This window comes from Accipiter gentilis, chromosome 2 (genome assembly GCF_929443795.1).
Source record: "Accipiter gentilis chromosome 2, bAccGen1.1, whole genome shotgun sequence".
In the NCBI taxonomy this organism is placed as follows: domain Eukaryota; kingdom Metazoa; phylum Chordata; class Aves; order Accipitriformes; family Accipitridae; genus Astur; species Astur gentilis.
In genome coordinates, this window is record NC_064881.1 from 48,897,970 (window position 1) to 49,141,762 (window position 243,793).

A 243,793-nucleotide genomic window follows, 5' to 3' on the forward strand; every position below is an offset into this window, starting at 1 on the left:
GTCAAATACATACAAGAATAAAATTAGTAAGAAGAGTGGCAAAGCTGATAAATCATTGGTCTATCAGCTTAAAAATGAACGCTTGGTTGAAGAGGATGGCTGTCAAGGAAAATTAAAAAATGGTGACAAGCTTACTGTCTCAGGAGATAGGGCAGCTTGGTTTGACGTGTTGCATTGACCATGGAAACCATGGAGGTGGTAGATAACACACATCAAATTCAAGACTGCTTTGCTAAGATTAGTCAACTAATGGTGTGCCAAGGGGTTGGAAAATCACTACAAAACAATCTCTCTCTTCCAATGAGGTGGATGAAGCCAGCAGACTGCTCCTTCACAGGAGCTCTGGAGGACAACCAAAGTAAACTGCCCCCAAAATTAACAGAAACCTGTTAGACTCAACAATCACCACCAGCTTCTAATATTGTATGGCATACATACACTGCGCATGGGAACATACGCTCATTATATATGGGAACTTTAAATACATTGCATGAGGGAAAGGACATCTTCTGAATACATACATATGTAGGGCATACCACACACATGGTATACAAGAACTACATTTTGTATTATCATTTTTACTGTAAAGTGATATTGCACCTTACAACAAAAAGGTTCCCATAGTCTCTTCTTCAACCTTTCCCATGCATATAGCTCCATATATGATAGTTTATCATAAATGCCTTGACATCCTTCCACAGTTGGGAATGATGCAGATAGTCTTATCCATATAAAAATAGCAAGAGTAAGTGAGAATTTCTCCTGGCTTGGGACAGGAAGATTTCTACTAGCACTTATGCTTTCAGTAAGGAATGAAAAACTTCTTAAATTACTTGCTAGAAACTGCCATGAAAATGGAAATACTGGGGCTTTCAGCACCAGAAGCTGTTATACTTATTAGAGTAACCCCATTTATGTGAAGTATAGAATATGTGAGATCATTGCATTTTTGGTTTGACCACCCAATCCAAAAAAAAAAAAAAGAATTGAGACTGGACTTTTATGTAGAGGAGGTTTTTTTGTTCCTTTGGATAAACTGTTTGTAGCTAACAGCTTTCAAAGACTGAAAGGCATGCTGGATTGAATAAGAGTAGTCCTACTCACAGTGTCACAGTTTCATATTTTTGGAAGCAGAAGCTACTTGAAGATGTGCAGCTCCATGCATATAGGCAATGGACTTCTGGCACATATATATACGTGTGCTACACAGCTAATAGGAGCTTGCAGCACTTCGGGTGAAAGTAGAGAGTTAAATTTCCAAAAGCAGGGAAATCAGGTTTCAAGGTTGTAATAGAAGTTAATTTAGTCTGACCTTTTGCATAAGAAGAGTTTATACAAATTTATTCTTTTTGCTTTTATCCTATGCAGGGAAAGCCTGACTCATCTGCATTTAAAGCAGCTCTACACTGATTAAACTGTTTTCATAAGCATTTCTATTCAGTGCATGGATTTCTGTTAGGGAAGTGCATATGTATTATATAGTCTTATTAAAATAGAGAAGAACCAGCAGCAGCAGCTCTTTCAGACCAGACTGTCAGGAAGCAGCACGCCGTGGACCTGATGACCACAAGGTAAGTGATCATCCCTGTCATGCAAGGGTGGAGCAGACTCACATCAGGCTTCCTCCCTATCTGTGCCTAAAGCTTACCGATGACTACGATCACCTCAAATAAGACGTGCAAAAACAGGAGCGAAACGATTAGAATGGCAGTGAGCTTGCCAAGGGTGCAACGGCGGGGGGGCAAACGTATTGTGTGCTGAAAAAGAGGCACATAAATGGTGGTGAGATTCCATGGGTCACAACTCTTTGCCCTTGCTAGTGCGATTACCTTAACCAAGACAACACTGGAGCAGCAGTAAAGAAGAACTCATAGGGGGATGCAAGCTGGAAGCTTGCAAATTGTGGCAACCAGAGAACAGCTCCAGCTCTTCAGATTAGAACCTGAGTTAGGAAGAGAATGTGATGAGAGCAACCAGCCCGTGAGCCCCTCCTGCACTGGAAGCAGGCAGCCGTCTGCACCAGAGCTAGCATCCGAGGAAGTCTGCCAGTACCTGGGGCCTCCTAAACACACTTCAAGGTTGAGAAACTGGAAAGGGCCCAGCAATGGGCTACCAAGATGGTGAGGGGTTGAAGCACATGGCTTCTGAGGAGAGGGTTGAGAATTAAGCTTGTTTAGTCTGGCAAAGAGGAGACGAAGTGACAATCTAGGAGCTGTCTGCAGGTATTGAAAAGGGAGTCACAAGTACATCAGAAACAAGATCTTCCCCATGGAATAAAAAGGTGGTATAATGAACGGTAACTGTGAGAAGTTGCAGCTTGGAAAGTTCAAATTGGATTTTTCTTCTTTTTTATTTATTTATTTTATCTTTTTCCTTAAGTGTGATGTACAGTAGTTGACGAGGTAATCCAGAGTAGATGTAGTATATCCATCACCAGATGTTTTCAAAACTCAGCAAGGCAAAGACATGGCTGACCTTACCATGATGCTCCTGATAATCCTGCTTTGAACAGCAATTAGACTGGGAGACTTGTAGGTGTTCCTTCTGAAACAAAATATTCTTGTCATCTGTAACATGTTTGGATAGGTGGATAACAGTTCTCATATAAAAGGCTGAGAAAACTGATTGGAATGAATGTGTGAGCACTATGTGCCTCTCCTGGATAAATGCAATGGCAGTGCTGAATACATTTGTGAATGTACATCTGCACCGACTCACAGTCTCTGAAGCAAACACTACCAACTGAATATTCACTGTAGCAAGAAGCTCTGTGTGTGGCTATACGTGGCACTCTTAAAGGTATTGCAAGCTTTTAATTTAACTCAGAATGAGCTGGACTAGGCCTATAGAACATTTTAAGTACAAATAATTATCTCTGTATTTTTTCTTTAAAAGGGCATATCCTTCACTTAGTACTGTCATTTTAAAGAGATGCTAATAACCTGTATGACAGTTTTTTCCTTTAATATATAGCAATCTATTCTGAGCAACCATGAATGTCACAGATGGAAGGAAGGAAGGAAGGAAGGAAGGAAGGAAGGAAGGAAGGAGGTCACATCTGGCAGCATATGACAATGATGGAGAGAAAGCATGCTGAAAGTCTGTGCAAAGCAGATTGGAGTAAACCACTGTGAATCGAGTACACCACCTATCTAGAATCAGCAAAATATCTTCTGTCCACCATAAAGCCCAAATTAACCAGGGGATCTGTATTTTACCTTCCCACTAAGGATTCATGAAGGATAAGCTTGAATTCTTGGAAAAGTTCTGTTGGATAACTTAATCAAAACCTCACATCACACACATAAAATGCAGCTTAAAGGACTGGGTTTGTACAAATCTGTCATGGATTAACCCTGGTAGGCAGCTAAGCACCACACTGCTGCTCGCTCACACCCCCTCTCAGTGGGATACGGGAGAGAACAGGTAAAAGTGTGAAAACTCATGTGTTGAGATAAAGACACTTTAATAATTAAAAAAACTTTGTTAAAAAAACCAACAAAGAGAGAGAGAAAAAAAAACACAACAGAAAACAACAAGACAAACAAGAGATGCAAAAAACCCCAACTGCTCATCACCAACCGACTGATGCCCAGCTGGTCCTTGAGCAATGGCAGCCCTGGCCAACATCCACACCTTCACCCCAAATTTATATGCTGAGCATGGAGTCCTATGGTCTGGAACATCCCTTGGGTCAGTTGGGGTCAGCTGTCCCAGCTGTGTCCCCTCCCAACTCCTTGCGCCCCCCCAGCCTCCTTGCTGGTGGGTGGGGTGAGAAGCAGAAAACGCCTTGACTGTGTAAGCACTGCTCAGCAATAAGGAAAACATCCCTGAATTATTAACACTGTTCTCAGCACAAATGGAAAACATAGGCCCACACAAGCCACTATGAAGAAATTTAACTGTATCCCAGTCAAAATCAGTATAAAATCTGAAACTACTGACAGTACTTCAGAGGATGGTAGAAAGTAACTGCCTTGTTTGGATAGTTAGAAAATTTTGTAGCTTTGCATGATGGCAAGAGCAGAGGAATAAAGAACAGAGGAACTCATAGAAGATACAGGCAAAATAAAAGCAGGAGATGTAGTCAGACCATGGAAAGGTGACCATGCAAACTTGGGAATGTCTGGGCAAAGCAGAATAGTAGCTTAGGGCAATTTAGGCTGCTCAAAGGCAGCAAATTCGGGGAACGATGAACAAACAAAGCAAGAGGCAATCTTGCTGTTGTTGCATTTGATCTAAAAGGCAAACCTAAACCAGAGAAGAGTCAGCTGTAGCTAAACAAGTCCCAGACAAAGCATTTTATGACTCCAAATATTAATGGCATTAATAGACTAATTTTTACTTCAGTGATTATCTGCGCACACAGTTGTACTATATGTTATGAAGTTCCTGAGACTCTGGTACTATAGCTTGCCATGAAGCTACTACATGAAAGAGTGAGAACGGGTAAGCTGAACTCTGACTCCAACAGACCTGGATTTATACTGATTTATACCTGAAAACAATTAAATGATTAAATACACACTGGCAATTTGGGGGAAGGGGTAAATAAATACTAAATTGAGCTAGAAATTGTCAATTACTCAACAACATTCAACATCAAAATTGCTGAGCACATGTATTGAAATAAAACACTCCACAAGACTTCTCCGCAGACATGACCTTTAGCATCTAAATGACCAGCTGGAGTGAAATATGTTAGGCTGTTCTGATGATAATTTTTAAATGGAAATTTAAGTCCACAAGGAAAATACTCATTTAGCTAGGCTGACACATATTGGCGTGCTGAGACTGCTGCAGAAGTGCCCCATGACTATTCATTATATATAAAGTTTCATGAGATATTTGCATAAACCTTCACAAGGGTCTAAGCCTGTTAATAGGAGATCTCACCTTTCTTCTGCATCACCACTTAGCTATTTCAAATGCAGAGGCAGAAAGGAAGAGATTTTTTTTAACATGCAGAAAGCACCAGATGAACGTACAAATTCTAATGAAAGCTTTGGCTTGAATTCCCAGTTTTCACATCATCTTGTGATAGCTTTCTCTCTCAAGTGTGGCTTTTCTCTGGCAAGGCAACAGATTGGTCAGTGGATATTTATTAATTGCTTTGAAGTAAAATAGTGCTCAGCATTCCTGTTAGTGATTTCCAAAGCTCTGTCCTAAGGTTTCAAGCCTGCAAAATACAATCCTTTAAAGCTAAGCAATTTCAATTTCCTCTATTGTCAGTATACAAACCTGATTTTGAAAACAAATTAACAATTTCATTAAAGAGAAAATGGGCATCCATTGGATGCTGGGAAACAACACATTTCCTGCCAAATTTTAAAGAAGCTTGATTCATCTCTTCAGGGTCTGCTTTTGATCAAAGTGTACAGTCAAAACTTGCACCTAAGTATTAAAAACTGAAGAGCTAATAATTAGGGATGTCATCCAGTCCACGAATGCTAGGCCTCTACTTTTTGTCTACATCTTAGACAACCAAAAAGTGAGTCTTATTCTAAGTTCCCTGGCCAGGGAAGAAAGATAATAACCCTGAATGCCACCAAAGCAGAAAACAGGATCACTCCTGCAGACTTTCAGTAGTACCTACATCTCTTCATTGACAACATAGAGAAATTAAGACTTTTATTTTAGTAGAACAAATTCATTTTGCAAATAAATTTTAAGCACAAATTAGGTGATGAAATTAGGCTAAGTTCTATCCTTGAAGTAGAAACATCTCCAGAGGTTTCTCCAGGTTTTACGTAGGTCAGCATGCCACTATTATCAGGAGATTGAAAACCACCCCCTTGAAAATCCTCAGCCCAGCTGCAGAAAGAACTAGCTCTTCTGTCCCTCATCTACTGACACTTAGTCACTGCTGCAATTTCTTTCCATCTATATTCAAGAAACAAATCTTGCATTTCTGAAGAGATTAAGTTCTTTCAAAAGTGGAGCTCAATGGGCTCTAGGAGCCCCAAAACAGTGGAAAAATTTAATCCAGCTATTAATAAAGTCATGATATCCACTAAATTGTTAGAACTGCACTGTTTTCAAGTGCTTTGATTTTTTAAAAATGGTTAATGCCAATCCTTTTAAATACTGTAGACTGCTTATATATCATTTTTATTTAAAGATGAAATAGAGATTGAAAACAAGTCAAGGCATCTTTGTGTCTTTTCAGCATGTCCTTTCATGAACTTGTCAATAAAACTGGATAATTTTTTGTTCTTCTTTCTTCCAGAATCACTATGCTATTCCAAGCTAGATAACTGTCACTGAAAAGGAAATGGCTTCAAGGGTCAGGTGCTATTTCAAAGCACAATATCCCTTCTTTGGGCCTTTGGGGTGGGGATAAAGTCCTGCAAGAGTTCCAGCACTATGTGAGATTCATCTGATCAAGTGTAGGCATCAAGTAACAAGATAGCTAAATCTGAGATCATGCACAGTCAGTGGAAAACAACAGGCCTAGAGAAAATTAGACCAAAAAAAGTAAAATATGTCTCATAAATCACACTCTAAAAGTGCATCTTTCCTTTCACTGATCATAAAAGTAGTTAAACTCTCCCTATTAGGCCACAAACAGACATCTACAATGCAATTGCCTAGTTAAGTGAGATGATACTACTCTGTGTTGAGTTTTTCAATTCTTTGTAAGGAATTTTTTTACAATGAGGGTGGTGAGACACTGGAACAGGTTGCCCAGAGAAATATGGATGCCCTGTCATTGGATGTGCTCAAGGTCAGCTTGGACAGGGCTTTGATTAACCTGATGGTTGATCATGGCAGGGGATTTGGACTAGATGATTTTTAAAGGTCCCTTCCAACACAAACCATTCTATGATTCTATGAAATTCACCCTTGCTGGTGCACCTTCCTATCTGCCTTCCTTCCTCCCATCTTTGCCTCTGTCTTTCAAAGTTCTGAGATCCTCTTTCTCTGCTGCTCTTCTCCCATATGTGGGCTATCACCTTTCCTTTAGAGAAATGACTTGTGGGCTATCATCTTCAACACGGGAGTACCTCAATAACCAAATGCACTTTACCTGTTGGAGCCAGGAGATCCTCCATGCTGGTTGTAAGCCTTCGAGATGCTAAAGAAACAACCCTGCATTGCTGGCTTTGTTTTTTTCTTAACTAGAGAATCCTATAGAAGTGAAGGGAGTTTCACTTCAAATATAGCTAACATTAAGCCCAGAGCTGGCTCTGCGCATTGACAAGCTACAAAAATTTCATGGTTGTCCTTCCTCTGTCCAAGTTCTTGAAAAACTGTCTTATCCTCTGTGAATGTGAGAGCTTCACTTAAGAATTTAAGCACTGCCCCCATAGATATATCAAGCCAAGAGGAGCGTTTGCAGTTTGAAGGGAAATCGAAATCCTTGCAGCAATACTCCTAATGTACTTAAATGTATTTAAAAAGGATTAATGTTAAAGGGCAATACATTAAAATTCCAAAGGTCAAGACGGAAACAAAGATGCTAACTGTGCAGTTATTTTGCTATTTGTTATGAAGGTAATTCCTAATATATATTTCTCTATAAGTAAATCGAAACAATCTGGCAATAAGTCCATGTTGATTGCTATATGTGATGAAGTCCAACTGCTTAGATGTTATTTATATCATAATGATGATGAAGATTTCTTTGCAATGTAGTCTACACAATTAGAGTGGATTTACAATATCGAGAGTCATTATCAAGGCAACATCCCATTAAAAAGAATAAAAGAAGAAAAAGAGGGGGAGGCTATTCTAAGAACCTTAAAATGAATGCTCAGCTAGACCATTACTGCCAATATTTCCTAAAATGTTCTGCCAGAATAAGGAAGATAAAATCTGTGTCTTATCGTTTCACAGGAATGACATCTCCCAGATTTTTCTGAGGCTTCATAGAAGCTCTCTGCCATACTCCACAAGGAGCAAGTTGTATGGACTTAATCCAACTCCATGTACAATCCAACTCCAATTCTGAAATCAGACTCTGAGCCATGGAAGAATATTATATGTCTAGGAAAATGGAAACCTTTTGGTATGTTTATCCCTCAGTCAGAGTGCTGGCAGCAGTATAGAATGTGAAAGTGAACATACTGAAAGGCCCACTAACTTCTGCAGCAATGCAAAAGAGACCTTTTCACATTTCCCTTCTCTCATAATCATGCAAACAGAAGGCTGGGAAGCTTTCTAATGTACAAGGCAGGGCAAGAAACCACCAGTCTGAATGTAAGAACAGCTACATCGGTATGTTGTCAGACTCAGTATATTCAGGATTGAAAAACCTCGTGTGTTAGACCTTGAAATAAGCACGCTTCTTTCTACAGACTGCATACATATATACACATATATACATTAGGCATCTATATATGTGTAAACTAACCTCTCAATGTTTTTCAAAACTTTCTGTTGGCAGACTCTTGAAGATTTTCTAAAAGAGGAGCAGACCCTCATACAGCATACTGAAGCTTGCTGATGGTTGGAGATTTTGTTTCTTTCTTGTTTTTCACATTCACTTCTTAGAAGTCCATGTCTGTGGCTCAAAGCCACTGTACTGTATAACAGCTTAACCTACATGTTCCATTATATTTAAAATCCTGTAAACAATTTACCAAGAAGGAAGTAAGCTGTGATATATGAGCGTAGCTGGCACTAAAAAGTTGAGGTCGAAAAGTGATAAAGACTTCCCAAACAAGAAGAGGGAAACAGAATTCCTGACAGAATTTATTTGTTAACTGGGTAAATCCGGCTTTTAGCTTTAAACGGTCAATTTATAAAAGGGAAAAAAACCATAAAATAGTATCTACCTATTTAATTCAAGTACTGAGGTAATATTTAATGTGAAAAAAATTTCAACATTGTAACACACCATGCAATGGTTTCTATATAATTTCTGTCCCTTTGAGGGGAAGATGATTATTACATGCAATATAGCTTCCTATTTTCAGGTGATCTTACTCTCACCCTTTCTCCTTCCTATTTTAAAAACATGCCTACATTATCAAACCAGTCTTGTTCTTTAGCAGCCTTTACCAGTCTGCTAGCAACTCTTTTCTTGAACTAATTCTGTGTAGGTTTTCAACTTCTCTTCTTTTGGAAGAAAAAAAAATTACTTTTTGCATGTACAAATATTTCCCTGTGGTTGCGAGGTGTTTTTTTTTTTTTATTTTTTAACTCTCTTATTTCAGAAATCTCCACTATCTTGATCTTAATTTACTGATGAGAGTCTTGACACCTGAAACCACCTTCATAATTTTTTTTATAGCTTTCGTCATAAGATATAGAGGGGTGGTCACTTTATGTTTTTAAACAGATTATATTCGCATTAGAAAATTGCCTGCCTTCCAAACAAAAATAATTGTGAAGAATTATTCACTCTTTTTTGAAAAAACTGCTGTGACATTGAAAATTTATCAAAATGTTATGAAAATGTATAGAAAGTTATTGAAATTTGTCACTTTAAATCTGATAACTTTTTGATAAAAATTTTAATGAAAATTGAAAAAAAAAACCTAAAAAAGTGAAAAATGGGTTCTTTTCCAAAACCTTAAGAACAACTTGAATATTTTTGTATGACTAAAGTTTTAAACATTTCAACCAGCTGTAACCATATAAGAATTAGGACTGTGTATAGCACTGCAAATGGACACTAGTAAAACATTATTAGATCATTGCAGAGAAGCCTAAGAAGACATCCTTCTATTTTTTAAGCTTTCCACAATCCTTACCACTCTGTCTCCAGACTATTTTTATCTGATTGGGTTCTTCAGGGTTATTACGGGCTAGCTTTTGAATTTCATATCAGAGTAATAAATTTGAAAAAAAAATAAAAATTTGTTGGGCTAAATGTACTTAGATACAAATGTAAAAGTAAAAATTGTACCTCTAAGGTTATAACAAGCACAATAATGATCCTCCATAAATGTAAACAGAAGAAATGTTAATAGATGTCACTGAAATTTTACAAGTAATCCAATAGACTCCTCTTGGTTTGGCAGCTTCTAACTTGAACAAAATTGTTCCCAACTTTAAGTGTTTTGGGTTTTTTTAGAAGACAAATATCAAGATTTCTTCATTCTATATTAAAAATTTCACTCCTTTCCATTATTTGAATGTATGTATGTTATGATTACCAGTAATGGAACCATCCAAATTTTTTCTTTCAACATATGGAAACATTGAAACTTTCATAAATGTTTTTCAGGCTTCTCAGTTCATCACAAAGGAGGTTTTAACCTGAGTTCATATATCCTTTTTTCCACTTGTGTTAACTACCCCAAAAGTACTACAAATGTATAGCTTTGTTAATGCGTCAATAAAGCATTAAATCAAGGACAGCCAAGTTCCTGGGTTAATATTCAGGAGAAACAGGAATCATATTGGTCCAATCACATTTAAAGAATTAGCCTTTTTATTCTGATTCTGTACTTCAGAAGTGGCTCATGTCTTTATTTGGACAAAGAACATAGAAACTGAAGAGGAATATTTATTTCTTCCAAAAGCACCAGTATTTGGAAGCTTGAATGCCTTAAAGCCATAGCACTTTATTCTCTGAAACGGAAATGGAAATGGAGAGTTTGAAAGTCCCACCTGATCTCATTTCTAACACTGTAATCTTTTGGCTAAGGGATTCTCCTCCACTCAGTGAAAAGGTTTGCCTCTGTTACCCCATACTTCAGGCACTATTTGAAGTAGTTGAGTCCTGCCACGAGGAAAAACTTCTCCAGGAAAAGTTCAGAGTCCAGCACAGCAATGTGGGCAGCCCGGCCTATCAATGTGTTGGCGGTGTTGGGCAGAGCATGGAACACGTTGTGTCTGATCAAAGTGCAGTCCTTCGCCCCAATCAAAGGCTGGAGCAGGTTGTTAATCATTTCTGCATAAACAGGACCTGCAAAAGAGTTTAGATGTCACACCTACATGCCAAAGCTGCCAGATCCCCTCTTTCCTTCCTATATCATTTAATGAGAGTTGCAACGAGACGGAAAATGGAAGCAAGGCCAAAATGCTAGAGATAGCAGTCCGTTTCAAAGATTTGCCAAGTGCCGGGATTCTGTTAATCTACTGGAAGCATTGATCATCTGAAGAGGTCTGCTAAAGCTGCTAGCATGAAGAGTGGGATGCTCCTCAGCATTTAGTCTCATTTCTTCTGTGGTGGAAGGAAACGGTCTTGTTTCCTTCAGGGGAAGAGGGTTGGACTCACACTGCCTGTGAATTCAAATGCAAAAGGGTCTGGCAAGACATAGAGGTCCATTAGGGTTTCTCTGGGGAATCTAATGCAGGAAGGACACCATGCAGATAGTTGAGGAATTTATAGGACAAAATCAATGGCTTGGGAAACTTGTTCTCATAAATGATCTACACTGAATGTAGATCTGGCTCCTGTTAGGTAAAACATCTCCCTGGGAAACAACCACTGGAAGTGAGAGTTAGAAAATTACCTTTTAATTCATATCTGAAGTAGGATAGAAAGAGCTGTAGTTTAGGTATGATGTTTGAAGGCAACCATGTTGGTTATTGGGTCTGGGTGTCTCTTTCTACTTCCAAAGAGTACCTAATTTTCTAGGTAATCACATATGTGAAACGGGTATGAAATTACACTGAACGTTATTTCTGGAAGTGGTACCAAACTGAGCCATGAAACATTTTATAAATGAGGGAGACTGTTAATAACAAAGGCAATACTTGGGACAAGACACAGCCTGAGCTCACAGAAGGGCTAGGCCTCTGATGGCATGAGTCCTGATGTGCTTTACAGATTTTATTACAAACCAATATGAATTTAGATCTATCCCTTAAATTACCTTGCAATCATCCAAAAGCTATTGAAAACAAAGGGACGCCCTCCCCCGACTTTGGATGTGCTGAGAGAGATTTCAGTACGTGAAACAAAGGTGAGACAATGATAGTAAATCAGTAGACTACAGAAAAAACATTGGCAAGAGCTAGTTCTATGATCATCACTTTTAAAAAAATAAATTAGAGGGAAGGGGAAGAAGCAGTAAGAAACCTTTGATTATGACCTGATTGAAATTTGTTTTCATCAGACAAAGAGCTGCTTAAAAGGCTTCTTTTATTGATTTCAGTAATTTCTTTTGGGAAGAGAACACTTTCTTCCTTACCAAATAAACTTTGAGTTTTCATCATGCTGATGAAAAACTGTTCTAATGCAATGACCTCAGTTACACAAAAAACACAATTTCTCAACAGTTTTTTAAATATAGAAAGGATCTTAAACATACCTGTGTGTCTGTCCTTAAGTGCATTTTTGCACATTTCTATTCTTGCTGAATGAAAGGGTACATATCTGTCCTGGGGTGAGGCCACTAACACAACATTTTTAAAGTACTGAAGACCTGTGGCAAATGCATTAAATACATTTATCACAATGATGCACAGCGATCAAAATACAGTGTCAGCATGACTACTTCATGTTTAAACACATTTGAAAATCTACAGTGCAAAATAGATGATAATTAAAACATGCAACACAAGCTTAAGAAGACTCATAATTGCTTAAACCCATTTCTGCTGCTTCTGCAAACTATGTGTTACTTATCAACACTCATACAGGTTAATGATATGTCAACACAAAGAGTAAGAACTGTCTCTGTTTGAAAAAGGTGTTTGATTAAAACCTTAATTTTGCAAATATTTATGCCTCTAAACATTGGAAACACGTGTACAGACCCACTACGGTCAATGAGTGGTTTTGGGTAAATAAGTGTTCACAGGAATGGGGATCACATTAGAAAAATAACACAACAAATTAGTACAATTTTCAAACAAAATAGAGAGAGGGAGGAGAAGAGGAACCAGCTGCACTGCTATGATGTCACACTATTACATCAGTGTTGAGGGAGCCTTGGGATCCAGTCCCTGCATTCAGCAGTCCCTTGCTAAATACACACTGCTGGTACATGGACTGGAAACCAGGAATCCTCCCTCTTCCCTGGAGGCAATGGGGCCACTGATGGACTGTGGAAACAGGCTCCTGCTGCTTGCCCTGTCTGTGGTCTCTTGAGCCCTCCATCCCCCACATTCAGCAGAAAAGTAGGAAAATGGACACAGATGATCTAGTCTACTACTCCAGAGAGTATCCTGAACACAGAAGAGCTGTGGGTTTGACTTTCATCTTTCCTTCCCTCTTATGTGAAAGGGGCCCAGAAGCAAGTCCATTGATTTCTAGATTTTAGTAGAAAAGTTGACCATCACTAGCACAAAGAAGAGTCCTGTTGGCTGCCTTAACTAAGCCTGGCTGAAACTGTTTATCATTTTCTTCTTGTGCAATCATATCAACTGAGCTTGTGACTTCAGTCTGAGGTAAAAGGTAGGAGAAGCAACAGTGAGTGTTACCATATCTAAAATCTTATGTGAAGAAGTTCAATAGGGAATAATGTTTATTTTTTATTTCAAGACAAGAATAAGGAACATTTAAAGAGATTGAGAAGTAGCAGGGACTTCTACTTTAAGAAGAAAGTCAGAAATTGCTGGAGGCTTAAAAAGTTTTCCAGGGAAGTAGGCACAACACTGCTTCCGATATTTCTCCCTCTGTAGATTCTCTCAACTACTTTTGGGAGCAGGGTGCTAGAGTAAGGGCACCTCTATTTTGACTAAGTATGCCAGCTCATATGTTCACATAAGAACCTGCCTACTTCTTCTGATTTTTTGCCTAAGCATCTACCTGGATGGTTCTGACTTTACAGACATCCCTCTTCATAGTAAGTTTCTGCTTTCTGCTTTTACAAGGACAACACCTTCATTTATAGCCTGTTAGATCTCCAGTCTACCAAGCTAACAAACAATGAATCGGTTTGACCCACAATACATTCTTGAGGATTCTTTGCTTGGGAACTTACAATGTGAGCTTCCTGTGTAGACCCAATTTTATTTGAATATGACAGTAAAGCAGACATCAACTGTACTCCACAGAAATGAGAGCCAGGGAATCAAAGGGAAAATTAAAATAAGGAAATTCAAATAATGCCAAGATACCTGTCATTGATTATGTCATGTAGTTTGTTCATAAAATTATGAAACAGCTTTATGTCTGTCAAATTAAGAATTAAGAAGTTGTATTCATCTTAACATAGTCTTTGTTTCCTATTAGCAATGTACCAAAGTATGAGAAAAAAATTAAATATCAAGTAGTGACCTTGTGATTATATACCTAGCAGCAGTTTGCTCACACACAATATTCAAAATAACTCTTAAAAGAAAACATTTGCTTGAACAGAAGGAGCATGCTTCCTTTCCTTTCTTAAGAAAAGCCTGATTTATTTCATTTATTCATGACAGACCAAGGAAAGGGTAAAAAGATCTCTATTTAGACATCATTTTTCCAGTGTGAGGCCATACATCTCTCTCTCAGTAGTACAAAGGTGTCACAACAGACATGAATAAAATTTGCTCTTCATCTCACACAGTCATATTTCCTAGGGACAAGAGATGTTTAAAAAAAATAAAAAAAGGAAAAATGGTTTTCATCTAGTAACATAAATTAAGCAACGGTGGCTTGTCAAGCATGATATTTCTTGCTTGCAGAATATAAACTTAGGTGCATGTTTACTATAGCATGGAGGTCTTATTTGGCGGTAACAGTTTGGCAAATATATTAACTGATAACTGGCACAGAAAAAATGCAGATGAAATACATATTAGGTTTTAGACAGAGCAGCCCTTCTCAAAAGCAAGAGTGTTTAAAGAAAGATCATTAACAAAATGCAGATTTCCTTTACTCCCTGGAGGACATGGCAATCCAGCACAATTCTTTGGAGTAGCCCTTGATAGTTACACAGCCACATCAAGCCCTACTCACCCGTTTTTTGGCTGAGCTGATAGAGGAAACACTTGCGCAGATCTGCATTGTCCCTGAAAGTCAGTTGCAAAAGTGACCCTGACTTTTTCAACTTCTGCATGAGCCACAGACCTGGAATGAAAATCAGTGCATATTTTTATCCTGTTTGCTAATTATCAACCAAGGGAATTAAAGACATGCCTACAGTAAGGGTAGCACTGTAACTCAGTGTAAGCCTGTTTCCTCTTGTATTGCTAATCAACAGGGAGAAAAGTCTAAGGGTCTCACTGGATAGGGGTAATGGCTTTACACTGAAAGAGGGTCGATTTAGACTAGATATAAGGAAGAAAGGTTTTACAATGAGGGTGGTGAAACACTGGAACAGGTTGCCCAGAGAGGTGGTAGATGCCCCATCCCTGGAAACATTCAAGGTCAGGTTGGACGGGGCTCTGAGCAACCTTATCTAGTTGAAGATTTCCCTGCTCATTGCAGGGAGGGGTTTGGATAAGATGACCTTTAAAGGTCCCTTCCAACCCAAACTGTTCTATGACTCATGATTCTATGATTATCCATGTCACAGTAGCATAAACACTCAGGAAGGCTGAACTGTGGGACATTCCATTCCCATAGCACTCTAAGTGTCTCCTTCAGCCTTGGAGATGCTTCTTTTTATTGGCAGTATACAGAAAAGTGGAAGAATACAGTGAAAACAAGGACAACTCTCACTGCTGCACACCCTTGGGTTTTCCAGGGAGCACTGTGCTGGACCTTGTAGTAGATGCTGAAAGCCCCTCTCATTGCATTTTTTTCTGTGTGGGTTCAGTCTTCGGCAAATAATTTCCACAACTTCAGTGTACAAGTCACGTTATTATGATTTATTGCTACCTCCATGTGTTGCTCTCTCATGCACTTTGCCATGGACTGCAGCCAGTCATAGCTTTCCATCAACTCTTACCTGTACTAACCAAAGTACTGTTGTTGTAAAGTGTTCCCAGGTGAGGCCCAGAGAGGGACAGGAAGGTGTGTAACTTGTTGAGGTAATAGCGAAACCTGGGGCGAGTTAGTACAGATCGAATGATGACATTACCAAGGGAATGTCCAATAAAACTGTTGGGAAAGAAAGAATTACATTAACACCAAATTCATCTGTATTTTATTTAAATTAAACACAAGGGTGGCATAAATTGTTCTTGAGGGGACTCTATTGGGGCTTTCAGTAACATCATTTAGTTACCATTTCACTTTTTTTTAGACTAGTAGACACTTTTCCATCTATAACAATGTAAAAAGTCGTCTCACTGATTCAATGGCTTTTGACACAGGGAACTTTTGGAAAAGCTAATTTCACTGAATGCTGCTCATGTAACTTAAACAGTTACAGACTATTAACTATCAGAATGCTTACCTTATTCGGGATATGGAGAGGTTGTACAACTGGATATGCTGAATAATTTCATCCAATAATCGGTCAGTCATTGTATCAAAATCAGCAAAAGTATCAGTCTGGTGAAAAATGGAATAAGTCAGTGAATTAAAATAAATTGCACTTATCACAGACTGATGTTATTTTCAAAGTAAAATGCAAGCAGAAACATAATAACCAGTCCAAATCTTCTTTATACATGCTCAAGGGGGAAGATCGGATTTTTCTCAGTCTCCAGGTCCTCTAAAAACTGAAGTTCTCCTTTGAAAACAGAGTCATTATGTTTCATTTTCAGTTTATTAACAAATAGCTTCCAACTAATATTGCAAACTTACTCAAGACAAGTATTTTCTTTCTCACTTAGCATCAACAGTAACAACAGTACCATGGGTCAGTGTGGGTCACATACCTAACGTTAAAGCCTGTGTGGAAATTCACTGTCCTCAGTGAGCTCGTAGGTAAGGTAAGGCAAAATTTTCTGTCATAGAGTCTCTTTGACTCTATATTGTGCATTTTAGCTTCAAGAACACAACCTGAGAACTCAGGTTAGGACTAGAGTAACATTACACTTTGTAGGGCATGGAAATAGGGATCTCTAGACGACAATTCATATTTTAAGGGGATTAAATTACCTCTTGTGATTGCTTCTCTTTCTCTACTGACTGTGCCTCTAACTTTGGCATGTGTCATGATGGGATAAACCCAGACCTACAATTTATTAATAGTAAGATTAACAATATTAGGCTGAGTGATTCCAGAGTCATAAGTATGATCTTAAAGCAGCCTGACTTGACACTGGTGAGAACTACTAATGCTTAGCTGCTTTGGATACCATATTCTGCACATGAAAGAAAAGCTTTAGGCATTTAGGTTTTAACAGATTACTACGATAAACTAGTTTACAGCATTATACACTGACATGCGGGTTATGCTGATGCTAAGGACGTAATCACAAAATTATTTGGCCATCTTAATGAAATGCTGTGTGTTTGTTATTCAACAGTTATCAGTAAGAGAATGAGCACTAGAGAGAGACAAACAATTTGTTGCTTGCAACAGTACTGCTGGTTGTGATACAATAAAACAAATAATATGTTGTGCGGTCTATACAATTGCAGGCAGATCTTATTCAGAACTGTGTCATTTGGCAATCCAACAGGACTCTAAATCAAATTTGTAACTAATGAGATGCCACAAAAACAATCATCAAATGCTGGAAGAGCTATTCAGAGCAAACATATCAGTAATTAATGCTTTTGTGACACAACTCATCTTGCTAATTGCAGCTCTTGCAAAGGAAAACATGAGCGTATTCACTTTGCAATATGGCCTTAAAATAAATGTTCTCACAAACTACAAACAGTCCACTAACCTTCTGCCTGTTTGTTTTGTCTGCATTGATAATTAATTATTTCCTCCTAGGCTTATTATCCCAAATCTTTCAGGTTGTTTAAAAGTGGAAGAATATCAGCCTGCACATTAATCATAAACAAAACACATCAAGCTTCATATTTCAACTGGTTATATCTCCATACTTTAGTATCATCTCAGCCTGACTGAGCTTGTCAAATGTATCACAACTGAATGCCTAAAAAAAGGGATTTGCATTTTCTTCCATAAGGCAAAATTAAGCTAAATGACTGATTTCTTGGGTCGTTTTCAGTGTGGTTCTCAGAGCAGGGGAAAAAGGGTGTCAGGATTCTTTACAGCATCCAAATAATCATCAAACCATGTGGGTTCTATTTCCAGTGCCTTGGGAACTTTCCCACCTTCCCAGACTATAAGAGCACTAAAAGTTCCCATTATGGGCTTTGGATAATGTTAAATAGAAATGTTGTAAGATGTTCCATTCTCTGAAAACATGAGAGGAGGCTTTGATGCAAGTCTGAAGTGGTGTCCTCATTATTTTCATCTTGCTTACTTTCACTGTGCAGGTCTGCTCCTGACAGAGATGTACACTGCAATGTGGCAAGTTCAATGATTAACACCAACTCACCACTTCAAAATATAAAGCTGTTGAACAAAGAAGGTTGGAAAGTTTTGACTCAAGTTTCTCAACTACTTGTAAATCAGAATAATGTTTCTGACTGGGCACTGGAAATCTTTATCTTGTGCATAAAGTTAGGCATCTGTGTCATAAATATGGGTTCATTGCAGAGCAAAGCACAGAATTCATTTCTGTTTCTCTGCCTAGACTGGCAATGAATTTTTCTGGAAGACGTTTCTTTATCATTCAGGAAATAAATCTCGCAAACTTTGGAACAGCAGAAACAATGGCTGATGCAGCAAAGGGAGCTGACAACACCTGCTGGATATTCCACACCCTCCGGAGAATTTAGCATCACTAAACTTGCTGCTTTCTGTCGGTGCTGCTTTGTCTGGCAACCAACAGGCAGAGGCAGCAGGCTGTGCAACTTCCACCTTTCTGAGAATGCCTGAGATTTCAGAGTCTCTACCCCTCCTTCTCTGTAGTTTCAAGGTTAACAACTACACCTTTCCCATTGATATCAATAACTTGTTTGCAAACTGACAGGATAAATCCATTTTCTTCTTCTAAGGTCTAGTCCTACAGCTGCTAATGTAATTTCCTTTGACTTTAATGCTAGGAATATTTTCTGATGGGTTTGAACACCCTATCAAATCAGACAGGAACAGGACCAGGCCTTTGCACTAAATACTACAGAAAATTCCCTGAATTCCCCGGTGCTTTTGCTTCATTCAGCTCATGAAAAGGCTTTGCTGAAGGCCCTGTTTCAGCAATGTCAACAGTTTGTAGCTGATCTAAAGGAAGACAGAAATTAGCTCTGTACTACCTGATTTCTTTCAGACATTAGGAAGTCCAGTTTTCCACCAGGGAGTCCTAGTTCTATAAAAGTCTTTACGAGCCGCAGATCTGCACTGTTACCTAGAAATAAATGGTACTTTGTAAGATGTAATTCAACAGAAAAATAACTAATATTGAGTCAATTTAATGCATTCATCTTCCTATAAAACTTGACACCAGGGAGCTCTTGCGAAGTGCTGCTAAGACAGCTCACCACACCATAGGATCATGAACTGAAACAGCAGGAGAGCAAGAACACCCACAGCCTGCTCAAGGTGGGGCTGCACCTCACCTCCTGCTGCTGGGGACTGTATAAATGGTGGGGAAGAAAGGGCAAAGATCAGACCCAGAATAATTCTGTCCCCTATTTGCTGAACAGCAGAGGTAAGACAAAAAGGCAAAAAACTGAGGTCTGTCCTTCCACCTTCACAGCTGGTGAGGCTCCCAGGGGACACTACAGCCCTGCCATGGACCTTGGCACACGTGCTGGGGTATAGGGCTGTACCTTCAGATGTAAAACAGCCTGCCTCTGTGTATTCATAATTAGAAATGGTGCTGAAATACTGTCAGAAGGCTCCTAATATTTTGGGAGATGCCCCATTCCATACCAGAAAATTCTGAAGTCTTCTGAAATGTTTTGTTGGAAAAGGAGGTACCTCCACCTCATGAGATGGACATTACTGCCACTGAGATATTGAATAGCAAACGGTCCTTGCTCAAGCCAGCAAGTGTTTGTTTTCCACCTTTCTGAGAATGCCTGAGATTTCAGTCTCTACCCCTCCTTCTCTGTAGTTTCAAGGTTCACGTCTACACCTTTCCCACTGATACCAAGAATTTGTCAAGAGAAGTTTCAAGTTTAACATACGTGTTTTCTGATAGAAAGCATATGTGTAAAAATTCCAGGTCATGCTTCCTCTGCAGTGAATAATGATTTTTATTCTCTCACTTTCTAAGGCCGGAGGCTATCTACACTGTAACAGTGTTGGGGGGATTTAAATAATGTTTTCATCCTGGTGACATACTGCAAAACAACCAAGCATCTGTGGAAAGACAAGAAGAGTTACTGTAATGCACTCCTCCTGCACACAGAAGGACTGATGTACTTTGGTGAGAATTCTGTTTAAACAACAACAAAAGAAGTTGCAGCACCCATTACTTAGAGCAAATATTTAATATTTTCCTAGATCCTTTATTACAATGGACTGAATAACATAACAAGGACTAAATACTTAGCTAAGATAAGACTCCCCATCCTTTCATACTTCCTGAACATCTGCCCTTTTTTTTTGTTTACACCAAAATGACTTGCAAACAGCAATTCTCCTGGCCTTACCATCCAATCCATGGACACAGACAACCAGGTGAATTCCATCTTCCAAATTTTCTTCCTCTTCCTCTGGTGGAAAATACGGTATATCAGAAGCTAGTACAGATAAGTCACTGTACAGAAATCCTTCAATCTTCATTTCTTTTTTAAATTTTTCTTTGGCCTGATAAAAACTGGAGAATACATTAATTAATCACAATAGAACTGCATGTTCAACAACAAACCTTCAGACTAGAAATGAGGAGGCTGGTATTTGCAAGAAGTAATGTTTGCAATTTGCAAGAAATTATGTTTGCAGCTTTCAAGTACAGACCTGGATACTATTTCTTATCTATTCTGATTGAGAGAAATCAGGATGCAGGGAAGAAAACTTATTTCTGAGTGATTTGGCTACGTACATGGAATAGCTAAAGCCCATTAGCACCTCACACCTGCCAGAGGAATGAATGATTTACAAATAATAATTTTCTGGTGGCCCATAACAATGAGACTAAGATACAGAATTAGCAATTTTGCATCTTAACAATGTCATGGGACTTACAGATACTGAAATGAAAAATGTATCATTTTGCTAGCATCAGATGCATTTATAGGCAAGTAGAAGGTGTTCTACCCATTCCTCAGACTGTGAAGTTAAAGGATGCACCTCATATGGTAGATATTTTTGGTTTGGTTTGATTTCAGGTTCTTTTGAAAATATTTAGTAGCTAAGAGGAAAAGCAGCTTGGTGCTGAAAGAATGAAGCTAACCCCTTTCCTACTCAAGGCCTAAAATTTGACACATGAATTCATCGTGAAGCATTCTGCTGGCTGAAGGTGCCAAATTCTGCAGTGGCTTTTTGAAGTATCAAAATTTATCCAGAGCTTTTAGGAATTAATAATCACAACATAGGTGTAGAATTATGTAGAAAACTGGGATCGACCAGGTTAGGAAGTAGAAACCTTTAAAATTTGGGAATAGCTTAGGGTCACTTGATATGATGGTGAGCAATTACATACATCAGTGCAACTGACTTTGAAGGGCCACAAGAATGAAAAATTCTAGCATTCAGGCCATGGACCTGGACAACCTGGATTCATGTGCATGAATACATGCTTAAATGTTTTGCTTCACAAAGAAGGAACAAATTTTGTGCTTAGATTGAGCAGGACTTACAGCAGGGTCTATAAAACACACCTTAAGATGCTTTAAAAAAAAAAAAAAAGATAAAGCCTTGGGTCACAAATGAATGCACATGCAGACAGCCAACACTGTAGGTATCTGAATGGGTTGAGAAATTCCCATGCTACTGTTTTCCCTCAGCACAGCAGAAACACCAAAATATAACGGAAGTATACAAATGCTAGCGTCTCAGTTTGTGAAAAGGGCCACTGTAACATCGAGGCCACAATATGGCACTTTTGCAATGGGCAATGAAGCAAGAAAAAAAAATAAAAGCCTCTTTTCCAGTTACCCAGGATGCCAGTTCTCCCATTTTTCCAGTTTGAGAAGCTGAAGCTGAGATCCTAGCAGCCAATCTGCGCTCCTGTTTCATAGTTTAGCTAATGAGTGCAATTATTTAAACAGAAGAGAAAAAGAAGCTATGGAACTGCCATAGTGAACCGACTATATGGGATCAATACTCAAGGCTGGGTAACCTTGACTTTATGAAGGAGGGCCAGATCATAAAGATTATTTAGACACCTAAATCCCACTGTTTTTCATGAGGATTAAAGACCTAATGTCTTTGACATTCTCAGTCTCTCTGTGTTTTCAACCTTCCTGTCTATTTAGATTATTTATCCTATATAAACCATTTGTCTATTTGGATTATTTATACTGTAATTCCTCAGGCAGCAACTGTCTCTGAATACAAACTTACAGTATGCTTACTGTATTAGGGCCCTGAACTTCGCCAGGGTCTCTTGGCATTACAGTAACATTAATGAAGAAAGTAATTAGACATTCTTACTTCAGCATTCTTTCATTGGTCTCTTCATCCATCTCATTTGAATTAGAAGAGACAACTCCAAAAGAGCCCAGAGGCTGGCGTGTGATGGGGAATGCAGCTTGCTTTGCAGAGAAGCCAACCATAGCAGGGGTCTCTTTGAGCACAGAAGAAAAGGGAAGACACGTGGCTGTGCAAGAGACGGAGAGGTTAACCACATCAACAGCTTTTCTGCTTTCCAGGGCTACTCCCTCCGTCGTTGTCAAATGAAACCCGGTGCCATTAGCTACATGTTTATGCTCTTGGCTGTCGGGTTCCTGAGGATATTCAGCCTGGCAAGGTCCTGCAGCAGGGTCGGCTGAGGCAGGTGAGTCGTTGAGCTCAATTTCTTGTAACCCCTGCATTTCTGCATACACTGCTGGGCCCTCATCAGCAAGAGAGCTACCACACTCTCCTTGCATTGAGCCAAATTCAGTTGAGGTTTCTGAAGGAGCTGGAACTGGATAGCAAAAGTCTGGTACCAGCTTTATGCTTTGTGAGAAACTCTCCTCTCCTGAAATTCTGCTATTGGAGTAAAAGCCTTGTTGTATTTTTAAAGTGTCCAGCTGAAGTTTATCCTTTGGATCCTCAATGCATGTATCAAACTTATCTATATTTTTGTCCAAGTGTTTACAAGCCCTTGGTGGTTTTAAGCTGCAATCACCATTGCTCTCCAGTGACTGGCACTCAGAGACATTATCTAGGAGCTGTTTTGAACAAATGGGTGGTCTTGCATTTTCCAAACTACAGTAAGTCTCTGGAAGACCTTCCTTCTCCTCCTCCCCTTGTAACTCAGCGTTACTGCTACTGTGTTTGATGGAGGGTTTGGGATGTCCTCTTGGTTCTAACTGTCCACTTTCAGTAGTGATTTGACACTCAGAAAAGTCCACAATTAATTTTCCACTCCCACACTTTGTTTCCATGCAACTTTTTAAGTTTCCTCCTGAATCTCCTGAAGTTGCTTCACTGTGTTTGGATATATCTACCTCCTCTGCAGGCTCTTCTGGGCTACTGATCTGAGGAGCTGAGACAGATTTTGTCAGTTTGGTAAGCTCCACTTCCCTCTCCTCTTCCTCAAAAGGCAAAGAGCTGATGGATGTGAGTGACGCTTGGATCCCACTGGGCAAGCTGGTATTGCTTTCTGTGTGGCCACCCTCCAGGGAATTTCGGTGGATGGCGTGCCTTCGTACCAAGTGGTGCAGGATCTCTCGATCGCTGGGCAGCTCTAGTGCCCGGCTACGAGCATCAGACCACGCCACTGAACTTGGTTCGCTTTCAATGCCTGAATCAGATATTATAGAGGAGGATCTTTTTATGACCCCTGACATCAGGGTAAATTCTTCACACTCCTCACCTCGTTGTTCCTTTGTAAACAATTTCACTTCAAAGCTGTGTGTGGGCAAAGCTTTCAAAACAGGGAGCAGGGCTTTGGTGTCTGGATCTCCTGTTTTTTCAAGACTAGTTAATTCATTCAGTGCAAGCTCAGACAAAGTGAAATTATTCTCAGGATGACTAGATTCATCTGTTTTATGTATTTCAGTCCTGTCTTCCAAGCCATCAGTTCCACATGCTCCACATTCATACTGAGCACTGACAATTAACACGGGCTCATTTTTCTGGGAATCCTTATTGCTAGGTTTCATATCTCCGTAGGTAACATCTGCCACAAACCTATTGTCTTTTAATAAAACTTCCTGGGGTGTTTTAAAGTCTTCTGATGTGCATTCTGTATTGCCTGGCTCTGAGTCAGAAGTAGTTTCCTTACTTGAAACAAAAATATTTTCAGATTTCCTTTGGCCTTCTTTGTTTGCTGTACATACCTGAGATGCGGAGTGCTGGTTTAAATTCTTAGCTGTATAAGCAGCACCTTCAGTAGCAGTGTATATGCAAGAGGGATTCCTGTTTATCCTATCTGTGTGTATTAGCAGAGTACCTTTCCCAAAGTCTCCTTTCATTACTGCTGTGGCATCATTTGATGCAAAATCTTCATTTTCATCTATTACATCCATTTGAGTATTTGCAGGAACCTCAAAATCAGGGAAAACTTCCAAATTCTGATCTGAAAGAAAGAAAGAAAAAAAAAGAAGTAGTACCTGCAAGAACACAACAAATTACCCCAAGGTGATGTGAGACTTTAAAAAGTGATGGTAAGGCCTAAAAAAATATGTATATTTATATTATATAAATTATACATACATTATAGGCATATTACAAATGCAAATGCCAGAGTGCACTTAACTAGAACTATACTCACTAAACAGTTACAGTTAGGCCAAAGAAGATGATATCAATAAAATATAGTTTCCTCAGTATAATTGTATCTAAACAGCTAGTTTTTACAGCATAGGTAAGCAAAACAAAGCTGACACTTATTTGTATTCCTGCTGTCATACGATATTGTTCATAGTATAGCTCTTGCTTGTGAGTCAGCTTAATACTCAGTTTAATAGTTTAAATATCTGTAATAAGCATTGTCAAAATTTAGGCAGTTGGGTAACTCTGGAAGAGGAGTAATTTTAGACCACAGGCCATATTTACTAGACTATGGTCACCTATAACACTAACACATATTGCTTCCTTGCTAATCTTAATCAATGTGTAAAAAGAAAAGTGAACCAAGGGCTATGAGATTTTACTACAAATCTGTGGAACTAAATAATTTCTTAATTAAAAATTCAGTTTGGGTACTCAAGGGGAAAATATTATTTGGAAAGCAATGCTGCCTTTCAGGGACAGTGTTGGGCTTTATGCTGATATTGTGGGGTTTTGTTCTGAGTTTCCTTACCACTAGATGTCACACTGGGGATGAAATTCATAGTGCTATATTTCCTTTAAATTTGTACTGTAAGAAAAATCTGAAAGATTTTGTTTTCTTTCTAGATTTTGCGTCCAGCTCTTGTAACTAAACAGCTTACTTTGAAGATGAAAAATATGAAGCTACAGGAATACTCTAGTTTGCTACTAGGGAAAACAAGAATTCAGCTGTATTACATAGTGGATCACGCTCTGATTCAAGCCAGAGTCAGTCCAAGGGATGTGAGATTGCTTACCTTGGGCTGGGGAAGTGAACCTCCCTCAGCTCCAGCTGTCTCATGAAGCTGTACTTTGTGGTGTTTCACTCACCTTTGCAAGGCATATCCATGTACCTATCCTCAAAGATAACTGGAAGTGTGTTCCAGTCCCCATCTATGTCGAGGCATTCTGCCGGAAGCGGGGGCATGCTGGTGAAGTACTCCGAATTACGAATTTCTGTAGAAATCTGCCCATGACTTTGGATCCTGGCAGCAAAGTACAAAAGAAATTGAGCATATGAGTAGTTATTGTGCTGTTTCTCCATCACTCCTGCAAGCCCAACAGCCAAGCTGGATGTGTAGGCAGAGGACAGAGGCAATGTGCTTAAAAGGAGAGGAGGCACTATTGAATGATAAGGGGGTACCCAGAGCTCCTGGGAGTTTTCCCGTGAGTTGATTTCTGTCTCTCAGTTAGAGATACCTACAATTTGCACAATCCCTCACTGCAAAAACCTCTGTCTTTTTGAATTTTTTTCTAGCTGCCTCTGCCATAGGCTTCTGTTAGCTACCATACTGCATCCCTGTCGTCCCAGGGGCCACTGCAGCTGGCTCAGACTGGATCCCTCAGCTGGCTTTCTGGTCAGGAAAAGAGGTCTGTTACTCTGGCTGTGGCAAGGGTTTCAAAACGCAGATGCAGGAAGCAATAATCAAAAATTTGGTTGAGCAGTACAGAGAGGAACAAAGCTGAGAAGGATGCACAGCAGGCCCTCTGTCTCACTTACACCAGTCCTCAGAGCACTGTGATCTCTCACATACGTATACATCTGGAAGAGCTAAGACATATCAGTTCAGCCACTGCCTGCTGGGAAACCGAGAATAACTGTCTGTTTCCATCTTTTGGGTCCTGTAAAACACTTCCTAGCTCTCATCAGTGAATGTAGCATTAAACTGGCACACAGATGTGGGTTCAGCTGTAATAAGTACAATAATTTTTAGTTCTGATGAGCTTTCCTATGTAAGCCTCTCCCTCAAAAAATGGAAAAAAAACCATCAAATACAAAGTTTGTTTATTTGTGTTGACTCTTTGATGAATTAGTCTGCTTATCCTAAGGAATAAAGAGGAAGGCAACAAGCTTTTCATAGATGGTCAGCTGAAAGCAGTTCTGCACAGATCCTATACACAGCACAATGGTAGTATTTCAGATTATCATTGGCAAAAGGTAGGTAATCATCATGTGGCAGTTAACTGGAAAAAACACACTTTACACATTATGAAGCAAAACTCAAACAGCAGATTTGCCATTCATGCCAGCATGGAAGATTCCTATGTCCAGACACAAATAACTTGTTCAGATCAGCTTATCAGCTTCAGCTTCAGAACATAATTGTTGCTGTCAATCATTTGCTCTTACCTGTAGGCCAGTTATTTTTTCCTCAAAGATTAGCAACTCATTGATTGCTAAAATATGACTCAGACAGGAGTCAAAAAGAGCTAACTTCTCATTTTTGCCTGCAGCAACACCTGGGTGTTTAGAGTTAACTCTCAGCACCATAATAAAGTTCTCACTGACATATTAATTAATAGCATCAGCATTTTACTACAGACCACATGTAAAAATAATAAACTAAACTTGCTTTGAGACCAATCCTTGCAACAAAAGATGAATCATTGCTATTGAAAAGTGTGAGAATTTTTTTTTTTTTTTTTTCTGTAAAATATTGGGAGGATATTTCACCTGCTAGAGGCTCCCACCCTGTGTGATACCCAACCTATTGAAAATGGTGTGTCCTCTTTTGTCTAAGCAGTCAAATTCTGCCAGGCATGTAGGTGCATGGCCTCACACAGATCTCACAGTAAAAGTATGGGAGGCAAAAAAAGAGTTCTTGGCTGGTAAGAAGGAAGAAAGAACTGGGGGGAAAAACTGCTACTGTTAGAGGTGGTTGTACAGCACCTGGCATGCTGAGAGCTGATCTCAGCTGGAGTCTCTGTGGACCCAATTAATATTCCCTACTGCCACCCCCAACATTAACAATACTCTAACAGGCAAGACCCTGTTTTTCCAACTACATCATTGTTTTCGGTTTGTGTGGAGGGGTTTTAGTACAAAAGGAGAGGCTTCAGAGGTGGCTCCTGTGAGAAGCTGCTAGAAGCTTCCCCAGCTCCAAGTCAGACCCACCACTGACCCAGGCCGAGCCCGTCAGTGATGGTGGTAACACCTGTGGGAGAACAGATTTAAGGAGGGGAACCTGCAGTGGTGGGGGGGAGATTGCAATGTGAGAAGAACCCCTCTGCAGATACCAAGGTCAGTGAGGAAGGAAGGGAGGAGGGGATGCCCCTGCAGCCCGTGGGGAGACCAGACAGCAGGCTGTCCCCCCCCAGCCCACGGAGGGGAGCGGGGGAGCAGATGCCCACCTGCAGCCCAGGGAGAGAGGAGCCCATGCCAGAGTGGGGGAGGGATGCCCCACAAGATGGCCGCCGCTCCCTGGGGAAGGCTGCACTGGAGCAGGCTGGGACTGAAGGACTGCAGCCTATGGAAAGGACCCATGCCAGGGAAGTTTGTGAGAAACTGTGGCCTGTGGGAAGGACTCATGTTGGAGAAGTTCATGGAGGACTGTCTCCTGAGGGACCCCATGCTGGAGCAGGAGAAGAGTGTGAGGAGTCCTCCCCCTGAGGAGGAAGGAGCGGCAGAGACAACGTGTGAGGAACTGACCCCAACCCCCATTCCCCATCCCCCTGTGCCACTGTTGGGGGGAGGAGGGAGAGAGAACCGGGAGTGGAGTTGAGCCCAGGAAGCAGGGAGGGGTGAGGGGAAGGTGTTCTAAGGTTTGGGTTTACTTCCTAATATCCTTGGTTTGATTTGATTTGTAGTAAATTAAATCGATTTTTTATCTTCATCAAGTTGAACCTGTGTTTTGCCCATGACCATAACTGGTGAGTGATCCCTCCCTGTCCTTGTCTTGACCCATGACCTTTTCTTTATATTTTCTCCTCATCCCACTGGGGATACTGGGGCAGGAGGAGTGAGTAAGCAGCTGTGTGGTGCTTTGTTACCAGCTGGGTTTAAACCAAGACAACCCAGCAAAATCAAAAAGAAAACATGACTCTGCCATGAGGCCTTTACAGATTGAATTACCACGTAGACCAACTTTTAAAGTTTGTAAAGTATTTTACTTTTTTTACTCAGTCCCCTTGATAATTACTGAGCAAAAATTATGTTTACCTGCAGGAAATGGGCTTGTTCTGTTGCTGCCTGGAGACATAAAAGCACTTCTTGCAATTAGACTTCCCTGTGTGCTGGGTTATGTTTGCTTGAATGGGGCCATGAGTGTCTGTGCCCTCACCCCAGGATCTTGACATGGGGTTTTCCTTGTACATAGCTCACTTAAAGCCTGACATGGGAGGGCTAAGTGAGCACAGCTGGGTCCCTGCAGCCATGGTGCTGCTCTAATTCGGCAGAACAAGGTAGCCTTGTACAACCCATCCACTAATGAAGTCATGGCCCTTTCCATCTATGCTGAATCAGCCCTAATGTCCCCAGTGGCAGCTCTGAGAAAGTGATTTTCTTCTTTGCACTAGGTCAGAAGCAGATGTCTCACTTAAGCCTCAACATCATGACAGGACCTGATGTCACGGCCTTTAAGCCCCTTCTGAAAGATGGGTTTCCACACTGGTAATGCTGTGGTCCCCCCATGATAACAGGCTGTTTCAGTGGACAAATAGTCTGGACATCCCTCATTACTCAGAACTTTAAATGTGAGCATCTTTCTTTGAACTCCGCCTTCAGGGATCAGGTCCATGTGCTCCACTTGGGATCATTGGCTAAAACTGAAGGCAGGATTTGTCCTGGTGTAGCTTTAAAACTGGCTTTTCATACTGCCCACCTTGGTTCCAAGCAAGAAGTGTCAAGCAGAATGAAATACTTTGCCAATGTTTTATAGCATATTTTTATGAATGCTGCTCAGTGCAACGTTTGTTTTCCTGGACTGTTTTGCACTGTTAATTCTCAGTCTATTAATTATCAGCTCTGAGCTCACATCGCTCCTACAGTTCCTCCAGCTAATGTACTGGTATTCCACATTCCTATCCTCCACTGCTGCATCTAGTGAACATTCATTCACAGCTTTGCATTGGCTGTTTAATGCTCCTGTCTCCATTTAAAGATCCATTCTGCTATAGAAAGTATGGCTGGTCTAAACACCAAAAGAAATCCATGACTGCCTACCCTAAAAATGTATATTAAGGATGGTAAAAAGCAAATTTTTAAATGTTAAGCTTTTGTTGCTTGTCAGCAGTTATTTCCCATTAAAAGTACCAGTACTGGATCTGGTGTAGTAGGTTTAGGAAGTTAAACTGAAGAAAAGTATAAAAAAGTATTTCTGCCTGCCCTGAGGCTGGTGGTGTTGGTGGAGATACATTCTGAAAAGAAATCACCCAGCTGCCACTGAGAAGAGAGGTGGGCAAAGAGGATGTCCTGCATCATATCCTTAAAATACAGGAATCTTGAAATTAATAATTTCTGGTGCCTGATTGGAGTCACTTACTTTTGACGCTGATTTCAATGGTTTTACATTATGGAGCTGCAACAGACCCAGTGACTTCCCTCAAACCAAACTCCTCCATGTCCAGCAGAAAAAGACCCGAGTCTTGATTGCAAAATATTTTAAACTACATTTGCAGTCATTCCAGTGATGGGGGAGGGTTAATGGGTTACTTACAGGCCTTCCTGGAATGTGAGCACAGCGAGTTTTTCATGCTCGGTATAGAAGAAGGCTTCTGAGAATCTCCTCACCTGGGAGAGAAACACACAAGTTAAACCTAAGATCTGCTGAAAGGTGCTAAGTACAATCAGGCTAATAACAGAGCAGTGATTGTCAGGATCAGAATCCTTAGTATGCTTCATCTGCATTGCACCACACTGGTAACAGAAGAAACCAAAGACCTCAGTTCTGCTTCACTTTCCCACTCCAGCACAAAGCAGCTGGTGTAGTTGCTTATTTTACTGGGAGGCAAGAAGTGTCCCTTGACGGTAAATCAAGATTTGCTTACGTGTATCTTCTGATTACTTTTCTAAAAGCTTTCAAATTTACCATTTTCCCCTGTATTCTTAAAGTGTGGAAGATTTCTTCCTCTCCCACCATGCAAACTGTATAGCAGCAGTGAAGTGAGTTACTAAATTAGAACAATTCATAATTGATCATCTATTCTATGGGAACATCCACAGTGACTGCCAAGAGAGTAAAGGAAGTCTTATATATCAGCCCAGAGGATAATAAGCCCTATCATGGTAGAAACACATCTGCCTATGTCATGATACTTACAAATGAGAGCTATTCAAATCTCTTCATGGACATTAGGTCTGTTCAGTGTTGGATAATCAATTACAAAAGAACCACAGATCTGAAGTGGCTGGCAGAGCACAGAGTGTGAAATAAGCTATAAAAAATTCAGTGCTGCTATCTGCCCTGGAATAAGCTTTGAGTTTAAATGAATCAAGCATAATATGCAATCAAATCTACTAAGCTGTTAAACTGCAGCCCATACATTACTAATAATATTTGTAAAAGTGACCTCTGTTACAGTGTCAGAAAATGGCAGTGAAAAGCATATGTCATAGCATCTCGGCATCTCCCTAAATTCCAGCTATGCTTTAACAAGCAGCCTTTCTAAAAAAAAGACTAGCATCCCTTCAAAAAGATTGTATCTTAACAGTATGACTTTTCATCTGGGGCTCTCAAACTGTTTTCCAGAGTTGGGAAAATATCATTACACAGAGTTTATATGGGGAGGAACTGAAGCATACAGAGATATGTAATTTGCCAAAGGTCAAGCAGGCAGTTGACATCAGTCAAAGCTGGAAAAAACCACAGTGTGAGATTCACCTTGAGGAGCTGGGAGAACAGAGAGTTGGGTCCTTTGGCTGAAAGCCACCTAGGTCCTCTCAGAGTCAAGGGAGACCTAGTCAAATTAACCAGGGGAGTCTCAGCATCTGTTACTCAGTCACCTCTTCCTGCATTTTATGCCTTCTTTTTGCAAGCTTGACTGTGCTCTTGGGGAGAGCAACCGGAGAGTTGTTCTGGTCACTCTGGAGAGTAACTGGACCTCCACTGACTCTTACGGGAACCAGAACATAAGCTAATATGGCAATTCCTACACTTTAGACGCCTAAAGCTAAGCAAGGTGAATCCTACCCTTTTCTCTATGTCCCTATTCTAATGATTAGATCAGACTATGAATTCTGCTCAGGTGATGTGCTGAACCGATGTCTGGTCAATAACCAAAAACGTCCTAATGGCAGACACAATACTTGCTGAAATAATCAGATAAGCAGATCTGACAAAGTTAGCTCAAAAGAAAAGTGCTTTTGTGCATTCTTTATTATCAAGTACAAGGAGCAATTTCCACATGAACAGTATTAATATTTTGTGATGTGCACCTCACTAGGAGAAAGGCGAAAACTAGCTATATATATATATCTATATATATATATCTGTATGTGACATAGTGAAGAGAACAGATCTATATTCCTCATGGTAGTTTTGTGAAACAAGTTCAGATAAAACAATCTTTTTTTGGTTATTTGTCATTGTGATGCTTGTGCTTTTCAAAACAAATGTTTATGATTTATGGATATCTAGCAAGTACAGATGATATCTACCTCTTCCTACCCACCTCCTGTTCCACGTCTGATTCTGGTGTTCAAAGTGCACTCATTTTACACAGGAACTTGGGTCCCATAAAAGCAACAGCCTTCAATACAGAAATTGAAATCTGTAATTTCAAATCCTGGGTTTCACCTCTTCTTTGCCTCTTGTTCTGCTCACCCCATTTCAAGTAAATAGTCATAGGGGCAGAATAGTATTGGAAATATATATCCAGATAAATAATTTAATGTCTTTAGGAGGTTTTCATTACTGAACTAACTTTTAACTTCTTAACGTTACCCTCAGCATGTGATGTTCCTGAGTCAGATAAGTTGTAACTTCTGGATGGAGCGTTGCCACCTCCAGGAATTGGGTCCACAGGGCCAGGAGGTGGGAGCAAAGCCAGGCGAGGTCCTTGCTTATCTGTTCTGCTATCTTCTCTGGATTGCTCAGCAGCTGGAGGAGAGAAAGGAAGTTTTGAGATCAAGACAGTGTCATGAAGGAAAATCAGTTTATACGTTAGATTAAGTCCTTTTAAGAACTACAACAACAAAAATTCCTCTTGATTTAGAATTATTATTAATGCTACTATTTTTTAGTTATTTTACTCCATATAAAGCTGGTGAGACTTTTGCTTTTACCCTTTAAAAGCCACGTATTTGGCTTGAGGGAACAGCCTTAATTTTTGTGGACACATTATTGCAGATGTAGTAAATGGGGGAAAAAAAAAATCAAAGAAAGTGGGTTCCAAATTATCCACCAGATGGTGCTGGATGCTCTGAAATAATAAACCATGGCCCATCATCTTTCTGATAGCAAAAGAAGCCTTCTCAGCTATGTCACACTAGGACACCAGATGGGTGATTGAGGGGGGGAACAAACAACAAACCCCAAACCAAAACACTGTGTCCTCAACATATGATGAAAACAGACATCCCAGAGTCTGCTGTTGCTTCTCTCCCACACTAGGACATGCTGGGGCTCTCCATGCCCTCCAGCTCTAGGCTGCAATTCTGCGCTAAAGCTCTGCAGCCCAGGAAGTGCATTTCAGCAGCAAAGTCTTAGCATATCAATATCCCTGGTTTCACAATTTCTTCAACAAGAGACAGACATTGTATTTTACCTCCATGTTTTGGCACAAAGAGTACAGAACTGAGCCTTCATCTGTTCCTAGCGTCCCTACCTGCTGCCATGAAACCAGTAATACTACCAGAAATATTCCAGAAATAATACCAGAGGAATTGCTTATCAGTTCTTGGCCAGGTCTTTCTTTGGTTAGGACTGCAGTCTAGCTGAAAGCCTGTTTATTTTTCACATTTTATTATGCAGGTAGTTTCCAGATTGGTGACACTGCAAACTAAGCCATGATTAAAAACAAATTGTCTGTGTGAGAGAGAAACAGAGAAAATATATGTGTGGATATAACACAGATATTGTCACTGAGTTTGCATTGTTTGGGTGCTATTCTGTTTTAATGACGTGTCCAAAATGGCACAAGCTCCAGAACCCATGCTGATAGTGAAAAAATCGGGGGCATACTGGTAGACAAAAGATCCTGCCCAAACATTTCTCTTTGCAGAGTCAGGGCACTACTTTATTTACTGCACTCAATTTTATATGCTGTATGTCTTTTTTTATTTTTTTTTATTTAGTCAGTAAGCTGCCTCTTAGATCATAAACTGAAAGCACAGTCTTCAAAGAAGATGCATTATTAATGCAAGCAATACTAGGAATAGGTGTGTGATGGCTATTTTTCTAGTTTATTGGTTCTTAACCTTTTGAACATATTTGAGAGGAAGGAAGGAAGGAAAGAAGGAAAGAAGGAAGGAAGGAAAAGATGATGCCTATTTCTAATTCTGAGAGTCTTACTGCACTGCCACACACAGGACAAGAGCTTAGCAGCACTAGTGACACAGGTCAAATCCCAGAGACTCAGTTCCTCAGAGCAAAACCCAGCAACTATAATGATCACCAAACGTGATTCTGGCTACTCCATTCACATACCTGCTGCTGGGCTGTTCCCTGTGACTGCACCTTTCAAGCCCCACTCAGGGTAGTCTGGCTTTAACAATACTGTCACGCAAAATAAATCAAGAGGGTTTTCTGAGGAGTTATTTTTGCTTGTCTGTTTACAAATCAATCAATCACACACAAAAAAAAAAATCCCTTCCACTTTCTTCTGCATTGAGCATCTGCTGTGTTCTTGGATTGAATACAAAGCTATGGCAGGTTAAAATCACTTTTTTCTTCTTTTGTTTGTATTTAATTTTAAAAATTGACCTGGCTCTGGTAACACAGCGGTAATGTGAGACTAACCCTACAGGCTTTTGTCTGTGTGGTTTTTAATAGCATTTTCTTCCTTTATAAATGACTGGTTTTCGTATGTTCTGCTGAAAAGAAATGGTTTCAGTTCACAGACTCCTCGAGGCAAAATACTGGGAAAGTATTGCCAATACTAATCTGTATACTATACAGAGGTACATACAACTTCAGCACTTACACTGCAGCTGCACCTATGTCCCGTCAATATTGTACAAGATCTCAACTTTCATGTCTTGAAAGTCTCTGCAAATTCATTGTCTTTATCATCAATTTATGCATAGATGGATAGAGTGCTATCATCCCAGGATGTTAAGGCAAAACATTTTTACAGCATACAGGAAAACCGAAGTTTTTATAACACCCCAGAGAACCAGCTGTTCTATCTGTTGTGTTCACCTATCTGTTGCTATGCTGTTACCAGCAGCTTTCAAACAGTCAAAGCAGTGTGGCTTTATTAATATTGCCATGCAAAACAAGTCAATAAGCTTTTTGGGAGAACAAGAATTGGACAGGAATTTGAAAACATAGAGAAATTAATGCTGGCATTTTCTTATGTATGCCAAGCCAATTTGGACTTTTCCAGACTCAGAGAAAATAAGTCCAAAGGACACTCTAGATTGTGTTGTCTGACCTCCTATACACTTAGTGTCTAAAACTAGTAGAGCTGAGCCCAGTAACTTATGTTTCTCTAAATCAAATTTATATGAAATCAGATTTCTTGCAAAGTATCCAAGTCGTGACTTAAAATTAAGAAATTTGCCATTTCAAACATTTTTCACCCACGACTGACAAAAATTAGTCCACCATTTGTAACTGCAGTGTGAATGTACTTCCAGTTTGGTTTGGCTTCAGCTTCCCTCTCTTAATTGTTATTTTGTCATTCTTCCCTATGCTGTCCCTCCTGCTAATAAACTGAGCAAATCAAATCTATTAAGTCTCTGATTATAAAGCATTTTCCCCAGTGATCAGCTGATGCTTGCATTTCTTCCTGGCACCCTTGATGACTTGTCTGTGTCTCACTTGAAATAAATGTGGCAAAAGGAAGTTCAAGAGAGCAGTTCGGTCACTTCTGTGCCAAAATCACTTTTTTCCTCCCATGAGCCTCTCTACACATTTAGGCATTTTTATTTGAAAAGATATGGTTGTACAACCTGCCAAAGTATCTTTTATCCTGCCAGCATAAAAGCTGTAATTAAAACCTACCCTCAAATAATTTTTTTCTGCATACTCTGATACTCAGGGCTAGGTTCAGTGAAGGATGTTAAAGCAATCCAGCTGGTGACTTGTTAAAAGTGACACAAGCATCTTATAAGTGACTAATCAAAATTATGTGAAATTGTTGGTGGAAGAGAAACATTCAACAAACTTTCTGATGGCACCAAATTCCTTTTCTCTCCGCTCTTATATGTGACAGGGCTGTCTCAGTGCACTTGAAAAATGGACTTGAAAAACATATGGGCAGATTCTGTTGAAGAAAATACCTGCAGCTCCATACAAAGCTGAGATAACGTCTCTTCCACAGATAGCTCCTCTAGGGAAAAAAAAACACAAAGAAAGAGATCAGGTTTGAGAACAGTAGATGTGAAATCTTAATGCTCTGCTGTTTATTCATGTGAGAAATAAATAGGTCATTTGATATTCTTCCCTGACAGACAAGTTTCTGTTTGGATGTGGGCACTCCACAACCCACCTTGTACTGGTACAGGTGCAGGCACAACTTCTGCTTTTGTAAGCTGGACCACTAAACCTGTAGAAGTTCTGGAATATTGTTGTCAGGGCAAAGACAACAGAATTTGGTTTTTCATTGTCTTCCCTCTCTTTTACTAGAAGTTTGCTTGTTAGCCTTTGGTATTTGTGGCCAACTCCAGAACTGAATGCAGAATCTCACTGTTGCAAAGTCTGAGAAAATGATGTGCAAGAAATGGTCCTCCCTATTGTGCTACACAGGACTGTGTAAGCAATACCAGATATCTGACTAGTAAAAGAAAGGTTGGGCATCTCTGTACTGCCTTGTGGAGCGTGAAGTACCAGTCCACTCCTACAGCAAGCAGCAGGGCTTTGATCTAGTCCTGTGAGAATGCAGCACAGGGACACTCCACTTTAAATGCACCACAGACTATAAGGCAAAGGAGGACATAAATCAACTCTCCAACTTTGGCAGCTTGATTTTGCAATGCGGAACTTTCTAATTGTATCCTTAAAGAAACAAAGCAGAACAACCAATGATCCCCTCCCCAATACCCAAATGACTCTTCTCAAATAGTATTAAGGAATGGGAAAGGGCAGCCTTAAGAAGACCCATCCTCAGCTGGTAAAATGTGGGAAACAATCATTCCCACTTCTAATGTCTAAACTAAGCTTTTTTTTTTTTTTTTTTTTTTTTTTAATATACTAATCAAGGAGTTAGAAAAAAAGAATTAAGAAAGTCTGCAGAGATTTATAGCCTTGGATATATCTTAACTGTCTTTAGAAAATTGATGAGATTAATCTGATCAATATACATGTTTACCGCTGAATGAGTCATTTACATTCTCCCCCGGTCAGTGGAGAAAAATGAGCAAGTACAAGGTGCAGTTCATGCCACGCCAAGGTAGAAAGCAATACTTGTCAGGTAACGTATTTTATTGTCCTAAGTAGGCCTTTTTCTCCCCAATGATTGTAAGGAGGAAGATATAAAAATTTGCTTCATATGCATGATACTGGGTGAATCTTATACCCCATGATTTTGCTGAGTTTTGCAACAGGCATCAGAAGATAAGCCTTAAAACCAAATCTTCAGTAGATTTTCAGACTGTGAATAAAATGATGCAAATAGCATTCTGCTCAAGAGACTAAAAAGGGTATTTGCATTTAGCAAATTTGCATGCATTACAACAAGTACATTTTGCAAATTAAGTGCCTGCTTCAGTACCAGTAGTCATTTGAAAACCAAGCTAATTGTATTTAGAAATCCAATATGTGCTCTGGGGTAGGTCTTGAGTTGTGGTCAACCAACCATACACAACTCTGCTTTCTCCCAACCTATAAGCCTGTCCAGGTGAGGCACAAATCACGTATCATGTGCCTGACAACCAAGGTGCCTGAAGCATGAGTTTTGTTGCATGTTGGATTCTGTCTGAGAGCTCATAAGTTGCAAATAAAAATGCTGTAATTTCTTTTTCTCATAGCTGGACTGAATAACACAGTATGTGTTCTTCCCACCCTATGAGTTTTAGGCTATCTTAAAGGGAAATATATGTTGGGGAACAAGACATGAAGTGGAAAACAGGACCTATCAAGCCCATAAGTCTGTAAAGCATCCTGTATTATGTTTGATAATTCTTGTATACAAGCACTACACAGTGAAACTGGAAAATGTTTTTTGCTCCCTTTTTAAATCTGCTGGCCAATGCAATCAACTCTCCTAATATAATTATCTCAGCAACATAATAAACTGGTAACTTCAAAACCTGTATACAGAAATACAAAGACACAAACACATAGATGTGACATCATGAGCCACATTCCCTGAATTCAGACAAACAGGTGGGAGAGCTGGAATTAGTCAGGGATGCACTTCATTTTCACAGGAGTTCATGCTCCCATTACAAACATGACTAAACTCAAATTACAGAGCTCATCCCACAAATCCAGCCAGCCAGTTGCTTGCACATTGGACCTAGCAGGCCTGACCAGCCAAAAAAAGTCTCCACCAAACCCAGAAAATCTATTAAACAATTGGATTAGGAAGAAAAGCAGTATCATTTTAAAGAACAAGTTGTAATTATGTAATTGGCAGGGAAGAAATACATTGCAAATTGTAAATGAGGGAGTATGTTTCAAAAACACACATATCACCTTTCAGATTATTCTTTTCATTTTTTAAAAAAAAAACTTGTTCAAGAGAAAAAAAAATAAATGCTAGATTCTTCCCCAGATTTCATGGCAATTCAGAACGGAAGTTCAAGTCTTCAAAAAGCAACTGAGGCCAAAAATCAATGAAATGCAAGTATTTTGAGAAATCTGTCAAAACATTTTATCCCTTTACACATCAGGCCACATTCAATGAAAGGATTTGCATAAAATGAGAAGGCAGTCACCTTTACAGTGTGCCAGAACAAACATTAAGCAGAAAACACAACAAAAATCCTCCAAAATCTCTAAACAGCCCAGGAGTTTTGGGACTAAAATGTGTATTGAAAATGAAGCACTGTAAAATAATCAGTGTTTTTAAATGTCTGTTCACTTACCCAACTTAAGCTGTGGTAAATCAGGAATCTCCTTCATTATGAGGGTGTAGTACATATGAAGTCCTCTTTGAGCATTCAAGAGCAGAAGACAGAGGTCCTTATGCCATTTGTATGCATGCTGCATGCAGTTTTCAGATGGGACATAAAAGCTGCCCTGTGTAACAAAGTATCAAGAAAATAAAATGCAGAGATTAAAATTCATGGTCTCCATTTGTCCTAGAGGTTTCCACAAAAATCCATTTGTGGGCAGCCTTTTATTTCTAATCAAGCAGTTGGCACCAAAGAGAGATTTTAACTGTCCCTACTTCCTAGCCACCTAACTAGCTAGATGTGTAATCATAATAGTATCTCATTCTACATGTACATTTTGCCCAAATCATACCAAAACTATTAGGTCCCAGTGATGCTGTCACGGGTACAAAGACCTTCAGTCCAAACAGTCCAACAGAGCAGTCCATCTCTGTCCTTCACAGATGTCCCACTGTGAAGCCAAAGTCTCCCCATAATGTAGATAGTGCTGTGCAAAACACAACCTCTCTGCTATAGGAGGAGGAATGCAAAGGCCTATAAAGATGGCTACATTCACTTTCCTTTTTCCTCTTATCCCCTTGTGCAAAAGTTGTAGCTCGATGGTACTGTGGTATGCTTTGTTATGTGTATTAGGGAAAAAAATACAGATGGCATTGCTATACTATCAACAAATATGAGCCACTCTGTACTCCAGGATCAATGTCAGGATTAGTATATCTCTTGTGGGAAGAGATGTAATTCGAGAGATCACAGCATTTTTAATACAGAAATTTCCCAAACAACACATTTACAGTTAGAACATAAGCTAAGTTTGCATTAGGGTGCCATAAATCAAAAGTTTTCACTTCTGACAAAAACCACTGCTTATATAAATTACTCATATTTGAAATTTGCACTGCTCAGATTTTAAATAAAACTATTTATTAAACTGTGGGTTTGTGCCCAGGATTTCATGGATAGTTGCAAGAAGCAGTATGACAACTATCAGTAACAGCTCATATTTCTGAGGTTTCTGTATGCATTTTACAGTTTTTATCCAATGGCGCAGTAGAAAGGTGTGTGAGCACTTGCAATCAATGATTGTATCTAGTTGTTGTTCCCCCAAACAGGAGTAAGTTATCTGTATTGCAGGAGAAGAAAGGGTTATGAAAACCAAGCAGTCAGAAAGCCATGTAGGTGCTCCTTGAACTCTATGAAACACTAGGTAAATTGAGAATACATCTAGGTGTGCTTTTTACAGCATATGGGCTGCACAAAGACACCAGGATAGGACTCTCACTGTTGCATGGCTATGGAGAAACATGAACAACTTGCAACTTAGTCCACTGCTTATCACTGATGGGAGAAGAATACAATGCCTACATGCCAACTAGGTACTGATTGCCTTTTCAGACGCTGACAATCCCAATAACTATGCATCTCCAGGAGCAACAGTGAAGATTCACCAACCACACACCAGTGCATCTTTTGTGTTTTTCTCCCTTTGTTTCCCTAAAGCCTGTATTTCATGCCTCGTAGCCTGAGCTCAGATTTTTCCCTCAGCTTTCTCATGCAAATCTTCAAGATATTAGCTAGCATTATATGGTAGACACAAAGGGGACTACTCATCTGGACCCACAGAGAAATGGCTGATGATAACTGACAGAGTTGGTTGTTCTTAGAAGGTTTCAAAACCTCCAGCCTCAGCATGAATCTATTTTACTCTCACCATGGAATATAGAAAAAGGGAGCATAAAGAAATGCTGCTGGAAACAACAGAAAATTGGAAGTGGATTGACATATAATGTCATGAAAAAATGTCCTTTTTTATAATCCATTGCTGATTTTTTTAAGCAAAAATTATTCCTGCATTTAAATGCTACACTGACAAGCAGAAGGAAAAATGTGAGATAATTTCATAGTTCATATCAATACTATAACATGGTATTGTTGTGCAAGACTACACTTTAATGGGTCTATTTTCAGCCTCTCTTGGCATAGATTATTGTTTAAAACTAAAAATAAAAAGTAATAAGAAAATGAAATGGCAGGTGGGCTCAAAAAAATACGTGAATTAAAGATGTTTAAAGTCTTTATCAGTTAGCTCTGTTTAAAATTCTTTAGTATTTGCCCACTTCTCTTATGGTGCTTTTTCAAATTTGACCTCAGCTGAATTAATAAAAATTCTTAGAGACCAGATAATTCAACTTACTGAAGCACAGGGTTTAGGAGACTACACTTTGGAAAGATTTACATGGTGGCAAAAAATAGAATGGGAAAAGAACCATTATTTAAAAAACAAACAAAAAAAACCAAAAAAACCCAAAACTTCATTGAGCATTGTATTTTAGCAGAATAACTTGGTCATTATTGTAGAAATTTAGAATGATTTCGGCTGGAAGGGACCTCTGGAGATCATCTAGTCCAACTGCCTGCTTAAAACAGGTCTAATCAGATCAAGTTGCTCAGTGCTGTGTCCTGCTGAGTCTTGAACGTCTCTGAAGAGGTAGATTCCACCAGCTCTCTGGGCAACATGCTCCATTACCACCTTCACAGTAATTTTTTTTTTCCTTGTATCAAAGTCAGAATTTGCCAGGTTTCAACTTGTCTGTGTTGCCTCTCATCCTATTGCCATGAACCATCAAGAAAAATATGGCTTCTTCTTCTTCTCTTTGTTCATTAATTGGATAGTTGTAAATGACAGTCACATTGATAGAATTGTAGAATTGTAGAATGGTTTGTGTTGGAAGGGGCCTTAAAGGTCACCTAGTTCCAACCCCCCTGCCACGGGCAGGGACACCTTCCACTAGACCAGGTTGCTCAAAGCCCCATCCAACCTGGCCTTGAACATTTCCAGGGATGGGGCAGCCACAACCTCTCTGGGCAACCTGTTCCAGTGCCTCACCACCCTCACAGGGAAGAACTTCTGCCTTACATCTAATCCAAATCTACCCTCTTTCCATTTAAAGCCATTACCCCTTGTCCTATCACTACATGCCCTTGTAAAAAGTCTCTCTCCAGCTTTCTTGTAGGCTCCCTTTAGGTACTGGAGTCCCCCTGAATCTTCTCTTCTCTGGACTGAACAAGACCAGTTTTCTTGGGCTCTCCTTGTACATCATGTGCTCTAGCCCCTGAGTATGTTGGTTGGTGCTTTTTACTGGACTGGCTCCAGTAAGTCCATACATCTCTTGTACAGGGGAGCACAGAACTGGACACAGTACTCCAGATGTGTCTCACCAGTGCCGAGGAGAGGGGAATGATCACATCCCTCAAACTGCTGGCAGTGCTTTCAGTGATGCTGCCATGACTTCTCTCTTTTATTTTTTTATCTTTTTTTTTTTTGGCAGCACTGTTACCTATAACAGAGAGCTTGAAATTCATCTGCTTTTCTTGAGAAGGACCTCCATTTTACTTTCTCTTTTGTAGACACAGGGATGAGAAGAATTTACCTGCTTTGTGTTGTCTTTCAAACATTTCTGTCAATTAATCCTACAGATTTACTCAGGCTTTCAGGAAATAAATTACGTATGTATGAATCAAAAAAAGGTCAGCTGTTTCTGAAGATTCTTTAACATTAAGTCCCAAACCAATTAGTTTCAGAGACACTGCCATGAAAAATCAACAGGCAGCTGGAGTCATCGCCCTACTAATCTGTCACCTGAAGATTTTAAATGCCAACATGAATTTGTTTATTTACTCCAAAAAAACCAACTCTAGGATTGATGTTACTGTGGGGTTTTTTTAATGCATGAATAGCAAGAGTGTATGTATGGGGAACTAGGTTATTTCTTTATCAACTGACACAAGTCACCTCCTGATTAATTGTTTCAGAGCTCTAGGGTCCTCTGGAATCAAGAGAAAGAGCAGAGCCTTTGCCACCATTTCAGCCATACTCCTTACAATTCAGTCTGGATCCTCATTTTGGAAAAGGAGATGCTCTAGGATGGTAGAAGTTTGACTAGCAAATGGTGCAGTCCTGGAATTGGAACAGGCTTCCCAGGGAAGTGGTTGAGTGACCATCCCAGGAGTTATTTAAAAGATGTGTAGAAATGGCACTTAGTGACATTTTTAGTGGTGGACTTGGCAGTGTTATGTTAGCAGTTGCACTCAATGATCTTAAGGGTCTTTTCCAAACTAAACAATTCTATGATTCTATTCTATGATTCAGTGACTTAAAGACGTTACTGCTCTCACAGGACTGTTTCTTCTGAAAGTTGCCACACACATACACCATGCAGAGCAGGACGTAACAGCAATTATTAAGCCCACCTCAGGGATAGTTTAAGCTAATATGAACTAAGGTCTGTTCATCCTCATCTGCAGGGACCCCAGCAGGGCAGGCATCTGTCAGATAATGCCTTTATAAACTGCTTCAGCTAAATCAGCTTATCCATCACTGTTCAGTAAGCTGAGAAATGTCAAGAAATGTCTTCCTTTGGGATGGCCTGAAGATTGCAAACCTTCCACATTCGCTCTGTTAATTGCCTCTTCTTCTGTGCATTTATTTAGGTGAGCCCCTATTTCCTAGGTTATAGCCTGAAACAGGGATTCAGACTACAATACTAACAAATGAAGTTCAGTAACAAACATGGTACATGCTATTTTAAAGAAAAACACTGCCATAAAACTAGCAGTCAAGAAAACCAGTGGCTATGACCCATTAAACAGCTCAGGTCTCTGGGTTTCTTGCATCAGGAGGACAGATAACAGTTTATTTCTGGTTAAGACAAAACTATTAAAACAAAAGTTCATAATGAAGCTGACATTCCCAGCTTGCACAAAGCATGATGGCTGCCCTGGGCTTGTAATATCCATTGTAAAAGTATACGTTAGTTCCTTTTGTAAAGATTCTCATTACGAGTTAATTCCTTTGGTCTACTGTTATTTCAATCTCATTAGTTTGTAGGTAGACAGATTTTTCTATGCTACTTGTAAAACACATGAATTGATTTCCTTTTTCAAGACCCTCTCTGTCTGTAACAGTAGACTGTATCTCTGGCGTTTAACCTTTTCTAATGCTGAAAATTTTGGGAGCAAATGAATACCTGACAAATGTTCAATTCAAGACTTACCACCTAAAGGTACTCTGATAGCAAAGATGGATGACAACACAGAAGCTAATAGTACTGCCACCAGAGAAAAGTATGACTTCCATTGTGCCAACATCTCAGAGGCAAAATAGATCAAGAAAGCCAAGACACGATGGAAAAAGAGACAGTCAGGGAAACAAAGTAAACTACTGCAAATAATGCTGATAATTGCAGACTCTGCAATGATTTGCTTTAAGAGTTGTTTTTTCCCTGTGATATTTGAAATAACATCAGGTGTATTGATCCCAGATGAAAGAAAAGGAATAAAAACAAAAAAAGAGAGAGAAGGAAAAGTTTTACCAACTTTGGACACTAAACTAGTCCTGTAAGTGCTAGATTTGAAACACTGGAGACAGGGAGGTTGATAAGGTTGTACCTTGTCTAATCTCCTACAGAATATGTTCTTTTGTTATGCTCCCCAAACTAGAAGTGAGGCATCAAACAATGTATAATACTGAAAGTAGAATCAGAATCATAGAATTATTTAGGTTGGAAAAGACCTTTAAGATCATCGAGTGCAACCATTAACCTAACACTGCCAAGTCCACCACTAAACCATGGCCTTCAGCACCACATCTACACGTCTTTTAAATAGCTCCAGAGGTGGTCAGTCGATCACTTCCCTGGGAAGCCTGTTCCAGTGCTTAAAAACCCTTCTGGTGAAGAAATTTTTCCTAATACACAAACTAAACCTCCCCTGGCACAACTTGAGGCTATTTCCTCATCCTATCACTTGCTACCTGGGGGAAGAGACCAACACCCACCTCGCTACACCCTCCTTTCATGTAGTTGTAGAGAGCGATAAGGTCTCCCCTCAGACTCCTATTCTCCAGGCTAAACAACCCCAGTTCCCTCAGCCGCTCCTCATCAGACTTGTGCTCCAGGCCCCTCACCAGCTTCATTGCCCTTCTCTGGACACGCTCCAGCACCTCCATGTCTTTCCTGTAGTGAGGGGCCCAAAACTGAACACAGGACTCGAGGTGCGGCCTCACCAGTGCCGAGCACAGGGGGACAATCACCTCCCTGCTCCTGCTGGCCACACTATTTCTGATACAGGCCAGGATGCCGTTGGCCTTCTTGGCCACCTGGGCACACTGCTGGCTCATATTCAGCCGGCTGTCGACCAGCACCGCCAGGTCTTTTTCTGCCAGGCAGCTTTCCAACCACTCTTCCCTAAGACTGTAGCATTGCATGGGGTTGTTGTGACCGAAGTGCAGGACCCGGCACTTGGCCTTGTTGAATCTCATACAATTGGCCTCAGCCTATTGATCCAGCCTGTCCAGATCCCTCTGCAGAGCCTTCCTACCCTCAAGCAGATCAACACTCCTGCCCAACTTGCTGTCGTCTGCAAACTTACTGAGGGTGCACTCAATGCCCTCATCTAGATTATTGATAAAGCTATTAAACAGAACTGGCCCCAGTACTGAGCCCTGGGGAACACCACTTGTGACCGGCTATCAACTGGATTTAACTCCATTCACCACAACTCTTTGGGCTCAGCCATCCAGCCAGATTTTACTCAGCAAAGAGTACACCTGTCCAAGCTATGAGCAGCCAGTTTCTCTGGGAGAATGCTCTGGGAAACAGTGTCAAAGGCTTTACTAAAGTCCAGGTGGACATCATCCACAACCTTTCTCTCACCCACTAAACAGATCATCTTGTCATAGAAGGAGATCAGGTTAGTCAGGCAGGACCTACCTTTCATGAACCCATGCTGACTGGGCCTGATCACCTTGTTGTCCTATACGTGCCACATGATGACACTCAAGATGCTCTGCTCCATAGCCTTCCCTGGCACCAAGGTCAGACTGACAGATCCATAGTTCCCCAGATCCTCCTTCTTGCCCTTCTTGTAGCTGGGCATCACACTTGCTAACTTCTAGTCAACTGGGACCTCCCTGGTTAGCCAGGACTGCTGATACATGATTGAATGTGGTTTGGAGAGCACTTCTGCCAGCTCCCTCAGTACCCTTGGGTGGATTCCAACAGCCCCATAGATGTGTGTGTCTAAGTGGAGTAGCAGGTCACTAACCATTTCCCCTTGGATTATGGGGGTTTTATTCTGCTCCTCATCTCTGTCTTCCAGCTCAGCGGGCTGAGTACCCTGAGAACAGTTGGTCTTACTATTAAAGACTGAAACATTTTTTAATTGTCTTTTAAAGCAGCAGCCAGATTAAGTTCTAGTTGGGCTTTGGCCCTTCTGATTTTCTCCCTGCTTAGCTTCACAATATCCTTGTAGTACTCCTGAGTTACCTGCCCCTGCTTCCAAGGGTCATAAACTCTCCTTTTTTTTCCTGAATTCCAGCCAAAGCTCTATGTTCAGCCAGGCCAGTCTTCTTCCCCACTAGCTCACCTTTCGGCACATAAGGATGGCCTGTTCTTGCACCTTTAAGATTTCCTTCTTAAAAAATGTTCACCCTTCCTGGACTCCTTTATCCTTCAGGACTGCCTCCCAAGGGACTCTGTCAACCAAGTCTAAAGTAGCAGTTCTGCTAATCCCATTCCTTATTTCTATGAGATTCGAAAACTACAATTTCATGATCGCTCTGCCCAAGACATCCTCAAACCATCACATCACCAAGATGTCCTTCTCTGTTCACAAACAACAGGTCCAGTGGGGTGCCTTCCCTAGTTGGCTCACTCACCAGCTATGTCAGGAAGCTATCTTCCACACACTCCAGGAACTTCCTAGGCTGTTTCCTCTCTGCTGTATTGTGTTACCAGCAGATATCTGGTAAGTTGAAGTCCCCCATGAGAACAAGGGCTAGTGATCATGAGACTTCTCCCAGCTGCTAACAGGATACTTCATCTGTCTCTTCATCCTGGTTGGGTGGTCTCTAACAGACTCCCACCATGATATCTGTCTTGTTCTCTTCTCCCCTCATTCTTACCCATAAACACTCGACCCTTTCATCACCATCGTCAAGCTCTAGACAATCAAAACACTCCCTAACATACAGGGCTACCCCACTGCCTCTCCTTCCTTGCCTATCCCTTCTGAAGAGCTTATAGCCATCCATTCCAGCACTCCAGTTGTGCGAGTCATCCCACCATGCTTCTGTGATGGCAACTATATCATAGTTTTCCAGCTGCACAGTGGCTTCCAGCTCCTCCTGTTTGTTGCCCATGCTGGGTGCATTGGTGTAGGTGCACTTCAGTTGGGCTATTGATCCCACCACCTTTTTTTAGGGAGAAGCCCTAATTCCTATGGGACTGTTCTCAGGTGCTTCTGTGGTTTCTAAAACATTGACAACCCTTACGTCTTTGCTGCTGTGTGGATCTCCATCCCCTACCTCCACTGAGATGGCTAAGGTGCTTCATGCATTAGTACAGGCACATTTCAAATGTGTTGTAGTGTACTCAGCACATCGTGGAGCAGACTGAAGGACCTCGCTAGCACACTGTCCCTCGAATGTTGGCATGCTGCCCCCAGGTTTATCTCTAGTGAGACTGGTTTTATCCCTTTCCCCCTTCAGATCTAGTTTAAAGTGCTTTCAATGAGCCCTACTAACTCCTGCACAAAGATCCTTTCTCCCTTTGAGACAGGTGTACTCCATCTGTCTCCAGCAGGCTTGGTGTTGTGTAGACTGACCTGTGATAAAAAACCCCATAATTCTGCCAGTAACACCAATCACAGAGCCAGGTATTGATCTTCTGGGTCTTCCTGTTTCTTTCATCATCATTCCCTGAAACTGGAAGGATAGAGAACGCTACTTGTGTTCCTGGTCCCTTAACCAGTCATCCCAAGGCCCTGAAGACTCTCTTGATTGCCCTTGGACTTCTTATTGCAGCTTCATCACTGCCTACATAAAAAGGCAATAATGGATAACAATCTGAGGGTTGTACCATGGTAGGACGTTTTCTCATCACATCTTTAACCCAGGCCCCAGGTAAGCAGTGCATTTCCCTAAGAAGTGGGTCCTGTTGGCATTTTGGACCTTCTGTTTCCCTCAGAAGAGAGTCTCATATGACAATAACACATCCTTTTTTCTTTATGGAAGCAGTTTTCATGCAGGGCATAGGCTGACTTGACCTTGGTTACACCTTCAACCTAGATGAACCATCATCCTCATTAGTGTTTGGTTCCACTTGCAGAGCCTCCTACCTATTGTGCAAGGGCACCTGGGAAGGTGGGGGAGTCATGGAGGAGATGTGCCTGCTGCACCAGGCAGGACCTTGTCACCACCTTCTGCCGGGTGGGGAGAGGACAGGGAATCCTCCACACCTTGCGTCCTGTCTGCCCGACAGGTCTGTCCCAGGGAAGGCAGGGTGCAGTTCCCGTAGTCCGTCTCCCTCCCAGACTCCCTGACACTCCTGGACCTACTCCCCCCCTCCCCGAGCTCTGTCACTCAGCGGAGGAGTTCCTCTCCCTGGGCACACCTCCCGCAGGTGTGCTCACTGCTGCCGTCCTGTACTGGTGTAAGAGCAGGGTACGGCCTGCAGACGGACACACGGATGGCAGCATCTTCCAGCGGAGCTCTGCCTGGGAAGCTCCGCCAGTCGAGGAGGGTGCAGAGTTTAGAGAGAACAAGGCCTGCTGCTGGGTAGATACCATTGCTCCCTGCTTGAGCTCTCAGAGTTACAGTGCCCTTCCTTCATGCCCTGCTGTTGCAAACTGGAGCTGCTCGCTTTGGCAATAGGTCTTGTCAGCCACTGTTGCATGAGCTGCCGGCTGCTGGTGGGACATTCATCCCCCCTGAGGTTTACCCAGTTCAGGAAACCCCCCTGCGCACTGCACTACAGCTCTCTGCTGCCAGTCATGCCAGCACTGGAGATGCTCACCTTAACGACTGAGTAAATGTAAAATACTTCATAGTTTCTTGCTTCCCGGTGTCAAAATAGAGAAACTAACTTTCCCAAGTGTCAGGTGAGCACCTAAGTGTACATATTATATCAAAAAGCATGTATCACTTAAGGCATGTTTGTAGGATGTTGTGAAGTATCATGTACAGGTAACCTTAATTTCTCCAATTCTCAGTTTACGGAGAAATGATGACAAAGAAAAAACTAGTCAAATGCCAGATAAAAACAACTGCCTAGTGTTTTGGAAGTGTAAAGGCTTCAGTTCAATTTGATCATGTTCTGCAAAGCTAGATCCCAACACTTGACTTTCACTGTCCCTTGTCCATCTGTCCTCTAAGATGTTCTTCTAAATTTACCCAGCCAAGTATAATAGCCTACAAACTCAACAACCCCAAACAAACTAAACATTCTTGACAATATCCCTGCTGAATACATTTAAATAAATCGGCCTTTTAAATGAATAGGTTTCCTGTGTAATGCTCTTTTCAGTCAACAGATTTCTCCTATAATTAGTGTATTACTTTATAAATGTACTTTTCCTTTATAACAAAAAAAAGGAAAATTACTTGAGAAAAGCAAACACTGTAATTAAATAAGGTTCATGCCAATTCATTATTCAAATGCAGAGAACAATTTGTGAATATCCACTTCCAATGTACTAAATCCATCTAATATCAAAAGGCACCAATTGAATTTTACGCTTTGTAATATACAGTAAGTTGCTTGTATTTGTTTTGTATTAAAGTAATTTCAGAAGCTATGTTAACTGTGTGCAATGTTCAACAATAGCACTAACAGTTGGTAAATTAGACCCTTTACGTTTAATCTAATTTGAAACAGCATTTCACAATTCAGAATCAAATTCAAATTGCTTGTCAAGAATTTTAAGATACTAAAAAGCCATTCCAGAGTAAACAGACAAGTTTTGCAGTCTCCAGCAGTATTTCATTAGCAGACAGAACTAGCCTACCTTGCCTACTTCCATCAAAGATCTAGAGGACTGCTTGAAATAGAGGAATAAATCTCAGCATCCCAAGATGAATGCAGTTTCTGAGAGCACAGTGTCTGCCCATTCGTCTGCATGCCCATATTGGTCACCTAATATATAAATTTTATTCTAGCTTCAAACTGACTAACCAAGGAGATTCTTCATCGCTACTTTGGAGATTGTTTTCTAAGATAGGAGATTTCCTGTTATTTGGTAGTTGGAAATGCAATTATAGTTATGGTTTGAGCTAATACATCAGTGTTTACACCTCATTATCATTTTTTGAAAAAAAGAAAGGATTAAAAGATAACAATTTCTGGTAATTAGGGATATGACTGAAGCATATGAACAGAAGAATACTCTCACATGTGTAGGAACACAAATGACAAAGAGAAGTACTTGTATTTTATAACTAAAGAAAAAAAAAAGCAAAACAGGAAGGGAATCAGGAGTTATATCATGCAGCTTATATTATGCCCATTATCTTATGCTTGTTAATTTTTTCACAAACATTCATATCCTCAAAGCGTTTGTTAAAAACCCCCAACCAACCCCTAATTCATTAGGATCTTTGCATCAGGTAACACTTTTATGGGAATCCAATCTCCTGAATAGGACAGTTGGCTGCTGTCCAGAAGATCGTGTAAGTCTCCATCGCAAGGGTCCTTACAGTGATTGTCACCTGGATCAGGTGAGATTCCCACAACTGTTGTTCTGCTGAATTCCTATACGAGCTGGGCTGCAGTGTGTGACCACTCCAGCACATGCATCATCCATTGTTATTGAGTATCTTAAACTACATATGAAACATCTCATTAGTATCTCAACTGTTTATGAAAGACTGTTCTATAAAGACCTCTGCAGAAATTCCTCCTATTGACCACCCACAAGAGTCTTATCTGTGTTCAATTTGGTCACTTCTGCACCAGGAACCTCCCATCAGAATCTCTGGAACAGCCAGACTGACTACTCAGAATGTTTGTCGCTATACCAAAGCACACAAGTTGTACTGGTCAGCTTTTCTAGGACCTGCTTGGAGGAATTGATGTGTGTGATCAAAATTCCCACCCAGATTCTATAGCAATGAGTTAATGCTGCTTCTAACTGTTGCCACCTTCTCTCAGGCTGATCCATTATTTCATCCATATAGGTGACAAACTGAGGGGTTCCTGGACCACCAGTGAATTAACGCCTAAGTGCACTAAGTGTCCACACAGGCACAATCCTGACACCCTACTATCCCATAACTATAACTGTACAATGACCTTGAACTTCATAGCACACTTATCACTTAAATTTGTAGCTCTTGTCACTGATGATAAAACGCTTTATTTTACAGAAGCTGATTTCAGAAGCATAATTTCCAAAAGTTTCATATTACTTATATTGCAGTTAAGACACAGACCCCAATAAGAACAGGTGTGCTATATCTAGCGCTCCAAGCAGATAGAAAGCAAACATAGATTTACGAAATGGCTAAAGTTATTTTAGTTTTTCATTTCTCCTGACCTTCATTTCTCTCCCTCCTTTAACCCTGTTTTTTATTTCTGAGAAACCAATAGTAGACCCACAGATGTTCCCTTTTCACTTGAAGGGATACACATGACTATGCATGTTGAGGGAGATATGATATATCCCTGTTAATCAAGTCAGTGTTGTGAATGTAAAATGTAAAATCTACAGCTTGAGCAGAGGGCACCAGTGGTGGGAGAAGGGAAAGTTTTTATCCCATTTACTGACACTGGTAAACCTTGATCCTACCTGGCAGAAAAACAATACATCTCTGTGTTCTCCATCTGTCAGCAGCAGAACTGTGACCACAGAACTTTCTGGAGGGATGGGTGACAACCACATAAGCCAATTCCCATAAAACTCATTCTTTTAATATGCACTAACAGGAAGACAACGTGCTTATGGGAGAAAGTTATGGAAAATTGGGAAAATTAAGTACCTTCCATCAAACAAAGTGAAACCTAGAACCAAACATGTAAGATAAACAGATGTATTGGACTAGGATGCACTTGAATATGCATATTCTATCAACTTAATAAATTGCCTTGCTTGTATTGATTTACTAGTCTGCTCTATGATATGATGTTTCATTACCCAAAGCTCTAAAATAAAAGAAAAATAAAATCAATGTATTATATTTACCTTTGATTGATATGATACTAATAACACTAACCAAAAGTGTCAATAAAGGACAATGGTTAGAAAGACATTGACAATATAAGAAAAAATTATGCTTTGCCTCTCACTAAATCTGTTATGTAAGAAAATGTAGGTCGGTATTTCATAAATACAAGATACAATTTGACATTTATATTAACACTTAAAGTTAGAGTTACTTTGTCAAAACCAGTGGAATGATAATGCAGTAGAGAAAATAATGGAGATTGGAGTCAGATTTAGTGATATTTTACACTTTGTACAAAATTAGCGGGAAGAAAGTATTTGACTTGAGACCCTTAAAAAGCAGAAACCATCAGACTTGAAAAAGAGCCATCCTCTGAACAAGTAGAAGAGAATTATCCTGGTCAGCTCTAATGGTTGTTTCTCAGGGTTTCAATACTACAAGTTACTGTTCAAAACACAAGCTGTAGGCTTCTTAATTACAAGTGGCTGAGAAAGAAGTGGTCAAAAAAACATTTGATATGAAAATTTCCATCTAAAAATACCATTCTAGTAAAATGAAAATGCTTCACAGGTCACATTGATTTCCCTTAAAGTTCTTTTAGGAGAAAAATCTGGTAAAACACTGGCAAAGTTCCAAATGTCTTGCATTGACACTCTTAGAACAAAACACTCTGATTTTTCATTTCACATAAAACTTCTAGCTTTTTTTTTTTGCATTTTCTTTTTTATCAAGATGATGTTCAGATAGCAGTATATTGTACAGTTTAAATTCCGAAACAAAACAAAAAGCTTTCTTCCATGCACAGGTGTTTTGGTTTGTTGTGGGTTTTTTCCACATTTTTCTTTTAGGGGACATTTCAAAAATTTTAATTTCTATTCATTAGAAATGAAGCCAAATTCTGAAATCTCCTCAGCTTGTCTGAAGTCCATTTCCCACATCGTTTTGAAAACTGAACCTAGTGTCTGGAGGTCAAGTTACATTCTATATATCTTCACAAGTGTCTACAGTCATGATGGGTCTTCATGTAAAAGCACACATAGGGTATTCTACAGAAGTCTTTAAACAATTCTGATAATGATGAATAAAGGAAAAAAATTCATTTCCTCCACCTGATCTCTAGGGTTATACATCACCACAGAGAAAATTAAAGCCATAAAAACATTTCTTTAGCAGTAAATTAAGCACTGGGGAAGACATCTCATGAAAGTTAGAGCAGGTGTCTGACAGGAGGCATACTTCTTCCAGGATGAGCACTGAATGATCTGGCACAAGAAAACTCATATGCTTTCCTTTCCCTCTGGATATATGTATGAAAATGACACATATTAGTCCATATCTTCATCTTCTTATTGTTAAGAGTCTGTGTAGGGAACATTCACAAAGCACACTGAAGTATCCTTTGGCTAAGAGATGATACAGCAATACTGAATAATTATTTTAATGGAAAAAACGGTTGATTTTTACACTGTTTGAAAATAATTGTTTATGCAAAAAAGGGACAAGCTTAGATGCATAGACAGATAGACAGACGTATACATATATATATAAAAAGATGGTCTATGCAATTTTACATTTAATATTTATAAATACACACATACACATATGGTGTAAATTCTGACCTCCTAAACAAAATGATACAGTGGAGACATCAAAAAGGGCCTTAGCAAATTGTCCTTTCTGATTAAAGAGAGTCCATGCTGCTTACTTACAGATAAGGAAAGTAAACCCACTCCTGTTGCTGTGATCAAACAAGGACCCCTGAGCTGAAGAACTGCCTTGTTATTACACATCGCTGCAGGCAACATGCATAAAACCAGTCAGGTTTTAAAAGGACACTTGTTAACATTTTTTTTGTATGTCCCACCTGCATGTACATGCTCACACATACAGAAGGAGATCTTGTTCAGTGGCATAATGCAATTGTGCCTTTAGTATTGGCATTCAGGATAACAGAAAATACCAAAAATGGTTTGATTCAACATTTATACATAGCAACAGGGAAGGATATGTTCAGCTGCTGCTCTGGCTGGGGTGTAGATGGCTTTATACTATGTAATCATGCAGGTTAGCAGCTGGCAGAAGAATTTTTCTCTTTGCATCAATGCTATGTACTATCTGATACTAAATACATGAATAAACAAATAAATAAATAAATGTGTGCTTCCCAGGATTTTATAGCATTCTAGTAGTTTTGTTTTAAAAAGTTTGCAAATAATTATATAGGCAGTGATGAAAGCTCTATACACATGACCCAGTTTGCTCAAGTAGGACTGGTGAGTTTAGTATCTAGCAAAACTTTTATATTTGGACTGTAAACATGTCCAACTCAGCTTATCACCCTGGATTCCCTTCATAACACATAGAGAGAAACAGGCATTTTTGGAGCACAGTTCATCCCCTCTACCTCAAATGTTGCTGTTATAATGCATTATTCCTTAGAAATGCTCCTTGATATCCACAGACTGTGCATGAAGGAAAATTGAACTAGAAGCTCGGATGCAGACAATTCAGAGATGGGCAAAGCAGTTCCACCCCATCACTTACTAAAAAAAATTAATGAAAGTAATTCATACAGTTTTGAACTGTCCTTTCCTAGTGAACCGTGACATTTTAGGGCTTAGAGTTAACAGAGCTTCTAATTTAATTTACTTTTTTAATTCTCCAGCTTTTGGAGCAAGAATCAGGATTTACTTGGGGGGTTATGTTTATGTTAGCCTGGAAATACTGAAATATCAATGGCAATAAAAACACACAAAGATTAACAGGCTCTGTTTTTATATAGCGGTTATCATTTATAAAATCTGAAGTTCATCATAAATAAGTCAGTACCATTTTCTGTGTTTTACATATGAGAAAACTAATGCTCAGAAAGATCATACGAGCAAGTCTTTCCAGGTGCAGGCAGAGGGTGAGAACTGCAGGGCATCCTGAATTTGAATAGATATTTTCTTCCCTCAAACAGTACGAATGTTTCAGACATAATGATTTGGATTCTTCACCCAGTAGTAACTGCTGGCTCCAAGGAGCTGACAACCAGTTCCAGAGCATGTATTTGTCTGGGTCTAGTGTGAGCTTGGAAATCCTCTAACTTAGAGGAAAAGCAGGAACTGGGGGGGGACCTGGGATGGAAGTGAAGAGGTGTGCAGGGAGTGAAGTCCTATCTTGTGTTGTCCCCACAGTGTCCCCTGCAGGAGGGTATGGCCATGGATGACGCAAGACCCAACTGAAGATACTTTGCCATAGCATGTGGACTGGTTTGGACCTGACAAGCAAATTAGTTAAAACCAGATCCGTTGCAGATGCCATTTCTCTCATAGTGTTTGTCACAATATACTGTTAATCACAGTGAACTTCTATCATGCTGCATGCACCGAACTGCTTGGCTCAGTGTTGCTTTCTGATGCAGAGACCCAGAGCAAATGGTCACTCCGAAATGCTCTTTATTTAATAAAAGCAACAGCGAGGACCACAGCTTCCTATTTAGAAATGCCAGGCTCCTATTAAATACTGCCAGTCACTGCTGGAGAGAAAGTGACTTCAGGCTTTGATCTGTTCACGTATGACTAGAGCTACAGGAATAATTGATTTTACAGTTCGATGCCCAAACGGGGAAAAAAAGAACATGTTAGGTCAACTTAGAAAGAAAGTATTTCCTTGTTCAGAGTGAAATGAATCATCCCTCTTTTTTTCTTTTTTCTTTTTTTTAAAGACATTTCTAATACTGATTGCAAGTTATCTGATTATTGTGGCTTTACATTTCAAGACTTGTCACTTAAGCACCATGACAGACCTCACACACCCTCTTAATGCGCTACAGATGCAAATTAAAACATACCTTAAACTTATCTGTACATTGTGAAGCTGGATAAATTGCCATGTGCTGAATCATGTAACATAGCACAGGATGCCATAACAATTTTTTAAGCTCAGGAACAGCAAATAGTAGGATGCAGAGAGGATGTTCATATGGAAATTATATTCCAACCTACTATAAAGAATACCTATTTTACAGTTTCCCACAAAGGTGGTAGACTGAACTCAGCGATCGCATCACCCATTCCTATCTCTGACCACAGAATTTGGGCTCTCCTGCCCATTAGCAAAATAGCATACCAATGAGCTACAACAGACAAGAGAAGTAGGCTGACACTCCGTCCTCTGCACATCATTCCCTTTTGAGAAATAACCCAAGTTGCACTGTAATTGTCCCACTGCTACTCCATTTGGGCTTTCTGAAATTTGGTTCCTTTTTTGCCCTTCCAAAATGTTCACAGAAATTGCCTCAAAATTCAATATCACAGTGATCAAACATTTGATAAGTCGTATTTTTAAGGTGGAGTATTATCACTGGAATCAGAGGAAGCGTCCTGACTGACACCTTGCCACTAAGCACAGGGTCAACTCAGCAGTCTCATTAAAGAAATCTACCAATTACAACCAATCTCACTCTGTTTATGCAGCAGAACATGACAATGAAAACTTAGCTTAAGCCTAGTGAAATTTCCCAAAAAACTGTGTTTGAGTTGTGTGAAGACCTTGCAACAGCAGCACACGAAGCTGCCAAAAAAGCACAACCACTTTGCATCCTGCTGTTCTCTTAAAATAAAATTATACTCAGCTACAAATATGTCCATATATGGAGAAAGAGTTAATTACTTCAAACACTGGAGCAGCAACTTGTCATAAGATAAGGGATGGATTTCTAGTGTTACTGCAGCCTGAAAAAATTGTTTATTTTGAAGACTATGTTCCAAATCTGGAGGTTGAGTAGAAGATACCAGTGAGGAAGTTCTGGTACTTATGATGCTGGTGATACACAAATCAAACCCAAGTTATACACATCAGTAACCTGAGTTAGAAAAATGTATTTGAATTGAAAGGTGAGTTCATTGGTGCAGCCTATTGACTATGTATCAACATTACCTATAAGCTGAGCAGAAGCAAAAAGAGCCCACAGCTAGCAAGTGGGGAATTTGGTGACAAAGTGGACATGGATCCTGGTCTATGGGGAAGGAGAAGGGCAAATTAGATGAAGACATAAAGCTGGAGTCTCACTTTAGAAGATGTGCAATAAGGAAAGTGTGGAGATGGATTGCTGGTTACTTCAAATAGTATTCTGTTTCTGTATCTCTTCTTTCATGACTGTTCTAAGACTTACAAGTAGAAATAGAATTTGCTTCTCAGATATTGAGATGAGTGTGTTTGACATTTATAGAGAAGGAAAGATTCAAAGGCAAAGAAAGGGATCCTCCTGTCCAAAGAAAGGAATATATAAAGAACCAGGCAGTACAAAAGTGCAGAAAGGATACTAAAAAGGCTATCAAAAAGCAAGCCCCACTTAAATGAGGTGATTAATTTCCTCATTTCCAATTCATATTTTGCAGAAAAGACATTTACGAGTTTAATGCTGCCACAAGCAAAATCTGAGGACCATTATTCAAGCATCATGCAATATAAAATAAGATATATTTCCTTTTCTTGGGGAACATAGAATTCAAAGAGAGTGGACCAAGAAAAAAGAAAGATGAAACTGGATGTCTGCGCATTACAGCATTTGTCTATATTCCCTATTAATCTAACGGCCTAGGCCTTTGCTCTAATCAAGACCCACTGGTATTAGCTGTGGGGAACACATACCTACTGTCTTGCAAAATAGCATGGTGACATCAAGAAACTGAGAAGGTTTGTGAATTATTTTAATAGAAAGTGTGCAGGGACATGAGCCTCTTGGAATTTGTGATATGTTGTCATTCCTGCCTACGAACTGGATGTTTATGAATTACACTGTTTGCTTTTCAGACTTCTTCTGCAGGTGGCCAAGATCACTTTGAATCCTGTCATTCCATTCCCACGGGCTTGGCTTCTGAAATTACTTTTACAATAGGTATTATATGAAAATAGCTTCCTAGTGGGTCATTTTAATTCTTGATCACAGTCAACAGGAGAGAAGGGACATGGCACCAGCCATGCCCACCCAAATCTATGTATTTGAGAGCTTTGCCCAGAATTCAGTGTAGAGGTGTCTATAATCAGAGTATCTACTGCATGCCGGTTAATTAGTTCTATCTTCACAAATGGAGATAAAATTTACAACAACAATAACACTATTTCTGATCTTTTCCTCAGCTTGGTAAATTTAAACATTAGTAACACTGTCAAACAGTGGCTAAAGAGGAAATATTTAGTTGTCTTTTGGCAGTGACAAATTACTTCAGCCTTTATGGGTTCATTTTTTTAAGCAGTTTGACATTTCGTTACTAAGGGAGATTTTTTTATTTTATTGTTTCTTTCAGTCTGTTACACAGCCACAGTGTTACCAAGTAGGTTCCTATGAGTCATTTGCAGGTGGGAAGAAATAATGTCTCTATTGATAGCAGTATTATTTTTTTATTATTATTTGTTCTCACATATCCCCCTCTTTTTACTTGCTTTATGATTGACTACTCATTTTTCCTAAAGATGTGAGCAAATATGCTGATTTATATAGGCTTTGTCAAACTGGATCAGAAGTCCAACGAGTCTTGTGTTTTGCAACCAATCATAGTTAAGTATCAAATACTCACTGAGGAGACAGAGGTAAACAAAGAAAAGAAAATCCAAACTTAAGCCCTGACAACTTCAGAAATTGCATGCTTTCAGGCAAAGTCTTCCTCAAATTGCCCAAATATTGGTTTATGCCACAGCCCTCACAGTTCCCATCCTTTCTGAACAAGAACTGTAGGAATTGTCAGTGCTGTCATTTTGCAGAATTGTGGCAAATCCTACAAAGTTCACAGAAGCACCTTCTGGCAATGTGTTATACCAGTTATCTTATGGTCTATGAAAAAGGAGAAAAAAAGAATCTTTTTATTGGTTCTAAATATGCTATTTTTCAGGTTACCTGAATTTTTGTCCATTATTGTATTGTGAAAAATAATCAACAGAAGATCTCTTGCAGCATCCTACTCCCAGATTTGTTGTAAAACCAAGACAAATCAACTTCCATTCCTTTCCCGGTTATTTTGCTGAAGATAATTCTGTGGCTCAGAGAGTTCCATCACTCAGATAATTCAAGTTTTCAAAGTGACCAAATGAAATCCATTGGTCTTTTCTCTTAGCGGTATTTCACAACCTGTTTTTTTCTGGAGTATTACTTTATTTCAACCAATCACACCCCAAAATAATCATTACAGCTCTGCTTACAGGCACCTTCCTTCTTGCAAACAATCAGTCTGCATAAGAACTGCTCAGCTTTGGCCTAGGTGCTATAAAGCTGGTCTTTTTTTCTGATGTTGGGGAATGTGGTTTCTGTGCCTTTTGCTGCCAGGAAACAGCTCAATGTCTAATGCTGTCATTATGCTGCATTCCTGAAGTCTTCAATTATGACACTCCCAGGCAATGAATCATTTATAGCCCTTTGACGTGCATGCAAACATACATCAAATTGCAAAGCCAATTATAAAACAACATACAGACCTTTTTATCACTTCAGAAATCTACAATTGCTATTTTAACACTGAAACAGAAGTAATGGCTAATCAGAAACTTTCCTGGGTATGTTACTTTAAGGCAATTATATTAATTTGCTATAATTTACTGTAACAAAATGGGGAACTTTTGAAAAGCTGGAGCTGTATAAATCTGCATAAGTATTACATTTTCACAGGTTCATTTTCCTAGCCCAGTCGATACGGCCTGTATTATGCACAGTACATATACCAGCCCTCAAGTAATTTACACTCAAAGACAGTCAAATTTCATGAGCCATGAGTAGCTTACCATTTATTCTGCAGGCCATCATTTTATCTTTTTAAATAAAATACTTCTAGTAAGTTCAGTAGAGGAGAAAGAAGGTTTGACTGACAGCTCTGGAGAGTCAAACTGTATTTGTTTACAAAAGAAACACAATACATAGAGCAGAAACAGTGCTTTACCACCACCAGGAACATGACTTAACACTGCTTTGGAGGTACTCCTCTGTCCTGTTCAGGCTTTTTCCCTTGTTTCTCATCAGCCAATTTTGTCCACTAATGCCAGGTAGACCTAATTCCAACAGAGATGTTGCAGATTGCTTCAAGACCTAATAAAAGCCTGTGAGATGACAATTACTTTTGGTTTGGGTCATCAAAGGGCAGACATATAGTGCCTTCAACTGACTTTATGGTTTTCTCTGGAACATCTTGGGAGACGTTACTGCAGCCTTTCAGTACTTAAAGGGGGCTTATAAGAAACATAAGGTTCTATGAAACATAAGGATCTTGCAAGAGATCTTCTGTTGCTTATTTTTCACCATACAATAATGGACAAAAATTCAGGTAACCTGAAAAATAGCGTATTTAGAACCAAGGACAGATCTTTTAATAGGGCTTGTAGTGAGAGAACAAGGGGAGGGGTAATGGCTTTACACTGAAAGAGGGTAGATTTAGACTAGATATAAGGAAGAAAGTTTTTACAATGAGGGTGGTGAAACACTGGAACAGGTTGCCTAGAACGGTGGTAGATGCCCCATTCCTGGAAACATTCAAGGTCAGGTTGGACGGGGCTCTGAGCAGCCTGATCTAGTTGAAGATGTCCCTGCTCATTGCAGGGGGCTTGGACTAGCTGATCTTTAAAGGTGCCTTCCAACCCAAAATATTCTATGATTCTATGAGCATGACAAGGAGGAAAAGGATGGGAATAGGCTGTTGGCCTTATCTGACTTACTAGAAACCAGAGGCTACAGATGAATGATACTGCAGCTCCTTCACACTTCATGACACATCCAACTGTCCTGGGATAATATAGTGACAGAGTGCACAGACAGAATCAATGCACCAGACCCTACTCAAATACCACACTATGAAACTGGGAACAGCAGAGGTAAATACTATTGTAAAACCAGACTGACTGGAAGCTTGATTTTCAAGGTGTGTGCCAGTCAATGAAGTAGCGTAAGCTCATATGCATCTGGCTGTATCTAGCTTACCCTAAATAAATCTATAAACCCACATTCTCACCCAAATACTCATGTCTAACTGCCTGAATACCCACACACCTTTCTTAGTCATGCCAAGAGCTTCCTTGAAGTATTACCCAATTCTGCCCCCCCAATTTTTTTTTGTTTTTGCCACTCATCAAAACATTCCAGTATGGACTCTGAACATGTGATTAAGTCAAATCAACTTTGGGAGAAGTTATTCTTGTACTGAAGAGCTTCTAAAATTATTCTCATCTTGCCATGAAGTTTAAAAAAATGCTTTATCTATATTGGCTAAACTTTTGTCCAATGTTATTCACCTCTGTCTGGCAATACTTCTGAGACTCATAACACATTGACCCATCTCTATTCTCTTAGCCCATCTTTTTCTGTTTGTCAGACTGCTGGAATGTGTTCCTCAGAGAACTCGTGAGATCATTGGAAGAGGGGCGATCATTTGTGCACAAGCTGATGTTGCAGGCACTGCACTTCTAAGTGTTCCTCCTCAAGGACTGCACCAAAACTTACAATTCATATTAACTGTGAAACTAATTCTTGGGTCATTATGACTGGCATGATGACTCTGAACAGAGGTACAGGCTCTTGCTGTCACTTGAAGATTTTTTTCCACAAAACAAGACAAAATGGTTTGAAAAGAGGGAATCTCTTTTCTGATTCCCCAGTCCCTGAGCTGCTGTCTGGGACACCTGCCAATAGCAAAGGGTTAGCTTCCAGATGATGGATCTTGACTGTGCTGTTGTTGGCATCTGTGCTCCTGTTTGAAAGGCCATCAGCTTGGAAGCTATGAGAGTTGATTAGGTCGCCTTTCAAGAAGTCTTTCATCATCAGTCAGTGGGAATTATTGTAGTGTTCTTTAGGGCATATAAAGATAATTTTTCAACAAAGTACAACTGGGAAAAAAATACTGAGCAGAAAGAAAAACTGAATCATAGAGCACTCTATCAAAAGGTAGAGAGCAGCCAAGTCCACTTCCTAAAGTGAAGAGTAGAAAGGCTGTTCCTTATGCTCGTGCACTCCATTTCAGGGAAGAAAGAAAGAAACATCTGTCCCAAGCCCCTTCCTACAAACTTCCTCAAAAATCAATGCAGAAATCTGTAGAAAGGGAAAACTTTAACTGAAAGAAAGCCGGTCAAGTGAATGACTGTACAAACCATATCAGTGGACTTCAGGCCCAAAGTGAGAAATTATGGTGATGGGAGCCAAGTAAGTTCTTCACTATGTAACTCTAATAGTAGCTGTGAAGGAGAAATAAATTCTCCATGCTCACTCTGCCTTTTGCCATGCACAACTGGTCTAAATTAGCCATAAAAATCCTACTTTTCAGTAATACAAGTCTAGGTGTGATTGAGTTTTTCACAGAGGTATGCAGAGAAACAGGGAGATTTGTAAAGAGAATGCAGGAATCTGATTCTTTCCAATACATAAGCATTGCAGAAAAATAGCAAAAAAAAAAATAGATATGAAAAGTGGAACTTCCTATGCAAATTCTACTGATTTTCAAAAGGAACCGATTATCAGTCCAATATGAGCAATTCCTGAGGATTTGCTCTAGAAGGAGGCTATGTCACCATCCTGTCTGGAGCTTCACAAGAATCTCCAGATGATTTCATGATATTTTCATCGAACACCCACAGTGAAAAGATTGCAAAGCTTTTCAACATCATATTTTAGGCCTAATCCCAAATTAATCTCAGTTTTGAACTCTATCATAATGCAGATCATTGCCTTGCTGTACCCTGCATATGCCAGATCAAAAAGTAAGAGCCACAGAAAATAAATATGCCAATGATTAAAGAAACCAGTTACTGTCACATTAGTTACCATGTTTTGTGCTACAGCTAGGAAATCATTTAGTTATTTCTAAAGATCAGCCATTTATCTTCAGGCAACTGGAGATTAAAGACTTCATCAGTAATTATCACAAACGGTGCCCTGAACACACTGATTAAAGGTACTTGTCATTATACCTTATAAAGAACAGTATATCAGCTCTCTTAGTATTTCAGAATAATTATGCATTGGACTTGTGCTGAAGTCCCAATCACAACTAATCACCATTTGCATAAGCAAGACACTGAAGGAATCCTGCTCCTTTAAAATCACACATGCTAACACATGAAATGTTCTCTTCATACCACACTCACACCAAAGCAGAGAAGTCTAAGACCAAAAAAACCCCTTTTCCTTGTAAAATTAACAATTCCAGATGAAATTCTGATGTAAACTACACTTCTGCAGTCTTGATTACTTATACGGAGTAATTATAAGTAAAAGCTATTTTGAATAATGGAGTTTTTAAAAATTTGATCTTTTTTTAAATGTTGAATAATATTTACCAGCTATCTTACATAGTCAAGTTCTAAATAGGCAAAATCAGAATCTTAACTATGCCTCAGGTTTGTAAATAATCAGGCATTGTTTGTAAAACATGTCCCTTGGTACATAGTTAAGAAAAAGAAAAAGAAAAAAAAGAAATTATAAAAAGGCTTGGTGACTTCACAGCCTTCTAAACATCAGGTGCCTTTTTTTCTAGCAGGAAATAGAGAACGTCTGATAGTTTCAAAGAGAAAAAAAGAGAAAAATACACATTCCCCTTCCTTTGAAATGAAGCAGCAGAGTTTTAGCCTTTTGCAAAGTTTTAATGCTTTTGCAAAGCTGACACAATTTATTCCTTTCCCCCTCTCTCCCTCTCTCTCCCTCCCCCCTGCCCCCCTTCTTTCTCAAACAATTTTGGTTTGGGGTCAGGACACAGCAGGAGCCCTAGGAAAAAAAAAAGGAACAATGGAATTAAGTTAGAAAGATGGCTGCGGTGCCAATAAATACGAGAAAGGATAACAGGAATCTCTACAATAAGGTTCCTATATCTGAAGAGGAATGAAGTTTGCAGCTATGTATTCCTCTTCTCCCAGCTAAACTGGGATTTCAGGGCATACTACAATCCCCATAATGGATCCTACATGGGCTATTCTCTGATGCAGAACCTTCCTTTTTCAAGACCTGAAAAAGTGAAGTATTGTGGCCAAAGAGCTATAACTATACAGAAGAAAGGAAGAATAAAACACATATGACTCCCATGTGATATAAAAATGTGGGTTTGAAGAATGCTTTGGTGTTAGGCTGAAACAGCCTAGGTTTTCATATGTTGCTGAAAAGAAGAAAATATTAGCAAACTGTCTGTGGAAAAGAACTCTTATCATCAGAGCAATTTTATTTGAATGACACTCCTAGTTCTTGTGTTATGCCAGGCATAAACTTTATGTCTTTTGGGATAGCTACGTCAATGCTAGATGGAAGAAGAACACTTCTTATCAAACACCAATGCCTTATTAATGAGAAGTTATATGATTAATAAATCTGATTACTTAGAAGTCAATTTATCTGCAGTCCAACTGCTATCCAGGTGAAAACAAGATTATTGTGTGTATGGTTTATTAATAACCCCCAGTATGTCACTGATGCAACTTGATTATAACACAGCAGGCATGTAATGCACAATATTTCAAAGACATTAAAACAGCCTGACAACAGTGGGTACGGAAGAGGTATATGGTACAGGGTACGGCATAAAACTCCTGAAGTGTAAGTGACCATTCAATTTTCAATTCCACAAGGAACATTTTGTTTCTATTTTATTGTAGATGTAGGATCTGTATTTTTTGGTGTCCGACTCTCATGGCTGCTGAGATCACCTGAAAGCATGAGTTAGTGTGAGGTTCAGATACAGACCTTGTAACATCTGAAACAACCCCTTGAACTTCCTCACAGGGAAAAGCAATTTAGCAGACCCAAAGGGGAATTCAGGTGTCCCTGAGGGAAGCCAGTCACACACAGCTCATGAGTCTATTTCATCCCTCTAGGTCTCCCAAGCCTGTAGTAGATATGATCCTATTTTGAACATACTGTTAATCTACGGTGATATGTATTCCCTGTGAGTATACGTTATGGGCTTGTCGTGGTTTCAGCCCGGCCGGTAACAAAGGACCACGCAGCCGCTCGCTCACTCCTCCGCCCCCCTCCGGTGGGATGGGGAGGAGACGGAGGAGAGAAAAGGAAAAGAAACTGGAACCTCGAGGGTTGAGATAAAGGCAGTTTACTGGGACAAACACAAAAGAGATTACAACAACAACAACGGCACTAATGAAAAAAGGTATACAAAAAGAGTGATGCACAGTGCAACTGCTCACCACCCGGGACCCGACGCTCCGCCACTTCCCCCACCGAAAAAAACAGAGACCACCCCCCGGCCCGCTCCCCATTTATATACTGGGCAGGATGTCCCATGGTATGGAATAGCTCCTTGGCTAGTTCAGGTCAGCTGCCCCGGCTATGCCCCCACCTCCCAGGTTCCTGTAAAAATTAACTCTATCCCAGCTGAACCCAGGACATTATCCACCCCTTATTCTATACCATCTACATCATGCCCAGATCTTACTTTTTTTTATTTTTTTTTCCAATCAACCACTACAACTTTCCTTGTCTTATATATAAGTATATGGACTCCACCCCCTGACCTCGCACACACACACACGGTGTTCCTTTAGCCTATGGGCTATCCCTCTAATGTGTCCATCAATTTTGGGGCTCTATCTGTTGTAACAGTTCTTCAGGATAAGAGAGAGATGGTGTGAGATGTTGGGTTGTTGTACGCTGCCTCTGGAACTTGTGGCTAGTACATTTGGTGCAACTCATGCCCCTGGTCTGCAGGTCGAAGATGTTGATCTTGAGGAAATTGGTGGGTGCCAGTTCAAGTTCTATCGCTGTTGTACTTGGCTCAGTTTCAAAAGTCCATCCTGTAGTCATTTGGATAATTCTCACAATAATACCCTTGATATGGCATATAGACACTATAGATACAATGACATGCATTGGCAGGTTATTTAGCAGTTAAATATCATACAGCCCAATTCACTGGCTATTCTCTCCCAAAATCAAATCTCCCTGAGGTACACATCGAACCTCCCCATCCTTCTGCATCACCCACCAGGTGTACCCAGGTCCTTGAGCAAAAACAACCCCTTGAATGGGTTTGCTTCTGCTTGAGGGAGGACTAACCCAGACTGTCTTTCCTAACATACTCCTCATGCGCACTACAGGGACTTTATCCCCTTCTACAGTATGTGGATCTCTTGGTTGGGCGGGGCCAGCCCGATTGGCGGATCCTCTAGTATTAACTAACCAGGTGGCTTTTGTTAAATGTGTATCCCAATGCTTGAAAGTTCCACCCCCCATCGCTCTCAATGTAGTTTTCAGCAGTCCATTGTACCGTTCAATTTTTCCGGAGGCTGGTGCGTGATAAGGGATGTGATACACCCACTCAATGCCATGTTCTTTGGCCCAGGTGTCTACGAGGTTGTTTCGGAAGTGAGTCCCGTTGTCCGACTCGATTCTTTCTGGGGTGCCGTGTTGCCATAAAATTTTCTCTTCAAGGCCCAGGATAGTGTTCTGGGCAGTGGCATGGGACACAGGGTATGTTTCCAGCCACCCAGTGGTTGCTTCCACCATTGTAAGCACATGGCACTTGCCTTGGCGTGTTCGTGGGAGTGTGATATAGTCAATCTGCCAGGCCTCCCACTGTTTATATTTCAGCCATCGTCCTCCATGCGACAGGGGTTTTTGCCGCTTGGCTTGCTTAATTGCAGCACATGTTTCACATTCATGGATGACCTGTGAGATAGTGTCCATGGTCAAGTCCACCCCTCGATCTCGAGCCCATCTATATGTTGCATCTCTTCCCTGATGGCCTGAGGTATCGTGGGCCCACTGAGCCATAAATAGCTCACCTCTACGTTGCCAGTCCAGGTCCACCTGAGACACTTCAATCTTGGCGGCCTGATCTGCCTGGTGGTTGTTTTGATGTTCTTCAGTGGCTCGACTCTTGGGTACATGAGCATCTACGTGACGTACTTTTACCACTAGCTTCTCTATCCGAACAGCGATATCTTGCCACAGTGCGGCAGCCCAGATGGGTTTACCTCTGCGCTGCCAGTTGCCCTTCTTCCATTGCTGTAGCCACCCCCATAGGGCATTAGCCACCATCCACGAGTCAGTATAGAGATAGAGCACTGGCCACTTTTCTCTTTCAGCAATGTCTAACGCTAGCTGGATGGCTTTCACCTCTGCAAACTGACTCGATTCACCTTCTCCTTCAGCAGTTTCTGCGACTAGTCGTGTAGGACTCCATACAGCAGCCTTCCACCTTCGATGTTTTCCCACAATGCGACAGGACCCATCAGTGAACAGGGCATATTGCCTCTCATTTTCTGGCAGTTTATTATACAGCGGGGCTTCTTCGGCCCGTGTCACCTCTTTCTCTGGCGACATTCCAAAATCTTTGCCTTCTGGCCAGTCCGTAATCACTTCTAACATTCCTGGGCGACCGGGGTTTCCTATGCGAGCTCGCTGTGTGATCAGTGCGATCCACTTACTCCACGTGGCGTCAGTCGCGTGATGCGTAGAGGAAACTTTCCCTTTGAACATCCAGCCCAGCACTGGCAGTCGAGGTGCTAAGAAGAGCTGTGTTTCAGTACCAACCACTTCTGAGGCGGCTCGAACTCCTTCATATGCTGCCAAGATCTCTTTTTCAGTTGGAGTATAGCGAGCCTCGGATCCTCGATATCCCCGACTCCAAAACCCCAGAGGTCGGCCACGGGTCTCCCCAGGTGCTTTCTGCCAAAGGCTCCAGGTAGGGCCATTCTCCCCAGCTGCAGTGTAGAGCATATTTTTAATATCTTGTCCTGTCCGGACTGGCCCAAGAGCTACTGCGTGAACAATCTCCTGCTTAATCTGTTCAAAGGCTTGTCGTTGCTCAGGCCCCCATTTAAAATCGTTCTTCTTCCGAGTAACTTGGTAGAGAGGGCTTACAATTTGACTGTAATTTGGAATATGCATTCTCCAAAAACCCACAACACCTAAGAAAGCCTGTGTTTCCTTTTTATTAGTCGGTGAGGACATAGCTGCTATTTTGTTGATGACGTCCACAGGGATCTGACGACGCCCATCTTGCCATTTTACTCCTAAGAACTGGATCTCCTGCGCAGGTCCCTTGACCTTACTTTCTTTTATGGCAAAACCAGCCTTCAAAAGGATTTGGATTATTTTCTTCCCTTTCTCAAAAACTTCTTCTGCTGTGTTGCCCCATACAATGATGTCATCAATATATTGCAGGTGCTCTGGAGCTTCACCTTTTTCTAGTGCAGCCTGGATCAGTCCATGACAAATGGTGGGGCTGTGTTTCCACCCCTGGGGCAGTCGATTCCAGGTGTACTGGACGCCCCTCCAAGTGAAAGCAAACTGAGGCCTGCACTCCGCTGCCAAGGGAATGGAGAAAAATGCATTAGCAATGTCAATTGTGGCATACCACTTAGCTGCCTTTGATTCCAGTTCATATTGAAGCTCTAACATATCTGGCACAGCAGCGCTTAGCGGTGGCGTGACTTCATTCAGCCCACGATAATCTACTGTTAGTCGCCATTCCCCATTGGATTTCTGCACGGGCCATATGGGACTATTAAAGGGTGAGTGAGTCTTGCTGATCACTCCTTGGCTCTCCAGTTGGCAAATCAGCTTATGGATTGGGATCAGGGAGTCTCGGTTGGTGCGATATTGTCGCCGGTGCACCGTCGTGGTAGCAATTGGCACCTGTTGTTCTTCAACCTTCAGCAACCCCACAACCGAAGGGTCTTGGGAGAGACCCGGCAGGGTAGACAGCTGTTCAATCTCCTCCGTCTCCAATGCAGCTATACCAAAGGCCCAACGGTACCCTTTTGGGTCCTTGAAATACCCCCTCCTGAGATAATCTATACCAAGGATGCACGGGGCCTCTGGGCCAGTCGCAATGGGGTGTTTATGCCACTCATTCCCGGTTAGACTCATTTCAGCTTCCAATACGGTTAGCTCTTGGGATCCCCCTGTCACACCAGAGATACAGATGGGTTCTGCCCCTTTATAACTAGATGGCATTAGGGTACATTGTGCACCAGTGTCCACTAGAGCCTTATATTCCTGTGGGTCTGATGTGCCAGGCCATCGAATCCACACTGTCCAGTAGACTCGGTTGTCCCTCTCCTCCACCTGGCTGGAGGCAGGGCCCCTCTAATCCTGGTTAGAACATCCGTTACTCACTTTCTGCACACGTAAATCGGAAGTCCCTTCAAGGGGATCAGAAATGAGATCAGCCCATCTACTGCGTCTGGGGGACTGCTCACGGGAAACTGGAGCAGCAGTTTTCCAAGAATTCTCTTTTCTGGTTGCTTTTTCTCGCAACTCCTGTACCCGTGCATCCAAGACTGAAGTGGGTTTTCCATCCCACTTCCTCATGTCCTCTCCATGGTCACGCAGGTAAAACCACAGGTTAGCCCGTCGAGTGTACTTTCTCTCTCCTCTCTCTTGGGCAGAGGAACGCTTACTCCCAATAACTGCGATGCGGGCCTGTACAGGTGAGGAGGAGGACAGATCCACTTTGAATTGCTGGAACTCTCGGGACAACTCCTCCACAGCTGAGACACAGGCCCGTAGGGAGGAAGAGAGACTCCCTTCGTATTGCCGGAGTTGGACAGCCAATTCATCCACCGTTTGTCCATAGCCTTCTCTCCAGGACATTACTGCCAATGAGTTGGCATAGGTTGGTGGTGCACTTCGTAGAAACTTCCGCCACATGGGTTGTGTGCATTGGACTTCATCTGGATCTGTGGGTGACTGCGCATTTTCTGGATCATTGTAAATCACCTCCAGCACGGCTAATTCTCTCAGGTACTGAATACCTCTCTCCATGGTGGTCCACTTGCCTTGGTGACATGTAACTTCATCCCTGAAGGGGTATCTTTCCTTTACACCTAACAAAAGTCGCCTCCAGAGGCTGAGGACTTGTGTTTTTCTCCCAATCGCCTTGTCGATGCCCCCTTCCCTAGACAGAGATCCCAGCTGCTTGGCTTCCTTACCCTCTAATTCCACACTACTAGCCCCGCTATCCCAGCATCGGAGCAGCCAGGTAACAATGTGCTCACCTGGGTGGCGGCTAAAATCTTTTCGCATGTCACGCAACTCACTCATGGATAGAGATCGGGTAATTATTTCAGGTTCTGCCTCTACCTCCTGTTCTCGCGATGACCCTGGTTCATCTTCATCTCTCGCTAAGCGAACTGATTTCTTTGTGTGTTTCTTTTTCTGTACAGGGGCGACTGATACTGGCACAGGCTGGTTCTCTGGTTCAGCTGCAGTGTCTGTCACCGGGGTAGGGGTAGTCATGGTACCTGTTGTCGTGGTAGGGGCAGCCACGGTGCTTGTTGTCGGGGTAGGGGCAGCCACGGTGTCTGTTGTCAGGGTTTGGGTAGCCACGGTACATGTTGTCCTGTTTTCCATCTTTTCCCCCTTTTCCCCCCGAGGGTGCTGCATAATATCAAGCAGTGTTTGGTAGATATTGGCCAGAGCCCAGCACAGTGCAGCGAGTTGTATGTCTTTGGAATAGCCACAGCATTTTTCTTTCAAATATTCTGTCACTTCATAAGGGTTCTGTAGTTGTTCGGGAGTGAACTTCCAAGTCACTGGCGGTGAGAAGTTCTCTAGATACTTGCCCATATGCTCCCACATGCCGTGCCACCCATGAGTCTCCAGCTTTGGGGGAGATCTCTGAGTGGTACTCTTAAAGAGCGTTTTTGTAGCCCTAAACAAGACCTGAAACATATTCAGGAGGCATAGCACTAACAGCACACTGGCTTGCGCATCCCAAGGATATTCAAAATTCTCAAAAGCTGTTGTAATTAGTCGGAAGGAGAAGAGGGAGGTGAACGGACGGGGGGAGGTATCCCCCCCTAATTTCCCCATGGATTGGGTGTAATTACCAATAAAATCCGACAGAAGGCGCCCAAAGTATGGAAATGATATCACTGCCTCATACAGATACCAGCTTAACCTCATGACCAGTGATGTAATCATTTCATAAGTCGACATTGCCCAGTACAGCAAAATGATAATCCCAATCACTCTCCCAGAGATGAGATACGCAACTACAGGCAATACATAGAGCATATAAGAGCTTACAAAACGCCACCATGTAAACAAATGAAACAACATTGTGACTAACATCTATATATCTAAGAAATGCGTTTGGCAAATTTGTTTCAACACGCTCTGGCCAGATCTGTCGTTATCTCAACCCTTCTGCCCCACGTTGGGCGCCAAAAAGGACTGTCGTGGTTTCAGCCCGGCCGGTAACAAAGGACCACGCAGCCGCTCGCTCACTCCTCCGCCCCCCTCCGGTGGGATGGGGAGGAGACGGAGGAGAGAAAAGGAAAAGAAACTGGAACCTCGAGGGTTGAGATAAAGGCAGTTTACTGGGACAAACACAAAAGAGATTACAACAACAACAACGGCACTAATGAAAAAAGGTATACAAAAAGAGTGATGCACAGTGCAACTGCTCACCACCCGGGACCCGACGCTCCGCCACTTCCCCCACCGAAAAAAACAGAGACCACCCCCCGGCCCGCTCCCCATTTATATACTGGGCAGGATGTCCCATGGTATGGAATAGCTCCTTGGCTAGTTCAGGTCAGCTGCCCCGGCTATGCCCCCACCTCCCAGGTTCCTGTAAAAATTAACTCTATCCCAGCTGAACCCAGGACAGGGCTGAAGAGGGCTTGGGAAAGTACTAGCACGTTTTCTTATTCTGTAGATTGTTCTCTACTAGTTTTTTAACCACAAAAGCCTCTTCCTTCATATTATTCTGACAACAAAAAAATATTTCATTAAGAAATATCTTTGTTGTCTTAATTGTGCTTGAAAGGCAAAGTTTAGTATAGATAGAAAGAAAATATTAGAGAGGGAGGGAAGGAGGAATGGAGAAAGGGAAGATCCCTGTTTGCTGAGTAGATGACTGGGAGGAGAGAGGAAAACTTAAAAAAAAACCAAACAAACAAAACAACAACAACAACAACAAAAACTTAAATAGGATTAATTATTAGAACTACTCTGCTAAGCCAGGACATGAGGAAACTGTCAGCGGTGTTCAGAAGCCACTTGGGGAGAGCTAGGGAAAATGCACATGTACAGTTCAAAGCCACTGGCATTTAATTAGTCTCCACACTGAGAAGTCAGAAGTGCAGAATGAGGAGCATTCAGGATCCATCATTAAGCAGTAGCACCTCCACAGCCCGAACACAAAAGATCAGCTCAGGAATTGGCAAGAGGAGCTGATGACTGATAATGGACTTTCTTTAGAAATGAAGGTAGTCACTTGCATTGTCAGCAAGGAAAAAGCAAATCAACTACATAAACTAGATGAGAACTTCCACAGTCAATCTATGGGCCTAAAAAGAAAATTAGCTTTCTAATGCACCTATGTTTTATGAGGAAGAAAGAGGTAAAATGGGATGTATGACCTAGAGTTATGTCAAGATATGAGTCCTCTACTTTGTATTCAAGAGATGTCTGGAAAACATGACTTAGTAGTATTAACACCAGATTTCAGCACAATTCTGGCTTTTCTGAAGGCTTAGTACTACTGTAAATCCAGCCACTACTCTACTGAAGCTATGTGTTCAAATCTTGTCTGAACCATGTGTGGTAGGTCGACCTTGGCTGGCTGCCATGTGCCCACCAAGCTGCTCTATCACTCCTGTCCTGGTTTCAGCTGGGATAGAGTTAACTGTCTTCCCAGTAGCTGGTACAGTGCTGTGTTTTGAGTTCAGCATGCGAAGAATGTTGATAACACACTGATGTTTTCAGTTGGTGCTCAGTAGTGTTTAGACTAAAGTCAAGGATTTTCCAGCTTCTCATGCCCAGCCAGGGCACAAAAAGTTGGCACAGGACACAACCAGGGCACCTGACCCAAACTGGCCAATGGTGTATTCCATACCATGGGACGTCCCATCTAGTATAGGAAATGGGAAGTGGGGGCAGGGAATCACTGCTCGGGGACTGGCGGGGTGTCGGTCGGCGGGTGGTGAGCTATTGCCCTGCACATCATTTGTACATTCCAATCCTTTTATTACTACTGTTGTCATTTTATTAGTGTTATCATTATCATTATTAGTTTCTTCTTTTCTGTTCTATTAAACCGTTCTTATCTCAACCCAGGAGTTTTACTTTTTTTTCCAGATTTTCTTCCCCATCCCAATGGATGGGGGGGAGTGAGTGAGCAGCTGCGTGGTGCTTAGTTGCTGGCTGGGATTAAACCATGACAACTCCCCTTTCTCAACAGGACAGAGGGACACAAATACAACAAAAACTCATGGGTCAAGGTAAGAACAGGGATATCACTTACCAATTATCATCACAGCCAAAACAGATTCTACTTGAGGAAATCAATTTATTTCATTACCAATTAAACAGAGTAGAATGAGAAATAAGAACAAATCTAAAACCACCTTCTTTAAGGGCACAGCTACCTGCTCTGTCATGGGGTTCTTCATGGGCTGCAGGGGGACAGCCTGCCTCACCATGGTCTTCCCCATGGGCTGCAGGGGAATCTCTGCTCCAGTGCCTGGAGCATCTCCTCCCCTCCTTCTGCACTGACCTGCGGGTCTGCAGGGTTGTTTCTCTCACATTTTCTCACTCTTATCTTCTTTTTCACAGCTGCTGCACAGCATTTTTTCTTCATTCTTAACTACGTTATCACATAGATGCTACCAACACCACTGATGAGCTCAGCTTTGGCCAGCAGTAGGTCCATCTTGGAGCCATCTGGAGCTGGCTCTGTTTAACACAGGGGCAGCTTCTGGTGTCTTCTCACAGAAGTGACCCTTGCTCCCATCTCCCTCTGTTACCAAAACCTTGTCACATAATACACCATGCTACTAGTACATCTACTGACTGTGGTGACACTAGTGAGGGCAAAGTTTACTTCTGTAAGCCAGTCTGCTTCATGACTTTGTAGAATTTGTGCCAAACCTATGAAACTGAATAAATTGCAGAGTTAGTAAGTACCTCAGACCCAGTGAACCACTAATTCACTGTGGTTTTAAGTCATGCATCTCCTGGACTTGAGGAAGAGGATGCAATAGGAATGATTTAGAGTTCCTACCCATTACAAGCTTCTGCTGAAATGGAAGTATTCTGGAAAAACAATCTGGCTGCAACAGTGGGGGAAAAAAAGCTCTTTTTGGTTTATTCACAATAGGCAAATCTCAAATAAGGAAAGTCTCAAATGTTAGCAGTATTACAGAGAACTGAATAATTGGATTCTGTTCCCTAGAAAAGACATCAGACAGAAGACACTTGCCTTGGAGATGCATCTTAAGAGCTTAAGCATGGAGACTTCTCAGATCAAAGAAAACACAGAAATGTACATGAAATTAGAAGGATCCAAACTCAGCTTTGCAGAGATGAAAACAAAACAAAAGAAAAAAACAGGATAGACCTATATTAACTGTTTCACTGCATTTTACAACATAAAAAGGAACTAACCAACACCTATTTAAAATTCATTTTCCCATGTCCTGATGCCCAGTGAAGCTTTGTCTGCCTTGGAAGACAAGATATATTAATTGTTCGAGCCTAGATTTAGCCAGTTGCATCAAATCAGAGTAGCTTACAAACAAAAAAAGCGTGGTATATCTTGAGTTAAGGTATTCAACAGTTACTAATTCAGACATGCAGTGGGCAAGGTCCAACCAAAAATATATATAAAGTGAGTAGAGAGGTCTGCAGTTTTCACATAATGAAAAGGATAGAATCTATTCTCATGCCCACCGAAAGCGATTGCAAAATTCCCCAAACCTGAAGTTGGACTATAGTTGGACTATGTTTAATAAACACATTCAAACAACCTGGAATGGAATCTACAAATTTGTAAAGGGAAGTAAACTTGACCAGTGCAAAGCATTGCAGCACTGTAAAAAATATTACTTCTCTTCCTTCAATCCCTTATGGCTTGATATGAACTCACACGTAAACCAGCAGTCAGTCACAAGGCCCTCACTTGGAGTTAGGTTTATCCCCACAGCAGTTTCTTTTCTAGCTCTGAATTTTTACTTTTTACATGAAACCAAGAGAAATAGTCTTTGCTCATTATCATACATCATGGATAGCATATGCAAAAAGGCAATCACAGTCTATTAAATTAAAATGCTCAGATCAAGAACAGATCTCATGACTTACAGAGGTCTCTGAAGGTAAGCAAATGCACATCTGACCATGTGGAAGTGGAATGTACAGCATTATATTTATGATTGCTTGGTGTATGGTGTTCTGATGACTTGCAGGGTAGCAGAGTGCTAAAGCCAGTTCATGACAGAGTGCTTTCATTTTGGTACTTAACAGGTCACCTGCTAGGATAATAATTATTGTGTTGGGTCTGGCTGAGTTGGAGTTAATTTTCCCCATAACAGCCGTCATAGTGCTGTGCTCTGTATTGGTAGCTAGAAAAGTTTTGATAACACACCAGTGTTTTGGCTACTGCTGAGCAGTGCTGGCACAGCATCAAGGCTGGCTCTCCAACACTTCCCATCACCAGTAGGCAAGATCTTGGGAGGGGACATAGCCAGGACAGCTGACCCAAACTGACCAAAGGGATATTCCATACTGTATGATGTCTGCTCAGCAATAAACCTAAGAGAAAGAAGGAGGAGGGAGAGCATTCGCTACTATGTTTGTCTTCCGGAGCAACTGCTATGTGTACTGTAGCCCCACTTCCTGGGAAGCGGCTGGAAATCACTTGCTGAAGGGAAGTAGAGAATAAAAGTTTTGCTTTATTAAACTGCCTTTATCTTGACCCATGAGTTTTTCCATCTTATTTTCTCCCCCCTGCCTAGCTGAGGAGGGGAGTGGTAGAGCAGCTTGGTGGGCACCTGGCATCCAGCCAAGGTCAACCCACCACAATTATGCTGTCATTTAAAAAAAAAAAAAAAGAAAAGAAGAAAAAAAAAAAAATCCTGTAATCAAAGATTAGTCAACAGAAATAGGTAGAAAATAGAGTTTGCAGCTAAGGAAAACATTTGGGAAGGAAATAAGGTTTCCTAATCACAGCAGACTAAGATTTTTCCAAGGAAAGTAAAAGGGAAAATGAGAGTGGAGAGTTAACCTTTCCATTTATCTTCTTACAATAGAGATTTATCCAGAGGATAATGAAAAGTAGGAACCACTTTCCAAAGAAGCCTCTCTCGTGTGATGTACAGAGATGCACAGAGATTAGTCTACAAAGACAAACACTTGAATCAGTTACTTAAATTTATATGATGTGACTGTCTACCAGAGAGGCAGAGGTTGAGGTCAGTTTGTTTGCCAAAAGCGTACAATGACCCAATGGTTCGGATAGCAGCCTCAGGCCAAACATTCTCTCAGCCTGAGTTAATTCCCTTGTAGTTCTTCTGCACTAGCAGCTGTAGACTAGCATATTTTTAATATTTATACAGAACAGAACAGCTTTGACAGGAAAGGTTGAGGGAAGCTGAGGGCTGCATGTTAATCAGAACCCTTAAATCAGAGTTTCCTAACAAGTTAATGATTCCAATATTCTGGGTTGAGTTTCTAGATCTGAGGAAACATTTCTGACAAAAAAAAAACCACCTCAAAGCTAGCACGTAAACAAACAAACAAATTAAAACAATTAATCAGTATTTTCCAAACAAACAACTTTGTACTAAAAATTGCACAACAAGCTCTCCTCGTCACCTGCAGTAAGTAATAAGATTGAAAGCATACACTAACTGTGGGATCTGCCTTGAGCAAGGCAATGTGCATAAGACCCCGTCACCAACACACACAATACTCAATATTCCAGACACCAACCCTTCCTTCACAACATCCGTAATAATGACTCAAGTCCTCTGGCTGTTGAACATGAGACCTGAAAGCAAGGATCTTTTACTGAATAATTAATTTCACCTTACAGGAGACACCTGGTCAGGTGAATCCTGCCTTAAAAGTATCACTGGCTTTCAGGGGTATATCCATGCATCTTGAACTTTTCTGAAATGGTTCATATAGGTGGGGACTGAACACCCAGGAACAGTGTATCCAAGTGCCAGGTGGTTCATGCAGAAATGTTTGAAGGGTTCTTCTTCCAACAAAATCCCTCTACTAACAATATAAACCAGGGCACGTTCTTCGCAGATAATGCAGACATTCTGTGTGACCAAATGGAAGTAAGACTTCATTGTTCATCCTCCTTACCTCTGAAGAAGTGGGTTTGCAGTAGCCAGCTCCAAACACCAGATTTTCTAATGACATACTGGACTGGTCTGGTCCCGCCTCCAGGTTGCCTTTACCAAGCCATGAACCTTTCCCTGGACGAGCAAAACTAAAAGAAGAAAAATAGAGAAGAAAAATAGTCAGAGCAGCATTGTTAGAGAAAAGTCATTGTTGTCCCAGTGCTATTTCCTTTCTTAGAAAATGTTTGCAGTTTTGGTTTTGGTGGTTTTTGCTTTTGTTTATTTCAAGCTAACACTGGAAGTCCCTTTCAAAATGAACATTGTCCAGTATGCACTAGCTCAAATGATGTGGATGGAGTTTGCTTTCCTGGCATTCAGTCCAGTGGCTTGAGTGTTATCCTTCACCGAGTCCTTTCTCTGCTGTCTTACAGATGTTTTTCCAGCATAACATCTCAACAATACAACCTTTCCATCTACCCACATAGATAATACTCTTATCCAACTTCTCATCACCTAGCATCTTGATTGATGCAACATCTTTCTCTCTGGCTTTAACCATATCAGCCTTCCTCTTTGAACTATGCATGATCTCTCTTCTCTATCCATATCCTTTATAGCTCATCCCAATCTTTTACTACAGGCTGGAAGTTTAGTTCCCACTTCTCACTGTCCCATTACATAACCTTCCAGTACTAAAATGAGAAGACTTCAGTCCAAAAATTGCATTTCATTTTGCTGGCTGCAGTCCAGTTATTTGGGATGTGTTCTCCCATACCCATGTGCAACACGAATTCTCTGTTATCCAAATTCTTCCTCAAAAACCAGGCAGAATTTAATTTGTTTTAGTGCTGAGGTCATTACCTCTCTGTGCTGACAAGTGTGGTCACAGTGTTCTCTTCTGACTGTATCTGTATGTCTCCTGTCTTATAGCATGAACCCATTAACAGTGAAACATCTTGTTTGGAGTTTACTCAGCATTGAGCCCACCAGAGTCCTGATGCATAGCTAAGGCTCTTAACTCTGGATTAATCTGAGCAAATGTCTGCATCCCAGCTAATGATGTAGGCTGCCTTTATATTTGCTGGAGAGGAATTGGCATTTCCAGGGTATGAGTCATCTCTTTCTCAAGTAGTGATATCAAATAGGTCAGACGAATTTTACCCTCAAAGTGCTTATTTCTTATTGTGGACTATAAAGAGAGGCTAGGATGACTGTCTCATAAACAACTGAAGTTAGGTGAGATAAACCCCACTGTTAGTCCCTGTGGTAACATGTGTTGTACATAAACTACATCAAGATTTCAAGAGAGAAATCAGACTACTTGTGGTGAATATAATGAGCCAAATTACTGAGTCTAAATGGTGATGCAAGTAACCATAAGTGTTCCTAAAAAGCATGTAGGCAAAGGTGGAATTGAAATAATGAACTGCAGAGAAAAGAAAAACACATTTGCTGTTTGTGCTCAATGCAGAGGTAATGCCACTGAATTTGTGCTGCAGCTTCCAGACTGGGATCACCATCCAGAGGCACCTGATACCTGTCCAGCCATCCCAAATTACGTCATACCCAGGAGACCTGGTCTCCTTGAAAGAACAAAAACTTCCAAGATGGGGAGCACAGAAAACATTTTAAAATCATGATGTGCCAGAACTAAAAGCCACAGGGCAGTGTCATTCATTTTGCCAAAACTTTCCAATCTGAGGTTATTCCTCTATGTAGATGCACATGGCCACATCAGCTCAGATCAGCCTTAATTCATGGGTATCTACACCTGATTCATTTTTAAGGACAGGTAAGAGTCCTGGCTGCTGTACAAAAACATACAACAAAAGAAAGGATGCTTATGCTAAGGATCCAAGACAAATGAGAGGTGCAGCAATACTTGTTAACACCCGAATAACAGGTGAGGTTCTGATGTGCAGGGAAACTCACTGATGTGTGCAACATCAGAAAAAGAATCTCAAGCAAAATTAGGAACTGGACCAGTTTCAGAGGGTTAATCACAAATCCCTGCCTCACCCCTAATCAAAACTGCTGTTTGCTATATATCACTTAGCATTCATATACAGACAAAAAGGACATCCGGTAAGGGGCAGGGTGCTGTAGAAGACCTTAGCACATGTCTGGCCTTGCTTATGTATGTATTAATTTATGTGATCCAAGAAATTTCCAGCTGGCTAAGCAGCATGAAGTCTTTCCATGTATTTCCTACATGCAATATCTAAGATAAAAATAAATGAAGAAGTGAAAGTAATTTCAAACAGGCAAGGGAGAAACACTGCTCTGAATAATTTCAGTTGTTATTGGATGATGTTTTCTGCCCTGGTCTGCTGGAAAGGCTCAAGAAACAGAAATAAAAGATGATTGCTTGGGTATCAGAGAGAGAAGCTTAAACAAACATTGCCTGTACACAAAAAACTCCTCATTTGAATATTAGCAAAGCTTTCAAAGGTTTTAAGGCCGAGAAAAGCACTTTTTAATGTTTTTTTATTTATTTATCTTTTGCTTTTACAGCAGAGAAGGGATTTTAATCTTTTGGTTTTATGGAAATTGATTTCACATAGCACTGTAAAACAAAAACCTTTTTTTGGGAAACCTGCCAAAATGTCATCTGTCTGTTGAGGCAAAGTTTAACTGGAAGGCTTACAAATTGTTGAGGTTCTTTAACGCTTTCTGAAGTATGTAATACTTGCAGACAATTTTTATTAGGAATAACGGGGTAATTAGCTACGTCAATTCTTTTTCTGTATTCATTTTTACCAATTATTCCTGCAACCATGCTTATTCGTATGAATCTTGAACCTTGGTTATTTACATGTCCATTTCGACTATCTACTTAATAGCATTGATTTAATATCAACATTTAGATCACCATCCTGTATGTTAACCTTAGCTTTTCTTTGGAGTCAGGATAAAAAAGTTAAAAGAGGTAATGTGTCCGAGAGAATGAACATGTGTGCAGAATTATGAATATTTTCAGTTGAAGAAACAAATTTTTTTTGCCTTTTTTTTTTTTTTTGAACTATTCTTTTGATGACCTTATCCATGAGATGTCTTTATCCTTCAGAGGAGTCTCACAATTCTTACAGCAGCCATCTATGGACACATAATATAGTAAGCTGCCTTGAAAAGTCCAGTTGTTTCCTGTGGTATAGCCTGCAAGATAACATCAATAAAAAATTAAGAACTTTCTGACTCAGAAGTTATATTCAGGCAATTATTTCCAGCAGTCATGGTTATCCTCTATGAATCTGTCCGTGCCTTTCTGATTTATACTTTTGGCCTCTGTAACATGTATTGGAATGAATTGCACATTGTAATATGTGCTGCACTTTCTGGTTGTTTTGACCCGGCTGTTGGAGAATTGAATGTGGCACCTCTTAGTTCTTGTATGGCGCAAATTGTTAAACAATCATTCCCTGTTTTTTATCTTCTTTGGACAATTGTCTAACGTATAAACAAGATGACAGTTCCCTAGCATAAGAAATGCATTGGCCTTGATAAATGTTAATTTAAATGTGTTATTGAAGTAATTCAGAATAAATGCTTTAGGCCAGTTTAATAAAACGTAATATTCCCTTTGAGATTAAATTGCCCCGAAATGAAATAACCTTTTTTTAATTTTTTATTCACTTTTTTCCAAAATGAAGACCTTTGGGGGTTTTTAGTAAGCAAAACTTAATTTCTTCACAAATTGTAGTTTTCAGCAGAATGGGGCAAAAAAATTAACAGATTAGGACCTGAAACTTGCTCGGAGAAGACCTATCTTGCACCATATTAAATGGTTAAACTGTGAAAAACCAACCAACCAACCAAAACACATCATCACTTCATTTCTAATGACAAGAAATTATAATCTTGTGACTGAACCAGGAGTGGCAGTTTAGGAAATGAACTTGCATCCCATTGAGGCTGGATCCTATGGAGAAATCACTTCTTTTTTCCTCAGTCCCTTATGCATAAAATATTACTGATTTAAAAAATGAAAAATATAAGTAAGTCCCATAGAAATAATACATCTCAGAATCAAACTGTCACATTCTCCACTGACTCCACTGTTTTCATTTCACCAGGAACTTCCTTCTAACTCCCACAGATCAGGAAAGATGTAATGCACAACATTGATTTCCCTCAGTGTTTAACTCAAAATTTTAATATGGCTTTTGGCAAATTACTACTGGCATGTGGCCACAGGGTACATGAATGATATGCTGTTTATTTTTGAGAATAATATATGGATTTTTACAGACTGTGCTCCTCTAGACATGTTTCTCTCTTACACAAAGAGTTTCACTAATGTTATAATCAGTGACTGTAAAATGCTCTGAGCATCTTGGGTAAAACTGATAAGATTTATTAAAATAAAATTTGTAATGGAAACAGATATCTCTCCCTAGATCCAAGAGTCAGAGGAGGAATCTGTTTTGAAATGTCTAGTGATTTTGATTGCTGAAAAATGTTGGTTCATTTGTCCTGAACTTAACCTTAGTTGCTATAAAACCTGAAGTAGGTAAAGTCATGTGGTGATATTTATTTATTTATGGGTGGGATTTTTTGTTTGTTTGTTTTTTGGCTTTGGTTGTGGGGTTTTTTTGGACTCAGAAATAGTCAGGTTTTTCTTACGTGACTTCTCAGCTGGTAGCTCAAGAGAATGGCATGTCAAAATGGAGGTTTATCTTTGCAGATACTTAACAAACAGTAATAAAAAAAAGAAAATTCAAAGGAAAAATCATCCAGATATTATGCAAGAGTTCCAAGAGGAAAAAAAATATAAACCAGTATTCTTTTAATAAACATATTATGGAAGCAATAGCTCTTTACTGCATAAATATTCCATTTTCTTTCTACAGATTAATTTATTTGCAAATAGGGTGGAGAGGGAAAATAAGTCATGAACTTTACTACCCAGAATTACATCTGTGGCAGTTTCAGATATAAGCTGCCCATTAGTAGGTGCCAGCTACGCTTACAATTGTAGAAAAATTGACCTGCATGGTCTGCACCCAGATTCAAGGTGCACAGGGTAGTACAATGTGTGTATCACATATAGATATATCAGTCATGCTTTTGAGGAACAGAAGAATGCCTGGGAATAAAAGAATTTAGGCAAGAGAAAATTGCTCAAGGATTGCCAGGGTTGTCCTGGTTCATCAGTGCAGTGGAGCAGAGCAGAACTAGGTCGTGCCTGAAACCTTTAAATACCCCGTGTCCCTTTGATTCTGTTCCCTCTTCCCAGAGCAGAATAAGCCCCAGGTACTGAAAAATTCAGTATCTGTGTCTTAGTTTCTCCACTTACAAAATTTGTATTATATTATTTCCCCATCTCAGTTGCCACTAAGATTTCTCGTTTCTCATACAGTGATTTGGACGTGGGCAATGAAGAATTCAATGTTAACAAGTAAAATCCTGAAAGGCTACTTTGTTTTTCATATAGACATATGTGTGAAAGTGGGGAAGAGAATAGAAAGTTGACGAAAATACAGAAAGCTAAGGAAATAAAACCCCTTTCTTGTGTAGACAAGAGAAAACAAGTTTGCCAGGTGCCTGATGAAGGATCTCGCTTATCTGCAGCAATTTCAAGTCTTGATTTTTTTTTCCCTTGGTGTTTTGTTTGGTTGGTTGGTTTGGGGTTTTTTTTTCAGATAGATTGAAAATGTTTTCAGCTGAAGCCCAAGAGCCAAAGTAAGACTGCAAATGCTTCATCGAGTGAGCTGGATTCTGCACAGTCCTTAGATAAAGCATAGCTTTGGGTAGACCATTCTGTACAGATCGTAGCAGTCTAGTGCTGAAACACAGCTCTTACATTTCCAGAAAGCTTTCAGTGGAAGAAAGTATAAATCATCTGAAGTGACTGATAAATTTTCAGTAGAAGTCAAGCCAACCAGATCCTGTTGTCCATGCTGCTTAACAGGAAATACAACATAAAGGGCATTGGTTTTGGTGCAGGAAACTATGGGCATGTGTGTCAAACTATGTATTGGGGTACTTGTTTCAGAGATTATTTACAAGCTTTATTTTTACTTATAAACAGTAGCATATGCTAACTCCTCTTGGGAAGGAGTGGTGCAGAGGTCTATGGAATTAATGAAGCGGATAACCATGTTTCTTGTTGTTTGCTTTCTAAATGAGTCCAATATAAAAAAGGCACTGAGATTGCAGCATGCCTGAGACTAAGCAGACCTGCACACCATAGACATAGATGTATTCCTTTGGGAAAAGCAGAAGTATTTCTTGAAGTCTGAACTATGCTGGAGCAAAGTGCCTTTTCTAACAGCTGATGCTGGACTAATAATGGCTGGTTCTACTTATAGACTGGACCAGTTGCAAAGCCAGTGACAAGGAGCTAAGGGAGAAGTCAATGCCTCAGGCCAGAAACCAAACTGATCCATACAAAACAGAAAATGAGAGTCCAAAAGCTCTACCTCCTCCTCACCTTCCTCCTGCAACAGCCTACTCACATTTAACCTCTGGAGCTTAGGTAAGAGAATAAAAAATGTATTTAAGCAGTTTGTAGAGGTCGGTGCACTCAGCAGAGGAGTACTCTCAAGCCTGAACGTCATTTACTTTTTCTGTTTATCTTTTGACAGACTTGCTAAGATCATCTTCTGTCATCCTGGGTAAAATGAGGTCGCCCTTTACTTTCCGAAGAGAACTGTCATTTCTGTGATGTTAGGAGACGTGCCAGCCAACGCCTGCTCTATATTCCCGTCTATTTCTCCCACATCCCCAAAGTCTGAAAATACTGCTCTGTGATCTGCAGCTGCCAAAAGCGTTCAGTGCAGACACCACCACCCTGCACAGCAGCTGTCGCTGTGGGAGAGCAAGGGGCTTGGGGTCTGCAGCAGCACAGCTTGAGCTCTGTGTTTTGCAAGCAGTGGTGTGACAATGTCCTGCTGTGCCTGGTGGAAGGGTTTGGATGTAGGGAAAGACACAGGTGAGGGGAGCAGTGTTTTGGGTCGAGACAATAGCTATCACAACCACTGCACCCTACTTCCTTGTTCTCTCCTATTATTGCACTACTGCATGGAAAACCAAAGTTTTGGACTTGGCCCCAAGCTGTCCAGCTTCCCCAGCCACTTCTGGGGGGGATGGTTAGAGAAGTCAAACAAGCCTAAAGGTCAAAAAGTTAGAATTTTTAGCTAAAACTCTGGCTCAGTGCTCTGTAAGGACAAGTCAAACCCACCCAACCCCTTCGCTGCTGTTCAGAGTCCGCTCTGCAGCAACATTTCAGAGGGATGCACCTGTTCAAGGAGCCAAGAGAAGAGGTGATCCAAGCCCCAAAGCATCCCACCATGCTCCTGGTCATCCCAAATGTGATTGCTGTAGAGATAACAGAGTTGGAGGCAAGTTGACTGCAAGTCTTCCTCATCACCTTACCACCCAGCCTCTCACCTCCTTAGTAAATGCATAAAGCCATTAGCAGTTGGCATGAATTGGGACCCCATTAAAAAGCTGAGGGTTATACTCTCTAGAAAAGCTGAATCACAAAATTTCCATCCAGAATCCTGCAAAGGGTCCCAGAAACATGATTTTCACTCATTCTCAGTTTGGTAAGAGGTGAGGCCTTCAAAGTATCAAACCTAATGTAATATTTATTATATAAGAATTATTAACCAGGACAAACATCGATATCAAAATGTTCACTTGTCAAAAACCAGGATGTAACGGAGGCACCCTGGCAAGGTTTGCCCAACAGCAGCTATTTGTGGGTGTACATTACCCTGCAGGGAAAGGCCTGAATCGGTCTTGCTGGTTTCCCTACTGTTTTCACTGTTTCAATACAGACAACAGGGAAGAACTTTGGGGAAGAGTATCTGATTTGCCAACAGAGATAACAAAACATGAAAAGCTGAGTCCACAGGGCTTATGTGAGCAGATAGTTGTGCTTCAGGCAAAGTTGTTTTCCAGGACAACTTCAGGACAGCAGTGAATTTCAATTTTACATAATGCGTGATCTTTATTTTCAGGGTAGGTCTAGCACTGTTGTCGGTTTACATTCAAGTGTATACATATGTGTAGAAACAATGTGTATATACATGTAAAGTACATACTATGATGGGACAGCTCAAGATAGCAAATCAAAACACAGTGAAATACTTCATAGATATTTTTTCCCAGACAATGTAACTCTCTGGTGTTTATTTTTTCTATACTGTGACAAAAAAGACTTTCCAGTCATTCATTAGTTCTATTGTGTTACAAAAATAAAGATCTGATTTTGCAATTAAACTTTTTTTTCTATGTTCCAAGTAAACCCCAATGATAAGTGGCAAGCAGAAAAGCTCTGAGCTGTGACAAAAACAAGTAAGTTTTAGTTGGCTGGTTTTGTTTCAGAACACTTGGAACTGGCATTTCTTTTGCACTGGTGTCTTCACCCTGATTTATATTTAGAGAACGCATGATATAAAAACTCTTTGGGTTTTGAATATTTATCAAGAAGAAGATAAATCTTCAGTATCACTTTAAAATTATTTTACTAGCTTACAAATGAGACTCTATATTGTGTTGTCAAAAATCTTCATTCCACTGCATTAAGTAAAAATATCGTATACTTCATAAATATCCACAAAATAATATTTTAAAAGCTGTACTAATCTGACTATGGAACAGTTGCTCATCACGAGATTTATGCCTAATAACAGTAACAAGTCTCTGCAGCTCCATTCATTAGAGGATAACAAAGCACTGAAAACAGTCATTAAGCCTGATAACTACTTTTCTTTCATCCTTTTATAGAGTAGAACAATGGGCAAATTATCTGAGCAAAATTATCTGGTTAGAAGTAGTCTGTTACAATCTAATTCACTATTTAAAAAGTCAACACATAACAGGAGAGAGATATGGCAGTTACCTGTAACTCAGCAGCAGAAGAAAAGACAGATATGTCAATCTGATCTACTAATATGACTCGCATCAGTGTCACAACTCAGCCTCTTAGAATCCTAATTCATTGTATGGCGTTGTGTACAAGCAATGCCTTTATATAAATGGTGAACTGAAGCAATGATGTATTAAGACAAAACACAAAACCTGAGAAAAAAAGAGTCTGCAGGTTCATCTTTTCTTTCTGACACAGTACAATTTGCTCTTTGCACAATATTTGACAAACTCAAGAGTCTCCTGGTCATTTGGTAAGCAGCAAGACCTTGCTGGAGTAAGGGAAGCTGAACTTCGCTGAACACTTGTCCTGGTGGGATAGAGTTCATTTTCTTCCCAATATCTGGTATAGTGTTGTGATTTGGATTTAGGATGAGAATAATATTGATAACACTGTGGTGTTGATAAAACACTGTGGTCTTTAGCTGCCTGCCGGTTAAACCACGACAACACTGCATTTTGCTTCAGGACCAAAGGAGTTCCCTCCCTCTCAGCACTCTATCTCATGCAATGACAAGATTGGACACAAAGTAAATTGCCAGAAAGACCTTTGCTTCCCCTCGCCTGCTCTAAATATTAGAGGATATTGACCTCCAGCCCTGTTTTATTTGAAGGAGTTCTGAATTATTTTCTTGTCATTACAAATCAGATAACATAAATCACACCTAGACCCCATGGCAGCTAGTATTATACTGCTGCATGGTTAAATCAGATGATGCTGCAAAGAAAAAATTCAACGGAGCCTTATCCAGTACTGACTCATGCATACCTCCTTCCAGCCATATTATGAATTATGCTAATGCACAGAGGCCACAGATGAGATTAGAGTCCAACTGTCCTAAATGCTTTAGAAAACAGCAGGGGAAAAAAATATAAATGCTCTTAGTTGCTTTTAGACTAAAGAGGAAAAACAGCCAAGAAGAGAATTTTCACTTTCTTCATGTTACAGATGGGGAATAGAGAGATCGAGACTAATCAAAATTTCTGAACCTCTTCCCAAAGATTTTGCTAGTTTCTGATCATATCCCTAGTGTCTTATCAAGGGAAAGAGCCTGTGTCAGAGGCTGGCTCTAAACCCCAATCTCCAGAATCCTAACCCAGGACCAAAATCTTCAAATTAAATTATTCTCTCTGCTTCTCCTATATAATAAGCAATGAATTCAGAAAAGGAATCTCCTCTGCCTTTCGACAGACATTTCTGTGGCCTTTACCTGATCAGAGGCTGGTGTAATGCTACCAGCGACGCATGCACCGTGACAGATATCACTGACAGGTGGAAATAGTCAAACATGACAGGAACATGGTGGTGCAGACCTCTCCGGGGGTGGAAGTGAAGACACAGTGTACGGCTGCTGATCATGGGGATCACTGGAACATCTCTCAGCCTGGAAGAGAAAGAGGTTTACAAAGGTTGGTGAGAGCTTGAGTTGTCACAGCCTGTGACATGCTACAGGCAGCAGACTGGGAAACGGCTTGAGGTGAATTTTTATCACTTCCCAGCTTCATAGGGGTTTACATTACTGATGTCTTGTGTTGTACTTGTGCCTAGCATAAATATAAATATACATATACATACATATATAAGTCCAAAAATAAATAACAGATGTAGATATAAATATACTGTATAAAAGAACAGCTGCGATGTAAATCTGATTTCCCCTGGTGATTTTCCTTGATGTCCACCTATGCAATTGTTCTGGGGATATTAAGAACTAAGGGGCAGAAGGAAATGCATTTAGCAAACTGCTCAGCTTATTTGAGTGTTCATGGCCAGGACAGCTCACTACTTGTGATTTTCAGTGTAGGAACAATCAACTCAGGCAATCTATGAGTTAGAAGCAGTCCTGTGTCAGAAAGAGATGAAAATATTCAGGGTACATTTCCAGATAGCTGATCGTATGAAAAACTTTTTGCAAGAGGCCAAAAAAAGAGTAGGTGAAGTAACTGCAGAGAAACAATACAAGTTGGACCGGCTTCTCCATTTTTCATTAAATAAAAATGAAGACTTTAATTTAAGGTTTGATTATAACTATTCCAGGATAACTTTCCTAGTGTGCAGTCAACCACATGACATCTGAATGACCTATGGGGCAGGAGGCTAAGATGTAAACCTGGAGCATGCCTAACCACATCCTCCCAATGCAAGTGAAACTCACTTCTAAAGAACTGTTTTACAGAATTAAAGACGCTTCTGAATCCAGTTGCTTCCCAGAGCTGAGAAAACCTATGATGAGATGGTCGAGTATGATGCATGGTTAGTGTCAAGAAGTGTTTCAATGAGATTTGCAGTATATCCTTTTCTAAAAAATCACTGCTTTTTTTTTTTAATGGTAAATTGGATCAATAATTCAGATGATAACAGAAATTAAATGTATGTGTTAGAGCACAATTTCATAACTTGAATGTTTCAGTCCTTTTTATTTTTGGCTATCACTTAATGGTTGTTTTTTCTCTTTTCTAGACCCATCAGCATCACAGATAATGAGTGATGGTCCAGTCCCACTTGCCTGAGAGAACAAGTATTCACTTTTTGTATCTTGAAGGTAAAGGAAACTTGTTCTTGAAATTTGTTTATGTGCCCTATGGATATGAATAAAATCACATGAGGACAATCTTAGCATGAAACACAGCTCAAATGATTTCTCTGCACCCCCATAAAATGCTGCTGAAGTCATTGGAAGCCTTTTCTGTGCTTCAGTGAGGCTGGATAATGTCTGGATCACACTTTCTGCTATGTCTCAGGAAGGGATGCAACTTCCACTTCACCTAAGACTATGGAATCCAATGCAGTTGGAAGAAATCAAATTCAATGGGAAGAGTCTTTCCTCCTAAAATATAGAGACAGCTTTAGTTCTTAATACAAGAAAAGCGCTTAGCATGTTCATGTACCCATCTTGAGCCAGAAAATACTTTGTTCTCTGCTGAGATAAATGAATTCCTGAACCACAGCCCCTGCTTACGTGGAAGTGAGTGATGATATTCCCTTTGACTTTAATAGCAGCAGACATAGAGCAACACTTAACACCTTTGAAAAATTCACACGTAAAGAAGAAAAAAAGTTGCTTTAAAGAGGAGTATGAGATACACTCTTCAAATACAGAGAGAAGAAACAGAAAGACTTCAACACTGAGGCAAAGGAAAGACTTATCAAAGCTATCCATTTTTCTAAAGGACTCTCACTTCATCAAAGTAATTTTCCAATTGAACAAACCCCTGCGTTACTAATTGAGGTTGAAAACGGCACTTACTGTTGTTCGCTATCAGTAAAGTGCAGGTCCAACTTAAGCTGAAAATCTGCCTCACTCAATGCATCTTCCACCTACAAAGAGAGAAAGGTAAGGTTACCTTTGTAAGTTGGCACCTACAACACTGAAGGCAAAAGTAGATGGGTTTGTCTGATAAGAGCAAAGGCAAAAATAGGCAGCGACAGCAGCACCCCACCACAGTGGCAGAAAGGAGCAAATGTGACAGCAAGTCAAGGTAACTACTGAAGGAGTCAGAGGGAACCAGAGCAGTCAGAGGTGTTATCTGCTCATGGGTGTCCTGTCATGTCAAAAAAAAAAATCACTTCAGACAAGAGTAACCAGAGTGTGTAGAGCACTGCATTTGTCAGAGGTTTGCTCTTTGCACACTGAGAGTCGGCAGAGTATTTCTAAAGCCACGGTCCCTCACTGAACAAGTATTCATTTGGGTTATCTTGTCAGCTGAATGAGAACAAGGACTAGATTTTCTTGGTTGAGAAATAGCAATGAATCCTTTGGTTACCTACCTGTAACTAATGCAAGATTCAAAGTTTACTGTTTAAAACAATCAGAAATGGCTCAAATAATTCTGACAATTTCTCTTCTCTCATCATTAGCCTTTTAGCTTGTTTCTCAGCAAACTGAGGCTTTCCTGCCTCCTAGTCACTCCTCCTTATCCTTGACAGATTCATGGAGGAAGTTTATCAAGGATTCTTATCTAGACCATATTCTTTACAAATTTCAAAGGCTTCTGCTGTTTTTAAAGCTTCAATTAACAGAAGTTTAACTGTTCGCTTTGTTGCAGGGTGCTGAACATGTTTATACACGGTAGGATTCAACTTGCCAAAACCACTGAACATATCATGTGTGATCATAAGCCGACTCACTAGTACCTTCATCCAATAGGTCCCACCAGCAAGATTACCCTTCTTTTATTGTCAATAAAAAACTTTAATTGGGTTTTATGAAACAGTATGTGAAGGGAGCTGTCAGGTTTTTAGCTTCACCTAAGGAAAGGACTATGTTGGACAACATCCCACCTTGGCACAGTTGAAGTAACTGTTACCAATGGAAATAAATAAATTAGAATGGAAAAAGGATTAAATTGCCCAGCACTTTCTCCTTTACTCCTTTGAAATGTCTTTTCTTCCCCAGCAATGTAGAAAAAAAATTTTATTTATATCAACTTAAATGGAAATATGAACAAAAAATTATTCATTTTATTACCAAAATAAGTCTTTTTCTGTGAGTGTAAGCATCCTTTATTGTATACCAGAGTACAACAGAAGATGCAAAGGAATGCAGGTAGAAAAGTAGAGTTGTTCACTGGGGATAGGGTATTAGAAATAAAACTTATTTTTACCCAATTTTTGCCACAAAATGGTGAGGTAAGACATCTAGGTTCCGTCTTTTGTCAGTGGAAAGCAACAAGCAGATGTATACAGTGAGCTGAGCCATCCTGAGGTACATATCAGAAAACGATAATTGATTTCTATTTGTGCTGCATCTTTCCATTGACAATAGAGCCTAGAGAAATATCTTGGTCTAGATACACTTCAATTTCAGATGGCTCAAATTAGGCAACATGAATTCTACTTTCTTGAGCTCATTAGCACGTTCTTAAGAACAGATTATGCCAAAAATGCACTGAAGGCAATATCAGAGGCATCTAGCAAGCTCTGACAGGTAGGATCTATAAAATATACAACATAAAACATGTTTAGTGTCATGTTTTAAGCCTAGCCTTTAAAAGGGCACGACGAGGCTGCTCACTCACTCCTCCCCCATGGCTCCAGAGGGATGAGGAGAAAATATAAGGAAAAGCTCGTGGGTCAAGACAAGGACTGGGAGGAATCACTCACCAGTTATGGTCACAGGCAAAAGACAGGCTCAACTTGGGGAAGAAACAAAATGAACTTAATTTACTATAAATCAAAACAAGGATAATGAGAAGTAAACCCCAAATCTTAAAACACCTTCCTCCAACCACTTCTTCCTTCCCAGCTTTCTCCACCTCCTCCCCCCGGCAGCACAGGGGGACAGGGAATGGGGGTTGGGGTCAGTTCCTCACACCTTGTCTCTGCCGCTCCTTCCTCCTCAGGGGGAGGACTCCTCACTCATCCCCTGCTCCACCGTGGAATCCCTCCCACAGGAGACAGTCCTCCATGAACTTCTCCAACATGAGTCCTTCCCACAGGCCACAGTTCCTCACAAACTTCCCTGGCATGGGTCCTTTCCATAGGCTGCAGTCCTTCAGTCCCAGCCTGCTCCAGCACAGGCTTCCCCAGGGAGCGGTGGCCATCTTGTGGGGCATCCATCCCCCTGCTCCAGCGTGGGCTCCTCTCTCCCTGGGCTGCAGGTGGGCATCTAGCTGTTCCCCCACTCCCCTCCGTGGGCTGGGGGGGGGGACAGCCTGCCATCTGGTCTCCCCACAGGCTGCAGGGGCATCCCCTCCTTCCTCACTGACCTCAGGATCCGCAGAGGGGTTCCTCTCACATCCCACTCCCCTCACTCACTGCAGGTTCCCCTCTTAAATCTGTTCTCCCACAGGTGTTACCACCATCACTGACGGGCTAGGCCTGAGCCACAGGTGGATACAATTTGGAGCCTGGGAAGCTTCTAGCAGCTTCTCACAGGAGCCACCCCTATAGCCCCCTCCCTTGCTACAAAAATCCCCACCACACAAACCCAAAACATTTAGCTAGGTTTTTCCAAAGATGAAGCTCCCTCTACAGTGTACCTTTTTCTGTTGAAGCAAGAAAATTGAGAATCAAGGATTGATTGTACTTTGACAAAATTATCAAAGATGTAAAATTTAAACCCTTCTGAAGTAATATGGTATTTCTTCTAGCATGACCACAGGCACAGAGATGTGAGGAGAAAATTCCAGCTTCTGTTCACTAAAAATGTGCTTTCCCTTTTGTGTTTGTCTCAAAACACCTGGAAGTATGTCTTTCAGAAAAATAAAAAGACTTTTTCCTTTTTAACGAATTGTTGTCACTAAAAATCACAGTTGCTGGCAGTTGCAAAGGAAATAATCATTATTGAAGCTACAGACTGAATTTAAAGTAGGAATGCAACTCAAGTATAGTGCTTCAGACAAAACACACCTCATCCTCCAACAGAGGGGATGAAATTTTGGGTCTGTGCCTAATACTGCTGAGCAACTGTCACTGAAATCTGAGTCTGTGTTTAAAACAAGTTCAATAGCTAGTGACACTAGCTCAAAACACCTTGAGGCAATGAGCAGATGTCTGAGAGACTTCGAGATATTCATCACTGCATGGGGTCATGCATTAAGGTGCAAGTATAGGATATTTTTAATCCCAATAATGTATTGAAATCAGACTGCTTTGAATAGTGCAAAAACCCACATAAAATCAAATCACAGTTCTCACTACAGCAATTACATATTTTCCTTTGTTTATTGGAAGTGTAAATATTAAGATGAGTGAAAATTGGTCAGTTGTTCCAAAATCGCTGGACTCTTCATGAGAAAATATTATTAAAAGGCTTATGCACAGGTTGAGACACACCAGAATTATGTGTGGTAATTACAAGACACAAGTTACTATACAGCTTTGATAGCTGCTGGACTTTCCTGTGTTTTACTTTTTTTCACTTACTAGAACCACAGGTGCATAAGATCCTTTACATGGGAAAAAGCAAAATGGCTCTTCCATAGCTTATACAGAAGAGGCATTAAAATTTCTATCATTCCTCAGTCTCCTGTATGAAATAATAGTGTCTTTAAATGAAATATGGGTTGCTTATTTTAGCAATACTGGGACTATTATGACGTTTTTCACAGTTATCATATACAGACTGTATAATTTTCCAAAAGTTTGATACACTATCACATTATTTTTTTTTAATTACCTTATTTTCTCATGAAGAAAAGTTTTAAATTTTCACACCAAACTACTTAAGAAATCAGCCTGAAAAATTTCTCTGGAATATAACTAGTGTTTGACTGGCTAAACCAAGCGGTTTCCTCCTAGGTATTCTGTAAAGGGTCTTGCATTTTCTTTTACAAAATTCTTTGACCTCTCAGCTCTGTTAATGATTAAAATCACAACTTGTGAAAGAGAAAATAAAGATCTGTGTTTGTGGAAATACATTCATACTAAACAAGGAATGTCATTCTGTTCTGTAATATTCCATACACCCAAATAAAAGTAAGGGAAATTCAGAACATCTGACCTCTGGGCAATATTATTGCATTTCACATGCTGATCTTGTCTCCAGTCAAAAATAAAGACAGACAGTTCTGAACAGAAATTTTGAAAGCTTTCTTTGAAATAGTACATGCAATTCATTCTTTCTTTTTTTCCCTCTAAAATCAAACAAGACTGAAATTAATTTTGTCATTTCTCATTTGATTAATTTTTCATTGTTTGCATCAGCTTAATATTACTTTGCATTTTTTTGCAACATCATCTTGTGTCTTGTGGAAAGTCTGCACATTCAGTATCCTGTTCTCTGTTGCTGGGGTTCGCCTACATTCCCCCTAGTGCTCCCACCTTGGGCCTCATAGCTTGTGCAAAAAGACCCCCTATTCTTCTGTGAGCACACACAATTTTCCAGAAGGTGCTGTTCAGAGTCTGACTGTTTTCTAACCTCTGCCTCTCTTGTCAAAGGACTGTACTGTTACGGAAATTCATTTTATTAAACACTGTTTGGAATCTGTGCAATAGAAAGTATTTGTATATGAAAAGCAGAAGTTTTTTATACAATAAAAAGCATATACAAAGCACTCCAATTTCTGTTGAACCAGCCTGGAATCAAGTGCATTGTTTCAGTTTTGAATTCTAATTTTTCAGGTTTACATTTACATCTTTAGCTTAGCTTTGAAAAGGTGCGAATATACTTAGAGCTGAACTTTCCAGCATTCTTGTTACGTACTTCCATAATATGTAACCATTTAGCCAAAATGTCAGACTGAATGATCTGGATGTCCCATCTCACTTAAATTTCTCTGGAAAGTACAAAATCTAATATACTGTGATATCCCAGTTTGCTTCGCTCTATCCTCTCCCTGCTGCAAAATTGTCCCTGAATGGAGCCAGGAAGCAAGGAGACGGACAAGTTACCTGTTTTATTGCTTGATGAAAGAGGCAGAGCTCTTGCTTTAATAAGAATGAAAGCTAAAGCTTATGAAAATAAATTAGACTTCTTTGTAACACCGAAGGCTGCTTCAGCCTGCAATATTGTTTCCTATGAATTCAAAGAATGATGCATTCTGGGATAATATAGAAAAAGGCATCTAATAAACCAGAGAGTTTTAAAGCACCATTTATATGGTGAAAGGTATGCTCAGTGCCACTTCTAGGTGGATAATTGAGGCTTCTTCCATTTAATGCCAGACAAAAAAAAGATGTATATCTATACTTAAACTTATCTAGGCTTATGCAAGAGGAGGGGGGAAAAGCCAAACCAAACCAAGCCAAACCAGTATCAAATGGACATTAGGTTTTATTGTTTGGGTTTTTTTGTACAAGTTTCGTTTTTTATTGTTTGGGGTTTTTTTGCTGAGCATATCTCAGCAACTTGTCTCAACAAAACTACCCTAGCACCATGAGGAGAAAGCACACTCCTCCCTTTTTATAATATTTGATAATTCCAGTTCTGACAGCAGAAACCACATGGAGCATATGAACTCAATACTTCCATTACCCAGTCTAACTTGCTTGTCTCTTTATCATAACTTCCATTTACAGAAAAAGCAACGACCAGATACTTCACCCTCAACCAACAAAACTCACCATAGCACACAATTGGCACAAAAAGGACTCACATCTGTTGTGTGTTAAATAAGTTAAGAAGTTTTGAACAGAGATAATATTTAAAACACTTTACAAATTTCTAGGTGTTTTGCCAATGCCACATTGCAAGGATTGCATCCAACATATGAGATTATGTGGCAGAGATGCAAAACTGTCTTTGAAGAGTAGTTGTGGATACAGTAGGTTTCTTCTGAGCACGGTGCCCAGTGGAATGGCACACTTTGGTCTCTCCCATATTGAGATCAAATTTGTAAAATTTTGGAGGACAAGATATCAAAGCAGAAAAAAGAGGCCTGGAAGCATTAAGCAGAAGTCAATTCTGTTAATCTGCTGAACACGCAAAAAGTTTTGCAGATGTTTATTTTTTGCATTTGATTCTTTAAAGTGTCTTCAGCAGCTCATCTGGGACCAACAGACCTGTTTATCCTCTTATTCTACACCTGTGAAAACCCAAAGCAACTTCATCATACAGAGATAATGGAGTTTTCTCTGTGCAAAACCATTCTGTAAGTATAGAATTGAGCAGCTGCCTTTTTCCCAAGGGACCTCCTATGAAAAGACAAGTGTGATGCACACAGCACATCAAGAGTCAGAATGAGTTTTAGCTGTGAGGAATCTTGTGGGATTTTTTTTTTTTATTTATTTATTTTTCATTTTGTGAGGTGCACAACTTTCCTGAATATTAAAGCAAAAATCATCAGAAATCATCCCTGCTCAACACAGCAGAAACTGCTGTAATTTGAGGGGAGGGACTTTCAGTCAGAGATGTTCCAGTGAGGAAGGATAAAATTAATATTCAATTAAGCATGTTGGAACATTTTTCTAACGAATATTGATAAACTTGCATTTAGTAATTTTTCATATAACACAAAACAACAGTTTGAGGGAGGAATAAATTGATGACACTATGTTAAAAAAAAACCAGCAAACAAACAAACCAAAACAACAACAAAATAAAACACCAAGAAGAAAGTGAGAGGGAAAGGGAAGTATGTGAAATAAGCTTAACTTAGGTTCTCCAGCTGTTTTAATTTAGAGCTCTATATAACCCATGGATATGTGTGTTGAAATAGGACAAAACAAATTTTCAATCTCTTTATGTTCAAATACAAAGTTATACAAGGAAGGACAGGTGAGCACCTCTGTGAGTTCAACACACAGCATTTAATTCACACTGGCTGCATAACCTGGAGGACCTATTTTTGATGGCATGTTGATTTTGCAAAAACAGCTGATGCCATGTGTCTCTCATTACCACTGAAAGCAAGTACTAATGACATATATTTTGTACCAGCCCTTGTGCCGGCAAAGCACAGCGATGACACATTGGCCCAGGTCTTAGTGCCATTCTACTGTGACAGTTTCTCCCCTTTCTGTTTAAGAGTCCAATAAAACAGTGCTCTCCATACTCTAAGATTGCTCCTCTCTTGTAGCTCCTAAGCATGGGAGTTATCACTGGAAGACATTAGTTTCACATCAGTAAAAGGAAGCCAAAGGCGTCTTACAAGATGGGTGGTTCAGATCATGTACTTCCCTTGTGTAGGTGCTCGTGTTGTTTGAAGGAGTTCATGACAAATGAGGAGAAGGATCCCAATATGGACCTATTCTAGATGAGGCGTAACGGAAGGCAAAGGAGTTGTATGTGGACTACAGGAAGGGTAAGCTCCAGCAACTCTGCCATACACTCCTGCAGTCAGAAGCACTAAGGAGAAAGGTGAGGAGACCTCTGAGTGGTGGAAAGGGACTGAGTAGCTTGGTCACAGTATTGTCATTGCTGTAGCAAAAACCAGTCACAAGGAGAGAGAAGGAGGAGAAGGTAGAAGTAACAGATGGTAGGAGTAGAAGCTGGTCCTAGAAAGATGCCAAAGATTCCCACTTTTCTCAGGTGACATTAATCTACACATATGTAGAATGAGCGATCTAGCGCACAAATGTCAAATTAAGGTCAATACACTTGAGTTTCTGATATACTGATTTACCAGTATATGTCAACACTGGAACGCCAGGGTGTAGACTACTCATCTTAACAGAGACAGTGTAGAGGGTCTATCTGACTTAATGCAGATGTTTATAGTGTCACCATTTACAAATAAATAAATCACCCCAGGCACCCTTGTCAGTACAGATAATGATAGGTTCAGGACAGTCAATCTCCTTCTAATGCAGATGCTGGTATTTGGTCAGAAAAATCATGACTTTACCTCCACCAGCTACATTGATGAGACCAGTGACAGCACAGGGACCCCATGACAACTTCCCCAAAGGAGATATTTCTGCAATGGACATCTAAAGTTAAGTAAGAGCAATCCCAGCCCTCCTGGTTTTTATGTGCATCCCAAGACAACTCACCCTTTCGCCATCCAGAAGCAGGTGCACTCTGAAGTTCATTGATTCATTAAGAATGATCTCTTCATTTCTGTACAAAATCTGAAATATTCTGCTGTAAACGTTGTTTTCATGAACACAGGCTGAGCAAAGGCTGGAATCACCTGCACAAAACACAGACAGACTCCTGGTGTGATTTCTGCAGGGAGGTTATTTTTTTCTCCTACGTTTTCACTTCAGGATTATCTAGGCCAGTTGTATTAGTACTTTTAATTAACCACTTTCATTCTCAATAATTAATGGTAATGGATCGGATTGTTATTGTGGGTTGCAGGTTCCCAAACATGGTATTTATAGAAAATAAATGTTAAACTGTAGGCAGGCTGGATTTCATAATGAGAATAGCTGACCCTGCGACAGCACTTACCCTATTAATTTTATTTCTAATGAAAGCTAAGGTATCAAATGTCTCCTGGAGAGGTTTGCTACTCAGCACCATGAGGACTGTGGGTGTTCTCCTATGAAATTTCATGTTTTATCTGCAATGGGCATCTTTCAGAAGAGGGAGTTTTCTTGTCATCTCTGGTGCTCTCAGAAGTTACTATCTGGGAGGGGGGGACAATAGCCAATAGCAGATCTCAAATGTAGAGCCTGGAAGTACAGAGGCATCTTAAGTAAAAATACAGAAAAATAAAAAAAAAAAAAGCAGCCATTTTTTCAAGATGCTAAAAGTCCTGTGGAATCCTTCAGGCCCTTGACCCATGTGAGAGCTGTGAATTTGGACCATACAACTGGGATTAATCTGAGGAACTCAAGAACCAAACCCCTACCTTTCTCCACATTGAATGCATTCAATAGCTTCATATGTGTGCTGATATATCACATCACCACAAATGAACTTCACGTAAACTCAGGTGAGATTTGTCCTTCCTAACTTCTAGATGTCTCCAGTGTATTTTATTTTGGTTACTATGGAGCCTATGGAATTTAAATCATCATTCATCTGACAAAAAAAAAAAAGTTCATGGTTTAGACTGAGGCAAATTTTTGCTTGAAGTCCACTGCTTATTGAGTAATTCTTTCATTAACAATAAAACAGTGTGACTTGCTTTTCTGTACAAACCCACAATGGATGCAGCAACATTTACTACAGTGAATTCCTTCCAGAGGAGCCTGTGATGACCGTGTGACTATTTAATGAACAACTGAGAACCAGAGTTAGGTACTTTCAAGTTGTGTCTTGGCTGTTAATCACAATCCCCTGTTAATTCTGCTTCCATAGCCCCTGAGCAACAACTTCCTGCAATATGTACTCAGAGCTAATTTTGTCGCTTTCCAGCACTCAGTGCTGTAGGAATCTGAACTTTTGAAATATAGTCCATTAGCAGATGGCATTTTGGAACTCTCCTGACAAGGTGTGCTTAAAAAAGGTGTACTAGTATCAGTCCTTCAAAGAGCGACAGATCTGTGATCATCATCAGGAAGCCAGCAGGCACATGCTTTTTACAAAGAATAGTTTTTCAGAAGGTACTTCTGGGAATTTGGGCCTTTGCAGAATTGTTTTGAGTCCATGAGCTGTGGCAGGATAAAAGTCCAGGTCAGAAAGTCTTAGGGACTGCTGGTTTGTCAAGAGTTTCAAATCAGGACCAGTCTATTCTGCTCTGCTAAAGCTACTGCTTTGCGTTTTAGTGCAAGAATCATACATAATTTGCAATCATAAGTCAGTGAGTGAAGACTAACAGGGGACTAAAGATTTCCTGAGGTAAAGGTTGGTTAGGGGGGAAATAAAAAAAAAAGAAGATAAAAGACTTTTTAAAAAAATATGGTGGGTTAACTCCAGCTGGAAACCAGGTGCCCACCAAAGATGCTTTATCACTCCCCCTCCTCAAGTGGACAGGGGAGAGAAAATATCTCATGGGTCGAGGTAAGGACAGGGAGAGATCACTCAACCAATTACCATCACGGGCAAAACAGACTCAGCTTGGGGAAAAACAACTTAATTTATTGCCAATCGAACCAGAGTAGGGTAATGAGAAATAAAGCCAAATTTTATAACACCTTCCCCCCACCCCTCCTTTCTTCCCGGGCACAGCTTCACTCCTAAATTCTCTACCACCTCCCCACTAGTGGTGCAGGGGGATGGGGAATGGGGGTACAGTTAGTTCATCACATGTTGTCTCTGCTGCTCTTTCCTCTTCAGGAGGAGGACTCTTCACCCTTCCTCTGCTCCAGCATGGGGTCCCTCCCACAGGAGACAGTCCTTCACAAACTTCTCCAACCTGGGTCCTTCCTATGACCTGCAGTTCTTCATAAACTGCTCCAGTGTTGGTCCTTTCCACAGGGTGCAGTCCTTCAGAAGCACACTGCTCCAGTGTAGGTCCTCCACAGGGCCACAGGTCTTGCGAGGACCCGGCTCCAGCTTGGGGTTCCCACGGGGTCACAGCCTCCTTCAGGCACCCCCTGCTCTGGCGTAGGGTCCTCTCTGGGCTGCAGGTGGAGATCTGCTCCCCCGTGGCCCTCCCTGGGCTGCAGGGGGACAGCCTGCCTCACCAGGGTCTTCCCCAAGGGCTGCAGGGGAATCTCTGCTCCGGCGCATGGAGCATCTCCTCCCCTCCTTCTGCACTGACCTGGGGGGCTGCAGGGCTGTTTATCTCGCATTTTCTCACTCCTCTCTCCCACTGCAGTTTCTGTGCCCCAGCAACTTTTTTTCCCCCTTCTCAAATTTGTTCTCCCAGTCACACTACCACCATTGCTGATGGGCTGGGACTTGGCCAGCAGCGGGTCCATCTTGGAGCCAGCTGGCATTGGCTCTGTCGGAGATGGGGGAAGCTTCGAGCAGCTTCTCAGAGAAGCCACCCCTGTAGGCCCCCTGCTACCAAACCTTGCCACACAAACACAATACAAAAAAAAAAAAAAAAAAAAAAAAAAAAGAAGTACTAAAGGCCCCTATAGACATGTGAATGGAGTTTTGTCATTATAATGATTAGGTTTTGTGGTGCCAGTCTGCTGGAACTGGAATAGTGCAGACAAAAAGGTAGCTTCTCAAAAAAAAAAAAAAAAAAAAAAAAAAGGGTGCAAGGGGAAGAATTGATTAAATACCAATATGACAAATAAGACTTGAGCTAATTAATTAGCAGGACCATAGTGCTGTCATGCAGACTACATTCAAACCATTTTCCTATTACTGACTTTTACCAAGCACACGCAGGAACAGCCTGTGTTTCACCCTGCTATTGTCTTCCCATCACATGTCCTGCACAATAGCTACGCATAAGTCCAGGCAGCCTAGATAAATACACATTTATTTCTTGTGCTACACCAGTTAGGCTAGAATGTTTCAGCCTGATTAGCTCTTCAAAAGCATGCAGTCATATTTATTTTAATTTAAACCTCATCATATTAGAGACACTGCAAAAATCATATTAGAGGTATAATGCATTCTTATTCCTAGTTGGCAGACAAAGGAAGCTTTATGTTATTTGATTTGGATATTGATATACTGGTACTCTTCTAGAATGGAAAGTTTAATGTCATTTTCTTTTCAAACACAGTCCTGCACAGACCACTCCTACTGTGTAATTGCTTTAGGAGCTGGATTTGCAAGGTGACATAAAAAGTCATTGCTCTTGTTGGAAAGGTCGAAGTCAAAGACATGCTACAATGCTTAGGGTTGTCTCAAATCCTTGTGAGTGAATATGATACTACAGGGACAAAAACTGCTCAGTTTCAAGCAGAGATTCACCTTTGCAGAGATCTGACAAAGAACTATAGCAGATGAGTGTCTAATCATCTCCTAAACACAACCCATCCCTGCCTATTTTAATGGCCAAAGCCTGCTTCTTTTCCTCTTAAAGTATGACATAAGGCTGTGGCAGGAGTTATCTCAGAGGAACACTTGGCAGCATGAAGATGTCTTGGTAATGCTGACAGCAATGCAGGCATGCTGCTCTCAAAGCAAAGGGGAACGACAACATCTCCATAGATATTGCCCTTCAGGCAGCAGCACTCACTGATGTATTCTGTGCTTTAAGGTACAGACAGGGACCAGGCTGTACGACTGTACTCGAGCTTCTTTCACTAACAAGAATTGGTACCTGCACCAAACATACTCTTTCTTAGTCTGCTCCGTAAAAACATCATCATCCTGGTAACTTTTACAAACTTCCCCTTGTTCCTGGGATACCTTCTGACACTCATGTCTCTCTAAACCCACAGACTTGTCTGCTAACAGTCTGTGGCAATAAGGTTGGCATTTGCCACAGCTGACATTGTTTAGAGACGGTTGCTGGCACGAGACATAGCAGATGCACCCCGCATTCACACAAGCACCCCTGTCCTTTGGCACAAAACAAGATGGTGTGAGAGAGAAGCTTGAAACTATGGCTTTTGCAAATCTCTTTCTAGCATAACCTCAGTTATGCAAATAGCTCTGAGCTGTGACTGCACTGCTCAGAAGCCACATGCAGCCCAAGGAAGACAGACATAGTGTGTGGAAACTGCTGGGAGCTCTCACTCCCTGGTGAGCTGGAGCTAAGGCTGTATTGACCTGCATGTAGCTCTTTATTCCATAGTTTCAAAGGCTTGACCTTTGGTGAACTCAACAAGGAAAGGCTAATTTTGTGGTAATGAGCTTTTGCTCAGTAAATTTCCTTGTTAGGAGATTTATTTGTGACACTTGCAGTGTTCCTTAAGCTAGAAGGAATCCTATTTTCTTGTTTCCTTTTCCTAAGTAACTATTCCATTCACTGCTTATCTTCCTTGAGTTTAATAGGTCTTCAAATTATCTGGAAAGTAAAAGAGCTCTCAGGGCTGTAAGAACCATCGTGAACATGAACAGGACAGTTGTGCTCAACAACCATTCACTTAAGAGAATGAGAAAAGTCTGTTGACGCATCTCTCTCTTTCTGTTCTTTCCACAGCAAATACACTGTTACCACACCACCACCCCTAGCAATCCTTTTACAGACTATTGAGTAATGGCATTTTAAAAAAAGGAAGGGAAAAAAGGCTCTTTGCAGTTGTGCACACTATCATACACATAGCATAGGCTACCTGTACAGACCAGTCAGTATATCATGTCCTGCTTTCCCACTGTCTCCATACCCAATTTACAAAACTCTCCCAGATACACTCTATCCTACCTAATCTTCCCATCTGGAACTTTCTATAGATGGATATTTTTAAATGTTATTGCAGCATATCATACAGGAATTTTTCATCCCTTTAAAGAATCAGGAGAAGCTTTGCTATTGAGATGCTGGAGGCCCCTGAAAAAATCTGTCCAGGTAATCTTATAAGGAATGAACTGATGGTTAGGTGATCTGTAAACAAATTTGTTTCTTATCTTCAGCCTAATTTAGTGAGAAAAGAAACTATATTGTTCTGACAACCACTGCCAGTAGGATGGCACGGGGCGGGGGGGGGGGGGGGGGGGGGGGGGGCTGTCTGTGGCAGATGTGCAAAAGTCCCTGAAGAATGGAATAAAAAAGAATAGAAAAATTAGATGGGATAGGATAGGATAGAGTGTAACAGAATGTAACAGAAGAGAATAGAATAGCTTTGCATAATGCCTCAGACCATATAATGAGAGTTGGGATAGGAAAGTAAGAAGAAGTAAGCAATGGATAAGAAAACCTGGGTTAACCTTTTCAAGAAAAAGCACTGGAATCTGAAGGACACCACCAGAAACCACAGTCCCCTACAGAGACATGTGACATCTGGTCAAACTCACTTAACCATAGCTTTGCTGCTTGTAGTGGGTCTAATTTGATAAAGTTGATAATGAAATCAACTTTAGTTGACTAATGTGGTACTCTATTTGTGTTTTGAAGGTGTGTGATATGCCAGAATAGCTTGCCCTTTTACTTGAAGGACTCACTGGTACATTAACTGAAAGTATTGCCTGGCCAGGCTGGCAGCATCCCTCAGCTGGTTCAAAGCTGTGACAGGGACCTAAATTTTCCTGGTTTTCAAATGTTCTCATTTGTGTTATTTCCCCCGGCAGCATCCTCACACCACTTCTGTTCATGTGATGAGAGGAAGACATTTCTAGATGAAAATAATCAAAGATGTTGATAATATTGTGCAGGTCAGAACTGTTCCCCTGACTTTTCTATGATCCTAATACACACACCAGATAGATTAGCACTCCTTCTCCCAAACTCCACTGGCCAATTATCCCAACTGTCCTCTCCAGATATCCCACTTTCTTAATTTTTTCAACTCTGAGTTCTTATAGCATCCTTCCTCTGCTTTCACCATGCCTAAATTATGTCCCCTCTTCCCTTTAAATCTCCTTTATTTAAACCATCCTTTACTTACTTATTTTTTTAACCTCTATAAAAATAGTTTGAGATGTTTCATAGTTGTTCTATGTCAATAACTTTTCCATGGAGCAAACAAACAATGAACTCACCTTGGCAGAATCAGCTGACAATGACACGCGCATATCTCAACCTCTGATTTCTGTCAAGGAGAGACTTTGAAATAGCATTGTCTTGGTTGTGGCTAAGACTTGATGATGAATGATTTTCCCAGAGCCACCCAAGTCATATGAACCCTTGCTGTCTGCAAAGTAATAGGATTGGCCAGTTTTTATGCCCTCTGCAATCTGTTTGGCATGCAAGTGATTAGCATGCTCCAATCTTGACAACTAGATGCTTTCCATATTATGCTTATATGATTTTCCATGTGATTATTCTTCCTCCTGATGTCTGTAACTGACAAAGAAAACTGGAATAAATGTTAACCACAAACCTTTTCAAGGATGGTAAGCATCCCGATCTAAGACCCTAAGATTTGCCCGAAAATATTAGTATAACCTGACCTTTGAGAAATGCTGGAGTTTGCTCATATTTATTTTTTCAGGGCTTTAAAATCTATAAATGCCTAACTGTACATTCCATAACTCAGAATTTGTACATGAGGTAATGTTCCTATGATAGGAGAGTACCTTCAAAGCCATGAGTGAAAGGCAGTAGGTTTTAGGGAGTTTCTGAAGAAAAAACAACAGTTAGAAAGGAAGAGGTTCTCGGCTGTAGTACTACAGAGACCATGCACAGCGAGTGTGATCATCATGACATCATTTTGCATTACTTTTTAACTTTGTTTCCAACAGGTACTGGAAGCACGAAGAAAGCATTGGAATTGGGTCCGTGGTTTATTTTAAAATTTATCACCTTGCTAAGAATAGCTTTAAATAATGTTAGATTTCTGTAAATAACAGGAACCATGAGACTGAAATGAAACGTGAAAAACTGTGTTCTCCAGAGGAAACATGTTAAAACCTCCTTCACAGCAAATTTTCTCCTATACAACTTTTCTGTTAAACTCGTAGGACTTCACTACAGCTTTGCTGAGAATTACAGGGGATAACATCATACTTATATCCCTCCATTACCTCTGCTTTTAGTATATTTCAGCTTTGGGGTTTGACAAAGAAAGAGCAGAGATAGAGTTTACCCTGACTCTGTCCTCTATTCAGTAGCCCAGAGAAGTAAAACTAATTACTACTCTTTCAAAATAAGGAAGGAGGAAATGTGACGACTCAGTCCTGACAGTCTGCTGCTGGAGAGATTACATCGCTTCCTATCCCCCACGAGAGGCAGCGAACAAAGAAAGCCATATTTTTAAATTCTAAATATAAAATTACAACTCCAGGGAATACAGCCTTTTAGAAATATGACTTCAGGTTTACATCCTGCTTTCTCCAGGACTCTTTCTCCATGGTTTATTGAGCATTGTATGAAAGGTCTAAAATGAACGGGGAGTCATTATACAGTCAGGAAAAAATCCATATGGAAAACAGATCTAACTTCACATCTAGCCTCTTTAATGCTTTTATGACTATAGCACTGGAAACAAGATAATTACTCAATTGCTGGCAACTTCTTGAATCTTGCTGTCTGAGAAAAGCAGTATTATTATGCTGCTGTTCAGATAAATGGAAAAGCAGGGTTCTGCTAAGTTTTGCTTTAATGAAAGAGATGCTCTTCAATAATGTGGGAAAATCAAGATGATGCAGTTGTAAACAGAGCTTTACTGTAAATATTTCTTTATGAATAACAATGCACACTTAAACATTTGTATTTCAGATTAATTCAGAGCCACAAGAAGCACATCGTAGTCTCTATACTTGGGTTCCCACACAAGAAAATCTCAGAGACTTATGATACCTTTAAATGCAGACAGATTCATTCTCCCAGGTCACTCGTGCACAGACGGATGAAGGGCATTGCAACACACTCACTTGAGAAAGAGATGTGAGCGTTTTGAAACCTTCCTACCCACAAACCTTATGTTACTACCCACACAGACATGTTGTGTCAGCGGTTCATGTGATCTTTCCTAATCTGCTTCAGTGGAAAGTCAACTGTTGGTAAATCACAGCAGAAAGCATTTTAAACTGAGCTAGATGTCCTCGCCCTGATGCAAATTGGAAGCAATCACATAGTCTATTAACATAGGTGAACAGGGAGGGCGATAATAAATGGGTATAGATAGCATTGCCTTCAAAATCTCAGTCTGGACTAGCTGTAGCCCATCTACTTGTAATATGAGTGATCTCTACAGCACACATTGTCCTGGTTGGTACTGTCATAAAAATAACCCAAATCTGTCTAGTGGAGGACTACCTACCTCACCCATCCAGACACACATTTCGGGCTGTCCTGTCTCTTGGTCTTCAGCATTTGAAATTCCCACTAGCATCACAAGAAGGGTTGGTTCTTGTTCAGAGTCCCTACAAAATAGGTATGGATTTTCTAATTTCTAAGTTTCTTTGTCTTCTAATTTCTTCTACTGTTGACAAAATTCTTAAACACTTGCAGGTCACGCTAATTTTGCTTTTTTTTTTTTTTAAATAATTAAGACATGTGGGCATTCCTCGAATGAACAGTGTGCCATCTTGCTAGAACCTAAGCACCATAATGCAAAATATAACCAAAGGAGACCAGAAAGCTTGTGCAAATAGCCCTGTTTATCTAACTTGCTTTTTTTCCTTTACCATCTGTTGGAGCCATATGCCTTCTTAAATAAGACTTAATTATAGGTCTCCACCACAACTAATCAAGTAGTGGTAACTGTTGCAAACTTCAGCTGTAAATTTCATTTTTCTTTATAACAATTCTGCCCCAAACCAGACACTGAGATTGTTGCCTTTCTCTGGTTTTCTGGACTTGGATACACAGTAGTTACAGTTGATGCACACATGTCTGTATTAACATATGGGAGAAATTCATAACAAGCTGGAAAAATAATAAGAGCCAAAGTACAGTTCCCACCAAGTACATTAGGAAGAGTGACTTTGGGAAAGAAAGTGACTGTGTCTAATAAATATCCACTGACATGTACTGTAGCAGAGCTCTTCGTGTTTTCAGTTTTCCTTCACTGCCCCTGTGCTGTTGTACTGAGTGAAAGAGAAAAGAAACAACCTTGTCACAAAGTTATCTGGCTTTTAGCACTGAAGAACTGGAGCAAAGAAGGATTCAATACTAAAATTAAATTTGGAAGAGAGATTCCAGCCCATTTAGAGAACAATAAAACTCCTAATGAGATAAAAAAACCCCCAAGATTTCACTTTCATGTCCAATGGACATTTGTATAAATGTCCATTTGTATAAACGTCAATTTACACCATTCAGGGAAATGCTTTATAACTGCCTCAAGTGTCAATGTCACTCTGCATTGCTGTGTAATGTGAAAGGACTGAATGATAAAAATAATTCAGTCCTAAATATGGCAAATGAAGAGTTGAAGTGCCTTTTAAAAACCCCAAACACTAAACAGCTCTTTCAGCATCACAAGACTGGCAATTTCAGACTGTCATACTGACCTTCCAGGAAGTTTAGAACTGTTCTGGCAGAAATCAGGTTTGTTTTTGTTGGGTTTTTTTTTTTTTTAAAAAAAAAAAGAAGGCACATGGAAAATAGTATGTTTTAAGATAATTCATTCCAGCCGTCAGGTAGTTGTTGCCCATTACAACTTCCGCAACTTCTTTGTAAATGAGTGGTGCATATAGAAGAAAGAACACTTCCAGCATTTCATTTCAGCTAGTCTTTTCCTCTGGCTACCAATGGTAAGATTTCCTTCCACTTTTCTCACCACTGCTCACATGTTTTGACAGCTGGATCACCACAAATGTTTGAAGATCCAGATATGTAGGAGTTAAAATACATACAAAAATGTGAATATATGTACTTTACAGACACTTCAAGCATGGATATAAGATTAGGACCTATTATTCCCTCAGTGCTGCATGGCATACCTGACATCATCTCATCAACACAACAGCAACTGAATCAGGAAAGTCCTGAGCTGAAATCACAGACTTCAAGTCAAACTGGAAATTAAAGATTTCCCAGATGGGCCTGTAACTCTTTCAAGTCCTCTGATCAATGGTATGGATTGGGAACTAAATGCTCTCCTAATGTACTATTGCAATGCCTGCTGTGTTCAAGAAGGTGATGGATGGAGGTCGTACATTTACCAAACTTTTATCTTCAGCATTATGGCCAGTTGCACTTTACTCAGAGCGTAAATTACTGTGAACTAAATAAGTAAAACATTTTGTGACAGTCTAACAAAAAATCTGACAATAAATCTAATTTGTCAGACGTAAGAGGTAGTCCCTAAGATCCCACTGTAAAATAAAAAACCTGAGGATTCTGAGTGAAGGATTTCAGACTCCCAGTGGATGAAGCCACCATTGCTGGTTAGTGTTTCTGAAAAGCCAGGCAAGTTATCTAGGTATTTAAATACAGGTTTCTGAACCCCACTCTGGATCACAAAAGTAAACACAAAAAAGGCTTCAAGGTCCTACAGTTTTTTTCCTCTTTGTGTAAAATACCAGTCAGGACGTCTTTCATATCCTTTCTATGATCAATCATCAGAGTTAGGTTAGATACAAGAGACCTGATTCTCAGCTGCAGCTGAGGATCTTCCGTTCTACAGGCTGCAGGTTCAACTTCTAGTGTGATGTCCAAGGTGGGGTTGTCACATCCACATTTGCAAGGTGAGTCCTCCACATTATCTTCTTCCTCCACATCGAAGTGGATCTGACCAGATCCCTTGCTCATTCAGGAGAGACCTGATCCTAGTGCCCAGGTGGTCTGTGATTCCGACCACTAGATATGGTATTTGCATACAGTAGGAGAAAGGGTAGAAACACATATTCCTCCTTTCCTGCCCATAAAATGGATGGAAAAACTTGCTGAGTTCCCAGGGCAAGATATATCAGCTATAAATCAGATGTTCCTCTTCTGACCCCAATTCTTTCCACAAATTACTACACAATCTTTGTTCTGGAGATATTTCACAGATACAGATGTACAGCACTGGTTTCCCAAGGTGAAAAAATACAAACCAGCCTCCAGAAAGGCAGTCAATGTGATGGAGATTGGCAGAATCAGACCACAGGTAAGTTATGTCAAGGCCTCATATTTTCAACACAACCCTTGAAGCAGGCAGGTGACACTTAGATACTCAAGCAAAATTGTACAAAGACAATTTTGTCCACTTATTAGGGAGGCTAAAGGAATAAAAATTTCACCTAATTATTAACACACATGCACACAATAATAGATCGCAGTTCCATTTGCTGAAAAACAGTTCCTGCTTAAAATAAAAACAATATCATTATAAAGTAGCTTCCAAATAAGCAAACTATATTGCTAATCTGTAATAGGAACTGTTTCCATATAAGCCATAAGCTTAATTGAAATCCAAAATATTCTTCTGTATGTTTTATATCTTTTAAACATTCCTTTGAGGAGGTATTTTAAAATTTCCCATCCAGCTGAGACATGAGATTGCTCCTTTCCTAGGTCAGCCAGCTCTTGTCCATTTAGTGAATTAATTGCTCAACTGTCTATACAGCTCAGCACAAAAATGCAATACAATTATTTTTTCTTATTCATTTTCTTCTCCAATTAGATTCCATCAACCTTTACCACTGCATCGGTAAATTTTTTTTTTGCTTTTTAATTATGTACATTATCTCAATTGAAATCCTGTAGTTTCATCTGGATCACACATGCACATATATCAACAAGAGACCAATCATACTTCGTCAATGCGTGTCCGGCAAAAGCCATTTGGCTTTCTCTCTGGGATTTCATTAAACTGCGTTAATGTTCTCTCTGTCTGTGATGTGCCAAGAGTATCATTAGCCATTCTCTTTCTCTGGGCTGTTTTCTGGTAAGGCTATTCATCATCTTCAGTCTGAGTTAAGGGTCATTCAAGAAAAGGATCTGTTATCACTTTCTGAACAGTCTGTCTTTTTATTTGGCATAAACTTTGCATATATATCATGGTCCTGCACTAAGCTCTTAAGTGGACTAAGCAATATAAGACAAAGGGTCCTGAATCTAATCCTACCTACCTTCCTCAACAAAGCTCATCTAAGACTTTGAAACTTAACTGGGCCAAATCCCGGCTATCCAAAAAATCTCATATAAACTCCCCTATACTCAGAATTTTAAATGCCTTTACCTCTACAAGACAAATAAAGGTGCCAATAAACTCTTATGGCCACCACACTATAGAAAGTAAACTTGCACAATGTTATGGTAGATTGCTCAAGGTAGTCCTGAGAATCAATGACAAAGCTGGGAATGAACTCACATCTAGTATGAAGAAAATCCGGTATTTACTACCAAACAGTCATACGCACTGCCGTTGAATTAGACAGCATGTTGGAGGAGTATGTGGCTACAGGAACGCTATTTAGTCGGCATTCAAGAGATCTGGATTCCTGTGCTATCACTATCTTCTTAAGAGACATTAGGCAAATCATGAGGCATCTCTGTCCCTCAGTTTCCCACATATTAACTTCTCTTTCACTTTGTCTCTCATTTAACCAGTCTGCGGCTGCCATTTTGAGCTCTGAGTTTTATTACAATATTTACCACACTGCCCTCAGCTGTTACATCTAACCTGGCTGAGAAATACTGCTGAACTAGGGATGCAAGTCTTTAGTGGCTTCCACTGTAGATAAATTGTGCAGATATTTCTCCAGATATTTTTTGCCTGGTGACAATCTTATTCACAAGTTTGTCTAAAGATTTAATAAAATCTTGGCTCTTTTTCTTCATCCTCTAAACTTATCCATCAACATTCCTAATAATTTTGGAAGTAACAATCCCAAGTGCAGCCCATGGCAACAAATACACCTCCCTGATGTGAGCTGACAATATTCAGGACATGTGATTTGCAAGATTTGTATTGAAGTCATGGGGTCATTTCCTAGAGGTGTAAGTTCTTACAAAGTTTGCAGAAGACAACAGATTAGGTCTGTGTTGCAGCTGCTTTCAGCTCCTTTCCTAGCTTTTAAACTCTTTCCCAAAGAACAAGAAAATTAATAGTTTATATTCAAGTGACATGATGTTGGAAACAACCCATCATTTCTGCTGCTACATTTGAATTAAGAGAAGGAACACATAGGTGCATTGTTCCTCTGGATTTCAGTGGTAGGAAAGTCTAAGAGAGAAACAAATATTGGAGGTCTCAACTAGCAAATACTGCACTAGATTAGTCAGAAAAGTACCTATAAAGTAGGGTAAGAAGACTCAAAAGTAGTAGAAACAAACTCCTTTCTGGTTTTAGTGCCTTTACAAATGCTGGAAACCAAGAGGATGTTGTTTATCATTACCCAGGGAATGGTGATTGAGATTAAGATTGTCCTACAGATACTAAGAAGGAGAAAAAAATTACAATGCATTTTGCATAAGGCTTTTCCACATGCCCACGTCCTTGTAAGGATGGCTGTCCTTGAAAATGAGAGCTATGGGAAATCATATAAGAGTCTGTGGATATGAATCATGGGGTAAAGACTAAGAGTTAGCTTGTTCTTATTTAAAATTAATAGAGGGAATTTAAAGACTTGATGGGAACTTTTCACGCAGGCAAAAAGAATGAAAAACTGTGGGGGAATTGGAAAGCATCCAAAATAGGCTTGGCAAGAACTTTGGGAGGAATGGTAGAAAACCTTCATAAATTATAAGGAGAATAAAAAAGGTGAAAAGAAAAAAAGAGGAAATGAAGGAAAGAAGATTATAGGTTTTCTCAGGACTAAATCATCACTATTGTATAACAAACACCTTACTGCATGAGCTGTTCAAACTTCCCTGGTTTCCAGGTAAAGATGTGGAATAATGTACTGGACATCTAGTTGCTTCCTTAGTGTTCCACAAGCAGACAAACTTCTTGAGGGATCTATATGCATCCCATCAATTCACTTTAAATTCCTATTGAGATATCTGGATATTCTTAGCATCTTTGTCCACTGCTACAAAATTCAACAGTATTTGGCATCAGTGGGTTTCAGAGGCTTATCTTCTTGAAAAAAAATTCCTTTGGTGATGTTCAAGCTTGTGGTATTTCAGCATTCTGGAAACTCCTTTGTTCTCTTTCTGTCTGAAATGTCAAATTCAGAGGTCAGACTTAGAGTTTATGTTGTTTATAGGAGAGGTGCAGACAAGAAGTCATGAGTTGAAGGACCTTAGCAGCTAGAGACGTAGCAGAACTGCAGAGTTTATCCATACAGCATGACAACCATTTCGATGCAGTAGTTAATATTTAGCTGTTACAGACTTTCTGGATAGACATTTTAAAAACTACAACTGATATTCGGTAGTTTTCTGTCACATTGCTCTTCCTATATTACTGCTCATGTTTTCTTCTGTGCACTGAAGCCAGGTATTTTGTCCTTGCACTGTCTACCACATGTCTACTTTATATTTTATATATTTCAAATCATGCTTCTATCTGGACAGCTAGCCTTGAGTAAGTAAACAACAGCAGAGGCTTAACATGTCAATCAAAAACAGTAGGTGTAACTTTTTGCAGATAGCTCTTCAAGAACTTCCATCGCATTGCCTATCAATTTGTGACCCAACCTTGCAATGATGGTCAGAGCTGGAATAACCTTATCTTTGGAAGGCAACAATGGGAGTTATTGTGAAACCTCTTAACAAAATAAGTTTGAAATAGAAGACATGCACAGTCAGGTAGGTATTAACCAGTGATTTGTGAAGAGTTTGTGCTCCTCCCTTATTTATTACAAAAAATACAGAGTTGAGAAGGACAAAAAAACATGGCACAAATGCTAATCCTGTTCCAATGACCTCAGCACTGAACTTGAAACTACAAACTCCTGTTCCAGCTTTATCATACACTTGGTCTGTGGCACTAAGTAAATTACATGTGACTGGATTAAAATCCTGGCTCCATATTCTTAAAGCTGGATCATTAATACACACCTCCTCATCCAATACCCTCACCCTGTACTCTTCTGTAACCAAATCTGGGCAAAAGCAAAGTATCCTGGTTCTCTGAAACATGCAGACCTTTCTGGAGCCCAAGATGGTTGTTAGAAGCTCAGGACTTTTGGAAAAGTGGTCAGTTCGGTAAACTAGCACCAAAATAAAACAATTAGGCTTTGTTTTCCTTTTAAAAGAAAAACATTCTTTCTCTGCTTTTCTTAGTTACAGATGAAGTTCTGCAGAGGATAAAGGCAAGAACGTTCTTTGCAGGATTGAATCCTGCAGAAACTGTGTCTAAATCAGCCAGAATTAGGGCTGAGCAGCTGACTGAATCTTAATTTCTACAACAAAATGAATAATTTAAAGCACAATAACATCAAAATCTGGTAAATGTTTCTTTAGTATCTTGTTACCATTTTACTAACTTCTACTTTTCTCTGGCTAAAATTACTCAAATTACTCAAATTCAACTAGTTTTCCTTCATACTTTTAATATGAACTTTGATTTTTTTTTGAGAAAGTACTCTCTCAGGAAAAGAAATGTAAGTGCACCATTTTCAAGCACAATTTCATCTAAAGCTGGATCAGCACCTCTGAAGAGAGGTCATGTTGGAACAGCAGCTCTTTCTTCAGTCCAGCTGTGATTTTCCTGCTTAAGAACATTGTCGAATCATTTACAGTTGGGTTATTTCTGGGAACTCTCTCAAAATATATGAAAAAGAGATGGTTTTCAACTCAAGCCTGCAGGTTTTAAAGGGTAATCCCTACCGGAGTGTTTTTGTTTCTTTTCTGTTACAATCTACTAAGATGTTTTGTAAGGTTGAACTAACTCTTCCAAGCTGAGCATGGCTTTTCCCTTCATGCTGTTCCCTTTCAGCAGTGGTTGTATACTAAAGTCTACCTTGTACCCAGATTGTCACAAAACTTGTAACAACAAGGAGTCTCTGATCATCTGGTGAAAAAAAGGAGACACTATGATCAACTCATCCAGTCACATCTGTTACTCATCCTTTAGCTTTCCACTTGTTTAATTCCACCTTAGGATCTTTTATATCAAGGATACCGCTGAGGTTACTCTGGCCTATGTTGAACTATATTTGCAGAGATAGGAGTGACATTAAAATCAGGTGCCTTCAATGTGAGGTTTGGGTCAGAAGAGCATAAGCTTTTCAGTGGACTATAAAGTATGTGAGCCCTATGACTAATCCCCATGGAAGTATTGCTCCTTCTTGAATTCTTTTAGGGAAATAGGATGGAATTTCATAATTTCTTGTTTATACAAAAACACCACTGGCATACTGTTTACCCTTTCCCTAGTGGTGGATCAGCCATTTGAATCAAGATGTATAAGTGAATGCAGTCAAACTTATGTGCAGGAATAGACTGGTTACCTCAGGTGTCTGCATCCCCCTTTTCCCCAGGCTGCTGAAAGACCTAAAGGCTTAAAAAACAAGGAGGGGGGTTTATCCTTTTTATCCATTATTATATTCTACATCACACCTCAGACTACAAAGCACGTATTCAGTCTATCGTGGTCACACTGTATGAAATAGAAGAACCTCTTCCCATACATCCCCAAGTTTGTATTCACTATCTTGTTTTGCTGTATGAGTATAGCCATCAGGCTTTTGTTTGCAATCACCAGGCAAGCAACCTCACTGACACAGGCAAGCACTAAATTCAGTTCAATTCACTTGTGTTTTCACTAATTGGCTGGCTAACGTGAACTGTATCCCCTAAGACCACCCACATCCTGCAACTGAACACTATGTCAGGGAGCACTCTCGCTTCTGAAGATGCTTGTCACTAATGAGCCTCAGATTCTTTCCTTGCATAAGCCAATTTCCCATTCCACATAGCAATTATGTAAATGAAGGTGAAGTTCCTGATAACTTCCATTGGCTCCTCTTGGCTCACAATTAAAAAGATGAAAAACATTAAATAACTTTCATTTCAGTCCGGGGAAAGAGCTGACTACTTAAACTAAAAAATAAAAATATTTTTTTTAAAAAAAGACATTTTTAAATGGGCTTTCCTTTTTATCCCAAAAGGACAACAATAAATGGATGAAAACCCACCTCCAGATGATACTATTCAAAGAGTTTACTTCATTGTGTGTAGTCTCTCAATTTCCTGTTGCAGTTAACTGCGGTCAAAATCAGGTGCTGTGCAATGTAAGCAGTGATCAACATTCTAGATTAAATCTATTTGATATGACATGAAAGCCTTCAAATTCTTTGAACGGCTTAGAGGCAATCCATCACATGAACATTTTTATAGCCTCCAGCACATCCTTACAGTGTGAGTTCTTCACCTCCTTCTTTATCCCTCACAATGCTGATTGTAGATATTGTTCATGCCCCCTTTACAGGTGGGAACCTGAGGCAGAGCATGACTTGGGCCTGTCTCCTCAGGAGTATTCAATATAAGCCAATGCAAATTAGACCTTCAAGGGACTTTGAAGATCTGAATCTGTCTCTTGCCTAACACTGGAGAGAAAGCCTTTTGGAGAGTAAGAAATTGAAGCCAGATCTCACAGTTCAGCAACAGTCTAGACTCCCTCTTGTCTTCCCCTCTCCTGATATTGTAGAAACTTATATTACTGGAAATCAAAAGACACAACCATTTGTAGTTTAATCTGGTTTCATTAAAATCTAAAGCCCAATTCAACAACAACAAAACCCCAGCCTTCCTATTATAATCCACAAACAAGCAAAATTTATTATAGAAGTCTAAAACTCTGGTTTTGCTTCCTGTGTGCAACACTAGAACAAAAGCACATGGTAATTCCTTGGATCCTGTCAGAGGTCCTTTGTAGTCTCTTCTAATCTAAATCTTGAGACTCTGAGCTCCAGTAAGTGTATTTTCAATCAAATATTATTATGTCTAGTAACACAGAGATCCTTATTGTGTTATATGTGCAAGAGATTTGTCATCTCCCACAAATATGCTACCTACTTTATTAGTGGTTGAATTGAGTTATTACACTACTTCCCACTACTTAAAAGGGAGTGAATTAAACCTTGCTATTTCTGAGTAGGTCATATGGTGAAAACTCAGATCCTAACTTCCACATACTTCTTAGAACACCGTCTATTGATGAGGTTCCCCAGATCCAAATCATACCAGTACTACCACTCAGTTGCACCCACTAGCCTTGAATAAAATTTTTAGCACAGGATTTGTCATGTCTCATTTTAGTCACAGAAAAGGCAGGCAACTTAAATAAGTTGGGGGTTTTGTTGTTTTTTTGTTTTTTTTATGATCAGTGGAGAGAAACCAAGACTTCATAGGAGAAAATCACTGTAACCTAAAATTCATCCTTCAGATATGTGGAGTGAAGTCCTTCCAGTGTTACTTATGAAGGAAACTTGCACTATAATTTTAGGCTACTCAATCTGACTGTAAGACTACTCAAGTATGTAATTATTGCTAAGATCATGTGAGACATTCCTTTTCCTCCTCCTGAGATTGTGAGTTGAAGACCAATGCCACTACCAGCAGACAGATATGCAAGAGACGATTCAATCCTATCAGGGGTATGGTAGAAACTATAGATGTATGCAAAACTCAAATCCAAATCATAGCGATATTCACTTTTGTAAACAGTTTCTAGGTGAAGTGTAAGATGAGAGATAAAAGATGGATAGGCATAAACAGACAAATCCAGGAAAATATGAGACAATATTAGTCACCATGACTGGAAATACTCTCAGCACAACAGTAGACTGGACTTGCACGAGGCCCTCACCTTCACCAAAGCACTGTTGCTATTGGAAAACCTCCTACTTGGAAAGAGAGGAGGTTCAGGGAGAGTTCCAGTAAAGAACCACACTCAGTACTTTCCATTATTTCCATGGATAAAACTTGTCCTCCAGTTATACTTTTTCCTGCTACTGCAACAGCTTGTGGACAAAACACAAAATTTTTGGCCTACATCTGAGCAGCACTTTGGGTGTTTTTTTGTGGTCAAAACTGTGGGAAAAAATTTGGCATGATACCAACAACTGCACAACAGAGCACGGTGCAACTACGCCTAAGATAAGAGCCAGCAAACTCCTACCACATCAAGAGGCAGGATGAATAATATACAATGTGCTGGTGAAGAAACATTCAGCACAAGTACAATGCTCTCAGGAGGTAAGTTGGTTTAGAGAAGGTGTTGTGTTAAGTCACAGAATGTACCAGGTCAAAGCTAGGCTAAAGACCTTCAATATGTTTTTGTGCTTTACAGTATAGACATAAGCTCTTCTTTACCTCACAAGAACTTGGCCTTAAAGCTGAGTTAGCTCACAGTAATAAGGCATGCTGAGAGGTGCAGATGGAAAGTGCTACACAGAAGTGGCAAGACCTAGTAGCTGTTAATGAGCAAATACCAAAAATCATTAATCAATATATATGAGCTGTTTAAAATGAAATAGTTCTTTTCCCCCACATTTTTAATTTGTTTGCTCTGTTGCTTCTGAAGACATAAATATGCACCTTCCTCCATATACATGACAGGCATTAAGCTTAAGTCTCCCAGAAAGTGAAAGAACATCACCCAGCAAACAGGGAAATGTCATCTGCTAAGAGCAGCCCTAAAGTGAAGAAGGTGTTACAGAGAAAATTTCCACCGAGGCAGTATCTGGTTGCATACATTATGCTACCCAGGCACGGTGTGGAAGGGATGTAGCTAAGCTGGTGGGGGGTGTGGGTTTTGCTATTTGAGGCTTAAATCTCCTTCCCTCTGGATAGCCCTTAACTGCACACTCATCTCAGCTGGTCTCCGTTTTATATTCATAACAAATTGTGCATCCAGTGTCCCTCTGGCTCCAAGCTCTGATGGGCACAGAGGGTCATGGGGCAAGTGAAGTAGTGCAGTCTCCTGCAATGGGGTGGCAGCCCGACCTCCAAGAAAGCTCTGCATTGAGCTCTGTGCTCAGCTCAGTTGATTTACCTCCTGGACATGGATCCAGAGGTGTCCATCAGGCACAACAAGGCACCAGACACTCTGAGAGGAGTCTCCCATATTGGAGTTGTGGTGAATTGACAATAGTTTTGATGAGTATATAAAAGAAGTAGTTTTATATTTTCCCTTGCACATAATAAAAGAAGAAGGTCTTAGACACCCCTCCACTCCACCACTATTCCACCTAGACTGGAGTGCTTAGGGCCAACACCTTCCACCAAACTAACCCCTTGTTTCTCGCCGTGAAGGACCACAGGACTGATGTCACCGCAGAGCCACTGGCCGTATTCAGATTGTGAAAAGCAGAAGCTGGTCCACTGCTGCAGATTTTCCAAATGCATATTAGTTATTTCTGGCAGGTTAATGTGTAGAGGTGGAGGAGAACTATTTTCATGAGCCTGCTGATTTTGGATGTTGTACATCAGCTATGATGATACTGCAGCATGCTTCCATTTAGGACATAAGCCATATTCAAAACCCTCCCAGCGGTTTTAATTACATTAACAGACTCCCAGATTACTGTTCTTATTGCAACTCATTACACAGTGCGTGGTAGAAATAGTAGGTCAAACATTTCCCTCTTTGGATCCACTGTATTGTTCTCTAAAGTGTGAACTGACCATAAAAAGTTTCAAGACCATAAATAATTCCCTGGTCTCCTACACTGTCACATATCCAACAATATCAAAGCTCTTTATATTAAGTAATTAAGTTTCACAATACCCTTATGATACAGATACAATTAACCCCATTACCCGTATGGGGAAACTAAAACAGAGGAAGGCTGATAGCTCAAGATCAGAGCTGGGAAAAAGAGCCCAGCAATCATAGGAATTAAGGACTAGTAAATCCTCCTGGGTCCTCAAATCCTCCAGCTCTCTCATGCCACACAGGCACATTTATAACTTCAAAATTGTTCAGTGCTAGAAACATACAGGGGTTTTTGTTTTTGTTAAGCACTGTCTGAGGTTTTGCTTCTGGTATTCACTGGCTTGAGTGAGTACATTGGACACGGGGTATTGGACATATACATTGCTTATTGGACATAGTTTCATTTTTGTGTTCTTTATTTGTTTACCAGGTGAAATGTCAGTAACACAAGGATTTTCTCCACACTATACTTTCAATTGAGTTTCTTTTGTAAAAGCAACAAATGCTGAAATATGTTTCTCTGAATTAAATATGAGTAACATATTTTTGTGACTGTTTCTTCCAACATAATGAGAAAGATTTATTCTTACTCTTAAGGGATACTGTGTTTATTTCCTAGATTTTTTTTTTCTAATTTATTTTTGGGTCGGGTTGGTTTTTTTTGTTGTTGTTGTTTAAATATCAGGTTTTGATACTACATCTGATCCCTATTAGGTAATGTGCAATATAATTTCTTTAAGAAGAAAAAACAGAAGGCAGAGTACCATCCATCAGTTATATGCTTTTTTCATAAAACATTTTCTTTTGCTCCTTAAATATCATTCACAGCATTTATAAAATACTCTTGTGAAACAGATCTCTCAAAGTTATAGTCTGCAGTACTAGAGCAAAAAATTATGGCCCATAGTGGCTGGAGACCAACTTTATCACTTTCTACTTTGACAAAGATGTAGTGAGTTGACTACTCTACTGATCTACCCACTTTACATGCAGTCCTCAGAGGCACATTTAAATAGACACAGTGCAATTTCAGGGAGTTTATGGTCTTACCAGTGGAGGGTGTTGTGGTAACAAATTTTTAATATGCATTATGACTTCCTCCACATGCATGCAAGGGGAAGACTAAGTTAGATGGTATCTACAGTAGAAGGGGAGATTTTACCACCTGTCTGTAAAAGCCAAGTCTGCCATTTTGAACTTTCTTGGTTTCTATAAAATGCATGCTATTGCACCATATATTTTTATGCCACCAGCTATATAATTTAAAATCAAGGTAAAATAAGGAGCTTTCCTAACATTCATCCGCAATCTATCAAACCTTTAAGCAAGTGCTTATCTAATAAATGAGAAGCATCTATTTAAGCCAACAGGATTGTTTTCAAGCTTCAAGTCACAAACCAGCATTTTACTACACAGAATTTTACAGCAGCTACCAGAGAAAGTGTCTTCTTCTGACAGATCAGGCCATATTCAGAGAGGCTCCATGTAGTGTGGAGGAAGTTACTTGTTCATGGAACATGAAAGAGGACCCAAATTTGCATGAACCTAGATATAGAAAAGGAGAAAAACAAAGCGTGGAGTTTTCCCACATTACTTGCACCTCTTTGAGCCGACTGGTTTGTTATCCTGGTTTAAGTGCTTCCTAATCATTCGTGCAGGTGCAAAGACAATGCAAGTTGTTCCCTGTTCAGGACACCATTGCTTTAATCTTCTGCAAAGGAGTAAAAGTTTTGCATGAAATCCAAGACAAAAAGGGTATTTAAGTAAATGTATAAATATATACACAACATTACTTTTGCACACAGAAATCTGTAGGAAATGAGGTGCTGAGTTCCAGCATTAACTGCAGGCTCTCTGCTGTCACACCAGCAGGGAATGCAAGTCCAAAGAAGGAAGAAGAAGGTTTGATTTGTTCTATACTTCAGTATGTTATACAAACCTGAGGTCTCATTCTCCTTAGACCTCTACTTTCCACTAGTTTGCTGTAGTTCCTTTGACTTCCTAATGACTCCCTATCAAGTGTTTTTTGTCAGAGAGCAAGCAAGATCAGGCCTTGTAGGCAGCAAATGGTTCAAGGCTGCCGTTAAACCAGATTCACTTTCCATGCAAACAGGTGCTGGCAAGCAAAGTTTAAAGCAGAACTGGTGTTTTTCCACTGGGATATATGGTCCACTGCCAGGACTGATCAGTGTATCATCAGCATTGCTGTAGTAGGTTGCTAGGCACTGCTGGACGGGCTGCCTACAGCATGTCTCAAAAGTCCCGCTACAGATGGGATATTGAAAGATATGAGAGCACCTACACAATGAGGTGTTTCTTTAAGGGCAGTACACACATCATCAGTGAGAAAGCGATTTGACTCTAGGCAGTTTTATACCATCACGCACACCCCGTCTGTGCAACTTAAACATCAAAATGAAATGTAAGTACAATTTATTTACCCATTTCTTCTCACACTGAATGGGTATATAAGGCAACTGTAAAAAGAAAATTAAAATTACCGCATTCAAACCCATACTCTTTGTTCATGCTTGTTGTGTTGTATTGGGTTTGCATGGAAAGGCTTTGGTAGTGGGGGGACCACAGGAGTGGGTTCTGTTAGAAGGTGCCAGAAGCTTCCCCTATCTCCAACAGACCCAATGCCAGCCAGCTCCAAGACAGATCTGCTGCTGGCCAAGGCCAAGCCCGTCAGCCACAGTGGTAGTGCCTCTGGGAGAACAGATATGAGAAGGGGGGGAAACTGCTGTGCAACAGCAGCCAGAAGAGAGGAGTGAGAATATGTGAGAGAAAAAAACCCTGCAGCCCCCCAGGTCAGTGCAGAAGGAGGGGAGGAGATGGTCCAGGCGCCGGAGCAGAGATTCCCCTGCAGCCCGTGGGGAAGCCCCTGGTGAGGCAGGCTGTCCCCCTGCAGCCCAGGGAGGGCCACGGGGGAGCAGATCTCCACCTGCAGCCCGGGGAGGACCCCATGGCAGAGCAGGTGGGTGCCCGAAGGAGGCTGTGACCTGGTGGGAAGCCCACGCTGGAGCAGGCTCATGGCAGGACTTGTGGCCCCATGGAAAGAGAAGCCCACGCTGGAGCAAGTTTTCTGGCAGGACTTGTGACCCTGCGGGGGACCCACACTGGAGCAGTCTGTGCCTGAAGGACTGCAGCCCGTGTGGGGGACCCACGTTGAAGAATGCAGCAGGTACAACTGCCCTGATAGAGAGCAAAATCTCTCTGCCATGGAAAAGAGAAAAAAACCCTAGAAGTCAAGGTTGAGGTCAACCCTGCATGGTGGGGTTGAGCTAAAACCGCCAGGTACACACCTCGGTCAGGAAGAAGGAAGTGTTGGCCCTCAGCCAATGAGAACTAACATGACTTTATTTGACCACAGATCAGTTTCAACTAGGCTGTAAATGGAGCCCTGCCAGAGGGCAAATTGGGTCGGTTCTCCTCAGAGCAGTGGGTCTGCAGTCAGGGGCTTTCCCCTTGGGTCGGGATGCCACCCAAGGTAACTCCTGCAGGGTGAGAACCCGCATCTTTTAGGTGAGTGATACATACATTTTGGGTCATCATTTCTAAAGCTTAAGAATTCTTAAAAGTTGGTTTTGTAATTTTTCCCCTTACATCATTGAACCTTTGTTTTACTAATGTTGTCAGTGTTCTAAATGATTCTGATTGAAGAATAAATTTGATTGAGTTTAACACCTGTTTGATTTTGTGAGCCTCCGTGACAGAGAAGTTCATGGAGGACTGTCTCCCATGGGATGGGACCACATGCTGGAGCAAAGGAAGAGTGAGGAGCCCTGCCCCTAAGGATTAAGGAGCAGCAGAGACAATGAGTGATGAACTGACAGCAACCCTCATTCCCCATCCCCCTGTGCCGTTGGCAGGTGGGAGGTAAAGAAAATAGGGAGTAAAGTTAATCCCAGGAAGAAGGAAGGGGTGGGGAGACTGTGTTTTAAGATTTGGTTTTATTTCTCATTATCCTACTCTGATGTGATTGGTATTAAATTAAATTAAATTAATTCTTTTCCCAAGTCAAGTCTGTTTTGTCCATGATAGTAATTGGTGAGTCATCTCTCCCTATCCTTATCTCGACCCATGAGCTTTTTGTTATATCTTCTGTCCCCTGTCCAGCTGAGGAGGGGAGTGATAGAGAAGCTTTGGTGGGCACCTGGTGTCCAGCCAGAATCAACCCACCACATCATTGCATCGCATTCATACCTAGAATCACAGAATCATAGAATGGTTGGGGTTGGAAGAGATGTTTAAAGTTCACCTAGTTCCACCCCCCCTAGCATGGACAAGGACATTTTTCACTAGATTAGGTTGCTCAAAGCCCAATCCAACAGATTGTATCTGACTTTTTTGGGGGGTTTTTTTGGCTTCTTTCAACAATACAGAGAACACAAAAAAGATGAAGACTAACTAAAACCACAAAAGAAGGAGACATCATATCTTTCTGATTATAGTTGCTAGAAAGGCAATGGGTGTTCCACTTGTTTCTATTATAAAAAGTTATTCATAGAAAGCAGGCCAATCCTTTCTCTCCAGTGGAAATGAAAAAAAAAAACCCAACAAACCAAACCCCAAAACAACACTCCAGAAACACCCCTCTCTTAAAAATTAGTATTGAACATCCTTCTTCAAAGATATACCCCAGTTCAAACACCAGAGCTGTGTTTTGTGCATAAAACTCTGGTTGAAATTTCATGGCTTAGGTTCAGAGAGTGTCAGACTAACTATAAAAATAGTCCTTTCTGGATATAAAAGAATCCATGAACAAATCCTTCAGAACTTTTCCCTCTCATTGTGACATCATTATCCTACCTGGACATAGCTTTTCTGCTGATGGAAGATTTTTAATCACCTGCTACAGGGTAGATGTCTCTAGTTATTTGGTTTCCTGTTGTTTATCTTACACATTTGGAAAGTTACTAAGTTATATATATTTTTGCATCTTTAAAGCGGTACCATCATTTTACAGATAAGACAGAGACAAGGACACACAGTTTGTCCTGCTGCCTATGTTCCCTGTTCTAATCTGTAGGCCAGAAGATTTTTCAGAGCAGTCCCTGTCAGCATTACTGACGGGAAATTAAACCAACCAACATTTCTTGGCTGGAATAGTAAATTAAGCAAATACTTCTGAAAGGCTCACATGTACACTTGAATGCACAGAAATTTCTCTCATTTTTCTAATTTATGGTCATATCTAATACATAAAGTTAAGCTTCAATGCTACCGACCACAGAGTAATGTCCTAGACAACAGTTAATAGAACAGAATGCTTTGCTGAACCTCAAATTCAGTTCCTGATTCATCGATATTCAAGCCTGGCTTCTATTTCCTAGTATCTTCTTAGTCCATTTATTAAATTTATGGTGAAAATATAATAATAGTTTTAGTCTTACAAAATATAAATAAACAAATGCAACTTCCACAATTTCATTTTCAATGAATAAATCACTGTGCTATTCCAGAAGGAAAACGTGAATCCATGTTTTAGATAATTTAGCTTTTTTTCCTGTTAGTGGCAGAATGAGGTCCAAAGAAAAGAATAAGAAAGTTGTTCTCACACTGGTGTCTTCTCCTTTCTCTTATATTTTACCCTGAAAAACCATTTGGAAGCATTATGAAAAATCCTGAATCAAACTATCGTCTCTGATTCTTTGCTAGGCAGGACAAGGGTACCATTTGCTCTCTTTGTACATTGTGTCACCTTACCTACTTTTTATTATTACTTGCCTAATTTGTATGCATACATACATGAAGGCACAAACTGCAATCACAGACTTTTTGTGCCAGGTCTTTTACAAACACAATAGAAATGTCTCTGCAGAAGTTTCTGCAACTTCTTTTATAGTAAATGGACAGAAATAGGTGTGATTCAACTCATCTTAAAATAGATATGTTAAATTACTCCCTCAAATTACCTGTTTCTCTCCTCTGAATTTAAAGGGAGACTGGTTGATTAGCTTAGGTGGGTGGAGACACTCACAGCATAGATACCATCAGTTAGATAAGATGATTTTTACCCTTAGTCACAGGTTCCCAGGGCTTCTTCCATCTCACAGCCATAACTCAGGTTACAGATGATTTATTGCCTGCCCTTAGAATACAACCTAACACATCATTACAAGACAACTATTTCCTTCTCATACAGAAAACTTAATGAAATAAGGTTTGTTAGAGAGCTTATATATAAATCATGTAAGATACTCTCTCCAAGGAAGAACTATTAACTGTAACTGTATATACATATGTTTTAACCAATGAATATCTACTTCTTACATAGCAACTGTCATCTATAGAACTCAGTTTATTTAAATCGTATTTTCTTATGATCTTCTACATCCCATAGTCACTAGGACATCCTAACAACCTATACTCTCAAGAAGCCATCAATCCCTGTGGCATGTCTGTAATGATTTGCCAAGCAGAACACTGGGACATAATCCACCATCCATAAGTATTTTTAAAGAAAAGCTTAGAAATACTTGTGGTCTTCATACAAAAATACAGTTGCACCTTCCTGAAATTGTAGTCATTTAGTTCCTACTAATTTTGACCCCAAAGTCTCTCAGCTCAGGTGACTGATGAGGCTTCATATTTATCACCTGGGTTGGTAGCAAAATTTTCAACCCAGAATTTCCTGCTAAATCTGAAGGTAAAACTTATGAAGAGGCTGTGATGACGAAGACTGTAATCAGGCTAAATGAGCTCCTTACTGGGGAACCCCTCTAACACATGGCTACAGACATGCTGCATGTTCTTTCATATAATCCCTCATCCCTTTCTGCATTTTAGATGCATAGAAGATCCTCCATTAGCTGGTGATTCATAGCCTTCAGCAAAGGTGTTTACACCTTTTCTTTTACAAGTTGAAATATATAAAAACTGTAGAAAGCAGTTTATAGAAAAACAGAAAGACAAGAGCAGAAAACAGCAGATGACACCAAGCTGGTCAGGAGTGTTGATCTGCTCAAGAGTAGGAAGGCTCTGTAGAGGGGGCTGGACAGGCTGGATCGATGGGCTGAGGCCAATTGTACGAGATTCAACAAGGCCAAGTGCCGGGTCCTGCACTTGGGTCACAACAAGCCCATGCAGCGCTACAGGCTTGGGGAAGAGTGGCTGGAAAGCTGCCCGGCAGAAAAGGACCTGGGGGTGCTGGTCGACAGCCGGCTGAATATGAGCCAGCAGTGTGCCCAGGTGGCCAAGAAGGCCAATGGAATCCTGGCCTGTATCAGAAATAGTGTGGCCCGCAGGAGCAGGGAGGTGATTGTCCCCCTGTACTCAGCACTGGTGAGGCCGCACCTCGAGTCCTGTGTTCAGTTTTGGGCCCCTCACTACAGGAAAGACATTGAGGTGCTGGAGTGTGTCCAGGGAAGGGCAACCAAGTTTGTGAGGGGCCTGGAGCACAAGTCTGATGAGGAGCGGCTGAGGGAACTGGGACTGTTTAACCTGAAGAAAAGGAGGCTGAGGGGAGACCTTATTACTCTCTGCAACTACCTGAAAGGAGGGTGTAGTGAGGTGGGGGTCAGTCTCTTTTCCCAAGTAACAAGTGATAGGATGAGAGGAAATAGCCTCAAGTTCTGCCAGGCAATGTTTAGATTGGATATTAGGAAAAATTTCTTCACCAGAAGGGTTTTTAAGCACTGGAACAGGCTTCCCAGGGAAGTGGTCGACTGACCACCTCTGGAGGTATTTAAAAGACGTGTAGATGTGGTGCTGAGGGCCATGGTTTAGTGGTGGACTTGGCAGTGTTAGGTTAATGGTTGCACTCAATGATCTTAAAGGTCTTTTCCAACCTAAATGATTCTATGATGCTATGATTCTATGAAAACACTCAGTTGTGATGTCTGCCTATTTCATAGCTAATACAAATCCAGCACAGTAGCATCTTCAGCAGAATTTTCTAGTATGTTTATAAACCTCTATTCGGTATGTTGTATTCTCTCTGATATATCTTACCTAAAAGGAATATAAGGTTATTACTACGAGGTTATTACAGCTGTCTGTTACACATGGTACTGCCCCAAACTCACACTGAATTCAAGAGAAAAGGGACAAACTTTCAGTTTTACCACTCACATCTGTAGAAAGACAATGTACCTGTTATACAATCTTGGCACCAACTCTGCTCTACCATCCTTTCAGGTACTGGGAGCTCATGGGAATTTATAGCTGCCATGAACTGCTAAGGCAAACCCATTCTGGGTTTGGCTCTGATGACAGACTTGAAGAGCTTTGCTGGTAAAACAGGGTTGTCTCCTGTATAGAATTCTGGGTACATTTTGTGGTTTTTTTCTCCTGTGATCTATATAAAATTGTTACATGCTGGTTTGCAGCAGTCAATTGTCAAGACTTTCATATTTGTCGTAAGCTATCCATTTTTTAATGTAAATTCACCTTTTTAGCACTCAGTGAACCGGAAATACTAGATCATAGTACAGATTTTAAGCTGTTGTAGGTTATTTAGTTAGCCCATTTTGACATCCCAGTTTCAGAAGTACCTTTCTACTGAAACTTCAGTGTTTCAGGCTGAAGAAAAAAAAAAAAGACTGAAGCAATACAAATAACGAGTGACTTCCGAAAATTTCGGCTCTAAAGGTAAAAAAACAGTTGAACCTGCCACATTTATCTGCATGTACTGACCTGCATATCTGCTTTTTAGAAGGCTTGAAAACTCAAGTGCTGAAGCTTGAAAATACACATTCTTTAGCAGAGTAATACTCGTGCACACCCTCCATTTTACAATTGAGCTAAAATAAGCCTACTTTAAAAGTGCAAAGACAACACTTTCCAGACACAAACTCTTTCAGTGCATCATCATTTTCCTATTTAAATGTTTGAAGAGACCGGTTTTAGTTTTGAAATATTATGTTTAGCATATTTATATTTGGAATAAATGCAGATGTTATATTTAGGATAAATAATATCTAAAGGAGACACCATTATTTTTAAATTGCTTGATCAAAAAGTTCAGAATGTTTTCTCTCTCAGCATGACTTTTGATTAAAGCTGCACATTTCTGAGATTAATCCTTTATCTTAACCTTGCCTTTTGACATTTTGAATTAGTCTCATGGAAAGAATTACATAAAACTACCTTTCTGCCCATACATAGATTCAGTGATGATAAAAAGCAAGATGTCCTATCAATTTCCTTGTATGAAAGATCCTAACATAAATGCAGTTTCTTATCGCTGTATTGCTCTATAAACTGAGGTTCATTTCTCAGACATGCTGAAATGTGAGATGATAGAATAGCTGACCCACTTAGGATGAGCAGAAAGTTTTGTCTTTGCTTTCTTAAATACTTAATGGTTTGTTAAAGCAAATAGAATATATGCTTTTCGTAATGTTTATTTCTGTTTCAAAATTCATTGCCAGTTCCCCAAGAGCCTTGTTCAGTTAGAGAATTCACATCTGAAAATAATTCTGTGCTTCAGAAACTTAGGTGAGCAAATATTCTTTTGTTGTGTCACCTGCGTAGCTGACACTCCATGTATTTATTCCAAATATTAATTCAGATGAGAAAATACCCTGAGTAAAGTATGGGACATCAGAATAGGGCACCACATAAGTTTTTCATCAGTGCAGAGCAGCAGGAAACATCTTTATGGATGCAATTTACCTACTGAGTTAGTGTAAATGACCATTCAATGTTTAGAGCCGTGGTGGATTTTAAAAAACTTGCAAGATTGAACCTTATATTAGACTGAAGGTAGCAAGGATCGCTGTGTGGGGAAATCAGAGACATGTAAGTAAACTTGGAAGGGAAGCGAGCACTGTGAAGGTCCAATTCACACCAGTGGTAGGTCTGAAAAAGCTGTATGGCCTATTTAACCACAGAGCTGAAGTTCATTCTTGGTCTCAAGCAGCAGAAATACTGTGTTGGCTCTCTCAATCTGAACAACTGGATTGTTTCTGCCAGACCTTCAGGTGGCTACTGATGATGAAGTTTTGTGTCTCAGACTCACTGCCTGGGGAAGAGACTTGTGGCATGTGTTGGTGCTTACAGACCCTTCCTAGTTCTGACTTTTTCCACTGACCAGGTCTCAATTTTGGGTTGGGATGCTCGTCAGCGTCTCCAAGACTGTGGCCTAAGCCACTGCCATCTACATGATCTACCCCAGCTTCTGGCGGGGGGAAGGGAGGCTGTCCTGCATAGTTCAGGGTCTGCAATGGAAAATCTCCCAGCCACAAATACATCTTTTCACCTTCTGTCCTTTGAGCCATTTATGAAAGGCCTTGACTGGAAAAGGATTGAGACATGCACACAGAAGTAGTGCATCAGTCAGAGATCTCTTTGGTTTACTCCTTTTCATCTTTTTTTCTATTTCTTTCTTCTTTTCTCTTGCAATATCATGGAATTAGGTCTGTTGAGATTGTGGATTAACAATTCCTAAAATGTCTGATCATCTCTTATGATCCTTCAGCTAATGAGGTTCTTTAAGACAACTCATCCCCAAAATAACTTCTCTCACAGTAAGGTCCCCTCTAGATATAATTTGTATTTGTCAGGTATGCTTTATTTTATATATAAAATACATATTTATTTTCAGATTAATTTAATAAACTTTGAAAACAAAACCATGTATTTGTAAAAGCATGAATCTCTCCCCCCTTTTCTCATGCTTCAAAAGCAGTAAGCTTATCTTCAGTTAACGGAGGTAGAAATTACCTTTCGAAAAGTTACTGAAACTAATGACTGCAATTTCATACTGTTCCACAAGTCATGGTGTTGCTTCTTCTTGCTCTAATGAGCAACTAACTGCAAATACTTGTTTTGACTGCATTAAGAAGCCATTTACAAGAAAAGGGGTTTTTTTAATAATCAAAGTAGAATTCCCTCACCAGGAACTTCTTTGAGATATCCAAATACTAATAAAGAGATTAGAATCACTAACTGTTTATTATAAATGGGCACAAACAGTTCATTAAGAAGCATATCAGAAACATAAATAACCCTTCAAATTAGGTCTTAGGTGCAAGGTAGTCACAGATCAACATTTAAATTATAGGAAAGGGCATTCAGTGTGGGTGATCATGAACTTGTATCGCACAATGCAGACAAAGGTTACAGTGATGTTCTTCATTTTCTGATACTCTCTCCTACTTTCCTTTTTGCATATCACAACTTAAATCATGCTATTTTTTTCCTGTCACCTAATGTCAGTTATTCCATTTTATCAGAAGGCATCAAACTGTGTATACATGAAACATCTCTACATCACCAAAGAGTTAATGTGTAATGGCAGTGACAGCTACTTTTTCTCAACGTGTCTGGAACAAATATTGCATCTTATCTCCCCTGCCTTATATGAAATAGATGAAGAAAGAACCACATTCCTTGGCTGTCTTTGGCTTTCTGCATGCTTAGACAATAATCTAATTTAACTGAATAAAATTAGGTGGAACACTGCTACCATCTAATAAATATTAGCCTAGCAGGTAATATTTTTTCTTAAATACTTTATATTACTTGCAATTAGATTTTCAGGCCAAGTTTTCAAAAATAACTGTCTATTTGAAAAGTGTTGAAAATTGGCAACGTAGTACTTCTGGATGGCACAAAGGAAATCTGGACACAAATCAAAGTCCTAAGTAATTTTTTTAGTTATATGCTATACAAAATAATCTTTTTCTTAATGTTCACCCACCAAAAATATTTCCTTGGCCAGTAAAGTAAACGGCTAGGCAAGCTGGTAGGCAAGCAGCTATCCATGGTTGCAGTGTATGACAATGAGGCATAGTGGGTATAAGAACAGAACTTATTAAAAACCTGACTACAACTTTCACTGATAAAGAATAATTCTCTCTCAAAACAATAATGCACCCAGGTGATGTGTAGACTACTGCAAAACGGTGCAGATGAAATTAAAATTTATACTTTTCCTGAGATTTGGCTTAACTGGTATCTTCAACAATGTAATTCACCCACATATTCTTCATAGGCAATAACGCTGCTAAGATTTACCCCATGCATACCATCTTCCTAAATAATCCTTACCTATACTGTTTTTCTGGCCTCCACGCTTTCAGGTAGAACAGGAAATCAAGATAAAACATCTAATCCTGTTTCTGACCAGTGTTATTTCTCCCAGTGTTTTGACCAATGATTTTGTGTGCTTATGGGTAAACTTTAAAATAGAAATGTTTTAAAGATATGTTTTTTAGGTAAGCTCCTGCAGTTTTTCATCTTGTATGTATATAGCCTGGAAATCACTGAATGCGCACTCCTAACTTCTATGTATCCTTGTCCCAGAATTTATACGGTAGCCTAAAAAATTATAGAATACAATTAGTGGATCATAAAACAACTCAGCCAAGGAGCTAATTATACAAATGTGCTACTGTGAGATGGCATATTCACTTTCCCCATTCCTTTAGCTGTTAGTTCTTGAGTCATGCAGATTCAGCCCACTGTGTGGTACAGGTGGACACCATCATATGGCAACTTTAACAAGCCATGCTGCTGAAGAGCACCAGAAGCAAAAGCCCCATAAATCCACTCAGAAAGGCATTCTTAGAGTTTAGCTTTAAGATACGTCTGCATTTGCTCAGCCCTGCAGAACTGATGCTGAGGCCAATGAAGTATGTGCTGTTATGAGCTGCACAAGAAAAAGCAGAGAGAGTAATTTGTTCTTTATAAGCCAGAAGCAGGCTGCATCAGTCATGATATCTGTTCAGAGACAGGAAGCTAAATTTCACAGGGGTTGAAAACCTGCATGAGAGCAACTAAAGACAGTGCACAATAAGCCTTGTTTCCTCTCTCCTTTTCATTGCTGAAAAAGTCACCAGCCACCAGTCTACTCTTGTCTCTAAGGAAACCGACCTTGCTAAAAATGCTTGGGAGTATGAATGAAATGTATGTATTTTTACGAATATATATATGTGCATATGTATATATGCTACATGGCATATTTATGTTCATACAGCCTGACTCAATACAAGCTAATGTGCAGCCTTGATGACCTAAGTGACCAAACCACAGGAGCTACTGGGCTCCAGCACAGCTCCTCTTTGCTTCAACTGGGGCATATAGCCCATTCTCTTCCCACAATGTAGACGGGATGCGGCCAGCATGTGGACCGTGTAGTAGGTCATCAAGGCTTCCTGTACAACCTGTCAGCCCTGTGCCATTGATGGAGTCCTTGCTTTTCAGATTTGGCTGGCAACCACCAAAGGAATGTCCAATAGAGGCTTAAGCTTCCCCTCTGCTGAATTCTTGAAAACTACTTATTTTTTGGCTTCTGTTGCTGAAAACATCTAGTGGGAAGCAAACAATCAATGCTGTGAGTTCCCATGGTTTGATTGTAAATCCTGCGAAATTTAATAAAACTAAAAGGCCACATGCACTGGAAGATAAATACTACCTCTAATTTATCTTATATATTTACATATTTTATATACTTTATTACTGCATATAGTCACAGATTTTACTTTTAAATTTACATAATTGTTTTCAAAATATATTCTCAGTTCTCATAGATCCTATGAACCTGATAAGGAAAAGATTAAAAATATTTCCTTTAAATCAAACTCATGTATCATCCCACCTATTTTGCATTCATTCTTGGTGAGGTAGGATTTTATTCACTATTTTATAACAACCTTGTTTTGTTGTAATACTATTTTAATAGGAGTGTCTTATTGAAACATGCACAGCAATTTAATTAGCCCAATCCCAGCTATCCTCACATTGAGAGACATCAGAGGCATGAGAACAAAAAGAACATTATGGCCTGTTTGCCTTTAAGTTCAGTCCCATTAAACGATGCTCTCTTGCAGACCTAGGAAATCAATTAGGAAGTACTTGCAAAGATAGCCAATGAAAAACTGTTTAAAGCCTTAACAGCTTAAATACCCCCTGTCTTGATGTTAGCCCTATAAAGCTATTAGACTCCAGTCTGGATTGCATTAGCACTATGGAAGCCAGCTGCTAATCCTGTAACCGCACTGCCTGCCTCGTCTCTCTCCTGGCCATGCTTTTACACGAATTGTTTCTAGTACAGGTGAAAGAAGATGGGACACTGAGGATGTATCATGCAGAAGAAAATACCAATCTGAATAAAAAGTAAATATAGAAAATAGTTCAGTTTCTTCCTTAAATAATATAGCCATTGCTGGTTCAATGCAGAATAGGAGTAGTTTGGGGTTTTTGTTGTTTGTTGTTGAGGGGGTTTTGCCCTTAGAAAGCAAAATTCTAGCGATCTTCATACTAAGAGTATTTCATTAGTTCAAGATTAATTATGCCAGAAACTACTGTAAATTGAGGGCATTTTCAGAGAGCAAAGGAAGTCCAGGGGATTCTGGATATGCCAAGGGCAAATTACACTGGAACATGATGAAAAATAATTTTATTTCTTCCTTGGAGATTTTTCATACTAAGAGGTTTTCCAAACCTTTATTTATTTATTTCCCAAATAAATTCCTTTAGTCAGACTTTGAGTTTCAGAATTGTTTTTCAGGTGATTTCTTCATATTTTTGTATAAATATTTTCATTTTATACAAATATAATTTGTATAATAATTTTGAATTTTAATGTATCATACTTAATTGAACCAGACTTCCAAACTGAAAAATACTGTTTTACTTAGGGAAAAGAAACCTTTTAATCCACAAAAGAATAACTGGAATATTTTCAAATATAAAAAGTAAAAAAGCCAGAATGCGATATCGAAGCTCAGAAACTCAATAATCCTGCAGTCACATTTTTTTATTCCTCTCTGCATGACATTATGTCAAAAGGACTCTATAAGTTATTCTCTAAAAGCTATTGTTAACACAACAGCTTTTGTGTATTGGGTTTGCATGACAAGGTTTTGGTAGCGGGGGGGCTACAGGGGTGGCTAGAATGTGCTAGAAGGTTCCCCTAAATCTGACAGAGCCAATGCCAGCCAGCTCCAAGATGGACAGGCCGCTGGCCAAGGCCAAGACCATCAGCCACAGTGGTAGCATCTCTGGGAGAACAGATTTAAGAACGGGGAAGAAAAAACTGCTGTGGAACAGCAGCTGGAGAGAAAAGTGAGAACATGTGAGAGAAACAGCCCTACAGACCCCCAGGTCAGGTCAGTGCAGAAGGAGGGGAGGAGATGCTCCAGGCGCCGGAGCAGAGATTCCCCTGCAGCCCCTGGGGAAGCCCCTGGTGAGGCAGGCTGTCCCCCTGCAGCCCACGGAGGGCCACGGGGGAGCAGATCTCCACCTGCAGCACATGGAGGACGCCACGCCAGAGCAGGGGGATGCCTGGAGGAGGCTGTGACCCCGTGGGAAGCCCACGCTGGAGCAGGCTCCTTGCAGGACCTGTGGCCCCGTGGAGAGAGAAGCCCACGCTGGAGCAGGTTTTCTGGCAGGACCTGTGACCCTGTGGGTGACCCACGCTGGAGCAGGCTGGGACTGAAGGACTGCAGCCCCATGGAAAGGACGCACTCTGGAGCAGCTCTTGAAGAACTGTAGCCGGTGGGAATGATTCACATTGGAGAAGTTCATGGAGGACTGTCTCCCGTGGCAGGGACTTCATGCTGCAGCAGGGGAAGAGAGTGAGGAGTCCTGCCCCTGAAGAGGATGGAGCAGGAGACACAACATGTGATGAACTAACTGCAACCCCCATTCCCCATCCCACTGCCGTGCTCGGGGAGAGGAGGTAGAGAAGTCAGGAGTGAAGTTGGGTCAGTGAAGAAGGGATAGGTGGGGGAAAGGTGTTTTAAGATTTGGTTTTATTTTTTATTATCCTACTCTGATTTGATTGGTAATAAACTAAAATAATTTCCCCAAGCTGAGTGTGTTTTGCCCGTGAAGGCAGTTGCTGAGTGATCTCCCTGTCCTTATCTTGACCCACGAGCCTTTCATTATATTTTCTTTCCCCTGTCCAGCTGAAGAGGGGGAGTGATAAAGCAGCTTGATGGGCACCTGGTGTCCAGCCAGGGTCAACCCACTACACACTGAAACAATTCTAATCCAGAAATCGCCTCTAGTACACCAACTCTTTCCATTGTCAGCAAGGAAAGCCACATATAAGAAAGACTGCTTGCAGATAAGATGGTGAGAATTTCCTCTCCTTTTCTGACAGACACAAGCACCAAAACTCAAATTCAACTCAGCCCAAACCCATACCACAACAGAGAGCTGAACAGCCATAGATCATTAGGGAAATTCAGGTTTGGATTCAAATCCAGGCTCACGCATTTCCCGCACACATTCTCAACCTCCATGCTGCCTCACCTCCAGTCATGTCACATCCCTCTGGGACATGCTTACCTGTCTGTCCTGCAATCGTAGCGAACAGCCTGTGGGGAATCCTGGATGGGATCTTCAGTCCCACTCTTATCTGGTAATAACTGGGGAGAAAGAATTAAAAATGACATAATGTTAGATAGGTCACCCCTTGATCCAGCCTAAAATTCTGTAAGAACACATCCTGGGCATCCACACTCAAATAGAAGTGCTCAAGAGAACAGGCATGCTCAGAAGCACTGTCTTTTCTTCTGCTTTTTAGTTTTAACTAAAGTGGGTTTATACTGATTTTAATCAGGCCCCTCCTATTTTACAGCAGGCAGAGTGAACACAATGTCTTGACGTGTGACAAATGAGGAAAGATTGTGAAGAGCTTTTGGCTTCTTTTAGGAAAAAGAGACATAGAGAAATATCTATGCTAAAAGGCAGTGAGATCAGACAAGGAGTGACAAAAATTTAATACAAAACAGAAATAGGAAACTTTTATGGGAAGACAACAAATGTGCTAATCTCACATCTAGGAAAATTAAATTTATACATAGTGATTATCATTCTGCTGCTCCATGTTGAGGCTACCGTATCATGAAAATGTTAGCGTCAATCATATCTAAACCAGCTGTATTCTAGTTATTTGCTATCCCGTAGGTGATCACTATGTTAGATGAAGGAAGACAGAAAAAAAAAAACATCAGCAATTTCACTGGCTTAAGTTACACACGGTGCAGGTTACTTTAGAAAGTTTGCAAATATGAGCTCAGTCTAAACAGAGAAAAAAAACCCCTCATCCCAGTCTTCCCTCATCACCACTTTCATGAATGAGGAATATAAATCAGTGTACGGTACCGTACCTAATCCACTATGTTGTAGCTCAGGATACCTCCACCTGTTTGCAGATCTCCCACTGACCTGCTGTAACACCCCCTTTCTCTGTGTTTTCCCTCGTACCCTTTGTTTGGTCTATTTGTTTACAAATTCCTCACATCTCACAAGTGCTTGCAGATATTTTCAGCCTGATTTTTGTCTAAGACCCTAAATATAGAAATAAGGGTTAAATTATAACTGTAAAGGTCTACCCAGTCCCTAAAGACATTATGACACTTAGCAGAATTATTTCCTCAGAAGAATATAACCATATCTGGAAATGAGCAGTTAAAACACCTAGTTTTCTGTGAACTGCTGTATAAACAACAGCAAATACAGGTCACACTTACCAATAAAATCTTTGCTAGGGGTGTAATGCTAGATAAACCAGATCTGTCTAAGCTTGACTGTGAGAAAAAAAAAAAAAAACACCAAACACTTCAGAGGCAATTGTGTCATGGTCCTTCACAGCTGAAAGCTCACATTACCCTCCCTGTTCCAACTCGCAGATCCTTGCCAACTTGGATATGGTTCCAGCACAACCTTTGAGAATTTTAGGTATCTGTTTTAGGCAAGAAATTGGGCATGAAAATTCTCCACTTACATCTGAGTTTTCAGAAAAGAAAATAAAAGCAGCTCAGATTCCACACAGTATCTAGTTAAAAATAACAGCAACCAAATCTAAATTGCCTGATCTTTCTCTCCCTTATGCTGTCCTTGTGCTATGGTAGGGGTTTTTAATTAACGCTATTGCTCCCGATTTCTTCCATAGCAAGTGCAAGAATTATGCCTTAAGTCACTTTGTATTTTCATTAAAATTACATGCAATACAATTTTTTAAGTGACAAAAATACCCTATTTGGACTACTTATAGAGTCTAATCTTTTGCAAATAACAGCAATGTGGTATTAAAGGAGGATTGCCACAGTAGAGTAATGGGATACTCCTCAGTATGCAGATATTAATGTTTTGCTATGTGTCCATTCCACTAGAGTTATTTCTAAGAATAGCATCATATAACTATTTGGCTACCTCTTTTAGATTTGTGCTGCTTAAGATTGTGGTGGGTTATCTTTGGCTACGGGCCAAATTCCCACCCAGATGCTCTCTCACTCCCCCTCATCAACAGGACAGCAGGAGAAAGTAGGATGAAAAATAAGATAAGATAAAGACAGGGACATCACTAACCAGTTACTGTTACAGACAAAACAGATTGAACTGAGGGAAAATTAATTTAATTTATTCACAATTGGGTGGTAAGAAATAAAACCAAATATTAAAACAACACCTCACCCCACCCCAGGCTCAGCTTCACTTTCTGACTCCTCTCCTCCCAAACAGCTCAGGGCAATGGGGATGGGAGTTACGGTCAGACCATAGAAGCCTCTCTCTGCTGCTCCATCCTGCTCACACATTTGCTGGTCCACTGTGGACCCTTCCACAGGCTGCAGTTCCTTCAGAAAATATCCAACTGGCTACCTACTGCCACGCTATGGTGACATCTGCCTTCCCTCATCATGTGTCTCATGTTCAGAAGCATCTCAAGCAGCCCTAAATACTTTCATTAGAAAACTGTTTTCCATTGCCTTGGCTGGTGCTCCAGATTAAGTCACCTGAAGCTGAGGAGACTATACGTAGGTGCCTGAGGTGCCAGTTTCAGCGGCCATGTAGTCAAAATTCTCAGTAGACTTAGGGACATTCAGCTTCTAAGAGAGGATGCTGGGCAGACCTTGGCTTCACTCATCATCAGGACTAGAACTGCTGACTACTATATAGCCTTGGATATCAAAAACATGTGAAGATATGTCAGTACTGGTGACTTCATAACAAGCTTATTTTTACCCTTCATTATTTCCTTTGCAAAATCGGCAAGGTATAACAACATAAAAGAGCTAGGTCTTCATCATATTTTAGCCTTTCCCTGTTCATCCCCTTAATTTTGGCAAATTAATCTGAATGTCAGAGATACTCTAGAAGTCATAACTAGACATCTTCCCACATACCCACCAAGTCCAACTGCTGAAAAAAAACCCTGCATAGAAAAGTCATAGAAACCTAAGGAACTCTCAGATTAAGGTTAAACTCTAAGATTAAATGTCCAGATGTAAAGCAAAGCTGGAGACTAGCAAGATCTGCAATATTAAGGAATGCAGCCAAAAATGCCACTCATTTTATAGGTGAGCAAACATGTTCTCATTCTTAATAAAAAGTATGATACTAATCAGTTACTAAGAAAAGATTTATTGCAGATTGATTGGCACGTGATGCTAAAAGGTCTGGCCTTGGTAATGCAATGGCATAAAGCAATTCCGTTATAAACCATCATGGAACTAGATACATTCTTCCTAAAGAAAGACTTTAGGGAATGGTCCCATGCCCAGAAGACACAAGAGGTTTCTGAAGATCCTGGTGTTTCCAGATCTGTGCAATTGTGCATATTTATGCATTTCAGTGGTCAGTTAGATTCATTGGTCAATGCCAGAGAAGGAAAGCAATGTAGAGGACTGTGAGAGACTGAAAGAGTTAATGTCTCAAACATTGTGGCGGGGCAAGTTCTGCATAACAATGAACCGCAGGACAGCAGGATACAGAGGACCTGCTGGAGGATGCACAATTCCTGTTCTGATACGCTGAGCAGGGCAGCTCACCATAGATGGCCAAAGATCGAACAACAGTCATACCTGCAGGGAGGGAGAAGTTACTCCTTAAATGACCCCCAAGCCCACTTGGGAAATGACCCATTTCCCAAAGGTTCTGAAAGAACAAAATGCAGGTGACACCTAATTAGCCTAATGAGTTTGAGTGCCCACCTGAAGGAAATGCAAGGACATTATAAAAGGACATGAATTGAAGCCCCACATGTACACACCCTCCAGAACTGAACCTCTAGACTGGCAGGACCAATGCTAGACCCAGGACTGGTGAAATCTTCCTCTTCTCTCTCTCTCTCTCTTCGTAATCCCTACACCTCATCCCTTTAAGACATAAAACTGTTGACCAAGTCTGGGACTAGGAGTGGATCTAGCTGCCCCCAGGCTCCTGTCTGAGAAGAAGTCTAGAAATCAAGGGGGTCCACTCTGGACCTTGTGACACAATGGGAGACCTCTCCTTATTTTCTTCCCTGAAGCAATCCCCAAATAAGCAAGGCTTGTCGTATATGTTTGGTGACATATGGTTAGCACATGTTATACGGTTTACTGATGTAGTTTCATGCAAATTCTTGTTGTGAGCGAATAAAAGTTGAGGTTTGTGTGTTAAAGGATCCCTGGTGTCATTTCACCTTAATCCTGACCTGAGAGTCGGTGAACCTGAGTCGTCATCCTGAGAAATTGGGACGTGACAGAGGACCTGAGATCGAAGTCCCCCAACACCCCACTGACATTCATGAAAATTAACACACAGGGCAGTGAAAGTGTTAAAGGCTCAAACCCAAAGATTAAATTAAAAATTAAATAGAAATAGAAATGTTCCCAATTTATCAGTTTTTTCCTTTTAAAATGGAATAGTTTTCCTGAAAATCTTTGAGAACAAGTCATTTTTCAATGAAAGTTTCAGGCAAAGTGTTAACAACAGCTCCAAAGGAGGTTATAAATATCACAAGCAGAATATGAGCAAAGAACAGCTTCACCTCGGGTGGCCAGAAAAAGCTAAAGACATCTCATTTGAGTTTCACCAGACCTCTTGTTGTCCAGTTAAAATAAACAACCTCCATAAAGGAAACTGAATAAAACCCATTACCTGGGTTTTTTTTTTCTGTTTTTAAGCCACATATCTATATTTAAATCATAAGACAGGCAAATACTATCTATTCCTTCTCAGAGTTTCCTCTGAGTCTTTGCAGGCAGGGAGGAAGTGCCAAACAGGGACTTTCTGCCTAAGCAAAAACATAAAAATGAAGGTTCCTGCTCCCACACTGTGAAGATGGATGCTACTTCATAATAGTTTGTGCATTGTGAGGAGGGTTTTCCTGATCAAAATACAGGCCACTGCAAGATGCAGTCTGATACATTTTCTCCAGCAGCAAACACAGATAAATATCTCCACCTCCCCACCCCACTGTCCTACACAGCTCTTGGTTATGCCAGTACAAGTAATAATGAGACCAATATGTAAAACAGAACCATGTTAATGTGAGCACAAATAACAAGTAAAACACTCTTTTTGTCAGTACCTCTACAAAAATCCACACTGTTGTATGACTGAATACTGTGCTCAGTCTCTGCTAACAGGGCGGTAGATGAAAAATGGTTTTGACATACTAAGACCACTCATTCTGTTACAGTGAGCTACCGTCTGAACTAGAAACGGCATAAATCATGCTGAGAAGCAACAGGTACAGCTGACCATACGGTGTTTCTGGTTTTCTTCAGAATGAAGAAAACCATCTCCAGCTGGCTCTAATAGTCGCATCAGGAAGTGGCCTCATAGGCTGGCCAACCTACCAGCCTCTTCCAGTCCACCCAAGCAAAAGAGGGATCAGTTTAGTGGCCTGAGCTCTCCTAGAGTCTACATGACCTGTTCTCAGCTGAGTGGAACATTCGCTGTGTGGACACTGCAGCAGCAGAGCCTTGAGGGTTGGTTGCTATCTGGGTGGAGGCAATTGCACAGACATAGCTTCTCTCTCTTTGTGCAAGTAGCTGCTGCTTCCACTTAAGGCTTGGGAAAAAATCCTACAGACAAGGGCTTTATTTCTACCCAGCTGAGTGAACCTCTCTAAAATGATAAGAGCCATGAACAGAAAAACTACAAAGAATAGGAACAGGACCTGGAGGTCAAAATCTATACCTAAACCTGGAAAATCAGGCTGAGGTAAACACTGCAAAAGCCACCAAAATAGTTACAGGAGGTCCTCCACCACATATGTGCAGGAAAGGACTGCCTGATAGTGAAATGGGGCTGACAGTAATGATAAATCATACTGCCTCCAAAAACAACAACAAGCTATTTTGTCCTCCTGCTTTTTTTTTTTTTTTTTTTTTTTTTTTTTTTAATGAAGAGCACAGATAGGAAGACTAAAGGGAGGGAGTGCAAAGCTTTGAAATAGATCACAGCCAAGGTGCCAAAACAAAGAAGTCAGCATGCTTAATGAAGATGAAGCTGGAGAACCTTGGCTGAAGTGTCACGTGAACTGGACACTTGGTAATACAGGTTTACAACAAATGCAAGGAATCCATAATGGTACAGAAGGGCTAGTGATGAGCAGAAGCTAAACAGTAATTTTGCAAAGGGACTTGTCATGACCCGGGCTGGACAGACCAGGGAGTCGTGTTTAATTCAGAATTCCCTTGGGCTAAATTAAGGTGAAACGACACTAAACGATCAGTTAAAGATTTTACTCATGACAGGAGCAAACTGAACTTGGAAGGTGTAACAGCAGGTGACGGGGTCTCTCACAACAGGAATTGGCATGAGACTACCTCAGTAAATGGTGTAACCCATGGTAAGCATATACATCAATTCAGGGAAAGAGGAGATCCCTCCCGTTGGGTCAAGAGGTTCAGAGCAGACCCCCTTGCTTTCTAGACTCCTTCTCAGAGAAGGGCCCACGGGCAGCTGGATCCACTCTTAGTCCCAGACTTGGTCAATGGTTTTGTGTCTTAAAGGGATGAGGTTTAGGAATTATGGAAAAGCAACAAGACAGAAAGAGAAAAAGAGAAAGATATCACCAGTCCTGGGTCCAGCGTGGGTCCAGTCAGCCGAGGGGTCCAGTTCCAGAGGGGGGGTGCACCTGGGGCTTCAGTTCGTGTCCTGTTATCATCCTTGCCCCTCCTTCGGGTGGGTGATCAAACTCATTAGGCTAATTAGGTGTCACAATCAGTTTGTGAGCCTTTGGGCCTGGGGGGTCATTTGGGGAGTAACTTCCCTTTCCCTGCAGATGTGATTTTTGGCCACGCATGGTGAGCTGCCCCGCTCAGCATTATCAGACCAGGGAGCTGTGCACCCTCCCTCATGCTGTCCCCCTCCTGTTGCTGATGGGTGCTGATCCGCTTCTTTTCATCTGTGGTTCCTTGTTATGAAGAGTTCGTCTTTAAGCAGAACTTGCCCCACCACAGTTTTTGAGACATTAACTCTTCCAGTGTCTCACAGGGCTGAATTGGACATCACTACGGGTCCCTGAGAGTGGCCCCAGAAATACAAAAGGCTTTACAGTAGATGTTGAAGGAAAGAATAATTAGGCAATAAATGAGAAATTGCAGTACAATTCCCGGTTTTCTACAGTTAGGTTAGGTCTGGCTCATTAGAGTTAGGCTAGGTAGTACCTCTCTTTGAGTAAACATCTGGTTGTGGGTTGATTTTTTTTTTTCAAGACAAAAGCAGTACAGAAAAGATTTAGACTTCAGTAAAGTAGGGAGACCACAGAAAATCTCCAGCTAATGTGGAAGAGACGCTGTGTAAGGGAAGATCAGGAAATAGCAAGCTGATTTTAAGAAAAGAACTAAAGGAACTTGGCACACTTAACTCATCAAAACACAGAGCAATCAGATCCCCTCTCCATCTATAAATACATTGGGAGGAAAAACATCAGGAAGGAAGAAGAAGAGTGAGGTACAAGAAAGTACAACATTGGCACAAGAACAACCACATATAAACTGTCCATGAATAAATGCAATTTAGACATATGAAGTTGTAGCTGGCAAAGGATTAAGACTGTGAAACAACCTTGTAACAGAAACAGGAATGAAAAAGCCAATTTGCTTTTAGGGGAAGCTCAGTAAATTTCCAGATGATTTATAGGACATGGATCCTTCTTTGCAGGACCAATGTTACTTACGCAGACAGTGCGTACCACTCCAAGTCCCTCCTCTCTTGTGAGACAGACTGCATGGGGCACCCTAGTAGCAATAAATTTGCCATCACCACCTTCACTGGCCAGTTGTGAATTGCTCATCTTTACAATTAAATAGATAATTTGAATACTCACTTTGTTTTCCTGTGCCCGGACACATATTAATCCCTGATGACCTGTACTGACTCACCTAGCATGCTGATGTTAAAGCCTCCCTCAGGAGCCTGACTCCAGAAACAGATGTGTTGGGTGGCACTGCCTCCCCTTGCCTCCCCCTTCAAGAGGCAAAGCTACTGACACCTTTCAGTCTTTTGGCACTGTGGTGGTCAGACCTCCTCTCAGGAGCACCTAAACCACTCTCAGATGTTAAGTGCTCACTTAATGATCAGGCGGGGTGCAGAGGGTTGGGGTTTTTTTGCTGTCTTTGTTAATTATTACATTGCACTCAAATGCACAGGAGAAATAATTAATTTTAGGAGAATAAAATGTTTTAGCTTCAGATAATTCATTGTGCCTTCTCTAGTGATCTAACCATACCACAGGGCAGTACCTAACCCCAAAAGATTTACATCAAAACCAACAGAGACAAGTCAAGGGAGGAGGCTGGTACCAGCCCTGTTACTGACACTTTGGACTCCATCCTTCCCTTGCTTCCTCCTCTCAGATCAGTGCCAGAGCATCTCAGCTCTCATCTAGTCCTACAAGTTGCTGCCTACTTGTCTTCCCCTGACATTGACTGGTAATGGCATTGTAAAGCTCAAGTTAAGAAGGGATAAGTAGTTTGAGAGAAGCAATTTGTTGGATAATAGTGATCCATCATGCTACCAAACCAGATCACTCCCACCAAGACAGACCAGACTTCTCCTCCCCGATCATTTCTGCATCATGAAAATCAAAAAGATTGGCTCAGTAACACTGTTGTAGGAGCCAGACAAGTTCAAAACTGCATAGCTTCCACCTGCTTTGAATTATACCTGAACAGCTCCAAGGCTTTCATCTCAAGTTAGGCTATATTTTAATAAACAACCCTTAAGCTCATACACACTGCAAACAAACTAGCTGTATGCTGAGCCTGATCAGTCAGCCTGGAGTTTCTGTTGCTCCACAGACCACTGTTGGAGTTGCCCTCCGGCAGCCCCTGTCAGCAAAACTTCTCTGTTGAACTACTGCTGCCAGTGAACTGAGACAGCATGCTGTTCTGGAAGTCAGTGAGGAAAAGCTTTACAGGCAAGGAAAAAGACAGATTTCTTCATGAAAACAGCATGAGAAGAGACCTCAAATCTCTGTGCAAGACGTAACTTCATTGGCCATAAGAAAGGGTTTTCAGCTGGAAAAAAAAATGACATTCCCTCTCTGGAAACATTAACAGACCTTTCTGTCCTGCACTGATGATCCCCAGAAGAGGATTCCCAAGTATGTTACCGTCTGAGAGCTGCCTGCTACATATTCCAGAAGTTTATGCAGGACAGAGGAAACATCTATCATCATCCAGGCTGATTCCCAGAAAAACACAGTAATCAATATTCAGTCAAACACACTATCATTTCCTATACAGGCACTGCGGGCTGAAACTTAAAAAAAAAAAAAACACGAAAAAAAAAAAAAAAACCAAAAAAACCCCTCCCATCCAGTTAGCTTCATGCTGAAAAAGTGAAAAGTGAAAAGCAATACCTGTCTTGAAGGTGTAGGGAGAAAGCCTGGGTAAAAGAGGCAACCAGACCACTATTTCTCCTTTCACTTCAGTGAAAAAAAATCAGAGGCATAGCCATAAAAAATTCTGTGACTTTGCATCAAACAACAGAGGATTTTCCTTGTTTGTGGTGATATTGCCTTAGGTTACATATCTAACAGAGTCAATAATATTTCACAGGTCTATAAAGTGCATGAGTCAAACAGCAGTGCACTGTATGTATCCATCCCCTGACCCTTTACTGGCTGTTTTGTATATAACTATTTTGGTGCGTTCTTTGGCTATTCAAAGAGGAGAACATGGGAAAACGTGATAATTTTACACCTCAGATTGAAGACAGACAGATAAATTAGCCTATGGAGCATATCAGAAAAATGATCACATTACTGTGTAAGCAAGTACAGTGTGCAATACCCATGTGCATGAGGAAGCCCTACAATAAAACCACAGATGTTTCAGACACACTGTCTGATCCCTTTCTGCTAAAGAACAGCCAGTGTCAATGGTTCACAACATTTGCACCCAAGCAGTCTGTCCGCAAATTTTCCCTTCCTGAGCACCCACCAAATTGTAACAGCACAGTGCTCATAGCGGCTATAGATGGTGCTGACTGGGAAAACACTTATCAGTACAGAACAATGCTTATAAAACACATATTAATCACTGATACAGTTAATTTATAAGCTTTTATGATGTATTGTGTGCCCCTGCCCAGGCGCCGGCAGTGTGGCTGCAGGGCGGCCTGTGTGAGGGGAGGCCGGGGCTGCCCCGTGCCGGACACAGCCGGTTCCAGCCGGTCCCAGCCGGCTCCAACGGCCCCACCGCAGGACACAGCCGAGCCCCTCAGCCAAGATGGGGGAAAACAGGTTCCAGAAAGGGCCGAAGGCGGCACAGGCAGAGGAGGAGGAGGAGGAGGAGGAGGGCGGGAGGCGGTGCAGGCCGGCAGCAGGGATCCCCTGCAGCCCTGGAGAGACCCCGCTGGAGCAGAGACCCACCCTGCAGCCCGGGGAGGGCCCCACAGGGGCCGCAGCAGGGGGATATTTCCTGCAGGAGCTGCGGCCGTGGAGAGCCCGGGCGGGAGCAGGTTGTCCCTGAAGGACTGCAGCCCGGGGAAGGGCCCGCGCTGGAGCAGGGAGACGTGTGAGGAGGGAGGAGAGGCCGAGAGGGGCTGGGGGGGACCCACCGCAACCCCCGGCCCCAGCCCCTGTGCCACTTGGCAGGGGCAAGGAGGTAGAGGAGCTGGGAACAAAGGAATAAGGTTGAGAATGGGAAAAAGGCAGGGAAAGGAGTCAGGAGTGAAAGAGTATGGCTGGCTCTGCCTTGAAAAAAGGAGTTGGTGGGGGGAAAGTGGTTTAGGTTTTGTTTCCTAGCATCCTACTCCATTTTTAAATATCAGTAAATTAATTTTCTCTAAATCAAGTCTATTTTGCCTCTGGTAATAACTGGTAAATGATCTCCCCATCTTAATCTTAACACAAGAGTTCTTTGTCTTATTTTCTCCCCCTGTCCTGCTGAGGCAGGGGAGTGAGAGAGAGGTTGGTTGGGATCTAGCAGCTGGCCCAGGTCAACCCACAACACCCAGGTCCACCTTCATGTGTGCATTCTCTGACTGAAGCTGAGTGATGCTGGAAGTCCTATGGTTTTCCTGCATCTCTAACTGCAAGTTCAGCTGTGATATCTCCTAATTTTTACTGATCAAATTATCTTTATATTGTTCTATTTGGTCTAATAAGGCTGCAATCTCTTTCTTTTGTCACAAGTGCTTCCTGTTCTGCCTCTAACTGTTCCTTTAGCACTTGATCAGGACTGCCTTCTGTAGGTATGCCATGCCTTGTATCATCCAATTTAAACTGTAGAGCAGACATCTGAATCAGGTTATTGTACTGGCGCTGTTGTAATCTTTCTTCATTTTTTTAAAATTGTTTCCACTTTCTTAATTTTTTGTAGTTGTTTTTCCAACTAGCTTACAGTCTTCAAGACTTCAGTACCTCTGTACCTCTGTTCTCAGTTCTTGTATGGGTGCCACCAGTTTCTCTATTTCTTTGTCACAAGCTGTAAATTCTTGATAGTTTTGCTCCTTTCCTAATAAAAACTTATTGTATTCATCCATCTTCTGCTTTATTTCTGCTTGCAAAAATTCTACCTTGTATTCTCTAAGCATTCCAGAAGTCTGTGATGTTACTTTAAGTTTTAACTGTTCTTCAAGCTCCTTAATTTCTTGCATTCCATTAATTTTCCTTTCTATAGCTTACTTATGCATGAATTGCCACTGGTTTTCAAGCTGTTTTTCAAGGACTGGAATTTGCTTGTTTAGATATACAGGCTCCAATTATTACTTAGCCAGGTCCTGATTACTATGCAGTTGGTCTTCATGCTCTACATCCTATTTTTTTCATTTGAAAGGGCAAGCTCGAGTGGTCCTTTCCTGCCAGACACTGAAGCTCTAATTTGTCCTTTGCTAAAAATTCCATTTCTGGTCCTAGAAAGTATTCATAACTAGAGCCAAGGGGTTGCATTATTTCTTTTACATTTTTGGTGACATATCACTTTCTTTTTATTGTCTTAGGGAGTTGTACACGATATGTGAACCATCAAAAAACTAACGCTCTGTACAAAAACTGTACAGCTTTTCTCCATGCCTTAATGATGAAACACTGAAAAGTGTCCACATTTCATAGCTAGTGTTTGTTTCTGATTCTGTACTGAGATCTTTAGTCTTTTAGAATAGGAAATGTTGCTTTTTTTTTATTTCATTATTTGTTACATGTATGACACAGTCATGTCTTAATCTGTATTTTCATCTCATAGGAGGTACCCTCATAAATAAGGCTGTCTCTCTAAATTAAGAACCTCATTTTGAGAAGAGCTGAACCATTGCAACCCCATTCTCTTTAACAGGAGAAAATAGAGTTGTAATGAGTTCTAGGATTCAGACTCCAGAAGAGAACAGGATGAAATTCCTCTCTCAAACCCACCTGAGACATCTTAGGAAATGGCTGTCAGAGTTCAAGGTGTGTCTGGACAACGCTCTTAGTCATATGGATTAGTTTTAGGTAGTTCTGCAAGGAACAGGGAGTTGGACTCAATGGTCCTTATGGGTTCCTTCCAACTTGAGGTATACTATGATTCTGTGAATTGAATGCAAAAAATATACTCTCCTTAAAAATACCCAACAAGAACAAATAAAGCTTAATTTCAGCAGAATCCACTGAAACACTGTCTTTGAACTTCTGAGATAAATTTCTGTTTTCTGACAAGTACCTTAGGAATTCAGCTGGACCCAGATAGAAATGCTGAATTCTCAGAATTTATGATGCGTGGCTGTTTTGAATTCCTCTTTGCTCTGGTACTGATCTGCCATCGCTGGGCTCAGTTTTATGCAGCTTTACATTCCCCTTGGGAAGTGCATTGTGTGCTATTGCCAGATGCTTCAACCTTGTATCTGCTGATGCACCTGAGCAGAGCGGAGACCTGATGGGTTGGGTCAGTGATGTGAAGAAGGGACAGTAACACTAAATTGCTATGGGGAAAAGAGGCAGCAGTGGGTGTGGATTCCTTTTGGGCTCCTGTAAATGTCCGGCCTTGGTGGGAGGCACTGTCAAATTGCAGTATGGTAACACGTATCCTCTCCTTCCCTTGTTCTGCCAGCCAGCTAGCAATGACTGAAACTGAGTCCTGTGATGGTAGATCAGTACCAGAGCAATGGTTGGCTGGGATCATGGACGAGGAGACTGTACTGAAGTTGCGAGAGATACAGCCATAGCCATGGGACAAATCAAGTCTTTTGCTGAGACCATGCAACTTGACCTATCTGCATTACTTTCTTCCATCATAGGAAGTGTGCAACTTGTATGAGACTTCCAAATATTTGAGCTGACCAATTCAGTGACAGCAGAGTTTAGGGATCTGCTGGATGGACTAAGTGTCACAACTTGTCCCAGGATCATGATTTACTGTGTCAGATCACGCTGCATCTTCACTTTCCTTATGTCCCCAAACTTCCTTCTTTTGGAAGCTAGTTCAGAGTCAATGGCTAGAAGATACTCAGGTTTTGTGTTCATTTGGGATTGGACAACTACCAGGCTGTGAATGAATTGAAAATCTCTCCTCGGTGTGCTGGGGTACGCATACCTATTATGTCCCCATTCAGTTTGCATCTCTGTTTCAAGGTAACTTTGGCTTTCTATATTCTGGGAAATTCTGAGATATGAAAAAATCTGTACAATTTTCAAAGCAGTGGCCTCCAAGAAGCCATTTCCTGGCTAACAGTTTTATTTTTTTTGTCTCCTGTTTCCAGGACTGAGATACAAATCTTAAAAAAAATTAGTGTAAATAACCAGATCATCAAACCTGTTTATCCATTTCAGTATACAAGCATTACAGAAACACTTTAGAAGTCTCATGAGACACCATATTTGTCTTATTCTAGTAAAAAAGATATAATATAAAAGCTTAAAACAAGAAAGAAAAACAATGACCTTCAGGAATACTCAGCTCATTTTATATCTATAAAATGATTGCTACAGAGTGCTTCTTGTTTCACCTGGGTCAGTTAAGGGTTACGTATCTCTCTCAGATTATCACAGTGCAAGGTTCTCCAGGTGCTTCAGTTAGAAGAGCACAAAATTTCTTGATCTCTAGCTGTTCATATAATGTAAGAGCAAAGTGAAAAAGGTTACTACTTGACTGTGAGACTAAATTAAGCTATGGTTTCAAGGTTTCTTATTGCCTTTGAGACAAGGATATAAGTACTCATATCCTTATTGGGGTCCTAATTTTTTTGCCCTTTCCGTCTCTCTTTTCCAACAATAAAGCACGTTACTTTCATTTTACTCTGCTGTTCACCATTCTACTGCCCACCGTCCTCACCCCTACTTGACTATGCTCTCTGAAAGGGAATTAAAGGGCAAATTGCTTTAAGAGTATGGATATGGGACCAATTGAAAGGCAGCATTGCTATCTTGATGAGTGTAAAACGGCAAGAGCCCCTGAGGTGAGCATAAAAGGAGATGTAAAGAGTGGTGGTTGGTATAATTGTCAGAGAGCTGCAGGGATGCAAGGGCTGGAGCTTTTATGGCCTGTAGGACTGCAAGTTTCTGCAGAGAAGAGATGTTCTGATGAAGTCTACATGAAGCTAGTATAAAAATGATCAAGGCTGTGACTTACCTGGATTCGAATGAAAGCGTTGCCTCAAAAGCATCAAGTGCCAAGTGTAGGCTCTGATTCAGTAATGCACTGAAATGTGGGAGCTCTCCTGTTAACAGTAGTGCTCGTTTGCCAAAAGTTGTTTATATCTTTTCTACGTTGTACCCAGAGCACTCAGCTCTTGAGAGCTTCCAGCCCTAAATCCTGGACTGTAGACATATCTATGTTTGATTCTGGGACATGCTGAGCACTTTAAGAAGATGCTGAGAACCCCTGCATACCGTTTGCTTGGGTGAGAATGAATCATACCAAGTACCTCTCAGGTCTGCAGAACTGCACAGCATTTGTTGTTAAAACAGGATTTTCTGTCAGAGTAAAAAATAAAAAGGAGGGCTGCCATACATTTAGAATTTAATTATTTCCTCTTATTGAATGAACAACTCCCTTTGTCATGCTTCCTTGTGTCTGCATGCTACCATCTCCTTGTAGGTGAGAAGTTTGCTTTCATTAGACCCACTATGCCTTCTAGCTAGAGACAAGGGCTACTTACTCTACTGCAAGGAGGGTATGGATTGCCTTCCTATTACACTATTAATTTTAGATCTACCTTCATCAAAAGGTAAAGATCTTGAGAATAAAACTGGGGTGAGAATTGTAGAAACTTGATGTGATAAATGGCTGTGGAGTCTGGATTGGAGTGCTGCAGTTGTTTTTGACTAACTTGCTGTCGTGCCCTGGCAGAGCAGCAGTGGGTATCGTGGAGGAAGCTGCCAGACAGACCTGTCACCTTGTTCAATGTTTGTGTAAGACTGAGCTTTGAGGCCTGAGGAAAGCCTTCCTCTTGCCACCTCCAATGACTTCCAAAGTGAGGGTAAGGTTCCCTGGGCTGTTAGAGGTGTTTCTCCTACTGCCAAAAAGGTGAGAAGGAAATGCTGGTGGTGGGAATGGTGATGGCTGCTGTGAACAACCACCTACCAGCTACTGGTAGCTCCTGTGCCACACTCTCTCACTCTTCTTTTCTGGGGCTCTTCCATACACTGCCGGGAGCCTGTGGTAAAACTAAGCCAGAAAGGCTTCTTGAAATAGCATTTAAGTGAGAAAATGTCTGTATTGGTGTTTGTAAATGTGTGCAGGTTCTCAGGAAACATCACACAAGTGAAATGTTTTGCAATAAACTTGCAATTTAGGTTCAAAGTTTACATTTGAGTTGTATGGGTTTTTGAGCACTTCAGAATGCAACAGAATAAGAATGATTTTCTATTTTTTAATTTAATAGTATGTTTAAAATAATTAAGAAGAGCTTTATTATAATCCACCTTGTATTCTTTTCTGAGTCAGTTTACTTCCAGCTCCTGTAACAATGCGTTTAGAGATCAAAATGTCCCTGTTTGTATGTGATACTTCATGGCGTAGTAAAAAACTCTTTGGTAGCAAAATGAAATATTCTGCCCTCGTATGTAAAGAAAAATATTTTTGTAATTGCAAACGTTGTGCATCTGTGGTGGGTTAACCTTGGTTAAGGGCCAAACTCCCACCCAGCTGTTCACTCACTCCTCCTTGTCAACAGGACAGGGGGATAAAATAGGATGAAAAAGCTCATAGGTTGAGATTAGGACAGAAAGATCACTTACCAGTTACCGTCATGGGCAAAACAGATTCAATTTGGGGAAAACTCATTTAATTTATTGTCAATTAAAATACATCTCAGTAGTAAGAAAAAAAGACAATCATTAAAACAATACCTGCTCCCTGCCCTTTTCCTAGGCCTTTGGCTTGACCCTGAGGGAAAGGAGGAGCAATAAAGAAGGATGTCTCCCTTCCCATCCACTTTCCCCATTCCCACCTTCGCCCCTTCCCTCCTGATTCATGTCCCCCGCGAGGCGTGGCGCAGGGGCTGGGGACAGGGGTTGCGGGTGTGACCAGATCAGTGCACACAAAGGAAATCATCCTTCTCCTCCTCCCTTTCTCCTTATTTTCCTCATTTTTACTTTCTGCATCAGGTTTTCTTTCCTACTCTTTCTCAGGAAATGGGTCATCTCTATTTCTACCCACTCACTCCACAAAAATAAAACTAATTGCTAAATGTGGGATCTTACCCAAATTTACCTATTTTTCTCACTGAACTCTCAGCAGCACTGAAGGGACTTTTCCCTCTCTTCCAAGAAGGATGAATACCCTCTTCTAAAAGTACACTTGGTGCTGACATAGATCTGATGGCTCTAGGGATGGAAATCCCAATTTCTGCAGAATGGATTCAGCACTAATAACTGCATCGCAACCTCTCTTCACAATGTTTTTGTCAATATGAGTCCTCCGTCCTTTACAGAAAATCTGTACAGGGAGGTGAAAAGAGTTTTCATTCCTAACTGCATCATGAATCTGTACCCTCTGCTAAAGCTCTGACCTAATTTTTGAGCTAATCCTAAAAATATTAATATTAATCATGTAAGAAATTACAAAAACTTGTGTTTCAGAGATTTTCTGCCAGGAGAAATTTTTCACAGAACACAAAATAGAACCAGAGAGCAGTTCTGAATAACAGAGCAGTAGAGACAACTGATGTGTCCACCTAAGCTGCCACCAAACCCTGGAAGTGCCAAGAGTTTGTAGCCACTTAGCCTTACACCAGTAAAGTCTCCAAGTTGGTTGCTAATCTGCTCTTGGTATGAGGAGGACTTATTTCTGAAATAGCTAGAAGTGAAACCCACACTTCTCTTCCATCAGGATCCACAAATCAAATACTTTTCATAGAGTCAAAGAATCATAGAATAGCCTAGGATGGAAGGGACATCAAAAGATCACCCAGCTCAGCCTTTCATGGATGAAATTATCTAGCAGCCTGTCCAATCACATCTTGAAACCCTCCAGCAATGGGGACTCTACCATGTCCCTGTGGAAGTTGTTCCAGTGAAAGATTGTTCTCACTGTAAAAATTTTCTTTCTTATACAGGGAAGAAACCTTTTCTGGTGTAAATTGTACCCATTGCCTGTTGTTTTCTCCATGTGGCTCCTTGTGAAGAGAGAGCCTCTGTCCTCTTTGTAGCAGCCCTTTAAGTACTGTGATGAGGTCTCCCCTGAGCCTGCTCTTCTCCAGGGAGAGAAGACCTAACTCCTTCAGTTGTTCCTCATAGGTCAGGTTCTCCAGCCCTGCTTTGATCACCTTCATGGCCCTCCTTTGGACCCTCTCCAGTCTGACCATGTCTTTCTTGAATTGTGGGGACCAGAACTGGACACAGTACTCCAGCTGTGGCCTGACAAGTGCTGAGCAGGGTGGGTGGGTCACATCTCTATCTCTGCTAGTAATGTCGCATGGATGCATCCCAAGATCCACTTTGCCTTTGCTGCTGCAGTGGCACACTGCTGACTCCCGTTTAGCTGGTTGTCCACCAGCACCCCCAGGTGCCTTTCAGCAAGACTGTTCCCCAGCCACACAGGTCCTAGCCTGTACTGGGCTCTTTGGTTAGGTCATCCCAAGTGCAGAACGTTGCACTTGTCTTTGTTAAACATCATACAGTTGTTGCTTGCCCGCTGTTCCAGCCTGTCCAGGTCTCTCTGTAAGATGGCTCTCCCTTCTGATGTGTCCACTTCCCCTCCCAGCTTGGTGTAATTAGCAAACTTGGTGAGGGTGCTGTCAATCTGATAATTTATGGAGAAGTTGAATAAGTGTGGGGCCCAGTATGAATCCCTGGGGGACCCCACCTGTGACAGGATGCCAGACTGAGTAAAAAACATCAATCACCACCCTCTGAGTGCTGCCTGTTATCCAATTTCCTACCCACCTTGCAGACCACCCGTCCAGTCTCTATCTTGCCAGTTTGTCTAGGCGGAGGCTGTGGGAAACATTGTTGAACACTTTGCTGAAGTTCAGTATCACATCTGCTCAGTCAAGGTCTGTGCAGACTCCTTCCAAGAGGAGAGAGTGCTGCTATACTTTTCTGCAGTTTTTCTGTAACCTAAGTCAAACCATAGCAAGGTCCAGTTCCCTTCCATGTCTGAGATCATCTGCATCTTTTCTCTTTTCTGTGCTTATCCATATGGTATTGTTTTCATTCCTGCTGAGGCTGTTCCTGTTTTCATCGAATAAAAATATCAATTGGATCTCAAATCAGCATTGTATATTAGGCAGTAGCAGAAGCAAGAATAAAAACTGAGGACTCCTCTGACATAAATGAATTCACTGTGATGGAGCTACACATTCTTATTTCTCTAACCCTTTAACCTGTTTCAGAATACGGTGACTCACCTATCTTGTTCTGTCCATTCACTATGTATCAGATTTGTAAATTCCACTCTGGAAAGTGAAGCACCTAAACATTCGGTCTGATAACACCATCAGAATCAAGCTGCTCTGGACCTGGATCTTCATGCCAGCATTTAAGATACTAATGACAGATATGTGAAATCTTTTATCAAACATATGAGTTCCTGCAAAGGGAGCCAGGACTCCTCAAACCCCTATCATAGGCAAGTCTAAAAAGAATCTCAGACGGTGCCTGAATCTGTAAACTTGGTGTTTCATTCTAGTGGAATAAATGTTAATTTCAACCAGATAATAATTCTGGCAGCAGCCTAATCTTAAGAGTATGGATAGACATTGATGAAGTAATCCTAATCTGTTTATTCTTTCTCTCTCCAACCCAATCAATTGGCCACCTACCTTAGAGAATTGAAGCCTCACTGGCTCCCTTTAACTGTTTCCCTACCATCATTAATCTTTGCCAGGACTTTCAGCATATTGTGTACCTTGCCGGTACAGAGCTAGGAGAGAATGTTGTAAAATATAGGATGCCATCCGATACCAGGCTAATCTTTGGATTGGACCATCCTAAAAGAACAGTGTCTATCGGCAGGTAACAAAAAGGCTTGACCATCAACTAAGTTCTGCAAAGTCGAGAAGCAGTGCAATAGGTCAAGAATAACCCAGCATTGCTTTCAAGGAGAGAAGCATTAGAAGCTGACAACGGGGGAAAAATGTTAATGACTTCTTACTGGCAAGAAGATATAATAGAAAGGTAAAATTTCAGCCATCAGCTGAAAGACCATGGAAGTAATCTAGGTGCTACAAAAGTTTGAGTGAGATAACAGAATTTCTCTCATTGTTCATCAAAAATTATGACAACGTTAACACAGGAAAGCAGAGTTAGCATGTAGGACATAAAACTTTTGATATGATGATGCATATAGGGCTGTCGACAACAAACCTTGCAAGAGGAAACTATTTTAACACTGAAATACAATATTCTCTTGTGAAATACAGGGAACAAAGACAGATGTCCAAAAGGCATGAATGCTACATCCTTTGAGAGATCTCACCAACTCAACAAATAGACTTATATGGGTTTAGATAGGTGCCATTCTCATCAGTTAGAACATGTAACACAGTACAATTGGGCACTGTCCCAGTGGGTCCTCACGGGGAAACACTGAGTTCTACATCACAGAACACAGTGGAGGTAGAAAACACTTCAGAAAAAAGTTCTTTTCCCCACCCCCTCAGAAAAAAAAGCTCAAATGGTAATTACAAGAATAGTACAATACAACTTTAAGATGAGAATTCAAGTATTCCCAGAGCCAAAAGAGGCTGGATATTATTCAAATCAGTGCCATAAGGACAGATTATCTTATTGACTATAGAATTTGTGAAAAGTCATGGAAGTTAAAAGAGACAGCACTGCTACAAGAACTCAATTAAACCATGGAGCAGTGATTTCCAGAAACTTACATCATTTGCATGTTATCTGAAATAGTATACAATATATTTCGAATCACAGACTACTAGTACTCTTGTTTGTTTTCCATCTTACTGGGATGCGACATCATCACAGACAGGGCAAGTGAAGGAAGACAACACCAACGTTCAACTTTTTTCAATAGCTCTTTTCTACTTGGAAAAAAGTTCTTAAAGCAAAATATTGGATCCAAAGTGCTACCACATCAATGAAAGACAGCTTTTTCTTGTTATCAGAAGGCACAGTACCATTGGTGAGATCTGCTAGAAGATCACACATATCCATACCCTTTTGCAAACACCAAGTCACAAACTAATGGGAAAGCTGGTTGCCTGTTGTGACTTACAATGCAATTTTAATTCAATTTTGAGCTGTACTGTGTATCAGAGACCAAGGATTTTCAGAGAAACCCTGTGTAGAAATGAGTGTGACAGCTTTAAGTAAGGAAAAAAAAATTGTCTGTCAGAAGCTCAGGTTAGATAAAAAAAATTTCTTAGCTTTCAATGCTTACAGACCTCCTATCCACTTCATTCTCTGAAATATTTCCTACTGTTTTATTCTCCAAAAACTGCCAATGTATTTAGCCTTTCAATAACTCCATAAGGTAGGGGAGCAGAGGTGTATTTTCTTTATCTGAACACAGTTAGGGCAAGCCCTAAATAGGTTTACTCATCCCAAACTGGTAATTTGACCTACTGTCTTAGATGAAATTATCTATTTACTAAAATCTGAACATTAAAGTATTGTGCCCATTGCCAAAAGTAAGAACTTTAGTCCAGTATGTCTTCTGTTAAGGGATTTAACCTTCTTTCATCATGCAGTGGTTGAACAAACCAGGGCTGCTCTTATCTGAGAATCTGCACGCCCAGTCACTGTCCCTAAGCTCTAGTAGGTCTATTACATCAATTTATTTCTTTCCTCTGCTTCGCAAAGTTTATCTTGCGAGGAGGACATGTGAGTCCTGGCCATAACTAAACTAAGGAGAATACATTAAACCGGTCAGCAAAAAAAAAAAAACAAACACAAAATAAATTAAAAATCCATGGCTTCCTCAGCATTTTTGGTGTTGGCTGGTTGCAGACATCACTCTAAACATTCACATTATAAACTGACTTCACATTTGTTGCAGGACATCATTATAAAGATTTATCACGCATAGCCAAACAGAAACAAGAGATTACTAAAGAACAGTTAATTTTTCAGCTGCATTTTATTTGTGAAACCTTTTCTTGGCAGATGTTACCCCCACAAATGAGTGAATGTTCTGAAGTAACAAAGTGGACATGGACTGATGGGAGAAATTGATCTGCGTTTGTTAATGTACTTTTGCTGCAGCAAGCACGGTAAGTAATTAAAGTGCTAAAAAAGATCTTCCCATCCAGACACACAATATACTGAACTCCATTAACGCAAGGACGGAGGCCAACTGTTTTTTCCATTGCATCTCAAGTGCACCTTGTCTGCAGTATACACACCATATAGTTTGATTGCACCCATAGAATTAAACTATCCAGTTACACAAACAGTTATTATCTCAAGGCAACTCTGAAGGATGAAGTGTCAAAAAAGAGTAATGATTTTGGGTTCCCAACATAAGCCATCTTAAAAGGATCTATCCAGAGATCACGTACAGTTTTCCATTCTGAAAATGAGACTTTGGGATGTTTTAAGCTGAATACAAAAGTATCTGGAAACCAAAAGTCAGAGAGACTCTAGAACAAAATTTTTGCATGCACAATGATGTTTTCTACTATCACAGCATCTGAGAAATTGTGATTGTACCCTGTTAAGAACAATATTCTGAGATATTATTACCACTACAATGTTTGTAGATAATAGCTGATGAGCTAAAAGGCTGTTCAAGCCCACCTCAGGAAATTTCCCAAACTCATTACTTACTCCAACAAATAATAACAGTCATGGATCGTTTGAGTTTGGAACAGTTACATTAAAATGCACCTTACAAAGCTGTGCTGAAGTGTGTGGACAGTACTGACAAGAGACAGGATTTCTTCAAATATAGGGCAGAGCAATAGGGCTGAACCACATCTCCTAGCCACTAGGCAGTGCTTCCTCTCTGAAAATGATGGGCATGGGGCATTAAATTAGGGACATAACAGTGAGAGAAATTACTGGTGTGTTTTTTCTCTTCAACCCTAATTTGCATGGCAGTGTGAAATTTTTCACATATAATTCCCAGCAATCATCAATACAGAGTTGAAAACAGGCATGTGCAATATCAGAGGGAAAATTCTGGACAACATGGATATTTAAAACAAACACATGTTGGAGAGCCCACAAATGTTATATTAATTTGAGAGCTTATGAGAACTCCAAATGTCATCTCATCACTTCTCAACCCATATGGGCCAGATTCACCACTTGTTCTGCTCCCATTTGGTGCCCATGTAGCACAACAAGAACTGGCTGAGTCATATGTCGAGAAAGAGTGTGCTCACTTTACTTCAGTCACCTTTCACACATGGGATGGCAGCTGATTTTTCTTGGTCATGAACACTACAATGATATCAAGTCATTAAAACAACTTTTTTAAAAGCACACATTGTACAACATTCAGCAAATTGGCCACTCATTAGTCGTAAGTATCAGGGAAAAAAAGTTTAGCTATAATCTAGTGAATCAATACATTCACTTCCTAGCTTTCTTTCTAATCCTAGTCTTGTTAGAGTTGTCTCAGTTTTTTCCCATCTGTAGACTATAAACAACTAAGACTTAAGGAAGACATTTTGAAGGCTCAGTAAAGGTTGTAAAGTGATTTCTGATCCAAAGATAAAAGGCGTTGATACTTATGCAAAGCACAGTTTGGCATAGATACTCTGGCTACCCAGGTGGAAAGCTTTGGACACATCAGGAAAATTCAGAAGTCAAGAAGTAAAGACACAGACAGAGAAGGCATTCTGCTTGCCGCTGGAAGACAAACATTAAAATATATCATACAGACAGTGCTAGCCAAAAGGAATGTCACGCAAACAGATGGGATCCACTCTCTTAGGAAATAAAATGCAAGGTGTGATGTTAGATTAAAATCTTGGGTAAAAAAAATATAGTTAAAAAGAGAAGAAGAAACTAAAATGAAACTTCTGGGATTTAGCCAGCTTTTAATGCTCGTCAGTCATTAACCTGGAAGACAGCTCATTCTATCATCTACAACATTAAAAATTGACCATCTTAAGATTTTGTTCAAAGTTCTTGATGTGCAATTGAGCAGTGCTTTGCCCATTTTTATGAATCCAATTCATAAAATAGAAATATTTTTACAAGCAGAGATCTTAAATTTAAAGTATTATCCTCTGGAGTATCACAGAGTGGCTTTGATCACCCTTAAGAAAGTTAATTAAGTTTTAAGTTCAGCAAAGCAAAGGTTTTCAATTAATGGGCTAAAACCATGTCTTTGAGGTGAATTTCTAATTGAACCAATGGACTTTATATAGTAAGTGGTTGCTTTTCATTCCTGGGTCTCCTAGAGACAGCTGTGATCTTCATTGATGCACTCAGATCTGTTTTACCCTCTGAGTATTTGTGCTTAATGATATCATGAAGAATTGATGACACAAAGCCCATAAATTCTTAGAATCAGGTAGCATTAAGTGCAGCATTGAAAATTGGGGTCCTTCAGGATGTGACACATTTGTTGAGGAACTGGACACAATAACATCAAGACTTAAGGTGTGGAGCATTGCATATAGATGAGAAGCAGAACTTAATTTTATTTGTAAGCTGCATTTCTCAGCAAAAATAACTTTTTAATGTTAATCAAATAAATCTATTTTGTGCTGTAAGCTAAACAGCTAGACAAATTACTGGAGACCATGATGCTTACAATAAATCACTGAAACACAGTGTCTACTGCATGGGCTGAAACCAAGTGATGCAGATGGAAGCTGCACAGGGTTGTTTTGATGCCAAGGAAGGCTATGGTCACACTCATCCTAGAGTCAGGGAGTCATTCAGGCTGGAAGGGAACTTGGGCAGTCTCCAGCCCAATGCCTGTTCAAAGCAGAACCAATTATTGAATTTGGACCAAATTTCTCAGGGCCATATCCAGTCGGGTCTTGAAAACTTCCAAGGATGGAGATATCCCAGAATCTCTGGACAGCAAATTCTAGAGATTGACTACCCTCATAGGATACATTTTTTCCCCCCTTTTGCAACAGGAACTGTAGGAAGGGATGAGGTCTAGCTGTTCTCTCAATATCTTGTCCTATATTTAAAGACAAGATTTGCTGCTGGTGATTATGCCATGCTTCCTCTAGGGATGTGCACAGTATGTAACAACATGATAACACGTTCTGAACACAGATAACTTCATCCGCCTCAATTAATTGCTGTTTGCAAAGTTCTTTAGAGAGGAAAAGAGGCAGAAGAACTGCAAAGCCCCACAATCACCCTCACATGAAAACTTGGGGAATAACTTCCCATTCACAAAAGATTGCACACAATGAACACAGTGGGTTTTTGAAGCACCTCGTAGTTATTTTATTACCATAGATGCTCATTCAGTAATTTCTGGCACCCTCTCTTGTTTAGAATAATTGCACCGACACAGTCTATGCTAGTGTCATGTTTCTGGCTTGTTCTAGTTAAGTTCAATGCTTTAAAAAATGTGTCACTTCACTTGTTCTTCAGTAACAAATGTTGCAGCACATACACATCTTTTCACAACCCTAAGGGCTTAGACTCTGTTCCCCTACACATACACACATGCTCAGAGGTGAGAGATTCCTAGCAGTAGACACAGGTCCATCTGTAACTCTATGAATTAGGAACTGCAGTCAACATTTGAAGTGTAGCTCCATGTAGATGTAAATCATGGTAGGTGAAATTTAAGCTACTTTCTGACATAATTCTCTCAGAAAGTCATCAAAGTAGCAATGTAAATGTCGCTTGGATTGGGGTGATATTTGCTTTCCTTAAAGGAGTTAGTATCCAGCTGTTGAGGGACAAAGGTTTATTTTTTGGTCAGCCAAACACAACAGTTTGCCAAGTATGGGGTTTTCTTCTTTTTTTTTTTTTTTTTTTTAAATAAAAGGCTTGCAAGGAGCACAGTTCCTTTCTACTCTTTGCACTGATTAGCAACAAGGGACTGTTTAACAAATGAATGTAACCTGGAGTTAATATTTTAAATATGTATTTTAAAACTAATAAATATGAAATTATTTTTGAAGCTTTGGGATACAACCTTCCATGGTTTTCATAGCAATCATGAGCATTAAAATGTTAATTTTAAATAGTACAAGAGTTTCTTGTCTAATGCCTGACTCCAGGAAACACGGCTTTTTAAAAAAGGGGGTAGGACCTGCATCAAAAGCATAGACATTGCCAAAGGCTTAGCTACAAACTCTGGCATAGAAATCTCACTAGAAATGTCATTGATTAATATTAAGTATCACAAAGAAGCTTTTTAGAGGCATGAGTTACAGAGGTGCATTGCTTGCCAGCCTCTAAATCAGAGAAGACACAATCCAACAAGCCAATGGTGAGGCTTCCATTAATGTCAGGAGATTGGAAGAAGTCTATAGAAGCCTGATTAACATAAAATGGCACATTGTTTGAATTGATTTCCTGAGTGCTTAGCAGTCTTGAAAACTGAGGCTGGAAGAACAGTGAAAACCCTGTATTGTCTAAGATGTAGATGTTTGTATTATTTTATTCTGCTATAACAACCCATTGCTGACAAGATCATTTCAAAGTGCCCATTCTGCTATGGTATGCGTTTTGTGTAAACATTCAAAATCTTATAGCCTTCTTTAGTTACAAATATTTCCATAAACACACCAGCTGACAAGCTTTTTCTTTTTTAATCCCATTCTGTATGAGATTTTTATATGATACTTATCACTAATATCTGAGCAACCCTCAGTAGTGCTTCCACAGAGACTGATGCCTTTCATGGAACTTTCATATAACCTCTATTCTCTCCCCTTGGGTAGACACTTGAGCAGTAGAGTGGTTTTTATTTTAACTTTATACTCTTTACACATGCAAACACATTAGTGTGTGCCCTTGTCAGAAAGGCCAGGTCAGTTCTAAGACGCCTGACCCTTGGAGATGATCCCCTGTCCTGTAGGTTTCACTGCACTGCTCCAGTCAGGTCCCAGAGAAGGAATGATCCTCCATGAAGGTGCATTTTCCACTTCTGACACAAAGTTCTACTTCAAAAAAAAAAAAAAATTTAATTGCTGATCACCATGTTTAACCCTGAGCTTAAGACCCCTTGTTTAGAATCTGGCCACAGGCTACAAAGTACTCTGAAGACAGAAATTAAGTTATCCTCTGATTTCTACATCAGCTACCTCTATGATCTGGTGTCCAATGTGCTCACAGTAGGCTGTGGGGCTGAGGAGACAGCGTGCAGCGTTTTGTAGCCACTCCCTCATGGTGACATTTCTGCAGCTCAGAAAAAATGACATTAGGACAACAGAGCAAGAGAGTATATCCTATGAAAATAGAGATAGTAGGCATATCAGTCCTATCTGTTATGGTTATTATCAGCAAGCAGCCTAGGGACAGTCCCAAGCTGTGGGATAGACAGACCAGTTATGGGTATATAAATATATTTATATATGTATATGTTTCAAAGGATAGTGAGCCATACTCTACAAGAATGTGCCGTCTAATTGCTAACTTGTGTCTTGCTTAGGTTCACCTCTCCTTTCTCTCCTTCTTACTGAACCATTGTAGTGTGACACACTTATATGCAACAGATGGATATGCATATTCTCTGCATAATGTCACTTGATCTTACAACCTCCGGTTAATTGTACAGTCATCAATTATTACACAGAAGTGGCAGAAAAGACACAAAGGGAACTGGCCACAGTAGGTCACAGAAGAAGGAATTCCAGCAGGCAAGGCACAGTTTTCATCACTGTACACTGGCTGCATTTCAGATGGGACACGCTAAGGTTCTCTGCCATATCTAGCATGCAAGACATTGTCTCAGGTTTCCAAGTACTATCTATCCAGGCCCCTTATTTCTGAATCTAGATTGTACTAATTCTGTGATATTGCTTTGGTTAGCCAACCTATCACATGAGTTAGAGTTGGCCTTTAGCTCAGTTCTCTGTAAGTGACACAGAACAGTTACCTAATGTATTTAGGGTAAAATAACTCAGAATATTGCTTATATGAAGGGGAAAGAATTTCCAGATACAAGAGTATCCTACTTTCCGCTTTTTTGATCATCAGTCAATGGAATTTGTTGAAATGCTGTTCTTCACCTGCGGAAGTGTCTCATGTGTTAGGCTCCACTCTATTTAGTTTTAATCTTTAAGCCCTACCACTGGTACTGAAGATCCCACCTCTCTCCGGTAGACAGAGGGTGCCTGAAAATTAAAGATGGCTACACTAACCAACCAAACAAGAGAATTGTCTTCACCAGCTGTCATGAAAATAACTCATCATACATGATTCTCCTGGGCAGTTGCTACACTTTGGGACATTGATGTTTAGTTTACTGAACACCAGCTACTTTCACGAGTATGAGTTTGCGCTACACTGCTTTCAATCCTGTCAGTTCAGTGCAGCAGGTTCTCAACTGTCACTGCATGACCACATAGACAATCACTGCCTTCTTACTCCTGAGCATTTTCTTTAATTTTTTTAATTTTTTTTTTGGGGGGGAGGGGGGGGGGGGCGGAATCTGATGCTGCCTTAAAGTGAAGGTCTGTTCAAGAGTCACAGAAATATTATGTCTTCATACCAAGAAAAAAGTCAGTTCTGTCAATACATCTGTTCCAAGGGACAGCACGCATTACTCTAGAAATGCACCACTTCAGCATGCCTATTAGCCCTCTTTTTTGGTTTGCTTTCTCTTTTTTTTTTTTTTTTTTTGGGGGGGGGTGGTGGTGGTGGTGTCGTTCATATTGAAAAGAACCATGCATCATAAATGAACTAGGTGACTATTTTCAAAATGACACAGATTTACAGTCTAAAAGTGATTTGTATTTCATTACACATGGGAAGTCTGAAGAAATGTATGTTGTTATGAACAAAGTAACAAGTTTTGCATCTGTCTCAGACTTTCAAATGATGGGGTTGGGGTTTTTTTGCACAGCCTGACACTGTACCTCAGACTCTGGGAAATAAGGTTTGAATCTCTGAACATGATGTATATTTTCCAGGTATGCATCCTGACAAGAGTGTCATGGTTGACTGCTGAACCTCAGTTTGCTGAGGAAAGATGCTGCTGCATTTTCTCTCTGAAGGGATGATTTCATGACTAAGTACACTGAAATACTGTTGTCCATCTGGTAGGCAACAGGGATGTTTTGCCACATAAAGGCTTAGTCTGTTAAGGCAGAAGAACCTGTTTTCAGCAGCTCTGAATACTACTGATACTTGGTCTACTACCTGTAGGGTTTTGTAAATTCTGAGACCACTGATCTTTTGTGATCTTTCTCCAGGGTAACGTTGCACTCATTTTAGAAGAAGCTGCACTTCATTTTCGTACTTATTTTTAATCATCACTACCCCTTACACACATAAACCACCAGTGTAAGTGTTAGACACTTACAAATTGCAGCATGGAATTTGAGGAGCAAAAAGACTGATAAGGAGTTTGTTCAGTCCTGTGACTGGTAACTAATGACTTACCTTGATCCTGGTTTTATAATACATCATCACCAGAATCCTAGCATTATTAAGTCCCTATTTCACCTTCTTTTTGCCTTCTATTCCCTCACAGATTCAAAAAGTTACTTACCCTGTGAACACAGTAGGTGTGGTGTTGGGGTTTTTTCTGTCAAATAGATTTTGAAAAGCTTTAAGAAAAAAAAAGGTGCAGAAGGATTGCTTCTGACAGAACCAGACAAATCAATTAATTGATCTCTGGCAGTCAGGGATAATTTTATTTCCTACTCTATTAAGGAAAAATCAGAATGAGTTAGCTAATTTCACTAGAGAAAATATCTGTCACCAGTTATTAAGGAGCACATGATGGAAAGAATTAAGGACGGAAAAATTAAAATTTTTTTTTTTTCACCCATAAATTTCATTACTTATTACCTAACCTTTAGAACTCTGGCATCAAACAGCATTGCAAATCCTTTGGTTTGACCAAAGAAAAGGTTCTTTCTTCCCCTATAGCAGCACCTACAGCCTTTAACCTTTGATGTCTATAAATACTGACGCTGTTATGTTTGTGCTTCAGAAGAAGATAAATTTAACACCAACTGAACAAAATAAACTACCTGCAACACATAATTTACTGACGACTGTTCTGTTATATATGCTAGAAACATATAACCATAACAAATATTTGCAAAAACAACCCAACCAAAAACCCTCATTACTTTTGTATCAGAGACTCTTTTCAATATTAACCATTCATACAGGTTAAGAAACGCAATTCAAATATCAGAAGGTGTAATTCAGATAGATTAAGGAGCTTCCATTTCTTGTGGGGAGGGAGAGGTGGCAACTGGCTGCGTGTACATACAGAATTCAATATAGCTTCCAGTGCAATCAAAAATAGAACAGGACCATTACTGAAGGCCTAATATTTTAAGGCACTTTGACTCTGTGGCTCATGGCCAGCAGATCATGTCCTTAATCAAGTTTGATTATTAACCATCACCTAATGACTCCAGAAGGGCTGAGTCTCCCTGGATTCTCTTGCTAAATCTTGTTGATTAATTCCTTTATGCATGGAATGTTCTTCTCCAAAGGGCTCACTGTTGGCCCAGCCACACTCTCCCTAAAGGTACCGTGTGTAGGACAGTTAGCCAAGACTAAGTGTTTTGGAAAATACCATCCTTATTTATGCACAGTTACATGGTTCCAACCCAGGAATGTCAACCTTATGTCAGTTAGGCATACAGTAGCAGGACTGTTATGTATCTGTGGAGATACATAATCAGGTTTTTGACTATGGTTTTTTATTTTGGTTTTGTACCAAAGTATTAAGAGGAAAAGTAGGTGACAAATTATTACTAATACTCTTCATTGTTGTTCTTGCTGTTAAAAAACACAGCATGTTGGGTTCCCACAGAAGTTAGGATTCATTTCAGCTCTGCTGCTATCCTGATGTACAACGTTTCATAAATCACCATTCTAGCCTTCAGCAAGACAGAATGATATTGACTCAATTTACAAGGCACTCAAAGAAGAAAAACACTAGTTAAATAGGAAATTCCCATCATTATTACTTCTACCACCCTCTCACCTGAGAGACTGTATGTCAATCCAAGATATCCTAGGTGTCTATAGTGAATATCAACAATGGCAGTAGGGGAAAAAAATAAAAAGTGTGACCAAGTTAAAATGAAATTTGGCAAGCTCACCCACTCTTTTCCTTCACACTGTCACGCTAAAGTGATAGGAGTGGCTGACTAGATAAAGCCAGCCAGAGGATACTGATTGGCAAATGAGAAACACAATACAGGATTTTGTTGGAAATGCAAAGGTTAAAACTATGGAAGGAAAGCAAATGTAATACTATGCAGGATACATAGAAAGAAAAATTACTGTAAACAAATTCATGCAGCATAACCTATAGTACCATGTGTTTGGAATATTAATCAGTAAAGCAAGGTAAGCACCAGTGGGGGAAAAAAGCAAGGGTAATTAGGAACTCATTAGTGTGACAGCAGAATATATTATCTGTGTTAGTGCTAGGTTTACCCCCACACCAGGGATTTGATCTGACTGTCAAAGCCAAAGAAAGCATTTTACGGAAATTATTGAATGCAAAAGCAAACAAATATGACAAAAACAGGCAGCTTGTCACACAGTAACATGAGAAGTAGGAAGATTCCTGGCTAACCTCTGAGCATCTTACTGTCTAAGTCCAAAAAAGTCACTGAACCCACAGATGGGTGTGGATTTTCAAATGTGAGGAAAATCAAAGTCACTGATCACCAGAAGCCAAGAAAAAAAAATCTTATAGGTAGGACTGTCTTCTAAGGTCATAAGGACCAGAATACACAGGAGACTTTTTTTACAACTCAGATAAACCAAACACGTCAAGCACAGAGGATTTTTCTTTGCGATATAACACAAGTACTTGGTATAGTCAGAATGCTTTCTAACATGAAGTTGGTGGATATTCGCTTGGAGACATGAACAGAATGACAGATGCCAGCTGTTAAAACAAAATAGAGCCATATTTCCTTCATTCTCATTCACAGCATCTTTTCCATGTAGTTCATCACAGTAAAAACAAATAACAAAAAGCCTGTATACAGCTGGAAACAGCTCTACCTAATCTATCCCAATACCTGCAACAATTCCATGGTTTTCTTGCAGAAACTAGTGCTTGAGATGGGCAAATCAGCTGTGAACCACCCCTGTGCCAAGCTAAGGCTTGAAAGAGAATATCTAGTGTGCTGTATACATCAGTCTTGATAGAAGAAAGAAAATAATATTCTGCTAGACCCACTGTTGTCCATGAAGTACATTCTTTAGACCTATCTGGGTCTTCTTGTCTCCTTAGAAAGTGTTTCTTTATTTTATCTTTTCCACACTGAAAAACACCTGCGGGGTCCAACATGCAAGCAGTAACAACTCACACTTTGTTAGGCTTCTCCAATCCCAGCCACCAGTTTGTTATAAAAACTATCAGGAGAAGTGGTGCAAAAGAATAGGGGCAAAAGCTCAAGTAAACTAGAAGTTGTACATGGGTTTTTTTTAACTTACAGGGACATGAAAAAACGATAAGGCCACTGGAACTAGAGCTTTAGACAAACATGAATATTCATTTTCCATTCTGAAATGGTGGGATACAGCTAAATTTCATTAAAAGAATACAGTCATTAGACTTATGATCCCAAAATGAACATGTTTTCATTATACTTCAATGCAGCGATCATTTAGCACAGAGGCTAAAAACCAGTCCAGAAGCATTTAAAGCAGCTATTGTACTTATATCTGAACAGATGCTTAAAATAATTTGGAGCATTACAACATTGTATTACAAAAACAAGTCAGTCAGTCTGACTTGATAGTGAAAGTAATGTACATTGATCTTCCTTGACAGCAATGAAAGCCCAATGACATCCTTCCCTGCCCTGGAGATTGCATGAAATATAACTGCATTTGGCAGAAAAGAACCTGTTTTGCAGTTTAACTCTTTTCTGTAAACTATTCCTTTGTTACCAGCTGCAAATTAATGGAAACATCAACTCACCCTCTCTGGAAGAGGTCCACATTATGGAATTTGTGTAGCTCCACAGAAAACTCGACCGTTCCCTGGACCTCAGACATGATTTTTTCAGGTCATCACCTAAACAACACATATACACAGGCATTATAAACATTTGAAGTATTTTACTTAACAAATCCATGAATGGATTACTACATTTTATTCAGCATCTTGGGGTTCATGCAAAGTTGAAATTGACTGAAATCAGCTGGAATCTTTCCAGTAACATCATTGGGCTCCATCTTCAGGAAGACTCGCTAAAAGCCAGATCAAAGCATTAATTAAGAGAGGTAAAAAGTCTAATTAAACCTGAGGACAGAATGATAATATTATGGAAAGTATAAGTAGCAAAAAGTAAATAACATATTATGTGCAAGAATCTCAAAGCAAATTTTAATTAACTCTCTTGCTACTCTTGTATGGGAAATTGATTTTCTTCTTCCCATTTTACCAAATGGCAGATATCCAGGGTCAGCACAGCTCATTTCTGTAAAAGCACAGGCCAAAGAGACAAAAACCCTAGACAGATGAGAGCAGAATTCAGAATTGTCTTGCTTTTGACCCCTCCTATGACTTAACTAAAGCTGGAAGGGAAGCTTCTGAGGGAATATGAATAATTTAAAGATTAATCATGGAAGAGATTCTTCTAAGGGAAATGCTGACAATCAAAGCACCTAATAGACCACAACAGCCAGATAAAGATTTGGAAGCATTACAGCCATTTACAGATAATATATCACACATTCAGTGAATCATAGAATAATTCAGGTTGGAAGGGACCTCGGGAGGTCATACCTTACTCAAGGAAGCTTTGCGAACGTAAGTTTCCAAACCAGCCCTATTTAATACACCAGTGTAAACGCTTAACATTTCCCTAATTGTAGCAGAGGCAAGCCAAGGCCTTTTACAGCTTTAGGACCGATTCTGAGTTTTCTATTTACCCTTTTCTCCTTGCAAGTCTATTTCTGGCAATCTGCAAGCTGTCTGGAAACTGTCTATAGATTCATTGAGAAGCTAGAGATCAGATTTAACACATTCATAAGCATCATTTTGGTAGCTATTTGACAGCAGCCAAGTACAATCTATGAGGAAGACCCATATCAAGGCTATCAGTTCCCCCGTCTGAGACGCATGGGTCTTTAAGGGGGCATCTAGCTCAGACTGCAAAGTGAAGAATTTCTCCATATGTGCTAACCAGCAATTTGCATGGCACTCAAAGATTTGACCATTTCCTCCAGTGAAGCAGGAATTAAGAGAATTTTGATACGTGAAGTGCTCAGATAAGTATTAGGCCGTAGCTTTCTGATAAGTCTCAGTGCTCACTCCTTATTAGTAATTTTCCAACTGTCTTATTACACTCATTATTTTAAACTATATTTTCTTTCTGGCTATCCTCTCAAGCACTACCATTTTTCAAAAAGAACTCTTTCCAGAGTTAAAAGGTTGTTGTTTTTTCATTCACCCTTCTCAAAAACTTACATTGCAGATGTTGACTTTGGAATGACAAGAGCAGGACACAAGATGCAGACATATATTACATATATTGCATACAACTGTGAGAAAGAAAAGAAGGACAATTGCTAAGCTACCCAGCTGATATACTTCCAAGGTAAGGAACTCTACATTAGGTCATGTCAGGCCATGACTTAGGAGCAGTGGAGGTAAACTCAAACACTATTACTTGACAAAGAACTATTCTTTTTTTCTTTCCCCACCATTTCAACAGGAATGAGACTAATCCTGTCTCCTTTTCCCTTTCTACACAGCCTAAGGAGTTGTATACTGTTTATAAGGCATGTATATCACATATCCACCTGGTTATATGTTTGATAGTCTTGTCTGCGTGTACAGTATCAAAGCAAAGCAGACTCTGTGTGGGAAGCCAAGAGAAAACCACACAATACCACAAAGCAATACTCTGACAAGGTATTTAGCCTTGAGGAGAGTGCTAATTGGAAGAACTGCCTCTGGAAAAATCTGCATGTTGTGCTGAGGCATATTTCCCCAGACAAAAACCTCAGGATCAAAGGAAACTCCATGCTTTTGAAGACACCAGTTTAAAGAGGAGAGGTGTGAATGGATGGCCAGCCAGTCCAGACCAGCACTGATATTGTCAAAGACAGAAAGAATTACATGAAGCTAATGTTAGCTAGGGTAAATGGAAAATTAAATACTTGGAAATACACGCACAGGTCTTCACTGTATTTACATTTTATTTTGCATGCTTTATACCTGTTCCTGCAACTGTATTTCCCTCACTGATCACCAGAATGAAAGAGTAAATAGCTACTATACCAGGTTGGACTTCCATCCACCCTACTGGCACACCAGAGGATCGGAGCACATAAATGTACATCAGATGGCTATAGGGACTGAGCCCCCAGCAGCAGGGCCTGGTACTTCAGGGAACACCTGGCAAGTTCTAAGAGTGGCCTCTGGTGCACTTCATCATCATGGCAATTAGTAAGGTTCAAAGAAAACCTGCTCAGAGACATGGTGTTGTACTTTAAGCCCAGCTGGTAACAAAGCACCACGCAGCCCCTCACTCACTCCCCACTGCCGTCCCCCCATCACCACTCCTCTAGCCATGGTGGGATGAGGAGAAAATATAAAGAAAATCTTGTGGGTCAAGACAAGGACAGGGAGGGATCACTCACCACTTGTGGTCACAGGCAAAAGAGAGGCTCAACTTGGGGAAGAAACAAAATCAATTTAATTTACTACCAATCAAATCAAAACAAGGATAATAAGAAGTAAAACCAAACCTTAGAACACCTTTCCCCTACCCCTGCTTTCTTCCCAGCTCAGCTCCACTCCCGGTTCTCTCCACCTCCTCCCCGACAGCAGCGCAGGGGGACAGGGAATGGGGGTTGGGGTCAGTTCCTCACACCTTGTCTCTGCCGCTCCTTCCTCCTCAGGGGGAGGAGGACTCCGCACTCAGCCCCTGCTCGAGCATAGGGTCCCTCCCACAGGAGACAGTCCTCCATGAACTTCTCCAACATGAGTCCTTCCCACGGGCTGCAGTCCTTCAGTGCCAGCCTGCTCCAGCACGGGCTTCCCCAGGGAGCGGCGGCCATCTTGTGGGGCATCCATCCCCCTGCTCCAGCGTGGGCTCCTCTCTCCCCGGGCTGCAGGTGGGCATCTGCTCCCCTGCTTCCCTCCGTGGGCTGGGGGGGGACAGCCTGCCGTCTGGTCTCACCACGGGCTGCGGGGGCATCCCCTCCTCCCCGCCTTCCTCACTGACCTCAGGATCTGCAGAGGGGTTCCTCTCACATCCCACTCCCCTCACTTACTGCAGGTTCCCCTCTTAAATCTGTTCTCCCACAGGTGTTACCACCGTCACTGACGGGCTCGGCCATGGCCAGAGGTGGGTCCAACTTGGAGCCAGGGAGGCTTCTAGCAGCTTCTCACAGGAGCCATCCCTGTGGCCCCCTCGCCTGCTACCAAAATCCCCACCACACAAACCCATAACACATGGGCATCATGCTTTAATGAAAGAAGCTATGAAATTTGACAAAACAGCTGTGGGCACCCCTGGATCAAGAAAACACAGGTGCTTAAAATGATGCACTCATTTTTCTCTGCTGTACCAGGTGCCTGCTTAAAGCAACCAGGGCTTGTAAAGGACCTCTGACCACCCCTTATTCACTGATCACTATGTGGGACAACCTTAGTTTACAAATAGAGGTGTAGTCGGTAAAAATAATACTGAAGTGAAGGATGCCATTACCTCAGCATTGTAAACACAGTAGGGAATATTGCCAGCACTGAAGTATCATCAATTTATCTAATAAGCAGTTTAAAGAAAAATATAGAGGTGATTCTTGGGAGAGCTTTAGCACATTGTTTTTTTTTAAATGTCTGGGTTTAAGTCAAACTCTTGGTATTTTCCAGAAGACAACTGAAGACAGCACTAGTAAACGTCAATGTAAAGCTACTAAAGCAACATGGGAGTTGTTTTGGTCATACGCTTCTGTAAAAGCAGTCCCCATGATCATTCTCATCACTCCAAAGCACTGGATTGCTTCATAAGGTGCTACCATTGCCTCTGGTTGTTCCGAGCTCTCCTGCATGCACCGCTGTTATGAGTCAGGTCACCACTTCGACAGTTTGTCCTTCCAACCAGAGTTGGTGTCCTCGCAAGAGACAGTCACTTTCATTTGTCATTCTACTTGTAGCAAAGAGACACTAACTGAAAATCAGAATCCTTCATACAAATAAAGATCTATGAAAATACATATGTTTAAAGATTGGAGACTGTCTCACTTGCATTTTTAAAGAAAGGCTTGATTTTACTCCCCACGTCTCCATTGTCAGTGGAGATACCTTCTGGTTTGGAGACTGTTCAACATATAAGACTGGTCAAACCGCGATAACTTTATTCGTCTTTATCTTCCATTGCTCTGCAATCTTTTCAGCTCACAGTTTTTGTGCTAATGACATTTTAGAGATACAGTCAACTGACCGAGCCCTCTGACAGCAGGTGATTAGTTGGTTAGGTACCACACACACAACTGTTAAACACCCTGAAGCTAAAAATATGTCTGACAATTCCCTGCTGAGACAGCAATCAGCATCAACCCAACCAAAGGGAGTAGAGGAAAGTGAGATGGGACAGAGCAAGGTGGAAATAAGGAGAAGACACTGCATACTCAGACAGTCCATGAACTTTCTATCATTTGTGCAATTATATCTGAGTGAAAAACAAACCAAGACTTTTTATAGTGCTTTCACCATTCTTGTCCATCTCCATCACAGATGCCAGGAAAAAAAACCTAAACCACAAAACACCAAGGATAAAAGGACAAAACCGTGTGATAAAGGGCAATGACCCATAAACCTAGAAACACTCATGTAGGAGAATAACGCTGCCTCTCAGGAAACACAGCACGTACTATCTCCAGTATAGCACCACTGTCCTCACTGCTTTAAAGCATCTTTTATTTTCTTGTTAATTTCTTCAGAAGCTGGAGTTTGTTGCAAGCTGGGTATTTTTATTTGTTTATTTCTTTATTTATTAAGAATTTCTTGATTAAGTGTCTAGAATAAAGTCACAGTGAGATAACCTTATTCTTCTCTCCACAAATGCCTTCACCCACTGTAAAATTCTAAGTAAGGAACAGAGGAACGCAGTAGAAGGAGGATGATAAACACACGCGCACAAAAAATGCTCTGAGACTAAATAATTAAGAGAACTGCACTGATTATACCAAGTCTCTTTTTTTTTTAATTTCTTTTTCTTTATTAATTAAATTGTTCCAATGTTCACATTCATGCAGCTGAATTGGATTCCAGTTCCTATGGCAGTGATTGCATCTCAATAGCCTTTTCTGAGCATACATTAATTGCCTGAGTCAAAGCAGTCACTGATGTCAGTAAGTCCTTTCACTACAACATTGTCATTAACCATTCTCCAATTTAAAGAACCTGCCGTTTTTTTCTGCCAGCACATCAATAAAATGGGAGAGGTGAGGTCTTCAACAAAACAATGATTTCAAAAGTTAACACCTCATTTTGTTAAAACTAATCAAGCCAGTAATTCTCTTCTAAGATTTTGGGTGATGGCAAGAAATCTCCTTTACACTTTTAAAAGGAGTCAATCTAAATACAATATTAAAGATACACAGAAATGACAAGGCTTCTTTAGCAAAACTATTAAATAAGTTGTTACAATATTTTATATTTTAGCCTTTCTCAGTATAAATTGTTGACATAACAGGGCCTAGAGCCTGAATCTCCCATGAGTAATATATTTTTAGACTATTCTAGGGTAGAGGTGGCATTGAATTTTGTTCAGAATATCTCTTCCTTTCCTAAACCAGTTTTGTTTGTTTTCCCAGCGCTGCTGAGGCTAAAGAATTAGTGGAATATAAACTATTTACGTGAATCATTAAGAAACTTCTTACTTGAATTATTAAGAAACTTCTTACTTAAATTATTAAGAAACTTCCTTTTTCCTGAGACATGTGTCAACCCTGAGGAAACCACCAAAGATTATGGGTTTACTTCAGCAAAACGATTCAAGCATGGGTTTATGTCCCTTTGACTTGTTTAATTAGAGCTTTCATCTTATAATAACACAGTCAACAAGCTAGAACATTTATCCTGAGTCATGGAAAACCAAGGAAGTATGTGATCCCTCAAGACTCACCTTTTGCCACAGCTTTAACAGTAATAAAAAGCTCTGCCTAGTATCCAGTTTCTCATATTCAAGTACAAGAATTTCAACAGATTGATAAATCAAAATGTCTATACTCAGGAGAAAAACAGATATCATCTCACTCAATATTTGGCCTCACTCAACAGTATGTAATGAAGTTGAAAGCAAGAAATATATGCAATAAAATTTGCATAGAAGATGCACATACACAATTATGGTTGGACTTGATGATCTTAAAGGTCTTTTCTAACCTAAATGATTCTATGATTTAGAAGTCAGCCAGAAGACTTGTTAGTTTATTTCCTAAATGCACTTACAAAATCCACAGCTTTCAGGTCACTTCTTGTTTGTGATTTTTCTGTTTTAATATGTATTACCATTTAAGACTTCCGTCTCAGGTCTTCTTCAGAAATCATGCTATTCTTAGCCATGAGAAACCTTCTAATGCTCTGTCTAGCCATGGAAGTATCAGGGATTACTTTGTAAGATCTCCAATCTTTACAACCACCTGACATTACCCAGTATAGTTCACAGAATGAGATAGTATCACAGCACAAGATAGCAATAATCCCTTGCAGCTATTTTTCCTAAGGTTTTTACATTTCCAGTCTGTTGTAATCCTTTGAATTTTTTCTTCAATATGCAAGCCAAAGTAAAGACTTGTGATACAGGTAAAAAAAAAAAAAAAAAAAGCAAGACACTTAGTCTTATTCAATCATATCTATTAAACATGGGGTTTTTCCACTTCATAAGCATTTAGCCTAGTTCAAAAGGTTAAAGACTAATTTGTTTATTATAGTCTAATGAGCTAACGCAATTTGGATGCAAGCCCTGATAATAATCCTCCAATATTAAAAAAAAAAAAAGGTTTGCTGTTTAATATTCCCAGGAAAATCAATATCCACAAAATTGTCAAATGCATTAGATATATGTTCATAAAGAATACAACACCATGAATCACTTTTTCCCAAGGTTCCTTGATTGCTACCCCCAAAATGTTATGAGTTAGAGAAATAGAAGACAAATAATAAATGATCCTTTGAAAAATTACTCATAACTCAAAGAGTATTCAGAGTGGAGCAAATAAGAAAGGACTTGGTTTATTTTATGTAATTTTTTTTTAATTTTTTTTATTTTTTTTTTTTACACTTACAAACTCCACTGTGCTTTGGCTTTTGCCAGCACAGCTGGAATTCACAAAGTACCAGTGATACCTAGTTCACTAGGGGTAGATACCTATTCAACCTCCAGCAACAAAATTAGCATTATGAGTAAAACCACTTACACCTCACAGTTGAGAACCTTCACTCTAGATAATAGCTTCAAATATATGGTACACATAGTCATGGGTGAAAACAGTGTACTTATTGGATCCAAAGAAATTCACTTAGGAAAACAAATCAACAACTTCAATTCCTCTCACATTCTGTTTGTGAGACCAATCCACACTGGAGAATTTGCAGAGGTCACCAAATGCAAGAAGGCTGAGAAGCAATGGTCTAGATTATGCCCTTCATAGACTGGTCATTTCAAGGGTGTTTAGATGGAGGAATAAATCTACTAGGGAAAAAAAACCAAATATACCAGGTTGTGTCAGAGGATTTGTAGGGCAGAACTGAACGAGGGCCAGAATAAATGTCAGGTGCCAGTAGGCTGCTCTTATGAGATATAAAGCCTTTGAGCTATTAGGCAGGATTAAATGTGAGCACAGCTGTGCAAATTTAGGTCAGATCACTCAAAAAAAAAAAAAAAAGAATAGAGAGCAACCTCAATTTGTCCTCTGTTAGCACGTGCCTGTCAGGACACCAGTTCTGAGTTCAGCTCAGCACAAATCACTATCTGCTTACACCAGTTAATAATAACCTGTTGTTGGTATTGTGCACAAAATGTAACAGCAGGGAAAATTCAGACAGAAGAGGAGGGAGAGCAAAACAGAAGGAAAAAGGAGATAATACAGACTTTCACTTGGAGTAGCTTCCCACTGCTACATAATCCTTTCTTCTTCACACTTTCCCTACCTCTTCCTTCCCCAACTTTTATTTCTTCTTTATGACCTTGAAAAGAAAAAAAAGTTTTAAAATTTTATGCACAACTGTTAGCTAAAACTCCAGACTCCTGAGAACACCATCATCTTCAGTCCACCAGTTTGTGTGTCTTATTCCCATGGTTCACCTGAATCTTTTTTTCGGATATTCCCACTGTCAGTCTTAGAAACACAAATGGCATCAAAAAGCAGCAAGTTATTTAAAGCCTATTTAGGACACTCAGACAGAATTATCCATTGTTCTCACATGTGACTTTGCTCCCCTCACCAATAAAAGGAGCTATATTCTTCTCAGTCTGGGCTTTTTTGTTGGTTTCATACAGGAAATTAGAGCCCTTCAGGACACGGACTATATATTATTTTCCTGTGCCCCACAATATTTTTTTTTTTTTTAAATTCTACTCAAGTTCATACCTGACTGATCTCCAAACTCCATGGACATAGGTCTATACTAAGTCCTTGGGAGTACATCAGGATGTTTGACCTCATTCAAATCTTTAGCAACACCTAAAGATCAATTCTCTCTGTCTTCTGAATAGGCCACATCTGGATGTGACAGCAGGTTGACAAGATCCTCCTTGGAAAACTTCCTGCATCAAGTGCTGTAGGGTTGGAGAGGACATGTAAGAAGATGGATGAGATGCATCCTCTTGCAAGAGCCATGTGGCTGCCTGATGCAAAAGTAAAGGAGCTATCTGCTTTTGAACACAAACTGTCACATCAGTAGAGACATCACCAAAGAATCCAAGCAGATAACAGAGGGACTTGAACATCACCATGATGCTACTAACTAGTGACAGCTAATGAACTTACTGACAGCTAAGACAGGGAAAGGCTAGTGGTTTATATGGTTTTTGGCATTGTTCTGACTGCATTTCCATTTCTGGTCACGAAAAATTTCATGGTACTGTCTAACTGTGCTGTAAACTCAGCTGTCCTTCTCAGATTTTAAATGCTTAGATTGCACTTTGCCTGATCAAATTCACTACAGAGTTTCACTTGGACAAGTTATAGTCTCCTTCAGATGTTCTGAGGACACTGTAAGCAAGCACATAGTTTATATTAATCACACTGATTTTCCTTGTTTGTGAAAGATTTGAAGCACAGACACTGGCCCGTGAAATTCATCTCACTAACTAGAAATGCCTTCATATGTATGAGGTGTTTAGAGTCACACTGTAATAAAGATCTCCTGTGACCATTGACACCTACTTTTGTGCTGACTACCAAGGGATCGAAGGCAACTTGCTCAGGTGTAGACATACAAGCTAAGTTCACATCCAGTTAGATGAATGTCATTCATAGCAAAATTGCACATTTAAACAGGATTTTGAGTGTGTCTTCAGAATCACACATGAAAGGGGTGGGAGAAGCAGCATGTGTGTGTCTCTATAGATACTATTGCCTTATATGTGTTTAAAAAGGATAAAGGAAAAATAACAAGCAAATACTCAATGATACAACATTTTGCCTTTTTTTTGTTGGACCTAAAATATTTTGCCTTTCATGATACAGATGTAGACATCTAGCTGGAATCAACAGTCAGAGTATTACTGGACTGAAAGGTGTTCAGCACTTAGAAGACAGGAAATGACAAAGTTAAGGTTGGCCGTGGAGTCTGCGTTCTCTCCTTACTTAATGCACGTGCATCATGTTATGATCAGACACTGATCTACAAAACCACGTCTGTCTCTTGCAGTGTTCAGGACAGACAAGTTCTGGGAATGAATCTGGACTTTTTAGAAGAGTTTCTTCCCTTTTCCAGCTTTAAGAAGATGTGTCATAAGGCAGATAAGGGATCCCAGGAAAAAAGAGAGGACTCTGCTGATTCAAGAAAATACATGCATATTTAGCAAGTCAGGTTCTCTGATATCTTGATTGCTTGATCCAAGTTTTGAGCAAGCTAAAAGCTCTTAACACAGCCCTTTTTATTTAATAAAATTCTCTGAAATTGCTAACAAAGTAAACATAATCAGCAGCTGCGTTAAGGTTTCATGTGGAATCAGTGAAGCTATTGATGCTGGTAAGGAGGTGTTGAATTGTGTGTTTGCAGCGCTGGGCCAAAAGAGAACAGCACAGCAAGCAGTATCATACTCTCACACACTGGGCAAGATGAGAGCTCAGAGCATTGAAAGCTTGGCAAGCAGTTGTGGGTTCGATTATTATCACCAAAAATACAGGCTGGGACAGTGAGGGAAGAAGATAAGGATGTTGGCGAGACAACTTGACAGAGAGAGATGGTCAGAGCAGCATCAGCAGAACTAGGGTCTTGGTACAACTGGAAGAGGGAATATCTGCAATACTGAAATTAATATAGCATGGTGTTTTACTTTCAGGCTCAACCTTCCAAAAAAATAAACAATTAAAAAAACCATTTTTTAAAACCATCCTCAGCAGTAAAATATTTAACAAATTGCACACAAACTTTGAAACAAATGTTTATTTCAAGGGGCATTGACTAGTACAGAAAGTAAAGAATCTGTAGACCATTTTCCATCATGACGGCTCTTTGGACAGAAAGTAACTATTAAACCAGAATGCAGTAATGGAGGAACAGGTGCTGGTTTAGAGCAGCATGATTAAAATATAGGCAATAAAATATGCAGAGCCATAATCAGAATGTTGACTTGTTTTAAGTGCTTGGGGCCATGTTGATATAAATAACTGCACCAGGTTTTGCTGTAGAGCAAGAGCTAAACTAAGTGGTTTACAAACAGAGGTAAAGGCTGATTTATTTGTCATGGCATTGCTTGATCTGTGACAAAAAAAAAAGGGCCAAGTGAGCCACTGCTAGACATGAAGCCAACAGAACAGGGCCTGAGGTACAGCTGCTGAATAAAACGAGGCTAGCAGAGTCTATCAAAGCAACAGGAAAAACAGTTCTTTCACAATTTCAGGCCAGCATCTTCGTAAACTTCACCAGAAAGATTGCTTTGCACAGCTGAAAGGTTTGCCTCACAGAAGGGCTGTAATTTTTCCTGGAGGCTTTGGCTCTTATTCCGGCCTCAGAACAGCTGTCCCTCAAACTTTGCCTGACAAACCTGTCACGCTGTGAGCATGCTGCTCGGTCATCTCATAGAGATAACGAGCCTTCACAAATGAGTAAGGGCTTGCCGGATGGATGTTGAGCTCTTGAGGTTCACTTGGACAGGGAGCTGGATTTCCCTCCAGAGAGCTGGGGGACTGGTAACCCATTACATGGCACAAATTACTGATTCTCCATAGCATCTAAGTGTTGGCTTTGGTGGTGTCCTTAACACACTTACTTGAGTTGTTTCCTTAATGCACTTAAATGGGTTGTTGTCCTTAATGCATTTACTTGAGTTGCAAAGCAAACAGTGCCTGAAGAGGAAAGAGAAATGCTAACAAGATAAAGATAACCAGCTCGAGGCTATGAAATCCTCTCTGCTTGTGCCCAAATACTTCCAGCCAAGCAAAACTGGGCAACACAGACAGGGATCTTTCTAGAAAGGCAGCTTCTGAGGCACCAGTACCACCATCCTACCGCACCACCTCCATGCCCCTTGAAATTCTGCTTTCCGAGCAATGATTAAGTGTGAGCAGACTCGATGTCCGTGGCATGCTGCAGATGTACATAAACCAGCAATAAACAGCACATTTCTGATGCAGATAACAGTCTGGTGGTAGCAGCACAGTATGCACAGCAGGAAAACACCCTCTTTCTGCAGTCTTTTTGCAGCCTGTAATGAACTACTTACTGCCACAATTTACACTGGCACTAGAGCCCAAACAGGCTGGTTTAAGGCAAGCAGGGTACCCGTAGCCTGAAGTTATAGAGACCACTCTTTAGACATAGCCCTCAGTTTGTAAGGTCTAAGCAGATGGCAGCAGGAGATGCTTCTTGCTACAACCAGACAGAACTGTGCTCATAATAGCTCTACACCCAGGAGAGAATCACCTGCTGAAGCGCTGGCAACAGAGAAACTTTCCCCTTTCAAATGGGGCTTCTGAGGCCACGCTGGTTTCTAAAGGAGTTGCGCTACGCTCATGGCTGGCTCATCCCAGAGACCAGAGCTGTTATTCTGCCATTGTAAGCACAAACCAAGTCCTGAAACCTTATGAGCAGTGTCTTCCTTCAGGGTCTTCAGTGGGATTAATAATGAAGTGATGGAAGGAATTTAATTTTGGATCCATTGGGGCCTTTTGTGGGAACTGATCATCTTTACAACTAATAGAAAGGCCCATTATGTCCTTCTGTCAATAACTAAGTGCCTTATAAGCAAAGTGTTGAAGGCTTCTTCAGGATTTTCTTGGTCTAGGTAAGTGTCTAACCTCTCTCCTAACTCCTCTTTCACAGACAAGACTATGCAGAGGACAATCCTGTCAGAAGGTGCCAATAGCAAAGCTGGAAGCTGGAAGCAGCAGAGTTTTATCCTCATGATCACTCGAAAAGCTGAGGCAGAGAGGAATGACAACAAACACTTTATAATCTTTTCATTGCAACAGCAACACTATTGAAAAATATACAAATTATGGGCAGCAATTCCAGTAACAGTTATTGGAGAATGAAGGCAATACAGAAACATACATTGCAAAACCATACTTGGCTCCTCTTCACTCAGTATCCCATCTCTAGCAGGTCACAGAAGAAAGTTGGGGAAAGAACGTAGTTGATTGATAGAAGAAATTTCATACGGTCATTCGTGTGAGAAACCCCATCAGGTATAGAAATCTGGAGACTTTGTGAGGACAAGGCTGTACGGACATCACGTCTTCAAAACACTGTGATGAAGTTCTCCCTCTTAGATGCACTCAACCGTCCTTCCTAATTCATTGTCAGACTATAGTTCCTGACAAGCAAAATAAAGGAGGGGTAATTTTTTGCCTGGTTTTTTTTGTTGTTTGGGGTTTTTTTAACCTCCTTTGTCAAAGCTCTGTGTCCACAGGGACACTGTATGCCATACTGCAGAAATACTTAGAAAAACTAAGGAATGTTTCATTGTTGTTCTTGATCACTGCCATATAGCAGTAGTAAGTGTGTTTTGGGTACTGGACTATTTACAATATAGCAGTGATGACTGCTTTTACTAGTTTGCTATGGCTTACAGCTAGTTATCTCAGAGCTCTATTTACTTTTTTGTTCTTTTAGGTAATGCGGACACACAATTTCAATTGGCAGCCAGAACCAGACTGTGAACACACTAAATACTGTAACTTTGTAGAAACTCCAACACTTCCTATACAAATATTTATATTCAAATAGACATAACATGGGAAAAGTTTCTAGGAAACCATCACAAGGGAACTCTTCCCAGGACAAAATATTGCAAATTTGGAAATTGTGGAGGAATTCTCCCAGCTACATGGCTTTTCCACCCTGAAGTCCTGCTTTGTCATTTCAGTAGGGACAGAAAGTTTACTACCACTCTTTCTCATGTCTTTAGAACATTAGATATGCATCCAATAAAAATACACTGTATGAAGATGCTACTTGGTATCCATTAGTCCAGCTGGATATTTTCATGAAGTTTCATTTAAAAAAGCAGATGGAAAGGTATAACTCCACCTGAAAAAAATGAAATGTTTCCTGCTAAACTTTTTTATATTGTGTGGGATAATGTCAGCAAAATGAAGTGATGCCCCCAACACTGCGTACTCCCTGTGACCTATTTGCAGCCAGCAAAGGTGTAATTTTGATTATTTGGCTCGCATTTCACTAATACAATGCAATTCCAGGAACAAGAATATCTTGATGAAAATATATATCACCACAAATATTTTCTACAACATTGCAATTGCACAATCACACACCAAGCTGCTGAGCTAAAAACCAAACCAACTTCAGGTACTCCAGGCCAGGAATTCATTAAGAATAAAACACCTAATCAGAAGCAGAGAGGTTATCTACAAGCAGAGGAAATTTCATCACCCAAGCAGAAACTGGGACAGCATTTTGGATTAAACACTTCTTATTCAAAGCAGGAATCTTTAGTAAACAAGGATGAGACACAACCCAGGTTTTTACTTTTATGCCAACCTGAAAGACAATACTATTCAGATTTCCCCTGGAACATTGGAACTCATCAGATAATTTGCTGCTTACTACTTTGAAATAAAGTGTCATCTCAAAATTTGACAGCATTTGCTAAGTAACTGAACTCTCTATAGAGGCCAAGCCTCCAAATCCTGACCCTGCTAAATTTTTGAGCTCCTTGCATTTACACACCTTACAGGGAACATTCAAGATCTCTTAAGAATGAAGACTCAGCTTAGGAGAAGCACTAACAGCTTCTAAAGCACGATGTGACATGATTATCAGGCACAGATCAAGCATTTATATTAAAACAAGCAGAGGACTTTTCCTCAGTCTCTAAATAAGAAAGAGAGGTGCGCATGCAATTGAAGTCAAAAGAATGTAGTTAACCATAAAGCTATAAGGAAATTAGGTACATCAACATCTAAATAAAAGTCCCTGTCACGTGAACATCCCTGTTCAGAGCAGGTATATTTAGCACAAATGTCTGCTCTGTTCCTGAGGGGTTTTCATAGCCTAATTCTTGGTAACAGATTAATCATTCCTGGTGTCCTACAATCAAATGCTTAACCCTCATTGTTTTTGATTTTTGTATTAGAAATACAATCAATATGTAGAACATCAGGAGAACTTACAGTGCTCTCAGCACTACGTGCAGCTTAACAAAACGTGAACAAACCCGAGCAAATTTCTTGGATTTTTTATGACCTCATTTTACCTCTGTTGTAAAGGGTTTAGCCGATTTAAAAATTCTGTATGTTTTTTGTCAGAAGTGTAATTTTATTTCCAGAACTTACAATAGAAGTGATGATGGGCCTGCAGGCTGAAACTAGCTTCACGTTTGCATCACACGCTGAATTTTAGACACTAGCTTGTTGTGTAAGCAAACGTTTCAGATTTAATCTGAAAATCTACAAGACGCAATAAACAGAGAGCCTCCAAGGTCTTTTTGTTGCCACCTTAGAAGCAATGGCTTTTTTGCCTCTCATTTTGACCCCTGTGAATGTTTGTCTCTATGTCAGATACTTCAGGAAAAGGGTAATTTCAGACATCTCACAGACTCAAATGCGTAGCCATAATGTCAAACCGCTACTATTTTGACCCATAACACTATATATGAAATTATTAAAACTCTATTTTCAGTAGCAATTAGACACCTAGGGAGAAATTCCAATGCCTAAACATAGACATCTAGTGCCATTTTATACCCCGTAAGGTATAAAATAAGACATCTATTTGCAACTGGCGGTTTACCCACGATGTGGGGGAGTCCCGTTGCCTTTTGAAGCAGTAGCTAAATACCAGATGAGGCATCCTAAAGCCTCTCAAATAGCATCACACACTTATGGTTAGGCAACTGAGTCTTTCCTCTAAAGTCTACAAACAAATAAAGCCTAGAAAGTGATTGAACTTAACCTGAACCAGTCACCCAGCTGAACTAATTCAGCCTGTAGTGACTGCATCTCTTTTGGCTGTAATGGAAGCTTAGACACTTGGATCTCTACATACACTGTGTGCATTAACAACTAAATGAAGGTGTCTTAATGTGGGAATGCATTCCACTCTCAAACTGAAATTCATCTCACCTCTTGTAGGTAAATACTTTGTCTATCTCTACATATGGGCTGCTTGTCTAGCAAAGAGAAAAAAAATAAACACCTTTAGAAAGAGATTACTCTGGCCCATTTTTCTACATCCATTTTACACTGAAATGAGTCACACCCTTTCTCTCCACAGATTAGTAGGGGAATCTCAGTGCTTATCTCTGATGTAGACTTCTTAAAGACAGATGAGAAATCCCACCTCTGGAAAAGTGGGTATTAATCGAGAACTAGATACCTGCTTCTTAGAAATTACCACTAGACATCCACATATACCTTTAGACACATAAGACGCATTTGAAACTCTAAATTTTCAATTGCTAGATTTCACTGCTCTCCAAAACACAACTCAAAACAATCCCCTTAAAGAAAACAGAATTTTCAGTTATATACTTATCAGACAAAAAAACTATTGCTAGGCATCTAAATGCAACTTTGACCTACAGAATGTATATCACAACAGAAAAATAAATCACAAGATTTAAAAATGTATCCAAAACTTCAATGTAGGGACTTAGTGTATGAACATCAGACTAATCACACTCAGTAATTTTAAATGGAATTTTTTTTAACTTCTTTATATTTTCCTAATTTCTAATAATTCCATGGAAAGAAAAGGTAAGATTGAATAACAGCAAAAAAGATCCTAGATGTAACAGGAGTTATACTATGAAACTAAGTCCTGTCCACTCACAGGTAGAAGTTCCATAGCCCTTCACCTAACTCCCAAAATAAGGAATTACATTTTCTGGCTAATAAATTTTCCACTGCCATATTATCTGTTTCAAACCAATTTCCCGTTTTGATGCTATAAAATAGCTGCTTTCTTCAGCTCATAGAAAGAAATGAAATATATGTATGCTGGAGAGCACTTTCGTGCTCCTCTGGGTTAAAGAAATGTGAATTATTGTTAGAACAAAGTAACAAAGCAGCAAACCACTTCTTCCCCAGGAGTGATGGCCTGTCATTCTGGGCAAGAAAATATAGAGGCTTATTTTCTCCAACTCGCGTTATCATCATCGACATCACTTTTCAGTGTCTCACAAGATCCCTCTCTTAAAAAAAAAGCTTAAAATCTGAAAAAAAGTGTGATATCAAGAGGCGAAGTCTCAACAAGTCTTCATAGTTTAATCACAATCTTGAACTTGTTGTATTGGATAAACATTATCTTGGATTTCTGATTTCATCCTCCAATTAGCAGCCAGACATGCATGAAATGTAATTCTCACACAGCCCTGAAAATTAGGAAAACAGACAGAACATACGAGTATGGCAGGCACATGATTTCATCAGGCCATAAATAGCAAGTTGTGAAATGTTCTGTTCTTCTGCATTTGAATAAATATCACTGTGAAGCAGATGAAGACAAACGACCCAAGCTATTTACAACTTCTGTCATAAGGGAAATGCAGTCGTGTTTCCATAATGTCCTGATAGCAGAGACAGAAGATGGCAGAGCATTTCCTGAGTGTGCGTTTCATGCTTTACAGCAGCTGAGCAACACACAGGCTACTAGGAAATAAAATCAAATGTGGGCCAGGATATACATTTCATGTGGTCTAGAATCTCATCCTGATCCTGCAAAGGAGAGTCAGTGTTGGCTGAGTCGGAGTCCTGTTTGCAGGACCTAACTCTCGCAGGATGAACATGTTTTAGGCTGTTCCAGCACTTTTTACTTTGTGTTTATATGCAGAAATATGCCATCTGTGTGTCTTTCGAGATAAAATCTTGGCAGCAAAGACAACATCACACACTGAGTAATAGCTCAGTGATTCCTGGAATATACTGATTGCAATAAGAGTAATGATGTTGGGTAAAATTCTGGTCATGCTGGCGTCAACAGAATAGCTTTGTACTCTGTCTACGAGTGTTAAACACCTATTTGGGGATAGCAGAAAAATGAGAAAATAGAAACCACTGTATCTGTCTTCTTACTGCAAAGTTGCATCTGAGGTCACTGTTAAGACTTTATCTATAGCAACACTATGTGCACAAGAAAGCACAGAAGACTATTATTTTAGTGTTCTAGATTCTCACACAAATTTGATGTTGAGCATCTAAAACATCAAGTGAAGTTTGATACTATATCTGTTAAATTCAAAAGCAGCTTCAGTACTGTAGAAGTAAAATCTTTGCAGGCTAAATAACACATTTAACATTGTACACCATTCTAGCACAGTGTAGACTTTGACATTTACCCCTCTTTGCAGATGTCTCTCCTTTAGATAGAACAACTTGCAATAACTTGTGTGGAAATTGCTTTTTTTGTTTTTCAGGATGGTGGAAGAAGCTTGGTCAAAGTAAGGATATACTAAGCCATAAAATGCAATTATACTGAAATCTACTCATTGCACATAATCTTATTTCATGCACATGCTAAGCTTGAAAAAAATGTCTGTGTCTGTAGAAATAAAAAATTACTTAAATTCTGCATCTCATTTATGAAACATTCCAAATTTGGCCATCAATAAAACTTCCTCCAGAAAAGGTCCCACTCCCATCCAAAGCAGTAAAATGGCTATTTTCAAATTTTTTTCATATGACTACATGTCACTACTAAGATCAGGAGATACAAACGACTCTGAAAATTACAGAAAGTGTTCTCACGAATCTGTCAAGATGAATGGGTTTGTGGGCTGATACTGTATAAAGAACATTAATTATCAAACAGCAGGGACTCTGAACAACATGATATCTGGAATATTTCTCATCATAGTCAGGTGCTCAGCTAGCGAATATCACTAGTTTGACTGAGATCAAGGGGGGGGGGGTTGCCTACTTATATCATGGGAGGATATTTCCCACTATATGTTTAAAATATCTTGTCCTTTTCTGTTTTTGTATATTAAGCCAATATTTCTGCAGGCAAGGCTTCTGAAAAACATGATTTCTGTGTCAGAGGGATAAAAATATCCCTGACACAACACTGGATTTCATTTAGAAAAGCATCAGAAGATTCACAGTTTGAGCTGGAATTTATTATTGATCCTTTCAGCTCAACGCAAATTTGAAATTGTGCTCTGAAACAAACAAGATACTTTTCTTAGTCAAACCCATATAACAGCATTAAAAAAAAGATAAAACAATTCTAAAATTTACCTGTTTTTTAAAGTATTTTATGGACCCATCATTAGACATATAGATGAAAAAAAGGTCAGGAATCTGTTTTGGATAAGAACTTGTAAATCTTGCATTTTCTTCCTTTTGGTTTGTATTTCTCTGATACGATGTTAACGTGTGCTGAGAGCACCATGCTGAGAGAGGAGACCCATTTTGATCAGCCCTATAGAGGCAGAGTAACAATGTGTAACTAACTCTTGGAACTTGGCAAAACACTGCTTTAAATCTGAAGCAACCCTGAAGAAAAATCAACATGGTTCAACTTCTCTTCCATCCAGATTACTGTGCCCATACAATCTTCTGCACAAAAAATAAACTCCAGTTTGGTTTTTATGAGGTTTTTAGGCATAACAAAATGCCCAAATTTCTCAAATATTTAAAATCCAGAAGCACAAAATGGCTCAGGTGTTTATAGACCTACTGTGCCAAAATTAAGGTCAGGAACCAGTCTTCTCACTGCTCTTCTTCCACCCCATGCAGTGTCTTATCTGAGTTTTTACTGGCAGAGCTCTCTTGGTACCTACACTTCTGTATAAGGCCCAACTGATATAATTTGTTTCAAAGATGAGCAGCTTTGTTCCCATTTCCCAGATGAATGGGACAGGGCAGCTTCAAAACATGCACCTTTTTTGATGAGGTCCCTTGGGTGGCCCAGTTCAGAAAGCATCTTCTGGACATGCTTAAAGCATAGGGTAAAGAGCAAACTGCACTGCAAATACAGTGTCTAGGAGTGCTTTTACCCCAAACCCAAAATGCTGGTTGCAAAGGCTGTAAAGGGAAAGGGTTTGCGGACTGAAGGAAGCACCCTAAGGATCAGAGGAGATAGATGGCTTAAACATTGTCAACACTCATTTACTACCAAATGTCCCCACCTTATGCCCTGCCTGGCAACTCCTACATTTAAATTCCTGGCTTTGGCTTTGAGAATTTTAGTATTGATGTTCTAAGTAGTCCTTATCTGTCACTCTCAACCTTCCACCAGAAGTTTGTCTGGTAGAGCACAGGCTGAAGAAGATACATGTGCTATTGAGTTTCCAACACAATTCCTTAGTAAGATATCACTTTCATCAATATTTCATCTAATAAGTTGAACTCTGAAATGAACCTCACATACCTCCCGCCCTTACTCTCCTTGGCTAGTGTGGCAAAAATTTCCCATAAAGGGACAGATGAGGCATAAGTATGACAATGCCCTTAACCTTCAGAAATCTAACTATAGTAATTCATCTGTCAGGTAGCTCATAATCTGAAACTCCATCACTTCAGAAACCAACAAAAATCCTTACTGGTACCCTTTATTTTCAAGCTTTCTAAAATTTGAGTATTTTAAAAGAAGAACCATAAATGTGGAGAGAGTAGGACTTACTTTCCTGGGGAGTATCATTTTTGGCAGCAGGCACAGTTAGCAAGCTGCAGCTGGAACTTTCAGTCTTTGAACACCTCATTTACGACACGGTCTTTCTCCAGAATAAGCCTTTTAGTGATGTTACAGCTGTTAAGGTTGTAATTCTACAGAACCAGCACATCACAGACTCCCTCTGAAATCACTAGCTATTTCGGAGTTATAAAAGGCCGTATTGGATTTCAGTGGGAATTCAGTACCCTAGAAAGCTTGTGAGGAAGCTTGCTTTTTAACAAGCAGGTTTTCGAAGAGACTGCTTTTACAAGGCTAGCTTGTGAACTGCTGGCTAAGCAGCCAGGTGCTGGAGCTGATTCCAGATATAGCAGATCTTAAAAATTACAACAGCACTGTATAAAAATAAAATGAGGAGAGTATAAACTCTGAAGAGGAGAAAAATTTGTTTCCACCCTTCAGAAAATTTTTGGGCCTGGCTAGAAGTATTCTGGGGTATGTCAGTAGCGACTGACAATGTGTGGCCTCTTCTGAGCAAACTTATGAACATTTATGCATAAGGACTCTGGTATAAAACACTGTATTTCATTCCTGTTCCTAAGAGTAGGAAAATATATCAGTGGCAAAACTTAGTGGTTCTACAAAACCCATCATATGAGAACTTCAGCAGTGCTTCATCTCCATATTCCCCTGGGAAGTAAACTTACATTATCATCCTTATTCTATAACTACGTGTAGGCAGTGAAATGTTTGCTAAGAGCAGATCAGGAGAAAAGTGCTGAACAAAGAATGCCATAAGCACATTCATAAATGATCAAACTAAAGGTCCCTCTAGGCCTGCAACATATTTTTAGAGACCAAGAGAGTCCGAAAAAGCAAGGAGCCATCCTCCTTACAGATCCCTCCAGCCCTCTGCAGTAATGCTCTGGCTCCCAGACAGTTCCTCCCCAAGCTGAATACACCAGTCTATTTGCCTCTTTCACTACAGAAACTTTTCTGTGTTTGTGATGCCTTGTGCTTCACCCTCTACATTTTCAGAAACAAAGACGGAAATATAAACCATTTAAACAGACAGAAATATAAACTATTTAAAGTGCGTACTCAATGTTGATGGCATACCATAAAATGGCATAACGAATTTCTGAGCTTGTTTGTTACTGATTTCCTACTATTTCCTACCTCTGATTTGCCTTCTTGTTTGCTCAGTAGTGAGCTGCTTGCAAGATTTTTTCACCGCTTTCCAATATCTCTTTGTGCTCTAAGCAACTACTTTAGAGCTTTAGTTTCATTTAACTACTGAGGATTTTCTTCCTTGGGTATTTTTCCTCATCAGCTGACACAGAAATTCTGCTTCTACAGAAAAGTTCATCTGGGCTTGACTTGACTTTCAGCGAAATCAAGGACAGGTTGAACGTTAAACACAGCTTGTGTTTTGTTGGTTAGCATGTCAAACCAGGTGTCAGCAGAAGGGAAAATCCTTCTTTCTTATACAAGGAAGATGACAGAGAAGCCAATATACAGCTGGGAAGTTCATATCAGGCAAAAGATGATACTACAAAGATAACAACAACAATAACAAAGTACAATCATCTTTTTGATCTAAAGGTAAGTACCTTTCTAAGAGCCATTTACTGGATTATCCTAAGATCCTCAATATCAGCATGTAGGTGAGTTAATCCAGGGTTGGGGGAAGTCCCCAGGCAGAAAAAGAAAAAGAACAACATCAAAAAAAAGGAGGGGAAAAAAGAGAGCAACAGAGAACTGTAGAGGCACAGCTGAGAGTACATAAGCACACACAGGGACATGTATCTCCTCTCTGCTCACAGAGCAAAACAACTCACCTCTCACCCTATTTTAACCAACAAAAGCAAATCTGATCTGAGAAGCATTCTGCAGTAGGAGGATAAAAATGATAGTTGAAAGTTTATTACGTAACGCTTGGCAAAGCTATTTCCTATGGCAATTTGATAAATAACTTGACTTTTCTGCCCGTCATAACCTCAGACAGTTATTGCCTCATTTGCTATAACAAACGTTCAGTTATCTTTCAACTACCCAGCCTATATTTAACAGACTGTATAGGGGGAATGTTGCCACAGTAGAAAAAAGCCAGGAGATGAGACTGGAAATTCAGGTGGTGGGAGAGACAACAGCTTTCCAGAGAACTGCACCCATCTTGCGTAAGAAAAGCTGTTTAATTTAAGCAGAAATCCTGCTTCAGCAAGCTTGGGGTCCTTTCTGCTGATGGAGATTTTCCTCACTCTTTCCCAGCTACAGGAAGAGCAGAGACCCACATCTCCACAAAATACCACAGGGCAGCCAGAAGAAATCATCATGGGTCAAGTCACTTGGCCTGTTGAAGTATTTATTGCTTTATTTACTTCAAGCCAGTTCTTGCTTAAGCAAGGTGAGCTTAGGCAGCAGGGCTAAGAATTAGGAGGGGGAAAATCCAGGATTGGAGTGGATCGTAAGCCTCCACAGCAGTGGGATTTTTACAGCCAAAAGGATAAACAGAACTCTTGCAGCGCCTTGCTACGCATCCTCCCTTTGGTTAATGCAGGCTGACACTGCCACCGGTTTGAGATCTCCCTGCTGCGATGAATTAATTGCTTGGAGGCACAGGGCTATGGGGAACACTGCCGTGGTTGAGTGGGACAGGGTTCTCCTCCTCCCTGTGGGTCACCAAGGCAAACGTGTCCCCAGCCAGCAATACAAAATACATACTACAATGTTGAGGGCATTTTGGAGAAGAGATGGAAAGATATCCTGATGCTCGCTTGAGAACCATGGGGAAAATATTGCCATCAGAGGACAGATCCAACTTCAGTGAGGTTGGGTACCTCACTCATTGCAACCCACTCCAAGAGCCAGGTATTTGTGACCACCAGGCGTACGTGCCATCTGCATGGCAAGGCACCACCTCCCCTCCTCGCAGAATGTCTCTGCGTGCAGGTGGTGATTATAAGACAAACCTGTCCCAAGTCATCTCCCAGTGACACTAAGCGACACCCTTGGCACCCATCCGGGCAGCACCCAGAGCTGTAGCATCCTCCACATCTGGAGAGGTTTTAGTTTTTGTGTAAGGAAGTGAAATGGAACAAATTCCGAAGGCAATAAAAACGAACTTGAAATTTATAACAGAAAGCAGATAAGACTCATGAAAGGGGGAAAAAATACACGGAAGATGACCGTAATGTAAAACATCAGTCTTGCGGTTTTCAGTGTCTCCTTTGGTGCTTGGGTACCTCTAGCAGCTGAGGAAAGATCAAAGGACCCCAAATAGACCAATGGATTATAATGTCCTATGGAGCCAGTATTAGAAGTTTATTCTTTGGTCTGCATTTCTCTGATATTATTCTAATTAGCTGTATTATGACGGTGGTGCCTAGAGGCTCAATTATTTCATTTCACCAGGGATGGCTGCTGTATTAATTTTTAAACAGTACGTTTTAAATATTTACCAAAGTTGTTAAGAACCTGCGATGAGATGCCAAGAGATGCCAAGACCCTTCTTATCAATAGGAAGTGCTCCACTGTTTTTAGCAAAGTTCTGCTTGTTTTATCATTCAGCCAAACTCCAAAACTTAAAGGGAAATATTAACATGTCTTATTTTGTAATAACTCTCCAACCTGAAAAATTTGTGATGTGTTTTTTTCTATTTATTTTATTTACACACTTAACCTGGAGACATTTACTGCAAAAGACTTAATTCCTTCAGTGAAAAATTCCACACCCTGGATTAAGAGAAGGGAGAGGACAAAGGCATAAAAGAGGAAATGGTGAAAATGTGATTATTTTTTCCAAATATTTGGCTCTTTTCTTGAAATTCCAGATCTCAGATGCAACTGGATACAGGAATGTTCATCTCCTGTTACACAAAGGCAAGACAAGAAAAAAAAAAAAAAAATTAGTTTTCAAGTTTTTAAAGGAAAATTATGAAAAACACAGAATTCTTTAATTCTGAAGTTCAAAAACAAGTTGACAAATAACAGAAATGTTTATATACTTATATGTATATACTTCGATCAAACATTTGAACAGGTGCCCAGAGAGGCTGTGGGATCTCCATCCGTGGAGATACCCAAAGTTCACCTGGACAAGGCACTGAGCAACCTGACTTAACTTTGAAGGTGGCTCTACTTTAAGCACAGGTTTTGTCTAGGTGACTTATAGAAGTCATCTTAAATCAGTCTATGATTCTATGTATATAAATGATAAATTATTTTGGAGGACCTTCAGTGAAATTACAAACCGTGGAGTAAATCTCCAGGAAGGAGACCCATTTGGTCAATCCCTCCTGCAGGCCCGAACTTTTCTGTATATTTACAGATGCAAGCTGAGAAAGCAACAGATCCAAGTACATGGCTGAATGAGGACCCTGAGCAGTCCCCCTGATCACTTTGTTCATAGGATAGATCCAAACAAAGCAATATTGAGTCATTCCTCTGAGATAAAGGTTGCATTTTGAATCAGAACCAATGTTGAATTTTGGTTTCCTATGAGACTTTCAGTGGAACAAACTTGGGAGAGGTTTCTTTCTTCTTCTTTTTTGAGATGCACAGAGTAGTTGTTGTTGTTGCTTTAGAGTGAAAGGAAGCCACTAATACCTTCTTTTCTTTTTTTTTTTTTTTTTGAAACAGGTGATTTTGGCATTGCTGATGTGTTTCAGTATGTTTCAGTTTTGTTGTTTATTCTTCCCCCTCAAAGAAAAATTTCATCACAATCAACACCTTCCTGTAAAATTGCTACCTTTTTTTTGATAAAAGCAGCATTTCCCAATAGGAAAATACTTCATCTCATTTTTATCCTCCATCTTGATCTGTGGTATTTGTTCAGCATGTTTGTGGTGGGTTGACCTTGTCTGGATGCCAGATGCCCACCAAAGCTGCTCTATCACACCCCCTCCTCAGCTGGTTGGGGAGGGGGAGAAAATAAGATGGAAAGCTTGTGGGTTGGGATAAGGACAGGGGGATATCACTCAACCAATTACTGTCACAGACAAAACAGAATTGACTGGAGGAAAATTAATCTAATTTATTAGCAACCAAATCAGAGTAGAATAATGAGAAAATAAAAACTAAATCTTAAAAAACCTTCCCCCCACCCCTCCCTTCTTCCCAGGCTTAACTTTACTCCTGATTTTCTCTACCTTCTCCCCCAGCGGCACAGGGGGTTGGGGTCAGTTCATCACACGTTGTCTCTGCTGCTCCTTCCTCCTCAGGAGGAGGACTCCTCACTTGTCCCCTGCTCCACCGTGGGGTCCCTCCCACAGGAGACAGTCCTTCACAAACTTCTTCAATGCGAGTCCTTTCCACGGGCTGCGGTTCTTCACGAACTGCTCCAGCGTGGGTCCCTTCCACAGGCTGCAGTCCCTCAGGCACAGACTGCTCCAGCGTGGGTCCCCCACGGGGTCACAAGTCCTGCCAGAAAACCTGCTCCAGGGTGGGCTCCTCTCTCCACAGGGCCACAGGTCCTGCCAGAAAACCTGCTCCAGTGTGGGCTTCTCTCTCCACAGGGCCACAGGTCCTGCCAGGACCCTGCTCCAGCGCAGGCTTCCCACGGGGTCACAGCCTCCTTCGGCCACCCACCTGCTCTGGTGTGGGGTCCTCCCTGGGCTGCAGGTGGAGATCTGCTGCCCCGTGGACCTCCCTGGGCTGCAGGGGGACAGCCTGCCTCACCAGGGGCTTCCCCACGGGCTGCAGGGGAATCTCTGCTCCGGCGCCTGGAGCATCTCCTCCCCTCCTTCTGCACTGACCTGCGGGTCTGCAGAGTTCATTCTCTCACATATTCTCACTCCTCTCTTCTGGCTGCTGTTGCACAGTAGTTTTTTCCCCTTCTTAAATCTGTTATCCCAGAGGCGCTACCACCATTGCTGATGGGCTCGGCCTTGGCCAGCAGCAGGTCTGTCCTGGAGCCGGCTGGCATTGGCTCTGTTGGAGATGGGGGAAGCTTCTAGAAGCTTCTCACAGAAGCCACCCCTCTAGCCCCCCACTACCCAAAACCTTGCCATGCAAACACAACATTTTATTCTGTGCACAGTAACTGTGATATCACTGTGCCATGGGCACTAAATAAAAATGAAAATAAACAAAGGACAAAATGCTCATCTATCCTGAAGCAGTGGAGATGTAGGGAAGTCAATAGAGCTATGCTCAGTTACACATATGAAGGGCCAAACCTGCAAACCAGATTTGTAGCGACACCTCAAAACCAGTCACTTTTATCTATCAAAGTACTTCCGTCTTGACTGTTCACAGGAACGACTTCTCACCTTCTTATTCAGCTCTGCAGAGTCATACCTCACTTATTTCCTTCTCTGCTTATCTAAGTATTTCTGTTCATATGCTATTTTAACATCAACATCCTCAAGCTAATATTTTGGGCTTTCTTGGTTCACAGATGAAAAATTAAGTGGGTCTGGTAGGATTGAGCATTCAACAGTTGAAGTTGAATGGTGCTAACCTGAGTTATCCTGATTGATATGTGCAAAGCCAAGGACCTGCACCTGCTGCTGGAAGCTATGGGTCCAGTAGAATATTAGCTTAACAAAGGTGTCGCTCAGAGCACCCGGGATTTACACAAAAGGCAGGTGAAACCTTTGACATCCAAGTTCTGTCCTCTTTTTCTGCAATAAGGAACTTCTCTACAACGATATTCTCTGTCTACAGAAAAATCTGCATAAATATCCAAGGATCACCTTATATACGAGACAGAGTTGATTACATCGGCCAAAATATTTAGCTTAGATGTTAACGGGCATAAGTTGAAGCAAAGGAAATTATGATCAGAGGGAAGAGAAATTTTTTCACTCTGTGCGTGCTTGTACACTGGGAACTTGCCCAGAGAGGTGGTGGAAAATCCACCCCTGGAGATATTTAAAACTCAACAGGATGTGGCCCTCTGCAACCTGCTATACCTTCAGAGGCACCCCTGCTTTGGGCAGGGGTTGGACCACATCATCTCCAGAGGTCCCTTCCAACCCAAATTAGTCGTTAATTATATGACCAAGCTTTGCAGTCCTTTGCAGCCATGCTATGGATGGCAGACGGTTTAATCTAATCATGATGCCTATTTAAACTGACTATAAATCTACAGTATAAGGATGATCCCCTCCCGAGAGACATAGCTAAATCAGGGCATTTAAGACTACACATCTGTGTTGTTACAACAGGAAGGATAAAAGGGGGAAGGGGAAGTGCCATATTTGCTGGCATATGTAGAGAAATGTCATCAACTGTAGAGAAACTCATCAACTGTAGAGAAAGTCATCAACAGAGCTATTGTGGCTTTTTCTTCAGGGGCAAGAATATTTCAGAGCAAAAATTCAATGCATAACTCATCAGTCATAACTGTAAGAAAAAAATTCCTCAAGTGTTATACAAAGGCTGTCAGGTCCACCTCCTTGTTGTCCTTTTCGTATACCCCAGGACTCTGCAATGTTGAGATTATAGCATGAGAACAATCAGACAAACAAGATGGGCTGTAGGTACTATCTCAAGAGGGAAGTAGGTGGAAGCTCTGCAGCTCTCTGAGCTTTCATAGTAGGCCCCTGACAAACACCTACACAGAGTTGCTCACGACTGGGAGACTCACAGCTTTTACCGACCCACCCGAACCACTCCATGCTTCTCAATCCTGCAGGCCTGGGTGCAGAACGGTAAATGAAGCAGTGTACATGTGGAGAGCAGAGGGAAGAGACGAGGGGAGCCCAGGATGGAGATGAGCAGTGTGGGCTGGTGGTACAACAAGCACTGGAGTCTTTGGTCTGGGAGGTCCAGGGGTCAAGATATAAAGGTGATGGATTGGAGGATGCCCAAGTCGAGGTACCCTTCTCATTCCTTGCCTCATATTGCCCATGTCCACCACGTTACAAAGTTAAGTGCAAAAGTAGGAGTGGAAGAAGTGAGACCGAAACACCTGATGACATTGGTGTGAGGCAGACTAGAGAAAAAGACTGTCAGGGTTGCAAACTTAAATGCATACCTGTGCTCATACACCGCAGCAATATGTGGAGCAATTAATAGTCAGGGTCAGCCTTTTCTGCAAAGTTTTTCCATAGTATTAAATCACTTTCTGAATTTACATTTTGAGTCTAATTTAAAGAATATTGAGAGGTGAAACCTGAAAATACTGACTAGTAGCTGCCATCTCCTTACTCAGCAGAACTTGGTTTTAAATCTGTAGGAGAGCGTTAGCTCTGAAATCAAAACAAAGAGAAAATGTGTTAATTGTAAATTTACTGTTTTCTCCACTGCTACCATCCATAGACTGGCCTTTGCAACAGAAAGATGAACACTTTTTTCCTGGGGTCTCCCTAATATTTGTGTTGTGAAAGAGGTGAACAAGCAGAAAGATCGTAAAGAAGGATGAATGGGAAGACTGGAAGAGGATGTAAGTTTACTGGCTGGGTAATATAAACATCAACCTAAATGAAAATGTTGTTCCTCTTGTCACCCTATCCTTCCCCACTTTAAATGCATATAGGAATAAATATAAAACATATATCAATATTTTAAAAACACTAGGTGAAACTTTTTTTTTCTCTTCTCCAGGGCAGTTTTATTAAAGGCAAGAGCTTTATTTCATAAAAAAGAGGAGAGAAGAAAGTTAGATCAGTGTCATTTCTCATCCCAGTGGCTAGGTCACTGCCAAGAGGCAGAGTGCTCACCTTTATATCCTCCATCTTCCCAAATCAGAACAGGGAGCCCAGTACTCACCGTCCTCACAGTCCTGTAATCAGGGGGAAATTCTAAGATGATTCATCCCGGCTTTTGCCCAGTGGCTGTGTTCCAAAGCATACAAATAATTAAAAACTTGATTAGTCAGACAAAATTTGCCTTCAAGTGGGGGCTAAAGAATTTTGAGAGGGTGCAAGAGACATTGGCTCCAACTGCACTGTCATTAATGTTGTTTTTTTTTTTTTATACAAAATATGACAATTTAAATAAATCAAGAAAGACCCATTCTAAAACTGAAAACCCTCTACAACACCGGCAAACCTCTCTCCTGGGAAATGGGAGATTAATTTCTGCTTCCGGTAGTCTTCTCTAGTGATCAAACCACCCAAATAGAGAATTTAAAATTCCTAAAATCTCATGGATGGTACTTGAGCTTTGATGTTACTTAACTCTAAATGTGAGGGGAGGTGCAGGGGCTGCAGCTGCAACAGCACTGCAGGCAAACCAGAGTTTTTCTGAAGTCTCTTTGCTCACCTCTCCTTTCAAGAGCTTCTGAACACCTGCAGCTTACAGTAACTGCAATTTGTGGAAGCCCAGCTAGTCTGGAAATCAGCCTCTATGTCCACACTACAAAATACATTAAAATGAAGCACACTGGTACTTTAACATTAGCAAGTCACCAATAATCTAAGTAACTAATAATTACTGAAAACGAACTGTATACAGCCTGCCTGAAAGTCTACTATTACTGAAGTATGCATGTGCCAAGCAAGCAAATGCCTAACCCCTTCAACACCTCATTTAGCTCAATACACTATCTGCACATCTGCTTTTTCAAATAGCTATTAAACAAATTATATTGTGGTACATACTTTTTTTGAAACAACCCACCAATTCAGAACTCGTTCCTATCCCTCTGTATAATTTTGGTGCCAGGAAGAGGTTGAAATACCAAAATATCCGTTTTAGGAGCTATTCACTGTTGCTAAGAGGACATCAACACAACTGTTAGCCAGCAGCAGTCATGGTAGAGATTAACATTTCAATGGATTTTTGTAGCTTCATAATCTAAATCGAGGGAACAATAGAAGCTATTTTCTTTTATTGTAAAAATCTCCCATTAGTAATTCAAAGTCATTTAGTCGGCTGAACTGACATTTCTTCTAAACACATCCACCAATGAGCTGTTTTTGTGCAGTCAATATATTGCCATTAGTCTCAGTTAGGAAATAAAATGTGATTTTCAAAACAGAACACAACCACTCATGTTCATTATAACAGGCATGTAGCTACCTGCCTAACAAATGTCTGATCCCATAAACTCTAACATACACAAGACTACTATGTGTGCAGAGGAACAGTACGGTGCATAAATTTCCATTCCAACTAGTGTGTACCTGAACATGACAAATTTTCAAAATTTCATCAGCTGCCAAGGTTGTTCAGCAATGCATTTTGATACTGCTTTAAGGAGAACACTCTGCAACTTCAGATTTGTACAGTAAAGCATTTATTCATTTACCTGAGTTGAAAGCATCTGTGGTGTGGTCAGCAGGCAATAACTTTCCCCCAGAATTTTTAAGTATACTGGTGCTTTCCTAGCAACACTAACCACTGGACATTAAAGTGCTAAGAGCTGTAGACTGCAGAGCAAAGGGTTGAATTTGCCTTTTCCTGCACAAAGCAAACATCATGTGGCTCACTCATGTGAAAGCTTCTCTTAATACAGTCATGATCTATGATATAAAAACTTTCTGCTTAATAAAGTACTTACATTTCACCCTAGTTAGGCAGCATTTATTTAAAAATAGGGAAATTTTTGAGAAGATAAAAAGGTCAAAGAGAAATTTCTTTCTTTTATTAAAAGCGGAGGAAGATAAAGGAAAAACTGAACATGCACAAGGTGTCATCTGACATGTGGATGATTCCCCCATCTGTGAATTTAGCTCTATAATCTGCAGCCACCTATTCAAATAATATTACCACTGAGCTCAAGTGGGAGCAATGCAAGGCTGAGTAGGATATGAAGATGGGAATGGACAAAGTCTCCAAAAAAATCTTATAAGAAAATTACTACAAACAGGAGCACCTTTTTGTTTCTTTGTTCTGTGCTGGGTCTGCTGTTATTGTTGTTTCTTTATTGTTTAATTGCCATCTGAAGATTTAATAACCAGACATTTGGTTTAATGGGAAACAAACAAACAAAAAACTTTAAAAAAGGAAAGAGAAGAAAGTATTTCCGTGGTCAACACCACTCCTGGGAAAAGAATGTTGTTAATTTTGGAGGGTTTGCAATAAAAGCATTCCAGTTTTTAAGTCCTAGTTCATTTTTTCCTGTTGCTGCATGAAAGATTGAAATAAGCAACCACTACACTGAATAGAAACCCAAAATACTAAAAAAATATTAAAAAAAAAACATAATGTGATCAAACTTTAAGAAATTGATTTTTCTTCCCCTTTTTAAATTACAGAAACACTGCTAATTGTCCACTTCAAAATCCCAAGACCAGCAAACCAAGACAGTAAACTACAGGAAATGTGAATATTGGCCCAGCCTGAGCTGCAGGAACAAGATATGAAAGATATCATCTTCCTTCAATGCTGGTACACATGAAAATTGACCTTAGGAGCTGTATTTTGTTGGCCAGCATGCATATGGCACAACCTGGGTGAATGGGATTCTTTACAGAATGAGAAAACAGTTGTTGTTTCCCTCTTTCCCCATGCTAAAACCCTCCCTCCACCTTGAGGAAATGCTGCTTCTTGGTTTGATGAGTCAGAAAAGACAAAAAAAAAAAAAAAAAAAAGAATTAAGGTAAATTCTTCCTTTCCAGTGCATTATTTTGGATGTGAGAAATCAATATTCAGCCATAGACTGAATCTGATCTAGCAACCTCAAACCCAATAATCCAATATTGATGCTTCAATCAGGACTTCAGTAAAGAAAGATCAGGTTTAGCCCAGACACTAGGTACTGTGTCAACCTGGCATACAAATACAGTGATATATGTCTAGACATTTAACCATCAAAGACGAGAGCTGAAATACCAGGGAGCAGTCTTGAATCTGAAGTACCCAATGTAATTCAGTTTTAGGTAAATTCATGATTAAATTCTTAATCTTGCTATACCCAGTCAACAGCCAAAAGCAATGAAGCAGATCCCATCCCTCCTTTCCAGGGATTTTCACACTAAAATATATTAAGTTCTTATACTTTGAAACATATAAAATTCCAGCTGAGTGGAGTGAGCGGATTACTACACTTTACTGCAGCAAGTGTACATGGGAGGTATCTACACTGCTGTACTTTGAAGTCTGTCTTCATTCCTCTTTGCTAGTCAACAGCCCAGAATATTTTGTCACTACAAAAAGGTGGCTAAATGTTTTAATAAGAAACAGTATTTTCTTTTTCCTCAGGAGGGAGAGGGAATCGCTGGGTATCTAAAGATTGCAAGATATGAAGATATATTACCACTGAAGGATTTCCTTAATCAACAGACCACAGACACTGAAAAACTAGAAATCCCAATGGCAGGGCTGATGCCAATTCAAAATATGTTTATTAAAAACTGAAAGAAGACATATGCCTACCGACACACGCATGCATACACAAGGACACATGCACAAAATTATACACACATGTCGAGTTATATAAATGTGACTGCAGGACAATTCTTTATATCAGTTCCATGCTTGTTGCTTGGATGATGATATCTAATGGGAAAATCTTTATGTCTAGAAGACCACTTTCCTCTTGTTTGTGAACATATCTAGCAATCCCCGCATCAGGCCTGATAATAGTAGGGTTTTGTTCCATATCTGAGCACATCCTTTGACACAAAGTGTCTGAAAATACCCCAAGTGCTTATTCGAAGCATAAAGAGAACGTGAATGAAGACTTGTACAAACATGCCAAGTGCACGTCAACACTGAAAAGCAGACTGTGCAGTTTTAAGAGTGTTTTTTGTCATTTGTGCTGAAAACGCTTCAAATTGCAGCCAGTCACTGTGCTGTTGTCTCATCTTTCACTTCACTGAGATTTAGTACTTGCTGCTGAGGGAGCACCCTTTTAAACTGCTGGCTTAAATCCAAAATCAAAAAGGGCACCCTCAAGTTTAATGATCCTGACAAATATGAACAATGTTGAAACAAGTTACAGAAGCAAAACCAGTAAGAAATCAAAATACATCTCTACTAAAGCCTAGGCTTCTGCAGCAAGCCTAGTCAGAACTGGATTCACTGCCTTTCTCTTACAAGAATTGCTCAAAACCAGCAGCGATCACACAATTGTGATAACTCTTCCAGAATCACAGAGGAGTTTTCTGGCTTTGGGCTTTTTTTTTTAATTTTTCCATTTAGTTGCTGTTAATAGGCATTCATGTCACTATCTGAATTAAAGAACATTAAAAGAAAATACTTTCTACAGACAGAACAGTAAGACTTATGTCAGCCCTTTGCTGCTTCTGGAAGGTCACTTTGTGGTTTTCCACTGAAAAATTCGTCTCTTACACACATAAGAGCTTTTATTTCATGGAGTTCAAACAGATCAGAAGAGCTGTCTAACAAACTACGTTTTTCATCATCATTAGATGATCTCCAAGGTGTCGTGTAGTTGTCTGATGCTATTGAAGACTAAAATGTTTCAGCTATTCTTGAACAGAAGATAAAATATAGATGCATGGGGCTGGTTGCCTGATGTCTCTGAAGATATGTTTCACTGTTCTGTATAATTTGGACTTTCTAAGGTTTATGTACAGAAATATCACATTTTCATAACTCAGCTGAGAAGAAATGAAATTATCATCTGTGCATTGCCTGCCAGTATACAGTGGATTTTCATACATAGTCGGGGTAACTGCTGGCACTCTCGGATGTTGATAAGAACTTGGGAGGAATTAAATAGCCAAATTTCCAACAAAAGGAAACTACATAAAGGCTTAAAAGTCCTATGAACTCTAAAAGAATTTTCCTCTGTCTATGAGTTTTGCCTCTGTTTCCCTCATAGTCACTTCAGCCATTGTACCTGGTCAAGAGACAGAGAGTCATTATAAGCATAATTTTTATTCACTAAACATTAGTGAATGTTCTATTCACTAACCGTTTTCATGAAATTACCTGATCTAGTTAGCTCCTGGATCTCTCCACCATTTGTTTCTTGGCTGGATCCACAGCAAACATGATCAGCTCTTCAAATCTGTACTTGCTGTGGTCCCTGTATCCTTTCCAAAACTTCATTTCACAGTCCCCCTCTTGCATAGGTATTTGTTCATTACAGAACAGCCTGGCACCCTGCTCTCACCTCAGGGTGGAAGAATGATTCAATGAACACTGTGCAACCTTGTGATACAAGAAATCTGAATTTGTTTGTGTTGTGACACAGTTTATAACTGACTTTGGATGAGTCATTTCTTTTATGTTTCTACTCCCTTTATGGATGAAAAAAAAAAAAACAAAACAAAAAAAATCAAAACAAAACAAAAACAAAACAAACAAAAACCCCAAATCCACAGAATAAATAGCACTCACTTGGCTCAATGGCTACAGTGAAATGTTCAGGCATGAGAGCTACACATCCCAGGAAAGTACTTCAAATGATAGTGTTTTTCTCATGCTATTCCAAACATCATCATCTTCCTCCAGCACACCAGGCAATTTGTGCTCCAGCAGCTTGCTGCTGGTATTGAACCACCTTCCACAAATGCCCACCAATCATTCCTACTTCATGCCACAAGTGTTTTCTTTAGCTCATATTTAACAAGACAGCTTTGGAATTGGCAAAGTGGAAAACTGGCTGAAGGGCTTGGACAATGGCTACCAACCTGCATTTATCCCTACTGCAGTCTCATGATTAGTTTTTCTAGGCCTGAAATCTCTCCTCGAATACTTTTGAAACTCTTTTGCATAGCACTGATTACAGGCAGACAATGGGAGTATTTCAAAATCTTTAATGCTTCAATCAAGCTTCCTTTTTTAAACCTTGGTGAAATATATACAAAACATTGCACATAGCATGACTGTTTATGGGAGGAACTAGGACCTGGTCAGTTTATTTCTTCAGAGACAGATCTCCACTGGGATGTTCATGCTATTGTCTGCTAGTATTGTAGCTTTTCAATAGCTTCTGGCTGACAGCACAGCCAAACAGCAGGGAATTTTACAAAAAAAAAAAAAAGGAAAAAAAAAAATCTAAATGGAAGAGTGGAAGATCATTTCAAAGGTTAAATGTGGTAAATTTTAATTAAGAATTATGAGCACAGAATGGATTAATTCTGTGCTGGTTTATATCCATACAACCTGACCAACTCTGGTAGGAAGGGATGAAGAGCAGAACTAGATTTTTTGAAAGATAGGGAACAGAGTGCCTTATGAAGAAGCCAGGTTCCCCCAGGATCAGTGTCTCTGGTAACAATACACAATGAGTTTGAACAGCAGTAGTTTCAAAGAAGGGCGACAATCTGCATTCCTATTAAATGCTTTCAGCTACAAAAATGCATCACCCTCTCAAAAAAACCCCAAACAAAACAAGCAACCCTGAACATGCACGTGCAGTGCTGAATCTGTAGTGAGCTTTACTTGTAACAGAGTTGGTTCTATATGAAAACAGAGTCCCTGTCCCAGGAAATCTATGGGTCTCCAGTGGGGTACATCTGAGAACTTCAGGAACTTTCTGTCTTTATAACATCAGAGTGAAGCGCCACAGATCAAGGAAGCTTTGGTAGACAGAGAGTCACAGGAATGTTACTGGACTTTGGATCAAACAATGCAAACCATAGGTACTAGAGGTTGCCAACACTGCTGAAAACCAGAAATGCAATGGGACACAGGGTGATGTGGGACAAAGTAGTCATGATATGACTATTGGTCATACCACAGTATTAAGATTACACGGAATACCCACAAAAAGGTATTGAAAGTGAACATGGAAGATACACTCAATAACACCATTGACACAAAGAGAAGGGGCTGACTATGAAGTACATACTACCATGTAATGATGGAGAATATTTAAAGAACCTTTTCATATGGGATTCAACTCCATATTCGGACATGTGAATTTAGGTGTCTACATGTGCACCCAGGTACTCTCCCCATTGCAGTCAATAGAACTGGGGGAGCCTGCAGAGTTTCCAGTGCACTCAAATAGGAAAATCAGAATTTCAGCCGGTCAGCTGAGTAGACTGTTTCTCAGTCTCTCATTATTTCCAAGAAGTTCAATATTTTTTAAACTCTTTACAAAACCCTTCATTTTTCTAGTAATCCATTTGAAATCAGAATAAAGTATTCCAGTAGTAGTCACTGAGCCTCAGTAAAGACTTATTACTTCCTTTCCATTGATATTGGTAGTCCCCCTCGCACAAAGTCCAACAGAATACAAAGCCACTTACTAAAGCCTGGATCTTTATATTCATATGTGAAAATATTTGGCTTATTATTATTATTAACATCCTTCCTGAATGTATTCAAACATCACACCAAAACAAGTTAGCAGATAAAGTGCTTTTAAAGTTATATAAATCACAAATCATATTTGTTAACTTAGCTGACCCTAATATGGTAATTAACATAGAATTAATCTCTCTTGAGGAGATATAAACCATATGAAATCAAGAAAATCTGGAATCCAGCCCAGCAAAAGGGTTATATAAAGAGGATGTACTGAACCATTTAGTCAACAACTTTGCACTAATCTTTTAAAAGAAGGTTCTAAATGCTAAATTTTAAAGTGCTAGAATAAACTAAAATCTGAGGACTTTATTCCTAACTCCAGAAAACAGAATCTTAACTATATCTTCAGAATGAGATAATTTCATATGGATAAACATTGTTCACAGGTTAACCATCCTTTTTGCTAGTGGATTTCGTCAGCTAGGAAGATTAATTCCTTTAAATGAAAAACAAACAAACAAACAAAAAAAACACCAAAAAACCCAAACAAACCAAAACCCAGACAGATGCTGTCAGTCTTACTGTAATGACAGGGAACAAATCTGGCAAGAGCATCTAGTGGCCAAATCATTGACTCAGTCTCTCTTGCAAAAAACTCCAACTAAAAGCTGCAGAACAGAGACAAGCTATTGGAAAGAGATGCATAACCTGGTTTTAAAAATAACAACATGAACATTCCAACGAAGGGGAATAAATTAATCAAGAAATGAGAGCAATGAACAAAAGAAGAAGGGTTAAGGAGAGAAAGAGTCTTCTGCAGGAGGACCCACAGCCTCACACAGAGAACCCATAATCTCAAAAGCGATGAAAACTGAGCAGGTAATTGCTAGTCTCCACCCTCCATAACTTCCAGGTACTTTTCTGTCAAGGAAGAGGGCTCGTGCCTTATTCCTTTGCAATCTTTGGACCTTCAATTTCTTTGAGGCTCTAAAAGTGTTGAAATGTGATCCTGAGATGAGCATAAATAAGCTATGGAGGAAACTTAAATGAAACTAAAGTCTAAAAGTATCACGCTGCACAACTGTATCACCAGGAAGAATGTAATTGTGTGACCAGCTTCAAGTTCACAGGGCACCATCCAAACCTGCTTGCCTTAGGAACCTTTGTAATTCAAAGCTGTGTTTCACACAACACATTGACGATGGTCCAAAACCAAGGGATGGCAATTTTCAAACAGGAACGTATTGCTTTCTCCTAGTGCCTCAGAGGTCAAACGGACACAGAAGAAATCTATCTTTCAAGAGACATATGGTTGCATCCTTCACAAGGCAACCGGTGATTTCTTATCTCCCCATTTTCTTAACCCAAACTGGCATGGGCCCATTAGACAACACAGGAAGGAAGCATAAGAAAGCTATTAGACAGAGAAGCTGCCTTTTCATGCCAACAGTCTAAATATACTCCCATTATCACTCACAAAGGCTAAACCCATACCTCAGTCCCAAAAAAGTCTAAGCAAAGTTATCAAAGGAAGCCTTAAAGATGCCTTAATATGATAAATACATTTAAATAGGGACATCTGCATTTTAAAACCTGTAGACTTTGTAAGGCGTGTACAGCAATTGGAGCTTTATTAGGCACTGAACAATTCCCATGTCATTTAGAACTCATTTTTGCCCTCAGCAAGCAACTCTTCCCCTTGCCTGTTTTAGAGCCTTGACACTAGGGGTCCATCATTCCTAGCATTTAACTCTCAAGGCTCTGACAGCCGAACATACTTAGTCTTATAAATAGAAAAACATTTGCGTCAGCCACTACACTATGTTAATTCCCTAAATTGCCATATTTTCATTACTCGTTATCAAACATCCCTTTCTCTCCCTCATCAGGGAATGATCTCTTGTGTAAAGGAGATAAACGTGGTTAACAGTCTAATTAATCTTCACGTTAGATCATATTTTCTTAGAAGGAAATACTTAAATTTGTGGAAGGCAAAGAAGGAATATCAATAAAATGGAAGCTCCCCCTTCCTAAAAAGACAGTTCCGTTTCTGTTCACTTATAGTGCTTCTAATTGCAATACTTCAGACATTAGTCCTTTCATCCATAGCATTTCCATTCCCATTTCTCAGGAGGAGCTTACAAAGATGGTAGTTCTCGGCCTGTTAAGCCACACTCCCACCACAGTGGATTCCCATACGAACAGAAGAAGTTTCTTTGCTCCCATGACTGGACAAACTTCCCTTGGCTCTTCCTGTTATTCCCAAGTCATCTGTCACAATACAGGATTTATACCGCAGCCTTGGATAAATTTGACAGTACAAGCATTCATAATGGGTGGTCTCAGTGTTGCCACGTAACAAAAATTTCTTTGAATTTTCTACCATATGTGGCTTAGTCTTACAACCAGTATGTTTATTCTCACTTACTGGAGGACCCGATAATCATATAGCTATCAGGATATTTCACAGGGCAATGAATCATAGAATGGTTTGGGTTAAAAGGGACCTTGAAGATCATCTACTTCCAATCCCCTTTGCCACGGGCAGGGACACCTTCCACTAGACCAGGTTGCTCAAAGCCCCATCCAACCTGGCCTTGAACACTGCCAGGGATGGGGCATCCACAGCTTCTCTGAGAAACCTGTTCCAGTGCCTCACCACCCTCACAGTGAAGAACTTCTGCCTCACATCTAATCCAAATCTACCCTCTGTCAGTTTAAAGCCATTACCCCTTGTCCTATCACTACATGCCCTTGTAAAAAGTCCATCTCTGGCTTACTTTTAGGCCCCCTTTAGGTACTGGAAGGCTGCTAGAAGGTCTTCCTGGAGCCTTCTCCAAGCTGAACAACCCCAACTGTCTCAGCCTGTCTTCATAGGAGAGGTGTTCCAGCCCCCTGATCTTCTCTGTGGCCCTCCTCTGGGCTGGCTCCAACAGGTCCATGTCCTTCTTGTGTTGGGGCCCTCAGAGCTGAATGCAGCAATTTATTTGTTAATAACTGTGCGGTGCTTTGAAGAGGTAAATAGCTGTAACTGCTGGATACTATAATTAAGAAATTGCTAGATGCACATAAACTGAAAAACAAAATTTCATATCTGAAATTACTACACAGCTATTCACCGTCCATCTGTGGATACTGTTCTTGCAGTAGCTATTGATTGCATAGCAGTAAGCTTGCGAAGGCTTAATTCTGAAAAACTAGCAGGTGAAACATTGGTCTTATTTAAGCCAATAAAAACTTTGCCCTGACTTTAGAGTGTCGCTATCTTGAGAAGCTAACTTTCATGTTTCATTATTCTAGTTTAGGCACCAGCAGGTCATTCTAGGTATGCAGATTTATTTCTCAAGAAGCCACTTTATCTACACACAGTGATTGACTAGAATCATTGGCTGTGTCCTTCTCATGTGCTTTAGCATTACTGCAGGGGGAAGGCAGGTATGAAAAAAAAAGCTTCTCTGCTTCCATGCCTGGAGATCAGTTTCAATAGCTTAAAATACCTGGAACTAGCAGAAACTCTAAATTTTCATCATGCTCATAGGTGGTAATGAATATACTCATTGCAAATCAGACTTCATTTTTGCTTCAAAGCAGGCTCTGAACTCTTCACTTTGTCTCGTATTCACCAATTTCATTAAAGTCACTTTGACAATTAATTGGCCACGAAGTGCTGCCACCTCGTTCTGCATTGGTCAACAGAGGATGGTGACTTGCAGGAAGGAGTGACTTGGGCAGGGATCAGCCTGGCTCACCACGGAGTCTTTAATGATTTGCATCACTGATGGAGCAAGAGCAGCATTACTGTAGCCCAGACACTGTAAAAAAGTTATAAGGGAATTATGTACTATGGTCTACTGGGTTGAGAAATCCCAAAGAAATTCATCTATTCTTTACATCAAACAAGAGAGCTCAAACAAAATGTTGTCTCTCTAGACAAGAAATCAAGTAAAATCATCCTTCCACTAATGAAAAAATACCAAATTAAAGGTAATATGATTTGCCTTATAAGTCTTCTTCCAGTACAATGTGCAAAAACTGGTCTCACTGGTTGTGTATGGAGCATTTGTACAGTGAACTTGTTTGCAACACCTAAGAAAATAAAATCTGCTTTTCCAGACAAAACTTGATACTGAGGTCAACCTAGATGGATAGCAGCTCAAGTCCATTTGCAGACTAGCCTGATTTTGGAGGCACAACACCCAGGGTAGAGAGACTGCAGGTTAATAGTGCAAACCCTTGCCTAAACTCATGCAAGTGAATCTTCGGGGGATTAGACCTTTCTACCCACAATATGCTCCAAATCACTCTTCTTTGTTTTGTGATATTTCTTCATGTTGTCTGTCAAATGCTGAGTTGGCACCACTGGATTGATTGCTCCCAAAATGCTTTTCCTCACATTTCTAGTAAAATTAAACAAATCTAAGCAACAGCTCAGTTTGCTTTCAAAAATATGCACAGATCTACTAGTTTATTTGATTTTGTGGCAGTCAAAAGAGATCTGCAGCCTCTCCCCAATCCCCAAAATAAATCAATGAGCTGAAAAACAGCATTTGAAGCATTATGGGTAAACAGTCACTTCTGGCAATACAAGCATGTGGAGCGCAGCCACGGAACTTGGGTACACAGAAACCCAAGGCTCTCCAAGGCTCATTACAGCAGTAAGGAGCTTGCTGCAGAAAGAAGCAACTTCCAGCTTGCATGCAGGTAGGTAGGCAAAAAATAGATCTGGTTTGCTTAGCACAAGCTTTCTTTGTGTTGGGAGAAAGCCACTAACGTCTAGGAAAATTAAATGAAACAAAACAATCCTTTGCATAAAGAGATTCTGCCACAGGATACTGAAGAAACACTCTGAAATACAGAGGTAAATTCACCATTCCTCATTTTTTGGTCAGCTTTTGTTATAAAATGGACTACCCTGAACAGAGTCAGATGAGGGAACATCTCAAGAAAACACAACTCAAACCTACGCCACAGCGTCTTTGGAGACACAGAGTGCAAAGGCCCTGATTCAACAGGAAAACAGCAGCATGAAGAAACCATTTTTTATGTTGCAGATGCCCAAACAAAAACAGAAGAAACTGGATTACGCAGGTTCTCCGCAGCTTTAGAAAGACATCTGAAGTACAGAAACAAACCAGTAGGTTTTGGGATTTTTTTTTTAATAAGCCTCATACTACTGAAGGTATCCTATGATTCTTTTTCAGTTTTGCACTGGAAGTTTCTTGCCTTAGTGCACTACAAAGACAGTAGACTGTTTTAAAGCTACATATGTTCATGTTCGTGTTGTCGTTCCAAGACAGAATTATCATCATCAACTTCACTTGGTAAAGGTTGTTAGCATTTCTGTGTCTTAACCAGTCTAATTAAGGCTGCTTTTTCCTGAGTGGAAAGATCACAGTAAAAAAATAAACATTTAGCACCTACGCCTTACCTCCCAAATTTTCCTATAATTTTGAGAAACATACAATGCTGTGTAGCAGTTAATATATTTGGAAAACTTGAGGGAGGTGCAGGTGAAATATTGGCTGAAGCACAATCAAACATGATAAACTACCTACCCCAAACCTTGGGTATTGCTACCACAATAAATAAATAAATAAAATTGAACATGGATTCAAGGTAGCTCTTCACCAGAGATTCACTGCTATAAAATATAATAAGGTATTGAGTCCATCTTTCTTCCTCTGAAACTCTTACCACCACATCTCTAGGTATTTGAAGACAAACCTGCAGATCTGAGAGTAAACAGATCCAAGACAGTGAATAACTGATTCTGCTTCTCCATTTGACACCAATTGTAGTAATAAGACCTTCATTGAAAAATAAACAAGCTACATAATTAGTCTGCTATCTGAAGTCTCTTATATTCCTCATTTCAAGGAACATCAGTCACTCGCATCCCACATTACTTCCATTCGACTCAGGCAGCGTCCTTCTTAGTGCTACCACAGAGCATTAATTCTGTTAGAAATGCCAAATCACATAAGCAAAGTGAAACAGAATATTGTTTACAACAGTGTAAGGAATCCCATAATGTTTTATATTTCCTGCTTAAATTATATATATGTTTCCACTTCACATTTGAGCCTTGGCAGGTTCAAAATTATGCTTAGCAGCTCAGTTGAGACATCAGTTCACACTCTCACGAGATGCTCATGTAACTCCAAGTGAACCAGTCAGGTGTTGGAAGATAGCTTCCAGATCACAACTGCACAAGCCAAGGAACACAGCACACTTTATAAAAGCTGACTATTAAAGGATATCAGAGAGGAAAGGAAAGATATAATCTCAAACCTTAGGGGAATGCACACCGTTTAGCTATCACCATCTCCTGGCTGGCTTGCTGACTGATGACAAGAGCTACAGATGGAAAAGGTGGGAGGGAGTTAAATGGAAAGCTGTCCAGCTCTTACACTTTCCAGACTGTCAACAGCTCTTCTCTCTTACTTTTTGTGGAGTTTTTTCCATTTCCCTAGGAAGGATTGTTCATAGCTTTAATTACTCTCAATTTCTAAGACACAACATTGAAACAGAAAACAGACACTGGAGAAGTTCTCTGCTCCTGAATTCAGTAAGGACCATGTCATTGAATTCCACCAGCTTCACAGGGACCCTCAGAGAACAAGTACAACAGGTCAGCACAATTTTGGAACAGCTTCTTTCAGGGCTCTGCCGTTCAAAGCTCGATTATGAGCCGGAAGAACCCATCTTTGTACAAGATCCACATGCTTCCAAACCAATGCCTGTTTCTCTAAGCTCCTGCAGTGACATTTTGTCCCAGTCTGAAACTCAACAATTCCCTTGGATCAGCCTGTACACCTAGGGAAATCTCACTAGAGCTAGATTTTAAATATGACATTGTTTTTCTTCCTTACCCTTTCCCCTCCTATCTTCAAAACCCAGTTATGTGCAAACCAAACTGAAAAGAGTGTAATAAGGTTTGGCAGAGATCTGAAGCCTAAGATAATATCTCACCAAGGCGTTAAGTCTCCCGAGCCTTTTGTAACAAATAAATGGCATACCGTAAAACACAAATGAGCATCACTGCAGCTGTGATTTCATTGTCCCGATGGGGGACCTGTGCCTGGCACGAGGCCAGCTACGTAATTCAATACTGAGAGAGAGCACACAAATGGACCTCGGGAGGAGGATCGATTTTAATGTAATCCCATCTACTAATCAAAAGAGACTGAGGAATTAACATTCACTAAGAAACGTCTGCTCAAAGTTGTCATAGCTTATTGATAAAGATAGCTTTGTTTTAATTAAGATACAAAATGCCAATTCCAGGTCTAATTTTAGCTGCAAATAATCGGTTATTGATGATATGCCTGGCTGAATTCCTTCAACCTGCCGTGGAATGTTGTTTTTTTAACTAGATTGGCCAGCGTGGATTGTTTTTTCATGCTGAAAGGAGACCATATATTCATACTGTCTTCATCCTCCAGGCATGAGTTGTCCATAGTTTCTTATTTTCCCCATGTGAAATGTATTGTTGGCCCCATGCTAAACCTAACTGATGATTCTCCATCCACCTCTGTCTATCCACCTGCAGGACTGTATCCTGCTTTGTCTATCCTATGACATGCTGAAAGCAGCAAGCCAATATGCACACCTCAGAAGGCCAGATGACATCTCAAAAACCCAAACAAGATGTGCCCAAAAAGGTTATCTCCTGCATTATCTCCTCAGAAAAAGCAGAAAACACTGTAGCTGGTCTAGGCTAGGTGAGTTTGCCAAGATAAGCAGAACTAACTTCCTTAAGAGTACATTTGATGACAAAGAATAAGGCCTGTATCTTCTGAACCCTATGCCCGACCCTTCCCACCACTCTTGAATATTGCCATCTGTGAACACTAATCCTGTAAATCCTTCTGGCTGCTTTATCTTTCAAAAATGCAAATCACACAAACAGCCATTTTTAGTGGAACACGGCAAACTGATGCATGCTTTTATGACCCACAGGAACTTTCACCCATCAGTGGGGCAGTGTTTGCAGAAGATGTCCACACAGATGGTACTTCCCCCTGCGTCTCAGAAAGCAGCTACCGACCAAGGCTTAGCTTCACAGGGCTGGCAAACCTCTTCTGATCTAGTGCTGTAACAGCCAAACAGCAGTTAGGCTGAGCAGCAATACATGGAAGGGCAGGGTGTTTTGCTGCAGTGATGTGTACAAAATCATTTTCCCAGTTTCCTTCATTCTAGGTTGTCCTCGCTCAAAAAAAGCTGTAGAGTTTTGCTGCAAATCAAACACAACACACCCTAGCCTCTGCAAGATCTTGGGCGTAAGTGAGGGCCTTCTGATGTTAAGTTGACTAAATCTTAGGCTCAGACACAGGTTCAGAACTCACTTTTGCATCTGGAGTCTCCATCTGTAACAGGCCACGGATACAGATAGTTTCATCGTGTTGGTCTTAAACACTGAAACTTGAATGTCTTTTCTGATTTGACTCAAATGACAGTGCATTCCTATTGCAAATGTTGGTGTTCAAGGAGCTACATGCAAGTAGTCAGACCAAGGAGCAGAGCCTAAATCCTACATTTCATGCTCTAAAACACATAGCCTCACAGCCTGACCGATCCTCTGCTGATCTCCCACTTCCATCGTTCGGACGGGTTGCTTTCAAGGTGTGACTTAACTTAAAAGCTCAGGCTTTACTTCTTTGACAAGCACTTGGTTGACTCCATCTCCCTGCTGCAGAGCTGTCAGTCCAAACTCACCCCTGCTCATTTCCCAGGCCTGCTGATAGCTCTTTATTCATACCTTACCAGTACAAAGTACAAGGCCTATTCCCCTCCCACCCACTTATTTGCAATCAGCTGGTGCAACTATGACTCATCCACTTCTAATACAGACTTCAGAGACCCGTTCAAGGAGTTTATTAGCTGATCTCACAGTAGCTGTAGCCTTCATAATTAGCCGCAACCATTTAGAGGGGAATAATTTTAAAGATTGCCATTTTCTTTCTCTCCTTTCCCTGGGTTAAAAGAGGATGGGGTCCTTCCAGGAGACAGATGGCAGAGGAGATAAGAACATGGTCCTATGTGGGAAAACTGGTCACCTCCCCAGTACAGGGCGTCTGGATGGTTAGAGCTTTCTAGGAGAAGAAAGAGATGAGAAAGAAAGTCCTCTTCCTATGGAGAGATGCTCAGATTTTGGAGAAACAGAGATTGGTTATAGGTTGGAAGGAAAGGGAATGAAGGTATGGACAGGGAAGCCAGTGAATGAAAGAAAGAACATGGATGATCCAGCTTCTTTTACCAGAAAATACAGCAATCTCAAGCCCACCTAAGATGAAGGGGCTACAAATATCAGTAAAAATATGATATTTATTTCTACATCTCTTCAGTTGCTTTCAGGGACCTGTTCAATACTCAGAGCTAAACACAGTTCCATGATGCAGAACTTACGTTCTGCTTCCAGAGTCAGAGACACCAAGCCAGTTGAGGGAAGCAGTTGAGCGTCTCTTATGAGACAAAGAAGCACAAAGATAGGCCCACCTCAAGATCATCCTTCCCAAACTGGACAAAAGGGGCGATGAAAGAGATTTGAGGGAAAGGGAGAAGATACCTTCCAAAACCAGGGACAGGTCAGCACAGCTTTCTGTCTTGGCTAATGGGGAGAAAGACAAAAGGGAAAGCAAATACCTGGGAGCCGTGCCCCAGCAGTCAGCATGGGGGTTTGCTGGGCTTAACATTGAGATGAAACCGAAATGTGGCAGGTTCCCATGCAGGGACAACAGACATGAGGAGAGAAGAGCTGAGGGCAAGTCAGCAGGAGGCAACGGCCGGCACGTGTCCATGAAACAGGAGATGGACAGGCCAACCCTATTACGTGCTGAAGCACCACTGAAGTCAGGACCTTTTCCACTCAAGGAATTATGCCTGGGATGAATAGCATGAACCAGTAATGGCACAACACAATTGCAGGGAAGTGGTTATGAGACGATTTCCCTTGTTTCTGCAGCAATCTGTGGTATGGGGACATGGAGATAAAAATGGGTCCAAGCATTATGAGAGGTCCTTTATATTGAGAGCTATTTAACATAACTCTGCCCCCATCTTACATGTCTCTTAGGGGAGGTCATAGAAGATTCTGGCAAAGAGGGAAAGGAGAGGGCACAAGCTGTGAAGGGTGTTTCTAAGCTAGGAAAAAAAAAAAAAAAAAAAAGGGAAAAACGCCTACTGGAGCTTTGCTACCTTTAGCCTTCCTGTTTTATACGCACCATCATGAACACTGTGGGTTTTAACAACTGCCTTTTACAATCACAGCTACATGATAATGGCAAATATTAAATCCTACTATGGCACAATGGGGATTTTTCTTGAGAAAGACACTGAATGTTTTAATCTACTGTGGTAAAGTAGATGGGTCTCCTTTGAGCCCTGAAGAAGAGATTGCTAATAATCAATTTATTATAGGGCAACTTCACCATGCACTTGGAAGAGGAAAAAAATGTTTTCAGTTTTGTGTTCTGCTGTCACAAGTGTCTTATTTCTCTGTGTATATACTAAGCCCCAGCATTCTGCAGTACCTTTATATTTCCTCCCCTCCATTTTCGGTAGAGAGCTCAGTATTCTCTTTTTTATACATTGAACAAATGGAATTTTCACCTTTACAGAATAAAATTTGAAAAAAAATTAACAGGTTTTTTGGTTTTGTTTTGTTTTTTTTTTTTTAAAAAATCTTGCATAACACAGTATGCAGCACCAAAACAAGGCTTTCTTGAATGCTTTTGGCAAGGAAGGCACTGTGACATTTAAAAAGCAAAGCAAAATACAGATAGCATTCTATGTACTAAAGTCTAGTGTTATGTGCACTATGACCTAACAATTTTAGCCCTGAAAAAAAAAACCAACTCAACCTACAAACTTCTCCACATATGGATAGCAGTCAATGATCCAAGAAAAAGATGTTGGAGTTCACCTTTTGACTTCAGAATACTGGAGACAAACACGGCACACAGATAGACAATAGCAAGACCAATGTCAGAAGTTTCAATGAAAAGTAAAATAAAACATCCTGAAATGAAAAATTAGATAAACTGTATCTATGAGACAAACTGCAAGATACAGACTGGGTGTGCAGTCTGTGAGATGGGTCGGAAATTGGCTAACAGGCCACACTCAGAGGGTGGTGATCAACATTTTTGGTAAAAGGCTGCAAGCCTGAGTAAATGTCACAAACTACCTTGCTGATCTTAAAACCAGGAGTGAAATCCCTTCCCCATCCAAGGAGAAGTTTTTCCATTAACTTCATAGGAGCTGAGAACATCAGTACCTGGCCCTTCAGCTAAGGGATTTTCTACATTCACAGCTGAAATAACATACTCATTCTACTCAAATCCAAAGCACAGAAAAGTATTCATATCACTAATAATTCTGGTCACCGGCTTCTGAAACCTTCTACTTATGATGTGGACTCCACAGGAGTCAACGACCAGATTACAACGCACCATTTTAGGAGATGCCATGCCATGCTTCTGCTAAGACACTGTAATGTTTTGGAGAGCACACCCATGGGACCTATAGCAAGCAATTTCCTGACTGTGAGTGGGTGGGAATTTGTGTTCAGACTCAAAATGAAAACTCTCCATTTCCCATGAAATAGCATTTTTTTTGACAGAAATAAAAATATTTTGATGGATCTGAAACACTGTGTTTCAGTGAATCAGTACATTTCATTTTGAGGTTTTGGGGTTTTAAAAATCTATATAGCTTTTTTTTTTTTTTCCCTAAAACAATTGTAATTTGAAATTAAAAAAAAAAAGGCATTTCAAAACAAAACAAACCCTGAACTTTCCAATAGGATTACAGAACACTTAATTTCCAGCTATTTCCCCAAACAAATTTTAGAAGATCAATTCTTCCCACAGGTTGATATTAATTTAAGTGAAAACATTTTTTAATTGACAAATACTTCACTGCAGGGAAAAAAACAAAACCAAAAAAACACAACACATACCCGCCCCCCCACGATTAATTCTTATATTCAGAAATAATCTTCAACCCAGTTCTTATGCACCAAATACTCTATTTACTCACAAAGGATTTTATTTCCCGAGATAACCATACATGTAGACAGGTTTTCCGAAGGATCTCCCCTCAAGTGGTGAGAATTTATTTAGAACTCAGCAAGGGCTATGAATCATTCAAGTTACTTCTTTCCATTGTATATTACTTTGTATCCATCAAAAGATAATTTCATCTTCCTTCCTACAGCTCTGTTAAGTTTCCACAAGTCTCACCTAAGTGTAATAATTCTGCATTTTCTACCACTTTTATTACACAGTCGATCATTAAATCAATGATATGGAAAAAATCCTATGTATTCGACACTGATTTGGGGCTTACAGTAGATTTGCTGAGACTTGACAAAGATTCATAAACAAAACAAGGTAAATATTGTTCTTAAAAGGCAGGAGTTTGTATTCTTTCTCAGCAGTTCCATTGCTCCAGACTGGAAGAGACAACATTTTTAAATGAATAGTTGAGGTTCCTGGTGACAGCCCACCCTCTTGACCTGCAGATCCTACCAGAGCAGTCAAGTGAACAGCAGTTGTGCAAGGTCACGTACTACATTGCACAACAGTGGAGAGAGAAGAAAACAAGCATTTAAGTCGTCTTCTCAACATATTGTCAGCAGTGTCCAAGAGGACACAGGAATGACAATTTCTGGAATAAGTTTCCAAAATGCAGCATGGTCTACAGAGGGGAAGAACTGGATGATAAGTGCTCTTTGTCCCATCAAATCCCCTAACAGCATCGGCGCAGTCACGCAGCAGGACTGTCTATTCTTAGGCTGGAGAAGGGCCACAACTTTCGCCAGCAGCTAGAGCCACTGGTGGCAGCATCTGCAGCAGCAAAGTATCTCGGCGTCCGTCCTGCACCGCCAGCCACAGTCGGTGAGGGCACTGCAGGTTGGACCAGCACGGCACATCCCCCAGCCGGAGAGCAGTTGCCACGAGAGGTGGTGGCACGCAAAGTGTGGCACTGGGCACCGTGGGACCTGGAGCCAGAGGCACATTGACTAATCCAGGTTGACCAGTCTGTGCATGGGGTGGGGGAAGACAGGCATGGCTCTGGGGCTTAGTTTACTGTCTGGATTTTTCAATTTCTCCTCAATTCTACACACCTCAGGCTGTAGGTATTTGTCTGGCATCATACTGCTGCTCTCCTTGACTTTAACCAGTCAGAAAGACTTGCTGTGGATGAGCCAGGAAAAATCTACAACCACATTAGAAGTTTAGGCTCTAGACTAACAAAAGGCAAAGTCCAGGTGGGAGTCCTGAAGAAGGCAATGAGGCCCAAGCCTCAGCATGTCTTATTGTCACTCTGATAGCAGTTGTAGGAACAAGGCCTTAAGGTGCAATTCTTTTCACAAGGTTGTTGATTAGCTCACTACCAGACATACTTCATCCCTTTGGGAATCAGCTTCTAACCCTCTTCTCTCCCCACACAGAAAAAGCTATTAAGGTACAAATAAGATATTCACAACTAAAAGTGTTGTCTGCAAAGAACTGCTGGTGAATAATGGAAATTTCCTCTACCAAAATGTCTTTTTTTTTTTTCCTTTTAATGTGCAGCCGTAACATCTGCAAATACCAGAAGCATGCGTATTTCTTTAAGAGAAGCTGTGTCTTCCCATAAATGCACCCACACAAAGCACTAAATTAATTCTCCAAACAAAGGGTACTGCACATCTGAACCACTGCAGAGGTGTGCTTAAGCTATCTCTGAAAAAGCTCTCTCACGGGCAAGGAAAGGATGCTGTTCTGCTTGGGCTAAAGCACCCTACCAAACAGCTGTGGGTCCCAGTGATGTCCCTGGTGCAGCTGGGCACCAGGCTAAGGCAGTTATAGTGCCTCAGTTATCCAAGCCGGCTCGTGGGTTTTGCATCCTCAAAGCTCAAATGCAGTTTCCAAACATACTACATTTTCGCCAAATATGCCATTTATTCCCTGACTATATCTTACGACTAAAATCCTTCAGTATAAGTAATGTGAAGCAATGCTAGGGGCTGTTTCGCCATTCCTTCGCTGCGGTAGTGCAGCAACCAGCCAGGAGTCCGAAGTGGGACATCATACAGAGGAACACGATGGCAGATCAGAGGAAAGGTGGTCTTGCCGTGCCAAATATCAGAACAGACTGGAAACCTGAATAACAAAGGCAGGGGGCCTGCATATGATCCTTCATGCAAAATATATCACTATGCCACACATCCCAGGTAAGTGTGGCATACTTACAAACAAGTGACAGTGGTGCCTAGAGTGGAGGGATAAGGCTCAGGATGTCCATGCTCTGTTCCATACTTTGACAGTAAATAAGATTGTATACACTTGGTAAAATGACAGACACTTACAGCGTAAATGGCTGTTCCTCCACTATTTGTCCAGGTTCCTGTTTAGACAGTGGAGACAAAGTTTGAGCATGATCTTTCTATCCTAAGAGCATGATCTTTCTATCCTAAAATAGGCGTTTTAAAAAAGTTGTCTGTGTAGTGCCTTAGAAATATCTGTTTCTCTGCCCTGTCTGCAAAAAGAAAGCTGGTGGCTACTTTGGATGAAGTTGACTCCACTGCAGATAACTAAAGTAAAGCAAATTAAATTCCACCCATGACCAGGATTTCATATAAAATGCAGATACTTATGGGCCTGATCTTCCCGTACATGAACTAGCAACAACATTTCTGCATGGAGGTCCTTGCACAAAAAGGTGAAGGGGGATGAGCAGACTTCATTGTAGTTCAAAGAGCTCCCAGATTGTGTGACTCGTCCCCAAAATCAAGGGTGGGCAGGGAGGGGCATGGTATTCATCCTCTCTCCAGTGGTCTGGCTGCACAAACTAATGTCTCACAGGATGAGCTGGAGCCAATATCCCTCCAATTTTGTACCCATGCAACCATTAGAGGAAATATCTTCACCCAATGCAAATCTATACTCGAGAGCAGGAGTAAATGGAGCTGCATTGCCTCCAGACAGTTTAACACCAAAGGTGGCATAAAGGCAGAAAAGAGGACTGCTGACAACAAGACCATTATCCCTATCACAAATGCACCATGGCTGAATAACCATCTCTATTTATAAAATGTATTTGACTGGAAACTACTCCTAATCAAGATTCACTCCACCCCTCACACCGTACAGCTAGTGGTATATACCGATTTTAGATTGTGTGTCTGTCTTAAGACTAAGAAATACTCTTCTTTCTAGCCAGAATAGGCTACAGGGATTCTGTTGCCAACCATAACATATAAAAGAACCTATAAAATTACAGTCACACACTAAGGCATATGTCTCACATTTAACTTAATGTTTATCTTGTCAGGAAATCCAGCTAGACCATGCCAACATTTTGTTTCATTCATGCTGTCTTCAAAATCATCTGTTGTTGAGGGAGGAAAAGGAAGGGGAGAGAAAAGAAGATGCAAGAGAATTATCTAAATATTAAAAAAAGAGAACAAAATTCAAGTTAATCTCACAAATGAGGCTCAAAAATTAAATCATTTAACAAAAGCCTCCATCAGTAACATCATTCACGTTTACTCCTCTCCCGTGGATTAAAGTCATCATCCCCGATTTCATGTGGAAAATAAACGATGATTCTAAAATCTGCCCTTTGCACATCTACAATAGGAAGTGGACTCCTTGACTTCTGATAAGCCTTATTCTGGTGAAAGGTTTTGTGATTTTTGCTGCTGAGGAAGTCACCTTGACATGCTGTGGACCTGGTATTAGCCAGTCCTGAAGAACACACTAATGACAAAAATCAGTTGCAATGTAGACAGAAGAAAAACAGTGAAATGGCAGCTACTTCTTTCAAAATTATCTGAAATATCTGCATTTCCTTCACATTAAGAAAAGCATTTCCTTATGTAAAACACAGCTTACACAACTAAATAATTAATCATGATGAATTATTTAGAGAGATGTGGACCCAGTATGTTTACAAGTCCCAAGCTGTTTTACAAAAGAGGAAACACTTATATAATTGGTCCTCAAACTCTTTTTTAAATGTTCTTACAATGAGGGGGTTCTGATTATCAGTGGTACTGGTCCTGAAAGCAAAGCATTTATAAACTGAGCTTTTGGTAGGAAGATGGCATAAGAGAGAAATAACTAAGTAAGGTGATCTTTTCTTAGTAATTGTTGATTATTGCTGCTGAACAGATGATTCTTCCAAAAGTCATCCTTTGAGCCTCGAGTTATCTTAGGTATGGTAAAAGGTCTCCAAACTAGACGTAATTAAATCACTGACCTGAGGCATTATCTCCTGGAACAGTCATCTGCCACATACAGAAACAGGGCAAGCCAGACCCATTTCACTATAAACGTCAGCACTTTCCCCCTGGCAACCCGTATTCCCCAAGTCCCCAGAGGAAGCCATTTATGCCTAGGAATAAACCTGCCCTTGACAGCCCAAAGATGCTTTTGATAAGTTCATCGTCACCTCTGTCATGCTCTGCATGCCGCTCTCCTCTCAGAGTCTCTGCCAGCTTCCTCTGGGTATCTCCACGGTCAGAAGTCCTTATGGAAATGTTCTTTGCATGTGCTGTCAGATCTTCTCTCTCTCTCTTAAAACAATCTCCCTCTGAAGCTCCTGCTGACCCTAGTCCTGACAATTCAAAAGCTTTTACAGGCCACCCGCTTTTCATTATAGATGAGTAAAAAGCTGGTCTGGATAAAACTCTGAGAAAGCTGATGTAACCCCACAGATGACCCTGATTTGAGCAAGTTATTGGAACAGAGTTCCCTTCCAACCTGAATTATCATATGAACCTATCCTATGAACAAAAATGGCTTTTTGCTGTTCACTTCATCAAAGAGCAGTCCCAGAAAGAAGCTAAAGCTGGCTAAGAAGGAGAGGAAAGCACGCTTGTCATTCCTGGTGCTCCCTTTATCTAGAGTAACCTCAGCCCAGAGAAGTCCACACAAGAGGCACCTATTGCAAGAGAAATAACCTCTGTGCTTTGCCTGGCCTGTCCGCAGCTGATCCCCATGACTCCAAAGAGTCTCAGGTGCAACACAAGGGAGACTGATGTCCTCAGATTTACTGGTTGTAATATAGCACAGAAGGAAAAAGGGCAGAAGAAAAGTTCAGGTGCATTGAGGAAAGGGCTTACCTCTAGGTTAAATCTTTTAAAAACAGTTGTTAGCTACATTTCTTCATAAAATATACTGTCATTTTCTACCCTGAGGGAAGCACCTGTGCTTGTATGGCAAGCAGACACCTGACTTTGGGAGGGGAAGCAAGGCAGGAGTGCTGATGCAGGCACCTGTATCCCAGCCACAGTTGTCTCTGTATTTAAACCAGTGAAGGATTCCCACCATAGCCAGGGTTTTATTACACGTAATGCAGAAATTTCAAATTAGAGCATTCATCCCTTGCTTCTTGTCTTCACTCTTTTAGCAATATGTTGTGTTTATGTCCTTTATCCAGAGATCATGTCTCATCACTTGTGCCCAACACAGTCAGTTAACTCCCTCTTTTCCTTGAGAACCTTTCTTCATCTACAGTGTGTTCCTCATCTTTGATCTACCATCTGACAATGCAGCAGATACTCCATGTTGCGCTGCTGATTCTGCCATTAGATGTGTCCTAATTTAATCTAACTAACCTATTTGAAGGCCCCCCATCACCACCACATCTAGGCCACTCTTAGCTTATTGTCATGGAGACTTCAAAGTTCATAGCAGAAAAAAAAATATACAGGCTAAATCAAATTTCACCCTTGTAAAGCCTAAGTTGAGAGGTTGGGCATGCCCTGGGAGGCTGTAGAGAAAAATGGATAAATGTCTTTGAGCACAAACATCCCTCACACAGTGATAACTCCAAGGCTGATAATTCAGCAGGGATCTTGACATCTGCTGTTTATCCCCAAGCAGGAGCACGGAGCAGAGGAACAGAGCAGCCGTGGTTACATCCTTGTCCCTGCTGCAGGTCACTCCCACCTTGTCGGGTGCTACCAAGATCACATAGTCCCACCCTAGGACAAACTGGCTTCCCAAGACATCCTACATAGCCTCTTTCACCCTATATAGCCTGTTTATGGCTCTGGAGAATTATTAACTTGCCAAGGGTACTAATTAACTTTCTACAAGGAGCCTTGCACATCTGAGGTAGAGTTTGGCAGTCACAAACGCAGGTCACCACAGAGCACTGCTGATCTAGCAGCTGCTGAAAACAAAGGAAAGCCATTTCCCCCACCACCAGAGCCCAATGTGTGTTCAGCATGTGCTGCTGTAGGCAAGCGGGTTATGCTATTGTGTATTTTTAGTTCAACTAGCAGCGACTATTTCTGCATTCCAATTTCTGATGCTGAGTTATCCCACCTTCTGTTTCTCGATTAGGGTATTATTATTAGCTACACTAAACCGATGAGCTTCTCAGCACGGCAAGTTTAATAAAGCACTAATGTCACCCACTACCAACGCAAGTCACCTAAAGAAAACAAGGCCTAATTTACAGTGCTACCAAAAATCAGCAAGAGTCTGCCGATCATTCCTCACTAGTTTTTTTGATGGGTTTTTTTCCCCAACAATCTTTCTTCCTTCTGTAGACAAAAGAATTGATGCAATCCAAAACTTATTCCTTCCTTTCCCACCATAAAAGACAGAACATATCTAAGGGCTTTTCACATAACCTTCTGGAATTATTATTCCTCTCCATTTTTGGGCCAACCTGCAGTTGTTGACTTCTTGCAAAAAACAGCAGCCTCGCTGAAATAATATCTCTCTACCTTGTCACTCTTCTGCCTCTCAATGTCCCTGACTTTGCTGCTCGGTTCCCCACACAAAGACAAGGAACGTTCAGGTGGTTGTGACATCCCAGGCTAAAACAGTAGCATGACTTTGATCCATCTATGGCAGCCAACAAAAGCTTTTCCACCAACAGGCTTCAGGCTTCCACGCCTTTCTCAAAAACAATATCTTCACAGCCTTGTGCATTATCTTTCCTTCTGAAAAGACTTTTGTGCATGGGGCTGAATCCTGCTGTTTCTGAGGTCAGGAGCAAGCATCCTATAGCCTCCAGTGGTGAAAGGGCTGGGTGGCTGTAGAGCAAAGCACTCTAGAACATAACACAATGCAACTTTATTTTCTCTAACATCCACCCTGGCAAACCGTACCCTCACACAGCTCAGCTTAGACACAGCTGCAAAGGGAGAGGAAAACAGAGAGAAAACAATGAGGAGACATGGACAGAAAAGAGAAGTTTTCAGCTGAGACTTTAAACTAAGACAGTCAGGCAAAGAAAATAAATAGGGCTGTGCTGCTGCATGGTGTAGAATAGATTTATGCACCGTAGTGTACTCTGTAAGCGCCTGTAAGAAGAGTCACTTGCAGCAGCAGATGCTGCTCAGCTCTAATGAACTCCATCTGCCTTGTCCCACAGAGATCCTCATGTCTTAAGACGTGGGATAGTTGGGTCCTAATAGTACAGAAGAGCTGTGCAGATGTAAGCCACTACCTGCTGAACTCAGGTACTCAATCACACAGAGGGTGAACATTTGCTACAGGTATTGGCAGCTAGCAAGCCTGCATCATAGGCGCAAAACCTGTAGCTCAGAGTCTCAGTCCTCTGCAGAAGCCAAAATACCAGTAAGAACCCAAATTTTGTTAGATCACACAAATCCAGAAAAGTGGTATACAAAGGGCATGATCTTCCATAATCGTGTGTTGCCCCATGCTTCCCCACCACCTCTAAAACAAGTGGGAGACTTTCTTATGCAAACCAAATCATTTCAGCAGTTGTTTCATGCAGACATCCTCAAAATTGACACTCACAAGTCAATGGCCTATATGGCTAGACCATGAGGTTACACCATCTACAAGCATCATCTCCCCACAATAAGGTCAAGTCACAGCCACTGAGAAAAACAAGAGGCTATGGGTGGAAATGAGATAATATAATAGGGATGGACATTTTCATACTGAAACACCCCACTTGTAGAGGACTCAGTGGAGGAAAATACTGGTCCTTTTGCTCTGTTCTTTATAAAATCATTCTCAGAAAACTGGATTGCTTTTCCTACTGCCACAGTGGTTTTGCCAGTACGGGCTGACAAATTGACAGAGATACAAACAACGTTTCACTCAAGCCACATCCTCCATGTAAAACGCATGAGTTTTTGGGCCAAGAACCAGTAATGGAACACTGCTTTCTAGCCTCAGAAATAAATGCGATGTTAGCAGCATGTTAGGAACCAAAATTACATGGTAGAAGATGCTGGGAGAGCCAGATTCCTTCCCAGTCATGCAGATCTGGGTAGTAACACAACAGGAGAGATTTGTTTGCCCAACTAGCTGGACAAAGAAAGAGCCTGCTGCTCTCCAGGCTGCCAGATGGTGGCATTGGGGTCCTAATAGCACAAGTAGTCCCTATCAAGCCCAATTACATTAAGAAAGTCCCTCTTGTCATTGTGCTGCATGCTGTGAATCCTTAAAAGCCACACTGTTACCAGGAGGTCAGAATTTGAAATTTCCATGCAAGAGAGACAGACTCCCACTTGTTGTAGCACCACTGCTATGCATTTTCAATACAAGTCTGTCATATAATGAGTAATATCTGCAATTCCACCTTCAAAGTCCAATAGGATGCATAAGGTCTGACCTATCCATGACAACATCACATAGCCAAGAACAATAAGAACAAATGTAGATAAATATACCTGCTAGACACAGATGAGAAAGTACAAAAGCAAGGATTTGGTAAGTATATATACCAGCAGAAGGTCAAACTACTGCTTAAGCTGTCTTACACCTATAATCCTAAGAATGAGAAAACACAACAGGTATCAAGAACGTATCAGGATATTGCATCTACCTACAGTGCCTCACGTGCAGTAAGAGAACTAAACTTTGTGGATCCCTCTGTGTCTGCTGAAGACGAGCTTAGATATCTCTGTGGATGTCAGCAAAACCAGAATCTCTCTTTACCTGACCTAGCCATAAAAAAGGCTTACTTCAGTACTGAAACATAGCCACATCTGAGGTGTGAGGGCTCCAGACACAAAGAAAACACACCAAGGCATGTCTGAACCTGAGAGAGAAGCAGAAATGCCAAGAGATTCCTGGCAGATCTGTAGGAGGACCAGGGAGAGCACCCACACCCCCTCCAAGGGATTCTCTTTTGATCTGGGACAACAAATGGATGTCAGAAGCATCTCAGTGTAGGAAAGAAATAAATTCTCCCTTTTACACTTTGTTTGGATGCTCCGTCTGCTGCAGTGAAACTGGGAAGAAGTAAAACTGCTGAATAACAGAGCCCTTAAGATTGCAGGCACTAATTATAGGATTAGAGAGAGAATAAAATCATATCTTCTTGGATTTGGAAGATTTGGAAGAAGCCAACTTCTGACTCACTCGCCCAACAAGTTGAGATCAGGCATGTCATGGTGTTGACCTTCTGAAGAAGGACTCCAATGAGCCCAGCAGCCACAACTGCTCTGGGTAGTTTCAGTCCATTACCTCCTGGAACAGTGTTAGCGGAGGTCAGGCTGCATCGCAGGCCCTGGATTTTTTGCAGCATGTCAGCCATTGCCAGCATGCAAGGAAGGGAACCAGATACAGGGAAGATCAGAAGAAATACACACGAAGTGAGACACCTGCACTGCTCATGCTCTTAGACACACTTTTCTCAATGCTGTACTGCCGGGAAGCACAGACTCACAGTCTGTCTCACCAACTCGGGGGAAGGTTTTAATCCAGGAGCAAGGAAGCTGCTGGACCCCAGGGGATGCTGAGCAGAGAGACCAAGAGCTTCTACTACCTGAGCCAATGGACTAGAAAGGAATTATAAACTTTCCAAGTGCTAGTGAGGGTATCTGCTAGGTGGACACAAAAGTCCATCTTAAGTGGGCATGGGTATGATTTAGACTTGAGGAGAACCTGCCAACACCAGACTGATCCCTCAAGAAGATGAATATTGGCATTAAAAGGTTATTTCCTCATCAGGTAGGAATGGGCCACAACTCCTGCTGGTTTCAAGGCAGGATCTCACCCTCTCCTTACTCACCAGGAAAACTTTTATTTTCCATGGTTATGTGTCTGTCTCATTAAGCAGCAAATCTAGCCAATCACCATACAGTGTAAAGGGAAAAAATTACAACATTACAACGGGGAAAATCACAGAGTGTGATTATTGAATGGAGTAATAAATGGCAGTTTACACAAAGCCTCAGAATAAAATTAATAACATTGTTAAACTAAATGCAAGGTACAACATTCATCATCAAATCATCTCTTGCCTCAGGTTACTACAAAGTAGGATCTGGAAAACGGCAGCTTCCTTATTTAAAAAAAAAAAAAAAAAAAAAAAAAAGCCCCGGCTGCAGCATTTCAGAAATCCCTGTCTCAACCTGTTGGCAAATGCTGACTTTTGAAGAGCAACTATTGTATAAGTCTTCCTTTGTTCTGAGCTCCAAGAGACACAGTGGGTGACTAATGAAAATAAGAATCGGGATTTTAAAAGATGCTTAGTAATATCATTAGATAGAAAAATGGGTTTTTTTCCTTAGAGCAGTACTACAGAACAACACTAAGTGGGCATCAAGAGACCAGCTCTTAACAGCCATGCACAAAGCAAAAGAAAGGCGGTGTTCTCTTCCACTACTAAACAAATAAAATATAATAGAACAAGCCAGAAGGCAAAATGAAAAAAAAATCTCTCCTAAGCTTTGCAGTTTAAACGGGGGAAAGAGGTGCAAGGTTGGGTGTCACTGAGCATTAAAAATTGGTTATCTGAGGTGGGGAACATCCTTGCTGTTCACACTGTTATCAGACTCGGTGCCCTGACTTACCATAAACAGCCCTCCACAGAGAGCTCATGAAAACATCAACCTTCCCTGTCTTTCCCAGAGTAATTTCTAAGAGAAGTTTTGCAGCCCCGCAGGAATCAAAAGTCCATGTCTGAGTTCTGACTTCCCCATACCCATCCGCCCACAGCTAGCAGCAATGTAAGACTACATAAGAATATTTGCAAAGTGTTAATGTGTAAACCCCGAAGCCCTTTGACCTTCAGTCATTTGCTGGCGCTGCTGAGAGGATCGCTGCTCCATGCCTTACTGAGGTGCCCCTTGACTATGGATTTACATATCTGCAACACGTATAAACAGGATTTTGATTCTGCTACTGATATCTCAGTGTCAGAAGGACGATCAGGTTTGTGCTCTTTTTACAGGCATTTTTAGAGGCACTTTTTTTCCGTCTCTATTATTGCAAAGGAAAAGTTGCAAGATTTAAATATTCTCTAGTTTTGAAGTAGACATCAAATCTTACACAAAAATACACTGTGTAATGTGGCCAGGCTAGTCTAGTGTCCTGAGGACTGTAGCCCTACAGTGTCTCAGTTTAATTAACATAAGTATCCAAAATCATCCCCTTCAGTTAAACTTGGTGTCCATGAGCACTGTTATTAACGTGGATCAAACAGCTCCTTGTAGAGAAGACCTGTTGTGATGATAAGGTCAGGTTCCTAAAGAAATTATTTTGCAAATCAAAGCACTGATTCCAAATACTTGTCTGTGTTTTCTTTTTCTATTCCTCATCCTAAATTCCCTTGGCATGGGACATAATTCCCAGGTAATTTTTTACAACATTTCAGCATAAGAACTGGGCATGAGGTCCTGCCTTACCCAAATTCCTTGTTTTCCTGTAGCTTGCAGAAGGAGGATGCTTATAATCAGAAAGAAAAGGTGGGCCCAATTCTGCTTTCTGTTCTATACCTATAATGTCAAATTATCTTCCAGTTCCTGCTGATTTTACAGGGATCTGCAGACAAGTAGAAAAACACAGGACTGGGACCAAAAAGCCCTGTGATTTTCAAATCAGGTTTAACATGAAAGACAGGTGCCTTTTGCCTTTACTATACTACTTGGTATCAGGTCATATCCAGACTGTCCCCACAGTATAAATAAGAAGCAGAATTATAGCTGTATCATATTATGGGACAGGCTCAAAAGCCTTCTTTTAAAATGTTTATCATAATTAAAGCCAGCGGCATTTCCAGCCACACAGACAGGGATGATTTGGGGAAGACAGGGGAAGATCAGGACACCAGACAGGGAGAAAAGGGGTTTAGAGAAGGAGATAGAGACAGCAGCAGCAGCTCTCTTTTCCCTTACTGCTGACAAAATAAATAAATAAATAAATAAATAAAAATAGTTACGTGGAAGTGGAAAGAGCTCTCTGCAGTCATTACACAGCAAACACTTACCGCTTGGCTTAAACTTACTTCTTATTTTCTCCCCCTTTGTGCTCCTCAGACAAGTATACACTCATCCACAGATATTTGCCTGCACAAGGACAGTCCACAGCTTTGGATCTCTTCTGTTTTTAAAATGACAAGGACTGTCCCCATATGCCTTTGGATTAGAGCTGTTCTTCCTACCTTTTTAAATGTACCCAGTACATGCTTTCTCACACACAGATCAAGTGAGCATCTCTTACTGCCCGGCCATCACACCCACAGCTTTAAGAAGAATTTTTTTTTTTTTTTTTTCTTAGAAGGTGTAAAGGTGTAAGAGCAGTATTTTTACAAATACACATATACATATATTCACAGGCATGATTGTATTTCTATTGCAATGATTTAGTCTGGCTTTAAAGCACTTAAGGTAAATGTGCCAGTTGTGGACCACAGTGAGGTTTCTAGTCTTGGCTATTCATACACCTCTCTGGTTTACAGCTCTCTGCTGAATATGATGAGAGAGATTTATTTGTGGAGTGGGCTGAGACAGAAGTGCACTGTCGCATGATTATTTTTTTTTTTTTAAGGGTTATTAATTACCATGTCAACCTTTGCTCTACTGCTGCTGTCCACTTTTATTTTGGAAGCACAGCTGTTCAACACCGATCACGTTGGGTTCCCCGATCACCCCGTTTTCTACCAACCTTTCGGAATATTATTATTCCCTATGTATCTGGGTGGAGGAGAGGGAGAGGGACAGTATGGCAGAGACGAGAAACATGAGCCGGAAAACAAGCTTGCCTTGAATTGTCATCACACCGCCGATGGAAGGAGCGAGCCAGAAAACTAGCAACAAACACTCGCACGCAAACACACGCCAGGCACACACCACATCGATCGCGGGGAGTTTGCGAGCAGCCCCGCAGCTCTTACCTGGGTTGTCTGGGATCCCTCTGCAGTGCACCTCCCTCAGCTCCCTCTCTCTGATTTTTTCCCCCCGTGGGAAGCAGCGGGGCCGGGGTCGCTGCTGTGCCTGGGTGACGGTGCAGGTAGGGGACGGGCAGGCAGCTGGCTGCAGCTTCAGCTGCCGGGCTCTGGCTCCTGCCAGGGCTGCTGCTGCTGCTGCTGCTGCTCCTGACGATGCTGAGGAGGAGGAGGAGAGCCCGAGTGAGGAGGAGGAGGAGGAGGATGCTGGCGGTGATGCTGTTGCTATGGTTACCCAACTCAGCGGCGGGTAGCGGCACCGCTCAGCGCAACAGCTGCCCCAGCACCCAAATCTCCTCGACACCCGTCACGGCCAAATGGTCTTCGGTGGACGGGCATGGGGATTTGACGCCGGAGTCTTTCCAGAGGGACAGGGACGGAGGGGAGGATGGAGGTCACTTCCTTGGCGCGGCGTCGGGGCTCCGGGAAAACAGATGGAGCGACGCATCCGAAATGTTTGCGGGCTACGCTGGTGGGTAAAGGGCTCGCCGCCCTGCAAAGGTCAAACGCCAGCCTCCAGGAGGCCAGAGTCTCATTTTTTAGGGATGCCTTGCGTTTTCATAAGGAAGTGAACAAAACAGCAAGGCTGAGGAGGGGAATCATTTTCAAAGTTCCTGTTTTGATGCAATTTTAAACTTTTTCTCTTTTAAACTGAAGGTCAGTCCTCTTTCTTTAAAATAGGGCTTGAAAGTGGGATTTTACTGTCTTCTTGTGTAAAGGGGGGTTTTGCACAGAGAAAACCCCTTATAAGCGAGTTCCTTGTGAGAGAGAGAACTACCTCTTACCACAAAACAGTGGGGAAAAAACCTTTCAGAAAGCAACCCTCTTACACAGCCCAGGACACTAATACTTTCATGCTTAATTGCATGAAGCAAGCAAGCTGAAATTTCCCTTTCTCTAGGGATCTGAAAATAAGAAAGGAAAGAGACCTCAGGTGGATGGACTGCCACATGATCAAAATGCGGAATCCTAACTGAGAGAGACACGTGAAATCAAGGCATTCAGTTGCCATTTATCTATCAAATACATATGTCATGAGGCTCTCATTTTGCACTGGAACATCACAAGACACGGCAAGGTCACAACAATCAAATGTCACTTCCATCCAAAAACGTCAGTGCAGAGCTGCGTAACGCTCATAAGCCATGACAGTTCTTTCAAGAGCTGGTACTGTTTGCAGGACATTGTGAAACCCTGTTTAAAACCTACCGAAAAAGAAAAATCACTAGTTAAAACTTTCTAAAGGGATTTGCTTCCTACTGCCAGAGCTCTGCTTGCAGCCTGGATGCTGCAGATGATATGAAACTATGAGCTTGAGGCACCAAGAAGAGGCACTAGGTGGTGTTTCCTATTAAAGTATCAGACCTGGAGAAATAGCTGTAAGAGGTGTGCTGGCGGCACCTCTTCTCAAGGTGTTCTAGAAGACAGTGTCTCCACACCATGTTCATTTGCAGAGTCATAATGTGGTTCATATAAAGGCATTTTCTGTATATGTTATTACCATAGGAGAACCTGGAACCACCCAACTGAGAAGCAAATTGTGCCAGCCAGCATACACTGTCAGACTTCCTTGGAATAGCTTCCCATTTCCCAGCCTCCATGCATCATATAAAACTAGTCATCATATAAACCATTCCCCCTATAGACTTTTTAATTAATATCCTATTAGGCAACAATTCTGATGTCCGCTCAGAGACTATATGGAATAGTTGATTCAAAGGGCCCTTCTACTGCTCAAAAAAGAAATAAGAAACATGTTATTTATTTTAGTCTTTAAAAATGTCATGCATGTAAAATTAGACAGTAGTCTGAACCCTTTCTCAAGAGCTAAAAAAATAATATTTGGTGCATGTGTGGACTATATATTCCCTACTGTAATTTTGGGTGCAGGGGGAGACAATGTTATCGCAGTAATGATTGTAAGCAAATCCAAATCACCCACTCCATAACTAACTAGTGGACAGCAAAACCCATGGTTATTCTGAATAGATCACTGAAACCACAAACAGATTTTATTTCTGCTAAATCAGGGAGCATACTGCAAAATGTATCTGCTGAGGTATGTGTAATCAGCTTGCAAGCTTATATTTTCCAAGTTTGCTTATTAGGGCTTTTTTTTTGAGAGCTGCATCTCTGATTTCAATAAAACACATCAGAATAGCAGAAGATAGTTGGTCCTTTTGGCTTCAGGTGCTTTGGCTCAGCATAGCTGTATTACACCACTGAGGATCTGCCCACCTTAATTCTCTTGTTGGTGCTAATCTGCAACATTGAGGAAAATTCCACCCCTAAGGACATGCAGAACCAACTAAAACCAATGGCTCTTATACCTCAGCGTCTGGACCCTGCAGTGTGCACATCTTCAGCTGTGCCAAGGGAGTACAAAGTGGATATAAAGCTCTAACAAAACAAAAAAACCCAACCAAACAAAAGAAAAGGTGAACAAATTTCATTTGACCTCAGTCACGCAAGGAGGTCCTGCATGGTGGGATCAATGACTTTCACCAGTTCACTAGGGAAATAAGTCATGTTACAATATGTAAAGCATGCTGATTTCATAAGTAGATATGATCATATTTGGCAGAGCCTAGAGGAAAGGCTGAATTTTTAGTCATAGTTTTCATTTTTAAGGGTAGAGCCTATGTCACATCTTCCAGCCCTGCTTAGGAATTACAGATCTGTTAGGACATCTCAGATGGTACTAGACACCTATGTTTATGCACCTTGGTCATGTCTAGATTATTTTCTTGCTTTAAATACTGAAGAAGGGTAAATCAACTTAGCCTAACACAGACTTCTGAAACAAATCAGTTAAATTTTCCCTTGTCTCTCCTTTTCTCTCTCCTGTTGTTAGGAAGACACCAAGGCTGACTAACTTACCTGTACTTATCTACAACACTTGAGGTAAAGGCAAATCCTACCCCTAACTCTTCTTTGGAAGAGCTATCCCACCAAATTAGATATCTGAGCTCTGATGCCTGTCAACAAACGTTAAAACCAAAACATACCTTTTGGAAATGCCTTCTTACCCGCCACCTTAACCCCACAGGAGCCTGAGGTTTCATCAGTGAAGATACCTGTGTGCCTAGCTGCTGAATATTCCCAGACCGGCTGAAATCTCAACACCACAGAGATCCTTGGGCATACTTGGTGTCCCAGAGCCCAGCATAGGCAGCAAATGCCATATTCTAGATTCTTTGCGTCAAGCCTTTGGGTTATTTAATAATAACTTGGAGCAGATATTCCCATTAGGTAGCAGGATACCTAATAGATGTTCAGTGGAGCAGTCCAACCTGCAGGGCCCACGTTGGGCTGGGAATAAGTTCTACAGGCTGTAGACTCCTTTTCAGTCTGCTACTCTACACTACTTGAGTCAGTCTACCAACTCTGCTAAAAGCAGGATAAAAAAAAAAAAAAAAAAAAAAGTATTAAATTAATTGAAATAAGCTCAGAACTGCAAAATTCCCCAGGTATCTGAATCTCAGCACATAAAACCTTACACAATCAGGCACAAGCATGTGAGTTAAACACACGAACAGGACAAGGAAGCAAGTGTGTCTCTGGCAAGCTGTCTCATGTTGCAGGGAAAGACCACAACACTAAGCTTCCACCTGGAGCACCCAATGAGTGGTCGCAGACAGAGACCACATCCTGGCTGCAACAGCTTTCTTCAAGCTCTGAGACACAGCCTGCAGCACAAAAACCCTCTGACAGTGCAATGTGGATGTGTAACGTCAACACCACAGCTGGGGAGCAGAAGGTAGGGCCAAATGCAAGCTTCAGGCTAGCAGTAGGAGACTCAACAGCTCTGTAGTTAATGGACAGAGAAAGTTAAGCTTCTCTTTTGATTAACTAACTGAGATGCTGAATTTACCTCTTGGTTGCGATGCAGTTTCCAGGGACTGTTTCTTTCTACTCTTTATAATTTCAGGAAAAGGTAAAGTCCAAAGGGAAAGCACCTGGCCCACAAGAACAGAAAGCACTTTCAGTCTTAGGGCTTTGGTTTCTTCCGGATCCTCTATACACTCTAGGAGCGTTCACATGGCAAGACCCTTTTAGGAAGCATTGCACCATATTGCTATAACAGGATTTGAAACACCCTCTGATGCAAAAAGTGACACAGTCTCACATAATCCAGTTTCACGCTATGCAACAAAGGAGCAGTTAAGCAAAGGAAGAAGGAGAAAAACAGGACAGGGGATCAGAAGATGCCTTTCATGCAGCTATTTGATAAAATATGTCCAGAATGGTTAACTAAAATATATCTGTATTTATTTTGATGTAGCTGGTGACAGTCAGAGCTCTATCATTCATGCCCCATCATTGGAAGTGTTCGGTCAGGTTGGACGGGGCTTTGGGCAACTTGATCTAGGGAAAGATATCCCTGCCCATGGCAGGGGCATTGAACTAGATGATCTGTAAAGATACCTTCAAACACAAACCATTTTATGATTCTAAAAAATATAACAGATTCTTGGGAAGTACCACAGTATAAAGGTGTTTTTAAAATAATGCAGCATTTAAAATCATGCAGCATTTTCATGTATCATACAGGGAAATTAAAGGTAAAGACTACAGCACTAGAAAAAGAATAATCCCTCACAGTATAAAGTATAATTTATTATTTGTATTTCACACAAAAACCACTTAGTATAATATCATAAAGACTTGGCTTGCTTTAATAGTTGTATCCAAGAAAAGCTTCAAGGGCATAAGCTTATACTTCTCCTTAGAAGTCCTTACACTTATCCCATCCTCAAGCCACAGACTCCTCATTCAGCTGCTATCCATTTAATATTTTGTTTCATTCTGCCATTCAATTTGTAGTTCAGCATCTTACTTGTTACAGACAACCAGCCAGGTAAAAAGCCTTGCTTTAAGTATGAAAAAGCTACATTTACGCACCAGTGCTTCCCTTACCTGGAAGGGAGTTGGAAATCTCAGGATACGGTCTTCTTATTCATGATTCTGGAAGATTGCATCCTAGATAGAAAACCCAGAATAAATAAACTAAGCATATTTCAAATGCTTAACATGATACAAACATCTGATAGGACTTGAAGGAACTATAGCAGCATTAGGAGATCAAAAACAATTTCCAAAGTGTCTTTGTGTACCATAGACCAAAGTTCTGGAAAATAACTCATCTGCTGAGAGTGAACTATAGGAATGAGGGATAAACACATTTTGGATATCTTTAAAGAGGGACCAATATTGGACATCTGCTTAAGCACATCTTTCTAGGGTTCTCTGCAAAACGCAGTTATTTGGTTTAGAGGTATGTTTCTTATCTTGCCAATGGCTGAAGAAAAAAATGAACCCAAGCATGCAAGATTATCATCCTCCATCCTCAGCTTTATGCCCATGGCAGGGGAGGAGGATTTTGTGAATAACCCTCACTTCCCTCACTACTGCAGTACCTCACAGAATCACAATCAATCATTTTTTTTCTAAACACCCCTATGGAAAAAGGGCTGTCATCACCATTTATTTTGTGTATGGAAAACAAGGCATGGACTTTCTCAGGGGCATCCACACAAGCAGTTGAGACTTTCTGAAGGTTAACGCTGAACTCTCTGAACATTGGAACAGGTTGCCCAGACATCTTGTAGAGTCTCCATCACTGGATATATTCAAAACTGGATTGAACATTGTCCTGGGCAACCTGCTGTAGCTGATCCTGCTTTGAGCAGGGCTATGGAAAATGTGATCTCAAGAGATACCTTCCCACATCAACAATTCTGTGAAATCATGAACGAGTCCTATACCCCACTGCTCCCAGCATGCATTCTGCAAATTCCTGATCTCTGCTCCCTTAGTTCACCCACTGCTAACCTCTCCCTTAGTTTTACACATAACCTCATTTTTCCTCCACACACACATATTGCCATACACATATAGTCACACCTGACACACAATCATTCCAGTCAGCCTACGATATCCTAAACCCAAATCACTTGGTCTCTTCCTAGGTCTTGTTACGTCCTAGACCTCCCTCTGCCAATGTTGTGTGGTAAATCATAAGGGCAAGTTCCTCCACCATTTCCCTTGGGCACAGTGCAGGCAGCCTTCTTCCCACCTTGGGTGTCCCACCTCCTACCTTATGTCCCACCTTAGATCTGGTCTAATCTATATCATCCCAGAAAAAGGAAGATAAGTTCCAGAGAAATTCTTGTTTGACACAGACTGGAAAACATCCAGTGCAGTCAACATACCAGAGGAACTTAGCTGTTTATGTCTCGCTGCTGCTGAACACCAGAAAAAACTGAGTTTATTCAAAGGTTTCTGGGCTGGTTTAAGACAGAAGTTAGGAGGGATGGATGGGACAGAAAGACCATTTCTTCTTCTCTTTTCTCTTTGGAGTATCTGTTCCCAAGCACATGAGTGCAAGTCTTCCAGAGAAAAGCATATGATCCATTTCTAATCTGGACAAAACTGATTATTTCTCCTAGATTCTTTTATGGAAACAGCTAAACTATTTTGGCTGCAGTTTTCCAAAATTAATTCAGTGCAAGGCAGATGCCCCTGCATAAAGTGTTTCAGCCCAAGCAATTAAGATACAGCAAAATGATAAGCAATAAAAGCTAGAGTATTAGTATAAGAAATGCTGGACAACCTTAACAACAGTCATTAGTATCACTCCTCCCTAAAATACATATTCATTCACTAAACAGCCAGATGGGCTTGTTTGTTTAAGGCTCTTCCCTAGTGGTTTTCAGCTTCTTTTTTATATATGTCTTTTATAATGCAAAATACCAGTTGGCAGGCAGTACTAGTAGTACCTTGCTATTAAGTGGAGTTTGCGTGTAAAGATTAAAAAAAAATAAAATAAAAATCAGAACCAAACACTTGTCTAACATTATTTCCAATAAGCTTCACATTTCAGCCTTGCAAGTAGAGGAGAAACATCATCCTCATTTTTCTGTAGGTAAACAACGGTACAGATAAGCTAAATGTGCTTGAGAAAATGTCTTACAGGTAGAAAATGGGTAGGGTAGCAAACAGCTTACTCGGATATCCTTGCATGCAACACGCTATTCAGCCACTGGGTGGCAATCTGTCGTACAAAAACCAAGTGGCAAACTACCACTTTCAACAGTGGTGGAAGTTAGTATTTGAGATCTGAACACCTAGTTTAAGTTGCTTTCAGTGCTGACCTATAACTTCCATCTACGATATTGCTGTCTCGGTCAACGGCACTCCAAAGCCCTTTTAACCAGTGGTAGGATGGAAACCGCTCGAGACATTATTGTGTTACTCGGCTGAAGGTGGAAGTGCAATGGTATGAAAAAGTAAGATCAGGGAAAAGTCAAACTCCAAACAGTTCTGACAAGTCTAGGCAAAGCAATTTAAGATGTCGTTAACCAGACTGTTGAGTCCCGCCTTTCTACCACAGCTCTACAGATTCCATTGGAACAAAAACAGAATAGGATATTTATCAGTGTCCCAGCCACCCCTGTTAATAACAGAAGTTGCTAGTGGACACCTCCTTACCTCATATTCAAAATGGCTTTCAGCAAATGGGTCATTCATGGCATCATGAGGTGGAAGGAGCTCAGAGTAGCAACTTTTGAGGCATGTCTACATTGCAGACTGCTTTGGAAAGAGTTGCACAGCTATTGGATGCAGTGTAAAAGCAATGTAAAATTGCTCAAGTGGATCTCCTACAACATTGCTGAAGTGAATCTACTACAAGTAAAGATACGTACCCATTGATTCCCCCTCTCACTACCTTGTGTTCATTCTCCTCTCTTGAGTTACTAGAAGGCATGAAGCTTCGGATCCTCCCTCAAGCAAGGCAAGCCAAGTTAGCAAGTTTGTAACAGCTACAATAAAGTAATCTAGGGGATGGTAGAGAGGAGCAATGAACCTATAACCAAAAGGCCATAAAGCTGAGTTCCTCTGTTCTGGCAAGTCTGCAGAGAAGGCTAGAAGCACAGATCAAAGTAACCCATTCACAAGCATTAATGGTTGAGAGACTATGACTTCCTTCTTTCATTCTGTAAATGGCTAAAATTTCATGAGGTCTCTCACTTAAAAAAAAAATAAATAACAAAGGATTTCTGGTGTTAAAGTAAATTTCATTTCTACTTTTCCTGTCCCTGAATGAACTCAGACTAGTGTCCATGCTATGGTTACCCTGCCGCAGCCATAGCAATACAGCTACTGTGTAATTGCTGTGCATTATAGCAAGCGCACCACATAGCCTAAGGGACAATCAGATGCTGGGGACAAGATTCCAGGAACCTTCTCTGATCATTTTGTTGAGCAGCCTCTGGCTCATTTCAGGGGATTTTTTCCTTTGATGCCTGCTTTCATTTTCTTTGTTATTTTCAGGAAAGGAATGAACTGGAAAATCAAAGAAAATTCTGGGATGTTTTGGGTGGAGAGAACAAATACAGTTCAGATAGAAAGCTGGGAGTTTTGTGTACCTGGACTTCTTGAAGTGCCTTACAATTTTTGAGCTTGCATATATAATTTGAGGATTGGAAGCAGAAGATTGCTTGCCATTCAGAGCATGGTGTCTGAGTCTCAAGTCTTACTAAACCTCTAAAATCGTACCATGGCTACATAGTGTTAAAGGGCTAGTTCTCACCTGTCTTCTGAGTGGCTGGAAAAATTAATCAGAAGAAACTAAACTGACCCGCTTTGTAGAGGCAATGCCAAAAAAGCCCTCCTCTCTTTGCATGCAAGGCCAAACAGTGGTTTTGAAACAAGTTGTAAATTTAAGATAAGTTAATATTAAGGGTTTTCATAAAAGGGCTATGCAAGCTATATGATGCTTTTTGGTCTGTGGTAGTTCAAAGAAAGGTGAAAGATAATATCTTGCATAAAAACTCACAGAACCACGTCTAAATATCTGTGTAGACATCTGCTGTTCTTCTTATATCTTTTTATTGAAGAGAAAATGAGAACTACTACAAGTCTAAAGCAAGAGGTAAACCAGAGGTGCAGAGAGCAGCTGGAGGACTCCAGGGATTTGCCATACCATAGGATTTATCTTGAAGTCCACAGCTACACAAGTCAAACACATTTCCTCCTCTTTATTTGTCAGTTTTCTTCTACTGAGCATATGACGAGAGTCAGTGATAACACATGCCACCAAATGGTTTATCTCAATGGGGAAGACAAAGACGGAGTAGATGTGGAGTTAGAGCTAATCTGGGATGATGACAATGTAGCACCCTCTCGTTGCATGTCCCAGCCATGTAGGCCTATCTTTAACACTGAGACCATACAGCCTGGATATTGACACTTAAAGATATTTGAATGACCAGAGGTAGAAGGACTTGAGCATTTGTGTTTCCTAACTTCTCAGCTGGAGACTTGACATGGACAGGCAGGGATTTAGTTTCCCAGTAAACTGAACCCCGCAGCAAAACCCACATTCAGCATTCAATCAAAGCAGAATACCCTTCTTCATGCTATTACCAAAAATACTGATTAAGACAAGAAATTATCCCGCTCCAAAAGAAGAAAAAAGAAAATTGTTGAGGATTTTCCCTGTAAGTTGCCCCTGTTATTCTTGAGGAACAGCTGAAGTGCACCTTACATAATTTAGCATGGTCAGAGTCCAGGGAACGACTGCAAAGCCTGGGCATACATGTGACAGAAGGAAAGGCCCTTAGCTTTTCCTTCTTTGCTTCCCAGATCTGAGGGGGGTAAAAACTTGTTTTTGTTCCCCCTGCCTCATTCCACCCCAGCAGGAAAAAATCTCATGTGCACTAACAGCAACAGAGCCTTAATCAGAGCCAAAGCCCTGGGCACAGCTCCATCACCAGAGTATATTTTATGATCTTCCCTGCCACATAAGTGCAAGTAGGAAACTCTATGCGCGTACACCATAGCAGATGGTGTAGGTGGGAGCGTGAGACACCTGGCACTACTCTGCCCACAGCAACATCATGGCATAAAACATCAAGAATATTGTTATATATAGATCCAGCAACCAATGAGAACTGCAAAACACGTCTCTCAAAAACACTGCTGGATCCTTGGAACCATTGATTCAGTGTAAGGGATTGGGAAAGAAGAAGCACTGGGAACAACAAGGGCTGTGGCTGATGCGCTGCAGAAGAAGCTCAGGGGGTCCTGGCAGACAGTGAGCCCAATGTGAGCCTTGGCAGCAAAGACCCGCAGCCTCCTGGGCTGTAACAACAGGGCCACAACCTGTAGACGAAGGGAAGGGATTATCCATCCCCTCCTCAGCACTCTTCAGGCCACACCTAAATACCGCATCCAGTTTTGGTCCCCCCAGTACAGGAAGAAAAACAGATAAATTGGAGCAAGTTTCGCAGAGGGCCACTGAGAAAGTAACAGCTGAAGCACTTGCCCAGTAAGGAGAGGGTGAGGGACCAGGGCTTGTTCAGCCTGGAGAAAAGACTGCTTTGGAGGGACTGTTGAGGGGACAGGCTACCTATGGGGAGAGGTCATCAAGAAGATAGAAGAAGGTTCTTCATGGCAGTGCATGGCAGGGAGACAAGATACAATAGGCATAAGCTCAAATAAGAGGGATTCAAACCTTTTCTCCATCAGGACAGTCAAGCAGTGGAACACATTTCCAGAGAGGTTGTGTGGTGTCCATCCTTGGAAGTTTTCAAGACGGGACTAGATAAAGCCCTAAGCGATCATAACGGACCCCACAACTGACTCTGCTTTGAGCTGGGAGCTGAGCTAAAGACCTCCTGAAATATGCTATGATATCTATGACTTGGCTCACTACAGAAGTCACTTTCCCAGTTTTCCAAATCCTCCCTTAGTAGCCTGCCTTGCACTCAGTCTGTAAAAGGAAAAACTGAGATTATATGCATGCGTACTTCTCAGTGACGACATTCTGGCTAACAGATTGGCACAGCAGGTACGTGTCAAACCAATAAAAAGGAAAACTAAAAAATGCTAAAGATAATCACTGAATTTATCAGAGCATTACATCACATTCTTTTTATTTTCCTTTCTTCTCTACTCACAAACACAGCAATACCATCGGCTTCATTACCCAGCTCTGAAATTAAATGGGGCAAGAGAAAGACTCAATCTCTTCAATACAACGGGAAAAGTAAAAATTTCCTTCTGCCTTGAAAGCCTGCATGACCCAGTTCCCTGCCAACACCCAGGTATGAAAGAGAAAGGAGGAAAAGATCAAGGTGAAAACCAGTAGAGGCTCTTCTCACAGCCCGCCTGTGGAGAAGTGATGAACCCTTCCCTATTGTTTTGTCCAGTTCCCATCACAGACCATGCCCTTGTTTGCCCTGCTGTATGGGACAAGGGATGGTAACAGCCCCTCTGCAATCTACATAAACCGCCCAAACCAGCACAGTGTTTTGATTTTAACAAGGAAAACAATGTCCTTACGCTTGATTGGCCACAGCACAACCCCATACCTCCTAACAGAAACCACAACATATTGCATGTTGCGGGTCACTGGCCATAAGGTTGCAAAAACCTTGAGAGGGCTCATTCCAAACCTGGCTATCTTGCTGTGAACTCCACAGGCTCCTCCAGAATCCCAGTCCTCAGAACCTAGCTATACCTTTCCCTTCCAGCAAAAAGCAGCAAAAAAGTTAATGTGGCCAGATATCTCACACCTGTGGTTTTGTTTGAAACAGAGGAAAGCGGGACCGTTTTTGTTCTGCTCTGTTCTGTCACCAAACAGGATCATTACTCACTTCTGGGTGAACTTCAATAAATCCTCTGCTGAGCTACAGCTGTGACATAAGGAAAAACAGGGTCAGGGTGGGTGCAGAATAATGATGTGTCACCCAACAAGCAGCTGGAAGTGATTCTGCACAGGACATAAAGAGATTGAAATGGGAGACTTTGTCAATCCTAGCACTGAGCAACAGACTGTGCGCTTTGGCTAGTTGTGCTGCAGGCTCTTCACTGCAGCCCTGGGGAAGGAAAATCCCAGTGGGGTAATTTAGTCTGCTTAGGCAGGAGAGGTCTCTCTTCTGCAGAGCTGTGGGTCTCCAGAAAGCCATTCAAAGGACACCCATCTGAGCTTACCTCCAGCCTATCCTCAGCAGTAGCTAGGAAAAATATCAAAATCGAGTTACCAGTCATTTTGAGCTGCTGCTTCTTAGGGAGCCAGAAGACTGAGTCCCTGCTGGAGGTCTGAGAGGGCTCCCAATTTTCAGATCTGCCTGGAGACCAGAACCAGCGTTTACCAAAGCTAGTGATTTCTCTGTCCATTCAGTGAAGGTGGGCCAGCCTACAGCCAAGATCAGGCACTGTAGCCTCCTAAGGGTCTCCCCTGGGACAGCATGAGGATTGCTGCACATCTCTGCTTCCAGCTGGGGCTAAGAGTCAAATGTCTTAAATAACATTTAATACCATAGCGGGAAACTCAGCTGGTGGTCTGAAGTATGAGGCTGAGCACCCTGTTCCAGATCCTCCAGAATCTACATAAACAATTCAGAAGTCCCAGTTTTCTAGTTCCTTATGTTTCAATGATCTAGGATCACACCTACATATATACACATAAATATATGTATATAAATACATTCATACATATATCCACAGATACACTCTGTAAATATAGATATATATGTATGACTATATACAAATGCCCACAGACATTACATATATTAGTATACACACACAATATGATTTGGTCCATAATCACGTATTGACAAGATACTATACGTGTGTGTGTGTGCTTTTGTACACACAGGCACAAATATAAATTTGGGTCTTATGGATCTAAGCTAATTACAAATCATTTTAGCACAGATTTAGCATAAATACAGTTTCAATCCATATTTCTAGAATGAGTTAATACTTTTTTATGCAAAACCTCTTTTCCTATTGAATTTGAAATTTTAAAAATATTTGGAGAAGATGACTAATACAATGCTGGTTCTAAAGGATAAGCTCAGTTTCAAAACAAAGTTGTTTTCTAAAATATTCTCATATTTACATTTCTCAAGTTCGAAATTACCATAAATTTACATTTTAAATTACCCTAAAGATATTTCTAGGAAAGTTCAATAAATCTATTTCAATCACAAGGAAAATAATCTCTGAACAATATATCAATCTTTCCATAAATCCACAGGAATACAAAGACTTTATCAGCTTCATCTTCTAAAAGACTAAGAAATCTGAGATGAGATTGGACTTGTTGATCAGTTTTACAATGTATTTTTTTCTCCTGTTTCTCTAATATGACAAATCAATGAAATAAACTGAATCCTTTGAATTCATACTGTGAAGGACATTAGAAAGTTTTTTCCGCTATTTCAATCATTATTCCATTTCCTTTTTTTCTGCACTCCCCTTGTTCATTTCCCATGCTCAAACAAGTCCTTGGACATGAGCACCCACCAGAGGATAAGGCGTCCTGAACACTAGAGGGCAGATTAGAAACAAACCATCAAGTTTATGGCTCATCATACAGCCACTGAATTAAAAATTTTCTTCCAGTAATTTTACTCTTTATTTTTGCATTCCATGAGCAATTGGGATTATTTTAACTTTAAATAACTATGCCAGTGATCACAATTGCATAACATTTTATTTTCTCTTAAATATTCCTTGTGAACCAAAGCAGGAAACTTCATGGGAAGAAAAATCTCATTCAGACTTCCAGGTTGAAGGACTGTTGCTTACATGCTTCCTGCAGCTGATGGGAAATAACTTATGGCAATAAGACTATACACAGAGTGAGCTCTAGCGCAGATCAAACCAGTAAGTTCCTTCACACCTTTGTGCACGTGCTGGTACTGCAAGCATATCTGAGAGGCAGTGACCAACACCCAGGGCTAAATGTTTGCACGTCAAAAATGAGATTCACTTGCTTGGCACTCATTTCACCACATGCTTCCTCACTCCAGCCTGATTCTTAGTTTCTGCTACCCCTGTAAACGCTGATGTGTAGTTATGACCTCCCCCCCTCCTGCAACCTCATACACTGAGTTTCCTGCATTTGGGTGATAAAGATGGGATTTCTGTCACTGGTGGTCTCTGGTAGAGAGACAGTCACATGCACAGCAGAAGTGACATGCACATTTATGCACATTAGAGGATTTATTTCCCTCGTGCTGCCAAAGGCAGCCAGCCCATAAACATTTGAGACAATTCACCTCGTATCTCAGGACAGCTTGAGTGAATACTTTTTTTAAAAGTCAGTCACAGCCTCACAGAAAGCTCTGAATCACACCTGAGGTGAAGCAATTATGCTTAACTCTTTTGCACATCCTTAGCGTGTCTCTTCTCACCACCAGGAACCTAGCAGGCTGCTGTAATTCAGAGGGATGTCTCAGTACTATTTACAAACACACCTCCTTTTGCAGCATTGCTCTCTCAGCATAAATGCAAATACAGACTCTGCAGTATCTCACACACATAACATTTAGAGCTATGCAGATCATGCCTAGATGTTTTGCGAAGCTGCTTTCTTCTAAATGCTGAAATAAATTAAAAAATCTGCTATTCTTCAAGCCATGATTTTTCCTGGCAAACCTCAGTGCAGGGTCACTCAGAATATATCTTGTGGATTTATGCAGGCTGAGGAAACAAAAATAGCCAGTCTCTGCCAGCTGAGTGTTTAGGCAGAGACATGCAGCTGTATTAGTGTGGCTCAAAGCCTGAACTAATATATCTCAAGGGCTCTCAGAAGGACTTACTAACTTGGGTACGGACACATGTATCCATGTTATATGACCTCTGGCTCACAGTGGGCTCTCACAAGCACGCAAAAATGCAGACCACCACCTTCATGCTTCCAGTCTTTTCTGGCCCAGCAAGGAGAGCAAGACACTTCCTCAGCCACGTGAAAATGGAGAAGAGATGCAACATGAGTGTGATAAACCCTCAGGCAGGGTGAAATGGGCACATAAACTGATCCCATAACAAGTGCTATTTCCCCCTTGGTGAAACACAAGGGCCATGGAGATCCTCTAAAAATCACTGAGAAGCCTTATAAGAACCAGAAAATGTGGCCATTCCTGCATTTCTCCGTGGTGGGTTAGCCTTGGCTAAGGGACAAACTCCCACCCAGCTGCTTACTCACTCCCAAGCAGCTTCTGTTGTTGAGGAGCAACAGGTCAGGGAGATAAAACAGGATGAAAAAGCTCGTGGGTCGAGATATAGGTAAGGGAGATCACTTACCTATTACTATGATGGGCAAAACAGATTCAAACCAAGGAAAATTAACGTAATTTATCGCCAATTAAAATACATTCTGATAGAGAGAAACAAAGACAAACATTAAAAACCCACCGTTCTTCCCACCAACTTTTCCCCAGTCTCAAGGTCACCCCTTCCATCCCGACTCATGTCCCTCGGCTGTGTCCTGCGGTGGGGCCGTTGGAGCCGGCTGGGACCGGCTGGAACCGGCTGTGTCCGGCACGGGGCAGCCCCGGCCTCCCCTCACACAGGCCGCCCTGCAGCCACACTGCCGGCGCCTGGGCACGGACACCTGATGGTGTGATGTACTTAATTGCTGTGAATTCAGCAGGGATGTTATGAGACGTCTGTGTGGAAAAGCAGAATGCCATCAAATGACCTAAATGTGAAGGGATACTAAACCATATGCTAATAAGGATAAAATTTTGTCCCCTGGATTGGAATTTGTGTCTTCAAAGTTTATTTATTTCCTTTGTTCAATTATTTCCATCTACTATGGCCCTGACTGCCACATATCCAACAGACTGCACCTCATCTTCGTTCATCTCCAAGGAGCTTCCTTTCTGTGCGTATGAGAGCTCAGACCCACGAGCAAGCACCTGCTTTCAAGAGAAAAGAATGTAAATGGGAAGAGGAATAAAAAAGGACAGCTAAGATCACTGAGGAGCAAGGATACACAATAAGCTCGACTTGGCACAGGAATACAAAGGTTGAGGGAGAATATGGTGATTCATGCTTGTAAAGGAGGAATGTCAAGATAGTGGAAGAGTTAGCTAACTTTAAGTATGATACAGGCACAAGATCAGTTGGATATATAACGTTCAGAAATAGACTTAGGTTGGAAAATTACAAGATGATTTCTAATGATCCACGAATGGTGGTTTTGCCCAG

At 40.6% G+C, this 243,793-nt stretch overlaps 1 protein-coding gene across 1 annotated transcript; it reads right to left on the reverse strand.

Annotated features, from left to right (window-relative positions):
* Positions 1–10,387: 10,387 nt before the first annotated feature.
* FAM135B (family with sequence similarity 135 member B) lies at positions 10,388–227,947 on the reverse strand. Its single transcript, XM_049819516.1, has 20 exons — positions 227,726–227,947; positions 166,256–166,351; positions 133,920–133,999; positions 96,834–96,973; positions 88,705–88,775; positions 86,668–86,841; positions 76,602–76,728; positions 38,512–38,665; positions 35,764–35,813; positions 32,261–32,416; positions 30,035–30,108; positions 25,431–25,585; positions 22,293–24,366; positions 20,348–20,514; positions 19,004–19,095; positions 16,173–16,270; positions 15,723–15,874; positions 14,789–14,899; positions 12,213–12,326; positions 10,388–10,861 (listed from the first exon to the last, which is right to left on the reverse strand). The coding sequence occupies exons 2-20, from the start codon at positions 166,330–166,332 to the stop codon at positions 10,656–10,658; spliced, it is 4,272 nt and encodes a 1,423-aa protein (XP_049675473.1). The 5' UTR covers positions 166,333–166,351; positions 227,726–227,947; the 3' UTR covers positions 10,388–10,655.
* Between the last annotated feature and the right edge of the window lie 15,846 nt (positions 227,948–243,793).

Excerpts from the sequence above, each read along its gene's own strand:
- FAM135B (XM_049819516.1), bottom strand. The coding sequence starts at position 166,332 with ATGTCTGAGGTCCAGGGAACGGTCGAGTTTTCTGTGGAGCTACACAAA. Across the intron at positions 20,515-22,292 it reads ACCAATGAAAGAATGCTGAA|TTTTTATCAGGCCAAAGAAA; the intron begins GTAAGAATGTCT and ends TGTATTCTCCAG. Across the intron at positions 19,096-20,347 it reads CTGTGTCCATGGATTGGATG|GTAACAGTGCAGATCTGCGG; the intron begins GTAAGGCCAGGA and ends ATTTATTTCTAG.